Source organism: Pseudoliparis swirei, chromosome 19 (assembly GCF_029220125.1).
Source record: "Pseudoliparis swirei isolate HS2019 ecotype Mariana Trench chromosome 19, NWPU_hadal_v1, whole genome shotgun sequence".
Taxonomy (NCBI): Eukaryota; Metazoa; Chordata; class Actinopteri; order Perciformes; family Liparidae; genus Pseudoliparis; species Pseudoliparis swirei.
The window spans coordinates 15,909,163-16,195,343 of NC_079406.1; the positions used below are offsets into that span (position 1 = coordinate 15,909,163).

General features: G+C 41.1%; 17 protein-coding genes, 2 long non-coding RNA genes and 1 pseudogene across 40 annotated transcripts in view; 14 read left to right on the forward strand and 6 right to left on the reverse strand.

Moving 5' to 3' along the window:
• Positions 1-7,115: 7,115 nt before the first annotated feature.
• clcf1 (cardiotrophin-like cytokine factor 1) lies at positions 7,116-19,356 on the reverse strand. Of its 2 annotated transcripts, none has more exons than XM_056439477.1 (3): positions 19,114-19,356; positions 10,674-10,828; positions 7,116-9,984 (listed from the first exon to the last, which is right to left on the reverse strand). In XM_056439477.1, the coding sequence occupies exons 1-3, from the start codon at positions 19,130-19,132 to the stop codon at positions 8,647-8,649; spliced, it is 1,512 nt and encodes a 503-aa protein (XP_056295452.1). In that variant the 5' UTR covers positions 19,133-19,356; the 3' UTR covers positions 7,116-8,646. The 2 variants fall into 2 exon arrangements, with proteins under 2 accessions (XP_056295452.1, XP_056295453.1); XM_056439478.1 differs by lacking the exon at positions 19,114-19,356 and adding an exon at positions 12,925-12,993.
• Positions 19,357-21,232: 1,876 nt separating this feature from the next.
• Positions 21,233-33,856, forward strand: ssrp1a (structure specific recognition protein 1a). Of its 2 annotated transcripts, none has more exons than XM_056439703.1 (18): positions 21,233-21,280; positions 22,068-22,144; positions 22,946-23,131; positions 26,001-26,106; positions 26,666-26,859; positions 26,980-27,080; positions 27,314-27,443; positions 27,568-27,671; positions 27,971-28,099; positions 28,183-28,404; positions 29,623-29,695; positions 31,056-31,188; positions 31,273-31,318; positions 31,437-31,569; positions 31,716-31,877; positions 32,287-32,402; positions 32,503-32,677; positions 33,294-33,856. In XM_056439703.1, the coding sequence occupies exons 2-18, from the start codon at positions 22,091-22,093 to the stop codon at positions 33,366-33,368; spliced, it is 2,139 nt and encodes a 712-aa protein (XP_056295678.1). In that variant the 5' UTR covers positions 21,233-21,280; positions 22,068-22,090; the 3' UTR covers positions 33,369-33,856. The 2 variants fall into 2 exon arrangements, with proteins under 2 accessions (XP_056295678.1, XP_056295679.1); XM_056439704.1 differs by lacking the exon at positions 21,233-21,280 and adding an exon at positions 21,661-21,771.
• A 4,352-nt stretch (positions 33,857-38,208) lies between these two features.
• On the forward strand, positions 38,209-44,114 carry p2rx3a (purinergic receptor P2X, ligand-gated ion channel, 3a). Its single transcript, XM_056439723.1, has 12 exons — positions 38,209-38,342; positions 39,611-39,746; positions 40,002-40,073; positions 40,487-40,556; positions 41,356-41,452; positions 41,549-41,626; positions 41,733-41,874; positions 42,544-42,680; positions 42,769-42,862; positions 43,419-43,484; positions 43,573-43,650; positions 43,796-44,114. Exons 1-12 carry the CDS (start codon positions 38,209-38,211, stop codon positions 43,922-43,924), a joined length of 1,233 nt encoding a protein of 410 aa, XP_056295698.1. The 3' UTR covers positions 43,925-44,114.
• Positions 44,115-44,223: 109 nt separating this feature from the next.
• On the reverse strand, positions 44,224-50,190 carry zgc:113229 (uncharacterized protein LOC550612 homolog). The gene is made up of 6 exons (XM_056439552.1): positions 48,899-50,190; positions 48,673-48,815; positions 47,409-47,814; positions 47,127-47,259; positions 46,830-47,041; positions 44,224-46,163 (listed from the first exon to the last, which is right to left on the reverse strand). The coding sequence occupies exons 1-6, from the start codon at positions 49,787-49,789 to the stop codon at positions 45,915-45,917; spliced, it is 2,034 nt and encodes a 677-aa protein (XP_056295527.1). The 5' UTR covers positions 49,790-50,190; the 3' UTR covers positions 44,224-45,914.
• Positions 50,191-51,820: 1,630 nt separating this feature from the next.
• On the forward strand, positions 51,821-57,314 carry rad9a (RAD9 checkpoint clamp component A). The gene is made up of 12 exons (XM_056439590.1): positions 51,821-52,100; positions 52,214-52,284; positions 52,413-52,486; positions 52,586-52,634; positions 53,268-53,382; positions 53,553-53,652; positions 54,355-54,461; positions 55,129-55,235; positions 55,439-55,503; positions 55,589-55,687; positions 56,148-56,388; positions 56,888-57,314. Exons 1-12 carry the CDS (start codon positions 52,067-52,069, stop codon positions 56,996-56,998), a joined length of 1,173 nt encoding a protein of 390 aa, XP_056295565.1. The 5' UTR covers positions 51,821-52,066; the 3' UTR covers positions 56,999-57,314.
• tbc1d10c (TBC1 domain family, member 10C) lies at positions 57,312-66,219 on the reverse strand. The gene is made up of 9 exons (XM_056438873.1): positions 65,626-66,219; positions 64,018-64,117; positions 63,460-63,648; positions 62,237-62,343; positions 61,935-62,049; positions 61,567-61,632; positions 61,144-61,333; positions 60,279-60,436; positions 57,312-59,999 (listed from the first exon to the last, which is right to left on the reverse strand). The coding sequence occupies exons 1-9, from the start codon at positions 65,799-65,801 to the stop codon at positions 57,483-57,485; spliced, it is 3,618 nt and encodes a 1,205-aa protein (XP_056294848.1). The 5' UTR covers positions 65,802-66,219; the 3' UTR covers positions 57,312-57,482.
• Positions 66,220-66,498: 279 nt separating this feature from the next.
• Positions 66,499-69,347, forward strand: LOC130209764 (uncharacterized). 4 transcript variants are annotated; one of them, XR_008834695.1, is made up of 5 exons: positions 66,499-67,582; positions 67,675-67,738; positions 68,443-68,610; positions 68,736-68,848; positions 69,160-69,347. It is a non-coding gene; the product is annotated as an uncharacterized LOC130209764 (long non-coding RNA). The 4 variants fall into 4 exon arrangements; XR_008834694.1 differs by having other exon boundaries at positions 66,499-67,738; XR_008834693.1 differs by having other exon boundaries at positions 67,675-68,610.
• A 1,558-nt stretch (positions 69,348-70,905) lies between these two features.
• ran (RAN, member RAS oncogene family) lies at positions 70,906-73,938 on the forward strand. The gene is made up of 7 exons (XM_056439321.1): positions 70,906-71,028; positions 71,859-71,912; positions 72,038-72,122; positions 72,752-72,877; positions 72,985-73,172; positions 73,258-73,428; positions 73,581-73,938. Exons 2-7 carry the CDS (start codon positions 71,868-71,870, stop codon positions 73,623-73,625), a joined length of 660 nt encoding a protein of 219 aa, XP_056295296.1. The 5' UTR covers positions 70,906-71,028; positions 71,859-71,867; the 3' UTR covers positions 73,626-73,938.
• A 2,208-nt stretch (positions 73,939-76,146) lies between these two features.
• On the forward strand, positions 76,147-92,228 carry stx3b (syntaxin 3b). Of its 10 annotated transcripts, none has more exons than XM_056439714.1 (12): positions 76,147-76,503; positions 82,360-82,434; positions 82,575-82,674; positions 84,007-84,081; positions 84,241-84,311; positions 84,717-84,825; positions 84,900-84,973; positions 85,638-85,772; positions 86,525-86,635; positions 86,923-87,033; positions 91,404-91,493; positions 91,581-92,228. In XM_056439714.1, the coding sequence occupies exons 1-11, from the start codon at positions 76,474-76,476 to the stop codon at positions 91,479-91,481; spliced, it is 969 nt and encodes a 322-aa protein (XP_056295689.1). In that variant the 5' UTR covers positions 76,147-76,473; the 3' UTR covers positions 91,482-91,493; positions 91,581-92,228. The 10 variants fall into 10 exon arrangements, 9 of the variants coding, with proteins under 9 accessions (XP_056295689.1, XP_056295690.1, XP_056295688.1 ...); XM_056439715.1 differs by having other exon boundaries at positions 91,404-91,484; XM_056439713.1 differs by lacking the exons at positions 91,404-91,493; positions 91,581-92,228 and adding exons at positions 88,363-88,479; positions 88,821-88,911.
• A 1,119-nt stretch (positions 92,229-93,347) lies between these two features.
• On the forward strand, positions 93,348-109,942 carry kdm2ab (lysine (K)-specific demethylase 2Ab). Of its 2 annotated transcripts, XM_056439351.1 has the most exons (23): positions 93,348-93,530; positions 93,963-94,003; positions 95,712-95,850; positions 96,128-96,206; positions 96,366-96,412; positions 96,822-97,000; positions 97,221-97,327; positions 100,961-101,054; positions 101,329-101,482; positions 101,578-101,693; positions 102,249-102,375; positions 102,471-102,742; positions 103,409-103,486; positions 104,133-104,387; positions 104,751-104,879; positions 105,022-105,102; positions 105,193-105,417; positions 105,845-105,874; positions 106,024-107,078; positions 107,486-107,649; positions 107,907-108,053; positions 108,221-108,436; positions 108,539-109,942. In XM_056439351.1, exons 2-23 carry the CDS (start codon positions 93,968-93,970, stop codon positions 108,718-108,720), a joined length of 3,912 nt encoding a protein of 1,303 aa, XP_056295326.1. In that variant the 5' UTR covers positions 93,348-93,530; positions 93,963-93,967; the 3' UTR covers positions 108,721-109,942. The 2 variants fall into 2 exon arrangements, with proteins under 2 accessions (XP_056295326.1, XP_056295327.1); XM_056439352.1 differs by lacking the exon at positions 93,348-93,530 and having other exon boundaries at positions 93,537-94,003.
• Positions 109,943-110,247: 305 nt separating this feature from the next.
• Positions 110,248-118,650, forward strand: ankrd13d (ankyrin repeat domain 13 family, member D). 3 transcript variants are annotated; one of them, XM_056439898.1, is made up of 16 exons: positions 110,248-111,046; positions 111,163-111,298; positions 111,398-111,522; positions 111,783-111,828; positions 112,608-112,751; positions 112,915-113,104; positions 113,196-113,262; positions 113,576-113,657; positions 113,957-114,018; positions 114,117-114,247; positions 114,343-114,500; positions 114,792-114,905; positions 115,218-115,390; positions 115,486-115,565; positions 117,299-117,538; positions 118,146-118,650. In XM_056439898.1, the coding sequence occupies exons 1-16, from the start codon at positions 110,963-110,965 to the stop codon at positions 118,207-118,209; spliced, it is 1,896 nt and encodes a 631-aa protein (XP_056295873.1). In that variant the 5' UTR covers positions 110,248-110,962; the 3' UTR covers positions 118,210-118,650. The 3 variants fall into 3 exon arrangements, with proteins under 3 accessions (XP_056295873.1, XP_056295874.1, XP_056295876.1); XM_056439899.1 differs by having other exon boundaries at positions 111,166-111,298; XM_056439901.1 differs by lacking the exons at positions 110,248-111,046; positions 111,163-111,298; positions 111,398-111,522 and having other exon boundaries at positions 111,790-111,916.
• A 3,068-nt stretch (positions 118,651-121,718) lies between these two features.
• Positions 121,719-127,901, reverse strand: LOC130209841 (signal-transducing adaptor protein 1-like). The gene is made up of 10 exons (XM_056439728.1): positions 127,794-127,901; positions 126,303-126,374; positions 125,153-125,269; positions 124,999-125,055; positions 123,389-123,585; positions 123,029-123,160; positions 122,491-122,560; positions 122,316-122,418; positions 122,039-122,233; positions 121,719-121,918 (listed from the first exon to the last, which is right to left on the reverse strand). The coding sequence occupies exons 1-10, from the start codon at positions 127,893-127,895 to the stop codon at positions 121,764-121,766; spliced, it is 1,200 nt and encodes a 399-aa protein (XP_056295703.1). The 5' UTR covers positions 127,896-127,901; the 3' UTR covers positions 121,719-121,763.
• Positions 127,902-128,965: 1,064 nt separating this feature from the next.
• On the reverse strand, positions 128,966-131,683 carry LOC130209904 (uncharacterized). 2 transcript variants are annotated; one of them, XR_008834737.1, is made up of 3 exons: positions 131,598-131,683; positions 129,932-130,019; positions 128,966-129,187 (listed from the first exon to the last, which is right to left on the reverse strand). It is a non-coding gene; the product is annotated as an uncharacterized LOC130209904 (long non-coding RNA). The 2 variants fall into 2 exon arrangements; XR_008834738.1 differs by lacking the exon at positions 128,966-129,187 and adding an exon at positions 129,663-129,705.
• Positions 131,684-136,271: 4,588 nt separating this feature from the next.
• On the forward strand, positions 136,272-141,457 carry LOC130209519 (zinc finger CCHC domain-containing protein 7-like). 2 transcript variants are annotated; one of them, XM_056439239.1, is made up of 8 exons: positions 136,272-137,062; positions 138,220-138,272; positions 138,620-138,718; positions 139,195-139,365; positions 139,572-139,607; positions 139,891-139,995; positions 140,273-140,390; positions 140,598-141,457. In XM_056439239.1, the coding sequence occupies exons 1-8, from the start codon at positions 136,693-136,695 to the stop codon at positions 141,035-141,037; spliced, it is 1,392 nt and encodes a 463-aa protein (XP_056295214.1). In that variant the 5' UTR covers positions 136,272-136,692; the 3' UTR covers positions 141,038-141,457. The 2 variants fall into 2 exon arrangements, with proteins under 2 accessions (XP_056295214.1, XP_056295215.1); XM_056439240.1 differs by having other exon boundaries at positions 140,631-141,457.
• A 518-nt stretch (positions 141,458-141,975) lies between these two features.
• Positions 141,976-158,910, forward strand: LOC130209518 (E3 ubiquitin-protein ligase RNF38-like). The gene is made up of 12 exons (XM_056439237.1): positions 141,976-143,264; positions 148,464-148,516; positions 149,338-149,519; positions 150,634-151,090; positions 151,887-152,024; positions 152,156-152,344; positions 152,962-153,123; positions 153,218-153,321; positions 156,158-156,239; positions 156,334-156,455; positions 156,645-156,744; positions 157,904-158,910. Exons 1-12 carry the CDS (start codon positions 142,967-142,969, stop codon positions 157,964-157,966), a joined length of 1,950 nt encoding a protein of 649 aa, XP_056295212.1. The 5' UTR covers positions 141,976-142,966; the 3' UTR covers positions 157,967-158,910.
• An 18,236-nt stretch (positions 158,911-177,146) lies between these two features.
• Positions 177,147-182,671, forward strand: LOC130209549 (neuronal acetylcholine receptor subunit beta-2-like; annotated as a pseudogene).
• A 10,107-nt stretch (positions 182,672-192,778) lies between these two features.
• Positions 192,779-208,958, forward strand: LOC130209512 (neuronal acetylcholine receptor subunit alpha-3-like). Of its 2 annotated transcripts, XM_056439225.1 has the most exons (8): positions 192,779-192,832; positions 192,905-192,989; positions 203,955-204,094; positions 204,178-204,222; positions 204,305-204,414; positions 204,613-204,820; positions 205,203-206,207; positions 208,165-208,958. In XM_056439225.1, exons 2-8 carry the CDS (start codon positions 192,932-192,934, stop codon positions 208,288-208,290), a joined length of 1,692 nt encoding a protein of 563 aa, XP_056295200.1. In that variant the 5' UTR covers positions 192,779-192,832; positions 192,905-192,931; the 3' UTR covers positions 208,291-208,958. The 2 variants fall into 2 exon arrangements, with proteins under 2 accessions (XP_056295200.1, XP_056295198.1); XM_056439223.1 differs by having other exon boundaries at positions 192,785-192,989.
• Positions 208,959-223,003: 14,045 nt separating this feature from the next.
• Positions 223,004-231,885, forward strand: LOC130209806 (neuronal acetylcholine receptor subunit non-alpha-3-like). Its single transcript, XM_056439658.1, has 6 exons — positions 223,004-223,154; positions 224,598-224,749; positions 228,851-228,895; positions 229,441-229,550; positions 229,824-230,739; positions 230,846-231,885. Exons 1-6 carry the CDS (start codon positions 223,094-223,096, stop codon positions 230,999-231,001), a joined length of 1,440 nt encoding a protein of 479 aa, XP_056295633.1. The 5' UTR covers positions 223,004-223,093; the 3' UTR covers positions 231,002-231,885.
• Positions 231,886-236,951: 5,066 nt separating this feature from the next.
• Positions 236,952-272,742, forward strand: LOC130209805 (neuronal acetylcholine receptor subunit alpha-7-like). The gene is made up of 9 exons (XM_056439657.1): positions 236,952-237,116; positions 249,235-249,374; positions 255,930-255,974; positions 256,978-257,087; positions 266,466-266,713; positions 267,639-267,833; positions 268,234-268,320; positions 269,827-269,936; positions 270,060-272,742. The coding sequence occupies exons 1-9, from the start codon at positions 237,056-237,058 to the stop codon at positions 270,675-270,677; spliced, it is 1,614 nt and encodes a 537-aa protein (XP_056295632.1). The 5' UTR covers positions 236,952-237,055; the 3' UTR covers positions 270,678-272,742.
• Positions 272,743-283,925: 11,183 nt separating this feature from the next.
• si:ch211-175m2.5 (uncharacterized protein LOC568697 homolog) overlaps positions 283,926-286,181 on the reverse strand; it is a 4,215-nt gene continuing 1,959 nt past the window's right edge. For both annotated transcript variants that reach the window (XM_056439257.1, XM_056439256.1), the window contains exons 4-5: positions 284,955-285,085; positions 283,926-284,760 (exon numbers count right to left, since the gene is read on the reverse strand). In XM_056439257.1, the coding sequence (XP_056295232.1) occupies positions 284,476-284,760; positions 284,955-285,085 (416 nt within the window). In that variant the 3' untranslated portion in view covers positions 283,926-284,475. The remainder of the gene's footprint in view (positions 284,761-284,954; positions 285,086-286,181) is intronic.

Here is a 286,181-nt window from a genome sequence, read left to right on the forward strand (position 1 = left end):
GAGAGGAGACTGTTTGGAAATAAGTGGTGTCATCCCCATTTGTACGATTCATTCACGTACAACCTAGATTACTTCATCCAACTGAACCCGTAAAGCTCTCATCAAATGTCATGTCAACAATGGGTTTGACGACTATGTGTGTATTCTTTCAGGTTTGCGGCGAGTTTAAGTGTCTTTCAGCTCATTGTTGGGGTTTTTGTGGCCCACAATTTTAGTGTTTTTGAAAAAAGCCAAACAAATAAAAATAATAATCAGTGCTTCACATAAGCTTCTGCTTATGGGATCTGAAACTGTGAACACAACTTCACGTTAAACTGAAAGTAAGCACTATAATAAAAGGCCTTTCTTGCTGGCTCTGTTGACTGCAGCTGCTGTAGACTTTGAAACAACCATACATCTCTGTGGTAAAGATCAATTTCCTATTATTCAGTCACCCTCCCTGTCAAAAATAACAACAGTCAGTATAATAGAAAACAAATAGCACCCGAGCTCCAAATAATACTCTCATGTGACGTCAAGGGAAAAAAAAGTCCCCTTCTTTACCCGTATTTCAAGCTCTGTCTCTGTTTTACAGTACATCTCTGTATTTAGCTTTCCCATTGGTTCAGTTCTCTGTCCCTAAACCACAACAGTTGTGGGAAATAAGTCCCAGCTGTCAGCACTTTGATTTGATCGTAGAATGTGTCAATCAAGCCGGGACACGTTGCGCAAAATCTCATTCTAGTCGCTCGTTACTTGGGCTCCCACCAAGAGATTAACTTTGACTGTCACACAGAGCCGAGGAACCCATTGCGGAACTGCCCGGCCCATCTGATCTTTGTTCCATCGACCAAGCAAACCGAACATGAAAGCACAAACTTATTCAAAACAACTTGTTCTGGATCCCTTTGAACGTCCTTGCTCCTAGCAGTAAATACTTGCATGGGCAGCTTTTAGATTATTCTTTTTTATATTCAAGATGTAAAAGCTTTCTGCATTCAAACTGCCAGCACTGAGAGAAACAGACTCAGAACTTTGCGAATCTTTCCTCTGGATATGTGGTGTGGTGGTTTTGCAGGTTTGAGAGTTCAGATCTCTGTCAAACATCAAACTTGTGTCACAAATAGGATGTGAGTCAAAAAGGCTCAGACTCATTCATCCGTCTGGTCAGAAAGAGAGAAAAAGAAAAAAAAGCTGAATCCTGGCTCTCTTTTTCTAAACCTTTCTTCCTTGCTCATCCTGGTCCCTCCTGCCAGGCAGACACAAGCATGCCTTGTTTGTTTTGGTCCAGTCTTGTCTAAATGTGCTCAAATGGTGAAAACTAAATGAAAACTCAGACAGCGTGACGGAATGAAGAACTAGTATTATATTACCGTGAGGTTCTTAAGAGGACCGTAAAAAGATATGCACTGTGAACTTTCCGGGCCTTGAACGGGAAAACATTTGGTTGTGCCTTTTCCTCCACTTTTGAAACAGTGCACTGTGGGAGAGGAAAAAGAAAATGGTCCAGTGTTCGTGAGAATTTTAAGAGAAAGAAAAGAAGAAGCTGTGAACCAGTGTGAGATAATGTGTGTTATGTCTGTGTATGTGTGTATAAGGCAATGTGGAGGTGTGAGAATAAATGAGTCTACAAATTAATGTATTTTTGTCTTTGTGTTTTTTACTTTAATTACTCTTGTTGTGAGAACAAAAATAATGTCACTTTAATAATGTCACGGACAATCAGATAACAACAAATCTAAAATCATACCATTACATTTTATGGTTTAGGTTTGGGTTAAAGTAAAGTTAAAGATGCACATCTTTTGAAAACAAGTCACAAAAATATCTTTTAATTCTTTAAAAAGGCTTGTATTCTTCTTTTTAAGTGGACACTTTTAGCAAATTCTAGGATTAAATTGTGCATTTGTTTGGGAGTATTTTACAGCCAGGCACTTATACACAATGGCGCACTGATTGCTCAAGTTGCTAGACATTCATAATAGAAGAATGCTAAATAACACAAACTAACTGTCAGATACCACATAAACCGCTGTCTGAGTCCGGTGCAACAGTGAGGCTCATTGTGTTTTTAAGGCAATAAGATATCTGGATGTGGCAGACAATGGTTATTAAAGGGGTTGAATTCAATATTGGTTTTCATAAGATTGGCTGACAATAACAAAAATGTAGAATATCCCTAGAGTTATTTTGTGGGGTTAAGGTGGGGTTGTGGTATGTAGAGTTGAGATTGTAGGGCAGGTCTCCAGGGAATGAATGTAAGTCGACGTTTCTTCCGAAGTGACCAAAACAAGTGTGCGACTGAGTGTGTATGTCTGAGGGAGTCTGTAGGTCTTCTATAATCTCCTGTCTTTGTGCGACCCGCAGACAGTTTAAAAGCTTTCTATTTACCTTTCACACCATTCTCCCATTTTCAGGTCGCAGCTAGAGGTGTGTGTGTCTGTGTGTCTGTGTGTGTGTGTGTGTGTGTGTGTGTGTGTGTGAGAGAGAGAGAGAGAGCATTGTAAAGTCCTCCTGGTGTGGGTGGACAGCTGGTCCAAAACAGGCGTTTGAGTCTCTAACAAACCGTGACACGTCAAAGATGTAACGTTGACCACAACACAGCAACATGTAAAACGCCTCATTGACTCCCAAAGCCTAGTGGAAAAGCAAAAGGGAAAAAATATATTTTTTTGCTCACACACAACTGCAGCCATTAATCATAAATTACATTTTTACGAGGGATGGGGAGGAATATGATTGTCATAAATTGAGCAAAACAAATGCACGCAGGGAAGTTCTTGGCTACAACTGCTGGATTCACCTCAGGATGGCTTGACTTGGGGAACAAAGGGGCTGAGATATACCTTGAGTTGGATGTTTACCTCGCTCTGTTTGGCTTCCCCCCTCTGTTTTGAATCTGTGCGTCTGTGCTTTTGCCAGGATGCATGTCAGTTATCAGACTTATTAGATGCCATCAAGCGTCTGCTCTGTCATCTGGCTCTGCTTTCTCGCCGTCTTCCTCTCTCCTTTAAAGTAGCTGTTTTCTCTTTTCATCAGTGTTCTCACATACACATACAAGTATATGCTAAATGCAAACATTGGCAGACATACGAGAAGAAAGAGAAAGAAAAGCAAAAGCAGATACACAAAACTACATGAAAAACACACATTGCTTCTCCGAAGCTGAAACGCCTGATTTTCAAGATTACACCGAGTACAAACAGCATGAAGAGTCAACACAGTTGGTCTTGTGTGCATTTTAGATTTTCCGACCAAGCTTCAAAACATACTGAGTGACAATTTCGTCAAACGTTGAGTTTGTATTGGACTTGAAGCAGACAAATCTGAACATGATACTGTAGTTTAAGATGATTAAAGATGTAAATATGCACTCAGTGTAATTGTTCATGACAGTAATCTGCACGTGTCTTTGACATCATCCCTCATCATCCATCAAGTGAATGAGCCAAAGGTAATATTCTTTGGCGCTCACAATAATTTGTGGATATGGGTCTTAACGAGTGGTAAAAAAGATCACTCCAGTGGGGATGTTGCTCTGAGTCCGCTGGATGTGTAAGTTATGTTTGAAAGTTGTTTGCTGTCACATTACCCCTCAGGGCGTTGATACGTTCACATAGTAAATCAAAGCTTGCATTGGTTTCTGAGGCCAAGCGTTACCTTAAAAAAATGGTGTCATGTCATGGTGAGTCTTCTGTGAGACACCCACACAACCGTACATAGAACATCCTCCCATACAAGCCATTCAACCATCAGATGAATGAACACCAAGCCCCATTTCTCCCTAATTGCTTTGGAAAACATGTCGGGGAGCTGAGCAACATGGGCAATGACAGCTCCTGATGTTTTCCTACGGGACTAAGTCAACAAGCACAGACAGTGACATGAAAGAGCTCATCCACCTCTGTGGTTTTGCTCACTCACACGGACGACCAATTGATTAACTCATAAATCATTCTCATTCAGGCCTCGGGCCCTGGAGCGCCCCTTCACCTCCACTCCCCCCTCCCCCCCCACACACACACACACAAAAAGAAGAACGGCGGTGAGAAGCTGCAGCCCAACCCTGCACCCTGCAGCTAAGTAAGTGGAGGCGGGATGTTTCAGCTCATGGCAGAAGCCCAGCAGGAGGGAGAGGCCAGGTGGGGCAGGTAGAGTGGGTGCTTACTGCGTAGTAAAAGAATTAGGGTGGGGTCATGGAAACGACAGGTATAGGATTAGTATGTGTTATTAATACAGACGTGGAGGGATGTAGATAGAAAACACAGAGGGGCTTAAAGAGAGATACAAATGTGTTAAGAAGACAAAGGAGAAGATCTGAATGAAACGCTGTGTAGTGCTGCCAAAACAGAGAGAAACGGGGGGATACAGAAATGGAGAGAAAGAGGGAGAGAAAGCATAGAGGAATGCAGTAAATCCCAAAGCGACTGAACAATCCTCTGGAGAAAGAAAAGAGGAATTTTTATGTGCTGCAGGTGAGCAGAACAGAGCAGAGGGAAGAGAAGACGAGGAGATAGACAGATGGAAAAAGAGGGAGAGGACGCGGGGGTGGCTGAGGAAATTTGAGGAAAGCTTGAAAGGGTTCGAATATAGCAGAAAAAAGGGACACATGGGGTGAAAATGAAGCTAAAGTGACAGAAATGACACAAAATGGCGACTCATGTGGCTAGAGAGTGGATGGCATATGGATGGACACAGTGAAAAAAGGCAGAAGGACAAAAGGAGAAAAGATTGGGAGACAGTGTGAACCCCAAAAAAAGGGATAAATAGGAGAGACAGACTGAGGACGAGGAAGAGGATGTCCGAAAACGACCCTATCTGTGAATCTTAAAGGTATACACCGTTTTTTGGAAGATTGGTCAGCTTCAATGATGAGGCCGCACGCACCTCAATGATCACACGACACAACAATCATGTTGAATGTTATCAGAGTATAAGGAAGATTATAGAGCCAATTCTTCATTTGTTTGAGAAAGTCAGACTCAAAGCATGCCAGGCTTTGTGGTACATTTCAGGCTACTTTTGTTACTTTCTATAATACAACATCTAAATGTTGTTCAGTGATTCCAATTGTTACACAAGCACTGGGGCCTTTTTAAAGTGGTAACAGGTGTTATATTTCTGCGTACAAGCAAAACTGCTTTTAGCAACTTATCTTATCTTCAATGTTTCTCAACATAAAAATGAACAAATCTTATGTGAGGATATATTAAAGTATAGGTTTACCTTCTGGCCATCAATCTGGATTAGATACAGCCTCATTGTATTACCACCGAGAAGAAGCCTATGAGTAGCATGAATCAGAGCTGTAACTAATTAAACTGTCGTATCGTTAAAAATAGGAAAGAAAGACAGTACCACAGTTACCAAGCTCCTTCAAAATTGACTCAGTGGACTGCTGGATATTTTTCAACTGGCTGCAAAGCATAATCTTTAGCTGTGTGTTTTTACCGAAATCCTTAAAATTCTTTCTTACCTATGACATTTATTCAGATATATCAAATAACATAGTTAAATCTTGGGCTCAAGTATTGGCAGTTGAGTTACATTGTGTGTAAAATTGGTGGCAGGTTTTCAAAGCACTAGACCGGGACATGGAAGAATTTCACAAAAAAAGAAGCTAAAGTGCGGAGCGGTTGAGCAAGAAAAAATAGCAGAAGAAGTGCACCGCGAGAGCAAATCAAAGTTCCTCAACAAGATGGCGCGCAGGTCGACTCCTCTGGAGGTCATCAGTCCTGTGTGACTGCTGGTGGGACAGACTGTCTGGGCACCGGAGCCTTTTTCTGTCAGCAGCTGCCTGATAGACCGAACAAGCCAATAACGTTGACGCCTGTCACTGACATATCCGTTATTATCGCAGGACTCGCCAGCTGAGTCATGCAAACTGAGCTCGGCAATCCTGTTACGTATTAGTTACAGCAATTTGTCTGTTCTTAGCTGACATAGGGAGAGAGAGAGCGAGAGGGAGACAACGCTGAGTGATGGCTGTTAAGATATGACAAGCCTTATTCCAACGGAGTTCTAACACACAGAGAGATAATGATTCACACACGTGCTGTGCTTGCAAGCCCACACAACAATACACGCACACAGAACAAAGCCACACACACACACACACCATACAAAGCTGCCTTTGTTGACTACTGGCGGTCCCTCAGTCTTTGCTTACTAAATGTAAAAAACATACAGCGTCTTGTGTGTGTGTGTGTGTGCGCGTTAAGTCACGACTCTGTCAGAGTTAACCCTTTCCCCCACTTAGTGAGAGTGTGTGTGAGACGATGTGTCAGCGTTGACGCAGTCAACCTCCTATAGAAGTCACTTCCTGCTCAGCTAATGCTGCTTTTCAAGGTTCATCTGGGCACTGGCTTGTCAACATATGGTCCACATTTGTGCATGTGTGTGTGTGCTCGCGCGCGTGTGTGTGTGTGTGTGTCAGGGCGGGCATGTGCTGTTGTGTGCAGGTGTGTACCTCAAAGGTGATGGAAAGGAGATTCTCATTGATCCTTTAAAAACTGGCCTGGGGCGAGGAGAGGGAACCAGTGAGCTTCAGAGCACATGGGAGAGGGGAGGGGGGAGCAGTCGAGAGAAATAAAGCCAAATAAGAAAGAAAGAAAAAGGATAACAGGTGAGGAAGCGATAAAAGAGTCGCTGTGTGGTAGACAAGAGCGGAGATGATAAGAGACAGTGATAGAGACGAGGAGCGCGGCGGCATTGAAGCACAGACTCGACGGAGCCCAGCGGGTGGTGGGATTATGTGGGAGGGGCTTCGTACCTGAGCCTGTTTCATGTAAATCCCTCACCGTCAGAGAAAAGCTTTTTGGGGGAAATGAGCTTCGTGAGATAGTGTGATGAGAAAAAAAAGCAAAGTGGGAGGAGGGAAGAGAGATGAAAGGAAAAATGAGAGATCATATATTTTCACCAGGATAGACAAATACAACTCTCTCATACTCTCTCATGCTTTACTTTTTGTCGTGAATATGAATACGCCTTTATTTCCCGAACCCAAACTCCTCTCCCCTTGTGCTAATCACCTGAAACCGTCCCTATAAAACGGAAAACATTGCAAACAAAAATCCCACAAGCATTTTTTTGGGTCTCCCCTCCCAATGGGCTCACAGAAGACCATTAACACAATGCTCTGTACAAAAGCTAATATTTATTCTTTTGAGTTACAATACAGTATATTCACACCGCGGAGAAAATAAATAAACATCTTGTTCAATAAATATTATAGAGATATGATCCATAACCTTTAGCTACATCATCAAGGCACATTGTAGAGACATAACAAATGGAACATTTTCTGAAAAATGAATGAAGACATTTTTATATTGGAGAAAGTATCTGATTTCATGTTTTAAAAGGCAAAAAAGATTCTCATCCATTTGGCCAATGTTTCATGTCGTGATGTGTGAAGTTACTTAAAGAAATAGTTTGACAACCTTCGCTTTCTTTCGGAGAGTTAGATGTGTAGATGTATTTCCACTCTCATATCTGTCCTTTGGATATGAATGTAAAATGTCAAATACCTATAACTGTACACAAAATGACTTGACAGAGGGAGTTACATGCCACCATCATCTGTAAAGGGTCAAATTAACAGACATTTGTAGTTTTATGGTTTTATGTGCCGGATGTTTCCAAGACTGCAACATGCTGATTTTCTAATGTTAGTCTCAGCAAGAAAGCATATATGTATATTCCCCAAAATGTCAAAGTATACTTATTTTTACAGAAAACACAAAACGGTGGTATTTCATAGGGGAAATTATAACATTCTAAAACATTTCAAATTAAATATTTGTTGTTATGGAGTAAAGTCATTAAAAAAGTGGCACAAATGAGTGCGCACTGCATCAAAAGCAGCATAGAAGTGAATGGTTGAGCGCCAAAAATCACAATAAGTGCACGTGTGCGTGTGTTCGTGTGTGTGTGTGCGTCTGTGTGTTTGACCACCTCTCTGTCTGGACAGTATGTGTAGCGCTGTTGTAGAGTTACTGTAACTGACCAGCCGACTTCTGATTACTCAGCAGCACCCCTCTGCCCGTTATTTCCAGTGATCATGTCCTGACTCACGCCTCCTCCCGCCTTCCTCTCATCTCCTTGCCATTTCCTCCCCTCCTCTTCATCCCTTTGGCCATTTCCTCCTCTCCTTTTGTCTTTTACCCATTCAGAAGTGTTCTTCCTTTTCGAGAAAGTTTGCTGATTCACACATCTGGAGGTCACTGAATCAGTTTTCACTCAATGGCTGCACTGTCTGTCTGCCTGTCACTTGGCCTACCCCCGTGTGCAGTGTGTGTGTGTGTGTGTGTGTGTGTGTGTGTGTGTGTGTGTGTGTGTGTGTGTGAGTCTAACCACCTACAGTGGTATGTCTGTTGATCTATGAGCCGTGAAGTCCGGTAACTCAGCCCAGTCTCAGTGTGTCTCGCTCACTGAGTCGCTATGTGCATCATGGGGCGACAGTGCTGGTAATGTTTGGCTTTATATTCCATTCATGCTTCTGCTGCCAAATCATCCTTCATTCACTGATTCCAGTACGGTATGAATGAATGAATTAAGAATGCTTTTATGTGCTTTTGTCTGTTTAAACTCTCAATTTGTTCCCACTCAGATTTTATGCAAATCATAGTTTTTTTACGATACACTGTACTTGTGTGTCTCCGTGTCTCAGCCTCTGAGTCTCTTCTTTAGGCGGTTAAAGTCCTTCGCCGACCGCCACAGCCAACTCTGCAGCTCCCTCAATATCCAAAACCCCTCCACTTTCCTGGCAAAGTCGTTCATTGTCGGCCGCACCGACAACAGCGAGGAGGAGGCAGAGGCGGCTGAGGAAAGGAGCGGATTTAGAGGACGAGAAAGGAGGGAGGTGCCCCTTCGTAAAGACAGAGGCACCGGCTGGGAGAGGAGGGTGTGCTCCTCACCTGCTCCAAACTGGTAGAGCAAGGAGAGGGTGGACAGAGGAGGTTGGAGGGTGGGAGTGAGGAGGGAGCGAGCAGGCCGACGCTGATGATGCAAAGTGGAGTAAGAAGCCTCCATGTAAGTTTGCTTCTCCTCCTCCACCGTTAACCCTCTGCGTGCCTCCACAATAAAGTCATCTTCTTCTCTGAGAGTGTCCGTGTGACGTGAGTTCATGTTGTAGCTGTATTGATTGTTGTGGGTTTGGATGTTTGCTAGTCCAAGGGAGCTGGAGCTGTCTGTGCCCGGGTACGACACTTCTCCCCAGGGTTCAGGCTGACTTTCCTTCCCCTCTCCATCCTCGCTGATACTCAACAACCTTCTCCTCCTCCATCCGTCCTCACCTACTTCTCGCTCCAGCTCCTCATCTTCCTCCTCCCCTACTCTCTCGTCTTCACTGGGAGACCATTTCCGTCTCTCCGGCTCTTCCCTTCTCCCTCTCCTCCCTCTTTCTCCTCTTCCCTTCTCCCTCGATCCGCCACTCCCTCCTCCAGTTGCGGTCGTGTCCGCTCTCCTCCCGTCTCTCCCTCTTCTTTTCTCCACCAGGTCTACTCTGACACCGTCCTCCCTCTCTCCTCTGACCACCGTCTTCCCGCTCCGTCTTTGGTTGTTACGCTGAGCGGACTCTGTCCTGGTCCCGGCTCTGGACCTGTAAAGGCTCTGGCTCATCAGTGGAGCGGGTCGGTCGGCCCCTACCCCCCTCAAAGGGAACTGCAGCTCTCTGGCGGCACTCGCCACGTAAGCAGATGGAGGAGGAAGTGCATAACCGAGGGTGGTCATCAGCGCTGATATAGAGCCCAGTAGCCCATCTAGGCCTGTGCAAAAGTGCAACAGGGAGATCTTGAGGGAGGGGCAGAGGGTGGAGCGGGCCAACTCCCTGACTGCTGCCAGCAGGAAGGAGTAGGCCTTCTGGTTCTGGGAGAGCCGAGCTTGGTTCTCCAGGCCGTGCCACAGCTCCAGGCGGGTGGCGGCGCTGGGCAGGGTCAGAGAGGTACTGTTGGGTCGAGGAGGGGAGAAGTCTTTCTCGTTGAATGGAGGGCCGAGGTATGTCAGCTAGAAGAGATATACACACATCAGACGAAAGGTGGACAAGGTTTCATGGATCATTCTGGTTTAGTTACTTTCAAAGTTTGGCCATACATCATAACACTTTCTACAGATTCCTTGCTATTGGAAAGTAGCCCAGAAACATAATATCAGACAGTTTGTCAATTGGCCAACAGTTTAGTTAGATTGTCTAAGCAACTTTATTTGGAGCTTAACCTGAAAGTGAGTGATTCTGTCATGTCTGTAATAATACATCAATACACAGGAAAACTGTGCTAGGTCACGTACAGTTGATCATAATTAAACCAGGAAGTCAACTTCTAAACTGTGATAGATTTTTACAACAACCCCTTCGGCTTCATGTTCTCTTTGTAATTAGCGTGGCCAGTATCAACTCTCTTACAGCTCTGTTTTTGATCTCTACCAACTCCTGAGGACAAAATCTGCCTCTGCTTAATGCTCCACTATGTTCACCAGCTATCTCCGACTGTATCAGTCGGTTTGGGGCGGAGCACTGTGGGTTTTTAGAGGTTTCTCACTGAAAACCGCTGCTCGCTGAGGCTGAAAATGACATAAAGCAGAGGCGCTGCGGATACAAGTCATAAATGATAGTATCTATAGATAGTTTTTTAAGCACTTTAATGGGACCTAAAAAATACATCGTAAACAGAAAGGTGTCACAAAACACGACTCACATATATGTCTTTGATTTCCTTGAGCTGATACTCCAGGTATTTGGTCAGCTCGTACGTGCTTTCTATCGAACTCCTCTCGCTAGCCAGGTTGTGTGAAGAATCCAGGGCCGTCGCCATGGCAGCAGCCAATAGCAGGATGAGTTGGCGTTGATGCACTTTGGAGAAAAAAAATATGATTAAAACTCAGACAGACAGCATGAGATGTTTCTTTCAGGACACTGGCGTCATGGGTGTCCAAGTGATAATTAACGCACACTGCAGAGGTATTTGTAATCATAACAAGGAGGTGAACTTTATCTCAGACATTATTTTCTCATTCGGTGATTTATATAACTTGAATGTTTGGTTTTTAATTATTATGATGATTTTAGATTTCAACAGACCAAAATCACTTCCAGCTATGTTTCCCAGCGTCGCCCCGGTCGCTGCACCGTCACACTGTTTATAGTATTTTATAACTTTTTACAATATTCTGGTTTATTTCTTTGTCTCTATAGCGATGGCCTCGTCTGTTTACATACTGCCGGGTCAGAGTTATCTGACACTGCCAATAAAGCTTTTTCCGTTTCCAATCTAATTTTAGAGGTTTCTGGCTGTCGGAGGTTTACTCTGGCTTCAAATAAAACCTCACTTAATGGCTGCAGACAGTCAGATAAATGGCTCCTATGTTCAATGCACCAGCCTGTCGGGCAAACAGCCGCTTTAACACACACACACACACACACACACACACACACACACACACACACACACACACACACACACACGTATTCCTAACTGATATCCCAACAACACAGACATGTGGCTTTCTTTACAATCGCAAGCATTAATGTGTTTGTATCAGTTGTATGTTTGCTATGGACTTTTTGTTTAGGTTCCAGAGTGATTGTGAGTGTTTGTAAGAATGTTTGTAGTTGAAATTGTATATGTGGATTTCACATTGTACACAATGATTATGTGTGTGTGTGTGTGTGTGTGTGGGGGGGGGGGGGGGGGGTTACCGGAGGTTGTACCACTGGAAGCCTTTTGTCCCCTCATCTCTGATTTCAAACAGAGAAAATTTGAGCAGAAAGGTGGTTTTCAACATTAAGGGACCTCATGTACGTCCACTTATCTTTGTCCCCGGCTTGCTGTCTCTGCACGCCTTCCCTTTTCCACTCCCTCTTTCACTTTCTAACTCTCTCTCTCTCTCCCTCGCTTGAGCGCGACACACATTTCTTTTGTTTGTCTCTGTTCTCCGTCATCCTTTTCCATCCTCTCTGCACTCCGTCATCCTCCTGACACCCAGACGGCAGAGCAGTGATTCATGCTTGTAATTATGGGCAAAACATGCTGCTGTTCAACAGGTGGGAAATAAGTATTGCACAATGTGTATCAACCTTCTCTCTACCTCTCTGTCTCTCTCTCTGACTCACCTCGGGCCTCTCGTTGCTGTATCAATTGAATCACTCCCTCACTGCACTCTTTACTTTCTGTCATACCTTTCTCCTCCCCACTTCTCCCTCCCGACGCTTTTATCTCTTTTCTGCCTCGGGGAAAAATAACAGCCAATTAACCCCGATTAGCTCTCCTACTCTCCCTCTCGTGCCCCTTTTTTCTCTTGCTTTCATCTATCCATTACGACGGGCCCCACAGGATGAAAATTAAATGGTTTAAAGATTCGACACGTTTTCAGTGGTTCTAGGAAAACAAATTCTGACCTAAAACAGTTGACACTTTTTTTTTCTGACTCAAGCAATTATATTAAGTAGAAGCCTCATGATGTTACGCCCTCTGCACTACTCAATACATAAATATGTGTATTCTGCTGTGTTATAATTGCAGTGAGCATTACAAGATGTGTCACTGAAGAAAATTAGAAAAAATGTGTTGTCATATATAGTTTTGTGTCTTCTCTGCCTTCCAAACATGCAAAGTGATCAGAAAGAAAGGAAATCATCTCTATACATCGACGTTCACCCCTTTGATTATGTAACTGTCGTGACAAATTTAGCCTAACAAGCTCAAGCTTGCTGAAGTTGTACTCATCAATTGACTTGACAGATCGAATGACGGATTGGGAAACCGGCAGTTTGAAAGTAAAACACGATGCTGGATAAACAACTGCTTGATTTAAAGGGGGGAAAGAGGTGCCTCATTAATGGCTGGTAGATCTTCCATTACCTGTTGACCCGGAGTTATCGGCTACATCAAAGCTTTCTACCAGAATATTTTCTGGTTGGACCAAGGCAACTCTCATGATCCCACATACCTTGAAATCAGTCAACTAGGACAACCCCCGACGGCCAAGTCCTCTCCGATCTCCTCACCCTCAACATCCTCATCACCTGTCAGAAGCAATAAGCATCTTTCAGCAACCCCTAAACATTTGGAGCTCATCAAGCCACGGGCTCCTCCTCCATTAGCATCTAAACACTCCGAAATCAACACAACATCTCTGAGTAAACAGCCCTGAAGGAAAAGGACACACACGAGCAACAAGGGTTGCATTCAGAAGGAATAAACAGGTACCCAAAAAAAAGGAGCCTGGGACGCAGAAAGAAAATACTGCTGAGAAAAAAAAATCAACCCAAACTGTTCCAAACTGTTTCCTTTCGTCTGCAGCCACATGTTCAGAGATGATTGCCAGACGTGAAAACCTCTTGTTGTTGTGATTGAGCGCTGACATGTCGAAAAGCATCCTCCGCCTAAAACAACTGCTCTTTTGTACCAGTAAACTGAGATAACTCAAACCCATATAGGGCCAAGTTGTTTTTATATAACATTATGTTGAGCAATATACATTGAAGTCGGCGTTTAGCCCGACTTCAAGGGGAGCCCTGCAGGCGTGGGGCTGTGTACCTGGCAGTGGAAGCACACTCCGCAGGGTAGGGTTGAAACCAGAACATTCTCCGTGGGAGGATTGCATTACAGCAACACGGGGGTTCCCTACAACGGACGACCATGACCCGCCTCTGTGCACTTATGTGTTTGTGCAACATATTTTGGCACATATATCCATTAGGGTTTCGCAAATGATGCACCCACGGGGAAGCTCTTTTATTCTCAACAGATCATATTTGTAACTATGGGTTTGTTTGCTGGTTTTAAAGTCAAATCTGGCACTCTGGAGTCTGGCTGCCTTCTACATTACAGAGCTCAACATGAGGTTCGGGCGTCACAGCTTCTGAGATGCTAATAGGTCAAAACTAAACATCAGCGCAGGGTCAGGGTTCAGAGTTGAATTATAGGGTGTGAGGTTGCATGCAGGGCTAAAAGAACCTTGTAACACACTTGACATTTACACAGACGGTGTTTTGGTAAACCAGTGACCTAGAGTTTGAGGGCGTTGTGTTTGCCTCCATCCAAGAGGACTAGTATTTCATCTTTTCCAACATGCACCACCACTTGAGGTTTCAAACAAGCGCTTAAACAGAATTTGGTATTGTGGAAAAACCATGTGCAAGTTAATCTCTCCAGTCTGGTCCAAGAAAAAGTAGCCCCAGAGCCAAAAGAGGTTGCCCTTCATTGCTCTAACCACTTGAAAGAAGTCTTAAACAGAAAGAAAACATCAGTGTCATGTCAAAGATGTTCGAATCCGACCCAAATTAGATGTTTAATTGTTACGTTTTCCAGTTCTTATGATAACTTCAGTTTATTGTCAAGCCATACTTTTGGTGAACCTACATTGTTAGACGTTGACATGATTTAACATTAATCAAGCCATGCAGTCGGATTTTGGAACAAAATGTTGAAACTGCAGTGGGTTTTTCAGAACCAAAACAACAAGCTGCAGGCTACGTCCTCTCAGTCCTCACTCTTTAGTGTCGTCTACTATTCAGGACTCCTCTTCTACATCAGAGGACAATTTCAGACATCATTAGACAGAGAAGTGATATATCCAGCCATGTTTTATGCTACATTCCCGTCATGTACCACGTTGGGAGTGATTATAAAGACAGATTTAAATGTAACCTTATAGTCAGAAGACTATACATTTAATTCAATTCAACTCGGTAATCTGATTTAATCAGATTCACGTGTAATGTTTTGAATGTGTGTTTTTTACTCTAGACTGAACTAAATCTGATTTCGATCTGATAATTGTTAAAGGTTGCAATTCTGTTCAGTTCAGTTTATAACATGAGTTCATCTCCACACTTCTTCGTGTTTTAAATAAATTGCTTATTTAAAACATGTAGATTATATGTGTCATTAATGATCTGACTATCAATAGGTGTGAATGCACCATAAACTCCAGCTTTACCTACTGGCTTTGTCCAGAGGTGTAAGTCCTATCCCAGGCTCTTCTTCAGTGGTGTCACCAACCAAACCTCTGCACTGACACCTGAAACATTCTCCAGACTGTGAGACAAGGTTGAGCTAGCAAGTGAACCTGCATGATACTCAAGATAGTTTATCACCAATTTGTGTTCCCACTTTGTTACTTTTTTGTTATCTGTTTCCTTTTGTTAGAAACATTTAATTGATGTGTCTTTCTGAGAATGTGCACCCGTCTAGCATATGTTGTTATGTAGTCATCTTGTCAGAGAGGGAGCCAGAGGATCATTGAGGCTCGTTGTGGCTTTGTTGACAGAAGAGACTCATCGCAACCAAACTCAGAGGAGCTGTTGGTCTCTTGCAGAGTTATTGAATTATTCTGTGTTACTGTACCTAGTGGCAATTCTGCCTTCTGTCATAATGCTTATCCTAAACCTAAACACACCTGTGCCGGACGCCCGGGGCATAAAAACATCGACAGGCTGATGTGAGGGATGAGCCAAAGTGGAAGTGGACGGAGACACGCGTTGAATGGGGGGGGGGGGGTGAGGGGGGTGGGTTTGACAGTCTGGAGTCAGGGTCGGTGTTTTGTCTGTGTACAGTTATAGGCCAGATTTATGTGCAGTCTGCAATCAATCAAATGTGCATTCCTTTACTAACTCAACACACACAGACTTGCACACACACTTGCATCCAGATTGTGCACTGGAGCTCCATGTATGCGCAACCGTATCCTGAATAAATGCATATAAACAGAGACATTTTTCTTTCTATCATCCCATGAAATTCCTTCCCCTGGAGTTTGTTCATATTGAATTTAAAATTGATCCTCTTGGCACCGGTCAGACACTGGGTCAAAGCCAAACAACGTCAATGATCCAAAAAACAAAGATGAAAGAAAACAATTTAAAAATCCAATAAAATTGTTGTTTATGCTCAGAAACTCTCTGTGAAACTGTGTCTCACTGGTCGTAAAGTCAATGTCCTATGTGTACTTCCTCTTCTAACCCTGATGTCTGTCTCCCTCTTCACCTTATAAACCATTCCATCCATATTTTTTAATATGTGGATTCCAATTGCTCCAAGCTTTATCGCCATGTTTGGTTTCAATTTCGTTGTCCCTTCATCTGTCCCCCTCTTCCTCTAAATCTTCCTGAAACATCAAACCTCTGTCTTAAAGTCTCCTTCCTTTCTCTTCCTAATTACCGTTCCCCTCTCTTTTTTTCACTAATTGGCTCCACTCGTTCCCTCCATCTACATCTTACACTCCCCCCTTGCCCTTTTTCAGCCCTTCGGTTTTTAATTTACAGCTTGAACCCCCTCGCGTCCCCAGCTGCTCCCTATCTTTTCTCCTAAATAATCATTCAAAATAGAATCAGATCAAATTGAAATTCACAAATTTCACAGAAAGTAGGAAAGAAATTAAGCAATGTGCAGTCTGAGGTAGTATGAAACAATTAGTCAAATAATTGTCAGTCAACCGAAAACAAAATAACTACTAACCTGATAATGGATTAATTATTTGAGGTTACTTCTTGTCAAATAAGAGGATTTGTTTATTTGTCTAATTTGATATTATACTAAATTAATTTGACTTTTTGACTTTTGGTGGACCTCACAAGGGATTTGAAGTTCACTCAAATCCCGTCAAAGAACTGATTGGTCAACTGAAAAAGGCTCCAGCAGATTAATTGTTGTCAAAAATATTTAGTTTTTTTTTTTTTTTTACATTAAATACTTGTTTTATGCAATATTAATCACTTGTTTTACTAATCGATTTATTTAGGTGCATCAGTTATAGTATTTCATATATTCATATATTTATATGAATATCTTTCTTTTCATTTCGTGGCATATCGGCTCCTAAACTACATTTCTTGATTTATTGGTGTAGCAGAATGTCTTTTTCTATATTGTCTGCTGAGCTGTTTACTGGAGTATCTTTTATTTGTCACGGTGTCATCATCCATGTATTTGTTAGTATTTGCTTTGTACTTTAAAATGAATAAATGAGAGACGTGAGAGTATTTTACACTGTGGTATACAGGATTTGAATCAGGAGTGAGGAGAGATATTTTGGGGTCTTGAAGGATAGAGACAGCAGAGAGGAGGAGGAAGAGGAGGAGGAGGAGGAAGAGGAGAAGAGAGGATTTTAAAGGAAGGAGGGAGAGGGAAAGGAGTTGGTGGAGGGGAGAGGGAGAGTTTTCTAAAGCGAGGGGCCATGTTAATTTGGAAAAAATGTAAACAGCATGTGTAACTGTTCAAAGCGTGACCGACTCATTTTATATCAGTCCCCCCTACTCTCTCCCCTCTTTCCCTCTGGGTGCTGCTAACTTCTGTCAATCGAGAATCTGCACTGCATTAACCCCTCTACCGCCAATTCCTCTCTCCCTCTCTCTCTCTATTTACTTTTATCTGTCTCTACCTCTCTTTACTCTCTCTCACCCCAACACACACAGCCCCCCCCCCACCTCCACAAATCCTCCTGACATCCATATATATACCGTGAAGAATTGAGGATGGTGCTGAGCGAATCAAAAGATGTGAAAGGTTCACGATTCTTCTCTTTTCCACATCCCCCGCTCTTTCTATCTATCTCTCTCTTTCTCTCCTTTCACTCTTCCTTTGTTTCCTCCTTTTGGCGGGTGTGTTTTAGCTCGCTATTCCAACACACACTAACGCTTTTATCTGAAACACACCGACACTAATTCAACCCTCCCAGCAATAACAGGCCTTGCCTGTGTGTATGTGTGTATGTGTGTGTGTGTGTGTGTAGGTGTGTGTGTGTGTGTGTGTGTGAGGTATGTGTATTTAAAAGGAGAAAAAATATGCGCAACGATGTGTGGGAACGTGTTGTTTTGTGTGTCTACCTGTGTGTGTGTGTGTGTGTGTGTGTGTGTGTGTGTGTGTGTGTGTGTGTGTGTGTCAAAGGCAGCATGTTCTTCAACAGCTGAGCTCTTGTGTATTTATTTGCTCTGAGTATCAGAGGGAGCAGCAGTTTGTTCTTTACTCTTCCTGTCTATAGGTGGTCACGTCATGTGAACCGACCGGCCATCAGCAAATTTGGCCTCATGGTGTGACCATCTAGGAGAGCAAGGAAGGGAGGGAGAGAGGAAGAGAGGGAGGGTGGCGGGAGTTGAGGGAGAGGGGGAGAGAGACAGAGGAACTTGGTGATCTTCAGTTCAGCGCATCATTTCATCACGCAGCCAACCTTCTGTATTATCTTTCTTTCACCTCCTTTTCCTTCCTTTCATAGACATGGAGCAGCAGCCGCTCCAGTCCCAGGGGGAAACGTGTGTGTGTGTGTGTGTGTGTCTCTGTGAGATTGTGCATGCGTGCTTGCATGTGCGTGCGTGCGCGTGTGTGTGCGTTCACACCCTGACTAACGTGAATCATGTACTTTCTCATATCACTGACAGCTAACTAGACATGAGGCTTAAGCTGCCTCTGACCTCCTCAACCCCTGTCATTTTTACTGTGAATAGGAGCCCCCCCCCCCCCCCCCACGCTCTCTTTTTAACACACACACACACAAACACACACTTTCTTTCAGTCCTTTTCCTCTTTTGTCTTTGATGTCTGTTAATCTCACATTCCCCCTTCACGTTGTTAAAGGATATATCTAAAACTAAATATCTCAAACTAACTAACAAGTGTGTTCAATATGCAATTGTTTTTCTGTCTAATATTTCGTTGGTAACCTTTGAGGTTTTCTGATGAGCCACCAAACCCATCTGTTTCTTCAACATAAATATTGTAATGTACATAAATTATTTGCATCCATATTTAGACTAGTTTGGGATGTTAGAATAAATACAAATAGTTTCAAGATTTGTCTATTTCTTTTTTTCTAGATAACCGAAAGAAATTTAATGGAATATAAATCAATTATTGTAATTAGTTACTTTCTAGACGCACAGTGCGCAAGTAAACCACATCACGATATCAACATTTAGTGTGCAAAAAAACAGCAAACACTTGTCTGGATGCAGTTTTTTCTTCACAACTTACTTAAACAACTTAGTCCAAAAAAAATGTTTATCTCAATATTGACGAAAGACAGAGACTTTGCGATAGAATAATAATAACGTAATTATTAGGACAGGACATGATTTAAGACATAATTTTGTTCTTTCTTTTTTTTATTCCCATAAAAAACTATTTGGATTGATGTACTTACCTCCGCAAAGCATCTTCATTTATCCCAATCCTTTTATTCCGTTCAGTTCGCTAGCTCACACGTTTATCCTGGTGAATCAAAAAAAATAACCCGATAATAATGTCTCCTTTCCTTTTGTGGATTAGTTCGCTGTCTTGAAACTTTTCATAAATTAGATCAGTCCTCCTTCCTCACACAACTCTGGATGAGCTCGAGGGGGGAAAGCAGGTGATGTCGATTAAATCTCATTGATCAGAGGATGCGGTTGAGCCGTTGATGCTCCGCTGACTTGGTGTGTGTGGTCTGTGTGACACACTGAATGACGGAGGAGTCTATATGTACCTCCGCCTCCTCCTCTTTTTCTAGCCCTTTTCTCCTTTTCCTCCCCTACCCTCCTCCCCATCCCCGTCTCTCCTTCTCTCGTTATCCTCCTCCTCGGTGCTGGTGATTCACCGGGTTGAGCTGAACCACGGGACTTGTCCCAACTCATCGCTGTCTCTCTCTCTCCGCTCGTCATCCTCCTGAACGCGGTGTGACAGCCTTTAATAAGGTGCGAGTCCTACCGGATCAGATCTCTGCAGACCAGCAGGACCTGGCAACCATTCGACCCTCAACTCATCCTGAAAATAATTAATTACATTTTTTCTCTTATTTATGGCCGGTTTTTTTTCCTTTTTATAATCGCCTAAACATCTTTTTGGATTTTCCACCATGTAGCCTTTACTTTATTAAGCTATTCTTGAGCCTACATACATTTTTTTTAACAATAAACAATTAAGAGCAATAATTGTGTTGTCCTAGTCTTAATGAAAAAGAAAGCCCAAATTAATCTTTAAATAATCCATATAGGCATATGTGAATCAAAACTTTAAAATATCATGGAATATATACGAGTAAAAAGCCCTCGACGATTCACGGTTCAGAAATCGGGGAAAGATTTCATTGAGCAGCCTATAATGTGAATAGTTGTCGACAGGAAGATTATATGGACGCTAGGGCCTATAAATTTAGAGGCCTCCTATAAACTGTGTTACGACACAAGTTATCAATGAAGCATATTCACTTAGTCCCCATAAATATTCCGTTTGTTTTTTCTGTCTGTTTCTGAGAAAGGGGAAGAATAAAGACAAGTGTTCGCCTGCTCCACGGCAATTCTTTCTTCTCCCCTCATTCCTCGGCTTTTAGTTTTTTAAATGTGGATTACCGTGATCTTCTTCTCTCACCTCAGGCTGTCACTCAGCATACCAAAAGCACTCATGCTATGGCGCGCGCATGATTGTGTGCGTGCACGAGATGAGAAATTCAAGAAGAAGCCTCTTGTAGATGACCATTTGTCTTGGGTCCAACTTTTTTTTTAAATCTTCTTTTTTGTAAACTATTTGATCTAATTTAATTTAAAATGTTGTTTGGGCTACATAATTACATTTTACATTACATTATATCATGACTTAATATACCGTGGCCAATTTCTTAAGATGGTTTATTTCATTTAAATTTAAAATGTACTTTCTAATAAATTCAGACTAAATTCAGACTACACAGAGTGGTTAAGGGGGATATGGCCAAACTGTTTATTTCTGTCCAAAAGCCCAAGAAAAAGTAAAGCCATGTGAATTAGGACATGAGTAGGATATCCTTTGAGTTGTATTTGATCCAGGGCCTTGCCGCAGTCATATTACATTTGCTCTATATCATGCGGTTTCAAAATCAAAATAACTATTTAGACTGTCACATTTTGTTTTATCCACTTTTGACTCTAATAAAAAAATAGTGAAAGGCGATCAATATACGTTCTACTCTGTGTTTTGTACTGTTGTATGTTACACTTTTGACATTGCAATTAAATATAATAGAAATGCATATACAATAAACTACTACACTACTTCTTTAGATGAGTCGTGTGCCACCCAAAGGTGATGAGTGGTCACTGCAGTCTGCTTTGCAACGACTTCAAGTCTTCACACAGAAGTTACCAAGAGTTACGCGATGCACAAATTACAATAACACCGCTGCGTCGGAAACACGTCGCAGAGTGGATGCTTTCAAATGTACGGCTTTATTGACACAAATAGAAATTATTCACCAAACCGGAAGTACATACAGACAGACCCTAATTATTTCCTGTGACGTAGCACTAGCTCCCGGTGCTACACGCGGGAAACAGGCGAAGCTGCTCATCACATTGAGAGTAAGACATGCAGTTTAAAATTGTATTCTGTCGCTTGTTTAGGAACTCAGTTTTATGTATGTGTTTGTAACAAGGGGCCATATTCCGTCCACGTGCTTTACGCGGAGCTATTTCGTTCACAAAATAAACTCAGATTATGAGTTGATTACTTTTCACCGGCCTAGTTTCAGCTGGAGCGCTCGATTTTAGCTCCGCCGCGTCTCCAGTGGGGCGGCGCCTGTAGTCAGTGTCGCCAATTACTCTGCTTGATGAGTTGGTCGAACTCAGCACCACCACGTACAAGAAAACAAACGCACCTTGTGTAGTACAAGTTAGCCTAGCATGGACGTTAGCCAGCATGGACGTTACTTACTATTTTTATTCTGAAACCGTTAGACCGGACAATCGGACCCAGCTGTTAGTGTTCGATTGACGTCAGAAGGAAATAACAATCGACATGTTGGCACGCTGGATCTCACTGCTCGCGCACAGCCATCGTAAACAGAGCTGAAGTTAGTTCACAACTCTAACCGGTGCTTTAAATTGAGAGCATAGTAACGTTAGTTAGCATCAGTCGGACATGCTTTTATGAATGAATAAACAACTAAAGTTAACAGAAGTAACCACAACACTCTGTGTAGTATTGACACCATTACATCGAGGCTTCTCTGTCCCTCTCCAGTGGGACTCGGTGCTGTAGCCTCCATTTAGGTTAGGTGTCTGACCTCCATCACAAAAGTACACAGTGATTTGTGTATCAGCCCAGTGGGTGTTTGCTTCTGTGTAATTCATGTTCTTCTGTCTGTAGAGGATCGGTCGCCTGGAGCTGAGATGGGAGACACGCTGGAGTTCAACGACATTTACCAGGAGTTCAAAGGCTCCTGGGTCAGTATCCTCATCAACCAGCTCTGCTCTCAAAATGTGTAGACAGGAACAATTCAGAATATTACTAATGCACAGACTGATATGCACTTATCATAACTATATGTTTTACTCTCAATGTTTGTCTATTTTAAAGGTTGTGTTTTTGAATATAATGATGTAAAGGGGAAACATAAAACATTATCATCAAGGCAGGAGTCTGAAAAGAGTCTGAAAAACCTGCTTTGTGTGTACTATAACTCGTACAACATGATTGATACAGTAAAAACATATCGGTGCATTCCCTTTTTACATTGTTTTATGCTGAATAATCGCTTTTGGATTGCAAGTTGGGATGACAAAAAATATAATTATTTCCTTGCAAAATAATTGTTAAGTTAGCCGTACGAACAAGGACAGAAACTAACAGACATGTTCACGATTCATTGATCTTCATATATTATGATAAGTAGTCTATTAAATATCAGAAAAGGGGGTAAATTACATATCACATTTTTCCAGAACCCAAATTGATTGTTTTGTCTGACCACCGTTCCAAAACCCAAGAATATTCTTCATGAAGAAGACTTGGAAAGGCAGAAAATGTTCACATAAAAAAAAAAAGTAAAGCCATTACTTACTTCTGGAATTACTTATTTGAAAAACAAACAAACAACTTAACAGTGAATCTATTGTCGAAATGTGCCAACTACATTTTTGCCAGTTGATTGTTCATTGTAAAGCTGAAAAGAGATTGATTAAACTCTCCTGAGGCTTTAAGTCCCAGCATTTCAACACAAGTCCTATGTCTGTTTGTTTCTTCAGAATGATGGGCGGCTGCGTTTCGGCAAACACAACGTGGTTTATAAGAGCAGCAAGACGGGGAAGGTGGACAACATCCCGGCTGGAGAGCTCAACCTGGCCCAGTGGAGGCGAGTGTGTTTAGGTCACGGCATCAAGCTGGGCACCAACTCGGGACATGTCCACAGATATGACGGCTTCAGGGAGACGGTGAGTGTGTTTTAATCCAGCTGTAGTTTTTGAGGTTTATTCGGCAGATCGGCCTCTCAAAGCTTCTGTCATAATTGTTTCCTGTTGGGATTGTTTTACGGACTCTAACTCTTTCTTCCTGGTTGTATTTTTCGGTTTCTGGGAAGTATTTGTTACTTTACTCAAGGCAACAGTGGAATAGTACAGACTTGCGCACACACACACACACACGCTATGCTGTTTTTTTCGGCGCTGTGTTTATGACGAGAGATGTACGGCAACTCCCATCCCATATCTCACATTGTCTTGAAAGAAACACTACCATCTTGCAAAAACAACCAACACTTGGAGTGTGGGTTGTTATCAAAAGTATGTGAATGAGTCGACTCTTCTCTCCAAAGATCCTAATGGGATTAATGAGGGAAACCAGCGCGAGCATGTGTGTTCCATAAACAGTGTAATCATCGGCTCATGTGAGTCAGTGTTTACATCAATCCACCGTAACAATTTGGCTCAGAAGACAGACAAGAAAAACATTTGTGGTCGTATTTGTTTTTATCACCCTAGTTTTTTATTTTTTATTCCTTTCCCCCCGCTGCTCTGAGTGTATGGGGAATGTCAGCACGCAAGTATAAAATTGGGATGGAGGAATGGGTATAACCTGGATTCTGTGGCTGCGAGCGCTGGCGTCTCCTGGGGTTAATCAGCGTAGTATTTTTTGTAGATGGATCCTCTCGTCCCGAAGCACATGGCATGATGTCATTGTTTATTATCCCACAGCCAGTGTCAGTAATCGGGAGTTGGCGGGAGGTTTAGCCGCTGGCGAGCTATACAGGAGCTTTGATGCATGTGTCCTTCTGAAGAGTCCTTGAGCAAGAAAATGAATCTCTCCCTGAGAGGCCGTTATGTAGCTAACCTGTAATTGTCTATTTGAGGGTCAGGGGCTGTAAAGGCACATGTCTTCTGTTCATTTTGCTTCAATGTTTATTGGCCTAAGACATCATAGTTTACATTAAGAGTGTGGCATTGAATGTATGCAGCTGCAAGTTATGGTTGTATCTGGGTATTTAACCCCGTCATAGGTGGTCTTGTATATAAAAATGTATAGTGCCTAAATTGTCCAGAGCTGATAATGAAACATCAATATTTTGCTGGATGAAATGTGCTGACAGTTCTGTAAAATGTTGTTGTTTTTAAATGCCATGTCAGATTTATAGTCTATATTAATTCAGTTATTGACTGTTTTCCTACTTAAAGTAGTACTTTTTGCCGGCTTCTTGAACAGGCGCTTTGTTTGAATACAACATTTAACAATTCAGATGTCTGGCTTATGGTAATATATATATATATATATATATATATTATCATATCTGCAGCATTTGCCATATTGGTGGGTTGTGCTTTACTCTGACACACACACACAAACCTACTCCAAGTGTGAATTCATTTTACTGCTGATATCGCTCGTCACAAATGCAATAAACCCTCACAAGTATGGGAGGTAATCCCAGCAATGTATCAAAACATTTGGCAAACAAGCGTAACGTAAATCTGCAGAAATGCACAATGTTCTCCTGCTGGTGGAGCAGCCGCCTCGTTCACTGCAGGTATTGTTAGCGATGCCCTACAGAGTTTTATTAATAAGAATAGGTTCATAAATGAAAGCGAATCACTTCTTTAAAAGATCGTGACACTTTTTCTATAGCTGCTCAAGAAAGACTATTTGTTTATATACATATAAGAATATTAAAGCGATGTTGATTCTTTTCTTAATTGTCTTTTTCTCACAGAATAATTTGAAAAAACAATATCGATAGACGTACTAATATCAATAACATCCTAACGTTACCTATCTCTACTGCCATGACTTGTGTTATGTCCCAAAAAAAGTCTTGAAGCCGATCATAATTTAATGCCATTTCTTTGTGCGGGGAGGCAACAGGAAGTTGGCCGGCTCTATTGGTCAGAAATTGTGGAGTTTTTTTAAGAAATGAGAGGTTGAAGGTTGTTGGGAGAGCATGAAAAACATTGTAATAAAAGACAGACATGGGGGTGGTTTGGTTGGTGGGGTGGGGGGTCTGTGTTTATTATGATTAAATGAGCTGAGCAACAACAAATCTGCCAGAACTGTAATGAGGAGAAGAGAAACACTCAACAGCAGGCCTGCTGAGGACACTGGGAATGAACACACACATCGGCAAAAACAGGCCACCTCTGCACAAACTCTGGATTTTCTTATTTTTTTGTATGCATTGACACATCTGCTCACACATGCTCTCGTATCTAAACGATGCCTTAATCCTGGCTAACAAACACGCTGATGAATGTGTGCACACACACACACACACACACACACAGACTCTCTGGGCTCTAATTGGCTCTAATAACCTTATGGACAGGCAGATATCCAGGTGCGTAAACTCTGTTTCCCACACAGTCTCTACACTGGCCTGCTCACTCGCACACCACAATCACTTCCACATGTGTGTGTACAGCTAGGACAGTGCCTGTGTGTGCGTGATTGAGCATGTGTTTGTCGCTGTGTGTGACTGTGTCTCCTTTCCAGTTGTAAGTGAGCCTGCAGGATAAATAAACAGGCTGATTGTCAGCGGCAGTGTGGAAAAGGGAGGAGGACACGGAGGGCAGATGGATTACCTTCACCTCCGGTGTTCCCAGGAGGCCTCAGTGGCGGGTGTGGTTCTAATAGTTCCGTGATTAATTAACCCTCCATCCCCTCGCCCTTTTTGGCGGGTGTTTTTCTAAGAATTGACCTGTGCCGCAAAAATGTGTTACTGCCTGACTAACATGAAGCCTTTTGTCTCTTCCTTGTATTTACCCCATTTCTTTTCATCATGTCCCCTCCTGCCCCCTCTTACCTTCTGTCCATCAGGACTTTGAGAAGATCGCTGAGTTTTTTAAGTCTCACTACAAGGTGGAGCTGACGGAGAAGGACTTGTGTGTTAAGGGGTGGAACTGGGGAACAGCCAAGTTCTCAGGTAAAAAACAAACAAAACATTCATAACCACCAAAAATGTCGTCACCAGTTGGCTACTGAAGGATTAAGTAGGCACAGGGTCACTGATGTAATATATACTAGATTATTTTCATTATCGATTAATCTGCAGATTACTCAATTAATTATTTTGTCCATAATAATGCAACCAGCAGTCAAACAAATTAGTTTACTGATTGATATACCAGATGGGCATCATTTCTTCACATTTTAAAACCAGCAACGGTTTTTAAATTGTTGTTGGAATTTGCAGAAATTATCAAATAGTTTAATTAATTCTTACTTATTCTCATCTTACTGGTTAATTGACTGCTTGGTCCAGCTCTAATATATACTGTTCTAACAATGAAGAGCAAGATTCAAAGTGGCAGCTACTGTGTCAAATTCAGCTTATTCTGAAAGATTCAAAATGTGTTTTTAATCAACCCTATTGATCTGAAACAAACATACTAAAAACGTTTTTTCTCATGTGCTGAGAACCCTGATGATACTTAAAGAAGAGTTGACAAATCTGACATTTGTCACCCCTCACACCACCACAGGACCACTGTTATCGTTTGAAGTAAATGACAATACAGCTTTCGAGGTCCCGCTGTCCAACGTGTCCCAATGCGCTACGGGGAAGAACGAAGTCACTCTGGAGTTTCACCAGAACGACGACACCGATGTCTCCCTCATGGAGGTCCGATTCTACATCCCTCCCGCCCAGGCTGATGAACGGCAAGACCCTGTGGAGGTGAGGAAGGATGGGCTTCTTCCTTTTTACACTGCTAGTTCACTCCTCGTAAAGTGCCTAAAACAATCAATGTAAATCTACTTTGATGATAAAGCTTAAAGTGTGCTTGTTTTCCTGCAGGCGTTTGCAGATAATGTGTTGTTGAAGGCTGATGTGATCCAGGCCACAGGAGACGCTGTGTGTATCTTCAAAGAGCTGCAGTGTCTTACGCCCAGAGGAAGGTAGAAGATCAACACAAAGCAAAGTCACTCACAGATTTCCTCATCAATGTTATCCCATCAATCGAAAAACTAGTCTTAAAAACAAAATGCATTGATGGTGTTGGCTTGGGAAGCCACTCTGGTTAGTCCAAAAAGACCGGGTTGGTCATTAGCTCCAGTGATGGTGTTTACGCCATTCCCCTTAGTTAAGACTATCAAGAGTGTGACCTCATTTCTCTTTTTTCCACACTCAGATACGACATCCGTATCTACCCGACTTTCCTTCACCTCCATGGTAAGACGTTTGACTACAAGATTCCCTACACCACCGTGCTGCGTCTATTCCTGCTGCCGCACAAGGATCAGAGGCAGATGTTCTTTGTGGTAAGTGGACGCTTGTGCCTTTTTTCTCGCTTGTTTGGAGTTTCGCACTCCAAACAAGCATTTTCCTGTTGCTGGTACTCTCTTCTGAAAAATCTTTCTCTCCGTTTGTCTTTTTAAAATATAGATAAGTCTGGATCCTCCCATCAAGCAGGGTCAGACGCGTTATCACTTTCTCATCCTGCTTTTCTCCAAGGAAGAGGACCTCAGCCTCTCCCTCAACATGAGCGAGTGAGTATGTGACAGTAAAGGACGCCGTGTTTTTTTCGGGTAACATGTCGCCATGTGCAATATGAGCCATAGGCGTGTGGGGAAGTTTGTATAAAAAGCCGGTTAGCAGCTAAAGGATGGGGCAAGCTTTGCTGTGTCCACTAGGGGGAAGCAAAGGTCTGGAGGAGCAGTTTACATACATTTACAGGAGCGCCAGCTACTTGTATGTTATTTGCATTGTGGCTTACAACGCGAGAAAGCTGTGTTAAAGATTTTCACTCCACAATAGTAAAGCTGTCCTTTCTCCTGCGTCTTCACAGGGAGGATGTGGAGCGTCGTTTTGAGGGCAAACTCAGTAAAAACATGTCCGGGTCTCTGTACGAGATGGTCAGCAGGGTGATGAAGTCCCTGGTCAACCGCAAGATCACTGTGCCCGGAAACTTCCAGGGGTCAGCACCTGATGGACGCATTCAGAACACACTGTCGTCTCCGTTTAAGTAAATCCAGTTAAACGCGTCTAATTCTTCCACAGGCACTCTGGGGTTCAGTGCATTACCTGCTCCTACAAGGCGTCCTCAGGCCTCCTCTATCCTCTGGAGAGGGGCTTCATCTACGTCCACAAGCCCCCCGTGCATCTGCGCTTCGAGGAGATCTCCTCCGTCAACTTTGCCCGAGGCACCACCACAACGCGCTCCTTTGACTTTGAGATCGAGACCAAGCAGGGAAATCAGTTCACCTTCAGCAGCATTGAGAGGTGAGAACTCCGTCACTCAGTCCTGTCTCAGGATCTTTAGCGTACTCATTTGAATCTGTGCAAATTGTGTTTTCACATTCCTCTGCTGTCTGCATTTCCCTAAAATGTGAGATTCAAAAATACATTTTAAAGTCAATCGCTAATGGCAGCATAGAAACCCGAAACCTCCAGCGCGGAGTGGACTTGTTGGTCCAGAGAGCGAGAGCTTGCACGAGCGGAGTGAACGTTTTGATGATTCTGGATATAAACCTGGTGCTAAAATCCCTCTAGATATTATTGTATTTTTCACTCGCACTAACGCCGTCTTAGCCACCGGCAGTGACGCGCTAACACTCCTCGTGAACAAATAAAAGATGACACAAACAAAACTACACTGACCATTCTTATACGTCTGTTAAAACAGGATGCAGTCTCCTTTCAGGGTGGCTTTCCCAAATAACAAGGCAAATATTTAAGATACACTACCGTTCAAAAGTTTGGGATCACTTAGAAATGACTTTATTTTTCAAAGAAAAGCACTGTTTTTTCAATAAAGATAACATTAATCAGAAATACACACTATACATTGTTAATGTGGTAAATGACTATTCTAGGTGGAAGTGTCTGGTTTCTAATGAAATATCTCCATAGGTGTATAGAGGCCCATTTCCATCAACGATCACTCCAGTGTTCTAATGGTACATTGTGTTTGCTAATCGCCTTAGAAGACTAATGTCTGATTAGAAAACCCGTGCAATTATGTTAGCACAGCTGAAAACAGTTATGCTGGTGATATAAGCAATACAACTGGCCTTCCTTTGAGCTTGAAGTTTGAAGAACAAAATTAATACTTCAAATATTAATCATTATTTCGAACCTTGTCAATGTCTTGACTATATTTTATATTCATTTGATAAATAAAAGTGTGATTTTTCCTGGAAGACACGAAATTGTCTGGGTGATCCCAAACTTTTGAACGGTAGTGTATATATATATATTCCTTAAATATTTGCTTTTTTACTTGGGGAAAGCCATGTTAAACAAAATAATAATCATCGTCCAGTATTTTGTTTACCTCCATTTAAAAATGTGTCTGGGGGAACTTTAAAGTTGCTTCCATTGTTATTGAGATCAGTGTGGCAACTGATTGAGATATAGATTTGACATCACATCTTCAAGCCTTTATTCCATTTAGTGAATTTCAGCCGAGATAACCTCAGTCTTTCTCTGTTCCTTCAGAGAAGAGTACGGCAAACTGTTTGACTTTGTTAACGCCAAGAAGCTCAACATCAAGAACAGAGGATTCAAAGAGGTAACTCGTTTTTTCCCAACATCTCCCAGTTTGTGATTAGAGACATTTCATGACTTTTGTTGGACTTCCATCCCAAATATTGATGCTTGTTGCCCTTCTCCTGTGTGTCTGTCCTTGTACCCGTGTAGAAGAAGGTGGGTATGGTCATGGGCGTCATGTTCAAACGAGACACTTGATTTTTAACGATGTGATTTCTGCTTGCATGGCGTGTGTGTACGTTACCAAGGATTGTTTCCTAAAATCATGCTTTTGGTTGAAGATTGCCAATACGATTGCCAAGTGATTTATGACTAATCATGGGACATGGGGGTGATGGAGTGTGGGACTCTGATAACTGTGTGTGCGTGGGTGGGTGGGTGCGTGCGTGCAGTTGTTTGCATCGTGCTGACTAATGTGTGGCCCGGGGACTTTTGGTGTGCTTTAACACTCGACGCAGCTGTCGGCATGACCACTGCTTAACATAGGCAGTGCTGATTGCATCAATGCTGTCGGTTGACATGTATACAAGTTTCTGGTCCATCTGACAACTCTGTTTCTCTGGTGATGAGGCCATCTGTTGCCATGGTGACAGGGTCAGTCGAGAAGGTTAATGAAAACGACTGGGCCTGCTCTCCATGTCCTGTTGGTGTTTTAATAAGAGGCTCCTTGATGTATGGAGATGGGAAAGCCCATGTGACAGGAGAGGAAAACGGTTTGGTGCTGTCTCTGCGGGGGATTCTTCCTTTTACTCTTGAGTGACATCTTTAGTTAAAGAAACTTGGCACAAATACAGAGGAACGGGACATTTGCAGACTACCTTTTTTTAATTCACAAATTTCCCCTGGTCATTAACGTAAGATGTCATTCATCAGGTAGCTATTTGTAAATGTATTACAAGGTGGTGCAGTTATGAGAGGTCACTGAATCTGACTTTCCCATGAGCGAGCATCACGGAAAACAGTAAGAGATATTCTGTTGGTTAAGATATAACAAAGGTCTTGGAAGCTTGTAATGTTGTTTATGTGTTTTATATTATTGATTTTTCAATTAATCATTTAGTCAATGAAAAGGTAAATAGACTACAATATTATAATAATTGTTTAATTCCAATATTAAGAAAAAATCCTAAATAATTGCCACTTCAAGAATGTGCGTTTGCTAATTTCTGTAAATTGAATATCTCTGGTGTTGTCCTGTTGGACAGTTCCTCTGTTACATTTTTTTAGTATCTTCCTGAATCTCATTGACTAAATGATCAATTATGACCAAATCATAAATTTTTTAAAAGTAATGGTTAATTGCAGCCCTGAAACTCTCCAATGGCTATGCAATATTGTGGTTGGGTTTGTGTTTTGTTTCTGACGTTGCAGTTTACTTTCAGGGCATGAAGGGTAAAATTGATGAGTACAGTGACTCAGACGAGGACCAGCATGACGCCTACCTGGAGAGGATGAAAGCTGAGGGCAAGATCCGAGAGGAGGGCAACGAAAGCGAAGAATCGGACGGCGAAAGCGGTGAGCACCTGTTCAGTATGCCGGAAGTAAGCAAAACATGTCAAATTCAGCAGGTTTGAATTCCGGTCTTGTTTCACTCTTTAGATGAGTCGTTTAACCCCGGAGAAGAAGATGATGATATTGCTGAAGAGTAAGGGACTTTTTCTGGAAATTACTCTTCATGCCAGAGTCTGTTTGTCCTTCCCTCTGGTCCCTGTGGGTTCTTCCACACAGCTGACTTTCCTGTTCGGTTTCTTCGCCTCCGTCAGGTACGACAGCAATGCGTCGGCAAGCGACAGCAGCGACGACGGGGATGCAAGCGACAATGACGGCTCAAAGAAGCCGAAGGTCAAGAAACCTAAAGTGGTCAAGGAGAAAAAAGAAAGGAAACGACGTAGAGAGGTGAGAGAGCCGAGTGGTCAAAGAAAACGTGAGAAATATCGATTCAAGCAGCGATTTTTCTTTTTCCCGGCTCTTGAATTGCAAACTGATGCCGAGTTTGAGTTACTCAAGGATTTAAAATCCCTTCCTTTCTTCAATCTGAGTAGAAGAAGCCGAGAGAAGGACCCAAGAGGCCGATGAGCGCCTACATGTTGTGGCTGAATGCCAGCCGCGAGCGCATCAAGTCTGAGAACCCCGGCATCTCCATCACAGAGATTTCCAAGAAGGCCGGAGAGATGTGGAGACAACTGGGCAAAGACGACAAGGAGGTGAGGCAGGAGAATGAGGAGGAGAGATCATTTGGATTATGTTTCCTCTATTGCTCTCACAACACTGTTATGAGTGATGTGTGTCATCAAGATTATAAATTGTATATTTATAGCGAAAAAGTGATTCCAATTTGTCAGAATGGAGCCTACGCTTGTTTTAGGATCAAGGGGATCATGTAGTATTCGTTGTGTTTAAACATGTATCCCAATATTTATTTATCTAAATACATTAGTTTTATGTAGTAAAGACAGAATGATATAGAACTTTTTTGAAGTGCGATATCTCAAAGACCGACAGCCAGATGCGCACATCTTTGCCAAATAGAACTTGGAGAGAAAAGGTTTTAACAAACCCATTCTTAAGTTCTTCAATTCACTTTTTACTTTCCTGCTTCTCTATTTCCTCCAGGAGTGGGACACAAAGGCGGGAGAGGCGAAGAGGCAGTATGAGAAAGCAAAGAAAGAGTACAAAGATAGCGTCGCCAGTGGCGGCGGCGGAGCAGCAGCACCATCAAGTTCCAAGAAGTGAGGCTTACAACACAGAAACGCTTGTTTAGTTTTGTCTTTGAAACAATCGGTCCAATATGTATGTAACTCTTTTCTCTCCACCCATCACCCCTTTTAGGGAGAGTAAACAATCTGGAGGTAAGAAGGAGGAGAAGAAGAGGAAGTCTGCGGGAGGAGACAAGGAAAAGGAGCGAGGAGGAGGCAACGACAGCTTTAAGAGTCGAGAGTTCATCGAGACGAGCGAGGACAGTTCGTCAGACACTGACCGCAAGAGCAAGTCCAAGAGGAAGAAGGTAAATCAATAACAAACATAATGATCAGACGGGCTGCAGCAGAATCCATTATCAGATTCCTCCTCAGTGCGTTTCTCTCCGTTCACCACAACGTTCAGGCATCGCTCGATGTAGTGAGTCAGTCTCTGGTTGTGTATACATTTAATTATGATAGATGCTTGAGGGTGCAACATTGTTTTCAACCGTTTGTAAGTTTGCATTGCAGATCAATGCAGAGATTGTGTTTGTTTTGACTTTTTTGAGTCAATCTGGACGTCCCAATCAACTAACGTTAAGAGGAGAGAGAACTTTTTACAAACGCTAGCCGGCATATCTGATACACTGATATGGATGTATATTTGTAATAAACTGATAGTCTAGCTCAAGCCGGATTTCAATATTCGTCTCATTTTAATCTCCTGGTGCGGCGGCCTTGTGAAGCATTCGTCTTTCTGTGGTCAAATAAATTCTGAAATAAAGGAAATATTTTTCATATTATTCAAAATGGAGAAGCAAGACCAAAATGTGTTGCACAAGTAAGTGAACGATTGGTATTTTTATTGTCGGAGGGAATAAAAACATGTTGTCTTTATTCTTTATAACACTTAACCCACGTCTTTTTATATTTTTTAACCAGGCATCGGAGAAAGAGGAGAAAGAGGAGGAAGAGGCTGTGTCCACACCTGCCAGCTCAGAGGCAGACTCTGACTAATCCTACAACATTTACCCATCTGACACAAACCAAGGACCTGGCATTTATAGGCTCCATGTTGATCTCACACGAATGGACTGACAAACAAATCAACAGACATGAGTTTTAGTTTTTTTCTACGACAGTTTTTGCTCTACGAGTACGAACACGCCTTGTGACTCCGAAAGCTCGCTTAATATTTGATATTCTAACTTGTTTTCATCCTGACAGCTTTGTGAAACAGTGGTATACTGGTGTACCACTTTACCAAGAATTATTGGGGTTTTCCCATCTCACCCACAGGGATGGCTGTAGTTTGGTAGGACTGAGGAATATAGGAGTTATTAGTTGATTCAATATCGATAACACAGAGGAGCAGATGTGAAGCGGTTTTGTTCTTCCGGTGTTGAGCATTTCAAACCGCAGTTAAGTGTTTGTTTGTGTTTTGTTATCTTTTCAGGCTTGAATAAATAAATGATTCATTTTTAATAAATCTGCACTTTTCTGTTTTCGTTGTACACAACTTTTATTATCGTGCTGCAGGGTTATAATAGAAACCAGCGATTTACGTTTGTATGATTTACGTTTGTATTTTTTAAGCCAGCTACTAATCGAGTTTCACCTTTGGGCTCAGCAACCCGGAGTTCACCTACATGACTCACTTATTTTGGCTGTAAATATAGTTTGCCCTAAAAAAACTAGAATGTTACAAATTGCTTTTTTCTTAAGATTTCTGAAGTTGTAGTGCCGGCTTTTATCACTTATATGCATGTGTGTGTTATGGATTCATTTGCATTAAGAAATAAAAGCCAAAGAATGAACTTTGAAGCTGAACATTACTGCCAACATGGTTAAGACGCACCTCAATAAATGGATTTTAAATTCAGTGACAACTGCCAAACTCCACTTGCTGAGGAAGATGCCATTTTCAAAAGTTCCAGAACGGATATTAAAAGTACCGTTGGTGATTGTTTTGTTAATGTCAAGGTCAAATATGAACTTTTAACCTAATTTTTTTCTCATACCATGTAAAAACACTTCTCGTGAACAACACCAGCAGCGTGCAGAATTAATGCAGGATTGTCTGTTCATCCAAACTCACTGCACAATTCACGTTTTACTGTAATTTTTCACCACCAGAAAATGTCTCCCTATCCACTAGAAATGCCACTGCACGCCAGGGAGATATTAGCTCTACTCAGGCAATTCCCATAGGAGTCCTATCCCCTGTTGTGTTGTCCATCAGGCCCATTTAACCAGGCAGGGTGGTTTAGGAGTGTGTTATCACAGGAAATTAGACGGCGACGCCGATCAATGTCGGAGAGACATTTCAAAAGGGAGGCCAAGGCCTAAGTACACAGCGGTCTGTAAAAGGGTTGCTATGTTAGGATCGAACATGGTGGTTTTTAAGAGCCAAACACTCCCAATGTGTGGTACACTTCCGAGTGAACAGTTGATTTTGATAAGATACTCTTCCTGCGGCAGTAACAGACTGGACGTCATTTTTTTCTCAAAGATTTCCCCTTGCCCTCAATATGGGAACATCACAATATATCCCTAGTTACAATTGCACCTTCTTTTTTTCAAGTTTATATTGAAGCATTTTAAGGAAAATAAGAGTCCAGAATTAGACAAGTGGATCTGTGAGGCTGTGCTTTGACCTAAATGCTAATGTCAGGATGCTAACATGCCCACAGAAACCATGTTGACATGCTGATGTTTAGCCTCTCGTTTAGTGTGTAGAATTTGGTGAAAGAAAAAAAATTGGACAAATTGAAACGTTGCCCTGATTGGAATGCTAGATGAAGAGTCAGGATTATTACATTGATTATCCTGTGTTGGAGAAAATCATATAACTTAGTTTGAACTCCTTAGAGTAAGCCAGCAGAAACCATTATGTAACTTTTTTATGCTACTTAGGCTACTTGATAGGTAACAGATATTTCCTGGAAATGGGGATTTTGGGCAATAATGTTCTCGAAATACGGATTTACCGTGGTTAAGCAAATAGACAATGACTTTGTGACAGTAAAAGCTGAAGATTGTGTTCAACCATGTTCAGCACAGCCAATTAAATTGAAAGCATTGCCTGAGGCGCGCAGACTCGCTAAAGGCAGAGTCGCAAACATTTACACTGACAGCCAGGATGCACGAGGCGTCAAACAACTTTTTGGAGCTTTGTGGAAACAGAGGATTCAGAAAAACAGACGGAAGTCCAATACTGCATGAAAAACCGAGAATGGACCTGATTTCATCAATGATGGGCCCAACGAGGCTGGTAATCATTAAATGTCAGGCACACAGGAAGGGCAGTGATGAAATTATAAGGGGAAATAACATCACTGTTTGAGAGGGGGAAGTCCTGAAAAGGGTATTGGTCACCATATATGCAGCAGTGGTGGATGAAGAGTTGAACCAATGTGACGTCTGTGCTCAAAACAATGTGCGCAAAAGCATAAAAACACGAGGAGCCTGGATGTTGTTGAAAGAAGATACAGTTCCAAAATCACCAAGTCACATGTTTTATTATATTTCCAGAAGGATGAAGTGCAAAATGTATAAAAACTAAGAGTGTGTCAATATAAATTGCATGTATTAATCCAATGATTCCTATAGTAAATGTACCAGTGTTTAAACTAAAATACATGTTAAACTGAGGTTCGAGTACATGTTGAGACATTAATAGGAAAGCTTTGGCCTTATGGCGACACTACAGGAAAGGTCAGACGGTCACCACGATAATAAGATTCATCCACTGGGGAACATGAATGTCTGTGCAAAGTGTTGAGGTATTATCAGTCTGGACCAAAGTAGTGGACAGTGCCTTTGTGTTCACGTGATCTTAAGATGTCCTAAATCCTAGATGTAGCGGCCAAAGACAGATCCACTGTGAATGTTTTACATAGATCCCTTCCTGTTAAATGATGATAGTCACTTTCACAACAGTGTCCCCTTTCACGAAGGAAATTCATCCGTCAATCCGACACTCACTCCTCATGCGTGTCCACATTTACAATCTGACAAATGGTGTCTCATATTTGTAGATGTATGTGTTTCACAGTATCATTGGCCATTACAGGAATGCAAAGCCTAATCTTTGGGATCAGGGTTAAAGTTGCATGCAGCCTGAAAGCTTGTGCATGTGTGTTTATCTTGTCTGCGATTACGTTAACAGTAATTGACCACAAACATAATGGGCCCACTTAAAAAATGACAAAAGTCACACACACACACACACACACACACACAGACACACACAGACAGACACTGTCATTGCATCATTACATTATCTCCCTGACGTAAGAGCCAATAATGCTGTTGGTTCTCATGAGTGTATTCAGAAGTGGTCGTATCATATGTCGCAATAATTGCGCAGTTGTCAATAACACAGTTTATAAGTTATTACCGAAACCTCCCATCGTAGCCTGTAAGTATAGAATCTGATTTATTTCTATACTCTTGATGTATCTGACTGAAACAAGTGATAATGGAGAGATATTGAACATATTTGTCTAAGTGGTTACATTTAATGTTATGACATTTTCACAAGTTTTCACTGCTACTTTTTAAGAATGCATCTGACTAAACCTGCCCAGAGTTAAAAGTAGAAGCATTTTTATCTTTTTGTTTTTGTAAAGCATGGTAAATAGGAAGACACAGTCAGCAATGTACCAAAACATAATACAATAATATACAGCATTTTGAATATATTTTTTTCACTTATTAGTTGCTCCCAATACATTTTCAATTAGCCAAGAGTGGCCAATTACAGCAAATAGGCCCAGATGATTTATCAGTCGAACTAGCGGGATCTTCTAAAACCCAAGGAAGAGGGGTCTTGTTTTAAGATATTTGTCCATTAGGCCAAAGCTGTCCAATGAAAAAGGTCATTGCACTTTGTGAAGGAATATGTTGAAAGCTAAGACAGATGTTTGAAAATGACAATGATCGAAAATATCTCAGATGGAAAACCTATTGCAGTAAAACTAATATACATACTATACTATCTTGTGAGATACTTGTCAGTAACAGACTTCAGGGTGTTGTGTGTGTAACATCGGACCAGAGGGAACAGATGAAAAATAACCTCTTTACAAACAGTCCCATTTATAGTCATTCCTTATAGAGCTTTGCTGTTTAATAGACCAACCAAATAAACAGGCAATGCATTGCATCCCTTATTTTCATTTCAAAGCTTTCTGCTATTAAACATCATTGGCATTTTAATTTGTAATTTATGGTTCTGTGAGTGAAGTGTTTGGGTTTTTGGGGTTGGATTCCCTCAGTAGAGTCTCTCAGTAACACTGAACCATGAATTAAGTGACGATAGTGTACTTCAGATAAAAGCAAGAAATGTGGAAAAACTACTTAAAATGATGACAGAAATGTTTCTCGAGCAAATGAAAGTGGATGTATGGGATATTGATTTGTGTCCCTGAATAATTGTGTGTGCGCACTTGCTTCTCTGGCTTGTTGTGAGAGAAAGAGGCGTGGGAGATGGGGATTCGTGGTCCAGAAAGAAAGAGGGAGGGACAGTAGAACACTTTCACATTTTCCTCTTGCTAATTCGGATAAAGGAAGGGGAGGTCCAGTTTGTGTTATAAACCAGTGAAACAAAGAGGAGAGAGACAGTGAGGTCTAACCATCAAATATGCAATGAAGCAGACGAACACAGGCCGCACCAAGTGAGAGAAAGACAGGATCAGAAATTGTTTCTCTTGGTAGAATCTGGAAGGAGCTACAGTTTTACCTCCTCACTTCTCTGAAAGCACCTGTTGAGGCTGAACAGAACTCAGGAGGTCCAGACTCAGGAGGACCCGTCTCTTCGTGCGTCTCTCTCCGACTTCACCGGCAAGCAGTCATGGGCTTCTCAATGGTGGGCTGCGTCACTGACTTCTTCACTTATGAGACCACCAAGTCGGTGGTGGTCAAGAGCTGGTTTGTGGGCATCGTCAACCGGATTGTTCAGCTGCTCATCATTTCATATTTTGTTGGGTCAGTGATATGTTTATTTTGGTTTAGCTTTGTGCATGTTTAGTGGTTAATTGTTTTTTTCCTTCCCAGGTTAGTTTCCTTGTGAAATTACAAGCTCTGAGATTTATCTTGGTAAAGACTCGCCCTAACTACAAAAAACTTGTTTAAATCTACCTATGCATATGTTTTGGGGTTTTGTTTGGTCATATTTAGAGATTTTTTCTGGAAGCTATTTACAGCGGTGAAACAAATGTATCAGATCTTTTACTTTAATAAGAGTAGCAATTCTACAATGCAAAAATATTTAATTACAAGTAAAAGTCCTTCTTAATTTTACGGAAGTGAAAGAAAGGAAGTGTTGTCAGCAAAATTCTATTAAACTATAACAAGTAATAGTAGTTATTGTGCAGCAGAAAAGCCCCCATTAGTATTACATTATTACATATCAAATGGGTTATTGATGATGCATGAACAAAAAGGCAGCTTTTGAAAGTTGCATCTGGTTGAACGGGATGAGTTAATTAAGTGCTGTACAAACTCTGTGATACAAGACTATCACCTGAAATAGAGGGACAGAAAATACTGGGAGATATGCAACGAAAGTCCCCAGTTTAAATTGTAACTGTGGATGGTGCAATTACATTTATTTGACCTCTTAGACTAGAATGCCACAGGGATCCCCCAAATTTAAAATTTAAAAACGTTTTTTTAAGTAAAAAAAAAATCTGGTATTGGCTTCAAACTTGTGCAGATTAATGTATTAATTCATACTTTTATTATCTTTATCTGTGTAGTACTGGGGTTATCAGATTTACTTTCCGCCCCAGTTCGTGCCTCTCATGTAGTTTCATCACATTCAAGAGTTAAACATGCAATTAAAAAACAAAAAGATAAAGAAAGAATGTGATCCGTAAGGTTGTTTGAACACTTACTAATGTTCTGAAAGTATTTCAAGACTCCCTAAAGATGTTTTGTTCTAGCATCGGGATGAAATATATAATCCATCTTCTGCAAAATAATAAAAATGTTTTACTGTTTTTAATTTTTAAACCGTAAATGACCAAACGGCGAGCATAAATGTTTAAAATCTAAAAATGTAAAAAGTTTAAATGCAATTTTGATACAGAGGTAAATTCAAAACCTCTTTTATATTAAACCACATTTCAAGGCTGATCTTGATCAAAAGAAATGAATAGATTTATTAAGTAAATTATGTCCAGAAACGAGACTTCATGTTCTCTACTTCTTTCACGGGACTCTTGATCAGCTGTTAATCATGTGTCCTGCAGCTGGGTCTTCATCTACGAGAAGTCGTATCAGGTGAAGGACACCGGCATCGAGTCTTCTGTGATGACCAAAGTGAAAGGCTACGGTGACCTTAACGGGCAAGTGATGGATGTGGCCGACTATGTCTTCCCCCAACAGGTGTGTGGCGCCCGCACAAACAGAAGCATGACATTTGATTCAGTTTCAACTTTGTCTCGGGTTCCCCGTCAGTGAGAGGTTTGATGGTGGTTTGAGGTGCACATGAAGAAGCCGGCAGTTGATGATGACATTGTTGATATCGGTTTTGAGTTCAACAAGCTTTCTGTCTCCATTTGTCCATGTGCGGCACATTTTGACTGTTGTACAGCATTTTATAAAAAATACAGAATATAATAATGATCTGCTGTGTTTCAGGGCGCAGGTATCTTCTGCATCATGACCAAAGTCATCGTCACAAAAAACCAGTCTCGAAGAAAATGTCCAGAGGTGAGGACACATTTAAATCATTCAGATTCACTGGCATTGTGAAATGCACTTGCAGTCAGAGCCTTGAATGATAATGTGAGGCGTGCAGACTCGGAAAATATTTTAAATCACTTCTTATTATAACCTTTTCTGTGAAGGCCTTAATAAGAGTTTATAATGTTTTGTTATCGAGTTAATGTTTTAGCTATTACACTTGTTTATTTTATTCCTCTATATTTATCGTATTGTATACATTCAATGAAGGCAGTTACTTCATCATTATTACATTTGTTCTATTAAAATGTTTAATCATTGTGTCCAAAATTACCTCTACATCCAGAATTACTGAAGAAGTGAAAGGAATCTAAAGGGCTTTAAGGGTTGAGTGTATGAATGATGTCACGCTTTAAGTTTCTATTTTATGTGTGTTTCAGGTGGGAAAACACTTTACTTGTAGCAAGAATCTAGACTGCAATAAGCATCTCGAGAGCCCCTTCGCCAACGGTGAGTCTAAACTTTCATTACATTATCAAGGATTTTAAAGGGTATCTTTGCTTTTTCAAAACCTATTTCCTGCATATTTTTGTGTCATCATTTTGGGAGTTGAGCGAGTATTGAGCGTGAACTTAGCAGCCGCTAACCAGAGAGGCAAACTATGTTCAAGTACACTCAAAATCCTGTTCTTTAAAACAAGAACAGACTGCAGAGGCTGAGTGTTCAATCAGATAAACATCCAATAAATCTTAAAATACATTAAGAACTTCTCACGATGTGGCTCCGGCTGACAGACCTTCTTTAGAGTTAATATATGTAGAGATGGTCCTGGTATAACAGCATGTTTAAAATGATTCTGCTAGTGTGGGAATTTGTTGATCGAAGATGGAGCCAATCCCAGAGAAAATTGTTGTAATTATAAAATGCTATACATTAAACATAAGGCCGGGTGTTTACATGACCTTCAGGTTTTGTTGAGTTAACGTTAGGTGCATTTTTCCAATTTACACTTGATGAATCTTTGGTAAAATGTTCAAAACTAAGATTGTCTGCCAAGTCATATGGATCATTTTTCATTCTGATGACCGACACAAGGTAGTTTGACCAAGCAGTGGGGGTGGGGTGGGGTGTGAACAAAAAGGGATGTGAAAGCAGAAAACAAAAGAAATATGCATCTTCCCAAATGCACACACTCTGCAAGTGATCCACACAAGACTGTAATAACTCTTATGGCTGCCTCTGTATTGACCTATGAACCAAATCAGCTCAATTTATCTGACATGCCTGCTCTTTCTGTCTCACCCACCAGGGGTTATAACAGGTGAGTGCCTTATATCCTTCAATAACACCAAGGGTTATTGCGAGATTTCTGGATGGTGTCCAGCCGAGGATGACACCATTACGATGTAAGAGTTACACATACACACGCACAAGACAACACATCCTCATTGGAAGACTTGATTGTCATCCTCACATGTCATTCTCTGTCAACATCCTGCCAGCAAGCCCATGATGGATGTGGTCAAATTCACCATCTTCATCAAAAACAGTATTCGCTTTCCACTGTTTAATGTCACCAGGTCGGTCACAACAAGACGCACGCATTATAAAACTTAAGCAGCTGAAACAACTGTGAAGAAAATATTTAATAATCCCACATAACCTGGTGAAATATTTTTCTTTCAGAGGGAACTTTATCTCCACAATGACATCCAGTGATATCAAGAAATGTAATTACCATCCAGAGACGAACCCCTATTGCCCAATCTTTCTTGTGGAGGACGTGCTGAACATCACTAAGCAGAACCACATGGAACTGGCACTCAAGGTCTTATCCGTCCTCTGTCTCCTCCTTCCTCCTATTTCTTACATTACATTTCCTTAACTCTTCATCCTCAAGACTAAAATGTTGTAACTGTGCTGTACACACAGAGATAAAGTTTTACCAACTCCCAGGTTAGCTTTTAGCATCTATATGAGATGCACCGGGCTTTTAATTAATGCTCGACAAAAGAGATTTTATTTATCAGACAGTATATTTGATTGTATGGATACATATTGTCCCTTTGGCGACGGCACTAAGCTAATAAGCTAATGAGTTTGATAACTGTGCGTTAGTTAGCTTGGAGAGCTTTATTTTTTCTCTCTTCAATATATGTTTACTGAAGCAACTGATGTAGCTACAATAGTGCACAAAATGACCAGCAGTAAACAGAATAGTAGTGAGAAAATAAATTCAGAGAATCTCCAAGGTTATGTGGCTGACTCGTATCCGGTGATCACCCGGTTGGCTGGCAGGTTATCAATTAGCTCGCCAGCAACAGCCGTTTACAAAGTCCTGCAATTATTCACTACGCCACAGAGCTTCTAGAAAGACCCTGATTATTATTAGCCGGAGGTTGAGCAATTAAAAAAGCTGGCTAAATTCTAAACATTAAAGGTTACTCTATTTCTTAGAGCCTCAATGTGCATCTATCTTTTCATTATTTTCTTTCAGGGTGGAGAAATAGGAATAAATATTGAGTGGAAGTGTAACTTGGACTGGGACCTTGACTATTGTCGACCAAAGTACTCGTTCACACGACTGGACGCACCGTTTATCAAGAATGCCGTCTCCAGTGGCTACAACTTCAGGTAGTCAGTGGGATTTCTCCTCTTCATGTCAAATGTCTTTATTCCTTTTAATTCTTTGGTCACTTTTTTCCCTTCTTTTCAAATGCAGATTTGCCAAATATTTCATGTCAGAGAATGGGACTGAATTTCGGACACTTCACAAAATATATGCCATCCGCTTTGATGTTATGGTCACTGGCAGTGTGAGTTGTGTAACATTGTCATACGTCCGTGCTCGCCGAGGTACTGGTGACCTGATTGTTCAGGTCCTATGCCCTGACTCTAACTACTCAAAGTTAATGCCAAATCATAAAAAAATATTGTTTCTGCCTCGGGGTGGGTCTTGGCATAAAGAGCAGTGGGATTCATAACAATGTATTCTTTCGAGTTGGGTATTGTTAGGAATAATTGAAACTTGAACTTGTTATTAGTGAGCAGCGTTAGAGGCTAACTGACTCCATGTTTAAGCTTAGCTCAGCTAATAAGTTGCAAACTCTCAACAAGACAACAAATAACTGTAATATTTCTCAAATTGTCAAACTATTTCTTGAAAATTTCCATTCATGACTGTAAAGTAATTAAAAATCATCATAATTTTTCAATGAACATGTTGTGCGGAACACTTTGAAAAAAAGTAAAATACAAGTATAATTGAATTTAAATATATTATAGACTATTATACAGTATATTCTGCAGAGAGCACTCCTGTGGGGGGCTGTTTGTACATTACTTTAACTAAACTGACTCCATCTCTTCCAGGCTGGAAAGTTTAACACAGTCCAAACACTGATCCATTTGGTAGCTGCCTTCACGTCTATTGGACTGGTAAGAAAATCTGATCAGGTGAAAGACTATATTTATTTTGTTGCTGTCAGCTTTGATTACATTTTCTTTTTTTTATCTGTGTCGGCAGGGTACGGTTCTCTGTGACATTATCCTACTGAACTTCTTGAAAGGGGCAGACCAGTACAAAGCCAAGAAGTTTGAAGAGGTAACTACTGTTTTTAAAACACAGTTGCATGTTTTTTTTATTATCAATATTGACACTAACGGCAGAGTGAGCTTCACCAAAGCCGTGAGTCCAGAGGACCTCAGAAGCTTCATCACAGACACTCTGCATTGTTTTGTCCATCCAGGTGTCGATGGCTCAGATAGAAGCGTCCCTTGGTCAAAGCCCAGAAAGCCAGCTGTCACTCAAACAAGATATCAAGAGCTCCTATGACTCTGGAGCCATTTCCCTCGCCAACTCGGACCAACCTATCTGACTGACAACGACAATCTGAAGAAATTGACTTTCCATTCTCTTTCCCTTTCTGCCTGATTACAACATATGTGGTCTGCCTTTTCTAGTTGTCATGATCTTGCAGTCAGTTTTAGTTTGGCAAGCTTAAGATGAAAACAATAATGGCCTTTAGCTGATAACAAAAGCTGGACCCTTCTGGTTAACAGCACGCAAGCAACATTCTCCGAAGAAGATTTAAGATGAAACTCAAAGAATGGCCTACTCTTCACTATTTACATAAAGCTTAGTTAATAGAATAGCAATTACATTTGCAGGGAAATATACAGTAGTAAACATGTTATTTTATTGACATTATCCAGCGACAATAAAGTGCAACTTCATGTTTGTCAGCCAAACAAAAATAAAGCTGAATAAATCCACGTCTTGCTTTCTGTTAGCTTTGCTCGAACGAGCCAGAAGAACAAAAAAGATCATTTATTTTGTTGCCATGTCCACACCATCACCACCCTTCTTCTTTGTCCCGCACAAATACAATCACTAGAGTCTCCACATGTTGTAAAGAAATGGTAAATAATGAGATGTGTGAGTTATGAGAGGGGTCTGCAACGGGATAAATGTGTGTGTGGTTTGAGGTTTATAAATTGGCCATTATTAGTCCACTTCTTGGCAATGACACGCATTATGATTCTCTGTTCCTCTATTTATTTCTCTATTTTACTCTTTGTCCCGTACACTACTTTCTAGTACCCCCATTCTTCTTTTGGTCCCCCGCTTGCTCCACTATAAACTATCACCGGGGCACTAATAGATCAGCTAAAGAGCCTCTTAATGGCATCTGACAGACAGTGATTTACGAGAGAAGATAGTGGTGAGGGGAGGCCACAGAGGAATTGACAGCAGTTAGCCACACACTTTAATGTACTAAATTAATCACATAAACCAATACAACACATGTAATGGAAATGACAGGATGTGATACACAGCACCATAAATGAATGTTGCTTCTGGTCAATCTTCAAAACAAAGATGCAGCTCGTCTGTGCACAGAATTAACTAATCGTTTTCAGGCCAAGAAGAATTGATAAATGTAACTGGGATAATGATGTAGCGGGAGTATGTTTTCTTTTTAAATAACTGTTTAATGTTGAGGGGACAATGTAGACAAACACACAGTAAGTATGAAGCTATCTTAGCACAAAGACTGAGGGCAGGGGGATGCAGGTATCCCAGTGAGATTTTACAGGATTTATGTACCAGACAAGCAGCCAGCAGAGATCTGGGTTCAGCACACAATGTCATACAGACATCATAACGACTCATCTGACTCACAGAGAGAAAGCAAACAAACATTATTACAATATTTGTCTTGTAGCTAAAAAATCTCTCAAATGCAAGTATCTGCGCTGCAGTCCTTTAGTATGTAAAAACATAACAGGCTGATAACATTGTCAACGTACCATCCTATAAGTGAAGACTGCAAGCAAATGGCCTCACAGTAAGGTGTCAGCACTTCAGGAGCTGAACAGAAAGCAGCAGACAATCAGAAACCACCAATAGTCTGCAGCCACTGCTTTAGCTCAACGTCTCTTTCCTCCTCTGGGGTTAGTTGATGGCTGGACAGGGAGCCATTACTGAGAGACAGTCTGCTGCTGGCCAGTGTGACATGGAAGGAGGGGGAGGAGGAGCCGCCCAGCATTTCTGATAAAAGCTGGCGGAAGAGTATTTACTCCAGTAACCAAATCGACTAAACACTTAATATACTTAGATTATCCAAATTGACATTATGTAATGTATGATCCAGTCTGCATAGACAGACAAAGAGGAGAGTATGGACACCAAAAAACGTTGGTGGGAAACAATTCTGGCTCTAGATGCAAAGGTTTGAAATACTCTCAACACTTGAGCAATTATCATTTGAACGTCGGTGGTCTGGAGACGGAGGAGGAGCAATAAGACACAGATGTGCTTCAAGTATCCAGAAAGAACCAAAAACAGTTGCAGTTGTGCAGTCTCTATCTGCGCTTCCTCCGCGTGTTCCTCCTCTTCAGAGCCTGTATCCAGGCAGGGAGAGCAGGCCGGCGTGCTGGTGCTGCCACCTCCTCTCTGGCTGTCTGCTCCTCCTCACACTCCTGCTCTGCCACAGAGTCCTCCTCTTCTTCCGAATCCTCCTCTGAGTCTGTAGCGTACGACTGTGGCTCTGGAGGCGCTATGGCAACCACCTCCTCTGAGAAATGAACCCTCCGATTCTCCTCAACTCGTCTCTGATCCAGAGTGGAATGAATGGCATGAGAGAAAAGGAATGACGAACAGAAAGTGGAAAAGAGAGAAGTAGTTGATAAAATGTCATGGTTACTTTTATTATTCTAAAGGGGTATATTTGGTCTCATTACCTAGAAAGTCTTTTAAATGTAAGTCAGCTGGGCATAAACTGCCAAAACGTAAATTCAACATAGATGAGGTTTCCAAATAAATAAATAAATAAATAGTACTTACATGGAATTAAATTAAACATTTCTATCAATGTCATTCATATTTTTTCTTTTAGTTAGTCCCAAATTCCATAGTTATTTTTAATAAACAGAAACTCTCATGAAATGAAAAGTAAAGCGTTCCCGATAATTTAAAAAAAACAGACAATTTATTCTAAGAATACATAATACGGTGCAGACAAAACTATCAAATAGTCTATAACCTCATATGTTTTCGACGAGATTCCTTTTAGCATTGCATAAACTACTTTTAAAATAATGTAATCTACATAATCTATAATATACTATCGTGTTTTTACAGATAGAGTACAAGAAAACCACATACCTTACTTGGAAAGAACGTATCAGTGTAACATTGCACTTCCCAAACTGTGTCTCTACAGGTTATACCACCAGGAGGCAGTCTGATACAATGCACTTTTTTTTTAATCAACTTACCCTTTTTGTCACAGTTTCCATTGAGGACTGTGAATCCTGGGATATGCTGTGTTTGAGGACACCCCTGGGTGCAGGGGCAAAAGGAGTAGATGGAGAGAGAGATGGGTCAGGAGATTTTAAGATGTGTAAAGGCATGAGGTTATTACGCTGGGACTCTCCTGTCTCCTCCATCATGTGGTTGCGTGTGAGGCTCAGTGAAGATATGAATCCCTCTATGAGACGAGAGACAAGGAAATTGAGTTTTCATCTCCAACTGACTCTCTTGCCTGAAACATGTGATGAGTAAGTTGTTCTGACCTCTGTCTGCCTGTTTCCCATCACTTATTATCTCCATGGAAAGCGCCTTGTGTCTATGAGCTGAGTGATGCTGTCTCTTCCTGTTGAGGTGGATTCTGCTCTTCAGCGCTGAGTTTTCCAAAATAATTTTAGGCTGCAAAAAAAAAATACAAACTTATGAGAGAGGTTTTACTAAATGTGCTTATGAGTGTTTTTATTGTGGTTATATTTCTAGAGGAACATATTTTTAATGAAATGATATCTGTTAAAATAGTAGATTATGCATTACAATTTAGAACTAACCTCTACAAACAAATGGGGTCTGCCGGTTTGTCCATGCTCCATTGGTTCTGATTGATCGGCCTCACTGTAGAAGCCTCGTACTGCAGCTTGCTTTCCTTCTGAAACGTCCATGCTGACAGGTTGGAAAGCTTCAGGCGGTATTTGGGCCCCTTTGAAATCTAAATCTGGGGATGTCTTTGTTCCCTTAAAGTCCCACTGGTTGTTCACAGCTCCTTGTTGATTCAAAATCACAGATGATTGACCACTATCATTAGAATTTGGTGGGATTTTGGGTTCTGAAGGTCTCTGATTGGCCGAGGCAGCTGGTACGTTGGGGTTTAGGAACCTTGCCCACTCTTGACCCGTGATGATCTCCTCCAGCAAGCTAAAGGAGCCCAGGCCGAACTCAAAGTCTCTGCTGGCTGGTCTGGAACAAGAGAAGATATTCTGTAAAGTTAGTGCAACTCTTTACATTAACTCAGCCTTAAAATCACGAGAAAAAAAATATATATATATATATATGTTTATTGCTTTGGTCATAAAGCTCCATTGTTGTTAAAAACCTATGATAAATACATAATGTATCCTCTCTGTTGTACTAGCTGACATGTTTCTTTGTTATGTTGAACATGGACACTGTGGTCTGCTTTAAGTCAGTCTCACATACACATTGCTGCTGCTGCAAATGCTTGCTAGTCCACCGTGTATTAATCCACTGCTGGAAATAGTCCCCAACAAGTGCTCTTGAGTCCTGTTTGATTCACATTTGCAAAGAAATACAGCGTCGAGCTGTTTCAGGAAATGACTTAGCGTCTTTAAAAAATGTTAATTGTACATTTGTAACAACCTTTTAAAGAGATTCAGAGTCTACATTCTGGACGTGTATAGGCTTGGTGCTGAGTACAGACAGGGTAGGAATACACATATTGAAATATTGATGTTTGACTCAAGAATCGTCTTTAATGGGGATTGAGGATCTCTGAGTGAGCATGTATCTGTTCCATGCTGCTTCCTTAAGGCATGCATGTTATGCTGTGCAGTTATTGCAAGTGTGATTGAAGATGGCCGTTGACAGATGCTGTCAGTGACAGAGGTGTGTTGGGCGCGTAACATGACATACATCATCCCAAACTGATATTACAGCTCTGCTTGGAAACGTCTAAAAAATACCTAACATATTTTACTACTGTCGCTAAGACTGAGAAATGAATCAACAACGCCTGACTGTGAGAAACTTTAGCCTGTGTCTGCTTACACTTTTAAGGGCAATTTGTTTGCAGATTACCTCATATATCCTTCGTTAGTGCCGTCTGTAGTCGGAGTATTACTGGTATCACTGCTGCCGAGTGGAGGAAAGAGCCTTTCTTCCACCTTATTTGATGTGTTGATGACATTTTCTGCTGGCAAAAGCTGGTTTTGAGGTGAAATCTGATAAATAAATAAGTTTCAGTTTCAGTTTTCAGTTAATGACAAAGAAACTACCGGTAAGTAAAATCAAAATCACTACTCACTTCAGGTCCATGCTTACTCTTCTGGTCTACTGTTCCTCCTTTTGTACTTTTATTGTAAAAACTCCCTGGCCTGTCCTTCCATCTCTCCTTGATCTTCTGAGTCCATCTCCTCGTTTTACTCTCAGAAGATAGTTGTTCTGGTATAGAGCTGCTGTTTGTCGCAACACTCTGCATGCCCCCACTGTTTGCCAAAGCTCCAAATCCTTTGTTTCCCACATGCAATGCTTCATTCCCTTGAATCTGTGTGGCACGATTTGCATCTTTGGGCTTTAAAGACCACATGTAGACTTTGGGCGTAAAACTCTGGTCCTGGTTCTGGTTCTGATTCTGTCCCATGCTTGTGACATAATTATTTCTCGGGTTTTCTCTGCTCATTGCAGAACCGCCAGAACTCCCCCTCGTCCCATCAGTCCTTTCAAAGGAAGTGATAGCAGCATCTTTGTGTGATTCAGCAGGAAACAGCTGCCCGGTTCCTGTTGGGGTGATAGGAGGCGGAGTGGCCGGTCCCAACCGCCTTTCCTCACCCGTGTCAGCATCAATGGTGTCTTTCTGGGAGTGGGAGGAAATAAGATCCCTGTCCCCTTCACAGCCATGACCTGGTGGTTGTGTTTCCGGACTTCTGAGGCATGAATTACTTTCCGCAGCAGAGACCCCAAACCCTTTATAGGGGATACCATTGGTACCAAATGCAAAGCCATTTACAGGACTGCTGTTTAGTTTCTGAAGATTGGAGGCTCCTCTTTCTCCATCTCGCCCCCATGCCGAAGCAGCTGCGGTGGGTACAGGTGTGTGCGGGTATCCCTGGGTCTCTTTTCCCGGCTGGAGCTTCAGTTTCTGCAGCATGGACTGCAGCAAGGCCTGATTGTCTTTTGTTTCATGTGACTGAGACATCTAAAAGAACTGCTGTGTATCAAATTCAGGTTTCACAGAAAAGCGTTTCGACAACGAGTGAAAACACAACAATAGTATGGATTCTTATGTAATATCTCACTTTAAAAAGAGACAGGAGTCCAGGAGAGAAGACATTAGCTGTGTGTGTATCATGTCAGCCCTTGTAGCCCTTGTGTCAGATACCTGTAATGGTGGGTTCCCTTTGTTTTCATATTCCAATCTTGTTCCATTATCTTCTGAGACGTTTCTCAACGTAAATAGCATAAGAGGTCCATCTCTCACGGTTTAAATTCCCCAGCTAGATTTGTAATTCTTCTCATGAAAGTTACACTTTCATATTGGCTCCAATCCTCCATAGTTTCTCTTTGTGTTGTTTTGGGACAAAGCTTAGCCAGACACAAAACCACTCCTGTCGTGGGTTATCTCCAAATGTTCGTGGTTTCAGGACACACATGCTATTTTAGTTACACCTCTTTTGCAACAGCCATTTAGATCAACGGGAATGGGAGGAGAGACGATGCGTGGCAGCGTTCCTCAAACTCTCAAGCAGGCCAACAGGAAAGACCAGTGAGTTGAGATAATTTTGCATTGACATGGTCTCTCTCTCTCTCTCTCTTTCTCTCTTGCTCTCTCTCCCTCTCTATCTCTCTATCGCGCTCTCTCTCTGCTCTTCCTTATTTCCAATTTTTCTCCCTGGCTTCTTCACACATATGCACAACACCCTCTTTTGTCCTACCATGACCCTTGAGTTGTAATTACAGGGCATTTTGAGTGAGGAGTTGTTATTTATAAATTTAGATTTATGCTATAAAAGATGACAGTTTAGGAGAAGATTGTAAAGAGTGATTCAATCAGTAAACTGTCCAATTAATAATAATAATAAAAATTATATATATATATATATATATATACAGGACTGTCTCAGAAAATTAGAATATTGTGATAAAGTTCTTTATTTTCTGTAATGCAATTAAAAAAACAAAAATGTCATGCATTCTGGATTCATTACAAATCAACTGAAATATTGCAAGCCTTTTATTCTTTTAATATTGCTGATTATGGTTTACAGCTTAAGAAAACTCTAAAATCCTATCTCATAAAATTTGAATATTTCCTCAGACCAAGTAAAAAAAAAGATTTATAACAGCAAAACAAAATCAAACATTTGAAAATGTGTTTCCAGGTGTTTCGAGTTAATTAGACGATTCAAGTGATTTGTTTAATACCCTACTAGTATACTTTTTCATGATATTCTAATATTTAGAGATATGATATTTGAGTTTTCTTAAGCTGTAAGCCATAATCAGCAATATTAAAAGAATAAAAGGCTTGCAATATTTCAGTTGATTTGTAATGAATCCAGAATGCATGACATTTTTGTTTTTTTAATTGCATTACAGAAAATAAAGAACTTTATCACAATATTCTAATTTTCTGAGACAGTCCTGTATATACTGTATATATATATATATATATGTACAATACAATATTAGGCCTTTAAAGATGAATTTACATAGCTGTATATAAAAAGTGATTATGGAAGATTTACTAGTTAAGTAAAAGTGGAATAAAATAATGTAAAAATACTGTTACAAAAAAAAGAAAGTTTTTTTATAAATGAAAGTACAAAGGTACTGTCTTCCAAATATATGTCAGGAAAAAAATAGTCATGCATAGTGTCCTTTGTCAGATTGTTATATTATTGAACATGCATATTTAATTACGTAATCATCATTTCTGTTTCTGTTTCAGTCATGTGAAGGCAGTTGTGTAATGTTAGATGGAGCCAATGTAATGTGTACAAATGCATCATATTATAAATAAATATGATCCTAGTTAAAAACCGCACAGTCATTTGTACGGCGGGCAGATGAAATAAATAGAGGTAAAAGTAGGTTACAGAAAATATTAAACCACATGTAACCAAAAACATGCAGCTATAAAACTGTAACTTTAGAAACGTATTGCGCATGCGCATGTTCAAACCACGCCTCTTTGACTTTCAGCCTCTCTGATTGGTCCTCAGTGAGGACGCGGGTAATGGCGGCGTAAACAACGCAACGAGCGGTGCAAAATGCTGCTTAGTCGAACTGCTGTTGAAAAGAGAGTAGAGCTATAACTCAACGGAATATGTTTTCGGTACTAGGAGGATTCTTGTTCGATGTGCAAACTATTAAAATCCCACTGACTCAGTTATCGAAGGTGATTAGCCGCTAGTTAACTTTTAGCCCACTTTGCTAGCCTAAAGGAAAAGCTATCTAACTTTAGTTTATTGAGATGGACTGCGTCGTGACGGGAGGAAACGTGAAAGGTAGTAAACATGTCCGGCCTCCTTAAGCCTGTCGTCACCTATGAATTCAGTAAACAATAGTTAGCTATTAATGATGTTGTATATGTGTGTTTGTGTGTGTGTTTACCATCCAGTGCTGGCCAAAGCCATCCATTCTCTGTCCAGGATCGGGGATGATCTTTATGTGGAGCCTCAGGAAGATGGGGTGAGCTGCTCTGATACTGCCATAGACACTTATACTTCCTGCTGTCATGCACATAGTCGTGTTACTTCCTGTTAGTGCAATCTTTGCGTCAATGGATGGTGCTGATTTGCATTGTGTCTCTCTTGTAGCTGGCCCTGCGGTCTGTGAACTCCTCTCGGTCGGCATATGCATGCTTCCTGTTCGCACCACTCTTCTTCAGCAGGTGCTGTGAGCGTGTCTGCGTGTGGTGTGTGCGTCACACTTATTGATGTCATTTATGATAGGAGCTTTAAACCAATGTCCCCTCCCATTTCTTGTGCAGGTACACCATCCCCAGTGGACACATCTTCCGCTGCAAGATTGCAATAAAGGTGTGTTGAGAGAAAGCTATGGATCCAGTTTATGTAACATTCAACATATTAACATGGGCTGTAATCATCTATGTCAGTGATTCTCAACTTCCTTTTGTTGTTGTTTTGCAACCCAAAAGTTGGAGCTCAAGAACTATTTCATAAACACCAGCTTTGACATTAACGATAAAGAAATTGAATCACAAAGTGATCCTGAAATTGACAATGTGTGGTCTTGATCTACGTTTGGTCATGTTTGTGTTCTACATGAGTCAGAGCAGAATCTAATTAATTAATTAATTTTCATTCTTTACTATCTAAAGGCTATCTTTCCTGTTATGTCGTTACTGTGATATGACCTTTTATCTTTGTGCACATTTCTAAATTTTTTAATTAAACAGTTGTACATGGCATTTGTCACCAAGCAGTTATGTTGACAGATGTAAAGAATGTTGTGCAAGTGTAAATTAATAGTTTTAGAGATTAAAGTAAGGTGCAATACATGTCCAACAATGTGACTGAAATGTTGTTGTCATGGCAGCTTCAGTGTAGAGTATTAGCTTAATTTATTTATTACCAGAATATTTCAGTGCACATTCACAAAGTCATGGTCTTATTTCCCCCCCTTTGTATGTTCCTCTATGTGTGAGTCAGAGTGTGCAGGCTGTATTCAAGTCTCTAGCGACTTTGGAGAAGACGGTGGAAAAGTGTCACATTGAGTTGGACGAGCAGAAAAACCACCTCACCTTCACTCTGCACTGCAAACACGGTATATATGCTTCACCTCCTGTTCAGATGATGTATGTGTATGATTTCAAAAGGATTACATCTTTTTCATACAGAAACGTATTTGAGTCATTTAAGCTCATCATTCATTCTGTAAATTGCATTCTAGGTGTGTGTGTACTCAAAGCGTTTGTGTTGGTATTTTCTCTGCAGGCCTCATGAAGACGCATAACCTGTCTTTTCAGGACAGTGAAAGCTTACAGGCCGTGTTTGATAAAGACAGCTATGCCAATGTATTCAGATCCCATCCCAGGTCTGTGAAATCTTTCTTCCAAAAATATTAAAGATCTGATCTTTTTTTCTCTTTCTGACTTGAACACTTTGTGGTTTGCCGACACTATTGGACTCAATTAATAATACAGGACTGTCTCAGAAAATTAGAATATTGTGATAAAGTTCTTTATTTTCTGTAATGCAATTAAAAAAACAAAAATGTCATGCATTCTGGATTCATTACAAATCAACTGAAATATTGCAAGCCTTTTATTCTTTTAATATTGCTGATTATGGCTTACAGCTTAAGAAAACTCTAAAATCCTATCTCATAAAATTTTAATATTTCCTCAGACCAAGTAAAAAAAGATTTATAACAGCTGAGTGTTTGTCAAGGCTCAGGAAACCCTTGCAGGTGTTTCGAGTTAATTAGACAATTCAAGTGATTTGTTTAATACCCTACTAGTATACTTTTTCATGATATTCTAATATTTAGAGATAGGATATTTGAGTTTTCTTAAACTGTAAGCCATAATCAGCAATAAATCAGAATAAAAGGCTTGCAATATTTCAGTTGATTTGTAATGAATCCAGAATGCATGACATTTTTGTTTTTTTAATTGCATTACAGAAAATAAAGAACTTCATCACAATATTCTAATTTTCTGAGACAGTCCTGTATGTGTATGTAGCTGTTTACTTCTTTTTGTCGTTATTCACTCACATCTTCCCTTGATCTCAGGCTGCTGGTGGACACATTTGTTCACTTCCCTCCGTCTCTGGAAGAAGTGACAGTGTCAGTGAGCAATGAACGGATGTGGGTCAGAAACCATGTGGAGGAAGAAGGAGGTGATTCTAGTTTTTTCAGAAGTTACAAACTTACCTGATAACATTTGTAAAAGTTGTGAACCGTGTTTTAAAAAGTAATAGAGCACTGTTTATTTATACAAATCGCACTAACCTCACACCGGATATTCAAGTAATTTAGAATAAATAAGATACACATTCTAGTGTGATAGAACTTACATGACTAAAATCCAAGGTTGTTTATTATTCATAGGTTTCAAATGGTGTATTGAGTCAATCAAGCAGTAAACCAGGAATTAAAAAACTTTCCACAATAAAAGGAAAATAAGCATATCTTACATGTATTTAATTAGTTAATTACTAATTCCACAACCCAAAATTGCCGCTGTGTTTTTAACGGATCTTTGTATTACCAAAAATATACACTATTATGTCAATTATATTAAGTGCTGCGTAAATGGCTTGGAGAAATAATACGGAAAGAGGAAAGAGGATCTATTTGAAGCCAGTGGTGCCCTTGTGTGGTAGAAAGGCAGAACAGCAGAACTGCGCTGTCTAGTTGTGTCTGTCATCAGCCAATAGAGGAAGTCTTCTCAACTCTGCTAGCAGCAATAGAATATAAGTTTTTAAAAAATTGTATTTGTTTTTATTTCCATCATTCACTCTAAATTTTCTTTCTGCTTCTCTTGCTCCCTTGTTTCCTTCTCAGACCAGTCTAAGGCCATGCTGACAGAGCTGTGTCTGGCCTCAGACGAGTTTGACCATTTTGCTGTCCAAACTCACAACAGCGTCACTTTTTGTCTGAAGGAGTTACGGGTGAGTAGGAGGGCAAAGGGAGGGGTGATGGAGCAAAAGATGAGACGGATTAGTCTGGAAGGCAAAGATTATGAAATGTACAAGAGGGAGAGGAGTCCTTTGAGGAAAATGATACTAAGGGCAGTCAGTTAAAAATATGCTGTGGTTGATCATTTAAAAACCTTTTTTCTCATCTCAGTGAGCTTTTGTCATCTCTCCTCCAGGGTTTGTTAGTGTTTGCAGAGTCTACTGGTCTCCCTATTTCTATGTATTTTGATGGACCGGGCAGGTAAGCATGTTCACATAATTATGTTAGTTAATGACTTGTGTAACTTTGTTGTATTAACATTAAGTGTGTGTCTGTTGTGTGTCAGCCCTGTCGTGCTTTCAGTGACGGACAGTGTCCTAGAGGGAAACTTTGTGCTGGCCACGCTTTCTGACGACCATAACCACCGTAAAAACAACACTAGACGGTAAAGCTCTCACAAAACTGAATGCATACAATTCCAATAATACAAACGGTTTCTTCAGTTCTAACGACGGGCAGGACATTCTCAGCAGATACTCTGCAGAGACATTACGACAATCCTTCACATTCCTGGAATGTCAAGTTACTTTTGGCGTTCCCTGAATGCCTGCTGACTACAAGATGCAGATGTTCTTGCCAACACATCTGTCCAGCTGAAGCACATTTGATAAAATAAAATAGGAGAGAAGGACATATTACATTTAAAAATAATTAAATAATAAAGAAAATTAAAATGAAAAAAAACCTTTTATGATACAGTAACAAGATTAGTAGATAATTTCCATGAATTTAAGTGCAACTGTGCCGTCAGTGACGGTCAGAGTCTTTTGTTCTTCTTCTTTTTTTTTTACCTTTCTCGTCTTCGTTCATGTCATATTTCTCTTCCTGTCTTATTATGTCCTCAGAGAATGCACGCCGCCGCCCCCTCCTGATGACTTCATGAATGACGACATAGACGCTTACCTCATCGCCATGGATACCAGTATTGCGCCAGGTCCCTCTGTCACATGTCTGCCCGAACCCCCGTTAGCTGATTCTATATGTTCAAAACAGAGTGCGGCAGCCAATCACAGGACAAGGCTAGACAGTGAGGCGGAGGAGGAGGAAGATAAAACAGCCGATTCAGGCAGACCACCTAATAAGAAGGTATGGTTTAGTATTCACATTCATGCATTAACTAAAGAAATTGCTCAAAATGGAAAAAAGCTGGCTGATATATTTATATCAGATGGAGCTGAGACCAAATTAATGTCCAAATTAACAGCTTTTTATTTGCATATGGCATCGTGTTTTTACAGTTATTGATTTATTGATGCCGACTTGACTAACTTTAAACTATCAATACAATAAATTGCTACATGTATTATCTAGTCTTGGTCCCTAGACGCACCACTTAGATTAGACAGCCGTGAGTTTTTATGCACAACGATGACTGAAGCCTGCTGCCGACTCCAAGACGATCTCTTTTTTTGCTCCCTGACTGAAAGTATACAACTAATTTAAAATAAGGTTATTCCAATTGGAGATGTCTATAACATAAGCATCCCAGGACTAGGCTTTAGGAAACAGGTGGCTGGATACATCTTTCAGGAATTGATTAAAAAAAACATGCTCATAATTGTCTTCTCTATTTTTCTTCTCACAGTTCTGTTCCTTGTTCTTTGGATCGGTGCTGTCCCCGACCTCTCAGATGACCACTCAACCAATGACAAGTCAGGAAGTGTTGGCCAGTGACAGTGAGGATGACGTACAATGAAGCAAAGATTGTACGATTGGATAAGAGGAACCTTTCACCTCCAGCACCCTCATTCACCATCTTTCCCAGCCTGTACAACTGTTGTACAGAGAGTGGTTTCTTTGTAGATGGGCAAAGATATGAAAAGACAGTCGAGAACAGGATATTCTAATGTTTTATTGGACCATATCGTCATGGTGGACTTGAAAATATAAGATTATGTGAACCTGGACATGAAGCACTTACCGTTTATTTTTGTTCAAAGTCTTTTGGGTTTGTAATCAAGGTGCAACAAAAAAGCTCCTCTAAATAAAAAAACAACATATTTTTCAAATTATCTTAACAATAATCATGATTTATTTACATGTCAAAAGGTTAAAGTATGACGAAGGTTTATGACGAGCGACTTCCGCACGACAGAAAGACCAATGGGACCGGACGTGGAGGTCTGAAGCTCTCTTCAAAACGCCTCCTCGTTCCCACAGATCCCAAAACTCTTTTTCTGTCAGAAGTAAGATTCGCCGGAAGAAGAAGAATCTCTGAGTGTCTGTGATCCCGTCTGTGCAGGTTGAGTCACATCACTCCTCCCTTTCTCTCTCTGCACGTAGAAACTCTGCCCCCTCGTCTGTGCTTTTCTTCTCTCTCGTTCTTTCTCCTTCTCCAGCTCCTTCTCTCTCTTCTTTTTCAATCTCTCCTCCTCTTTCTCTTTCCTCTCTCGGTCCCTCCGTCTCCTCCTCCTTTCCTTTGAGCTAAGTTTGTCTTCCCCCTCTTCCTCCACCGGCTTCCCTGTGCCATCGCTGTAGTCCTGAATCAAGATTTTGGGGATTTGCATCTTGGTTGCTTTCTTGGCCTTCTCTCCTCTCAGTCTGCCGAAGAGACCGAAACGTTTCGGGGGATGAACCGCTGGAGTCGCTCCTGCAGATGAGGACGACGAGACTTCTGAAGTCACGTCAGAAGGACTTTGGGTTGGGTGTACTGCTCCAGGGTTGGGCTGTAATTGATTGGGGTTAACCTCTTGGTGACTAGGAGTAGATTGTGATTGGCTAGTTTTCTCCGACATGATAAAGAGATCTTCAGAGAGACGACGTGCGAACCTAGAACCACGGGAGTTGGATGACCTGCGGACGCCGAAATCCCCAGAAGACCTGCTGCTGCGCTGCCTGGGGGCTTGTGTCAGGGCGCTGTTAACCGGTTCTGCTTGAGCCGTCACATGGCAAGAATCTTTATCTTGGACTTCTGGGTTTCTGTCAGTATTCAGACAGTCGGTTGGTTCAGTAGAAATGAAGACGGTGTCCTCTCCTGTGTTTTCTTGAATTTTTTTTTTGCATCCTTCCTCCACGACACCGATAGTGACCTGGGCGGTTGGTTTTTCGGCTGCAGGTTCTTCAGTTTCTACTGAACTGGTCTTCCCATCAGGCCCGGCTTGAGTCCTTGCGTCCTGTGTTATGTCCTCCTCCTCCTGTGGAGGTGCTATCAAGTTAGTCTCCATTTCTGTTTCCTCTGCTTGTGTTTGATTAACCTGTGCCTCTGAGTGTTCATCCAAACTTCTTTCTTCCTCCCCCTGTGTAGCTTCAGATGCATCACACTCTTTGCCAATAGCTGCGCTGGACTCTGTCACTATGTCGTTTGCAAATGGTATTTTTGCATAAGTCTCTGCTTCTAAGTCAGCTCCTTCTTCTGGTTGAATGCATTGAGGTGAACACAGAATGAATGTTTCTGCTCCCGTCTCTGAGTCGATGTGATCTGAATTCATTTGTATTATTTCGCTCTCTGATTCCTGTGTGGCTGCATTTCCCTCTACCTTTTCTTGGGTCTGTGCCAGTTCATTAGTTTCTGTCTCTGTTTGGGTGTGGGACTCTTCTTGTGTTTCAGTTTCTGCTAATGACTCACTGCTGAGGTATTTTTCTTCAAATTCATCTCCCCGTGAGCTTCTGTCTGTCTCTGTGATCACTTCTTGCTGTTGTGTCTCTGTTGTCGGATCTTTGATAGTTGGAGCTTTGACTCTCCCGTCTGTCTCTGAGCCTGGGCTTGTGTCAGTTGTGTCTGTGTCCACCTGCGTCTGTTGCACAGTTTCTGTGCTCTCCTCTGGTTCCATGTCCACCTGAATCATCAGATCCTCACTTGGATACACACTTTCCTGCGTCTCCATCTTTGTGTTTTTAGCTGCATTATCATTTTCCTTTTTCTCAGTCTGATTTTCCACCACAGCATTTGTATTTTCCCTTTCTGACACTTGGTTTTCTGTCTCTTTATTTGAGTCCTTCCCTTGAATTTCTACGTGCTTGATTTTGTGACTCTGCTGTTCCTGGACTTCTGTCTGGCTGTTAGAGTCCAGCTCGTCTCCCTCCTTGTGTTCAACAGTCTGATCTTTGGTTGGTTGTGTCTCCTCAATTGTTTCTTCCTTCTGTTCTGACAGCACTCTGCTCTCCTCGCTATTGTTGAGTTGGCTTTCCTCCTTTTCAGTCATTCTTGTTTCCACTTGTTCAATCTGTTCTTCCACGTGCATTGTTGGCATGTTTAGGATTTCCATCGTCTTTGGTTCTTCTAAAAGTTTTATTTGTTCAACTTCTTCTAAAAGTTTCAGCTCACTCTCTTTTTTATGATCCTCTAAAACTAAGTCTTCCTCCTCCTGAACACACTGCACCTTCTTGAAGCTGAACTCGGTCCAGCCCCTCCAGTCCTCCTTTGCGCCCATCGAAAGATGCCTCACAACTTTGGCTCCGCTGCCTTTCCATTCGCGTGAATTTGCCTTTCCCCCTTTCCTCCACCTCTTGTGAAGGAGAGATGGAGACAGCGAGAGAGTGGAAGCCGAACGAGCAAGAGGGGCAGACATATTTCCTTTCTCATTCTCTTTCCTGCCCCACACTTCCTCATTCTGTCGTGCCCTCGCCCACGCCATCCGATATCCATGGCAGCGACCTCTGGGGTCAAATGTTGACGAGGGTCTGTCTTTTCTCCACTTTTCCAACTCCTTCTCCGTCTGTTTCTCCAGATCTCTGGCTGACAGCTGCACCGAGCACACCTGAGACAGGGAGAAAGACACTAGTCTCACTTTTGTGTGTTTGTGATTTCAGCACAGTGGTGAGAGAGTTCGATACAACACATCAGAGCCACATTGTTCACATTTGTTATGTTTCTACACTTATTTATTTCAGGTTTCCCATGATATGTATATGTTCTGTTTAACAGCTTCAGAACATGCAGATAAGTGAACCTTGAGTTAAACTTCCGTGTTAAATAAAAACAGTGGTTTAACTGGTAACTGACTTTCCTCAACATCACCCACGTGTTTAATTCTAACCTCTGCTATGAAAGTGTTGTCCTCCTCTTGGGCCTGCTCCATGACGGCCCTCAGCTTCTCCAGAGTCTCCATCTGGCCCTGACACTGTTTCCTCTGCTCAGCTCTGCCCAGCACCCGGCGCACCAGCACCACCGCCACCTGGAGCAGCACCCGCACCCCTGAGAAGAAGAGGGTAGGAGGAGGAGGAGGAGGAGGAGGAGGAGGAGGAGGAGGAGGAGGAGGAGTGGGCAGGAGGACATAAATAGGACTGTGCTATAATAATGACATCATATGCTGGAAATGGTTTCTGAGGAAATCCTTATTCTACAAATCCCTCCGTATGTGACAGTTACGTTCTTCATGTTCAACATTACTCGACTTTATTGTCATCGGGGGGCAATTTCTCGAGACACGTGCATGTCAAGTAATGGTACATGCAACAGTAGCAACGTGCAATGACAGACAACAGTACACACAAGGCCTGTTGTTTAGGGCGGCTGTGGCTGCCTTCTGCATCACAGAGCTCTGAACCTGCACTGGTAGCGCAGACGGTTGAGGTGGAGATCGAGTGGGCGTGGGATGTCCTGTTCTATTGAGGCTGCAATGCGTGCGCTGGCCTTATTGTTTATCCCCGTGAGGTTGGGTGTGAAGAGACCAAATATCCTGACATCTGTGTTGGTTATGTGTGTGAGTTAAAGAAACTATATGAGCTGATTAGTGCTCTGATACAACAACAGGAGCCGTTGGGGGCCAAATGGAGGCCTTTAAGCGGACGGAACTAATATAATTATAATCAGGTGAAATACAAAAATTGCATTTATTTGGGCACCCTTTCACAAGATAATTGAGTTTTTATGACCCACAGCAGCTTATATGGAGAACCTACCATAGCAGAAAAAGAGGTCCCAGACTCGGAGCAGTGTGTTGAAGGGCAGGTGACGTGTGAACAGACACATCAGCCAGTCAGTGGCGAACATGAGGGGCTCCACCCCGTGGTGCTGCAGGTGTTTGTGGGCAGCTGGACTCGTCCTTTTCAAAGCCCAGTTCAGCATGGCCGCATCGAACAGGACTCCCTCCTACAGAGGCACACATGCTTAGACGGTTCAGGAGATCTTTTTCAGGTTTCTTTTTTTATTGATTACATTAATCGGGTACTCATTATTGGAATATAGGAAGTTCTAGAGAACTAAATTGCGGCGCACAAATGAACACAAATCTGCTTTAAAATTCATTTGACAGGAATTTCTCCATCTAACATAAATAAGTGGAGTGTCAGGTACATAATATATGTATGTGTGCAGGTCCTTACCAGCAGAGGGCTGTAGTACCCAGGCAGGTACTGCTCACTAATCTGCACCAGACACCAGAAGGCCTCCTGCCAAGGTTACATGGTGACAAATAAAGTCAACAGAAGTCAACACCCAACAATGAGGAATTCCTCAGAAACCATTTCCAGCATATGATTTCAATATCAGATGACACAATTATATGCATACAGCATTTTGTCTTTTATTATGTGTTTGTGGGACAGAAAGACAGAAGTTGAACAAACAGAACAAGAATTGGTACAGAACGTGTGTTTCTTCTCCACTGAAATCTAGGTTAATTAAATGTTTTTGTGATGTGTCTGCAGCTTGTTTATTGGGCAGAATGGTTTACGGTGTTGTTGATCGCTACCTCAGCAGGCATGTTCATCAGCAGCACTGCAGCCACAGGCCCCTGTGCCTGGCAGTAACCCTCCTCCGGTTGGTACTGAGTGAAGGCTTTCAACACCCGGAACAAAGCCCGCTGCCTACACACAGACCACAAGCACATGGTTCAGTGTATGATGTCTGGTATGAATCATCTTTGAATACAGAGGTAAAATCTACTAAGTAATAACACATTTCACATACAGACACATTACAGACTAAATAAACGGTGGGACTTTAGCTATCAGCTTGTCAGGAGAAACAAATAGAAGTAGAAATGTGTCCTACCCATGTCCATCCTTGGAAAGGAACATTTCATGGAGAGGGAACTGTCGGTCCAGGTCTCTCTCGATCACGTCCACCCAGCTCTGCAGAGCAGGCTGCGAGTCCAGAGACTAACACAGTGACACAAGATAGTTTAAGTCCACCAGCTACAAACACTCGACTATTTGTCCTTAAGATAAGTGACATGGAAATGGACTTCCATTATCTACTGTGTGAATTGAAAATACTTAATACATATATATATACAGTATATAGAGAGAGAGAGTGATAGATGGATGGAAAGATAGATACACACATATATAAATATATTTATATCTATATTGATATATATCTAAATATATCCAGATATAGATCTTGTGACAGGCATGACTATATATATGTTTATATATATATATTTATATGTATATATATGTGTATATATATATGTATATATATGTATATGTATGTGTATATATACATACATATATATACACATATATTGTTGTGCCTGTCACAAGATCACACAGCCAAATATAATGTGCTAAAACAGTCCAAACCCCCAACATGTTCCATTCACAAAGATATATAAAAGAGAATAGCAATTTAAAAAAGTTGTCGATTAATTTTCTGTCCTGTGAGTCATCAATTGCCCATTAGAAGTTGACAGAGCTCATTGTGTTATGCTGCTAGAATTGCTTGTTTTTAATAATAATAATAAAAATCATTTATTTTATATAGCGCTTCTCAAGGCACCCGAAGTCGCTTAACAGAGTCAAGAGTCCAGTAGTCCTACACACACACAGTCATCCCGGTGGTGGTGAGCGACATCAGTAGCCACAGCTGCCCTGGGGCAGACTGACGGAAGCGTGGCAGCCATTCAGCGCCTCCGCCCCTCCGACCACCACCAACATTCATTCACATCCATACGAACCGGGGTGAGGCTGCGGTGCATGTCTTTATGATGGTGGGGGAAACCGGAGTACCCGGAGGAAACCCACGCAGGCACGAGGAGAACATGCAAACTCCACACAGAAAGGACCTGGAACGACCGGGATTCGACCGGGATTCGAACCCAGGGCCTTCTTGCTGTGAGGCGACAGTGCTAACCACTGAGCCACCGTGCTGCCCACACACAGTGTTTTTGTCACTATGAATATTAAATCCACAGAACAATGATTATTGCTTGATTAATTACATAAACAATTGATTGTCAAAATTGCATCCTTTTCGTTTCAGATGCCAAAGACGATATATTGTTGAATCCTACCATACATAGTTACTGGTGATTGGAAAGCATTGACCACACTGAGAGTGTTTAGTTTTCTTGCCTGGTAGAAGTTTTCTTTTTGTTTCATCTTGTCAGCAGCTCCACACAGCAGAGGCCAGCACTTCGCTCTGAGTGAGGCCGGGATGCCTTTCTGACACTGCACTTTGACCTGAAGGGACGTGAATAGCAGACACAGGATCAGGTGCAGTCGAACAGATGACTACATTTCCTTATTGTTGTGAATGCAGACAGGCCTTTTTCAACGCAGACATTTTGACTGTACGGGAAAAGCACAGGTGTGTTATAACATGAACAATGGCTCCGTTCTATTCTATAAGTGTCCCAGTAAGACGTGCCAGTGTGCCCGTGAGCCAGCATGAACTATAACAGGACCCAGCAACTGAAGCAGCTAAATGGAATTCAGCCATCATTCATTTTATTGTTGACTGTTTGTTCCTGCTGTGACAAAACGTCTTTGATTGAAAAGGCCGATCATTTTTCAAGAGTTATAGACTTTGAGGTCTAAGACGGGACACACCTTGCTGGTCTTCTTCAACAAGATGCGATCCCATTGGCTCATGATATGTATCCACTTGGTCTCCCTCTGCCTGACCAACTCAGGGGGGGGGCCCAGACTCCTGACACAGAACAGCATACAGGTAAGTATTTTAAACATAAAATATTCGATTCAAGAATGAGAGCCTTTATATGTGTCACATGTATTGCCTGTACAGCATTACGGCTCGAAGAACTGTAGACCTGAAGGTCCGTGTGCAGAGTTGATGCGTGCACTTTGGTGTGTTTTCATGACAGAAAGACAGCGCTCAGAAAAACCAGACAGGAAACAGGAAAACCACACGGTAGCAGTATGATGTCTCCATGGCAACAGGTCAGGATGTGTTCAAGGGGTAAGGCAGTTTGTTCAGGTGGTCTTATCCTGAATGTACACTGCTTCATCTGGTCATTAAATAAATGTTTGTTTCATGGTTAATTAAATGTGATGTAAATATGAAGTCAATTGATTCTGGAAGAGTTTGCTGGTATTTGAAAGCGAACCTGCTCAGTGTTTTTTCATGTACACTTATTTCTAGTGTGCACTCTATGGCATGGATTTTACACCTTTCCACAGAATTAAAAAATCCTTGTCCTAGTAATGTTACAGTAGTTTTTTCTGTTTCTTTATGAAGTGTTTACCAAAACTTCCTCTTTGGTTGAGGTCTAACGAATCCAGTTTAGGGCTCGTACCCTTCCAATGGGTCTGATACAGCCTGCTGCTAAAGGTCTCTGTCTTGCTTCAAAATCTATCCTTTTCCACACAATTTATACAAATTATATAATGGGACTATACGGGAGGTGCTCAAAGCGACAAAAAATACATTTGAAAAACTATACAGCAATATTTGTTTCCAGAAATCATCACCTGGTTAATCAAGATAGTCCACAGACCCTTTGAGTAGTTTCATGTCAGAAAAACTATTTTCTTTTAACCATAGTTCATACATGAAAATGCAAAATCAGCACGACCGGCTAGAGGAAAACGGGTGTTTTCTTATTCTTGGGTTTACTGTCTCTAACTGTTGGTTTTATGCACTGGTTTACTAACATTTCATGTGGCTGTCTTCTCATCTCATCCCTCTCATCTTAGCTCACTGTAAAGTTCAAACTTTACTTTCAGGCTTCTTTCACTCTTTAGCAAAAACTTGTTGCTCTTGGTCTCAAAGAAATGGTTTGTAAGTTGCAGCTTTCTTAATACGACCTGTTTGTTGTTGTTTGACTATTTTATTAATCGGTGCAGTGTGTTATTTGCCCACTTGACTCAGTGTCTGGGATGCAGGCCCTGTTCTGTCTCATGAGGGCATTGGATCTTCATATAAATCACTAAGAATAATGTGATCTTGCTTTAAAAGAAAATTACATGGTTTGTAAAAATCTCACGGCCCCTTAGAACTCAAATAACCTGCTGTGTATGAATGGGATTATTTTTTCATTAGCATTCAGGGGAACAATTAGTTTTGAAGCTTAAAGTGCTTAAAGATCTTTTTTTAAAGAGAGAATTCAAACAGAAAGCGAGTAAACCTGCTTTTGACAACAGTAGTGAGCTCAATAACTGTATACAGCACACGAACACACATGTGTAACTGCTCACCCAGCGGTGGATCCATTTGTCAGAATGAAGCCGAAGCGGTCTGTCTCAGGTTCCTGACCAACCTCTGACCCGGCATCCGATCCCGAGCTGTCCTCTTCACTGAGGTTCTTTTGGGCTGGACTCGTTGGACCTAACATCTTACTGACAGAGGACAGGAGGCTCTCATCATTCAGCATGTGACTACTCTATCATCATGGCTATGTGAAGCTGATATGACTTTACAATGCCTCCTAGTTATCAAAGAATACCATAACCCCATCCAAAAACGTTGCTCAGACTGGATACGTTTAGGTTGCTTTTAGTAGTGATCATCAGAACATTTTATTTCTAAATAAAAATGTTGTGTTATGTTTCATAACATCTTAAAAGTACATGCTTTACCACCCCTCTTCAATAAAAGCCACGCTTATGCAATCTGGCTCGCTCCTTTTATGGTTGCCTTATTTTAAAAACCAGCTTTCATCGATTCATCCACAAACATAGCTACAAGATGACAGTTGTACATATTCTTAAATATCCATTTAAACAAAATTACCTTTTACATATCCGTCATGAATTATCACTCGGTTGTTGTAGAGATTCTCCAGTGATGAGGAAGACAAACTTCCCCTCGCTCGCTCTCTCTCTCTCTCTCTCTCTCTCTCTCTCTCTCTCTCTCTCTCTCTCTGTCTGACGACTATTGCATGCTGTCCCTTGAACCAACTTCCCGTTGTAAAATCGACTATTTATGGAATATAGCTTGCAGAAACATTATTAATCAAACATGACATCAGAGGGAGTGATACGTGTACCATTATCTGATGATTACTTTTTTTTAAAGTGCTTCCTCTTTTCCGAACATTATGCTGCTTTTGTTTGCTGCAGGATATGTTGCAATTACATGTTTGAAGGCAATTTAGATCATTTGGAAAATATACATTGCAATTTCCGAACCGACAGTCCGAAATGAACAAGGAGCACCTGAATGTAACATAAACACAATCGCCTAGTTCAGGGACCGCTGTCGGCTGCTGATCATCGTAAATTTGTGACAGAGGTAAATTGTGTTCAAAGGAGATTATAAATACGAGCTGATTACTGTTGACAATTATTTTAAACTTCGGCAATATAAACTTTGTTAAGTCCATTGAGCTAGTCGTATTCTGCGAAATAAATCATGTTAATATGTTATGTTTTTCTGAGAGTGGAAAGGGTGAGCGACGTGATTACAGTATTCTATCAAATCATGTTAGTGTTACGAACACGTAGCTTCTGAACAAGTTAAAGTAAATGATCCACACATTTTTTTTGAGGAACTGCGTCTTCGTGTAACGTCAGACTGATTGTAGTAGGCCTACCCATTTTAATATAGGGAATGAGGAGTTAATGTCATATCCTAAACGCGATTTTCTGGATTGATATGTTTGTGGGAAAGATTGCCCACATGCCTACAAACTGAGTGCAAAACGTCGGGAACAACTCTGTCGTTGCATGTTTACAGTCACGCCAGCTAATTGAATATATACAGTTTGTTTATATTTTACTTTACTTCCTCAAACGTCTACCTGTATTCGACCACAATAACACCTGTCCATGTTATATTATGTTCCGTTTATATGGGGCGGCCACTGTCGCAACAGGTGGAACAATCTTGGAATAATCCTTGAGTGCTCCATAGGAACTGGTTGTGTTCCCGTTCTTCCCATTCTGTCGGCGTACCGTGAATGTGTCACACCGGTGACGTAAAGCAGGGATTTGAGGCGCAAGATGAGAGGATGCATGTGCGCAGTTAGCTGGCAGCCTCCCTCCCTCAATCTCTGGAGTCCCTCCCCTTGTTTTCAATGTGGAGCTATTGACATGGGTTGTATCAATAAATGTTTCCTGTATCTACTTTGTACATGTTTTGTTTAGTTCCTCCTACTTGACACTGTCTCCTCTGCTCAGATGAGTCGTCGTCTCCACTGCTATTCAAAGCCAGGTAGGCTGCTACTGGAGCAGCTGTCATGTAGGCAATATTAACTATATGTACAAAATGAGGCATCATCCTATCACATGTGTTTGTATCTCCAGGTACATCAGGATATGGTCTTGGTGCCATTCGCCCATTCTGTCTCTGTGCAGAGAGAGGCCGACAGTAAGGACTGCCACACACTCCCCTCTCCCTCTGCTCTCCTTGTAGAGTATGACAGACCAGTGGTCCATCACTGACTGGGCTGCAACGACTTCCTCTGGACCGAACTCTTTAGAGGTCACTGCCATGCGGAAAGCCTCTGCATTGTGTCGAAGGCCTAGTGTTATTCTATATTTGTGTGAGCCCGATAAAGCTCGTCGAGCTCCAAAAAATATAAAACTTACAAAAATGAGTCAAACCATCAGGTGAAATGTTGACTGATCACAAGAAACACCGCTTTTGTAACGTGAGTCAATTCGACATACCAACCTTCTCTTGGCTGTAAATGCTCAGTAGTGCACCATATGTATATTAATTAGAGGCTGATACCAACAAAACTTTACGACAAAATGTCACGGATGACAGTAAAGTCGAAGACTAAAAGTATTTCCATTGATGTAAAGAGAGTAAAGGCGTAGAAGTTCAGTGAATAAGTTTTAGCTACCAGCCAATACGATACATATCTAGACAATTTGAAAACACGTCCTCAGGAAATGACTCCCTTTGTAGAAATGAAACTATGAACGAATGAGCTTGGGGGCTGTTTGCCACCGACAGGAAGTCAGAATGTATCAAGAGAGCTTCGTGGTTTTGGTCATTTGATGTAATTTCTTGAGAATAAGGAAAATAAAAAAGTGAATCACAATTCTTTGAACACCGACCTGCAGGTCTGACGATGACTCTGAGTTACCTGTTCCGTGAACCGGCCACCATACCTGTTTGAAAAGGGCCCTCTGTCACCCGGCTTCAGAGGAGAGCACGCGCTCCGCCGCTACCTTAGTGAATAGGAGCACTGCGTTGCCTGTAAGCTGTGTGAGGCCGTCTGCCCTGCTCAGGTGAACACAAACACACACTCAGTTCCTGGATATTAGCAGTTCTATTGCAGTGCATTTTTAGGAGGCATCATTCAACATCATCATCAGCTGCTGTTTGGTGTTTTCTCTCTTCATTCTTGTTAAAGCTGAGACTCGAGCTGATGGCAGCAGGAGAACGACACGCTATGACATTGATATGACCAAATGTATCTACTGTAGCTTCTGCCAAGAAGCCTGCCCTGTTGATGCTATTGTTGAGGTAAGAATTATAGCGTACCCTGTATTGTGAAAAGGAGATGATATGCTGTTGCTGATTAAAACTGTAACTCTCACTTGAAATATGTATTTAATAAAAAAAACTATTAATTTGCCAGTGAATGTTTTGGCAAATACAATTTCTATCAGTTTCATATTTATTAGTATTATTGCTTTAGTCTACATTTTACATTCTCAAATAGGGCATTTAGCACTCAATTAAAATGTAGATGTAGAACATGAAACTACAATAATCCGTGTGGCTTTAGACCTTCTGATGTTTAATGGGTGTTTTTCCCTCAATTACTCCCTCAGGGTCCAAACTTTGAGTTCTCCACAGAAACCCACGAGGAGCTGCTGTAGTGAAGCTGCTCAACAATGGAGACCAACGGGAGGCTGAGATAGCAGCCAACATAAAGACTACCTGTATAGAGAGTACACTGGCCACAGAAATGTTTTAATTCATGAAAACAATATATCTTATCGTCCACCTACGCATTACATAGATTATTTGTGGTTTAAAATATACAATTTCAAATATTCCAGTGAGTTACAAATAAGCATGGAAGACTTGCAGCCTCTGATTCTGCAAAAGATGGATGATATTGTACTTTACGATGTTGATTTTAGTCTAACCCATGCAGTCTATGATAGACTATGTTCTGCTGCATTTTAAAATCTTTAAAAAAAATCTGATGTGATAGCAAAGACATTTCTGAAAGAGGAAATGTATGGAATGTAATATTATTTAAGATACTGAAATAAATAATGTATTCTAACTTTTTTTTCTTTTTATAACTTTTTATTTTGCATTTTCCACAAACAGATTATTCCTTGACATCTAGAAGAAAATAAATTAATAATAATAATATATCTACAACAAAATAAAATCAGCACACATCCAAATCCATCCATATCCACATAAACACCCGCCAAAGATTCCCACCCATCCCCTCCCACATGTTTATACCCTCCAAGAGTAGGACCAAATGAGGAGGGAGGGAAGGACCAAACAATCAAACTACATACCACCAAATGATAAGCATGGAGTACAAAGTAAAATAACTAAAGAAAGGTAAAAGGCATTAATGTGAAAAGTAAAAAATAAAATAAATAAAAAAAAAAAAAAATCAACAGACATTCATTTCATACCCAGATTTTTCATAGACCTCTTTGTTTTGCAGTTGCACTGTATGTGTACAACCTCAATCCCTCTCAGTTATAACATTTACATCCAATATCGACTCTAGATATAACGTCACGCACGCCCATCTTCTTGTGAAGATATCTAATGTCATTTGTAGTTTTGCAGTCATTTTTTCCATTGTATGGATCTGATTTAATCTCTGTCTCCACTGAGTTATGGTTGGTGGTTTTACATCTTTCCAGTTCAGAGTTATTGTTTTTCTGGCAATCATTAAAAGTATGCGGAGAATATACCTCAGATTGGTGTCCCCTAAATCTCTTGGTATAGACCCCAGCACATATATTAATGGGTCTGAGGGTACCTCCACTTCAATGATTCTATTGATTGTATTCCAACTTTAATCATTCATTCGTCTGTTGCATTAAAGCTGTTACTGGAGCAATTAGTTGATTAATTATTATTCAATTCAAACAATCCCTGGATCTATGTAGAAATGTGGCGATTTGCTGCTTCTGTTTTATATCACAGTAAATAAATTGTTGTTCAATTGTCAAAAAAACAAGAAACTAAATCAATTTGACTGCTTTTCTGTCTTATCTGATGAAACTAAGTTTGGGAAAATATAACCCTGGGAAGTTGTGGTGAGCATTTTTTATTGTTCTGGTAGCCCAAAGAAGTAATTAATTTGTATCATATTTTTTAATTGAGTTAAAATGGTAAATACTAGTAAATGTGCAAGCTTTGCATAGCATATACAGTTTATTATCTCTGCGCAGGGACTAAACGTCCCACCCGATCATAGAAGTGTCTTGTTAAGATTAGCTGCTGAATCATGGTCTGTGAAATGCTCGTTTCCCATAGGTTTGTACCGCTGCGGTGATCACGTGATATGGGCGGAAACTGACTCATACGCCAAGCTGAATCTCCCGCGAATGCAGCCATTTACCTCTTTTCTCTCTTAGTAGTTACACCGACTTGGTGAGTCGCTACATTTTCCTCAGAACAGGCCATCCGATTCTTCCAAGTTTGTTTTTCGGGTAAGTGAGTTACACAATGGGGGAACTTGAAGGTATTGTTGGGGGGTTCTGTGGCGTTTGGACTGCAGGCTTCAGCGGTTACGTTAGGCCGTTGATTTTCTTGTGCTAACGTAGCCGTTAGCTCTGAAAAAGAATGGCTTCCATGCGTTGGTGGCTAATATGTTAGCTCTCCGTCAGTTCACTGCTTTGTTCTTGAGACTAGTTTATATTTCTCTTAAGTGCATTTACTGCTATTGAACTAAATCAATACTGAACCTGCGTATTTGGTGTGACGCGGTACGTTTTTGTTCACGTTGGCCAGCAACCGCAACATGTAACGCACGAGCTGGTGTTCGAGTTTGATTGTTCCAGTCGAACGAGGAAAAAGTGCGCTGGCGCGGCGAATGGCGCACTTTCGACTCGATACCAGAACCCAACCGTTGTTGGCAACTGGTCCAAAGTAGAAGTAGTCGGTATTATCATTAAATTACGGTAAGCTGTGTTGAATTTGCACGCATCGAGAAGTTAAAACATTTGCACGTTAGCTTGTCGACACGTTAGCGTGGATTGAAAGTAAAAAATGTGTGCGTCAGCAGGTAAGCTAAACGTGAAGCCAACAACCGTTGGAGTTTAACGTTTTCTGTTTGGATGTAAAGTAAACTGCTTAAAAGTAACCGATTAAATTCAAACGTGACTTAAATCCCGTCGCCACTTGCCCCCCAAATGTAACGCCGTAGCGTTAATAGCTAACACCGCTAGCCCGCTGGTACAAGACGACGGGGTAGACGACCGTTGCGACCAGGAGGAAGAGATCGTGCTAAACATCCCGCCTTGTTTTTTTAATCCGGTAGATCTCAACCATGGCGGACTCAATGGCACAGTGTGCACCAGTGGCGGTGTTTAAGGTAAGTTTTGTTCAACGAGTGTTTGTACGTTAGGACGCGGGTGGAAATACATGTGGCGTTCAGCTAGCTGTGCTAACGGTCGCTGCGTGAAACCAGCTTCCTCTAACCGCGCTGTTTCCTGACAGCTTGTTTTGGTGGGAGATGGAGGCACCGGGAAAACGACCTTTGTGAAGAGGCACATTACAGGAGAGTTTGAGAAGAAATATGTTGGTGAGTTCATGTGTGGTAATAAGTCAATGACAAGTATATTGTGTACTATATTGTATACTGTTGAACAAACTGAAATTAGGCAGACAGGGCCCTGGCTGTGGCCTGTAAGTAACACGAAATGCCAGTACATGAATGCCAAACTAAGTTTAAAGTCGTTTAGCAACTGTGTCAGCACTATAGTTAGTCACAATGACCAGGGAATTACAAAGCCAAGAGATCCGAACACCATTGGTTTACAAAGTCCTTATGCAAATGATAATTGATATAATATGAGATGCATATATGTGTAAATATCCCTCAAAGGGATGTTTTCCTAAAAATCTTATCGACTAGGCTGTAACTTCATAGTCTTCATTGTGCTGATCCAGTAAAGCGCTCCATTTTTCTAATAATCCTTATTATATAACACTTTATTTGGCTAAGAAAATCTAATTCATCAAGGCAAACTAGTGCAATTTATGTAGATTGTGACTTAAAAATTATAATAGTTCTAATTAATCAATTACACTTTCAATTAATCCTACCAATTTATCCAGCACTTGCAGTAACTTCCCCTTGGAAAGGAATCTTTTTCAACATAGTTTTCCCCCTTTCTTGCTCTCATAAAACTTGTTTTCTTGTAATTCTAGCTACATTGGGAGTAGAGGTGCACCCGCTGATGTTCCACACCAACAGAGGAGCTATCAAGTACAATGTGTGGGATACAGCTGGTCAGGAGAAGTTTGGAGGCCTGAGAGACGGATACTACATTCAAGGTGCTTGTCACAATCCTTGGCGGGCTGTTCTGGTTATTAAACCTTGATCACTGTAAATTAAAACTGCCATTGAATAACATGTTACAACTTCTCTGCTACCTTCACAGCTCAGTGCGCTATCATCATGTTCGACGTCACCTCTCGTGTTACCTATAAGAATGTGCCCAACTGGCATCGTGACTTGGTCCGTGTCTGCGAGAACATTCCCATTGTCCTTTGCGGCAACAAAGTGGACATCAAAGACAGGAAAGTCAAAGCCAAGGCCATTGTGTTTCATCGCAAGAAGAACCTGCAGGTAACAGTGATCACAAAATGCTAATTATAGAAAGCATTGGTTTGAGTCTTTAATTTACAACGGTTATATACTGCTCTGTCCCCAGTACTACGATATTTCTGCCAAGAGTAACTACAACTTTGAGAAGCCCTTCCTGTGGCTAGCAAGGAAGTTAATCGGTGACCCCAACCTGGAGTTTGTGGCAATGCCTGCCCTCGCTCCCCCAGAAGTCCAAATGGACCCCAACCTTGCTGCAAAGTATGAGGAAGAGCTTCATGTGAGTATGACTATCCAGGTGCAATATCGGATCGGTGACTAGTATCTTTGAATCAAACACCTTCTGCAATCCATCAGTTAAAAATCGATAATGAAAAAACGGCAAAAATTGACATTGCAAATCTCACATGTATCTTGTCTCCTTCTGTCCAGGTTGCTTCACAAACAGCGCTCCCAGATGAAGAAGATGACCTCTAACCTGTTACCTCAATGTGCCCCCTATCTCACCCCAAGTGTGGACAGGAAGTTGTTGGAGTTTTGCCCCTTACTGTAAAATCCCTTTTCAGATTTTTTTTGTTTGTTTTAAAACTAAGAAAAAAAAATCTGGTGGAAAAGTTGTAGTTCTAATTTCACTGTATAAGACACCCACCCTAGTGTTGTTGTAGGCATGGCAGCGTGCTACTCTTCATCATCGAGCACCCTGCACTTACCCAGCTCACATAATGCTGTTGTACGGTGTATTGGAAGCATTAAGGGGAGAAAACTTTGAATAAAACCATTCTCAATATAACATGTCTGTTTCTAATTTCCATTAACAGTAGAGTCACAAAGATACGTTAAATTGAAGGTTTCGTAGACGGCCATTTTACGGGAAGACTTGACACGACATGGGAAAAACAAGTGTTTTTAATTATCAATTATGAAAAAGGCCTATTGTCGTACAGTTTATCAATCAGGCCAGAATAACAAAGCAGCTGCCTTAACCATGTATGTAGTAGTATTTCAGTTTAAATGTAATGTATGGGCCTCAGACATAAAAAAAAAAATACACTTATTAATCCCCAAGGGGAAATTAGTTCTCTGCATTTAACCCATCCTTAGTTATTAAGGAGCGGTGGGCTGCGGTGAAGCGCCCGGGAAGCAACTGGGGGTTCAGTGCCTTGCTCAAGGACACTTCGACTTGCAGCTAATGGGGAGAGCGGGGATCGAACCCACAACCTTGCGGTTGAAGGACGGCCCTCTTACCCCACTGAGCTACAGCCGCCCCATACCATCAATCTCAGCTGCCATTTGTAGTCTGTACTTTGAGATTGAAAAAGAGTGGCGGGAGGAGGTCCAATGGGGCACAATGATGGGGCTTTAACATCATGTGAAGAGATAAAGATAGACAGTGCTTTTGAATCATTGAAGACTGTTTTTGTAACTTTTCACACTGGTGGCCACCAGGTGTCAGGCAAGTTCTTTCGTTCAGTACTGGGATCTCAACAGAATTACGTAATGGATTAACTGCACGTTCATGGTGATGTGTCCTCCACCCAGCTGTTACTATAGGGTTTTAATGATCTTCATACATCTTTGAGATTGCAGTAATAATAACCCATTATTGGTAAATTGGAAGAAACAGCCTGTTCCACGCATCCATTGTTTCCACTCGATCACTGGTTGGCGAGCAATGCCCCTGAGTTTATTTAAAGGAATCCCCAGGGCCCTTCATCTTCAGGCCCAAATAAAACCAGAAGTTTGGGTTTTATGTCTATTTTGTTTGCCTGTTATCTACTAACATTTATATATTTAAAAAAGATGTCTCTCTTAGCAAGAATGTGACCAACTTTATAAAGACGGGTTGTTCTCTAGCTGAGTTTATAGAGGTGTAAATATATATTTGTTTCCTGATGCTTTCACTGCACTGCAATACACACTTAACTAACGAAAATTGCTAGTATAATATTGGGCTCCACATTCAAGCTACATTATAAAAGAGGGAATGCAAGATTTCTACATGCTTCAGCTTTTTATTAATGCGAATTGGGGTCTTGAGGTGGAATATGAAAACGCTACAGATGTAATCAAAATATATCCCCTTGTTTTCATTTGTTGATCATTTTTAAATCTTGGTTAACTTAAATTGAACGTCTTTCATTATCAGCCTGCCTTGATCCTCCAATGAGAAAGTGAGATATGATGAAAAGCTCCAGAAGTAAACTTTTTGGTGAGATTGTTTTCAATCTACTTTCATTATTTTGTTGTTCACCAGTGTGACGCCTTAATTAAGCGGATAGAACAAAACCAATTGATTTGTTTAACATTTGTACGTCTTTGTTTTTTAAAAATGTTATTGTATTTCGTTCATGAAAACAGTTATTGAAAAGTTACCAAGAGAGAGCATTGTACAAATGTGCACCCTGACCTTTCTTTTTAGGACTAATTGATGTCAGATTAAATGGCCTTTTTATCCGTTTTTTCCTCGGCAGGTCAATGTTCAACTTGATTTTAACCCTTGTGTTGCCTTAGGGTCATTTTGACCCGAATCAATATTACACCCTCCCCCCGCTTTAGGATTAATTTGACCCCATTCAATGTTTAATGTCGGTGTTCTTTCGGTAGTCAACAAACAAACATAAAGTGCCTCACACTTAAACTTGGAAAACAATATTAATTATAATAATTTTCTGGAGGTTTTAATTGCTGGCGTCAAATTGAACCCAAAGGGTAAAATATGTTAGTAAATATAAAGGTAACAGGAGGGTGAAACATTGAATCGGGTCAAAATGACCCAGAGGCGGGGGGAGGGTGTAATATTGATTCGGGTCAAAATGACCCAAAGGCAACACAAGGGTTAAGCAATGCAGAGTTTATCATTCCTACAACACCTGAATGCATCACTTGGGCAGGTGGCTCAGGGCGTGGCTTCATCTCAGAGGACATGGATTTGTCTGCGCATGCGTGGGCTAGAAAAGTGCCTTTTAGAATGATTACTGCTGGCCGGCGCAGAGACAGATTATAGGGCTCTACACAACTGTTGTTTTAATCCCCTGGGCGAGGAGATTTAGCAAAGGAAAAAACACTGGTTTTAAACCCAGCAGCCATATTGTATGGAAAAACGACGGAAAGACTCCGCTTTTCTGATAAGGTCGTTTACTCATACACCTCTGGCAAGACTTTTGGGGAGTTTAATTGTTTTTCTTACTGGCGGTGGGGCTTCTCTCGGACAACTAGCTCGCCAGCTGGTTGAGGAATTCTCACTTTGGGACTAGTTTTTGAGCATTTTTACACAGTATTGTGGTCATCTCTTTGGTGTAAAGGTGTTAAAATAACCGTGTGAAACATGAAGGACCGATTGGAGCAACTAAAAGCGGTAAGTAATGTCCAGGAAATGTAACTGTACCTTCTAGTGTCTTCTTTCCTTCCAGTATTTTCTCTTCGTACACCTCAATGGCCATCTGCAAAATGGTTCTAATAGAAAGAAATGACAGGTGAAGATTATTAAAACCATTTTCTTTTTTAAATATTCCAAATGTAAATTAAAATAGCTGACGCATAACATACTAATGATTTGAACCAGTGGTGTAGTGGTGATGACATAACTCCTGATGGAGATGGTAACGCTGCAGGTGGATACATACTGTAGGTCAAAGTTATTCAGTCATACTGACATTACTTTATGTTTCTTGACATGAAGCAGCCATGTTTTTTTGGTTTGTCAAAGATGTATTATATGTAGTAAAATAAAAAGTTATATTGGAAGGCTATTAGTTGAACTGTCTCGGCAGAAACCATTTGACAAGGGAGACGTTCTTAAATTGGTGCTCTTAATTCCTACATTTAGATGTCGAGCTCTTCATGATACTCTCCTCAGCAAGAGTCCAACAACAGATTAGTCATTCTGCTTTGAAAATATCAGTCAACTATTCATTTTGTTCATCGACATTGATGTTGAAGTGATTTATTATTCATCATTGTCAAAATACTCTGGTTACAAATGTGCTTTTAATGATCTGTTTTGAATGAATTTTAATTGAAACTAAACATCTTTGGATGTGGACATTTTGATGGACATTTTCTGTCTTCAAATATCTTCTGACGTTTTCAGTCAGTGGTTAATCAATGATTGCATTAAACAATATATAGACTAATCAATACTGATAATATCACATGCAGTCCGAGTTGTCAGTACTGCTAGAAACGTCACTGTTAAAATGATCTACAGTTGGGATTAATTGAACCAGAATACTTTCTACCTTTTGTGTTTCGCCATCACAAATAAATCCAATATATCAAACACAGTAGCAAACCTCCATAGTATTTATATTTTCCCGATGCAAAATTGAGTTAGTGACAGCATACACTTGATGCTCCCGGAAGGGGGCCTTTATTCAATTGTAACCCAAGTCAGGATATGTTGCCATAGCTACCTGAAACTGCTGGCCAAGTATATATATCTGCTGACGCCCTCCCCCCTCTGTAATCTCACACAGCTGGCTTCTTTTTAAGCAAAGGAAGTACAGATCGTAAGGGAAGAGGGCCGGTGACTATCAGACTACTGTATATGTCAACACCTGTAAATCAACGATACAACTAAGTTCTCTCATCTCGCTGGCCCCAAACCCTCAAGCTTTTGTCCAATCTCAACTCTTCCACTATCCACATGTATTGCCCACTGTCTTAATGTCCCCCTTGAATCTAATGTCAAACTCGTTGGCAGTAATCTAGGGTGAATATTGATGCGTGTGCGTATGCGTGTGTGTCACCTGATAGACTTGGAAAAGAAAAGCAGAAAAAGAAACGCTGAGTTCTGGTTTTACCCGGGGCTATGGTCTTATGTGATAGTTTATGTGTGCTGTTAGACATTTCTGCAATTTAAAAACAAATACAAAATAACATAAGTTAATGATGGAGCCCTGTAGTTTTATTGACATTAACTTGACAGCCGGTTTCTGTATGTTAGGCTCTCTGTGCCCCTCATGGTATTTATGAAGTTGTTTTCCAGTCAACGCCTTATCCTCAGTTCAGTGTGCACAGAGTTGTTTACTTGCTTCCCAGTCTGCTCCCCAATTCATTGTGTGATCGCACAATGAATTGGGCAAAGCTAATATGGCTTCTTCTGTGGCGTTGGAGTTTGTAAATCCCGTGTCAGATTTTAGCGCTGCATTAACACACGTCCTGAGTGTTTTGCCTTCTGTCACCGCATGCTGCTGCAAATCTGACCCCATGTCCCTGTCCTGATGCTGTTTTTGTTTAGTGGCTTATTTTCTATATCATCCCGTGGGGAAATCTTGTAAATTGGCCTTCATCTAACTTTTATTATTGATGAATCTGGCGATATAGGTTGGTCTATAAAATGTCCCAAAAGCAATGGAGAACTAAAAGGTTTACTTCTTCGGTGAGGCACTCTCTGTATTATCACCCGACAGTAGTGAGTGAGAGTCAGTCAATGGTCGTACAAAAAAAAAATGTATTCACAATTTCCCAAAACCCTCTTCTGTTTGTTATGTGACCATGAGAGGTCTTTGATGTGCAGCCATAACTGGTGGAATGAGCTCCCCAACGACATCAGGACAGTAGAAAGTCTCCACATCTTCCACCGCAAACTAAAAAAGCATATCTTTCAACGTTCTTATATAAAAAAAATGTAAAATAGTTATACTTAAATGGGACATAAGACTAGGTAGTTTGGCTTTCTTGAACATTTTTTATCTTCTTGATTCTTGTTCTGAGTTTGTACGGTTGAATGCACTTATTGTAAGCATCAGCTACATATATGTAAATGCAAAAAAATGCAGAATGCTACATTAAGCGTGGACTCTCACTCACTAATGCACGCGATCACAATTTACCAACCAACTCCTTCAAAAATGAGTTTAAATGACTACGTAAAGCTAAGCCTTTAGAAATGACTCGCTCAATTTCTTGAAAGTTTGTCCTTTTTCTGTTGAAAAAACGATGTCATTGATTAATCAATTTTCAAAATTATTCTTATATTAATCAACTAATTGATTAATTCACAAATTATTGCAGCTCTACAAGTGTTAACATTATTCTTATTTTATATGACCACCTATTCAGCTCACTTGAGCCTTTGTGCACTCATCGTCATTTATGATCCTCGGAGACAAAGTCTGACAGTAAATCACCTCCCAGTTTCTGGAGGATGACGGAGTCACGGGAACGATAGTGCGTGAGGGGGTTGGGCCGTCCGACCTGCTGGATTGTGTGTTTGTAGTTTTGTATATAATAATAAATTGAGTCTCTTCAGGCTTTAAAAAATATATATATGCTCAACCTGTATGTGTGTCGAGGCTGACCGGATGAGCTGAGTTTGTCATTGCCAGGGGTTTGATCACCTTTTACCACGCTGCACATCTGACTTTTTTATAATATTGGCTCTCATGAAACTGTGTGCTCAGAGAAATTGTTATTTTCGAAATGCGGAGGATTACTTTGTCTTTCTCCATGTAAAACCTCTGTTGAGTCATGTGTTATGCAACATGACATATGGTGCTTTGTATTCAGAACAAGCATAATTAAGTGATTTGAATAAGAGGAACAAACCGGCATCCAAGCTAACGTATCAATCACTCACGCAGCTTATGCTTCTTATTTGTTGTTGACGATTACACAATCTCCATGTCACAGCATGAGGCAGTAGATTAAAGCATTTTTGGACAACAGAGAAAATCTAATTAGTTGCTTCTTGGTTCACTCCGTCAGTCGACATTTTGACACAGTGGCACAGACGTGGCCTTGGATGGTTTGTTCCAACTATATTGGTTTATTTTTTTGAAAGGATTAACGGATGTGTGTAGACACATTACTGGGTAAAATAAATGTATTTCCACAATACACACGTCTTAAACATTAGATAATCTCTCACGACTGAACATCAAGGGTTTCACTGAGCATTAAACGACTTCTAACCCCCATGTAGGGGTCCAAAAAAAGTTATTGTATATGATTATTATGAGTAACCTTTTGATCCAAAGTCATGAAGCAAGTCTCAGTCGGTCTTCTAACAGCTGATTCCAGGTTGAGTCGTATGATGTTCATGTGAGTTTAATGAGGAACGTTGGGAAAGGTTTTCTTCATGACGTGGGTAGAGTCACTCAAAGTGTGTGTGTGTTTGTGCCCTTTGGCTGTTTGGTTTGTGAACTCATTTGTTGCACACGGCCGTCCCTTTTGCTCTTATTTCTGCCGAATAAGAGAAACTGGATGGAAGTTGTGCTCGTTCTTATCTTGCTGTTGCAGAAATGTTGTGAGAGGGAGCCTGATGTTGAGAGGGCTGCAGCTGTGTGTCCGCTGAATAACTCACAGAGAGCTATGAAAACAAGCAGTGTTTGTGTCCAGGGAACTTTATGCTGCTTCACAAGTGATGTTCGTTACAGCAGCCTGAACCAAATGGCCACATTTGCAATTCAAATAGTAAACGAGGAGTAGAAGACAGAAAGAACGACGTGCTGTTGCATTAAATGTAAGTTCTCACTGGGGCTGCAACTGCCAATTATTTCCATCATTGATTAGTCTGCTGTATTATTCCCGTGATCTTTTTTGTTCATAAAATGTCTGAAAGTAATAAAAGAAATAAAGCACCCATTATGTATGAGTTCCACAGCCCTAATGTGATTTTTTAAATAAAATTACTTGTTTTAAGAATTAAAGGTAACGGTGTCCTTTTTTAAGTTAAAGAATAATCATAGTTGCATGGTTGCTGTGGCTGAAGTGTAACGTATATTCAGATTGCTTGTTTAGAGATGGAGGTGATATGAGAGAGCGGGGAAGTCGACGAGGCGTGTTCCACGCCTTGACTTTGATCCAGTCTGACTTTCTCCAGGAAAGTCAAGTGTCCACACTTGAGACTCAGCCATTGCAAAACATAATATCTGTTTCGAGTTTAGTCGGCCAGCGACACTCCGTAGTTGTTTCAAGGAAACGCAGTATTTTGTAAAATGCAGAAGTAATTAAAAGGGAGGCAAACAAAGTGAGCTCACTGTCTCGTTCCACTCGTGTTTCAGTCGTATAACTCCGTCACAGCATGGCCCTGTGATGTCTGTTTACCCTGAGCCTTTGCTCTGGGTGTCTTATAGTTCCTGGAGCCCTGCCTAAATCTTCGTCGTGTAAATATTCACCAGCAGCCACTGCCTGTGTTTACTGACTTTACCTTGTGACATATTTATATTCGGGGGAACTTTCTGATAAAAGTTATTGGGTGACGGCTGATAGGATCAGGCCAATATTTCTGACGTGTGACGTTGAGCTGCTGACCCAGAACCAATTTCATTAGTGAGTTTGTTTATGGTCTAAATGTCGTTCAGCGACTTTGTACCCTGAGAAGAAATAGATTATACAATGACAACGTATTATTGGAAATGAAAATAGTGAAAAAGGATTTGCAGTATTTTCACAACATATCAGTCTTCAGAATTCCGTAAGTCTATGAGTATTGGTCTATATAAAGTCAGACTTAATTGAGAGATGATTATAACACTATTGTTTTTCATATTTTATTATTATGGTTATGTAAGATTTGGGGCTGGGTATCAAATCATAGTACTTCTGGGTGCTCATGAGTATTGAAAACTGACTTACTCTTGTGATTTTCTTATTTTATTTCCTGGTTTTAATAATAGTTTTGCTGATTTCCATCTGTATTTTATAGGGACAAAGTTATTGCAAAATGTTGATACAGAATTAGAGAAGGTTAATTCCACACTCATGCCTGTGCCTTAAATATGAAGCCATAGACAGCTTAGTTTAGCATAAAGACTGGAAACGGGGTAACCGCTCGTCTGGCTCTGTGCACCAGCTCCTCTGAAGCCTAATAATTAACGCCTCGTATCTCATTTGTTTAATCTGTAATAGAAACAAAGAGTAATATCGTTTATCTATGTGCCAAACTATTTCTGGACCGCGTACAGTGACTTCCTGAGGTGGCGGTCTGTTTTGCTCCAGAAAATAGTCCTGGTGCTTCTGAGAAGTTGGGCATATTTGGTTAAATATATATATACAAAATGTATGCTGAAAGCATGTTTGTATCCCTTAAACTAACATTTTGGAAAAAGTTAAGTTTTTGTATCTCTATGGAAATTCATTGTTTGTAGTTTGTTTGTAGAGCACTGTTTAACAACAAGGGCAAAAATAACACCTAGAAGGGCATTAAAAACAAGGTTAAAAAAGACGTTACTCTGGATTGAAACAGACTTTACTTTCCTTCTGTCAGACGTGTAATCAAGATGACGAGGAGGTGGAGATTTCTATGGACAACGCGGCCTTCATGGACGAATTCTTCTGTCAGGTCAGTGTTACTCTCAGTGCATTAGTGTGTGGGGGCTGCTTCTACTGATTCACTTGTATTTATAAAGGCATGCATGGGTTAATGGCTTCATTTTTTATCATTTGCATGCATTTCTGATGGAAGATGTCTGTTTGTTTCAGATTGAGGACATCAGGAGCAGTATTGATAAAATTGATGAGAATGTGGCTGAAGTCAAAAAGCTTTTCTCCGTCATCCTGTCTGCTCCCACGTCAGATCAGAGTAAGATACTCACTTTTCTTCCGGTACTTGCTACTTTTCTCTCTCCTCTGCACATGTATTCACCCGACCCGCCTCCCTTATGGTCCGGATATATTCTTACCTCAACCCTAACACTATTTGAAAAGAGTCATTCAATTGTTTGTGTCCCAAAATGAATTCAAGCTGACTTTTGTGAAGAGGAACAAAGCTACCTATTGTTGTACCCAGTGAAAGCAACATTTAAAAGCTCCCCACTGACATCAGGACAGCAGGAAGTCTCTACATCTTCTGCCGGAAACTAAGAACAAATCTTTTTTCCGACTATACCTTGAATAAAAAACGATTAGCACTTCAGTGGCACTTGAATGGCTCTTACTTATGGTATTACTTATGGTATTACTTATGGTATTACTTCTACTTATGGTATTACTTATGGTATTTTTGTAGTTTGGCTTTCTTCAGTGGCACTTGAATGGCTCTTACTTAATGTATTACTTATGGTATTTTTGTAGTTTGGCTTTCTTGAAGAAATGTTACTTTCTTGATTCTTGTTGTTCTGAGTGTTTACTCATGGTTGATGCACTTATTGTAAGTCGCTTTGGATAAAAGTGTCTGCTAAATGTCATGTAATGTCAAAAATATTGTTCTTTGTACTATGACGTGTTCAGGCGTGCTTTGGATGTGAGTGAGAATCGGTGACAGAAACCAAAGAACTGCATTCCTTCCCTATTTTAAGGGATTTATATGTAGGCTATAATTACATGTGCCCTATCTAATACAATGAGATCCACCAAAAAGATCAAAGTAGTATGAAGATATAAAAGGATGGGCAACCCGAAAGGTTTTCACACAGATAATAAAGCAATTTCAGAGAGTTTGACCATTTTAAATGGTCTTAATTTTGAGTCTTAAACCTTTGACTTCTTCTAGTTTGTCATGTGCGTTGTTCTTATGATTGTATATGTGGCACTTGAATGGCACTTACTTATGGTTTTACTTATGGTATAACTTATGGTATTTTTGTCGTTTGTCTTTCTTGAACACATTTTACTTTCTTGATTCTTGTTGTTCTGAGTTTGTACTCATGGTTGGATGCCCTTATTTTAAGTCGCTTTGGATAAAAGCGTCTGCTAAATGACATGTAATGTAAAAAATATTGTGATTTATTTTTTCTTCACTGGTCTAAACATTACGGAAAATCTTTTTGAGAGACTGAAGATCTTCCCTTGAATAATATAAATGTGAACTTTATTTGGGAGCATTATCAGTGTATTAGTACTTGTAATAAGTGTGTTTCTCTCCCCCATCGTCACTCTCAGCTGTGCATTGACACGGCTCTTTCTTTCTTTCTAGAAACCCAGGATGACTTGGCGGCAATCACCAACGACATAAAGAAGATGGCTAACAATGCAAGAAACAAACTCAAGAGTGAGTCTCCTGACACACACACACACACACACACACAGCTTGTCAGTCTATTCAATACAAGGAATGTTGAACTGCTTTAATGTAAACTCTTGTGGAAGAATTAAACAATGATGTGAAGTTGATTTGAGTCATAAATCAGTAGTCTGGATTGCTTCCCAGCCATCGAGAGGAATCTGGAGTCAGAGGAGCAGGAGAGGGTGTCGGCTGATATACGGATACGTAAATCGCAGGTAAATGATGTCCAACTGAAGTGTCCTCTATTTCTCAAAGTCAAACTTGACAGGCTTATGGGCATGAAAGAAAAAGAGGAAGAGAAGAAAAGCAATTGGCCTACATGTATTAAATATTGACTTAAAAAACAAACTAACTGAGCTTTCAAAGCAACAGACAAGCAACAGTATTTAGCATTGTTATTATGATTATTAGTCGTTATAGGTATTTTATTATTATTAATCCTTATAATAATTATTATGTATATAATGTTTTTAATAAAGTTAAAAAATATGTCTGACATAAAAAGAAGATATGTCAGATGTGTTTGGGCTCTGAAATTGATCCTGATTTGAGACGAATGGTCACAACACCGCCATCTAGATTACATCTGTTCTAACTCCTTTCCCCCTGTTGTCTCCCAGCATGCAGTCCTGTCCAGGAAGTTTGTGGAGGTGATGACAAAGTATAATGAAGCTCAGGTGGACTTCAGGGAGAGGAGTAAAGGACGTATTAAGAGACAACTCGAGATCAGTGAGTGACTGCCATAAAACCATGTGATGCTCTCACAATCTTCTTTGTCATAACCTTGTTCCTTTCCTCTTCAGCTGGAAAAGCAACAACAGATGCTGAACTTGAAGAGATGTTGGAAAGTGGCAATTCAGCTGTGTTTACGGCAGGGGTAAGTAAGTGTCTGTGTGTGTGTCTGTCTCTGCTATTTATAAGATCCACTGATCACAATGTGGTTGAACTGAGAAACAGCTCAGTAAAACTCAAGTGCCTCGTATCATGTGGTTAAAGATTAGCTGTGCTTGTGATCCGTCCCGTTGGACTCAAACTCAGTTTGCTCTCTTGTGCTTTCTTAAGTGCTGCAAACAGCCAATGGGCAATGACTAATCTGTTTGTGAGCTGCTTGAAACAGCTGAGAAAATGAGCACCAGTGTGTCTCAACTGATCCGACTACCACCCGTGCACACAGCATTTCCAGTGGTGAGAAAGCCTCTCCATGAGTTGGTTGTGTCCGGTGCAGTTCGAGAAGAATGTTCGGCACAGGGATCCACACATCTGCAATGATCAGAAGACATACAAATGCAATCCTAAAGGCCCAGTGTGTAGGAGTTCGGAGGATCTGTTCGTTTTGCATTTGTGAGTTTGAGTTACCGGAGTCTTGGAAAGGGAGGAGTGAGCCGAGGGATTACAACACACTGCTAGATGCCTAAAAATCTGCCACACTGTCCCGTTTTTAATGTGACCCGGAGTTCAACTGTCATTTAGGCTTTGTTGTTGTTGTTGTGTATGTTTATCTGAACTGTGAGTGGTAACGCATTAAACTCTCCTCTCCACAGATTGTGGACGCCGGGGTCTCAAAACAAGCTCTAAGTGAGATCGAAGCCCGACACAAAGACATTGTCCGTCTGGAAAGTAGCATCAAGGAGCTGCACGATATGTTTGTAGACATCGCCATGCTTGTGGAGAGCCAGGTACGCTCCTCCATCTCACCCACCATCATTTTGTCCACCTGACAATTACTTCCAGAACTTCTCATTCTTTCCATTCATTTATTCATCCATTCTTTTCCCACATGGCTTTGTGTTTGATCGTGACTGCATTCAACTCTTTTTCTCTCGGTTATCTCTTCACGTCTCCGCTGTGGTTTGACTTTGAACCTGCATTTGTTTCCTCTTTTCCAGCTCCAAGCCTTTCCTACACCTCTTTACACCTTTTATTCTCACTGCCACCACCATCTCATCTCCCAACATTGATGGAACCACCACGAATGCATTTAGTGAGCTGTGCCAGTAAAGCCTCATCGTAGACATGAGCGCAGACGTCGCACTAGAATTCATACACACGCATATTGTTGATCGGCCAGTCACTGTTTATGCGTAAATAAGTCTAACCACATATTTCTTACTGCTTAAACCATGCTTTCTGAGGGAAAGCCTTGTTTGAGGTAAGGGCCACAATGCTGCCGTCTGTGTTGTGTGGTTTCCCCACGTTACTCTTTGTTTTCTTCGCCATTTTTAGTTCCAGCTTTAAGACTAAAGAGATCAATTATTGAAGATGTCTGTTTATTAACAGTAGATGGTAAACAATAAACAGATACAAATGTCAACATTTTGGTTGATTTGTTTCCTGAAACAATATGTTTTGTATTTAACCAATGTTCTGAACTGCTCTTCTGCCGGTGGCCTGTTGCTCTGTATCTTATTGATTGTTCTGTGTTTTTCAGGGTGACATAGTTGACAACATTGAGCAGAATATATCCAAGTCAGTGGACCATATCACAGTGGCTAAGGAACAGACCAAAAAAGCTGTAAGGCATCGGACCAAAGCCCGCAAGGTAATGTAATGTAGCCAACGGCGGCTCCAGTCTGCTGGTGACCTCTTCCTGCTGCTTTTCTGCCTTTTCTCTTGCCACAGTTTGACACATTTAAACCACACAGTGTGCGTACAGATCCCACTCCCTCGCCCTCTAGACACATCGCCAATCACACACACGACTGTTGCATTATATCTGCTTCGCTTTTTGTTCTTTCTGTGTACCCCTCTTTCTTTCGCTCTCTCATGGTTTAAAACAAATCTTTTTTTGTTGCTTTCCGTCACCTCTGACGCCGCGCCCTATGCTAGGGCGGGATGATTGAGAGGATTGAGAGCAACATGGACCAGTCAGTGGGCTTTGTGGAGCGGGCCGTAGCGGACACAAAGAAAGCTGCAAAGTTTCAGCAAGAGGCTCGGCGTGTGAGTGACCACAGTCGTCGGGAGGAGTGGTCCGGTTTCCCAAAAGCAGCAAAAAATATATATATATTTTTATGTTTACAATAGAACAGTTATTACTGTAAAATCAATGCTATTCAAATCAGTACAAATGGGACAAATTAAATGGACCAGATTTAGTAACACAGGACAATTATTGAGTCCGATTTGAGTTGCAACCCTGACCTTGCATTCAAATATGATGAAGTAATTCAAACCATGTTATTCCAATGACCTTGAGCCAATGTGAACATGCACCAGGGATGGCAACGGTGTGTCTGCTTAACTACAGAGCAGTAGTTAACGTTTACAGCTTAAACTGCACTATCCCAGATCATGCAGGTGTCAACAGTGGTTCCAACAGAGAACTATACAGCATCAAAAATATCACCCCCCTTAAAGATGAAAAAGATGCAGAAGATGCAGAAGATGCAGAAGATGCAGAAGATGCAGGGTTGACCTGACCAACGTTTTGCCACAACGCAATGTGACGTGATTCGTGAAGCCGCAATGTCGGCCAATCAAACGCATGTTCCTGGTGAATTACCTTGTAACAAATGCTTATGTTCTACGGTTTACCTTGTGATCATCACATAGAACGATGAAATTATTATTTTAATAATAAATTGTGTTAACGAGTTGTAAAACTCTTCTGCTGTGCAGTTTTGTAGCATCTAAAATGCCTTCGTTCGAACTCTTTACTCAAGCTGACAGTCCTGTGCAGCTTCTACGAAGCCCAGTTAGTTTATGACATTTTAACACAAAGATGCTTTTGGGAAACCTGCCAGAATGAAGACCATCCCCCCCCCATCATGACCCTGATCCTTACCTATGATGACCCAGTACCCTCCTTACACCCCCACACACACACACACACACACAAACCCTCTACACTCTTCTTTCTCTCTGTTCTATCTCTTCAGCTTTAACCGTAACCGTGTCTTTCTTTACAGTTGGCTTATGGCGGCGACATTATTATTCTTTGGTTTTGACTGTGTTTGAGGATATTGCTCGTTAGCCGCAGGTTGTCTAAGCGAAAATGAACAAAGTCAACACCGTTGCACCCAGACAAAACTGGTTTATCAGACTTTTGCAAGTCTGATGCTCTTGGTTTGTGTGGTTACCAAAGTACAAGAAGAGTTTTGCATTGTTGCCATATTTTGTACATACTCCCTCATACAAAACTAGCACAAACACTATACAACTTCCAGTGGTAGGTTATATAATTGTTGCACACATGAATAATGTACTTCTTGTTGTTTCCCACTGAGAATTGTCCTGATGGTACTGTTTGTACTTGGTTGTTCCCAACAGAAAATGGTGATAATAGTGGTGGTTGTGGTGGTCTTGCTGGCCTTACTAGCTCTCATAATCGGGTTGTCTGTGGGAGTGAAGAGCTGATGAGATTTTTGAATAAGAGGAGCGCTAAGGGTGAGTAACTCTGGAGTAAATAAGCTCTGTCGTGCCACAATGGGTGTGGGTATGACGCATGCTTTGGAAAAGGGTTTGCACGCTCCTCTGCTGCTCTCTGTGCGTTTGTTTGTTTTCTTTCTATTTGTTTTCTTTCTATCCACAGAGCTAACTTGAGGTGTGTTTGTGTGTATTTGAAGTTCTTGGGTGTGTGTTATTCCTCCCATTCTGCAGCACTTGCCTCTAGTTACTGCTGAACAAACAAAGCAGTGCTAGAAGTGAGTTACTTTCAATGTCCCAATGTTCACAAGTTCCCCGTCATTAATCTCCATTGGTCTCTCTCTCTATCTCCCTCTCTGTAGAAGATGATCGTTATTGTTGTAGTCTGTGCTGTGGATGTTCTCATCTTCCTCATCGTCATCCTCACCCAGACACGATCCCAGGACTGCGGTTTTTATCATCAGTTATTAATCATCCACTCCATCTTATACTCCGTCAGCTGCGCCGTCAAAGAAAAGACTGATACTGATGGCTCCATATGGATAACGTGTTTAACTTTTTTGTTGAAGAATAAGTGTTGCATTTTATCTATGGATCAGAAAGAAGACCGCCGAGACTCTGGGATATTAAAAGACCTTTTTATTCAATCTGACCCGTCCTTCCCGTTCGGTTCGTTTGAGTTCCGCAGGAGGCTCGGACAGTTTGAGGATGCTCTGCTGCAAATGAGGACATGAGACTGAAGCTGATGATGCGCGGAGGAGAAGAGAGAATTGAGAAATAACTGATCATAACGCCAATCCAGTCTCACTTAACATTTCATTGTCTAACATTCAATGCCAAAGAAAGTGTTGAGTGAAATAGATTTGAATGTCCAGTTAGCGGGACCTTTGTGAAGCCTTGTAGAAGCACATCAGCTCCCTCGTCACAATTATTGCCTTTTTATGAGCCTTGACACATTCTGTGATTGAAAAGCTAGCTACTGTATATTCACTGTACTAGGAATGTGTCTGTTTAGAGGGGGTTTAGCACTTTCACATTTCAAATTATGTCTTATTTTTTAAATTAAGCTCAGACGATCATTTGAGTAATGGGGTTGTTTTATGTGTAGATATGCAGCCCTGAATAGTCTCAGTTCTTTTAACTTGAAGAGGATCGGTGTGCTCACTTATGATTCTTCAGTTTGGAGAGCTCAGTGGTTCTTATTTTAAATATGAAGGAAGTCCTCATGGAAACCCATTTCAAACACCGGTGGAGCTTAGATGAGCAAAAAAACAAACAAGCTCGTGCATTAACATGTATCCGTTGCTTTAAGGCTTGAAATGCCTGAATATTTGTTTTGTATCTTTGCTAACTTGATACAATGTTAGCCAACTTGACTTTCTACACTTAAAGACATGATCGACTCCATTGTTAAAATCCTGTAAAAACATATTGTCTTTGTGCCAAAAGGGAGATTGGTAGTAACGCTATCTATTTTAATTTAAATTTCAGAAATGTTCAGTAAGTAATAGTAATATATTTATAATACTTTTTGATGATGTTGCTAAGTAAGTCCCAAAGACAAGAGAGGTGTAAAAGGACACTTACCTACAGTAAGATCTCCCTGATTGGTGGGTCTTTATTAGTGCAATATATATTTCCTGGCACATTTTAAATTGTATTTATACTGTAAATGTATACCTCAGTTGCCAATTTATTGGGTACAACTATCTGAAACGAATGCATGAATACAGCAGCCCTGCAATAAGTCCTCTAGTCTTGAAGGTTATAAAGTCCAGTTTTTGTTGAAATAGCTGAGGTATGCTGGTTAATTAAACTGTCGGCCCGGCTGCCTGCCAACGTCTCGGCGCATGATTCAACAGCACCAACGAGTACAGCCACGAAAGAGACCATACAGTTGATTTCACATATCTTGAACCGTTTCAACAAAGACTGTACACAACGCATTGTTCGAAGTACAGAACTTTATTGATTTGATCTATCCCTAACAATGTCTGATATGTTGTGTTCTATAAATCTATGAAAATGAACCAAAAACAGACAGGATTTATTGCATGGCTGTTAGAAATAAATAATAAATTGACTAAGTCTGTTTGGTCCCCGTCATTTTGGAAGGCCTTTTTTTCTTGTTCCATGGAATGTGTCACTTTGAGAGTTTTTTGAGCCACAGTGCACATGTCAACAAGAGGCTTTAATTTGGTAGTTTAAGTAAAGGTGACGCCTGCTGTGCATACGAAGACTGTCGCATCCTTTAGAGACGGGTATCGACCGTTATTTACCACATGAGTTATGTGTACATCTTTTAATGTCCAGTGCATTGAGGGCGGCCGTCTCTGAGGGAAGTCTTTGTTTCTGTCCAGAGCCTGAATGGTTCTTTTTCCTTTTTCATTCTGGTTGAGCTCTTGGAAGGGAGAGTCCTTCCCATCTTTGTCTTTTGACCGCACGCAGCCATTGAATGTTTGATCCTAATACTTCTATTAAACTTTTTTTTTTCTCCCACGCCACCAAGAGGAGGGGAAACTGAAGCAGCTGTACACTGTAAATTAATGTGCCACAGATTTTATTGAAATTAAAGATTTTATGTTTTTTAATGACTTGGTTGACCATAGTGTCTACTTGTGACTTCATGCCTGTCCCTTTTTGTGAGTGACCGAAATCTGTGTGTGCGTGTTTGTGTGTGTGGGTTTATGGTATGGTTGTAGCTGTTGTCAGCAGATTAACCAATGTTACAAAGTACAGTTTTTAAAGCCTGGTGCACACTTTTAAAGAGGTAAGTTGTTCACCATTTCTCTCTCTTTATACACACACACACACACCCTGATCTCTGTAACCCTTTGTTCGTCTTATGATCAATCATTTCCTCAAATCAATGTGTCCATTAGTGTGAGTAATTATATTGAGTTAAATGCTGTCTGACCAACTTTTTATTTTTTGTAAATCAACAGAAAAAGATGATGATTACATTGTGCTGTACCATCATTGGAATCGTTGGATTCTCCTGTCTCTACAGCTTCTTTTCATAAAAGGTGAAACAGGTAAAACAACTGCAACCGCCTTAACACTATATGAATTCAGTTCTTTCAAACTAAATGTTGAATACGGTATTTTGTGTGTTTGTGTAGAGTTCCTACGGAAGAGGATGTCAAAAAAATGTCCTCAGGCACTTCCTTGTGTTTACCATGACTATTATTTAAATCTAATTTAAAATCGAATAAAAAGTATTAAAAAATGAATTCAACCAAACCAGCCCTGTGCACTTACCCTTTTATTAATCATCTTGCTGTATGAAGTGTTTGAAAACGTCTTATAAATGTGTAGATTTTTCTCAGTCTGCCTGTTCGTTACCAGATGGATCAACGTGAGACTTAAAATAATGTTGGACCACGATGGTCGGGTGTAGTCTACCGCCTCCTGGTGGTGTTTGCAGAGGGTAATCATATTTGTTTATCGTCAGGAAATTATTTCGAAGGATTCATTTAAAAAACAAATGCATGAAGATTATTCTTTTGTTGTTTGCTCCAAAAGTCTTTTCATGCTCATACACATAAGTATGCCCCACATATCCAATTAAGGAGTAGTTTCTGACTTATGTGTTGTCATACTTTGAACACATTATGTGTGATTGTGTTGTGTGTGTGATCTGTCTCTATGCGTCTGTGCTGCGGAAATGCTCGCACTGGTCTTTACTGTGACAGCGGCTGCCACTCGCTCACTGGCTGCGTGTCAACCGTGTAAAGCCTGTTATGTAATAAATGATTTATGTACGTGTATTGGAGGTGTGTGCTTCGCTTCTTGTGTTGACGTTTTATTTGTACATGGCTCAGTCTGTATGCATGGGGTCTGGCTTCCTCCAACCTAACACCTTTTACATCTAAACCGTATACTTTGTATGTGAAACTACGGGAAATGTATAGCGATGCACGGCGTAACATTTGTGCGGCTTCCCTGACCTCATTTCAGCCCCCATCTCGCTCTTCTTCCTAACCCGAGGCAGGCCCGGCCCATTGACACCCCGTGGGGGCGGGGTCTGTACGAGGATGCGCTCGTTTTTATGCTTCGTGTTTGCAGGATAGCCAGGACTGGGATACAATTAGATTAAAGTACATGTGTTGATCCCCGAGAGGGACATTTAGCATTAGAGCAGCACAGGGGCATAAGTTTAAAAATAAATAAATAAACAAATCAGAAAAGATATTTAGATTATTACAGAACATCAACCGAGACTTGGCTAAATAGAAGACAAATGCAAAACCACGGGTCCATTTTGACAAACCAAAGTGACGGGTACAGTAGGCAATAAGCCTATTTGAAACCAAATGTATATTTTATTATGCAAAACATCCAGGATAATGCGAACTTTAATATCAATATAACACACAACATATGTGATATATTCATATACAAATTGAGCAGAGGTGTAGTACATATAACTTATTTATAAATGTATAAGGAAACGCAGTAACTATGTTGATTGATTTACAAACATATTTTTTTAAGGTAGTACTTTACATTTTTTGCTAAATTATTTCAACCATGCAATACTGCTTATGCTAAACGGAGATCCAATAAACACAGGCAGTTTTTCCTAATGAGCGGTTTTAATAATTCAAGTATATTTAGTTGCAAATACTACCCTGCAGGGAAGTACGTTTACAGTGAACATAAAGGGTCTATTTTTTCCATCACCGTCAAACCGGGGAAGACAAACCGAGCACACTTGTATCTTAACATATTCTAGTCATGTTTAAAAGGCACGTGTTTTGTCCAATGGGAGCGTTTGAATGCTAATTCTTTGCAGCCAAGAAGTAAATAGGGGGCGTGGTCACCAGCCTCTTTTTTTTCCTTTCTTTTTTCCCCCTCAGCTCGTGTGTTGTGTGTGTGTGTTTTTTCACCAGCTGAAAATGGCGGCTCGGAGCGTCGGAGCCTTCTAACTTTATCGCACAATAATAAACACAACAAAATACACAGCCGTTGTCACATATCATGGGGAGAAACTTTACCGAGAGACTTCAGACGCTCTAGTCGGGACATATTACTTTCAGCACTCCGGCTCAAGGGGCCGAGACGCAGAGGTAACGATAAAGAATCGTCCAACTGCCGTTCAGAGGCGAACGTCAGCTAGCTTAGCTCGCGAGCGTCAACGCTAGCCGACGACTTAAGAAAGGGTTTGCCTTCCGAGCTAGTTCACGGTAGCCGACAACAACCGCCTTTAAATAGCCCCGCTGGGCCGCGGCATTTACTGTTAAAGGTCGTCGCGTCTGTCGCCACTAGTCTTCACTCGACGACGCAAATTCGACGGAAATATTTTCTGTCGCGTCGCGAACCGCAGGCGAAAAATGTTTGCTAACGTTAGCGAAGCGTTCTAGCTAACGTTCGGCTCTACTCGGAGAGAGGTGTGTTCGTGTCCGATAGAATGTAAAACACACACTCACTGGGTCGTTTTAACTCCAGGGGGATGTTTAATTGGTGTTATTAAACGTCGCTGCCGATACTTTGTCTTCTAGAGATTATGGCGGACCCTCATACGCGCTACAGCAAACGCCTGGTGAGTAACGTCAACTGAACTGCATCTCGTTGTGTTGTGTTGTGTTTCACCGCTACTTGGTTTTCTGATGTGTTTCGTGTGTCTCATCCGAGATGTGTGGCTGATGTTTAGCCCTTTAAATACACTGAGCAGTCTTGGTAAATTAAAATCATCGTATAGTTGGTTGGATTGGCCCACTTTTTGTGTTGCACACTGTGCCGCGGAGGGGATGCTTTCTGTCTTGTGTGCCATAATAAAACCAGCAATGAACCCGTCGATGGAGACTCTGGGTTCAGGAGACGGTCAAGTTCACTGTCCAACCTGAGTGTTTGCGCTGTGACTTTTCTCACCTCCGAACAATCGAATCCCCTGGTTCAGTCTTTTTCGTAGTGCTGTCATACTTCTAAGTGTGTACTAGGACATTTATTTGTAATACTAGTGGTTGTTGCGATCCAAATATACATTGCTAACAGTTATGTAATAAGGCCGTTGTTGATTTAATCGTGTCTAGGGTTATTTGTGGAAAACGCCAAAGCTTAATAAAAGCACCCAATAAAGTGTTGCTTAATTTAATTTATTCCCTTTGTCATTTTTATTACTCTTTATTAAAACAACCATATGAGTTTCTTTCATAGTTTTACATTGATTTCAGTTGTGAAGTAATAGATCATGTGCAGTGCTCAGTTATGAAAGTGAGGAGTATCAGTTTAGATAATGCTTCATTTATTGTATGGGGGTGGGGAGATCTGAGAGCGGGGTGTTGTGCTTTATCCATCTGTCTAGCCAAGCAGTGCTGCATAGGGTGACTGGTAGGACGGGGAAAGGGGGGGGGGGGGCAGTTTATGGAAGATTAACCCCTGCTATTTTTATGCTGTATTGTTTAGTTCTCATGTGAACTTTAGTATTTGATATCTGGCTGGCTGATCTGCTTGGATTGATTTATTGTGATAGGTAAAAGCAGGAATTTTACCACCAATATGAGATTAATCACATTTTACCACCGAGATATTAGGGGAAACTCCCTTGGGTGTCCCCTGATATCTTAGCAATTAGATTCCATTGAAAACATTAAAAAAATACATGGACCAATGTTGCAACAGTTTCTTGGTACTTTGCTCCTCAGTTAGTTTTGAATGTGCTTGTGTAGTTTTTCATACCACGTGTCGTTTGCTGAACAAATATTGATGTGTTACTAGTTCAGGGTTCGTACGGTCATGAAAAACCTAGAAAAGTCATGGAATTTGAAAATGGTCATTTCCAGGCCTGGAAAAGTCATGGAAAAAACCTCAAATCATAAAAGTTTTGGAAAAGTCATGGAAATTTGTTATGTGTTCATTTACACCGAGTTTGAAATAATTAATATGTTTTTTAAAGAAAGATGCTCAAAATGTAAGGCGGCGTACGCTTTCAATACGCAAGATTTTCTAAATTGTTTATGTTTGGTCATGGAAATTTGGTTTAAACTCATGGAAAAGTCCTGGAAATCCATTGGTCAAAATGTGTAAGAACCCTGTCTGCTGTTTCATGGTTTCATTTGATGTTGACATCATTATTGCTGTCGGGTAGCTTTATCATGGCACTAACATTTATTTTGTACAATAAGACATTGCATAATTCTCACTGCCAGTTGTTCCAACCCTCTGATCCTGTCCTCTTTCTGTTGCTCGCTACAAAACATAATTTGTTATACTTGACGTAGATGTTAAAAGAAATCATCTTCTGTCCTCAGCGTACCGGGACGCGCCGCCGCTACCAGGATGATGGAATCTCAGACGATGAAATTGAAGGGAAACGGATGTTCGACCTGGACGAGAAGTTGCAGTGTGTCAGGTTTAACTCTGACTTGATCAAACACATGGCGGGTAAAGGTGAGAGGTCTAAACTCCAGCAGAGTTTTTGGAATATAACTTTAATGAAACCTTACCTGAACATATCTTGATGCCATGAAAAGGCAATTCAGGCTAACGATTTGTTCTCCACACTGTATGGTTTAAGTGCAATTATTTTCGACTGTGTTGATTGGATAAGTGTCTGTTCAGGTTCAGAGTGTCTAATATAAGTGTTGTCATGACGTGTTATCTCCCCAAATGCAAGTATGTGTTATTTGACTGTTACTGTGTGTGTGTGTGTGTGTCTCTTTTCTAGATTTCACATTTGAGTACATCCAGAGAGAAGGACTCAGGGACCCCATTATCTTTGACATAGCTGACGGCCTTGGCATACAGTCAGTCGCATTCTTTTACTTTTTTAAATTTATGTAAACATATACACCATTTTTTAAATTCTAGTTATAGCTTGTTCCAAATCAAATGCTAATAAAAAAAAATGTGTCTTGAGATTCAAAATAAATGTTAACATTTACATGGACTTGTCTCTCTTGCAGAATGCCAGACCCTGATTTCAGTGTGAGTGATGTCAAATTGTTTGTTGGTAAGTTCCTGTTTTATCCCCTTTCCGTGTTAATTACTTTACTTTTGTACACAAAATGCTCGTCTTACAGAACGATTTTACCGTACTCCAAATAACTTGGTGACTATTCCAGTTGATCAATAAATAACTTGAAGGAACTGATAAACTAGGCTTTTCAACTGTAAAGTGTCCCATTCAGTCGGTATCTCAGTATTTCTTCTATAAAAAAAGGTGTTTGTTCATGTAAAAACATTATATTTTAAAACCCCCAAATATCAATATTGACCTCGTAAAACCAGTATCGGTTGGGCTATAATTGCTCTGCATTTTAATTACAATGAATGGGTATTACACCCAATGCAAATGAATATTGGTTTATATTTCAGGACAATTTAATTCCAATGGGCACCCCTTTTTAATTCTGTTACAGGTAGTCGACGCATTGTAGACGTGATGGACGTGAACACCCAGAAGGGAATTGAGATGTCGATGTCTCAGTGGCGACGCTACTATGAGACACCACCATCTGAAAGAGAAAAACTTTACAACGTCATCAGCCTGGAGTTCAGCCACACGAGGCTGGAGAATCTGGTCAAACGTCCGGCTTCGGTGAGAATGAACACACGGTTATTTGTCAGGGTTTTACAACGAGTTAGATATGCACATTGATAATGTTATTAAAACTCTTAAAATCACATTTTAGGAAGAGAGTTTAGTTATCTGAATAATTTAATTGCTACTATGATAGCTATTAAATTCTGACTTTGACCTAAACAGGGTTTGGTGCAGACGTTTTAAATGCATGTATTTTCTTCTCCTAATTGTCCAGGTGGACCTCATTGACTGGGTGGACAACATGTGGCCCCGCCATCTCAAGGAGAGACAAAGAGACTCCACGAATGCCATCATAGACATGCATTATCCCAAAGTACAGAAGTGAGTAAACCAGAGTTCTTTGCTATGCTATAGAAAAGATGCAATACTCATCACTTCTACATCTGGCGAACTAGTCTCTATCCTGGGCTTACTGTCAAGCCGTTTAGTTTAGTTAGAATTGTGTTTACAGCGAGTTTGTCGTCCTACCTACCCGAACGCTGACAGCTACGCTGCTCGGTGAACATCTGTCCGTGGATCATGTGGATCTACAAGCTTGCTGTGAGCTTTGTGCTCCTGTGGACTGTCCTGTCCTTCGTAATACTCCCAGTCTCACCCCTGATCCACTACTTGAGCGCGGAGCTCCTCCAATTCAGATTCCACCGATCTGCTCCTCCGCCTACACTATACCACTTCCCGGACACCGCTCGCCACCCCCGCCGGAGGTACATTCACCGCGGAGCGGGACGATACCACCGCATCGATAACTCCACTGCCATTAACTCATTCTGGTCCTCAACCCGCCGCCACCCTCCGAGAAACACCCGCAGGAAGGTGGACCACAGCACGTTAGCCAGCCTAGCCAGGTCGGCTAACGTTAGCTTCTCAACCAACACTCCGACGTCAACTTTGGATTGTTCAACATCCGTTCCCTCTCAGGCAAGGGACAACTACTCCAAGACCTCCTCCTTGACCACAAGTTGGACTTTCTCTGCCTGACTGAGACGTGGCAAACCCCTGACGACTTCTCTCAGCTGAACGAGTCTGTTCCACCTGGGTTTGTTTACACCGCACACCCCCGTCTCACCGGAAGAGGAGGAGGTCTCGCGATACTTCACCGCGAGACTTGGAAGGTCTCATCAGTATCATTGCCAGTATCCCAGACATTCGAATCTGTGGCTCTACAACTGAATGGTCCTACTCCAACCGTTTTAGTCAACATTTACCGCCCACCCAAACCAAATAAGGACTTCATCAATGAATTCACCACACTTCTCACACACATCTGTTCACTGTCTCCCAACATAATTCTGTTGGGCGATCTGAATATTCACATGGACAACACTAATCATCCCCTCACTAAGGACTTCACTTTTTGCTTGGATAGTTTTGGTCTCCTACAACATATTCACTTCCCCACCCACTCTAAAGGTCACATTTTGGACTTGGTCTGTTGCTCTGGTCTCACTCCCCTCAACTGTTCTGCTGTCGATCTCCCTATCTCCGACCACATGCTTATTTTATTTAATTTAAGTTTAACATTATCCAAATTCAAACAGTTACGTGTCATATCCTTTCGCAACATCTCAAACATTAATCTCGCTGACCTCACAACAGGCATTGACAGTTTCCCCATCATCACCCCCTCACACACCTCGGACCATCTGGTTAATCTTTACAATGATAGTCTCCATACTCTGCTGAACTCACTTGCTCCCCTCAAAACCCGGACTGTCTCGTTCCCCCACTCTGCCCCCTGGTTCTCCCCTCACCTCCGCCAGTTGAAAGCCAAAGGACGTCAGTTGGAGAGGCTTTCCACCAAAACCGGACTCACTATTCATAAACAGATGCACCATGCCCACATCCTCCTCTACAAAGATGCCCTCTCCTCAGCCAAATCACAATACTTTACAAACAAAATCACTGCTGGTGCTGGGAACACCAGGACCCTTTTCTCTGTGGTCAATAATTCATTCCGGCCCGATTCCCTTCCCCTCACTTCTACTCCACTGAACACTGTAACTCCCTAATGTCATTTTTAACACTAAAATAGCTGCCATCCATCAGCAACTGACCCCTCATACGTCCTGTTGTCCTTCTACTTTTATTCCCCCCCCCCTCTCTGTACCTCTATCCTGCTTCCAACTCCCCTCTGCCATCGTTTTATCAAAACTCATCCAGACTTCCAAGCCATCCACCTGCCAACTCGACCCCCTCCCATCCTCCCTGGTCATAACCTCCCTCCCCTCTCTGCTACCCCTGATAACAGCTATCATCCACTCCTCCCTCACCTCTGGTTCTGTCCCATCACCTCTCAAATCTGCTGCTGTTACTCCAATACTCAAGAAACCTGGTTTAGACCCCAACATTTTTAATAACCTCCATCCCATTTCCAACCTACCATTTCTCTCTAAAATCCTAGAAAAAACAGTAGCATCTCAGATTCAGACTCGCCTCTCCAACAATAACCTCTATGAACAGTTCCAGTCCGGTTTTCGCCCCCGTCACAGAAACAGCCCTCATCAAAATCTCAAATGACCTCCTCATGGCAGCGGACTCTGGACTATTATCAATCCTCATCCTCCTCGATCTGAGCGCCGCCTTCGACACCATCTCCCACTCCATCCTCCTTGATCGACTAGCCTCCATTGGCATTTCAGACACACCCCTTTCATGGTTTCACTCATATCTCTCTGGCCGTACTCAGTTCATTCAGTTAAAATCATTCACATCACACCCCTCCCCCCTCTCCTCCGGTGTTCCCCAGGGCTCTGTCCTTGGTCCTATCCTGTTTATCATCTACCTCCTCCCACTTGGACTCATTTTCCGCAAACATAACATTCAATTCCACTGTTACGCGGACGACACCCAACTCTATGTTTCCTCCAAACCCTCTTCCACGTTCCCGCCCCCCTCCCTCTGTGCCTGTTTACAGGAAATCAAAGACTGGTTCACCTCAAACTTCCTCAAATTGAACAGCAATAAAACCGAGGTTGTCCTCATTGGCTCCAAGTCCACTCTCACCAAGCATCCCAGTTTCACCCTTACAATAGACAACTCCTCGGTCTCCCCTCTCCTCAGGCGAAGAGTCTGGTGTCGCCCTCGACAGCACACTGTCATTCCACACTCACATCAACACCACCATCCGGTCTGCCTACTTCCACCTCCGAAATATCAACCGCCTCCGCCCTTCACTCACACCCAACAGCACCGCAATCCTGGTCCACTCTCTTGTCACCTCCCGCTTGGATTATTGCAATTCCCTCCTCTTTGGTCTCCCCCAGAAACTCCTCCATAAGCTCCAACTGGTCCAGAACGCTGCTGCCCGCATCATCACCAAAAGCCCTTCGATCTGTCACATCACCCTGTTCTACAACAACTCCACTGGCTTCCCATCAAACACCGCATTGACTTTAAGATCCTGCTCCATGCATTCAAGGCCATCCACAACCTCGCTCCTCCATACCTGTCTCACCTCCTCCAAATCAACATCCCCACCCGGTCTCTCAGGTCTGCCTCCTCCATCAACCTGACTGTCCCCCCAGCTCGTTTGTCCACCATGGGGTCACGAGCCTTCAGCCGCTCTGCCCCTCGCCTATGGAACTCTCTCCCCCCTGACATCAGAAACATTGACTCTATCACTTTATTCAAAACTCACCTCAAAACTCACCTTTTCAGGCAGGCCTATGGCTGACCTGTTCCCCTCTTGGTTGCTCTGCTGCAGACTGTTCTGCTTTTTAACTGTTTTGCTTTTTAACTGTTCTGCTTTTTATTTGTGTCCATTTTTAAATATGTTGTACGGCGACCTTGAGTGCCTTGAAAGGCGCCTTATAAAATTAATGTATTATTATTATTATTATTATCTGGGATATTCTTAATCCAATTTAATTCAGTCTCTTAATGCCTTTTTATTCATAAAAAAAAATAAAAAAATCTTCATCCCGTTTTATGTCCTTCCTTTTCACTTCTCAAAAGGTACTGTCTCATGAGTGTGCAGGGCTGCTTCACAGATTTCCACATTGACTTTGGAGGCACTTCAGTGTGGTATCACATCCTGCGAGGAGGAAAGGTCAGTCTGCGTGTCCCGCCACACATAAATCCTAGATTTTCAAGTTTTGGCTACATGTAGTGACTCAATAGACAATTTTAGTTGTAATGAGAGACAGACATAGTTTCCCCTCATGCTATGAGAATACAACTAAATATCAATGTGTACTAACACTGCATCTTGGTTTTCAACTTTCTCTTAATGTCCCGCAAATACACATTAGTGCCATGGATGCATCTTTTAAGTATTTGTTAAACTCAGACCATCAACATGACTTTACCCGTGATCCCTGCAGGTGTTCTGGCTTATTCCACCCACACCACCGAACCTGGAGATGTATGAGAACTGGGTTTTATCAGGAAAACAAGGGGACATCTTCTTGGGGGATAAGTGTTTTGACTGTCAGAGGATTGAGCTCAAGCAAGGCAACACCTTCATAATCCCATCAGGTATGTTCATGTGATAAGGCTGTGATACACGGCCCTATTAGAAAACACACTTGGTCACTAAGTAGCTTCAGCATCCTGTGTTTTGTTTGGTGTAGGGTGGATTCATGCTGTGTACACACCAGAGGACACATTGGTGTTTGGGGGAAATTTCCTCCACAGCTTCAACATCCCCATGCAGCTCAACATCTACAGCATTGAGGATCGTACAAGGGTGAGCATGTTGTTATTTTCATTGTCCTTCTGACACACATTGTTGATTGCTTCAGAGTTTGTTTTTGATGCACTGTTTTTTTAATGTCTTTTATTTCTTTGATATACAAAATTGGAGCCAATAGAGTAAAAATCGGATACCAATACCAGTGCTCCTTTTTTATCAATTGAAAGTCTGTATAGCTCATTGAGTAGAACTCATTAATACGTAAGTAACTGATTGCGGTTTTAAAATAATTAAGTGGGAATTAGTTTAACTAAACGCTGTCATTGCTCAAACAATCAGCTGGGCTAGGGGAAGCAATCGTGTGTTTCTGTACTCCAGCCTCGTCATTATACCCCCAATTCCTCCTAAGTAGAAGTGCAAACCACAACAAAGTTATGTAAAATGCTTCAATTGCTCAAGAAGAGTTTGAAGAAGCATAAATGGTGTATTCATGTATAAATTCACTTGTAGCTAATAAAAAATAAAAAAACGATATATATTTTATATTCTCTGGTATTTGCCAAAACTAAGACACACATTTTCTCTATTTTTCCTATTTCTGTCCTCTAGGTGCCAGCAAAGTTCCGCTACCCATTCTACTTTGAGATGTGCTGGTACGTCCTGGAGAGATACCTCTACTGTCAGACCAACATCTCCCACCTCACTCCTGAGTTCCAGAAATACTCCCTCGGCATAGGTACGGATTCATAATTACAAGAAAACATTGCTGTCCTCAATTGTATTTGTCTCTTCTTTCCACAGACCTATAACTTAATTCGTCACTCTTTTCAGGACTGACACAGACTGACATTGAAACCAATGATCAAACCAAGAATGGCACAGCTAATGGAGTTGAAAGGACTGAAATCATGGAGATCGTAGTAAAAAAGGAAGAAGTTGAAGAACAAGAGACAGTTGAAGATGCCAAACCTCAGCACATGCTGACTCCCTTTGAGCTGGAGGGACTGTGGAACCTCTTAGGGAAGCTAGAGGAGCTGTCGGACCAGAAAAAATGTGTACCGGAAGGCATCCTGAATGCTGCAGCTCTGCTCGAAGACATGAGGGTGAGCTTAATTAAGTTCCTCTAAATGAACTACTACTTTTAGGTTTCTGTGCCATGGTATGTGAATATATATATATATAAATTATATATATATATACAACCGTTCAAAAGTTTGGAGTCACCCAGAAAATTTCGTGTTTTCCATGAAAACTCACACTTTTATTTATCAAATAGCCAAGATATTGACAAGGTTAGAAATAATAATATTTTGTTGAAATATTAATTTTGTGATTTAAACTTCTAGCTCAAAGGAAGGCCAGTTGTATAGCTTAACAGCATAACTGTTTTCAGCTGTGCTCACATCAAAAGGGTTTTAAAGGTTTTTCTAATCCTCCACTAGTCTTCTAAGGCAATGAGCAAACAATGTTCCATTAGAACACTGGAAGTGGGCCTCTATATACCTATAGATATTTCATTAAAATTTGGATATTTCCACCTCGTATAGTCATTTACCACATTAACAATGTGTAAGTGTATTTCTGATTAATTTAACGTTATCTTTATTGGGAAAAGAAAGTGCTTTTCTTTAAAAAAATAAGGACATTTCTAAGTTTATTTACTTTTTTTTGTGAAAGTGACCCCAAAATGTTGAACGGTAGTGTGTGTATGTATAATATATTTATACATATATATGTGTGTGTGTGTGTTATTTTTGTCTTATTTCTAGACTCTTCTGAAAGAGCATTCCAATGATAACCCCAAGTTGTCCTACACTGGAAAGCCCATTGTCAAGTGGCCCAAAAGGGTGAGTAGAGAACACATGTTTACAAGCATCCAGCAAACATATACTTAACATATATACTTAACAACATCCATATCCAGGCATGCAAACTTTTCGGACATTTATTATTTTTAAAGAAAGGGGTCACCTATGTGATTCGTGCAGATGTGATGAGTTGCTTTGGCTCCACCGCTGTAGGCTCTGTGAATGGAAACCCATTCAACATGCAAACACATAATAAACAACATCGCCCAAATGTGCTGATCAACGGGTTGAGGAAAATACAAACCCTAGACCGACTCCTCATCCCTGCTGCTTTCAAGCAGCCTTCAAACACAAAAGCAGATTAAGATAAAACAATTAGAAGTACACCTCCTCATGCATCTTTGTCACCTTGTTCACCCCTGATGAAACCCTGTCTGCGTTAGTTATTAGATATGATATATTTAAATCTATTATTATTTCATAAATATGCTGCTGGTGTAATTGAGATAAAATGTACATTTGATTACTTTAAAAATATTGTTTATTTTTCACATACAATTATTTATATACATTCATTATATATTATTAAGCACTTGATTCAGGCTCATTAAACGTAAAAGTCCTCATACCGTACACCGCTCTAACCGGGGTTTTCTTAACTTTACTGCTGTTGTCCCTTTTACAGCCGTCATGGTACCAGCCTCCATCTCCCCCTCCCCCTCCCATTCCCCGCCCTCGCTTGGGGCCCACCAAGCCTTTGGGTCAGAGGCCCACCAAACGCTACTCCATCTCTGCCCTGAGGCGCAGGCGGGTGAGGTGTAAGCGCTGTGGCGCCTGCTGCCGGAAGGAGTGCGGCAACTGCCAGTTCTGCAACGACATGAGGAAGTTTGGTGGCCCCGGACGAATGAAGAAGGGCTGCATGTTGAGACGGTGTCTGTTGGTGAGTCTCATTCCCCTCTTTGTCTTGTGGAATAATGCTGCCCATCTGTCCTTGTAAGCACAGTGTACGCTAGGAGAAAGTGTCGTGCCGGTGACTCGTAATGTCAAGTGAGATTCTTTTACAGCTCCAAAACTCTTCATTCTGAAATGGAGATTGTCAGAGAATAATCAAGAATACCAGTGTAACAATTGTATTGTTATGCTTCCCCCTCTGCTTGGATATACAAAGAATATACAATACAAAAAAGCAATACCTAACTGTGTGTCTGTCTGTGTAGTACATTGTAGTACATTATGATTGTGATTCACAATAATGTGTATAACCATTGTATTGAAATGTCCATATTTTCATTTCCTCCTCCAGCCTGCCTTGCCAAACACGGCACGATGTGCCGTATGTGGAGAAGGAGAATTAGATGAATCAAATCCGAGCACTTTCTCACTCATGGAGTGCTCGGTCTGTTCGCAGATTGTTCATCGTCAATGCAATAAGGTAATCAACTTCAGATACAGTGAAAGCAATAAGCTGAATACATTAACTCCGTATTGCACGGTTTGTTTTGTTGCCTTCAAATCTGCATGTGTAGGTCTTGATTTGATAACCGTTTCAAACTTTTAACGATTTGCTGTTTCAGGAACCCGGTGAAGGGAAAATCAATAAAGATTTGCCCAGCTGCTGGGAATGTCCCAAATGTTACCAAGGCAAAGATGTGGAGGTACATATCGTCTCACTCACTCAAAAATGAGAATGGCACCTTCTCTTCTTTCACCCCACTAACCATCTCCTCCCGACCTTCCCACACCAGTCTTCCAGCGATGAGGAAAGTGAGGAGTCGGAGGGCTCAACCGCCTTGCCACTGTCCAAACTTGCTTACCGGGAGGGAATTGGTGTAGGTGACGGGGCGAGACGAGCGAAACCGAGCAGGTCCTCATCACGATCCACAGCACCACCGCCATCTCAGAAACTTCTACTGCAGCATCAACAGAATCGCAAAAGAGCAAATGCACTGGAGCTCCGACTTAAGAAGAGGGTAAAGTAAATTTAGATACGTTTGTTGAACTTTACGATGTTTTCATGGTCAAAAGTTGTTTCTGCTTCATGGAGGTGTTTATTTAAAGCATATAGGTAATTTTCAGCTTGTCTCTATTTCCAAATACATGTTTATATTTCTTTGATTGGCGGTAGTCTAGTACTTACTGTTCCCTTTTAGTTATTGAAGAAAGTTTGATGCTCTGAAAATTCCCCTTTTGCAAGAGTATGAAATTCAGAGAGCCGTATTTCTTTCGGTTTTGACATTTCTTTTGATTGACTTCAGTCAATTAAAGTCTTACAGAATCTAAAAAGACCTTTTCAATGTGTTTCCATGCTGAAACTGTCACCTGAATTGTGCTCTGTGTTTAAAAAAATAGCTATTTGACCTTTACCTTATTCCCTCACCTCTTTTCTGTTTATTTCAGATAAAATTGGAGCGCAGCAAGATCCTAACGGTAAGCATAGAGCTTTGTAATGTTCCGTGTTGCCTTTAAATACTATAATGCATATGTAGTCTTATTCCACGATGCATTTTCCTACAAACAACTTGGTTTGCCACCGTTGCCTTTTAACCACGAGCCATCCTTTTTGTCCTTTCCAACAGAAACAGTCGTCTCTCGAGCGTTCTCCCAGACTCATGCGCTCCAAGGTGCTGTCCCGGCTGCGCTCTCCAACCAGCAGAATTTCTCAGGGAAGAGGCCGGGGCTCCACCTGGGCGAGTAGCTCCTCTCACCACAGCACTTCAGGAGCGACTGATTCATTCCAGCAACAGTCTTCCGTTGGTCTGGTGCTTGAGCCCACGGGAGAGCCCCACAGAGGGAGGGGCAGAGGGGTGAGGCTGCGGGGAGGAGGAGCCGGAAGAGGAATCAGAGGTGGGAGAAGCCATGAAGAGTTGGAGAAGGAGGAGAGCGAGGACAGCAGCAGCAGCAGCACCAGCAGCAGCGGCAGCAGCAGCAACAGCAGCAGCAGCAGCAGCAGCAGCAGCAGTGATGACGACAAGGAAGAGGAGAGAGGGCAGAACGTTGGGAGGGGATTGGACAAAGAGAACCAGCCGCAGTCGAGGCGAGGAGGACGGGCAGCCAAAGAGGGAGAGGAGGAAGTGAGCGAGGTGGCCAACCAAAACGATGCCGAGGAGGACAAGGAGGAGGAGATGGAGCAGGACAGTGAAACGAGGGCCAAAGAGGGCTCGTACCTTAAAGTGACACTCCAAAGGCCAACCAAAGCCAAACATGACCCGCCAGCCATTGTCCCCAAGTTGGAAGCCATCGCCCCTCAAACTGCCAGCTCCACGACACACAACCAGACCAGAGTCCTCGTCAGACCCCCCATTAACAGCCGTGCCCTCTGTCCCGATAAACACTCCAGTAGGCACACACCTCCTTACACTCGTAGTAGACACACAGACACTCGCACCTCCCACCCAGAGAGGCTCAGCAGACCTGCTAAATTGAGCAATGGCGCCTCCTCTTCTTCAACATCTGAGCTTCCCCATCTCCGCATCCCTCTGTCCGCCCTGCAGGAAGGGGGGAGCGAGGCGGACAGGGAGAACAGTGGCAGCGGACCAGGCTGTGAGAGGGAGGTGTGGGTCTCTGTCTTCCGTTACTTAAGTCGAGCTGATCTCTGCGTCTGCATGGCCGTCTGCAAGAACTGGTACAAATGGTAAGATTTGTTTGCATATATGTTTTCTTTCGGGATGGGTTTTATTAGCCGGTTCCATTTTGCATCCGTTTTCTGCTCCGCAAAATCCCCGTATCCGTTAAGCTCTGATGCAAAACGGATCAGGTTTTGAGCTCGTGTTTCTGCCTTCACCGTCAACAAAGGTTGATCAGACATCTTTGAAGAGAAGTTACTTCTGCCTTTTCGTTTCTTGCAGATGTTGAAAGGGAAAAGGGATATAAAAGAATTTTCAATTGATAGGGGTTTAATTACATTTGTCAATTTTTTAAAACTTGATCTAACTCCATCCCTAATTTGTATATCTTATTGCAAACTCAATAGTGACAGTGGGTCAGTAGGTCATATCGCTCTGCTAATGGATAACTGAATGGATGTGTGCTTGTTCGTAGGTGTTTAGACAAGCGGCTTTGGGCTCGGATTGACCTGAGCATCAAACGCACCATTACTCCTCAGGCCCTAACGGGCATCACAAAGAGACAGCCGGTCACGCTGGATCTGTCATGGACCAACATCTCTAAAAAACAGCTCAACTGGCTTGTTGGCCGCCTGCCAGGTACACACACACACACACACACACACACACACACACGCGCAAGAATCAAAAGAATCATCTCAATATATAACACGATTTTACAATAGAGAAGTGGGGATTTATTTATTTTCATAATCAATATTTTCTGATGTTTATCTTTGAGTTTTATAAATTATAGGGTTTACAAATTCTCAATATGTGATTTATCCACCAATCGGTTGTGTGCTCTACATACAAACATTAAACACTTAGTTGAAATCTCTTTTTTTATTTTGCAGGGCTGAAGGATCTGATGGTGGCAGGTTGTTCCTGGTTAACTATTTCAGCGCTCTGCTCCTCTGGGTGCCCTCTCCTCCGTTCTCTGGACCTGCGGTATGCAGATGGCGTCAAAGACTCTCAGATCAGGGATCTAGTCACCCCTCCAGGTGAGAAAAGAGCCTCATGATCTTATGTTTCCCCCCTTTTATAACCCGTGTCTTTGTTGTCATTGCACACTACTTTTGATCATTTCCAAATCAAACTTGCAAAAACTCGCCTTTTTTTTCTTGTCTTCCTTACAAATATCTCCCCTGCTCCGCTGTGCGATTGTCAGGTTGTGACAATCGCAGTCAGTTTCGGACCATGCAGTGTTTGCGACTAGCAGGCCTGGACATCAGCGACGCCACTCTGCGCCTGGTGATTCGCCACATGCCCCATTTAACAAAACTGGACCTCTCCCACTGCAACGGCCTCACCGACAACTCCATCAATCTGCTGACCGCAGTGGGCTCGTCCACGCGAAACACGCTCACAGAACTCTCCCTGGGAGGTGAGAGATTGATGGGGGTCGCTAATTGTTTGGGAAGAATGAACATGCACAGTTTAATTGTACCAGTATTGATGAGTCTGTGTGTTTTCGTTTCTTTCCTAGGTTGCAGTAAACTGACAGACACGAGTCTGAAGTATCTCCGCCGCCTCTCTTGCGTCTCCCTGCTCGACCTGCGAGGCTGTAACGGTGTCTCCCGCAAAGCCTGTGAGGCCTTCATCTCCGAGCTGTCGGTCAACACACTCTACTGCTTGTCGGATGAAAAACTGATCCAGAGAATTTCTTAAGCATCCGCCTCTTCTCACTGCAGAGGGGATTTGAGGCGCAAAGGCAACAGTGAATGTGTGTCACACAAAGGACACGGGCAGCAAGGGAAGTTCACACGTGTCACGGTGGAGCAGGAGAGGGGTCTGAACTGGGAGCGCTGACTCACTTAACTGGTGTTGGTGAAAGGGGTTGTCAAAACTGAAACATTTCTTTTTTAACATTATGTAAATGTTTCCATGCACCGTAAAATGGGACTCATTTTTCTTTTTCAGTTATTTTGGGAATTTGTGCTGAGTGGAAAGTCTTTTTTTTCTTTTTTCTTTTTGTTGGAGAACTTGGGGAATTAATTCTCTGTATTAAACTGCACTTCCTTTGGATAACCAAGTCATCAACTCTTTGAAGTGACATCGATCTTCTCTCCACACAAACTCCTGCCTTGAGTTAGACTTTTGACTTTCATCGTTGGGGTGTAACTGCATTGTTATGTTTGGCCGATTCCCATAAAGTCTTATTTATCTTCTGATTTATCATTTTAACTTCTTTTAATATCGGCTACTGGTTGGTGCTCTAAATAGATGGTTATATTTTGTCAGATTCAAGAGAGCACACGTCTAGAGGTTTGACGTCTGCTTTATGCACAACAACTATGCGCTAAGATTTATTTTTTTGAAGACAACTAAAAGGTGACATATTTTGGACATCATTGCTTATAAAGTGAGGGAATGGCCCGTTTACCAGTTGTATGTTCAGCTCAATAAGGCATTTGGATGCAACAGTAGTTATCGGTATACCTGATAAGTGTACATGGACATTGAGTAGATGTGGTTGTAGAAAAGGGTAGAGACGATGTGAGAGGGCAATCGACAAACGCCTCACCCTAACAAAGGACAGGTGATCGGGGTGTCAGATAAATGTTGCATTTTAGACTTCAGGTGCTTTTATTTCCAAACTCTTATTGCTTTGTTTTTGTACAGAGACAACATTTAGAGCCAATATGTTAATATTCTAGATGAAATTGCTCCCCAACCCCTCTTTGATACACTTTCTTCTTTTCATGGATGGAAAAATGTGATCGTCTACTTTTCATTGAATTCCAATTCAATGTAGAGATGTTCAGTTTGGGTTGGGGTTGCTCATTTCTTTGTTCCCTTAAAGTGTCGTAGTTCTGTATCATAGGTCTCCTGCCCGACTGGCCATATACCTTCAAATGAATATAAGTATATAAATATATACTTTTGTGTACATTTGTTTTCCTTTTTTCGATTATCAAAACGGGAGTCCTGTAGCATTGTAATTATTTTCAAAGGCATTTTTCACTTTATGTTATTTGTGTTATTTTTCAATTAAAAAAAATGTAGAAAAAAAGATAAAGAATGGTTAACTGTCGTATTGTCACTGAAAGTGTGAGCGATGCATAAAGTACATGCCAAATGCACTTTAGGATGAGATCAACATCAGCTCCACCAAGCTCTTGAAATAAAGCGACGCCTAAATAAATCGATGGATGCGTAACATCACCGCAGCTGCGAGGCGCTCGTCGTCTTGAAGCTGCGCTCTGCACAGGGACGCGGCGGCTTTGCCAGATGTGGTCCGCGTGATGGTCACCAGCCGGCCAGCTGTCGCCTCCTCCAGCTCGATGCCTCAGCTCGAGTGACCTGCATGTGGAACTGGAATAAAGGCCGATTCGCTTTATTTATACCGCAACAAGCTGCGATAGAAACGGGGGCGGCTGCAGCCACAGCGGGGTAGCTAGCTTCCTCAGCTGGCCATTTCACCCATATTTTTTTAACTTAAGAATGTAATCCATCGTGTAAGAAAATGAACGGACTTTGGAGGTGCATTCATGGCCACTTGAAATAGTTGTTTTTGACTTCACGAATGATGGAAAATAGGAGCCAAGAGGAGCAGGAAACAATGTTATTATTAGACAGTTAGCTAACGTTAGCTCAGCTAGCTGTTAGATAACTGCTTCAAATTAGTGGGCTGAGTTAGCTCGAGCTAACTCAGCCCACTAATTTAAATAGGAATAGACATTATTCCACTTTGTTTGCTGTCCAACGGGTACATTTGCTGAGCGACAGGCGTTTTCCAGGGAAACGCATTCAACGTTTACCCAATTGTCTGCAGTTGACTAGAGAAGCTAGCTCGCCAGCGGTTGAGCCGCTCGGCTGAACTCGTTGCCTCAGTCCGCGCTGGTGTCACTGCGATCGCTCGGCTGCAGAAGTCAACCCGCAAACATAGCTTTACTACCGGACGACAGCCATGGCCCGAGAAGCGTTTCCATTGCATGTTCTGGTGTGGAACAACCAATACCTGGAGCTCGAGCTCGAGCTGCAGAAGGACGAGGTGAGTAAACGGGGTTCATATTTTCTTTATTTTTTTGTTGCACTAGCCGTTGAATGTGTTTGACAGATCGCATATGTCTGATCGCACTGCATTGCGCCGATGCTCGCCTTGTGCAGCAGGATGTGGAGCGCCTCGATCCGAGGGGGCGCACCCCGCTGCAGCTGGCCGTGTGTCTGGGCCACCTGGAGTCCACCCGGGTGCTGCTCCGGCGCTCTGCGGACACCACGCGCAACAACGCGCAGGGCTGGACCAGTAAGTGCTCTGCCGTGGGGCTCCCCGTGTCAATGCCCTCGAGGATGCGGAGGGAAGAAGAAGTACTCACTGGCATTGCATTGTGGATGTGTGTTTCAGTCTTGCAGGAGGCGGTGAGCACCGGGGACCCTGAGCTGGTTCAGCTGGTGCTCCAGTACAGAGACTTCAAACGAGCCACTGAGAGATTGGCGGGCATCCCAGAGCTGCTCAGCAAACTGAGACGGGTACGGTTGCTTCACAAAAACTACATATTCAAGCCTCCAGGACTCAACCTGTTGCGCGAGGCAACAAAACAACCACGCCTTAAAGACTTTGCTACATATATATTTTTAAGCGATTTTAATAGTTCAGAGTGCCGCGTAGGTATATCTTTTTATTTATTTATTAGGGTCACTGTTTGTTCCCAACAACGTTCAAGTTTGACTGCACCTAGGTGACTGAAATGTAAGATGACATGTACAAAAAACGTTTTGTTGGACTCCAGGCCCAGGACTTCTATGTGGAGATGAAGTGGGAGTTCACCAGTTGGGGTGAGTATGTTTCTGTAATGTCTTTTCACAGAGGTCAGTTTCAGCACCACCATGGTTGGACAGCTCCCCCTGCAGCAGCTGGCCCTCGGTCAGTTTGAAACATTGGCCTGAAGAGAGGGCCCGCTACAAATAACCAAATTACTTTCTAAAAGTTATCTGTCATGTATTTAACAGGACTGGTCAAGAATGTTACATGGTCTCTTTTATCTGCAGAAGGAGATCACACAAAAATATATGTTGCATCTTAATCATTATCCTTTGTTGTAGTACTTTGAGATATATCGTCTCCCGTTTAAAGGTCTTGGTTTCATCTTTAAATGAACAGCATCTGAGATAAAGATCGGTCAAGACCACAACTAAGAGGATAGCACTAAACTGCTGCTGCATTGTCTGATTTATATGTAGTCTCACTCATTAATTACTCACAGAGAACAACATTCCCACACTTAATGTCACCTCTGCAATGCCATTTGACTATTTATCATTTGTCATGGTACACTTGTGCATACACACATATACGAAATGTGATTCAGAATAAATGCAGCACTACTTAGAATTTGTGATGCTCATTTTTCCGTTGCGTGGATATAATCAATGACTTCATCTACAAATAAATTATGCATTAGCACTATGTAACAACCCAGGTTGCTTTCAGAAGACATTGCAACCTACAATGTAAATCTGCTTTTCTTAACTCTGCTTTGCTCGTTATTCCGTTTGATTTCCCCGTTCTTTTTGCCTCTTGTTTCTAAACTCCTCTTCGATGGTTCTCGTCTCAGTGCCCTTGGTGTCAAAGGTGTGTCCCAGCGACGTCTACAGGGTGTGGAAGAGTGGCTCGTGCCTCCGTGTGGACACCACCCTGCTGGGCTTCGAACACATGACCTGGCTGAAAGGACGACGCAGCTATATCTTCAAGGGTGAAGGTGTGTGTGCCCCTCTGAAGCATTACATAGTCACAAAGAAGTGAACAGCTGAGGTTTATCGATGAATGGATGGAAGGAGGATTTTGTTCTGAAAACTTGACTTGGCCTGCCCTGGAGTCCTAGAATCAACTCTGCTAAATGTGTCTTGTGTGCTCCTCTTTAGATGAAGGTGCTGTGGTGATGGAGGTGGACCATGAGAAGCAGGTGGTGTACACAGAGCCACTGGTGCTGTCTCCCCGGGACGCGCCCTCCCTCCTAGCAGCCATGCAGCCGTCACAGGAGAACACAGCCCAAAGACTCACAACGCCCATCGTCTCCACGCACCTCAACACACGCAACATTGCCTTTGAACGGTAATAAGCGGATGCGGATATCTGCAGTGCCATTTATTATGCATGCATTTCGTTTCCACTGAGCCCTTACTATATCTCTTTCCTTGTTTAGGAACAAGTCGGGAATCTGGGGCTGGCGTTCTGAGAAGAGTGAAGCGGTCAGCGGGTACGAAGCGAAGGTAAGGGATCAGCGAGCCAACCTGGCGTACCAACAACCAGGTTAACCAGGTTATACTTTCCATGGAATAAATAAACACTATTTCTGCTTTATACTTGTTGTGGAAATCGTACAAACGTCGGCGTGTTGTGTTCAATGTGGCTGCAGAAGTTCTGTAAATAAATGATACCTTGTGGGCAGAATGGATGGCGCTCGTATAGGAAGTCATCATGACGTGATAAGAACTTATTGTAAGTCGCTTTGGATAAAAGCGTCTGCTCAATGACATGTAATAATAATGTTAATAATATCTTTTCGTGCGTCTTTGCGTCCAGGTTTACAGTGCTGCCAATGTGGAGCTGGTGACTCGGTCAAGGACAGAGCATCTATCAGACCAGGATAAGTCGAGGAGCAAAGGTGATTACACACACGTGACACCCACACAGTAAGTCCTTGTGCTCTTACAAGTGTAGAAATGGGGAAGGAACATGTCAAAATTAGTGTTATTGGGCCAGAGAATAAACACAGAGAAATCTTAGCCTAAATTTAAAAGCTCAAGTTGTGAAAAACTATCAATTGTGGACTATGTGGCAGAAAGTTCTGTACTTATACATGTGTTATAATGCTACTTTTGCTCCAGTTGTATCCTTCGCCTTCTTTGTGTAGCAAAAAATAGAGAAGATTGATGATGATCTCCCTAAATTATTCTCCCTCAGGCTCAAAGACTCCTCTGCAGTCCTTCCTGGGGATTTCTGAACAACACGCAGCTCCCAACGGGGTAAGAGTCTCCACATTACCTGTGCAGCACATGCACACCACCCGCAGCTTTTTTTTGATGAACACCGTCACTTAGAACTTTCTCTGGGTTTCTGTCAGAGTAACGTGTCCCAGTGTGCCAGTCCTCACAACCCGACAGCCATCACAGCCGACGAGTACTTCAACCCAGAGTTCAACCTGAACAGCCGGGACATCGGACGTCCCGTCGAGCTTTCCAGCAAAGTCCAGAGGTATGATGAAGCCGTGGAAACATTCAAGTTCACCACCAAAAGCAGAGCTTTCATTGTGGACCAGTTTGCTCAAAAGCTCTCTGTCTCCTCTCCAGGTTTAAAGCGACACTGTGGTTGAGTGAGAGTCACCCCCTGTCCCTGGCCGAGCAGGTGACGCCCATCATCGACCTTATGGCCATCTCCAACGCCCACTTTGCCAAGCTGCGTGACTTCATCACTCTGCGCCTGCCGCCAGGCTTCCCTGTCAAGATAGGTGGGTATGAGAGGTCAGACAGTGTGGGTCACTTCCAGTGTGGAGCTGGATGGGTGTCTTGATTTGATTAAACCTCGGTAGAAGCCAACACGTAGATTATCTACCACGGTTTTGGACTTAAAGAAATAAAATAATAAACAATAAAAGCTTTATTCATTTCTATGAGTTGTTCAGGCTTTTCTTTGTTTGCCACCTCGTCATTCATGATTCTTGCTGTGTGTTTTCATTCCCACTGCCCACTGGTTTGACTGGACTCAGACATTTAAATCTCTCTAACTGTCACTCCCCCAGAGATTCCCTTGTTTCACGTGTTGAATGCCAGAGTGACTTTCAGTAATCTGTGTGGCTGTGACGAGCCGGTCAGCTCTGTGACGGTTCACACACCAGAGGGCTCCGAAGAAGCTGGTAAATATAAACTACTTCTGCTGAAATTAATTCATACACAGAATATTTCGACATGGAATTAAAATATGAACTTGTTCTGAAAGTAAAATCTTGTTTACAGGAGAGCAAGAGTTACCGAGCAAATGATCAATCCTCAAGCAGGATAATGTAATTATATGATAGTATGTCATAAAACGTTATAAATGAAATTGCACCTGTAAATGTGAGGCGCTCCCAGCGCTAAGCACAGACTTGAGTCATAAAAAATTAAATTAAAAAAACATATTTTTTTACATGTATAATCCAGTAATATTGTAACTCGTCTTCACCCAGGTCAAGCTCCACCTCCCTTCCACTGTGAGGTGGACCCCTCGGTGTTTGAGCCCCCCGCAGACTACACCACCCTCGGTCCAGGCCGCAGCGAGCCAATGAGGGACGAGGATGACAACCTACTGCAGTTCGCCATCCAGCAGAGCCTGCTGGACGCCGGCACAGAAAGCGAGCAGGTCAGAATCAAAGAAAACATCATTAACCTCAGAGTTACGCATCAGATTGCTCTTTACATCTTATGCCAGTGGTTTAACACCTGTGTGGTTCTCAGGTGACCATCTGGGAGGCCCTGACCAACAGCCGCCCGGTGCCCCCATCTCCGTTGTTTGAGGAAGACCCTCAAGTTGAGAGGTGAGCTGACCTTCAGACTCTTGTTTCCTTTACAGGCTGCTTCACACTGCTCCAACTGGTGAGAATGCTCTCAGTGAACTCTCCTGTTAAGAGAGTTATTCTTTAAGCATTTAGTAATATAGCATCCATGAATTTAGTAAGTCAATGTCAAGCACAAAAAAAAGAGATCAATATGTATGTGTGTATATATATATATACACTACCGTTCAAAAGTTTGGGGTCACTTAGAAATGTCTTTATTTTTCAAAGAAAAGCACTGTTTTTTCAATAAAGATAACATTAATCAAAAATACACACAATACATTGTTAATGTGGTAAATGACTATTCTAGGTGGAAACGTCTGGTTTCTAATGAAATATCTCCATAGGTGTATAGAGGCCCATTTACAGCAACTATCACTCCAGTGTTCTAATGGTACATTGTGTTTGCTAATCGCCTTAGAAGACTAATGTCTGATTAGAAAACCCTTGTGCAATTGTGTTAGCACAGCTGAAAACAGTTATGCTGGTGATATAAGCTATACAACTGGCCTTCCTTTGAGTTTGAAGAACAAAATTAATACTTCAAATATTAATCATTATTTCTAACCTTGTCAATGTCTTGACTATATTTTCTATTCAATTTTCAATTAATTTGATAAATAGAAGTGAGTTTTCATGGAAGACACAAAATTGTCTGGATGACCCCAAACTTTTGAACGGTAGTGTATATATATATTTATATATAAATCTCAACGTTTCTCATACCCAATATCTTTTTTTAAATTTTAAATTTGGTTTTTTTTTTTTCCTTCGATTTTGTACTTTATAAACTAAGATTAGAGAAAATAAAGATGACAAATCAATCACATTTAGCATCACCCAGGCAGCTTACGTTGTCAACTCAATTCAGTTCACCCCAGACTGAAGTTGCTTTGGGTTTGTTCTAAATTAGGACATTTGTAGTTGTTACGATAGCACCATGTGGCGACAGTGGTCAGCAGGTCCGTCTTTCAATCAGGGGATCTGCGGTTCGATCCCCGCCCTAGTTGATGTGTCCTTGAGCAAGACACTTAACCCTGAATTGCTCCCCGGGTGTATGACTGTCACATGATTGTAAGTCGCTTTGGATAAAAGCGTCAGCTTAATGTAATGTAATGTACCATCGTGCAGTTGATCTCATGTCTATTCATAATTCTTTTTATTCAGGGAAACCTCTGGCTTGAGAAGTAATGTATTTAAACATTTTTAAATAGAGTTCAGTGATTAGCTTTTTCTTTCCACCTTCTCTCGGGAGCAGCAACTCCCAGACATCCTGTAATTGAGCCCAGCAGCGACACTTACCGGTGAAGATATCATCTTTGTTTAACCCTTGTGTTGCCTTCGGGTCATTTTGACCCGATTCAATATTTAACCCTCCTGTCGCCTTCGGGTCAATTTGACCCGATTCAATGTTTAATGTCGGTGTTCTTTCGGGAGTCAACAAACAAACATAAAGTACCTCACACTTAAACTTGGAAAACAATATTAATTCTAATAATTTTCTGGAGATTTTAATAGCTGGGGTCATATTGACCTCAAGGGTAAAATATGTTAGTAAATATAAAGGTAACAGGAGGGTTAAACATTGAATCGGGTCATATTGACCCGAAGGCGACAGGAGGGTGAAACATTGAATCGGGTCAAATTGACCCGAAGGCAACACAAGGGTTAACACCACTTCAGTCTCAATCTTAATTTGTTTCTTTTCTCAGGGCACTCCAGGAGTCTCTGACCATCTCGCTGGGCAGCGCAGAGGGAGATGACACTGCCGCCCCGGACCAGCCTGCCGCCGTGTCCCCGTCTGACCCCACACCCACCGCAAACTCCCCGCTCTCCTACAGCACAGTGACCAATCCGCGGTTGTCGGGACATTTCGGTGTGGCGTCAAGCTTCGACGAGCAGCTGCGTATCGCCATGGAGATGTCGTGCCGGGAGCATGAGGAGATAGACAGGTGAGGCGGGGGAATACAGATGACTTATTATTGAGTGTTCATTGACTACTTCACCTCATTTTTAAAGATAGTTTTGCCTGAGCCTGCTGTAATCTGTGACCATGGTTGAGTACAGCAATATTGAGATTACGGTATTAACATGGAACTCTTCCTCAAATATACTCTATTTATCTACCTGCCGTAACCCAGGATATTAGTAGAGTTTATATATTATGCACTGAAATAATTGCTTTTTCTTTTCCAAATGAATGCTGCCATGCAACTATCTAAGCTTAATACTGTAATATATCTGTTAACTGTTGGCTGCAGGGCTATTATATTTGTGTCTTTATAATAGGTATGAAGGAACAAAAAATTATATTTCAAATGTAGTGTACTTGGGGAAAACATTTTTTTATTTAAAGAAAATATCACATGAACAAACAAATATTAAAGAATAACATCAGAAAATTTGAATAAACATAATCTAAAATTAAACTTCAGTTATAGTGGGGAATGGTTCCGTGTAAAGAGAGTTTGTGTGTGGATAAAGATATAGTAATGCTTTTATAGTTATAGGGCCGTCATTGTTCTGACCAAAGAGCTTTATTTCCTATTTTTATCACAGGAAGCAAAAAGAAGAAGAGGATGAGCTGGACAGGATCCTGCAGCTGTCACTTACTGAAAAGTAATGTCAAAACAACAGCAACAACAACAACAACAACAACAATGGAAGTGTCTTCATTGGGGAACAATCTTCTTAATTTATTGTGTTTTTAGTTTTTGAAATCCTGAGATGTTAAGTTATTCCAGATATTTTATTTGTCTTTCTCACACAAAGGCTGCTTCAACATATTATAAAGGACCTGAACTGAAGAGGTGGGAGGGATGAAGAGAAACTCGCGACAGTGACAACTAAATAGAGGGAGTCTTTGTTTTTGTATTGACTATTTTTCAGTCTTGTTGTCTTTGAGTGACAAATGATCCTTAAACTTGCTAATCCTATAACCTGTTCCATGATAATTATTTTTAAAAAATGAAAATACAATCTTCGTGAAATAACTTCTGAAAAATATGATTATAACATTTATGTTTGCTTTCTGTGTGAAAAATAAAGAATAATGATCATCCTGGATCATATTTATTTTTATTCAGTGCTTTTGAAGACGCAGACATAAGAGTTTTCGTAGTTTAGAATTCTACAGGTTCATTATTCTTTCATACCAAAAAAGGAAAAACATCTTTAATTGTCTGACAGGATCTTAATTTGTACACTTTTAAGCCACAACATTAGAGCAAAAAAATAAAACATGATAACCATCCAAACTACGAAACAAAACAAATCCATATCTCACATAATTGATGCATTTGGTTTGTGTCATTAATAGTGAATATGCAAATAATCGTTGGTTAGTAATTAAATCCGATTCTAATCTTTTCAAATCTGGGTCATACCGTGTTCTGTATTGAGCTGTTATCTCCTGCATTTATACACATCTACTTTACTACAACATATGTCTGTCACAGTGATCTGTAAATCATTCATCAAGAAAACAATAATATACCCTCATATGCTGTTTGAAGTTATAGACTACTGTGTATATTCAAATTGAAGGGCTCAAACTAACGGCTCAGGGTTCAGATTCAGAAGGTCGCTCATTTTTTCTGTTTTTTTTTTTTTTTTTTTAGAATATGACAGATTATTGATTGACACAACAATGTACATGTAAATATATTATATTATAGCCAGGAGGCTAGTTTCCTGTAGTCCCTCTGGGGTGTGATGTAATTTAAGAATGCAAGAGTGAAATGGAAACACATCACATCACACAACACATGACAGTACAGTAACAAAGAAGAAAAAAAGATTAATAAAAAGTGCATGCAGACATTTTGATACCGTGCGGATTAACTCTAATGGTCACAGGGCTGATTAAGTCTGAGCCATGCCTTCAGGTGGCTTTTTGAGGTGACCAGGGCTGGCTTTTTTTCTTAAGGAGGGGGGTAGTTCCATCCCATGCATCCTGAAGAGGACACAGCACATTTGCCCAAACAGGGTTTTTCTGAGTTAATAGATCGATGTTTGATAAAAGTTTTAAGGGGGTGGCTATAGCCATTTAGTATTTTGAAAATCAAACAGGCCAAGTGAATTTTCTAAAATTATTAAAACTTAACATTTTGTATTTGGTTAAAATATAGCAATGATGATACTTAAATGGTTTTTATCCAGTATTTTCAATGCTTTTTATAGAGTAGTTTCGACGGTTTAATAACTATTGAGCTTGTCATTGACCAACTGGTTAGAGTTTCTTATTTGTTTAAAATTATGTATATGGAAGTTTATGGTTTTCGACATCATTTTAACATGGCTCCTAAAGGAGAGTGTGGAATCAAGCATAATGCCTAAGTATCTGAACTTATTAACAACATTCAGTTTCTCAGTTCCCAAAAACACATTAGAATGTGCAACAGTTGAGGATTGAAAGAACATACACACTGTTTTTCGTGTTCAATGAAAGACAGGACCTGGTGAGCCAGCCTTGAATATGACTCAGAGCAGTAGAGAGCACTGTGCCTGCCTCCTCACTATTTTTGGCACAAAAATGACCGTGTCATCAGCATACAGCTGAACATCCACATTGAAGCAAGAGTCAGGTAAGTCATTAATATAAAGAGAATAAAATGGGCGCCAGTATGGATCCTTGGGGACCCCTACTGACAGCCCAGGTAAGAGGAGCTGACACCATCAACCACAGTACATTGTTCTCTATGGGATAAATAAGATCCAAACCATTTGATGGCTAGTAGCACATCATGGTTAACTGTATCGAACGCTCTTTTTAAATCTAAAAATACAGCACCTACGCAGCTCTTCTTATCTAATAAACTTTTTAATTTCTCCATGAGCATAACCAGTGCAGATTCCGTGGAATGATGCGGTCGAAAACCAAACTGCATGGGGTGCAGGGGGGTTTGACCATTATTAAGGAATTCTATTATTTGTTTAGCGATCCATTTTTCTATAATTTTAGAGATGCTAGGCAAAATACTAATTGGTCTGTAGTTGCTCATATCGGAGCTATCCCCCGATTTGAACACAGGGATAACTGAGGCCATCTTCCATGCTCCAGGAACCATCGAGTGTCTAATAGATAGGTTCACTAGGTGCATGATTGGGGGTGCCAGCGCCTCCTTGTGTGATTAAAAAGTGTGTGTCGAGACCATGGATATCCTTGGCTTTAGAGTTGTTCAAAGCATTAATAATATTAATGACTTCTGTCACAGTGATTTCTTGAATACGAAATTTTATCAGTGAGTTGTCTGCAGCTCGACTATCAGAGCACACGGGTGAAATGAACTGTTTAGATATATCTTCAATAGATTTAATAAAAAGAGTTTAATTCCTGTGCCAGAATAACGGGGTCCCGCACCAGCTGATTGTCAACTCTTAGTTCTAGGCCTTTATTATCCTGCTTATGTTGTTTCCCTGTTAGCTTGTTTATATTCTGCCAGATTGTTTTACTGTTCCCCTAGATTTTCAATAATTTTTATAAAAATCTGCTTTGGCCTTCGCAGCTCCAGCGTAACTTTGTTTCTGGTAGCTGAAAATCTCTCTCTGTCTTTAACCCTGATTTTATGGATTTTTTGAGAGCCATATCCCTTCGCTTCATTAAGTGTACACAATCTGGGCTGAGCCAGGGAAGGGTGGTTTTATTCCTCCTTGTCTGGAGAATGGGAAAATTACCCCCTTGATTTGAGAGAGGAAAGAGTCGCTGCAGATATCTGCATTTTCACATTTATGAAGATCATCCCAATTGATGTCTTTTAAGGCTTTTTCTAGATTTTGTTGTTGGTTTTTGGGGATTATTCTAGTATTAGGTCGATTACTAGGGGTACTAGAAAAAGAGTTTTCAAAACGTTTTTTGTTAAGTTTTCTAGAAAACGTGTTATTTGTCTTATACATTCATTATTTATTCACTGACCAGTCAAACTAATGACATTAGATGGCCTTCAGCTGTACTTTGTGCTCAGTGCTAATGAGAAAATGTTAACATGGCAAACCAAGAGATGATCAGATGATGGAACAGATGATGGGGGTGGGGGGGGGGGGGGTTGTGCTCATTCAATCCCACAGAACAGCAGTGGTCGCTGCTGACCCGTTTGAGCGGCACCTGATTGCATCTTCCTCGTTCGAGTTTGAGGCCCCTGCTTTCAGTGATTGAGAACTTTTGAATTCCATTTGAATTTAACTGTCACTCTCCGTGGTCCACTGGGCTTTGCCTGAGTGGGACGGTTCAGTGGTTTCATTCACCTCTGTGGTGACTTCCAGTGAGAGAATTTCAGTGTACACGTTTTCCCTCCGTAACCTTAAAACTTCATGAAGTTCTTCATCGAATGGAACTAATTGGGAGAAAAACATATATATTTATTCATTCAGACTGACTTTACTTGCTTTACTTGTATGCACACTTTTATAGCTGCTACAGTAATAATGATAAACTAATATTGTCTCATTCTCACCTAGCTTCAGGTTGTGAACATCAGGACACTCGTCCTCAGGAACCATATAGTCATTCTCTTCTGGTTTGGTTGGAGGCGGCAGAAGCTCTTCTTTGGCCTGTGAATGCATTGTGGGTGCCACTTTTGCCCTGGGTAGTGGTTTAGATTTAGGTGTAGGTGGAGTCATATTGACATGCTTTGTAGCAGGTGACATGTCTATTACACACACACACACAGATAAACATTGTTAGTAGTTGTGCGCTTGCTGCTGGGACTGTAACAGCAGTGTTTTTCTCACCGATGCAAGTGTTGTATAGCTGGGGTGTCCTGTAGGGATGATAACGGTACTCTGTCTTTTCAAGGAAATAGTTAAGTACATCAATCAAGGAGGAGACCGTCACCTGAAGGGAGGAAGACGCATGAAGACAAGCAAAGAGAAAGAAGACGGAGTTGTATTGAGCTGAGGGGCTTACTGCTGTGTCCAGTTCAATGACAAACCCATCGGTGGTGGAGGTCACTCTGTAGTTCTTCATGACTGGCCCACTGAAACACCAACAAGAGGAGGATTATTTGCTTGCTGCTTATGAAACATTATTTATTAATTGTTATTTTTATTATTATTATTATTTGTATATTACATTTTTATATGAAATGTAAACCAATTTGAATGAGCGAAAAACATCCACCTTTTAAATGTGTTCATCCGCCAGCCGTAGCATCTCATGAATTACATGACACTGGTATGCAAATTATCCATATGCTAGTGAGGGACTGTGTTAATATGACAGTGTTGAACACTAGGAGTTAAACTGTAACACTTGTTATATTTGGGTTAAACATTTTTTTTTTAAATCTCACAAAACAACGTACAATTGTATATAATAGTTAATTATTTGCTCGTGGAAGCTGCTCTTCTTGTACATGCATTTGTCGGAGGAAAGAACCTGATATTTATCGTGAGAAGCGTAACCTAAATATATATCCCTGCATTGTGGTGCATTTCAGAGCGACCTGGGCATCAGTTGTCTGAGGGTGAGGGCGTAGTTGTTGGCCAGAGTGGAAGGGCGAAGGATAATGCTGCCGCACTCGGGGTTTGCCTCCAACATTCGCTCAGCCTCCTGCCGACTCACGCTGAAGAAACACCTGCAGGAACCAAAGAAAAACACTCAGCATTATTTCCAGTGCAGATAATGAAGCTGCAGATTGCAGAGGGCAAAGGCCGGGAACATGTATATCAATTTAGGTTGACGAGAAGAGTTTAACCCTGCGTGAAGTCAACAAGAAATCCCTTTCCACGTTTTATTTCCTGTCGTGTGTAGCAGCTGTCGACTCTCATATGTGTTTGTTTCTGGACACAAACGTTTAACTTACGCTGGAAACTCAGGGGCACGTTGGTCGAGCTCGTCTTCCGACGTTGTAAGGGAGGCGGAGGCTGACTGGAGGAAGCGGGGTCGGGGCGGGAGGGTTGGACATTGCCTCTGGTTGTTTCTTCTCCTCTCCTGATCCAGAACATCCTGCAGCAGCAACATCTGGCCAGGCAGCAGCTTTAGCTTACTGGGAATCTCTTTCTGCGGGGAAGCAGAGCTCGTCAACGTGTTTTACTCGTAATTACTAATCTAATCTGCTAATCCTCAATTTAAGAGTTGTAACAAGTTAGTAAACTCATCCTGGTACATGGTTGTACATTCTTGACTCTTTTTGAGAAATCCAATATTTTCAATTTCAATTCAGTTTATTTGCATAGCCCATTTTCACAAATTACAAATTTGTCTCGGAGTGCTTTACAATCTGTACACATAGACATCCCTGTCCCTGAACCTCACATCGGATCAGGAAAAACTCCCAAACAACCCTTCAGGGGGAAAAAAAGGGAAGAAACCTTCAAGAGAGCAACAGAGGAGGATCCCTCTCCAGGATGAACAGGTGCAATAGATGTAATGTGTACAGAAGGAATCATTACAGACAAAATAAACACAGTAACAACACAATCCATGAATATGACAGAGTGTTTAGTTGGTAGTAGTCATATTCCACGATCCAGACCTTGAATATCCACCAGGCAGTTAGGATCTATGACGTCTCATAATCAAGGCTTTGTAGGTTAAGAGAAGAATTTTAAAAGTGATTCTTGATTTTACGGGGAGCCAGTGCAGAGCAGCTAGTGCAGGAGTGATGTGATCTCTTTTCTTAGTTTTAGTGAGAATACGAGCTGCAGCATTCTGGATCAACTGGAGGGACCTAAGAGATTTATTAGAGCAGCCTGATAATAAGGAGTTGCAGTAATCCAGTCTAGAAGTAACGAACGCGTGAAGCAATCTTTCTGCATCTTTTTGAGACGAGATTTGTCTGATTTTGAAATATTACGTAGATGAAAGAATGCAGTCCTTGAGATTTGCTTCATGTGGGAGTTAAAGGACAAGTCCCGATCAAAGATAACGCCAAGATTCTTTACAGTGGTGTTGGATGCCAGGGCAATGCCGTCTACAGAAACCACATCACCAGATAATTGATCTCTGAGGTGCTCAGGGCCGAGTAAAATTACTTCGGTTTTGTCAGAGCTTAACATCAAGAAGTTGCAGGTCATCCATGTTTTTAAGTCTTTAAGACATGCTTGAATTTTACTGAGCTGGTTGGACTCCTCTGGCTTGATCGATAGATATAATTTAGTATCATTCGCATAATAATGAACGTTGAAATATATCAACTCTTTCTGTTTGTTGAGCTTGGCTTTGTGTATAAAGTCAGTACGGTACACAGAAAATAATTATTTTCAAAAGTTATAAAAGTTGTGCTGTTGCATCACAAAGTTGTGTGTAGTTAAATACTTTATGTTTGAACTTGGTCATTTAGGTTTTGTTTTTGCTACATTTTTCTGCGAGCACTCAACAATATTCTGTATCAACAGCAGCTGTGCCGACGGTTGGAGACTCCCACATCAACCCATTCGCTCATCTTTAAGTGTGTGTGGTGTGTTTTCTTACATTGACCACAGTCAGGATGTAGCCCCTCCACTCTTTTCCTGTGTCCAAGTTGTCCATCTGTATCCATATAATATAAATGCACATTCTAGTCAGTTTCTTTGAGTGGTATGGACCCTAGACTGACTCCATCTTGAAAAAGACAGATACATCTCACCTTTAGCTGCAACTCCTTTTTGTGCAGGGAGAGGTTGAAGATAGTTGGTGCCTTCTTTTGAGACGGAAACTTTAACTCCATGGACTTCAGCTGCTCCAGGTCCACCTTCTCTGTGTACTGACAAAGTCAATGAACAAGAATGATCGCTTTCTATTCGGAAACATGCTTGATCAATAAAACGTGTATTAATTTATTTAAAATAGGAGTTACTTAGAATGTGGTTATAAGAAAACCATATCTGTTTCTGCTCCATTTTTATCACCTACGTTCTTATAGCCCTTCAACAGTGTTGTTTATAAGGCTTAACAATGTGATTTACAATGTATTTGTTATTTTGGCAATCCCAATGCTGCTGTTTATCAGAATCAGAAACAGTTAATTGCCAGGTATACATCACCAAACTACAATATATCCAAAACAGCGCTGCCAGGGTCCTGAGGGGAGTCCGGAAATATGACCACATATCACCCATTCTCCAATCACTGCACTGGCTCCCTGTTTCATTCCGGATTAACTACAAGGTCCTAGTACTCACATATAAATGCATCAACGGACATGCACCCCCCTACCTACAAGAACTTATCACTCCCCTAACCTCCACCCGCACCCTCAGATCCACAGGCCGCTCGCTCCTTCGGGTCCCCGACACCAAGCTCCGCACCATGGGCGACCGGGCCTTTTGCTCGGCAGCGCCACGCTTGTGGAACAGTCTCCCTGACCACCTGAGGGAAACTCAGACACTGAACTCTTTTAAAACTGGCCTAAAAACCTTTTTATTCAGGAAGGCATTTCTTTTACCTTGAGTTAATTTATTGTCAGCTATTACATTCTGATTTTTTTTCTTTTTATGGGTTGCTTTAACTATGTTTTAATCGGTTTTATTTGTTTTTACTATATGTGTGGCACTCTGAGATTCTTTGAAGGAAGAGTGCGATAAAAATGAAATGCATTATTATTATTATTATTATATTTGCATATACAAGGATTTTGACTGGTTCATATCAATAAACACAATGAAATTAAAAGCATTATTAAGGATAATAATTAATATGGAATAAGAAAAACAAATATAAGTATATATATTTGTTAAGTGTCTGTATTGTAACTTGTACAGCTTAATAAAGAAGAGCAAAATAAACCGTTTGCTTACCGTATCTTGTGTGTCATCTTGGTACAGAAAGAGTGTGGTGCCCCGGAGCTCTCCGTAGTACTTATTGAAATCCTAAAAATCACAAATTGCCATTTTGGATGTCGGTTTTTGACGCAACATTCCCAAATTAAACTGAGTTTAAGGCAGGCATAAAACCTCATATTGAATTTGCAAAGATGACCATTTATTACCCATGTAGTCCTATTATTTCTTGACAGTTTTTTTCAGGCGCTACCAAGCGTTTGTCCAATCAGTGGTCACATTTTCAGAACTCTAAACACAATTAGCACAGCATCGGTGTTTTGTGGCCGTACCATTCACACATTTCATGTCGTTTTCAAACAATATGCAGTCAGTGAACACATTTTCACAATGCTTACATTTTCTTAACAGACAAGCTATACCTCCCAACAAAATGGATTGTTTTTGTATTATTTACGAATGTTAACACACAACATCGCACAATGGCAAACACAATATTCCAAACCTTAGATACAGTCTAAAAACCTGTTCTGCAATGATATTAGTTCTAAAACAATATATCTCAGCTGATAATAAACAAACAATTGATTCCCCATGGTAGGTACGTTTGGAATGTTTTTGGGAAATATGTTTTAGCAAGTTTTGGATTAGAATTTAAGTTTTGATTATGACAGGTTGAGATGTTGATCACACAGACACCGCCTACATTGACTAACCGAATGTTGTTCAATCATCTATTGCAGCCGTTGCCCCAAAACATAGTTTATTTGTTAAAAAAAAATACACAGTTTGGATTGAACTTTTTTTAAGGAACAATAGTTCCCCCCCCTCTTTATCTAGGCTTGTTGCCGTTGTGTTTTTGTTCAGAATGCTCTTGTATGTTTCTTGGATATTTTGTTCACTGTAAGCAGTACTGTAAAACTGTTTCTGTTCCATCATACTGTAAACAGTATTTATACTGTACCTCCTGGAGTAAACAGTAAAGAGAAAAAAACGGATTAGTTTTTGACTGGAATGCTTTTGAATGTGAACATTACATGTGGACATACAGTTCCCAACCAAGAAATGTAGTGTAAAAACAGTGGATTACATGTTTTGCATGCAAATACCTGTAAAACTGAAACATAAAAGTCTATGCAGTTTTTGTAATGTCAGCAATAGCCAGTGTTTTGAAACCTGGTGTAGTTTGATTGATTGGAAGGAGCTTGTGAAGTGAAAACAAGAGTTATTCTTTGACAGAATAATTTCATTTCGAGTCAGATTTCCAGTGTTTTGGTAAAGTTAGTGTCTGCAGAAAAAGATGTGTTCTATTTTGAAATGAAGAGTTAGTATATATTTAACAAAATGTGCTTTTGACAAGAAAATTATCCATTTGGCCAATTGTGCTTTGTAGGTGTGAGTCTGTGTTAAGAGTTTAGAAAAAGTATCTGAAGTATGGGTAAGCGCTTGTTAGCGACTGAGAAAAACTGTAATACACACGTGTCTGCATGACTCTTTCTACATCCTCACCTTCTCTTTGGGGAGTTTCTTCAGCAGGTGTCCAGAGTAGTAGAGAGGCAGATTTGTGATGGTGGCCCTCCTCTTGTGAACAACTCCGGCTGGCAAAGACATCGTCTTGCCAAATCAAAGTGCTTCAACTGGCTCGGCTTGTTTCAGCTTTGGCTCACTTCTGTTTTCATTAGTGTTGAGTAAACCGTGGAGTTTGGTCCTGAGAAGGTTTTCTTCCTTGTTGATTCCTTGTGAAGCTCTCGGAGCAGGGTTTGATTCCCTTTTTATATCTGAGATGATTATGGATCCATAAACCTGCACTGCTAAACTCCTCCAGCTCGCTTATTTGCAGCGCCTTGTGAGGAAGGAAGCAGTTTTTTATCAGAGTACTCAAATCAAATTCACTTTTGGACTTTAAACCTGGGCGCCAATAAGAAACCCAGCTACACCACTCTGAGGCAACGACGCATGTCTCCATGTACACGCACACAGATTAAGAGTTGAAACTCAGTTTCAATGTGTAAACCAGATTAATTATTACCATTTAGCACATGCTGTGAGGGAGCTTAATATCGGCGTGGTGACAATGCATTCTGGGAGTTTTCTTCGGTGAGAATTTGTCATTATTCATTCACAGTTTAATCTTTTTATTGGCTTCAGTTTATATCACTAAATGAAAATAAAGATACCCCTTCATTCACTCACAAACACACTGGACCAGCTCGGGGTTGGACTTCAGAGGAAATTCATGATTATAACAAAGAAATTGTGGAAGATAAAATGTTTTGTATTGTGTGCTGCCACCACATACGGAGTAAAGTGTGTTATAATTTTGCATAGTTTTATATTAGGCTTAAATTACAACAGCAAAGATGATTTAGAGCGCACACACATCTCTCTCCCTGACATGAGGTACAAGAATGCCAGACGCAGATGGACACAGTGACCTTGTGCTGTTCCAGTATTAACCGGTAGAAAGGAGACGGTAGAGCAAGGGCCGGGATGCTCAGACAAAGTTACGATAAGAGAGTGACCAGAGGGAGACGTCAGCAAGAACCGCCACATTCATTAAAGTATCCGGCTTGAAATGGTGTGACGAGAAATATGTAATGGGGGAGTGGACGGAGGCGGCACATGCATGGAGTGTGACGTTATACTTAATATGTCAATGTTCGGGGGTTGTGAAAGACAGATGTGGAGGGAGGCTGTTGTCTTTAATACCAACTCAGAGTTATTTGTGAAACTGTTGATTACAAATAAATCCGCGTGAATTGAACTCTGATCCAAAGTCTCTGTGTCCTGTGGGTGCTTGATTACTGAGGTCCCATGTGTGAGCATCCTGTGGCATCTCACAAGCAGTCAGATAGGAGATAGATTCAGGTTTTCATGCATCAGGTTCAGAGATTATTCCGCATCTATCAAAAAGGAAGAAATTTAGCCACCACAAAATGTTCTTTACGAGTAAAAAAATACATTTAGATATATATTCATAAACATAAAATATCCATTTCACATGTGAAATCATACAGTATCTTTGACTTTCACCTGGTGTAAAGAAGCAGTGAAACGCAAACCCAGATAAACATGCCACAAACATACACAGGATTGGTGGTTGAGAAAAACACAGCATTACATGTATAATGTAGCAGCAGCATAAAGCAGGTCAGAAGAAACGATGCACAGCAACACAGAGGGGACGCAGACACTGAGATGAACCACAACAAGAGTTTGATCAGCCAGAGGAACATCTGGAGGAGATGCAGGAGCAACCACACGGCCCAGAACAGCAGACATCCCAATAACCACAAGGCTTTGGACGAGTGAACGACAAGAAAGAGAAACTCTTTTAGTCATGTTGCTGTATATGAATGTTTGAGTGCATGTGGTCTTATGTCGTCTTGTGCATCATTTTCTTCTTTGCCAACTGTTCCCACTTTAGAAATAAAGGGAGAAAACATGTGTGTCACTGGGATTGAGAGAAAACACCAATGTCACAGAGGTAGATAGATGTTGAGCTCTTCTATTAGTGGTTGCACATTAACCCTCCTGATGCCTTTGGGTCAATTTGACCCGATTCAATGTTTAAGAAAGTGTGAACCTCTTTTATTCATGGTAAACAAGTTGTCACTTTTATTCATGTTAAACAAGTTGTCACTTACTGATAAAAGTGAAGGCCAGGAGGAAGAATATCACAGAGGTCATCCACAGCCATTTCTCTCTTCGCCTGTTCCTTCTCTGTGCTTCAACCTATATTGTATTCATACCAAAATAAAAAGATATTTCAACAACCAAGTGTAAGAAAAAATAATGTTGTAAAACAGATGACGTCCTAATTATGACCAAAAAAAGAATACTATTAGTATACATTTTCACAACATACATAGAGCCTTTGTTTGCAGAGGTGAAATAAAATTAAGTGTTTATTTTATCTTAACATCCTGTCTCTAACATGTACAGTGCATCCGGAAAGTATTCACAGCGCTTCACCTTTTCCACATTTTGTTATGTTACAGCCTTATTCCAAAATGGATTTAATTCATAATTTTCCTCAACATTCTACACACAACAACCCATAATGACAAAGTGAAAACTATTTTTTGCAAATTTTTGCAAATCTGTTAAAAATAAAGAACGAAAACATAACATGTACATAAGTATTCACAGCCAAAAAGCACCTGAAGGACTCTCAGACCATGAGAAACCAAATTCTCTGGTCTGATGAAACAAAGATTGAACTCTTTGGCCTGAATGCCAAGCGTCATGTCTGGAGGAAACCAGGCACTGCTCATCACCTGGCCAATACCATCCCTACAGTGAAGCATGGTGGTGGCAGCATCATGCTGTGGGGATGTTTTTCAGCGGGAGGAACTGGGAGACTAGTCAGGATTGAGGGAAAGATGAATGCAGCAATGTACAGAGACATCCTGGATGAAAACATGTTCCAAAGCGCTCTGGACCTCAGACTGGGGCGACGGTTCATCTTCCAACAGGACAACGACCCGAAGCACACAGCCGAGATAACAAAGGAGTGGCTTCGGGACGACTCTGTGAATGTCCTGGAGTGGCCCAGCCAGAGCCCTGACTTGAACCCGATTGAACATCTCTGGAGAGATCTGAAAATGGCTGTGCACCGACGCTCCCCATCCAACCTGATGGAACTTGAGAGGTTCTGCAAAGAAGAATGGGAGAAACTGCCCAGAAATAGGTGTGCCACGCTTGTGGAATCATACCCAAGAAGACTTGAGGCTGTAATTGCTGCCAAAGGTGCTTCAACAAAGTATTGAGCAAAGGCTGTGAATACTTATGTACATGTTATGTTTTCCTTCTTTATTTTTAATAAATGTGCAAAAATGTGCAAAAACAGTTTTCACTTTGTTATTATGGGTTTTTGTGTGTAGAATGTTGAGGAAAATAATGAATTTAATCCATTTTGGAATAAGGCTGTAACATAACAAAATGTGGAAAAAATGAAGCACAGCAGGTACATACACATACTGCTATTGATGCTAAACTAACTACTGATTCTACAACCCAATATAACTTTTAGAAACCAACCAAAACATTATAAGACTTTCTGAGATATTGTATTTTTAGTTTTTACTTTAAAAAGTCTTATTATTATTATGATTTATGATTATTATGATTATTATAATAATAATAATAATTATCATTATTATTATTATTATCATTATCAATATTCCTAAAAGGGCCTGTTCCCTCAGTTGGGCTGCATAGTGTATTAGTTGCAACCGCGTTGGCAATAGTTACTGGATACATAGATATAATAGCAGCAGCAGTAGAAAACCTTTTTATACGTCATCTTACCTGTGAGACTAAAGCGTCATTCTGCTGCTGCTGCTCAGACGTCCTGCAAATGACCGTGACATGAGCCAGACAGACATCGTTCAGCGCCCTGCAGCTGCTGGATGACGGACCGTCATCGGAGCTCCTCAGGTCGCTGAGACAGCGGCTGCACATTGCTTCTGTTGTGGACCATCCAGTAGTGACAGGAGGACTGCCTGAGCTACACTGTGTGTGTGTTTGAGTGAAACCTGCCGGAAGCAGAGCTGTGACTCTAATTGGTGCAAACTCAGTGTTCCACATCATGCTATTGACATATTTTTTTCACTAATTTAATTTCAATACGTCATAAGGTATTTATATATGAATATTTCCAACTTTATTTCATCGGTGTCAAAAGTGTTTAATGTTCAACTGATGTTAACCAACTTAATCAACCTGTTAACCTGCCATTTACTATTCTAAGATAACTGTTGATGGCAAGATTTTGCATCTAACTTTCAGATGTTGTGAGTGGAAACATAATGTAAGCGTGTCCTCTTCATGAGCACCTTTGTGGAGGAATGACTCGTCAGCACAATAAACATTTACTCAGTAAAAAGATGTTGACTCCCTCTGAGAAATCAAATACATCAACTCTGTTTTTACACAATCAACTTTGAGTTCAGGCGCAGCATTTACGAAACCGAAAACACCTTCATCCACCCACTCTGAAAGCTGGTCTGTCTGCATTCCTCACCCTTTGTATTGACGCCTTCATTGTCCATATTGTCAGCCAACAAAGGTTCATCATTTATTAATTTGTAGAAACTCTTTTTATAATGTAAAATTAATATTGTATTATGCTTTTGCAGTACTCTTTGACTGTAATTCACTCTGTACTGGAGAATCCTCGAAGTCATAACTTGATGAGCTTATGGTTATTATGTTTTTGATAATTTCTCCTGTGTGTGTGTGGGGGGGAGACTATGTCAACCTTAGTTACAGTATCTGAAATCAGGGTCAGGGAGAGTGTTGGTATCATTCATATTTTAGACAAATGCATGCGCTGTATATACTGTAGCTATCACAAGCTACAGTATAGGACATACACATTATGATGACAGATATAGAGGAGAAAAGCAGTTGTGACCTGTTGACCAGTCTTCTTGTATGAGTGTCACTGAAGTTAATCATGTGATTTATTTATCCTCAGAGTGCTATAGCAATTAAATTTCCATGACACCAGGTAAAATAAATACACACCGGCTAATTAAAAACACGCCAGCTGCTCTTGACTGTCTATATACACAGAGTAGGGCATTCCCAGGCATGACTCATGTTATATCACAGCCTGAGGTTTTTGGTCAGGTCCCTCTTGGTTTTATTGTCTCGACCAAAAATACCCGCTCTGGGCTGCCTGTGCACTTGTGTCAGTGACTGTTGTCCTAGCAACGGTGGCTTGCTGGAGAACTGGCTGCACAAGTAATGGCTGAAAACAGCTCATTACTGGGAGGCTGCCGGAGGGTGAACATTCAGTTCAGTTTGATTGTTTGTAAGAACTAGTTTCTCATCTGGTCTTAACAAGCTGCAGCTTAAATGTGTCAGCGCTGTGCAAACTTGTTGATATTGTTGCTTTTACCAACTGCTGCCCCCTGCTGATAAAAGCTTCGCCTAGTTTTGTTGCTGAAATGACGGCTCTGTTCGATTCAAGATGTTGTATGTTGTACAGACTGTAAAGAGTACAACCCAATTATTTGGGGCTTCAGAGGTGGTTTGACTTGGCGGTATGGAGTCATGTTTAGCTTATTCCTTTAAATTGCAAACCTATATGCACATATATTTTTGCAAACTGCAGAAGTTTGAACATCTGTAACAAAACCCTCCTATTGAAATATGTAGATGTACACAAAACACATTGCACTGCATGTCAACTCTCTGCATGCCTCCTATAGGCTGATTCCTATTGCTGGCCACAGATTTCTTTCTCTGCGGTGTTCTTTGACCCCACGGGTCCCTCGGGCATTTCCCATCTCCTTTAATCCCTCAAGCTGGAGGGGAGGCCAGGGAGATGCACACAAAGGAGAGAACACTGTCTTTGTTCTTCATCACGGGGCCCCTAATGATGCTCCCCCTCAACCACTGGCTGAGGAGAAAATGGCCACATGGGTGGCAGGGATGAGGGTTAATATGTGGGACTGATGAAGCTCTGTTAAGGCTGAAACGACAGCATGCGTATTATACTCTGACTTCAAATCATGTAAATAAAACACAACAGCTGAAGTTGATCATATCAGTTATATTTCAACATGTTTTTAATTGTGATTTGTGTTTCTGAATTGATGTTGCAAGTTTTAAATAATCAGGAGGTGTTTTGCAGCCCCGTTTATATGCGCGTCCTAAACAAGGGAACAGATGAGACAAACACATGAAGGTTCAACTCATATCACGCATAAGTGATAACGTTTTGATGCAGACTGATTTAAGAAGTCTGGATTATGATTAGCTGGCAGACCAGTGTAAAACGTCACGCTGGAAATATAGGTCAGGCGGGGGTTGGACCATCCCCAGGCTTCATGACAGGAACATGGTTGGTTGTTGTAGACGCAGCAGGAGAGATCCACTCCTGGAAAACAAAACAGCTTCTGCCCAGGATCACTTTCATTTCTCTCCCTACCTCCATCCCTCTCCTGCAATTGTGACTTGTTCTAATTAGTCAATTAACACAAGCGTGTTCCTAGATGTAAGGATGCATACTAATCTACAATCTTCTATTATAATGGCTGCAGGGATGGAGGAGTGTAGGTGGAAGGCCTGTAATGAGAGGCTGAGGTGATGGGGAGGAAGGGCCAAGCAGAGAGGAGAGAAGGGGCAGTGAGGTGGATCTCCTGCTGCGGAGGTTGTCTCAGTCAGAGTGTTGAGGACACAGGACCGCTGGCTTTACTCATCGGTCTGCTGTGTGATCTGTTGTGTGGTCTGTTGTATCTGCTCTACAAATAAATCCGTCTACACAACATGTGTAATCTAGTTTGGAGACAAACATTTTGTCAGGAATAAAAGTCACAGGGTGGAGAATGGTCTTTTTTTCTTTTCTTTTTTTAATTACAAAAATGGGGAACTACTGACAGCAGGAAAAATGCAGGCTGATCAAATTGCCGATAGGAAATATCGTTTAAAACTAAGTGTATGTATATATATAATTTTATTTTTACATTGGATTTGTCAGGATTTCCAATTTTGAAACAAAGAGAAGTGGTTAAGTTGCAGTGAGACTATCGTCCAACTTGTATCTACTAGAAAAATTAAAAAACAAACAAATATACACATAAACATTCACTTTCAAACACACACAAATACATTATTAATAATAATAATATGTTACCTTCCTTGTGTTTGCTGCATTTCCTGATTCCCAGAATTCCAATGATGGAATAGGTGGACTCAGAGGAATAGGTGCTGTTCCCATGAAAACAGATGATGCCAATGACACTGCAGGGTCAGAGGTCAGTGTCAGGAAACATAAGAAACATACACATGGGTCAAGAAAGAGTGGAAGGGATGGAAAAAACAAACCAACTTCACAAGACTCAGACAGTATTTTTCTGTTGATCCTGTAAAGACAACATTTGAGATGAATGTGTTTCAGATGCAGGACCATCTGAACAACACTGGGTGTGACCACTTTGGGTTTAGAGCTTCCGATCACCCCCAGTCTGATGATTCCTGTGTCGTTGTACCTGCATCCACAATATGTCAGCAGTGTTAGCGTATTACCTGAGGAGAAAGTTTGATCAATATAGATGCTGATGTGATTCATGTGTCTATATTTAATATGGAATAAAGTGAGAAACACCACAGAGCTTCACACAACAGGAAACCACATGGTTTTACGATTAATATATCACAAATATATTAATTTCTGAATAATGCATTCATGGATGACCACACTAGCATGTTTTGTCCAACAAAAGGCTTCAAATATTATGAATTTAGACATGAAATATATTTAGATACATTTCCAAATTACTTATTAACTTTAGTTATGGTCGTGCACATTGTAGCACTTGTCAACTATGAACCAATAAGTAGAATATTTATAAAGAGGCTAAATAAACTTAAAGTAAAAGTAATTTTACCTGGCAAGGAGCTTGCTGACACAGCCGTGACTGACGCGTAGGTGTGGGAGTCTTTGATTGGGCGCAAATGCACGGATGGACCACGGATCTCTATCTTTATGGCGCTAATAAGAGCTGTAGGCATGGAAGTCATACGCGGCCCTCGAGTCTAAATAAGTATAGCCTAATTAGATTTGTTCATTCAGTGAATAGTTCAGCAAACATGTTTCTAACATGATGCTCTGAAAATGTTATAATCCGCCCAGAAAATACACACCTTGTGGAGGCTACATTTTTAATTGGTAAAATATAACACCGAAGTTAAAGCCGTCAAAATCCATAAAGTGCGAAATGACCCAATACCAATGGTAGTTGCAAAATAATTGTGGTCTGAACGTATTTCACACCAAAAACATTCAGGGGGTCATTCTTTTGAGTTATGCCTTCTAACATTGAGTCCCATTCTTTACTCAATCAACTCCAGGGTTTTCGGGATTTAACTTGTTGTCTAACTTCATCTCTTCAAAACGCTGGGGACAGTTTTGGTTGTCCAACATTTTAACTCCCGGAAACGCCGGTATAGTTCTTCAAGCCTCCGCTTCAAACATACACACAAGAGTGGAAGTCACAGCGCTTTCAGTTGTATGGTATGGAAGGATTAATGGTATTGTTCATTCCCAACAGATTATAAAGAACACAAAACGGTAAGCACTTTAAAGTGCCATTATAGACTTCATTTCACGTGGCTGTGTTCTCTTATTAGCTACGTTAGTTAACGTTAGCATAGCACCGTCGGTTGGCCCTATGTTAGCCCACGTGTCAGTATATTTTAACGATCTGAATATACACCTCATAAGTTACATGTATGAAAAAGAAAAACAACAAGACTATTTTATTAGACGGTGCGAACAACTTAAACGTTGTAGTAACTTGAATTAGCCATCGCCGGCTGGCAGCAATGCAGTGAGCCGCCGCTGGGTGGTGCTGTTCCGATGCTATTCTGAGGTTGTACTCAGGATTATACCATGGAAAATGAAGATGTTGAGCAAGGTAGCAAGAACCACGTCTTCTTTGTGGAGGACCTCAATAGTTCAGAAGGAGAAGAAGATATTATGTTCAGTCACCAGAAACTTCCCAGCAGCTGTAAACGGGCGGCACGGCTCAGCAGGGAAGGCTCTCCTCCCTCTCCTCCGCTCCTCCTGGCGTTCAACATCACCTCTGGACGGCCGCCGCACCTCAGCAGCCCGAGTCCTCCTTCCAGCTTAGAGGAGGAGGACAGTGACCAGCCCATTGAGGAGTGGATGCTCCTTGGAGGAGAGGAGCAGGTGGGAGACTCGAGCATCCAGCTCAACCTGAGCTACAGGGGCGGCTGGGAGGATGACTCTGGAGATGAAGGTTAGTCTGTACTTGATCTCACTCTGGGTTAACATTCTGTTGCTATTTGATATCTTGTTTCAAAGCCTGGCTGCTAGTGCTAGAAAAAAGTTATTTTAGCAATTATTCTGAAGGAAAAACAATGAAAACAGAATGAAGTACGAGAGATGTGTCTAAGAGTTTCCACCTACATAAACTGAATGGTTTATGCGTGATGATAAGAAAAATTACAATACAAGACTCTCATAAAGCAATTAAAATACAGCATAGACACAGAAACAGGGAGTAATTCTGGATTGCGTGTCTCGCTTAACCCTTGTGTCGCCTTCGGGTCAATTTGACCCGATTCAATATTTAACCCTCCTGTCGCCTTCGGGTCAATTTGACCCGATTCGATGTTTAATGTCGGTGTTCTTTCGGGAGTCAACAAACAAACATAAAGTACCTCACACTTAAACTTGGAAAACAATATTAATTCTAATAATTTTCTGGAGATTTTAATAGCTGGGGTCATATTGACCTCAAGGGTAAAATATGTTAGTAAATATAAAGGTAACAGGAGGGTTAAACATTGAATCGGGTCAAATTGACCCGAAGGCAACACAAGGGTTAAGGTCACATCGACCAGGGTGGGGATTGAACCGCCAACCCCCTGATTGAAAGACGGACCTGCTAACAACTGACCCACAGTCGCCCGAGCCATGCGGAGCGGAGTACATATGCTATAAGTTTATGGCTGAAATTGATAGTTAGGGTTTGTAAATGGTAATTGGACGTGTACTTGTTTAGCGCTGTTCTAGTCTTCTGACCACTCAAAGTGCTTTAACACTACATGTCATCATTCATCCGATCACACCCATTCATACACTGATGACAGGGCATGCAAGGTGCCACCTGCCCATTGGGACTCTAACTAACATTCACACCCATTCACACCCAGGTGGCATAGCCTGCAGGAGCAATTTGGCGTTACGTTTTCTTTACTAAAAATCGTGTGATTTGTTTTATTTGACTTGTGATAGTTTTTTTAATGGGGAGAACACAACTTTAAATTGCGGCCTAGTTTTCTGGCTGAAGTAAAACAACTAACACATTATTTTCACTAGATTTACAATCTTGTTGAATACATTTACCTCTACAAAACCTCATTTTTTCCTTGTTTATTGTGTCCATAATAGATCAGACTGTGAAATCAGTGAAAGATACCTGGGCTGTATCCGAGAAAGACAAGGTAGCGTGCCATTCATTTTCTATTAATTTTCAGAAATACTACAGCAGAGCTAAATTATTCAAGGAAATGTATACTATTTTTATTGTTAATATTATGTTTATGTTAAGGGTCATATTTTCATAATTCAAAAGCAGATATTGTAGAAGGAAATTCAAATGTATGAGTGCATAAAAATACATTGGGAAAAACATTTAAATGAAAAACATGAATTTCAGAACAAGGATATAAACAAGGAAGACACTTTTGTGTGGATATCATCTTGATTTGCAGCATGTAAGGAGTATTATGAACTTCAAAACCGCCTTTTAAATAATGTCCATCACGTGTTTGTCCCTCACAATATCTAGGGTGGTGCTGATCGGTCTTTGCCCAGCCGCTATTTTTCTCGGATCTGTAACATTTGCAATAAGACAGGACACCTAGCCAAAAGCTGCTACAGCCATAAGGTAAAGCAACACACGCATTTACCCCTTCTCTTTGACTCTTACATAATGTACGTTCACACTGTCATTAAGTAGGTATTAAGCAGATATCATGGTCTTGTAGTATAAATATTAATAGCGGGAGTTTAATACAGTTAATTGTAAGATTAATAACTCAGATTCATGTTGAAATACTTACCCAGCTGGTGAGATTTCTGTCTAAAATTACTTCCCCGAAGCTTCCCGGTGTCCCATTGACCTGTTGTTGTAGTTCAGCTGATACAATGTCTGTTGCTGTATTTCCTGCAGCTACACAGCTATACTTTAAGCTATTCAATAATTGCAAAATGCAAATGTTTGGTGTATGCTCTGTTTTTAAAAACATCCATCATATTTTCAGCAGTTTAAACATTGATTATATTGCTGTGCTATTGGAAACAAATAGATGACAAAACATTAATGTTATTATGAATGTTCTAATATTTCTTTTCTGTCAGCAGAAAAGTCCCACCTGTGTTCTTTGTGGGATACAGGGCCACGTCCAGAGAGACTGTCCGGGCCGCCCCTGCCCCAACTGTGCACTGCCGTCACATGGCCTCAGGCCCTGTGAAAGGCCCCGGGTGTGGAACCAACACTGCCACCGCTGTGGGATGATGGGGCACCTCTCTGATGTGAGTTTATGTTGGGTTTTTGTGTTGAAGGAAACATTGAAAGGATTTGTCTTTTGTGTATTGACATATTCTGTAGCTTCAGGTATGTGTGGTCTTTTTTTATGAAGTGTTACTCTCCCTTGACAGTTTCTCATCTGCACAATGCTCTTTACTGTAGTTCTGCTCAAAAGAGTAATCTACTCCTTTGTTTCCCGGGTTTTCCACAGACCTGCCCTGATACGTGGAGACAATACCACTTCACAGTGAGTTGGCGTTTAGACTTTGCTGCACTCTATTAGTGCACCTTCTCTACTAAGCAGGATGCATAATACTTCTAGATCCTAAAAGGCCTTTGTGGCTTTATTAACACCACCGAATAATCAGATGATAAGAAGAACATCTTAATGTAGCTTTTTAATAGCCTTGTGAACATGTAAGTCTAAATTCATGGTTATGTATTGATAATACTTCAAATAAATTAACTCATGTCCTTTTTTTATTTTTACACTCGACACTTTTAAAATCTTTGTTTGAACTTTTTTCCAGATACGGTCAGAGCTTCCAGTCAGGCCATGGACAGCCCACGTCCTCAAAAAAAAGAAATGCCCCGCTCATTGTTGCAACTGCTCTGAGAGGGGACATTATGGCTATGTAAGTGGCCAATGAAAAGAATCCTTTTTTTACTTTTACCATCTCTCCTTTCCTTGCTGACTTGAACTTTGCCTTACCTAATATGTTGTTACCCCTCTCTTTCTCTGCCTGTCTACACTGTCTCAGGTATCTCACTGCCTTCCTCTTCGCCTCTGTATACATCTGTACGACACATATTCGCCCTCTTCCTATATCTTCTTTCGGATTGGACTTAACTCTAGCTGTAGTTCTCTTCTTGATCACTCACTTTCAATTTGATCTACTCTGTCGGTATTAGGAATGCACTAAAAGGAGGATGATCAGTGGGACTTTTTACTCACTGCCATACGTTTGCCACTACGACACCATTGAGGATGTCCTCCAATGTCACCCCAAGAAGCAGAAAAGAGACAAAGGTGAGCTGCAGAGAACTGTAGAGTTGCTTGATAATTCACTCTGGGTTTGACTTGTTGAGCAGCCCCTTTGCCTTTACATTGAACATTTATTTACTTAAAAGTATTAATTATTGCAGCTGTAAAGAAAAACAGCTTTCAACTTATTGTTCAGCTATACAGGCTCACTATTTATTGAGGACATTTTCTCCATCAATGCTGTGTATTCAGAGCTTTTAAGTGCTGGATCCCTGCCACTCTCAGACCAGCAGCACTTGCCTGAAGCAACCAGCGAGAGTGGTGAGGAGAATCGGACAGTCCAGGGGTGGAGCAGGAGGAAGCAGGAGACATGCAAGAAAAAGAGGTGGCCAAAGAGGTGCAAAGAGAGACGAGAGGTGAAGAGGCTAAGGAAAGATGCTCAAACCAGACAAGTAGGACGACAAAAATCCTGGAGGTACTATGTTGAGGAAGTTTGCCCTCCAGCCCTCGAAGTTCACAAGCAGTACACACCCCCTCCAAAGAAGAGGAAGGATGGCGCAGGTGGCAAAAGCAGGAAGAGCAGAGAGTCGGAGAGGTGGAAGAAGAGAGGAGGGCTAAAACGTGGGAATTTATATCCCCATAATGAAAGCCTTCGTCCCCCGCCCAAAAAAGCACGCCACAGACAAAGATAATTTCTGATGATTGATTTTCTTTTTCAAGGAGTATCAAATGTAACTGGATGATTACATTTTATTTGGGGGGGGGGGGGGGGGTATTTATTGTCAAATCAAAAAACTTGAATATCATATACAGTTGAAGGTGCTCATCTTGACTGCAGCTTATGTGAATGTGCTTTTGTACTTTAACCTTGTCCTGCAAGGTTTATGTTGGTACAGGTTTTAACATACACTATTTTGGAATATGTTTTTATTTTTACACACAATGCCTTGCTTTTTTGGCTAATGTATTGTGTTGAAAGTGTGGTTTATTATCCAAAAAATAATGGCAGTTTATAGTCATTCAAATAATTGAAATATGATTAAACGGAACCTTGATTGGGCTTTGTATGTTTATATTGTAAATACAACGACAATAAACATGGATTCCGGATATCCTCGTGTATAATTTATATTCAACGATGGAGGATTATTATGTGACTGATACGTATACGCATTATTATGGGGCTTTAGGTGTATATAAGATATTGAGAAAGCTTTATTAAGCAACCGCATAGTTTTTCTACCCGAAGAGCTGTATAACGCAAGGGGCTTGCTGCGTTTAAAGCGTTGTTCTTATAGTATTTCTGGTATGAAGCTGCTGAATTATTAATGAACTGAGCAGCTGCCTGCGGTTTGCCAGGCTAAAGTAGTCAACTCCGATAATGAGTGGCTACCTAAAATCGACTTTAACCGTTGCTTATTAAACAAATCTCAGTTTTATGCATGTCGTGCGAATTACATGACCTCCTTTCTTGTGGGTGTGTGCTGTTTACCAACAAGCACGTCGCGGGTCAAGCTTGTGACGAGCTACGTGATTCTCTGTGATCGATTGGCAGTGACTTGGCAGAGATGTGAAACTCCCATTGATTGATCTCCACACACTCCCCGCTGACCAGAGAAAACACCCGATAGCGAATGCGAGAGGGGATTTAAATGTGACAAATATCGTCCTCGTTACTTGACGGGAAAGGTATTATCTTATTTATTGTGCAGTCGAACGTAATCTACTCCTACCGTTGTTTAACGAGCATTCTAACATCGACGTTAGCAAGCTTGTAATGTCGGCACTTGGACTTGTTTTCCCCTCCAGACCCCGCGTCCTGTTAGCTTTGGGCTAGCTGGAAAAATCTAAATTATGCAAATGACCGAGCAGGTATAGTTCGCCAACGCGAAGGGGTGTAACACTACTACATAGAATAGGCTACCAGTCGTATTTTAGTTGGAGTTTATTCACAAATTAATGCTGATAAGTTAGTTTCTCCACCAGCTATGCAGGCTGCTGGTTTCCTTTAGTTTGCTAACCTACGACAGCAAGCCATCTTGCTTGTGTTGAGGATTTAAGTATTTAACTTCGCAAGCTCTTGGTGGCAGAAAGCGATCAATATTAACTTCAGTTGTACGTGTATATGTACGTCGTTAATGGACTCATCCCGACAGGACTAACGACTTAAGCACTTTATTTTCCTGTGGAAAGCCTGCCAGTGTTGCTCTGCGAAAAGACAATAGAGAGCCCGAGACTTGCTCGGCTGTTGTTCTGGCAAGAACATTGTGTTTTGATTTAATCTTTCGTTTAACCGCAAGCTGATATCGACATAGTATTTTTTATTTATTAAATACGTATGTACGCGGTAAGAATAAATATCCGTGAAGTTGACCCGCACGGATCGCTTCGGGGCAGCTGATGGTGCTCTTGCGACATACGAGGGCTGCGCTTCCCTGAACGCGCTGTTTTCAGCTGCCTCGTCTCATTATATTATTACAACAACAGCTTTAAATGCCTCAGAAAACACTCGCGGCAGCCGGTCGTCATCAGCGGTAGAAGCGGTCGAACAGGAAGGCTCGTGCCCGTTTCTCTCTCCAGCCCACCTCCAACACGTCCATCCCCCACCGCCCACCACGGCCATGGACCCCCCGAGGACCCGGTCGCGGTCTCGGTCCGGCTTCTATCATTTCGGCATGAGCGGCAACGTTGGAAGCAACGGCAGCGGCAACGCTGTTGGCAACGGGGGCTTGATGACCGCCAGCGGAGGAGGGCTGAGCTACGCGCAGCAGAGCAACCCCGGCTGGGCGCCGCACCACGGTGGTCACAGCTACCCGGAGAGCCAGCAGCAGCAGCAGCAGCCGCACACCCAGGGGAGCTACCTGTCCGCAGGGGCGCAGCGCCACCCTACCCACGGAGCTCACAGACACCCCGGGGCCGGTAAGCAAGCGTCAGAAAACAGGGCCTGCAGCCGGACTAGATGCATCACTACACACGCAGGATACACCCCCAGGGGGACGCAGGCAGACCACTAGCAGCGTCACATGCTTTGAGACATTTGAACTGGAAGGCATGGTGCCTTCACTGCCAGCTGTTGCTTGAAAAGTCGGCTATATGTCATGACAGGGGTCGTAGTGGCGGCTCTGCTGAAGACGTTTGATAAGCATTTACTCACGTGAGGAGGGTACGTCACCTGAACTTTGTCTTGTATGTTGCACTTTAACTATTTTAGCACATTTCATGAAGTTGATGTACTTGTAAGTTTGTACACTATTTGAGTTGTGTCCACATTGTTGAATGCACTCATTGGAGGTGGTTTTGGATAACACGGTCAACTAAATCAATGTAATTTATGTTGTTGCCTGGTTCCCCTCCAGTAGGATGTTAACGATGCAGAATTGTCCTATAATCCTAGCATAATGATGCTGAAGGCCTGCAGGTCATATCATGTCCTGATAAGATATGAGGAAAACAAACGATATTTAAAGGGGACATATTATGAAAATTCCACTTTTTTAGTGCTTCTATACATTAATTTGGGTATCTGGCATGTCTCCCATCATAAAAATGCTGGGGGGAAAAAGCTCACGCGGCTTCTTGTGGTTCCTCTATATCAGAAACGATATGCTTGAGTGCGTCAAATGGGATCACCACCAACGTCTACGTAGATTTTGAAGCACGCCCATGTAGGGAGTCTGGCTACATGGCCTTGGACCGCCCCCCACCACAACTTTGCAGGTGAAGTTTATTTGAAAGTTGTGTTCATATTACAGACATGAGTCATCAAATAAGTCATAAGTCATCAAATACAACGATTTAATAAGTAAACAAGGTTTAAACGCTAATTAATGGAGGTAAAAACGTGACCCCCGCCCCTGCTTGGTCACTTCCTGTTGTCAGGTAACACTTTAGTTTACAGATGGAACTTTACTCATGTAGCATTTATATCTTTATGGCGTTCCCGTTACTTGCATTTACACAAACACTTTCACAAACAGTAACTTACATAAACACACTGTATTTGCTACATACTCATACATGCACAAACTATTCACGTACTCTAATCTCTAGCACCACGATGCTCTCAAAACCGCTAACAAGACTGTGAGACCTTAGCCGATGTACAAACAAAACAAAAATGTAGAAGTGACATTCAGAAACGTCCTGTTGAGCCCTAACTTCTCGAACTTGTTCGGGAGCCTCTTCTTGTTCAGGGTCTGACTGGTTCAAAACGATATGGTTGCACGACGCTATCTTCATCTGCAGTAGCCATATTTCTACAAAGGTAATGGCTAGCTGGGCAGGCAGCAGCTAGGCGAGCGCATCTCGTGGAGGAGGGGGGAGCTGGCTCATTCGCATTTAAAGGAACAGGCACTCAAAACAGCTTTATCTGTGGGGAGGTGTTTTTGACAGGGTAAAAAGGGTGCTGTTTGAAATGATTCTTGTGGTATTTTGACCAAAATATGTTACAAACATTTCATTAAGACCTCAAGGAACCATATCAACTTGTGGAAAAATGGGCATAATATGGGTCCTTTAAGTAATGCATTAATACACCTTTATTAGAATTACAGTGACATGTTGAGATATATTCTATAAAAAGTAGAAACCCAATCTGGTTGGTCAGTGGAAATCTTGTTTATTCAAACTGCAAGGTTGATGGCTGTTTGTTTTCACACATCAGATCAGTGACGGATGCATCTGCTCAGTTGTGTAGACAGTTTACGTACTCTACTTTTGCCATCACACGACCTACGTATGACCAAAAAAAACAGTTTGGAGCCTTGAAACAAACCTTGAACTAGTTTGAAATGAAATCTCTTTCTTGATAGCGATTTTATATTTTTGTTTCATATTTCTCACTGTTGTGATGCAGGCGGGGAAAGTAACCCTTCTATTTCTCAACTATCCCTTTCCTCCATAAGCCGTAATACTATTCATCTTACATTTAAGCCTCTACAAAGCTGTATATTGTACCAAAATCTAAGATCTAATAGATCTCTTATCTAAAGGTGGAGGGCACATTAAAGATTGATACGGTGTTATAGTTTTAAAGAACTGTCCGAACACAAAGAAACAATAGAGTTGTGTTGGCTTGTTGTTGGTTTATCCACTCTGTGAAGTTAAATGTATTTACATTGCCCGGTATCAACTGTTATTCAATAGGCTTTTCACACCCACACCAGTAATAGCTCCTTATACAACTCAAACTCACAAGAAGAAAAAAAAACTAAAACCTTTTGAGAAAATAGAGGAAGAAACGAATATAACTGCCAGAGGAAATTCAAAGTAAGACGCCCCCACAGCCTCCGTTCATTGTATTCAACATTGATAACTATGTTGGTGTTCAGCATGTTTCCATTGCTGATCTTTGGAAATGTGATTGGAGAAAGCTTCTGTAAAACCAGATTGGAGTCACTCAAAGGCAAACAGTGCTGTTAATGAATGAAAGCAGGATGTTAATGGGTCTCTGTCATAATGACAGCGCACAAAAACAAATGTCTCGCTCTGTCTCTCTCTGTCTCTGTGTCTATGTCGCTCTCTGTGTGTGTGTGTGTGTGTGTGTGTGTGTGTGTCAGATTTTCTGTTGGTTAGCGCTCGTTTGTTTTTGTACAATCCGCTGTTATTCGCCTTGAGGCATCACTTTATGTATAATATTTATCTGGGGTTTAAAAAAAAAAAAAAAGTGCCCCTCTGTCTTATCTCTGTTGTTCACCTCTATTTCTCCTCTTTCTCTCCCCCAGTGCCACGCTTTTATCTCCCAGTGTAGCTTTGAAAGCGAGTGTTGCATCCCACAACTTGCCAGTATCACAATTTAATAGCAACCAGTTTTTTTACAGATCTTTATTAATACTATTATCATCACTTTGTATTTCTGATGATTATTTGGGTTGTAGACCGTGACTCTATTTTTAGCATGTTGCTTATAAATAATGGTTCAAGTCTTTGTCAAGAACAGGAGAAAATTGCTATTTGAGAGCTGATACTCTTAAATTCACTTTCTGGCCCGACTTGATGGTCTGTTGTAATATAAATGGTGTCAGTCTGCCCCAGCAGCCGTGCTGGGAGGAAACGAGGTTGTGTCTACACGCCAACAGAACCCTGGCTCACCAGCCCCTCTCCTATGGCCTTTGGGGTGAATCAGCATTAACTGACCTAGTTCTCTGAAAAACAGAGCTCGGTATCAGGTCTTTAAGGTATTGGCTGAACTAACCCAGTACCAAGTCCTATCAAAACGTACTCCAGTCAAACAATTCAGCCCAAATCTAGAAAACGATTCACAATTTCTATGGTTTTGCTCACAGGAATCGCCTCAAGCATTCTTCAAGTTCATGCAAGGTGTGATTAGTTTTTTCCAAATGATACCAAGCCCTACCCAGGACCCTCTGAGGTCCGAAGAAAAGGCCATGGTAGATACATAAAGATATAAGCCAGCGTGTTGGCCCTACTTTTGGTTAATTCTTCAACTGACTGGCCCTCTGTGCTCCGCTGCCACGAGCATAATAATAAAGCTATATTCAGTCTTTGAGCTTCACTATAAGCAGCCTTCATATGGCTCTGGAGTGGCAACGCAAAGACAAGAAAAGGGTGGGGTGTTGCTTTCAGAGCTGTTGTCTGTGGGGAGACAGAAGGGGCTGTTTGTATGGGGGAGGCCTAGAGGAAGAAATAGAAAAAGATGAGGGGAGGAGAGTTTTATTCCCTCCTCTTTGTTGTGATTCAAGGTTTTTGGGGGACTGCTTAGAGGAAACTCTTGTCAGCTGAGTTCAAGGACATCTTTCTTCAGCTGCTGAAATGACTGTGTGCACATGCTGCATCCAGATTGCACATGTGTACTGTTGGATAAATGGCTGGAAGAGCATTTTGTTCTTCTGAGATTATATTTATAATATCACTGCTTTATTCAGTTTGGAAGCATAATGCATTTCACTTTTTACACTTACACTTGTTCTGTTTTTATGAATTTGTTAATATTTATCTCGGAAATTCTCAGTATTTCAGGGGATAATAAGTTCCGATATACCTCAATATCCAAAGAGAAGCTCTCATTTACTTGAGTTTGATTTCATGGAAGAAAACATGTCCTGCCGGGTTAGTGTAATACAGTTTTATTTAGATTTGAAATTTTGGGGGACAGCCATGTGTCTTTTAATATAGATGGTGGTGGTGTTAGTTTGTCGCCTCAGGAGTTTTGTCGGCAGCTGTTGAGACATGAAGCCGATTCTGATGGGATGGACATCGCAGTGTCCAGGATCAGTTGACCCGATATGGCACACTTTAGGAATAGGAGAAGATACATTTAAAATCAAACCTTAGATAGCTTTATTAACCTGTACTTAAACGTATAGCATAGTTAAAGGCTGCCTGATTATCAGCAGCAACCATATTCCATGCAGTTAGGAACTTCTTTTTTCTTTGAACACTTTTCTCTGAATTCAGAGATAATTATCTGGTTGGAACCGAGAAACAAGATATTGTTTTTTCTCAAAATTCCAGATATAATAATTACGTTAAGTCATGAAAAAACTGGAGAAGCAGCAAATCCCATCAGAGAAGCTATGACTGCCAGGTAATGAATGAATGGCTGGGCACCTTTGCTTTATAAATATAATACATGTTCTATCCATCAACGAATGAATTGGATAGCCTTTTGATAGTACACTCTGGTAACCTGAATAAAGTGACGGTGAAGCTGAGCCGTCCTGTACATGTGCAAAGTTAACAGGACGCTCTGGTGTGTTGAACGCGATACAATCTCAGTCTGCTCTGACTTACCCTGGTGGGTCAGAGGGAGTGATTTGTCTGTAAGAACCAGAGAGGATGAGCCCAGTGTGACATCTTTCAGAGAGGTCTGCTTGTTTTAAGCAGGGAATTCAAAATGCTGTTAGGCAAACAGACCCTCGACGAGGACTAACTCTGTTTGTGAAGCGAGATGTTGCATTTAGTAGTATTACATCTGCAGATCTGTTTCAGGAAACCATTCAGGCTGCATGACGATCCACGGAAAGTCAAATCAAAAGCAACCAGCTGCCGTTGTGTTGTATTTTTTGTATGCTTGGCAAGCATATGTCCGTGTGTCTTGTGATGTTGATGTTTTTCTCAGCCCTGTCTAATCTGATTTTTTCCCTCTGTGGCCTGCAGGAGAAGTGCTACATTTCCATCCAGATAATGTGTGCAGCGAGGATTGGGACAAAGTAAGTATGAAACATGAGCTCTGGCTGTTGCCTCTGCTTTGAATAGGATTTGTATGTCACTCAGTGCGTTTACATGATGGTATAATTCGAATCTTGCTTTAGTCGGACTATGCTATCTTTTGGGGGATCTGCTGTTATCCCAATATACATGGCAGTGAGTAATTCGAATCATTGGCCGAAAGCATGTCATATCCGATACGATAGGCGGCGCTGTTTTCATTACAACTCGTGGTGATTCAGCCATTTCCGCTTGACCTCTTCACCACCACCAACAACAACATTTCGAGAAAGATGGCGAACAGAGAGCTACATCCCTCTACTATTCTTCCATGGTGTTAATAGGAGTACAGCGAATGCAAATGGCGCTATTGGCTGAGTTGATAACGGAGAGAAGACGCCGTCGCCGAAGGTACACGGAGAATTTAATTTATCGTCTCTTTCGACTTCCGGGTCACGACATGGGAGGGAGGGAGGAGGGCGGCGGGATCTCGAGCATGCGCAAAGACGCAAAGTCCAGTTCCGAATCGAATTCAGAGTTACATGCCGCGAGAGTCGAATTATCAACCGGATCGGACCGAGCTATCCAGGGGTGTTAATCGGACCGAAGTCGGACCGAAGTCGGACCGCACATAGTCCGACTAAGGTGTTTACATGAAACGGATAATTCGATTTCAGTCCGACTAAGCCAATAATTCGATTGCATGTAACCGCACTGACTGTTTTTGTTTCTTATTCATTCTCCCCTTTTGTCTGTCCTTGTTTTTGTTTCTCCCTAACCAACCATCCTAATGGTCGCCCCCCTCCTTTACCTCTGTGTGCAGATGGAAGATAGCCCAAGCCCGAAAAGGCAGCGTCTTTCCCAGCAGGCCATGTTGGATCTAAGCACCGCCCCTCCTTCAACTCCTTCCTCTCCCATTCGCCCATGGGAGTTGCCGCCGAGTCGCAGACCACCCCCCCACTACATGCCAGAAAGATGCCACACGCCTGTTCGCAACCGCCGCAGGTACGTGTGTGTGTGTATGTGTGTGCATGCGTGTGTTAGAAATACATATTGCCATTATATTCACTATTAATTAAGTAATAGTTAAGCCTGTAAAATGTACAAAAATAATGTAAAATGTACATGTTGTAATTGCTTATTCTATCTAACAAACAGTCAAAAGACATAAACATGTTCGATCACAGTTATATAAAACAAAACAAGGATTCAAGGATGTTTTTATTTTCTAAATCGTTATACTTAAAAAACATAATTTTACGCCATAGATTACTGTAAGAATGAATTGGATCTCTTAGGATTTTATGATGTTTTTCTTTTACTGTTACTGCCAGTAAAGCACTGGTGAAATAATTCTGTTCTGACAATCACATCATTTTCGTCTGCGTTTTATCATTGTTATTCAAATTTACAATGATATTTGTATAAAAAAACACTTCCAAAGCGCCAACTGAACCGTTGCTGGTCAGATTGCATTGTGGGTAATGTAGGCACCAGGTTTAGAAAAAGGAAGATAAATATGTGGAAGAAAAAGTCATTTTGAATAGTTTTTTGTTTTAAACTTCAGTCGGACAATGTCAGCAGAGTGAAGTGCTTAATGGTTTTCTATATGAGATTTTGAGCATTTCTATTGATGGTTAAACAGTTAGGATGAACTGCCGTTCTAGAGCGGTGCAGAGTGGCGGCTGTGAGCTAGCCAGTGGGGCACGCTTGCATGCATTACAAGTATGAGCATATGTAAATAAAGCCAGGAGTAGCTCAGACGACAACACACACACACACACACAGTGACTTAATTCTCAGCTCGGATTTTGCACTTTATTTAACCTTCACTTATACAGATAATTTCATTGAGACAAGAGGTCTAATTCTCAAGAGAAGAGGTAGCCAATCCACCACTATATCTTTACAGAGCAAATCACTGTTTGCTGCTATATTAATACCCTGAATATCAAATGTAGGACGTTTTTAGTTGGTGAAGTAAGTTAAGTTACTTGCACAAGGGAACAGCACTCGTGCAGCATTTGCATCATTATAATCATATAATGATGCAACAACAACAACAACAACACAGTTCATGTGGCCTTTTTCTGATGTCGCCTCTTTTTTTCCACCTTAGCCCTCCAATGAGACGCCAGCGTGGCCGGAGAGACCATCTGACCTGCCACCAGCACCACCATGCCCACAACAACAACAACAACCACCACCATTACAACAACAGCAACAACAATAATCATCACCACCACCACCACCATCACCACCCCAACACCCATCATCATCACCACCACCATCTGCTCTCTCACCACGGCCCGTCGACAGGCCACCAGGATGAGAACTACCATCACCCGGCCCCCCCTCAGGGCTACCCACCTTTCAGCCAGCAACCCCCCCGTGGGCTGGGGCCCGGGCTCGAAGAGCGACCAGGTCACCATCCCCTAAACCCCTCACCGAGGCCCCTCCACCATTCACCGAACCTGTCTCCCAGGCTGCTGCACCCTGTGGTCCATCCACAGCACCCACACCCACATGCCCACCCACCCCAGCAGAGCAGCATGGTGCTGGACCTCCATGAGCAGGTGACTTCTTGAGATCATGTCGATGGGGTGAATTTATGATTTTATTACGAGTGTGTGTTTGATCTTGAAGCAGTAGCTACATTTTCTGTAACCATGTAGGTGAAAGATTCAGTTGGTAATGTGGGCGTGTCTATGTCTGGCTTGTGTGCCGGTTTTTCCAACAGAGTATGATCTTTTCAGAAAGAAGAAGTGGGAACTATTTTTACCTTTTTTAAAACATCATACCCAATAGTTAACTAATTGTTACGACAATCACTAATTGGTGGTGTTACAGTGTGCACTTGTAGGCCGTCTCCTGAAATATAGTGAAACACAAGGCTAGTAATTTGATCTGAAGGGAACAGTTTGCATTACTAGATGCACTGTTAAATCGGTCACGTGATTTATTTGGAGGTAATTTGCAAGTGAAAGAGTAAGTTGAGATGTTTGACTTCATAATAATTGAAGTTCACATCAGAATTCACAAAATGCCACGAAGGAAAAGGCTTTTCATCAAAATCCTTTTGTAACTGCAAGACGTCCTCTCACAAGTATCGGAGTACCATCACAATTCCATATAGGTCTGTTAATCATGAAATAGTAATGTAATCTTCTCAGAACAGGCCTGTATTTGGGAAACCCTGCTTCACTTGTGCTCAACACCAAAGATACATATGGTGTCAGCACTGCTGCATGAGGTTTTTCTTTATTAGCTGCGTGCATAACGTGGACACAATCTAGTTACTCCAGCTGCTCGGCTTTAAATCCCCGCCTGTGTTGGTAGGGTGGACCTTTACCCGTTGATCTCTGTATTTAGGGTTCAGCTCCAGTATCGTATCCCGTGTCTCCTCCGGGAGCGCCACCAGGCCTGCCGCCTCGCTCCACTCCTCAGCAGATCCCAGCATGCTCCGTAGTCTTCAGTGGACAGCACTATCCCGTATGCAGTGTTCCTCCTGTGAGTTTCTTTATATTACAGTTGCACATGTTCTGCTACTGATGACTCTATTATTTGGAATTTTTAAGATGCCGTTTGCAACATCCCTCATTAAAGGAAATATTGCTGCCATTTTTCTCTGTCTCTTCCAGGTCCTTCAGACTTGCTCTGTGCAGCACTTACCCATGCCCTACCCGTTCCCATCATTGCTGTCCAGTGACTCGGCCTTCCTGCTTCCCCCACCTCACCTTTCCCACCCCCCAGCACACCTCTCCCACCACCCAACTCACCTGCCACAGCCTGGACAGTTCGGACCCTATCCGACGCAGCAGGCCCGATCGGTGAGTAGAAATTCTTTTGTTATGTTTTTTCAACCTCTGATTTGGTATCAGAAGCAGCTTTTGTGAATATTGGAGCAAATATTTCAATAGTTTGCCTGTTGTATAAAAAGCAAATGCAGAAGTAAAGGTGTTTTTATAATTAATGCAAAATGGATAATACATGCGCCTGTTGTAGTGCAGTGTTTAGTAATAAATCAGAATGTGTACTGAAATAGTGTGTTTGTATACATTTATGCCTGCATGGATGCCTATTATTGCACTTAATATCGTGTTCAAATAATCAGTGTGTCAAAATTTACAAGGGCTAAAGAAGATCCTAATTGAATAGCTGGATGCTCAGTGAGATTACTTTAATTTCATTAGCAGACAAAACGGAAGTATACATCTTAGGTCGTTCCATGTAAACGACTGTTAAAAATGTGTATGATCATATTTTTCTAGAATATGTCCTGACCCTAGTTATTTACAGGATTTGTTAAGGGTTGATGCTCCTCCTCCCCCTTCCTAGTTTATCTGTTATTTAATGTCTGAATAGTTTTTCAATTAGTCGTGTTGCTGTAATAACATGAAACGATCTTGGATGGTAACACTGTGTATTTTCCTCTCTGCGCTTCCAGCCGCTTCAGAGGATAGAGAACGATGTGGAGCTTCTTGGAGAACACCTGTCTTTGGGTGCTGGGCTCCACTATCCTCCTGCCACCCACCCTGCCCTCACACCACACTCCACCCAGCTTCACTTTCTCTCCCACGATCCTCTGCCACAAGAATTCTTCGGAGTGGTGAGCAATAAGAATAATACAAAGATGTTTGTTTTTCTTTGCAGAAAATACATGTGAATGATTTCTCATGTATGTGTGGTCAATTGCTCCTTAGTCCTATCCAAACTTTATTCCTCGGCGTCTCCCGGGGCGACGGTACCGATCACAACAGCCACTGCCACCTTCGCCTTACCACCCCAGCCTCCTGCCTTACTTCCTGTAAGTAGATCAGTACATTGACTTGATAGTTTTATTTTCACTTTATTCAGGTTCCACACTCAAAATGAACCGTACGCAACACAAATACTAAAACCAACACCGGCTAACCATTCGAACAATCAGAATAACGGACAAGGAAACAACCCAAGCAGAGATTATCATGACCTATATCATCGGTCACTAACTGGCAGACCGCAGTCCAGGTCCGGACCCAGAAGCTGTCCCACCCGGACTGCCAGCCAAAACAGAAGGTTATGATTTAAAACCTGAAGGGGCGCTTTTATTTTTACCTGGCGGCGCAGCTTTTGCTGTCTTTACGGCGGGGGTTTAGTGGATGAGGAAATGCACAAGCCAATTGCATGCGAGTTAAGCCATCCCACGTGATGCCACTGAGCCAATCAAATCTACGCATTCTCGGTGGTAAACATTACAGCCGTTTATTAATTCAAAGTACACGGAGTACAGACTTGTGTACTTTTGGAGTCTGGAGTTTGGTCTTGGGAGTCTAGACTCCAAAGGACGGGAGGACGGCCTTTCTGCGATTGGAACAGCAGCTTACTTGATGATGTCATCACATCAGCTGTTCTTGCTCATGAGTTTACTCCAATTATTCACTGTGAATTATGTTTTGCAGTCAAACAAAAAATGACAACCCTGCTTCTTTCATTATCCTTTAAATATAATTATTTCATGTTGAATTGTGTCTGTGGATATATATATATATATATATATATATACATACCTGCAAACCCTGTCACCTTTCGGTGAAATTCGCCGTTTTGAAATCAAAATAGGTCATCCACGTGAATAGTATAGATCCAAAGAGTTTTTGTTTTGGGTAGGGACGGCCGGCGTTTATGAGATTGGAGTGAGACACGGAGAACATGCGATGTGGTGATCTTCGCAATAAAACATCTTTGATGGAACACGTCGAAGGAACAGGCTCCTCGAACAGAGTCATGGAACGGGAACAGACTAATGAACAGGCTCATGGAACAGAATCATGGAACAGGCTCAAAGCTCAGCAGAGCACACAAGTAAAAAAAAAAAGGAAGTTGGTTCATGAATGACTTTAACCATATTATATATAATGATAATGTAAAGTTGTTATTACTATTATTAGGTCCCGATCACTGAACTATTCAGAGGACCTTTTTTCTTAAAATGTTTGTTATTATTATTTAGATTTGCGGTCAGAAAAATCAAACGACTGTAGTTATAAAAGCTTTGAGGTGTCATCAAACAACGTGGATGTGGTGTGGAGACGAAAAGAAAGTCACCTGCACCCCCCCCCCCTTGTCACCTTTTTCACCCCTCATGAGTTTGCAGGTATATATATATATATTTGTGTCTATATAAAGTTTAATTAACATTTTAAGTTATGAATTTGAACCCTCAATCAAATTGATTTAATGATATCTGTGAATAAATAATAAACTCTTTGTGCTTGTTAGATCCTCCAAAACCCAATTATTATATCACGTTAGCTACGGCGACATCAGAGCAAGCGGAGCATTTTAAAAAGTCTTGCCGAGATCAGACTGTTCATTCTGTTCATTCTCCCACTGAGCAAAAAAGTGGGGGAGTGGGATATAAGAGTGATTCTCTAAAACTGTTAAATTGTTAAGATGTGCTGAGATTTATTATCTTTAAAATTGGTTGAGACTTTGAAACAGGAAGAGGGAAGTTTAAGCTCTTCCTTCCTTTATTTTATTTTTCTGAAGTTAAGCACTTTATTTGAACATGCATCATTTTCTTTTAAAATGCAGCACTACTTTTACTTAGTTGATGAGAGACCATTCTACATATCTGTAGTCATATATGTCCAGCTCTGTTACATGATAATACATATTGTTACGCGTTTTAATCGTACTGAACTCATTTGATTTGACAGGTATTGATTACATGCAGATGTTGGTACAACTACCAGGCTACTTAAATATAAATCACACTAAATAGTCAGACATTATGATCTTTTGGACCTTTGCTTCAAGAAAATGTCCTAACTGGACCTCTTTAAATTGTAGTTGAATACCCCTGCTCTATTATAACTACAATGATGAATAAGTATTAAAAATGAAGTGGACTTAACCCTTTAGTGAACACTTTTATCGAAAAGCTGCAAAACATTTTAATATGACCTCAGCACCGTTCTCTCTAATTAAATCTAAAACAGGGCTCCAAAGACTTGTCTCCTCGGATAAGTTGGAGAACATTATAAAGCTTGAAACGTATGGTTTGCCATCGTCTGGACTCTAGCAGGACCGTAAGAGTGTTAACGTGCACCGCACCGTAGAATACTAAGGATTCTCTTCCATCTTTTTAATTCAGGTGAGGCAGCACCGTTCACATACATTAATTTCATAAAATGCGATTGTTAAAAGGACAAAAAGTTACATTTTTATTTGTATTGCAAAATATAAAGTAGTATTTATTTTATTAAATCTCCACCCATGCAGGGTGTCGATGATTATGTTGGGTGACTTGAATGACTGCAGACAGAAAAGGAAATCCAGCCTCTAAATCCACAAGTTCTCATAACATTTTATAATTACAGGGATGATTTTGACCTAGTTCATATTATTTAGATTAGTTATGCCTAGAGAGGGAAATAATCGGTGAGTACAACTGATTATTTAACAAATCAATGTTCTTCCCTGAGGAGAAAGTATGGTTAGATCATTTTGAAACTTCAATAATGAATTTTTCTCTCCAAGGTTAGAGAATTTTGAGAAGTTTTACTAATTTACACGTTAGTGAGATCTGGAAAACCAAGATACATTTCTTTTAACTTCAATTTAGTTGCTTAATTTGCTTAATTTGCATCCTCCTCCAGTTCAATGCTGCCAGTCCAGCCCACAGGCCCTGCGATCAGTCTAGAGCTGGATGTTGATGATGGCGAAGTAGAAAATTACGAGGTTAGTCTTAATCTGCCATTATATTTCTGTCTTGTTTGCTGGATGCAGTCTCTTATTCTTCAGTCGTGGCTGATGTCGTGTTTTTCGCCCACAGGCCCTCCTGAACCTCGCTGAACGTCTGGGAGAAGCCAAACTCCGAGGACTGACTAAGGGAGACATCGAACAGCTTCCTTCCTATCGGTTCAATCCAAATAATCAACAGTCTGAACAAACGCTGTGAGTGCTGCCCGTTAACACCACGGCATCCCTGGTTGATTGAATGAATTTTTCCATCATGTTCTTTGTGGTCTAACTCGATAACCAATCTACATAAATCTGCCCGAATGCTCAGGGGTCACGTGAAAAAGTGACGAACAGGTTTCTTGTGTTGCCGTACTTTACATGTCCATTCCCGTTGTGTTGCAGCTGTGTGGTGTGTATGAGTGATTTCGAGTCCCGCCAACTGCTGCGAGTCCTGCCCTGTAGCCACGAGTTCCACGGGAAATGTGTCGACAAGTGGCTGAGGGTAAGTACCACCCCGCTCACTCACACCGAGGACACATACATGAATAACTGTGTTCATCTGAGACCAATCACACAGTTTTGTATTGGAAAGGAATTCAAGTCTGTGTGTCAGTTTAGTTTAGTTTAGTTTAGTTTATTAAGGATCCCCATTAGTCTACACCGTAGTGGAGACTATTCTTCCTGGGGTCCAGGCAAAAAACATTACAATACAATACAAATACATAAAATGCAGTACAGCATGATACATTTTCACAAAAACACTTAGAAAACAACATTTACATTAAAAGTAAAATAATAACACCTAAATACCTTAAATACCTAAAATAATAACCTAATCTACTATAATTTCCTTTCCGATTATTGCTGCCTTAAGTTTCCTTTTGAAATCACATTTATTTCTTGTTAGAGTCACATATGAGGGGAGCACATTCCAGTATGCAATGGCTCTGTACATTACTGATTTCTTTAGTGCATTAGTTCTTGGTAGAGGAAAAGTAAAGTGACCATTTAGTCAGTGTCACCTAATAGCTCACCGGTAACTTACGTCCAAGTACACATTAATTACACAGGCACCTCCTTAATTATTGAAGTGTGGTGAGAATCTCACTCTGCAAACTAAGTTTTGCGTCATGAAACCAACATCAGGCTTGTGTCTGCATGTTCCTAAACGCAGCACAGAGGTCGAGCCACACTGAACCTCCGACCGCAACGTCCGAACAAGACACTGAACACACACTTGAATTCCAACCCCCAAGAAGGCTATTAAACACTAAGTTATTGTGTTCGTCATAGCACAGTCTTATGAAGGTTAGCAGGTCTTTCTTTCAATCAGAGGATCGGCGGTTTGATCCCCGCTCATGGCCCCAGTCAATGTGTCCTTGAGCAAGACACTTAACCCTGAATCCTCATAGCCGTGTCTACGGTGTATGATTGCAAGTCGTAAGGTAATGTGTTGGAGGCGTTATGGCGTTTGCCCAAAGCCTGTGTGAATTGGATTACAAATTGATTGAAAATAAATAATAAGAATCGGGAAGTGTAGTGGCAAATTGATATACTTTTCAAATGTGCAGAGATATATAAATGGGCATGTTGTGTGATCAATAACAGGACTAGAGTTCAAATCCAAGTGGATCATTTTTGTTTCCTGTCTCTGTCCCCAGGCCAACAGGACGTGTCCCATTTGTCGGGCCGACGCCTCGGCGGTCCAGAGAGACTCAGAGTGACCACAAGAGGGAGCCACATCCTCCGAATTGTCTGTCAAACACGTTCAGCACGACCTGCTCCAATATATTGATACACATATACGTGCTTACACACATACACCACTTCCTTGTGTTTTTGTGCAGCACTTTCTGCTACTTTGTTATCCTTTCAATCTTTATCCCTTCTCCCTTATTTTTGATCTGATTAAATTCCCTCTTCAACAATAATTTCTTTTCACATTAATGAAAGCTGTCATATCTTTTTCGTGAATTTCACCCTGCCTGACCACTAATCTGCTGTGATGTGGATCTGTGTGTGTGTGTGTGTACACGTGCATGCACCACAACTGTGCAAGCGTTGTTTGGTCAGCCCTGTAATGCTGGGCTGTGGTACGTGTGTGTGTGTGTCTGTCTGTAAGAGAGAGAGATTTGTAGATGTCCTGGAGCATGCCTGAGTTTCTGTCAGACAAGGGTAAAGACATGAGAGTGTTTCTGCTCTCATGAGTGACTGACTTTACTTCCTGTTTGTACGTTTTATGTGTGTGTGTGTGTGTGTGTGTGTGTGTGTGTGTGTGTTAGACATAAATCCTTTTTGTCTCGTTTGACAGTAAGGGTACATGCGGCCACTATATTTCTTGGTTGCCTGTTTGATCCATTTGTTTCAGTAGAGGATTATTATTATTAGTATTATTACTCAACCATTATAAGTGATTGTTTTCCTGCCTGGCAGTTACCTCATCATTCCGGTTTTCATCTTTCATTACAAACGCTTCACAGTACTACTTTAAAATTAAGCACATTATATATATTTTTTCTTTTCCTTTCTTTTCTTCGTAAAAATAATTTTGTCTGTGAATTTTGCGGTGGCACATGTGTTACATATATACATATATCTATATATACTGTATAAATCTCTGAATATCTGTATTCCAAATAAAATGCTTGATATGAACTTTTTAAACTTAGCATTTTGTATATATTCTTTTTTCTTTCTTTTTTAAAGCTGCACATTAGGAGCAAGATAAATAAGTTGGGTATGGTCGTGCTAAAGTTCTGTTAGAGTTGAACTGGTCGTAATATTGAAAATGACCGTGACTGCAGAGCGCTGCCTTGGGTGATGATGTTGGTCCTTCGGGTTGCAGTGACTTCCAGCGGCCACTAGGCGGCGTTCCTGTTCTCACATCACGCCCTCTGCCCAGATTGTGCCCTTGAGTTATGTTTCGTTTCTCCTGATGCATTCTGGTTGGTTTGCAGTTTAACAGTAGATAATTATCGCAATTTAACTGCAGATTGTTTTGCTTGATAAACATGCACATAAGAGACTTCTTTGAATCAATGTCTACATGGCAAGACGCTAAACATCCCGCTCTTGGGGTTCCCGTCATACTCTGGACTCTGCTGGTACATTTCATCGAGCTGACACTTTTATCCAAAGCGACTAACAGTCAAACATCGTAGACACAGCTACCGGAGCAACTCAGGGTTTAGTGTCTTGCTCAAGGTCACATCGACAGAGACGGGGATTGAACCGCCGATTGAACGACGGACCTGCTGACCACTGACCCACAGTCGCACCTGTTACACCTGCTACTCTACTGCCATATGTGTCATAGTCCTGTAAATGGCATATTACTGGAGTCATGATCAACAAAATAAGTATAGTTCCTAAACAATATTGTCACAAAAGAAAAGGTAATTCCTAAACAATACATATTGTCACTAACTTAAAGGCCGTGGTGGACAGCTTATGGACTTAAAGTCTAATCGGTGAACATTTAAAGCTGCAATGCAGTCGAACTGACTGTCTGCAGACAGTTGGCACACAGATGGGCTCCCCTCCTCTTCCTCCTCCCCTCGCTGTCGACGTACACGTCTGTTTCCTTGACTGCAGTTGTTGTTACTCTACATACTAATACAGCATCTACAGTTGGAGTTTTGTTTTTTCCGGATAAACGGCCACATTTCTGTGAGCAAGTTGCTTGGAGCTGCTTGAGGTGCAGATGACACAAATGTCATCGTTGTTTTTTCCACTGGAAGCCATTTCCACAGCTAGTTAACGAATAATGTGAGGGAGAGGCCACACGCACCTTGTTCCTACTTCCTGTTTTTATTTATCGAGACACCTGTCCAAAGATAGTGGGTTGTTGTTCTAAAAGTTCGAGCTCATGTTCAATCTTGATTGACTGTTTGAGAGAGACCCCGGGCAGAAAACCAAGATGATCGAAAAAGCTTCAATATGCAGAACCTATCGTTGCTTTATTCGCTTCATTTTATTTTAGTTTCTTCTCATCCTGTATGTTTAAAAAGAAAGTATCTTATTGGTCTTTTTACACTGATAAATAACTAAAATATGTTCTTCATATGAAACTGCATGTTTGGTGGTTGATTGGATGGATGGATCAGTGGCGATATGCCAAGCAAGGAAAAAACATTTCAATCTGAAAACTCAAAACACATGTTGATTGCTGCTGCTCAGGTTACAGAGATAAAGGCTCAACAACCTTAGAGTTTATAAGCAGGTAAAATAATACACAAATATAAACTAAGAAAACCGTACCAGACGCTCAGAACCAACGTTGGACACATTCAGCGTCCTTGAACCAAGTTTTCACACTGACGTATAAAAAGAACTGCACCCTGATACTATTGTCACCTTCATCTCTGATGTTGTTGAACAAAGACGGTCAAACCACATACGGTGACGCGGGTTCACGTTATCTACATCTAACTCTAAAACACGTCAGATTTTCTTTTACTTTTGAGTTCATGTTTAATTCAACAAGAAACCTCTTGGTGGAGGCCTGATGACTCGCTGTCCTCCCATTCTTGTCTTTCACTCCCTCCATTATTTGTTGCTTCGGCTTTCTTTTCTGTTACGCACCTCTCTGTTCCTCCTCTTCCCCTCTATCGGCTCTCCTTTTTGTTCTTTTCCCTTTTCTCTTCTACAACGGTCCATTCCTTTAGACTTTGCTCCCCTTCTTCCTCCTGGCCTCCTCCTCTGCCTCACCACTCTGTTCTTCCTTCTGTCTTTTCACTTATGCATCTTCTATCCCCCTCCTCTACCTCTCCCTGTTTGCCTCTGCTGTGATCACCACCCACTCTTTTAACCCGCTTACGCTGCACAACCATGAAGTGGAAGTGATGGGGAAGTTCAGCATAAAACCGTCGGCCCGGATACTGAAACACATTGTCTTTGTCTCGTGTTGTTTTATCTTTCACCCTCACCCATGTTCAGGGTTATAAGTGGCCCCGTTTTTTTTAAATGCCAGATGAGCCCCCTTGATGTCATAAAATTGCTTTTGTTCGAACTTTAACCAACACTCGCATGAAGATGGACTGCAGAGTGCAGAAATAAAGCTGCAGCGACTTGTCACTTCACATTCACATCCCAACTGGTCAAATCTGCATGTTCGGGGCCCTTACATCTTGCACAAACTTAACCAAATATTGTCTTTGTATTGTTCTCGTAGCTCAAGAGGAGTTCCAGCAGTAACACATGTTTTCTTGAATGTCTCCCTCTCTGGCCGGTTAGCTGCTCTCCGGTCACTCCGTGTGACTGTCTGTCCGTCCTCGGGCTCTGCCCGGACTCGTGACTTGTTTTAGGCAGCTTGGTCCTCCAGACTGTGGAGAAGAGGAACTTTAATTCCTTCAGCTGCAGGTCAAAGAGAGGGGAGGAAGATTACAACTCGCAAGAAGATAAAGAATAATCTCCAGATTTTATATTTTGTTGCCTATCCTGTAAACTATAAATATCTTAGAAGTGTGGATGAGGATCATTTAGTCTTTCCACATAAATGGCTCACGGTTCAAGGTGTTGTTTTGTGGTATTGCAACAAACCTCTTAGGTACATATGTAGCTGTGCTTTGCTAGTTGGTGTGTATTTGGGACTCAATTATATTTCAAGCAGGAAAGTGTGACGTGACGGAGATGTGACTCATTCAGATCCGAGCCGTGACGTCGCCTGTGACCTCGGAGCCTGAAGGACTTTCTGCTCAGGTATCTTTTGTCCTTGAAAACATGAAGCAAAACACAAATTTAACAGACACAAATACAGATGTACGTTGTAGCAATGGGATAAGGAATGCAACACATTTGATGTGTGTAAAGGGCATCTAGCTGGAGATATTGGATGTTTTAACTTTTGAGGACATGTTGGTGTGTTTCCTCTATGACGACGAAGATTCTTGAGTTGTTGGTCAAGATATGGGATTCAATTAGGTTGGTGTGTCTGTGTGTGTGTGAGTGTGTGCGCATGCATGCATGTGTATGTGTGCAACGTAACCAGCAGTAATAAACACATCCAGAATCAAAGTGTACAATGTTCAATTGATTGTTTCTCCCAAACGTTTTCTTCTTTTGGGGTGAAGCTGGTTTGTTGAAAAAAACATATTTTTGTAAAGTTTGGTTTTACAAATTGACAACCCCTGATTAGCCACCTTTCTGCCATTTATTAATTACAAATATATGTTTTTCTTTTCTTTTCTTTTCATTCTGCCCTACCTCTGTCGCTTGAAAAAAGAGAAGTAAGGCTTTTACACCTCTGCGGTTCCCGGCGCGCTCCTCCATGGCATCCCACACTTTTAATGTGCAAGTGCGTCTGCGTGTGTGTGGTGCAGACTGTCCCGAGATGACAGGGTACATAGATTCTCCATCCTGCTTGCATATAAAAAGAAAGCGAGGGCACCAAGCTCTGCCTGCTTCACTTATTCACACTTGCACACACACACCTTCACACACACGCACACACACACACACGCGCGTATACAGACTTGCACGCAGTCTTTCTTTCTCCCATTTTGTCTCGTGTATCTTTCACTCTCCAGAGGACGCAGCAGCGGTTAAATGTGGACGCATCAGGAAGGCAGGCTGTTTCTCTGAGTGAAGTGTGTGTGTGTGTGTGTGTGTGCGTCATATTTATTTCATGGGGATTTCCCTCTCTCAGCATGCTTGATGCTGTCAGCTGCCACCTTTGCTGTCGACCGAGAGACCGAGAGAAAGGGACGAGACCAGGGATGTATCGACGAGACAGAAAGAGGGAGTCAGACAGGGTCTGTAATTTGATATTTCAAGACACAAAAACAGCTCGAGTGTAAGTTGAACACAGTATAGAGTTATTCTAAATGATGCTTCAGCTGAAATATCAACATTTGATATACAAGTGATTTAGAGAAATTCTTTCTAGAATTAAAACGGCCGAATGAAACTCAATCTGAAAGGAGAAGGAGGAGGCGGAGCTTTCCAGAGTAACAGTGAACGTTGTCATCAACATGGGGTTTTACTCTGCTTTAGTTCTCATGACTCTGACAGTCAATTCACTTTAACACTGTGTATTTTACACAAACATGTCTAAATATGAATATTTACACCAACACGGGGCTATTTACTCCTGCTAGTGTTGTAATAACTCTGAAAGAGTCAATAAACTTTGACACTGAATTTTTAACACTGGAATTTATTGTGTAGGTGTTGGCTGTGTCGTCGTTGTTCATGCCTTCAGGCTGCATGTTACGACAGATGTCTTCAAGAAGAGCTCTAGCCATCATTTTATAGACTTCCCAGAGTACAACATGTATTTATTTTTGTTTAAACAAACTTTATGGCATATTAAACACACACAGGGCAGAGAGAATATGCTGACTCTATTTTCTACTCCATGGTTAGAAAATCTAACTATATATTTTTTAATGTGGCTTTTGGAAATTGTTAATTAGAAAATTATTATTATGAATATTATGTCTTTGTATTATTATTATCTGACATCTTCATTCTCAATTGCTTGATTATTTGATTGATTTGATAGCACACACAATTTTATCTTTGGGCGTACCATTTTTTACATTTACTTTAAAATTTTAAAATATTCTTGTTACCATCACATTGATCTCAACAAGTGTATATATATATTTAAAAAATAAGTTTTCTTTCAGATCTCTTCATGAAACATTTTCCTTTCACGATAAGGAGGGCTTAGACCTGCCCATCTGAACTTCTGCTTTCTGTCTCCTTTGTGTGCCCCCTCACCTGTGTGTGTGTGTGTGTGTGTGTGTGTGTGTGTGTCTGTGTGTGCTCGTGGACATGTTATTTCAGGATGAGGTGTTGGTGTTTAGCCACGCAGAAGCCCGAGTCAGGTGTGCTGAGTCATGGTGACATAACACTTTACAGAATGTAAAGCTCTTAGTTAGACACAGACACACACATGCACACACACATGCACACACACACACACACACACACACACACACACACACACATGTGCACCCCCCCCACACACACACACATTCAATGAGGCACCCTCAACTCATACTGACATGAGTGTATCATCTCATTTAAAGAATTTTTGAGTAAGTTACGACATTTTTTGGGCTAAATATGACGACACATCTCCTTGAGAGGCTTGTCGGGTTTGGCCGACTTGGTGAGCTAGTGTCCTTTGCAAGCTAACCGCTAACACGCTAGCTCTTCTGGAACATCCTCGAGTGATTCACTCACAGCTCTCTTAAAGCTTCTTTCTATTTTCTCTGCACTATGCTGGACTGAACTCTCAGGATTGTCCATCATTTATATTCTTGAAGAGTTTTATTAAAGAGGGGAAAACATCTCTCCAAGCTCATGAGATAACAATCTAACTTCTTGCCAACTGTCAGATAGAAAGCTCATTAGCTCGGTCGCTAATGGGACAGTACATTCTAACATATATAAATGATTAATGTCTTCTGTCTCAATAAAAAGTGGATGTTGTTAACCCACCTCAGCTTCCTCCATTTCATACTCAGAGGTCAACACTGCTTTCTATTGCTGAACTGAATGGCTTAGTTAGACCTGATAGTTAATCCATAGAAATGAATTGATTTGTTGCTAAACCGCTGGTGTGCTTTCTACTGGGTCCTAAAGAGTGAACTGTGATGCTGTGAGTATTTTATTCAAAGCTCTCTGTCACAACTCAAACAAGTACAAAAGGGGCAACAGTCAGCTGATACGATGTGGTATATATGAGGTCATACGAGGGGATAAGCTCTCTTCCGATCTTCAACATTTCTGGTACCATAAAAGCCCCAAAGTGAAGCCAACGAGTCTCTCCTGCTGCGTTGGACTACAGCATTAACCTTTTCATGCTCCATCTCTGACCTATTCCATGTGGCTCATCACACGTCTGTGTTCTGCCGTGGATAATTACTTCACATCTTGCTCTTTACGCTGCGATGCCAGCTGGGTTTAACCTATCGGAAGTGTACCGATTTGTTTGAGTATTGGCTCAGAAAACAAGAGGTTGGAGGTTTGAACTCGGACAGTTCTTTGCTTCAAGACTTGTTTTTCATTTTTCTTCTTTTCAATCAATTTGGATAGACCGACTAATCATACCAAGTACATTGTATAACCTTAATTCAAACGGATGAGAGAGTGGAGTGAAGTGAGTTCTGTTGAGAGTTGCAGTCCATTCAATCACTTCTTTTTCAGAAAGAGCAAACCCCAGAAACTGAACTTGATAAAACACATTTGCCTCTCAATCCATCTGTTTTGGAGATTTCAATCATATTAGGCTATAATCTTCAGTGTATTCAAATGTACCACACGTTGCTATCATATTTAAAATCAGCAAAGGAAAATGCTGATTCATACTTTTTTAACTAACATTGATGCCTCGTGCACGATACTTAATCTACATTGAGATAAGATTCTACATGTGAATGCTGATCTGTAAACTTTATTTCCTGTTGCCATTCTTTGGCTTTTGAAGTCAACGCTGTTAGAAATGTTATATACTAATTTCAAAGAACTCTATGAAGACCAGTGCTACTCATCCAGGCATAGAAAATAAAGGTGAAATGTTGTTTAAAGACGTTTACTCTTGCCATCTATTATATTCAATTAGCAACGAGAGAGTAACCGATTCACTAATGGAGACGGATCCACCTATGTGTATCATCTTTAGTTGAAAATATGCTAAATCCAAACAGGATTATTAAAGAAAGTTCTGAAAATGGTTTCTGTTGCTTTTCTTGGTTGGCGGAGCATGTGATTTGTAGACTTACCTTTTGGAAATTGTGATTTCCAAAATAATAAATACAAAAACATAACCTTCTTTATAGACGAAAACAAGTATTGATTTCTGAATAATCAGTATATTTATTAATAGCTCACTATACTTGCGATTTAATTATCTTCCCAAAATGAGTGTTTTAGGCATTTGAAATCTGTCATCTTCTATTTAATTCAATTAGCAACAAGTGAGTAACCAATCCACCAAGTATGATATATAGTCCACAATGCTATATGTGGACTCCACATAAAGTATGCTTTGGTTCACTGATAATGAAACTGAGTCTTTCCAGGAGAAGAGCTACAGTATGGAACACTTCATTATTCATGAGTGGTCATGTTCATGGAAGTGCACCTAGAAATGTAAAGACACACCTGACCAAACCAACTACGAGAACACACACACGTGCGCGCACGTGCGCACGCACACGCACACAAACACACATATTGTAAACACACACATATTCAAAAATGTGTGCATCCAAACATCTGTTTTTCTTTCTGAATTTGTTTGTCAAATAAACTACAGGGAGGATCACTCAGTTTATTCTTTTGTGTTAGGAGTTTTGAAGCAATAACTAAACACTGGTTGAAGTGACCTGCAAATGAAGTGATCTATTAAAAACATGGAAACTCAATGTGTTACCCATTCAATTACAGTAATGATTTGCTTGTGGTTTGTCTGTTTTGTGTAAATTATACATAACCTTGCACGCATGCTCAGAGTTGAGGAGATCAAAGTTCAGTCATGCATGATGGGAATCTTCAACAAAACATCCAGTCATCAACAAGTGATTCACTTTACTGTCAGCATGTAATGGATTTATTTTCCTCCTAAAATCAATGAATACATTGATAAAGTTTGATATTATGACATGTTTGTATCCAAAGCACATATTTATTAGAAAGAAACTTGTAATATTATTGTGAAATAATTGTAATTATGCCTTAGTCGGAGAACTCCCTTCATTACCATTATTTGCTTTTTCCTCAAATCTCCTCCCCATCTTCCTCACTCATCTCTGAGCAAGAAATGTGACTGTCATCAGAACAACTGGATTGTGTAACACTGTCAAATGTTTTCAACAGTCCGTGTTTGTTGTCTGTCAGGTTGCTGTTGCCTCTGGATTATATGCAGTGCTGAATCTTCTTGCCGCGCAGTAAGGATGACACGAGAGGCTTCCTGTGGAGGAAGGCCATAGGGACAGCACTGCACACCCTTAAAAGACCGTTTTAAATTGATTAGCCTGTACTTGTATTTTTACAGTTGAAATAATTGTTTGTCACATCATTTCTAATATGAACGCTTAACCCAGTATGACCGGTATGCCCAGTATGATAGGGACAGCATTGCATTGGCAATCCAAACCATCCTGAAGTTGTGGGTGCACACTTTGGGGTCTCACAGAAAGCCACCTTCCTTTACATCGTTACAGAAAACATCAGCCATGATGTAGCGGAACAGCACGTACACTCAGAAGCAGCACGGAGGCTGTCAGAACATTGAACTGAGTTCAGCCTCGATAAGATGTCTTTCCTCCACCCACTGGGAGCTCAGCGGGGGGTGAGACGCCTGTTTGGTTCAAAGGAGATGAGTGGAGCGCGACATGGTAGGAAGAGGATTCAATAAGAAAGAGTGTGAGTAGGGAGAAGGAGCACAGGGAGGAGATCAGAGAAGGTGAAGAAGAGAGCAAACACATAAATGTAACGAAGGAACAACAGTGGAGCAAAAGTGCAAATAAGGAGACAAACACTGAAGGAAAGCAACGATGAAGCAACAACACGATTTAAAAGACATAACGATACATGATGGATCACTACACTTCTCAGAGGTCCCATCATACTGATCCTGCCCCAAAGGAGCAGGACGATGACCAGCTGTGACAGGCTACCAGTCGGGGATTTAGAAAGCTCAATCTCATCAGTCTGTCAGTCCAGGACACACATGTCCCCTTGTGATATGAATTTATGATAACAATAATGCAGTGATGGGATAGGCCACTTCACCAGGGCACAATGTCTCAACAGGGTTTGCTGAAAGGGAGGCTGGTGTCTCGGCTCCCTAGAGAGGAGTAATCTAAACAAACCTCATCCACTGAAATGATATGCAATATGATGATGCATCTGTTGGGGAATAGATGCAGATGTTGGGAGTTGGCGGTGTTTGTGTGTTTTACCTGGAGGGGAAGACACATGATGTAATGTGTGTTTGTCTGTTCGCATACTTTACACATACATATGGAGCGGTGTAAGATATCTGGTTAATTTGTTTATGCAGACAGACTGATTTAGCTCTGGTTGATATTTGATTATTATAGCTGTAGGAAATGCATTGATGGATCATTATGCAAATGAAAAACTCTCACTTTGACTAACAGCCTAAACCAAATGCATTTTATCTTTTGAGGAACAAACGTGACCAGATAAAGAAGTTTTTATGTATCACACATTTTTTAAAGTTTGGACTTTGGGTTTTGGGCTATGATTATTGTCGGCTTCAAAATGAGTGTATTATTCATTATTTTAATCAATGAATTATGTTGTTATGTGAATATTGTACCCTTCAGGAGGCTATATGCTGGTATCTATTTATAAGCCTTGAAACTTGGGCCGATAGATAGATGGTATCATAAGCTGTGCAATTACCAACAAGGAAAATATGTGATATTGTGCTGTATAAATAGCTTCACTCAAAGGCCTTCACGCTTTTTGGAAATCTAAATATCTTCCATATGACATGAAAATGACATCATTAGATGGATAAAGTTGTACGTTTTTTGTAAGTAAATGCTAAACTAGTAGCATAATGTAATTTAAGACTAATCAGGCTGAATACATTATTACTGTTTACATTAAGACAAGTGTTAAAGCAGGAATGTAAAGTCTGCATAAGTGCTTTAATAAAAGCATGTTTATGTGTGTGTCTGTTACTGTGTTTGAGGCCTGCATGTAATATTGCCGATCTTTCAGATATCAGTTAAAGTATTTACAAAATATGGGTAAATATGGGTTCATAGAATTCATTTGAGTGTGTGCATGTGTGTGTGTGTGTGTGTGTGTGTGGTGTGTGTGTGTGTGTGTGTGTGTGTGTGTGTGTGTGTGTGTGCGTTTAGAGCTCCAGCAGACCCCACAGCGAGCTCTAAGTAGCTCGGATTAAATCTGGCCTCCCTTTGCTCCTCTCCATTGCTTTTAGGATGCAGACGTATCCCCACTAGCCCCTGACCCATATTCCCGAAGAAACGGTTATTTGCATCGCTCAAGAAGAATGAAGGGGGCTCTGTCCTCTACAGCCGGTTTCCACTGCGCGCAATCACAGCTCCAGGACCAGCGGTGGAGTCGGTGCGCTCTGGCAGCAGCCAGCCACCCCCTCTGCGCGCTGAGCAGTCAGCGCTCCTCTCCATGTCCCCAAGCCTTCGCTGTCTGCTGTCACTAGCGAAATCCCTCGCAATGAAACCGCTATAATCCAGTCACGTCTCTCTTGTTTGTTTCATTTGTTACTTACTTCACATCGGGAGTAGAAAAGAAGAAAACCCACGCGAGAAACGCTCTCCGGCTGTAAGTTTTGGTGTGCTGGTCGCAATGGAGGGGAGGAAGCGATGGCAGCCCCGGTGAAAGCAGCGTTGGCTCTCCTGGTTCTCGCTGTGGTAAGTGAGTAATCTTTTCAAATCCTCCCGGAACGGGACGGGACAAGGGGGCTTGTGCTTTGCGTTTGGGGCTCGCGGTGTCACACTCTCTGTGGGCTCTGTGCATTGATGTAAATACAACAGGTCCGGGAAGTGTTGGCAATGTTAGGAATTTAATTTAATACCACATGTGCTTTACAGGACTGTCTCAGAAAATTAGAATATTGTGATGAAGTTCTTTATTTTCTGCAATGCAATTAAAAAAACAAAAATGTCATGCATTCTGGATTCATTACAAATCAACTGAAATATTGCAAGCCTTTTATTCTTTTAATATTGCTGATTATGGCTTACAGCTTAAGAAAACTCAAATATCCTATCTCTAAATATTAGAATATCATGAAAAAGTATACTAGTAGGGTATTAAACAAATCACTTGAATTGTCTAATTAACTCGAAACACCTGCAAGGGTTTCCTGAGCCTTGACAAACACTCAGCTGTTATAAATCTTTTTTTTTACTTGGTCTGAGGAAATATTAAAATTTTATGAGATAGGATTTTAGAGTTTTCTTAAGCTGTAAGCCATAATCAGCAATATTAAAAGAATAAAAGGCTTGCAATATTTCAGTTGATTTGTAATGAATCCAGAATGCATGACATTTTTGTTTTTTTAATTGCATTACAGAAAATAAAGAACTTCATCACAATATTCTAATTTTCTGAGACAGTCCTGTATAGCTAAACACCACCCCTCCGCCCATGAGCTAAAAGATAAGCTAATGCTCTCTAAATTTTTCTTTTTAATTTGGGAAAATGTCCCATTTAAACTTGCAGCCAACACGTGAATCTGGAGAGCAGGCTGATGGGGGTATGATGGCATTTCCGTTCGCCAGGCGTGATTTCAAAGCACGCCTCAATTAACTAACTAATCCTTTACATAAAAAAACCCATGGAGTTATAATGATTTTGCTTTATTTTGCATGGGTGGGATGTATGCTGGAGAAGGATGCATTGCTGCACACATGTATTTCCCTGTTGGATGGTTTAGCTCTTTTTACGGACACACATCTATTTGGTAATATCACATAATGGATTATTCTGCGGCCCTCACTGACTTCAATGTGTTTCAATGTCCTCTGATCATAGCAACAGGGACCTAAGTGGACTCTTTATATCTTAACTTTAATTTAGTGCAACCCTCTTAGATTATGTGCAGTAGAAATATTTTCTAATGAAGTAGTTTCGGAGGAGCTGTCCATGTGCTCAACGGGCCAGTGAATGATCTGCTGCAGCACTCAACAGGGTGAACCCCAGCAGCCATTGTGTCGACTCACATTCATTGAGTGTGTTTAGATAGCATGCCCTTATGACCTTTCCACTCTCCTTCTCGTCAATCGCATCTACAGAATTATAGCGCCTTGGATGTAAAATGCTCTAAATGCACTAAAACTTCAGTTTATTCAAAGGGAGTCATAATTCAGGTAGCACATTTGATCTCATATTAAGTTATCAAAAACAAGCCTTCCACAATATGTGTTTTTGTCCCATTTAGTGAGACTCCTTGTTGTTGAAACCCTCTCCCACTCCCCTTTCTTTGACCTCTTTATTCCCCCTTTTCTCTCTAACACATAGCTAACGTTGTCTCGTGTCTCATCACCTGTTCTCTGTCTGCAAGCATTGATGACAGCGACTCTGCCACTTCACCCTTGCAGCTACAGTGAACGACTAAATCCATGCAGCCACCTGGGACATATTTCAGTGATGTTCTGACTCCTGTCACTCTCTGTCATTGTCTCTCTTCTGTTCCAGTCACTGCCGAGAAGAGAAAATCAGAAGAGAAACACACCAGGGAGATGACAAATGAAGAAACACAACTGTAGTAAAAGAACAGTTGGTTGTATCCTCACAGACTAAGGACAAATTGTTACTAATAATGAAAAGTTTGAGGGCAAACAACCAACGAAAATCCGTGAGAACTTCCAGCTATCCATTATATTTAACCTTTTATCCTGTTCAGGGTCACAGGGGGGAAGAAGAGACATTGGGCGAAGGTGGAGTACACCCTGGAAAGGTCGCCAGACTACTGCAGGGCCCAGGAGATGCCAAAAATCACAACACTTGTTACGTACTCCCCCCCCTTCTTGTTGTCCTCTTGTTTTCTCTGCTGGGCAGGTGCACTTGGCCCGCCTCTGGCTCCGCCTTCTCCAGGTGTTCCTAGTTGACACTCAGCCGAGCTTGGCGCGGGTGTTCACCGTTGCCAATCAGCCGAGTGTAAAGGAGGAGACTGAAGGAGAAGAGAGGCGTTCATTACTGGGGAGGGGTCCGCTGTGCCGAGGCGCTTGTGCCTTTTGGTTGGGTTTCCTGGAGGACGTGTTACATAGGTTGTTTTCGTGTCTTTGTTGGGCCCGTTAGGTTCTGTGGTGTGTTGGGCAGCGGAGGAAGACTCTGGGTTCGACGGCCGCTGGAGTGGCTGGTCCAAGTCCCCTCCGTCTTTTTGTTTCTTTTACCCGTTCTCCAGTGACATTGTTTGATTACGCGAATAAAGCTTTTTGTTGGCTGTAAGGTGCTTCGCGTTTTCTTATTTTATTTCATGTTGCGTCTCCCTCAAGAGCCACTACCGCAGAGTAGGGAGGCGGGACGTAACACACTACAACTTTGAGAAATGCTAAATGTCTCCTGGAGCTTGACCATGTGGCTCCGGATGCTTATGAGTGGCACCTGGGTGTCTTTCATTACATGACTGCTACGAGCAGTGCACTGAGCAAAACCAAAGACAGCTGAATCCTAAATCGTTTTGGCCTCAGAAAGGCCGCCCCAGAGGACAAGGTATTGCATAATTCATTACCCTAAAAAATAACCGACAGGATGCAGAATCTGGATGCTTTCCCTCTGCACACTGAACCGATAACACGGCCTGTCCATCCATCCGCATCACCCAAACACAGCAGCAGTGTCGCATTGTGTTTGAACGTTTTTTTGTCACAATTTATAAATTCTATATGTGATATATAGTTGTGACCGCTGATTTGATCCGGCTTTGAAAGACTCAGAGAATAGTCTTTGATTGTGGTTGAGGCTCTGCTTGTGGGATGATGGCATTTTTATTTTAGCGGCGATGAATAATTGAGGCGTAGAGAGCGCAGCAAGGCGGAGAGGAGTGTGTGTAAATGTGTGTGTGCATAGGTGTGTGATGGGACCTGCTGGGGGACTCTATGCTCCGTCTCTATGAACATTGAGCCCATACACATCTCATTTTAGCCTCATCTACCGTTTTAGCATTTACTGTCAAACCCTTATATTACTCTATACAGCCCATAATGCATCTCTTCCTCATTCCTCTCCACTAGTCACATGACGTGTGCTGGGTTTCATCTTTATGCCACCCTCCTGATAAAACTACCCCTCTTAGTTGACTCTTTCAGAAGTCAGTGAGCAGCCAGAGAAAAGGCCGACGCCACAGCAGTAAACAACACATTGCTGGTTAAGGATTTGTTAAATTTGGCTTATGAACAACAATACCCTTCATGTGCTGATATGATAGGGCTCGGCAATGATTTAACGTTGCACATTCATAAAGTGAGCGAACAATCAAAGAATGGTCCAAATTGATGCAGCAGAGGCCACGATATCCTGAATTTTAGTCCATATGGGTCAAAAACACAGACTCATTTTTATTTTGATGGGACGTGTCGCGTCTCGGCCAATCAGCGTCAAGATGTCTTCAGCGTTTGGGGGTTCAGGTTAGCTTGAATGTCATCCCGCTACATCTGCTGCTGTCACGCTGCACGGTGTAGCGATGCTAACTAAGTACCCGTACGTTAAACACGATGTGATTTAGCATATTTTTAGTATCGATACTTCATTAAGAGAGCGATCAGAGCGCACGCGCTGCTCCGTGTCGAGCTGTCTGCGCACACTGCGCAGCGCTCACAGCGAGAGAAGTGGCGCAGCTTTAGAGACCGACTTCGGCTTAAAAAATAAAAAGATGCCAGAAGTGAAATGTTTCAGTCTGTAAAGTTCTGTAACTCTACAGCTGCTCATCCTGATGAACTGTGGATCATCTGGTCAGAGACTAACGGCCTCATAGTGTATCATCAATGCTATGATGGAACCATGTAGTTTCATTCATATCTGGCTGTATTAATACTAATATTACTGTCATTTGTTAAGTGTTGAAAAAGTTGGTAACAAGTGAACCATACAGATGTTTTATTTATTACTATTATAGATAAATATACCAGTCTCGTATTTATGGTACCATATTGTTTTTATGGTATTGTATTGAATTCTGGTATCGGGTATCATGATATTTATGGCAGGTATGTAATATGTATAGAAGTTATAATATGAGTATCGTGACAAACAGGTAGAGACAGAACAGATTCAGGGAGAAGTCCATGAGGACTGTTCAGGCAACAACAAAAAAAGGAAGTTGGTTCATGAATGACTTTAACCATATTATATATAATGACAATGTATATTTGTTATTACTATCATTATAGGGCTGAGTCAGAGCGGAGAACCTTTTGTTCTGAAACTGTTTATTATCATTATTTAGATTTGTGGTCGGAACAATAAAATGACTGAAGTTGTGGTTCTAAAAGCTTTGAGGCTTCAAACAACGTGGATGTGGTGTGGTGACAAAAAAAAAGAAAGTCACCTGCACCCCCCCCCCCCTCCCCGTTGTCACCTTTTTCACCCCTCATGAGTTTGCAGGTATGTTATCAGGGGATACGCGATGGTGAAGTCTTGACAGCGCGTGGACTCAACAGGGAGATTGTAATTGAGGGCCGTCTGACCTGTCGGCAACGAGATAAATCCCCCAGTGGAGTCCAGACCTGGTGGTGATGATAGTGATGATGATGATGATGATGACGATGAGGCTGATAGAATGATGGACGGAGGTGGGTTGCGTAACAGCAACATGAATAAACTGAAGGTAGAGAGACAGTCTTATTTAAAAAAGTGACTGCAGCAAGAGGATTGGCTACCGATATCATTGTTTCGTTGTGCTGATTGGATAGAGGAGACCAGCTGATTTAAACAGCTGATTTCCTGATTGACAGCCGTGACAGCAAGTAAATAATGAGTGAGCATGCGTGAGAAGTGATTGGCAGATGTGTGAGCAATAAATTAAGGGCTTATGCATAAAGAGTATGGTCTTTCGACTGAACTTACACTATAGCTTCATATATTTGCTTTGATCCCATTCAACACATTTTTGAATCACTGATTTTTACAGAATCCTCACCCTAGTACAGCATGATCCTATCTCATTTTATCAGATGGTTGTAGTAATCTGGGGCTTGTTCCATCCCTCGCTCCTTGCTGTTGTGTGTGTGTTGTGTGCGTGTCTGTTATCCTCTCTTCTCCTTTTTTCTCTCGGTCTTATCCTGACAGTCACAGCTCTGGGTGTCAGAGCTCGCTTAAGACATTCACCCTTAAGGTTCAGTGTCATGTCCTAGTTGCTCAGATGTCTTTTCCAGTCTCCTCTTCAAATGGAGGCCTGCTCGAGGTTAATGTGAACTGAGCAAGTGTAGAATATCTCTCTTTCCGGCATCCGCTATTATAGCTCAGTGCCTCTTATTTCCACTTGGATCTGACATGTTTCAGAAAATATTTTCCAAAAATGTTTTCTGAAACATGTCAGATCCAACTGACAATTAGAGGCACTGAGTTATAATGGCAGGTTCAGGAAAGAGAGACATTCTACATTTGGTCATATAACAGACACACAACATATATATGGAATGAGGAAAACCAGTGGAAGGAAAAGGCCAAAATAAACAATATTATATGTAAATGTATGAAAATGTCTGGCAACATCATGTTTCAAATAACACACTATCAGCAAAGCTCTGTGACCATTTCAGACTTCTTTGTTGTTTAAATGAGTGGCATCCGCCCTGTGGTGGCTGTGTGTTTGTGTGTTTTGTGTGTGTGTGTTTTAAACAATCAGTTATGGTGACTAGACAGACACATGTGGAGGGTGATCTCAGTTGCTGACTTATCTTACAGACGTGCGTAGGTAGAAGTCAGGGTCTGTTTCTAATCCTTGAACCTGATGCAACCTTTAGTTCAACTTTCCATGCTGGGATGAATCATCTGAAAGAGCTGTGATGTAGTTAGATTGAGTTGTCCTGAAAAGTAAACATATGCTCTGATGTTAAAACAAACTGTACAATTACATAGTCTAAAGCATGGTTGAAAAATATATAGAAATTTAACCGATGTGAAGTTCATCACTTCTTTTGTTGATCTTAACTACCTCAAACTTGTTATGAGCATTAATGAAAATCCTTGAAGAAATTCCCTTAAGAAATTACACACGATCCCTGATCATCGCTGTCTCTTGGTTATTATTATTTAGTTTAAGGAGATTCTAATGACAAAACCCACAATAACAGAAGCAAACACAAATCCACACATTTGCCCACAGCAGTAGTCTGTGAAGCGATGTTTAAATCTTGTGCGGTGAGGTCTTGATGTAATGGGAGTAATGGGAGTAAAGGGAGTAAAGAGTGTATGTGCGTGTGGGTGTCTCTGTTTCAGATCACATACATGATGTAAAGGTGCATTTAGTGACCAACTCAACAACTCATTTAAAAAAAAAACAATACTAGATACATACACAGTAGATATTGCGTAGTGCATGTTAACAATGCATGCACTCTGCAGTAATATGACAATAATGAGTCCATGTAAACACACACACACACACACACACGTGCACTCCAAACCTCACATTGATGGCAATTATTATTATTATTCAATAAGAGGAACCCTCAACACATCCTGTCATCCTGATATGAGTGTATCATCTCAATCCTCACTCACTGAGATGATAACATGAGGGAAGTTGTGCGATGTAGTTGTGCTGTAGTTTGACATCCTTGGCAAGGTGTCCGACGTAATGAGATTACATAACAACCAGAGGATGTTGTAGCTTTATAACATCTAATAAATCGGAATATCTCCCATAAAGCTTTGAGGAGGATACAATATAATATATTCTCCTCAAAACTAACAAACAAGAGATGAGAGGAAAGACATATGGGATATTCGTTTTCTTTTTTTTATGCTGACAAAATTAATCTTCTTTTGCTTTGGATAACATGTCAATTTCAAAGATTAACGTCAAATACAGCTGCTCATGCAGAGATCATATAGCTGACAGAAATTCCCATTCTGAATCATAATTCAAACCAGCAGGTTCAATAATTTCACGCTGTCTGTAATGGTATGGACTTCAGATACATACTAGCCTCAACAGCATTAATGTAAAAATATGTCATCGGACAGTTTGTTGGACTAAGATTGGCCAAACAATAGAGAACCAGCGTGTTGTCATCCCACTCCCAGCCTGCAGATTGTTGACTATCATGTTATGTGGCTGGCTATACATACTCCATTGTTCCTGTATAAGAACAATGGACTAATATAATGCAGATCCTGATCCGGCTACATTTTGTTTTCTGTGTATGTTTATGTACAGCTGCCTTGTGTGCGGAGGTTGAGGAACGACTGGTGAGTCACCTGTTGTCCCCTGAGCGCTACAACAAGCTGATCAGACCAGCTGTCAACAACAGCCAGCAGGTCACCATCGACATCCAGGTGTCTCTGGCCCAGCTGATCAACGTGGTGAGGAAACACACTCTATCTGAATCCACATACGCTGTTATTACTGAGGCATATCCTCCTTTTATTCAACAACACACGGTGGAGGCTGTTCTAATTGGACGAGTCCCCTATCTGTCTGTTTCAGAACGAGAGGGAGCAGATCATGACCACCAACTGCTGGCTCAGTCAGGTGTGTGTCCCCACTTGTACTCTGGTTTCTCCTTTCTGTGTGTGTTTGTGTCCATCTGTTAAAAAAAAGTGTTGTCTTGCCAAATCGGGGCTCACTCAACAAGTGTGTGAATGTGTCTGTATATCCAACCCAACTGGTATGTTTATGGGCAGCAGCAGCTCAGTCCGTGAGCACTGGGCTTGTACCAAATATTAAGTGTGTAGAGTTTAGTAAGATGAATACATCTATTTTGTTAAGTGTGCTTGTGTGTGCACTCTCAGGTATGGAATGACTACAGATTAATGTGGGACCCTCAAGAGTACGAGGGGATCAAGAAAATTCGGCTCCCTTCACAACACATCTGGCTGCCGGACATCGTTCTCTACAACAAGTATGTCTGCTTGGTGAAACACAAAAAAAGTGTGTTTCTCTGTATACAACTAAGTGATTAAAAGAGAAATAAACACAAACAATGAGCAACTGTGTTCTAAAGTCCAATTTGCCTCAAATGTTTTCTCATATCCTCTTATTCCTTCTATCCTCTTATCTCTTGTTTACTATCCCACTTTTCACCACTTTTAAGATAATAAATGCTTCCAAAGGGCTGAGAGATTACAGGTTTTATGGAGAAACCAAGACGGGGACATATTGAAGTAATACAATCTGCTGCTAAAACAACAATGCATTTGGTCACACCTTTGATAACCGATGTGCACATTAAGAGATCACATCTTACATTTATGTAAAAAAACATGTGTTATTGACAGCAACTGGCCGGCAGCAAGCAGACACATTTCAAATGTTTCGGCTGCATTTCACAATATGGATTATGATAGGTACACTAGATTGATGCAATCAAATTATAGCCTTTAAACTCAAAGTATACTTAGAAATCAATGTGTTATAACACTCATACTACACATTCAAATTACTCTGGAAAAAGGACAACATCCCCATACATTACTGTTATTGTGTGTGCACATTGAGTAGGAATCCACAACACATTGATGTGATAATGTTTTCACTTTGTTTGCACATCTGAAAAAATGATCTTACAGCTGTATGAAATGGCTGCAAGGGAAAATCAATACACAAGAATGTTAATGCTGTAATGACATCATTTCAGGAGAAATTAGCCCAATGGCTTTTATCCACTGAAAGGTGTTGGCTGGCAAACACAAAGGCTTTTCGCCTCATCTGCCCCCTATGAATGTCAACACCTGGGTCTCGTCCATCTTCTAGTTTCTTGCACATAACTTACTTATGATATTAACAGTTAACGTTTATTATGAAAGTCAAAAAAGAGTCCTTGTGCATTACTGTCACACATTAGGTCTTGACCTCTCATATTTATCTTGTGAGCCTTTTGACTGGCAGATCCCTCGATTAATTGTTCATAAAGTATAGCTCCATCTCAACCTGCTACTAAAATAGTGACTGTCCGTCGGTCATTGGTCAAGCCATTTTTCTGTGAGATGAGTACTATACTACTTTAAGTATATTTAGCAGCTAATGCGTGTGTCTGTAAACTGGAAACTGAATACATTTCTGAACTTCTGTATTCAAGGTCAAGAAGGAGATAGTTTCACAGGCTCAGAGCTAGCTCTGTGTAGCTTTTGTGTTTTGGTCAACATTGTTACCCTACAGTGTATAAAGGAGTGGTAGACATTACACTTTTATATACACAGGTTGCTGGTCAGCTACACACCACATAAAGAGCATAACTGCTTCACGATAGGTGATCAGCACTACTTTACGGCCTCAGGTCGAGCTCTCTGGCCCAGTGTAGGGACTAGAGGTTGTCGTGAGCAGGTGGGGCCTCTGCATTTTTTATCTGTCTGCATATTCACAGCAAGGTCCAAAGCATTAGAGACCAAGTGTGATGGTTAGATTCCTGACCTACTTTATAATTGATAGGCCACTTCTCTATTATGCATTACCCTCAGCCTTGGAAAAAAGTCAGTCTCAGCAGATTTAAGGTACGGGGGGGGCAGTTGTTGCTGGGAGGTGTCCCAGGTTGCGCTCCTCCCTTGAGATGATCATCACACATCCTTTATCTGTCAACGAACATAACTGTTGCATGTGTCACCTCTGCAGAACAGCCTGCCATTCGTCAGCACAGTCAATTATTGTACTCATTTAAACTCTTTGCCTGTTGATGATGTTGCTACAACAATGATTATGTTGTTATCCTGTTATCAGTTGCACTAATAAAATGAGCAAGCTTAAGATTGTAATGGATTCAACAAATGGTTACATAGATTTCAACCTGTGACGCATCAGAGAGTTTGAGTAAGGTTTTGGAGCCTCTCACTCGTGTATGTGTTTGTCATGGGGAAGGTAAGAAAACCCAAAGTTTCAAAGGACAAATGGAATATATAATCCCTCCATGTTGTTCTGCTTCAGGGTGACCTTGACTATCTTTACAGCGTCCAGAGGGCATCCTCATCCCATACTCAAACTAAGTTGGCCTCTTTCAATGCAAAGGAGCAGCAGTTCAACTCCACCTTCCTCACCCTGTTACTTTGTATCTGTAATGTGAAGATGGTGGATATGTGTGTTTGATTGAGTCAGAGAAAGTCTTTAAAAAATTTTTTGTTGCAATTCTTCCAGTAATCACTTTTTCTTTGAGTGCTTTGAATTGATCTCTCTCCTCTTTTGCTTCCCTCCTGCCCTTTTCCTCCTCTGTGCTGATGGGACATATGAAGTCTCTTTCTACTCCAATGTCGTGGTCTCCAACAACGGCGAGGTGGCCTGGCTCCCACCAGCTATCTACAAGTCGGCCTGCAAAATCGAAGTCCGTGATTTCCCTTTTGACCAGCAGAACTGCACCCTCAAGTTTCGCTCCTGGACCTATGACCACACAGAAATTGATCTCATCCTCCTCAGTGATTTTGCCTCACGTGATGACTTCAAACCCAGCGGTGAGTGGGATATTGTTTCACTGCCTGGACGCAAGAATGAAGACCCGAATGACATCAAGTACCTGGACATCACCTATGACTTTATAATCAAGAGGAAACCTCTCTTCTACACCATCAACCTGATCATTCCCTAATCCCTGCATCCTGATAACGTCGCTGGCTATTCTGCTCTTCTACCTCCCATCAGACTGTGGTGAGAAGATGACTCTCTGTATCTGACTGTGTTTTTACTCCTTATCTCAAAGATTGTTCCCCCCACATCTTTAGCAGTGCCTCTGATTGGAAAGTACCTGATGTTTTCAATGGTGCTGGTCACCTTCTCCATTGTCACCAGTGTTTGCGTGCTCAACGTGCACCATCGGTCTCCCAGTACGCACACCATGCCCACTTGGGTCAAGCGTATCTTCCTGTACCGGCTCCCTTCTTACCTCTTCATGCGGAGACCCGGTTGCTCAAACATCCGCGAGAAGTTCCGCAGAAAACACCAGCAGCGCTCATACTCTGACCAAATGCTGCGTGGAGCGGAAGGAGGAGCGGGAGTTTCTTCAGGAATGGCAGATTTCTCTTCAACCTTCTTTGTGAACGAAGACTCGGCCAAACGCTACGGCTGGAGGATTAGCGACTTGTCAGAGAACACAGAGTTCAGGAAGAGGATGACGCTCTAGAGCCACATTGACGCGGAGGATGCGGTGGATGAAGTGCGCGACATCGCTGAGAAGATGAAGAGCGAGGATGATGATGAAGGGGTAGGTGCATCTGCATGTGTCAAAACTCAAAAAATGTGCAAACTACTTGCTTGTTTTGTTATTTTTTACTATTTATAGATTTTCACGTGTGTGGCAGGATGGACACAAAAGATGTGACGATATGACGTCGTACACTAGCGTGCTCTACCTGTATAAATGTTGATCTGCTGGTCGGCATCAACCACTTTGGTCCTGACTGAATTATCTCCGCAAATATGGATTGCCATGACATTTTGTAAATACATTCATAGTCCCCAGATGATGAATCCTACATATTTTAGTGATACACTATCCCTCCGATGCCACCATAAGGCTGACATGTTTGGTTCTGGGTGAAATCTTTAAATGTCTAACTCTTGAGTGGTTTGCCATTAGATTTGGTAGAGATATTCATGGTGCCCAGAGGATGGATCCTCATGACTGTTAATTCTCTGACTTTCCATTTAGCTCCAAGGGCGGGTCAAACATTTTCAATAATGCAGTACAATTTCTTAAAGTGTACGTGATGGATTGGCTCAAAATCTGGCACAGGCATTCAGATCTCTAGTATAATGTTTTTAATGACCTTGGTGATCATCATATATTTATGACAAGCCTCAATACCCTTGGATGGATTAGTCTGTATAACCTATGCGATGGATTACTTTGTGTAATCCACATCATATGTGTTTTGGACATTATAGTAAATGGTTATCTTTCTGTGAATAGCTCAATTAAGGACTTTATTATTGTGGATTTCGGTAGGAGTTATGGCAAAATCAGTGGTCAATATTTTGCGCCGCATGTAATTTGTCAAATGTATTACAGTGTTGAGCACGAGGAAAGTCAGCAGCAACATTGGCAAAGCACCTGCCATCAGTGCAAATCCATCCAAAGCTCTATTTCAGTGAGTTGTGAACAGTACCACTTATATGATGTTAGAGCAATGTAGGCCAATAAATCACCAGATATGTGATTTGAGAAATTACCACCATCATAGACAAAAGTTCATAAGCAAAAATAAAAGACAAAATCAAATCAGTTCACTTAAGTTCAGGACAAGCAACACAACGGTGGCAACATTTAAAATGTAACCTCTCTCGACAGATCATTGAAGACTGGAAGTACGTGGCCATGGTGATCGACTGTCTCTTCCTGTGGATCTTTGTGTGTGTGTGTGTGGTCGGGACGCTGGGCCTCTTCATGCAGCCTCTGTTCCAGAGTTACAACACTCCCATTATTGATTAGCTGGACTGCAACCAAAAGCTGAACTTTGATTACCCCCCAGAAACAGAGCTCTGATTTCAACATATGTACTCGCATGTCCGCCTGCACCACACATTCATTGGGGAATTATAATGATGCGCTTTAGTCCTCTTCCTCCATCTTCAACCTGCATATGTGTCTTGCCATCCTCTGCTCCACTCATCTGTCACCAACTGGGATCTAATTATTGTAGTTATGTAATCAATAACTCTGGTTTATAACAACTTGGGTCACATTTTTATAGTGTGGCCATCATTCAGTAGACAGGGATGGTGGAGAATTGGAGATCATACTAATACTGTAGATCTGGGGACACTAAAGCTAAACAGGTATCACTTGGTTACCCCTAACAACCCTGTGTTAGGCAAACACATTTGGATGACAAAACTAGGGCAAACAGTACATTTATAACCTGAAATGTCTCTCGTAATCACAGTTTACTGATTGATTTGACGGTTTACCTAACATTCCCAGTTGTACATTGTTTTATATATTAATTTCATAATCAAAAATAAGACCCAATTGATAGTGAACCAGAATAATATTTTATTTCAAAACATCAAACCACCATTCAGCCATTATGCTCTTTCTTGTAGATGTTCATAGATCCACAGTCTCCTCTGATTGAAATGTAGCAGTATTTAAAAAAGAAAACCAATACCTGAAACTGTTACATTGAAATAGTGCCGACCCCATAACTGTTCACAGGTTAACTTGACCAACAGCAACTCAGGACTTCTTCGGTTTAGAACAGACTTGGTTTTGCTCTTTTTTCTCTGTGTCTAAATCTAATTATATTGGTGCGTACATGATGTTATTGGGGGCCGCATGCATACAACTAGGGAGAGTTCTTCGTTTTTTTTGTTTGATATTTTGTTGACTCAAAAAGAGAATGAACCCAAAGAGTAACAAGGCCACATAAACTCAGAAGCAGACTCATTTTGGAGCTACGGGCCTCACTTCGACAAAACATCCACTGCAGAGAAGAAGATGAATCCCTTCTGTCTCCATACTTAGGATAGGAAAAACTCCATATGTCCTTTTGCCAAAAGCACACACTGTTTAATACAGAAAACTGTTGGACTGCTAAAATAATCATGGATGAGTGAGTACGGAGGTGACCAGCCTGTTTTTACCCTTACACACACCTCCCTGTGTAAACGGACAATACTGATGACAATACGGATCAAATGTATGACAAGCTGCTGTTGTGATGTTTTAAAGCAGTCATGTTTAAAATGAATACCGGTCGTAAAAAAGCAAAACTCTTGTCTCATGAAGCAATGTTTCTCAGCATCTACCGCCAAGGAAACCAGCAGCAATAATATTGTACAATATTTTATACTCACAGACCTGTGCAAAAATGATCCAAGCAGCCTGGCTCTTCACTTGCTTCATCTTCCATATTGAATACTTGACTATTGCAGTCTGCTCTCTGTGTCGACATTTTTTCCAAGAAGTATAACTATCATAACAGACAAGTATGTCACTGCTACCAACACTAGCCAGCAAACAACAGTACTGCAGGCCACTGATACACAGTTGTATGTGTTGATCTCTTCTTTTTTTTTTTATAATGGATGGAATGAAATGTACTGCATACTTTTTCCTTCCCACTGGCCAGTTATGTTGTTGAGTTGTGCCTGTCGAGACAATGACTGCTGAGAACCACATTGTCAGGCCGGGATTCCAATCAGGACTCAAATGCTGAGGCGTCAGTGAGCAGAGTTTAATAATTCAAACAAAAACTCTCCTAAGAGGTGAGGAGCTAAACAAGGTACTAAGAAATAAAAAGCTGACTTTGAAAAAAAAAAAAAAATCGCTTTTCGGACCGGGACTCAGTTTCAAAAAGGTTCGGATGCTTGATGTTGGGCTTTGTTAAAACCACCATGAGAAACACACTTTGGACAGAGGAGGAGGGGGAAGAGCAGAGCACATGTGGGGGGGAAACAGGTGGAAACAATCAGAGGGGAGACAATCGGAATTGACACATGACGAAGGGGCAAAGGACCTGGAGAGTTAGATCAGAAAGAAACAGAAAGTTAAAAAAAAAAAAGGACAAAAAACAAATCAAAGAAAAGCAAGACACACATGGGGACTCTGATCGGAGCTGATGTCTTGATAACTGGACCAATAAAGGGAAATGAAAGCAACAAGCAGAGCAACAAGCAGAGCTGGTGAATCACATAAACATGATCATTTTATTTCATAAAACTTTATAAACATGTCTCAGTTTCTATACTGATCTCTACTTGAGGCATCTCTCACTAACTCTCCTCCAGCTTTTATTCTCCTATTTGAGTACCACCTTGTTAAGGACTTAAAAAGATCAAACACTCTCCAGGCTCTTTTCTCCCACCTCACACATTTTCAGCCACGCTGAGATGATTCAAAACCAAGCACGATTTACCTGCAATTTTGGACAGAGGTTTCTAAAGTGTGCGTGCTCTTTGTGTGTGTGTGTGTGTGTGTGTGTGAATCCTCTGGGGCCAGTGCTAAATGGTAGTCAGCGGACTAAGCCTTCATTAGACAGTCTTTTATCCCTGGGGTTTGCAACTTCACCTTCTGTTAGCTTCAGATGTCAGTGTGGCAGCAAGCTGCTAATTGGACCCTGCATGTGAATGAATACACACATGTACATCACACACACACATCTGTAAAGTCTTGCGTGTTATAAAGCTTCCCCCTCTTTATCAGATAGTAGCTGCTTTCCTGACATTTGTAACATGTTTATGTTGTGTAGATCTAAAAAGGAGCCAGAAGCATCAGATAAAGCTTGTTGGTTACATGCCACTGATAATCATCTCCAACAATATCAGCTTTAAGTCAGTCAAATTGTATTATTAAGTATTATTTCAAGGTCTACGTCAGATGCTTCTCTCGCAAAGAAACTACTGCATCATAATTTCCCAGCCAACATCAGATCAGACACACACACACACACACACACACATACACACACCCAGTCATCTGCATCAATTTCCTTTAAGAAGGCGGTCACACCAGGGGTATGGTAGGTAAGGGGCTGATGTGGTGCTTATGTGTCACATTATTTCTGATTTCTAAGCATGCAAATCGATTTCCAGTAAAAAAAGAGTTTCCCCAAATAGTTTTAGAATATGCACATTTCACCTTTTGATTGTCATCGGGTGTGTTTCAAACTGAAACCAATATCTTGATTCCACATGGACATGATCCATATTTGTCCTGGACAATGGTACCTAAAAGTTCAGGACCCATAAGCACAAAAAACAAAATGAGGTTAAATTACTCCCATCAATCCACAAAGGGCTGCAGCTGTAAACTTCTCATCTTAGAGTTACAGAATGGTCATGAACATAATTTAAATGGCAGGAAAATGAATTATGAATTGTTCCATGGTGACACACTTGACTCAGGTATCAAGTTTATTAAATGTGCGTTAAAACAGTCACCTGGATTTTAGCAGTATACCCAATTTACATCTATATCTGTCTAAACACACACTGTGTAGACTCTATATTGTATGGTGAGTTACCAAAATGCATGACTCTTATATTAAATATATTCTAATGTGTGTATTTTCAGCAATTTAGCAGTGAACCACCTCTTTGAAGATTACTGCAACACCAGGTTTTCCCCAAAAAAATGTAGGAAAAGAAGAGAAAAGGCATCCAGAGAGAGAGTTGGTGTTTTGGTCTCTAGGTCTGATCATGAAGCGGGACAGAGTAGATGAAACCGGAGGGGTGAGGTAGGAGTATACAAGCTGTGTAAGAGAGAAAATTAGTAAAAAGAGAGGAAGGAATGATAAAGGGACACAGGGATGATAAAAGTCGGTCATAAACAAGAGACACAAGACCTCTGCAGTCTGGTTGGTCGGCAGAGGACCCACAATTAAAGAGTGCTTCATTGTAGTCAGAGATCAATAAGCAATTATTATTCCCTGCAAGACAAACCCAAATGCATACAGACATTTATAATGTGCATGCATACAAACACAAATAAAAGAACTCAAAGGCCGACAAGCAGTCAGTCATATGCTATTGAAACGTGTATTTATCGTATAGATTTATTTGGTATTGGCCTAAAAACTAACTGACACCGAACCATGCAGGTCATTTAAATTAAAGTCAGGAAAAGTGCATATATATACTGTATATATATATATATATATGACTATATATATACTGTATATATATATATATATGACTATATATACTATATATATATATATATGACTTTATATATACAGATTGTAAAGCACTCTGAGACAAATTTGTAATTTGTGAAAATGGGCTATACAAATAAACTGAATTGAATTGAAATAGATATATATATATATATATATATATATATATAAATATATATAGACTACAAGAAAAAAAGCAAACATCTTTAGCTAAAGATGTCTGCATTTTTTGTTTTTGCACTTATGTACAGTACTTAAGTAAATATACTTAGCTACGTCCACCACTGCAAGATGCACGTCTCTCTCTAGGTGACGTGTCGATTCTATTCGCTTCTCTCTGTCAACCGGCTGCTATCAGAGTCCTGAACCTTCAGTGCAACATGGCGAATGTCAGCAGTTTGATCAGTTTCTTGTAGGCTGTCACCACCCTCCATCTTAGCTGTTATTATCCACAGGACATTTCTTTAGGATTTATACCTGCCATTTCAGCTCTCAGGTCAATATTTCTGAATTACATTACTGCACTACAGCATGTGTCAGGGGGCCATCGATCCTCCTAAGCCGCTGAGCTTAGGGGACAAATGCAGAGCATTGGTCCAAACACTTTATATGCTTTTAAACTGAGCCCAGGGGGCCACTCTGTAAAGTCCCTGCAGGAGCAATAAATATGTCCTCCAGTCCGCTACCTGCTGACAGGTCAGGGTGCCCGCTGCTGCTCGAGTGGTCAAAAGATACGCTGCGTCGTGTTCTCATGGTATTAGTCTGATTTATGCAGGTGAAGGTGTTTCAAGTAAAGTTGTTGTCTGAATAGTTGGGATTTTCATTTAACTTGTCCGTGGCATCAATTCTTGTGGTATCACATCTCAGTGATTATGTTTATGGTATGGAGGAAAAGTAAGGCCATAACTATTTTTTTTCTATAAGCAACGGATCCTAAGCAATCCTATTGTAACCACTGTTAAAGTTAAATAAAACTGAATTTATAGCACTTTGGAAACCATCAATTTGAATTCATGTGGCTTGAATTCCTTTCTATGAAATTGTAAGTGGTGCAATATTAATATTTACTGTATATAATTACTTTAGATACACATGTGTTGGCCACATGCACAGCATCAGCATCTCCTTTTTAAAACACATCTGTTATTATTAAAGTTATCATGCTAAACCTTTATAATGCCAGATATCTTGCAATATTCAAAAGTAATAAATAGAAAAAGTTTTAAAATTCCAGTTGGACATTTGCCTCAAGGCCACCAATGAGAATTTAAACAGCTATTAACAAAATGTTCCAAACAAAGTTTTAACTGGTTAAGAATAACTTGAGGCAAATCATTTGTGATGGCAAAAAGAGGCTTAGACAATCGTTCATATTTCATCTTAGGACAAACATGAGTGGACCAGATAACGAGTAAGCTCTGCGTGACTCTGTTTGACCCCTCGTGAAAATAACACTGCTGGTTATTCAGAGAACAAGGCGGTAAATACATGCAGAATAACAATATACATATGATTGGTAGATATACGCTTGATTGATAGTGTGTGTTTATGTGAGAGAACGGGAGAGTATGCGTGAAAAATGTACAGGCACAGAGAAATGTCAGTTTAATTAGCAGCAAGGGGCTTTAATCATATAACTGGGATTGGAGCCGTGAATGGACTTTAATGAGTTGCTTGTGGCTGCAACAGGCCACAGCGTGACCAAGCACTCTGCAGACAGCGGACACTGGATGACTGTGGAAAAAAATAGAAAAAATAAACTCTCTGTGGTGTTAATGTGTCTGCTGGAGTGAGAGAGAGGATGAGGGAGCAGTAAGAGGAAGGTCGGAGGAGATGAGGAGGGAAGCTGGGTGAATGCCGAAGGGTTGAGCGAGGTCCCCAAGTGTAGCGTGACTGGCAGAACAGGACAAGCTGCGGGAGGAAAGGCGCGCAGGGCCTTTAAAAAGAGGTCGTTGGGGTATCGAACTGAGGACTGACCTCAGTTAGATACTCTAAAATTCCATTTTAGTCATATCTCTCTGATCAAAACTTGTATTCGATATTTAATACTTAACATTAAGATATTAATTGCAACTAAAATAGGTCAAAGTAAAATGTCAGTCAACAAGTTGTGTTTCAAATCGATGTGGACCTTTTCTGTATACAGACCACGATGTGACACATCGATGCAAATGTTTAGTCGATACAAGTACTCTTTTGCAAGTTTGGATATTTTGGTGGAAATTAAATCAGTCAAAATATTTCCAATATGTTCATTGACAGCATTTTGTCATATATTTTAATAAACATTTCATTTATTTCCCCACAACGTGAAGTGAAGAAATAATCCTCTCAGAATAAAGCTTCCTTCAAAAAATATTTTCCATTGAAAATTAGTTGTATTTAATGTAATTTCCAAGAATCAGTGTTGCACCAGTCGGTTGCCAACATTGTTTTTTAATTTTTTTAATTCATCAGCGCTCTTTCACTGAACCAGCTGTGGCTCATATGCTGAGGAGAGAAGTGAAAGTGAACCAGAACTGCACATTTTTGCAGCATAAAACTAAAACACGAAGCTGTAAGATGCTCAAAGATCAGTAGAGATAACGTTTGTTTAAAACAGCAACACTAGATTTTGATCGGTGCAGCTTTAAATGCACTAATGGGGAAAAAGAAGTAAACTGAGGAAAGGTTACGCTGATGTAACATTAACGCAGACACAACCTGTTTAATAATACAGAATACTGAAGCTTTGCTGCAACATTAGACTGCAGCTTGTTTACAGGCAGACGTCTCATCAGCGTGAGTGACACACAACAACGTGAGACTGTGACCAGTTGAGAGGAAGAGGAGAATGAAGAAGAAAATAATAATAAAAATGCACTTGATTAAGAAAATAAATATTTCTTCTGTCATGGCCACCACAATATAATATGAAGAAGAGTCTTGAAAATGACACATAAAGTGAAAGAGACATAGATTCCGCTGGTTGATGTGGACGAGCCAGAACAGTCCTGTCTGACAAACACTGTTCAACCACACTTGTCCTTTTCCTTTGCTGTCTCCATCAGGCCCTCAAGGTCCTTCTGCTTTATCTGTGCTTTCTGCTGCTATTTAACAATGTGTCTGTCTGCGTGATCGCAAAGAGACAGGGACAGGACCAAAGACAAGAAAGAGAGAGGAAAGTAGCACGGTGAATTGGTGATGAAATAAAAAAGGGTGGTACGGGGAAGAAGGGTAGAAGTGTGTGGATGTCTCCTCAGCCAAAGTCTCCCTCAGACACCGACAGTCGGGCAACAGTTTCCTCCTGTGAACCTGACGGCTTCCTGCATTCCTGCATCGCTGCAGACACTCTGCTTCTTTCCCTTTCCTCATCTGACTTTCTTTCTCTGCTGGATCTAAGTCGTAAGTATTAAGTAAACACACTGTACAGATGTGCACTTGAACATGCACGCTTTAATGCACAATGCATTTTTTTGAGAAGCCAGATAGAACTTGTTGAATTATGTGAATTTAGTGGTTGTTTATTCTTACAATATTGTTGTGATTGTATTAGTGTTTTATTAACTCACAACTCTGTTGATATGGTTATTAAAACGTTTACTGAATGTATGAGCAGTTCTATCATGTGTGATTTGAATTACAAGATTTAGACTTTGAAAAGAGAAACATTAATTCAGTTTATTTTACTCTTTTTCTTCAACAAAAGGCTCTCGATTGTCTTCCATGTACTACATTACGGCTGCTGCTAGATGACGAGAACCAGATTATCATTTGTATTGAATGTAATTGTTCCAACTCATCTTTGAGACATTTGCTTTTACCTTGATGAGGTTTGAGAAGCAACTGAAGCCGCTATCGGTTTTTAATTCCCTAATTAAATTGAAACTAATCACAAAGAAAGTCTCAGATAAGAAGCCAATGAGTTGAGCAGAGGGACTTTAAGTCTTGAAACAACTGAGATGTGGGTTTTGCAAAATAGGCTGCAACTGACTGAGAGGAAGAAGTCCCAAAGATGATGTTCATACTTCAGAAACAGTATTTCCTTCTTCGAAAGAAAATTACATATTTAAAACGCTTTTGTGTGTTTCCTTAAAAACTATGTCAGACTGAAAAATGTAAATAATATTCAAACAAATGTACACCGTGGTAACTTAGTCAGGTAATTAAAAATATATTAAATATGCGACAAAGGCCACAGGTTGACCTTTTAGCCTCAAAGCTCAGCGTCAGGGGAAAGTGCTTGTAATGTAATACACATTTCAATGTTAAAAGGAAAGAAGGCTTGTCTCTCTCTGTGCCACTGGGAAGGGATCCACTGTTATTAAGGTTGATGTTTTAACAGGAAAATAGGGAGACAATAATGACAAAATAATATTATTGGTGTAATGAAAATTAAAAGTTTAACAGTGTGAAAAGAAGAGTTAAAATAAATAATTCCCTGTCCCTTCTCACTCCACACCGGTCGGTGGAGACTTCCCCTCAGCTTTTATCAGCGTGTCGCTGAATGATTTTTTAAAATCTGCAAATAGATTCAATGGCTTTTTCACACCGAAGCAGCACATCAGGCAGCCGAATTGAATCCTTGGTTTCTTCTCTTCTTGCTCTGGTGACGCTCCCTCACCGTATCACATCATTTCAGGAGCTCAGCTGTGTATCTCTCTCTCTGTATTAGCTGTCCACATGCGTCTAGTTTCACAACCTCTCTGCATTATGCACTTCTATGAAACCTATTTTTACACTCTGCACCTCACTTTTCTCTTCTGTTTTCTCTCTGGTGTTCTTTTTGGGGTTGCTGCTGAGCCACATCTAATCGCTGCAGTTTCCATCCTCCGAACCTCAACAACGACCTCGCTTGACTTCACTTCCCCAACGACAAAACTAATTGAGCTTAAAATTGAGGACTCGTCTTCTCCAGACCTGCCAGCTGCTAACATGCGGCAGTGTTCCAGTACAAAGGTTCTCATATTACACCTCGTGTAAGGCTGATTACTGTTTGATGGGGTGGCAGTGTGCAGCAAGAAAACACAAAATAACATGGTCAAACACGAGTATAATGGCTCTAATCTCATGAAATAAGTAAAAGTAAATGTCAATGCATGTCACTGAAGGGTGTGTGTGTCATGTATAAACTCCACCTCTCGTCTTTGTGCCATGTAAGTGGGTTAAGAGGAGTGAATATAGTAGATAGCGTATACATCTCGTGCTGCTGAATACTAAAACATGGATAAACATACACACATTCAGGTGAATGTGTTCCATATGCAGGTAAACGCACGCACAGCATCATGAAATATTAACAGACAAACCAACTGAAAGCTGTCCATCACGTTACCTTCAAATACTTATAATCATTACTAAGCAAGTTTGACAGATCTTTTTTACAAAAGATTAATTTAGGGACTATAGACTAAGAAGATACTCTGGAATGCATATCTGTGAATTGTTTTCATTGTTGTTGTTCTTTTTATTATATTTTGCTCCACAAACTTAAAGCTAAGTGCAAAATACAGATCAAAGCTGTTCCAGTGAAAGTTCATTATTATGCTGTCTTTAATGTATGATACTCACCACAACTGCACGTTTTCTTTTTAAGATCATAACCTGTCGTAGTCAATGTAGATGTGCTCGATCGTGCAATCCCATAGTTCTACTCTGCATTTATAGCTTTCCATTATTTGAAATGGGCAGACTCTGCATCCTTCAACACTCTATTATAGAGCAGCTAATTGTTATGCTGAGCATTGTTATGCGTACAAAATAAATTACGTGATTAAATAGGTCATTTACAGCTCAGCAGTAAAACTGTCATCTTATTGTGTGTACAGCATCTTTTTCCAAAGCTGTAGAGGTGATTATCATTTGTTGAGTTTGATTCGATCTGAATTTTTGAAAAGAAAAATCTAGCCAATTTTACACTATTTTTTGGAAAAATCAACCTGAATAAGCATACAGTTGATTTATAGATAGATAGATATAACGATAGATAGATAAATAAATATAAATAGATAAATATAGAGAAAGATATTTAAACTTTTACTAGACAAATATAAATACAGTAAAGCAGTTTCATTATTTGTGTGCAAAACTGAATATGAGAATAAATGTTCAAATATACATTTATTTGCAATGGCACCCTTCACGGTCCTTGAGCCATATTTGAAACCATTTCTTTATTCCAACCGTATCACCTGTGAGTCACTGTGAGTCAGGTCGCGAGGTTTGGCCCTTGGGTGAGTGTGTGGTTGAGTGGGACGCGGGGACGGGGGGAGGGGGAGGTGGGACCTGCAGAAGAAGTTGGTCATACCGGGAGAGCGCACCGCGAGTCCAAGCTCTCCACGCTCGAGAGCGAAAAGGGAAATGTTGCTTGAATCGTAAGGCTTCCCAGACGTCGGTGGTGGGTTACTGACAAGACTTCAGTCATCAGCATCGTCTTTTATCCACAGAAAGCATCGTCAAGCGCTGGTGTCTCGATGAATTTCTCCGGGAAACTAACACTCGTCCTCCTGCTGGTGCTCCTCGCAGCGCAAGGTAAGACACAGCGCGCCGTGAGTCGGTGCTTCGCTGGCAAAAAAAGTAGCATTTGTACTCGTTACTTTAGGATTACCTTCATCTCGTTAAGGACTCATGTGAATGGTTTGCCACCTTACTCGATGTCTTACTTTTAAGTTCCCGTGAGTCCTCCACCAGCTTGTGTTAGGCTACCTCCTCGGTGCGCCTTTGAGTGATGATCCGGAAAAGCAACACCGCTTTTGCCTGATCGACTACAATATGTAACCAAGCGGGAAAACGTGGATATAAACCAAACCTAAGCAGGATGTCACATTCAAACAGGTTGTATTGTTGCCACTGACAATGTGAGCAACACTAGTTAATATACCTCTTAATTGTTCCAGTCTTTGAACGCTCAGGAGCGCACACCTCGCAGTAAACGGAGAGCCCCTTCCCATTTCCAGTTGCGCGTCTTGCTTGCTGCTCCATCTACAACGACTGCGGTCAACTCAGCCGACACTCGGATCTCCGTGGTCAACTCAGCCGACACTTACATTTCTGTGCACCTATAGACTGATGTTGACGGTAAACGCATTCGATCGGGAGCGCGCGAGGGTTTTGATAAAGTTAGCGGAAGGATTCACGTGACACAATATCCGGTTTTGCAAAGTTAGCGGAAAGAACTACGTGAAACATCCGTTTTTCAAAATAAGATGTCGACAAATCATACACTAGCACAGGGGTGGGCAAACTTTTTGACCTGCGGGCCACATTCGGTTCTAAAATGTGACAGAGGGGCCGGGCCAGGAGCATTTGGACACGCAATGTAATTTATTAAACCTGGAGATTGCGTCTGTTTTTTATACATTTCAATTTAAGGTGCAAAGTTAAAGTAATCAACATTTACTGGAAAGAGATCAATGGAATCACTTTCAACATTCAAAACAAATTATTACCCAATGAAATACTCAAGCTCAATAATTTCTAATTGTTTTAAACCCCATGCAGGGAGGGAGATCCCCCAGCGACGCTTGGGCACTCGTGGCACTTTGCCAGTAGTTGCCACAGCGCCTCAGCACTTGCCGGCAGTTGCCAGCAGTTGCCAGCAGTTGCCAGCAGAAGCCAAACTACATCAAAAAAGTGCTACCAGTTAAAGTGCCACTACTACTCAAAATGCAACTAGTCAGTAGTGTCAAAAGACGGCCACAGGCCAAAAAAGGCGGGCAGACGGAGGGCTCAGGCGTTACGCAAGATAAGCTCACAGAGGTGGTGATTGACGACTCGATGACATCAACAGCTGGTCGGAAGTGCCCGAACAGCCGTAAATCTGTTGCGATGGGAGTGCATATATATATTAATAACAAGAAATATAGCTAAGTACATATATATGTGTGTGTGTATATATTAATGTGTATATTATAAAAGATACTAGTGTTACTATATATTATAATATGATATACCATTGTATTACCCACTGTTATACAATAAGACTGTACTGCTGTTATATTGTACGTGCTACTTATACGTTATTGTTACGTTACTACCACGTAATAACTTATATTTAACTTATATACCATGATATTATGGCACACGAGACGCAGAGACGGGACACGGCGGCACCTTTATTGGGCATCCATTTATCATCTGTTCACCCAAGCAGGTCCTAGGTCGCCTCCAGAGTTCAAAACAACAGGTTCGCCCAACGTCAACTAACTCCCACAACGACCGACACTAACTAACCCTCCTCTAACTCCTGTACCCATGGTCACGCGCTCGAGCACGCCACGCGCAAACACACTGCGCTTGAGCCACTTCACAGGGTCGCTACAATATATGCGGGATGAAAGCGATTAGAAGCAAAACAATATATTATACAGTCCAGCAGTAATGTAGCACAAATAGTTTGTAATGTAAGTATCTAGGCCAAAAAGCACATATATATATATATATATATATATATATATATATATCCTTCTGTGCTATCTATCTATCTATATACCGTATCCTCCCATTCTAGCGCCGGGACCTCTCATGGGGTGATCATGAAAGGTAGCACTTTTCCGTTCTGTTCACTACTTGCCACTTGTTCCGCTGTCCGCGCTTGACTCCAGCCGCGGCGCAACCAATCTGAGCTGCTGGTTTTACTGCTTGAGAGTGTAATCAACTGAACTTGTGTAGTAGTGCCTGTAGTAGACATGGCTGGCAACTGCTGGCGCCGGCAAGTGTCACTGAGTGCAAAGTGGTGCCCACTTAAGAACTGATGCATATCCTCATTAATAAATTTCATGGAGGTATAAATTAAGTATATCATGGTATATATATTATATATATTTAAATATATATTATATATTATACTAAGGATAAAAATACATAAGTTATATATGTAGCTTAAAATATAGAGGTATATATTAGGTGCTACAAAAATAGTAAACATCTATTAAATATTCGTATAAATATACACATATTGTAAAAGTAAATAAAAAAAAACAAATTACTAGAATGTATGGTGCCGCGCCTAAATAATGGACGGATTGTCCTGAGAGATAGACTGTATTAAATATCCTGCCTGCAGCAGAAACTAGAAAGGGGTCTTTAAAGTGAGGGCGATGTGCGGCGTCATCTGGTCAGCATGTGTATGAACCCGTCACAAACAGACTGACAGCGCTTTACTCGAGAAAATATGACCCTAAAGCTGACAATTGAAGTTCGATTTTTAAAAATTATTCATATCTCTTCTGAAAACACACCTTTACTCATGTGGACGAACTGTTTTGGTGTTTGAAATTGGTTTACCAAAGGTCATAGTTTCACAAAAGCAGTGAAATATCTGAATACAATGCTAGATACATGTAATTGCACCTGTCCATCCTGGAGAGGGATCCTCCTCTGTTGTTCCTGATCCGATGTGAGGTCAAAGGTCAGGGATGTCTATATGCACAGATTGTAAAGCACTCCGAGACAAATTTGTAATTTGTGAAATTGGGCTCTACAAATAAACTGAATTGAATAAATGAGGAAAACCAAATTTTGTATTAACGTTTTTTTAGTAAAAATGATGTGGTCTGTCACACATTCACCAAAATGATAAAGATGGGACTGAGAAATGACTTCATATTGCAGATAAAGTTTCATGGGGTGTGTGCAAATAAAAAATGACCATTAATTTAAAAAAAATATATAAATATGTATTGTACATAAAAAAAAAAAAAAGCTACATTATATACATGTTGTGAAATAGAAAACAGAACACAACTATTGACTATTTACAATATGGCTTCACTATAATAACATCATGTCATCGTGTCACGAGTCCTCTCTGCTGGCCGGGCAGGTGGAGCTGTAGGCGCTGGTGAATCCTCTGTAAAATACAAGACTAGTCAGCACCGCGCACAAGTTACGGACACCGGGACGGACACCGTGACACGTAACGTGTAGTAAAGACTCTTACCCGGTCCAAGTGGCTCTCTTCTGGCTGCGTGTTCCTCCTCGTGGCTCTGCAGCCCCTCCAGGCTCCGCGCTGCTGCCAAAATTACTGCAGCTGTTTCTAAATGAGCTTCACCTGTGTGGTGGGCGGGTCCTTTGTGATTTACTGAGTGTTCATTGGTTGTTTTTTTCCGCAAAATGTTGACAGACAAACATATTGACAAATCATGGTGAAGGGTTTTGTGTGACGAGTACTTTCCGCGCCAACGCACACCAGAAGTAAACAAAGTCGCGATTTGGACAAGTTCGGCGGGCCGGATTAAAAAGCCTAACGGGCCTGATGTGGCCCGCGGGCCGTAGTTTGCCCATGTCTGCACTAGCATATACAAGTAAACAATTAACTGATTTCGAATCTTTATAGATCGTTTCTGAGATTTAGCTTAAATTATGCTAACATTAAAACTTTTTTACTGTACCAAGGAAGAGTTTATAAAAATAAAACTCAGACTTGTATGTTAAAAAAATCCTGTATATAGATTTCCCCAAGAGTTCCAGGAAATGAATGATGCAGCTGTGTTCAAGACAGTCCTGACTTCCATTATCCTGGGAATCAGACATATCTACTGTTCCAATTGGGAGATATTTCAAATTAAAAGTCCTAAATGTTTACGAGAAATCTGTCATTTCTTTCATGTTTGAGGTGCTTTATATATGTTTTTCCTCAAAACCCCTGGCAGTGACTGATGCAGCCGTGTTCAAGACAATCCTGACTTCCATTATCCTGGGAATAAGGCATGGCCCTGCTGATGCCCCCGCCCACTCCTCCTCGCTACCTCCATCTGCACTCTATCATACTCATTGAATGTGTTGTAACTCTGTAATGATTCCTTCTGTACACATGACATCTATTACTTCTGTGCATCTGGGGAGAGGGATCCTCCTCTGTTGCTCTCCTGAAGGTGTCTTCCCTTTTTTTTCCGATTGAAAAGGTTTTTCTATTTCTTGTGAGTTTTTCCTGATCCGATGTGAGGTCCAGGGACAGGGATGTCTATGTGTACAGATTGTAAAGCCCTCTGAGGCAAATTTTTGAATTTGAGATATTGGGCTATATATAATAAACTGAATTGAAATTGAATTGAATTAAAGGGTTATGCCGGAATCAAACTCGATATATACTAATTATATATTATTATTTTATATATTACAGCTCATGTCTATCAAGTAAAGCCATTAGTGGGCTGATGTTGTCTATCCTGTTCTCACTATTTGGCTGACGTTTTGTTTTTTGTTAAAACATAGTTTAGCATTGGGATATTTAAATATGCTGTTGTCACATGGGAACATAGTTACATTTGGAGAATTGTCCTCTTTTAAAAAATAAAAATGTGAGTTCACTTACAATCTTTTATAATACATTCAGTGAATCTGTCCTGGAAACTTACACATTTACTGGGATGAAAGAACGGAGGCAAGGATCCATTGAATTTCATGCATCAGTGAATCACATCGGTGAGTGGACATACGGTCCATAAATAGGATCATGTGCATACACACAGTACACACACTATATACTTTACGAGCCCTCATAAATGAAGACACGCATATGCTTAATGCGATGGTCACAGCACATGCAGTAATCACTGTGGATCCTCTGGTGCGCCTTACCCGGCTTCCTCTCGCTGTCACTGCTCTCCAACTCTATCTTCTCTGCACTGGTTCTCTTCTATGCGCTCTCACACACGCACTGGCAGCAGTGTAATATCGGAGGGTAATTAGTTCCTTCAGATTGTCCACCGCTCGCTGCCAGGCTCAGCCCGTTAAGCACATGCATGATCAAAGAGCCTCACACGGGCCGCAGCTCTTTCTGAAGCTTTGGGCTCCTGTGGAGATGAGAGACGGGGACAGACTTACTGTTTGGCTTGCTAATTCTAAATCAATGTGGTTATTTGAGGGTGAAACGCATGACTGCTTGATCCGCCTCAGAGCAAAACCTCATTATTTTGATGCTGCATCACAAAAGCAGGGGATGGATAGAGTGCATTTGTGGTGAAGTGACATATGATTGGCAAGCTGACATCATGTGATGTTGATCATCAGCGGCAAAGACATTGTTTACAATGATTACAACTTTAATCTAAAGCTTGAGACAAATGAACTTACATGAGAGACAAGAGACATTTGGTGGTAGAGCAGCATGGCTCTAGATAGCAATGTTGGTTAGTTCGACAGTTTGGCACAGATTCAAATATTTAAACTACGATGAGCTGGATGGACATTTTGAACAGTCATGATCCCCAGGCGATGTATCCTAATGCCTTTGGTGATGCTCTGGCTTTCTCTAGCACTGTGAGGTTGTCTGTATGCTGAATATAGCTTTCAGCTCAAAAGTACCGCCGTGCCCAAAGACAGCTCCACTGAGCCGCTAGTATGGCTGCATACTATTAGTCTTGTTCTAGACACCGTCTATTATGTATGAGAGTGAGTTGGAAGCACTGGGGAGGGACTTAGCGGACCAATCCTTACAAGTTATGGTCCGCTATTGCCTTTTATTTTCTCCTACCTTCTTTCTACCTTTGGTGTGAACATATGGATATTTTTGGTGGAGGATGGGTCATGCATTTTCTCCCAGTCACTAAGGCAGGCTCAAAGAAAAATAATTCCTGGTCCAGGAACAGTCCGAATAATATATATATATTTTTGTAAATGTTTGTTGGCAAAAAAATAATGTGAATTTTGCCAGAGAGGTCAATTTATTCATTAACATAATGTTCGTGTAATATATCAAAGCTGAAGCTATTATGTGGAAAATATGATTCCACAGCTGGATCAATTGGAATTATATGCTCAGGATTTTAACTTGATCTCGCTCACTTTCACTTTCAGAGGCAAAGTCATAAATTCTCTTTGAGCCACATAAATGAAATCTTAACACAAGGTACCAGAGTGCAGCGAGCAGTGTGTGTGTGTATAATTATCTGTGGTGAAAGGGCAGAGATTATAAGTAACTTCCTTTAAATTAAGTCTGAGATCTTCAGTGGCAGAACAAGAAAAGGACGTGAGAGTGAATGTGCCAACAGCGAAAAAACCCAATGTTGGCTTAATTTTTTTGGTCACAGTGAACAAAAGGTCCAATTAACTGACTGATTATAATTGTCCTGGTTTCCACTATCCCAAATATAGGCTTAAACAACTTCCCTGTGTGTGCAGCGAATCAGGGAGCAGCGGGCAGTTTTCAAGGCAGGTACTTAATTACCCATGAGTCTCAGGAGGGAGGCCCTCTCATTAAGCTTTAAGACTCAACTCTTCTCAGCCAGTGACCTCAGAAAACTTGTTGAGAGTATTGCTGAGAAAGTCTTGTTGTTTGGTCATTGTGCACGAGATGTTGTGATTATGTAAGTGTTGAGTGTTTTTTAATTTTTTAGCTTGGTAAACTGAGTTTACCCCTGAGCTGTGTTACACCCAATGAGGTTAAAATAAAAGTGTTGATAAAAACCTGTACATGTAAAAAGCTTAAGGAATGTGTCCACAGTGTTGTATTGCTTGCCATGTTTCAGATTCATCCGACCTCTAATAAAATAACACTTTATAATTTTTTTTTTTCCTCCCTTTAAGGAATGTGTCTGTTTCTTTTCAACGAAGGAGCTTTCCAAGAGTCCAAACCAAAAAAAAAAATGACTTATCTGCGATGTCTGCAAGATATTCCTCTCCGTGTACTCCCAATGGCAATACATGCACACACTGCTTTAGCATATAGGTTGCTTAAAAAAAGATGTTCCATGAAAGTACCTTCCGACTGAAATTAATTGTATTCAAGGTATGTGAAGATCTGTGAGGAGTGTGTGACATAACTAACACTAATAACTAAGCAAGCCCAACCATACTATCTGTGACACTCTTCTTGACGCTTCTTGAATTATCTCGGACCAATTCAATGAGCAGCCAGAGCGAGTATTAATATATTTTATATTTTTATTGTATCGACCTCAGACTGTCTGCCCATTTAAAGACTAAGCCTTAAAGCCTCGCGTATACAACAAAACATTGTTGTCATCAGCTGGACTGATTACCCATCAGACCAGCTGACAATCAGACATCGTTCCCTGAACCACACCCCCGGCTCCACCACCACTCTGCAAGCAGCCAAGCTGCCCCCACACCACTATCACTATCTTAAAAAACTGTTTTTGCCACAATGTGTGCTAGTTCTGATTTTCTTCTAAAAAAGCTCTGTTGGGTGTTTAATGTTGGTACAAATCTATTTAATCTGAAACATATGCAGAGCTATTGTTTCATTAGTCTACAGCATTATAGTTATACACTTGCAGAATATATGCTTCCTCCAATATATGATATCTTCCAAGATGATGAAGAGTCAATTTACAGCAAAATACTATCAGGTAAATCATGTTGTCTCACGAGATCGAGCTGTACGAGCGTCGAGATGTAACTGACTTACGGTATCAACCAGTCCCATTTTATCGATTTGTTTTTGTTTAGTGAAACTGTTTAATGAATCTATTTGTGCAATGTGGCTGTTGCCTTGCTGGTTAAAATGCCTTTGCCCCTTTAAGTGCTGCAGTCTAAAATAGTTCACGCAATGTCGTAAGTGTCGATGGTGTGAACAGTAACCTAGGTGTACCAATATACATCATAGGAACCAAAGGCAATAAGTTACAAATGAAGGAGAGGGACAGAAAGGAAGAAGGATGTGGTTCACGTGGAGTTAGATTTGTTCTATGTTTACTGTATGTTTATCTATGTGTTTTCTATGTTCTATATTCCCACTGTTGAGCTGTTGTTGATGCTCTGCCACCGAGTGAGGCAACTTGTTATGCTTGGGTCTACAGGCTACCAGCGCTATTAGTGGCAGTGTTCCACAATATCAGTCCAGCCTTACAAATCCTGCACGCACACTTCTTCAGACACACTCGCCAACGGCACACAGTTATTTTTTGCTTCAAGCATCTTATATTTGGAGATTTTCCCCAAAAGCTTGCAGGCTTTGCCTCCCCTCTGTGAGCAGGAAGGAGAAACACACACTTCTCTCACGGCCTTCACAACATCCAGAGCAAAGATCTAACAGTTAACAGTCCTGTTATCTAACTAATACAGTACATGTTCTTTGACATCCAGGTATATTTTCTTAGGATATCCACTGCCACTGGAACATATTGCTTAGTCTTTCTGCAGAAGCTACAACATGTGAGTGAGAACATGGTGACGTTGTTCTGGAAACAATGTGGATTCAATGTGACTGTTTCGGCCCGTGGCTTTCTTTACTTCATCCACATATCTCACTTTCTTTTGAAAGAATGAAACATGTCTCAAGGCTTTCTGGTGAAATTACTGCTTGATGTGAGAACATAACCATCTTTGTATCATGAGAATATTTTCTGGAGCAGAAAGTAAAGTGAAATAGTTTTTTCTTTCGTGACCCACTTCGGAGGAATACAAATGTTCCTGACCCACCTCCCCAACAAAATATGAACTAAATGGTCCACGCTGAATTTCTATTGAAATCACAAATTTGTGTGAGTCCTATCTGTGCTTTTTCAAATAATAGAATAAAGAAAAGTGCATTCGGTTTTAATTAAATCAAATTACTCCATCAGACACAAACAAATAAAAAGTGCATTCTGTCAGGTTCTTGTGACGGGGTGAGGCTCAGGCGCAGAGTGACAGGCTGGACGCAATATAAAAAACAAAATAAACACTCTTTAATGAGGCAAAACAGATTACAAAAAAACAAGGTCCAAAAGGCAGGGTCAACAGGCAGAACCAGGAACACGGACAGGACGACAATCCGACAGCAGACAAGGGAAAGACAGACACAATATATAGGGGGGGAACAGGTGTACGACATCAGACAGTAACGAGACAAGAGTGGCTGAGGGCAGGTGCAGGGAATTAAACAATTAAGACAGAGAAGACACAGAGGAGACATAGGAGACACGGAACACAGGAGAAACGGAACAGGGTGTTACACATTCACTTTGTTAGAACAATGCAAATAAAGTTGTGCAAAAAAGCCCAGATATTTGGCAAATAACTTATTGTGGCTGCAATTAACATGTTTAGCACTGAATATCTTTTCAAGATAATAACAAAAAGCGCAACCTGTAAAAAACTAAACAAAACAAGTTCCAATATTTGTCAGAGTGCAGATATGTGTGAGCCATCAAGTTGTATCAGTATTAGTTCAAATTCACTCAGATTCTCAAAGGAATCAATATTCTTGATCAAGTCTCCTGACCCACATCTCAGCTTCAGTGAAACCTGATCTGGTCTGCAGCTGAGGAAGATGATGCTCTCTGCCTTGAAGATGAAGATTGAATTCATTCATCTTTCCAACTGTCACTGAGATAGGCCAATTTCATCAGAAATTATTCATCAGCAAACTTAATAATTATAATTGAATTAATACATTCGACTCAAAAAAGTATATTAAAGATAAAATAAGTGATAAACTGAGTCCACCTCCTCTTTGCAGGATAATATGTGTATGGTTAATATGTGTGCAATTTCAATTGAATTGTCCTACATGAGATATGTCCTCATATGACGGATGTTTAATGTTACAACACGTTTCCTCGCGAGAGCCACCGAGCTTCATGTGAACAGCTCTTGTCCCCTCACAGAGTCAACACAGTGGTGCTGACAGTGGAGTTCACAGCACATCCGTCTTGCTGCTAGCGTTTCTCTGTTTATGACACAGTGTGTCCGTTGCATGTTTGGAGACACTCTTGATCAGCGCATGCATTCCTTTTCCTGCCACGGTCTCCTACCATCTGTGCAGAAAGCCACACAACTCTCCCGTGTTCTGTCAGGTGTCCAGAAGCATAAAGAACTCATCAGCTGATGCAACTTTTACAAAGTGATTTGCCTGCAAGCGGTATTCACCAAGTTCCCTCTGAAAGAACTCTAGTGGCTTATTTATGTGAGGGGTGTAATGTTGCCAAGTGTCTTTTTAATTTGTTTGGCTTCATACTGCCGGCTGAGTTTCCAGACATAAAACACAGGCTGGTCTCTCCTCATCTGCATCGCCTGCGGTTGACTTTATTTTCCCTTGTGCCAAACGTTGTCACACTACTGATCTACACACTACTGATCTACACACTACTGAGCGACACACTACTGATCTACACACTACTGATCTACACACTACTGAGCTACACACTACTGAGCTACACACTACTGATCTACACGTGAGTCACTAAGGAGCTCGGACGTCGGGATCGCGCATGCGCAAGCGTAACCTGTTAACGGCGTAATCGTAACTAAATATTTACACATACTTTTGGAATATGTGAAGTTGTCCGCACTGCCCCCCCGCGCCCCACCTGCAATACCTCGGTGACCCACTTAAGGGTCTCGGCCCACAGTTTGAGAACCACTGCTTTAAATGCATATACCTCACTCCTTGAGTGATATATAACATTATACCCTTTAAAATACAATTTTAATGATCTGGCACTATTTGTCATTAGTGCCAGACCTCTAAAGAGCCACGGTGTGTATGAATGTCTGAAAACACACCCGTGTATGTAAGTATTAACATTTTTTTCTTCTTTCTTTTATAAGGCTGTTTTTCATCTAAGGGAGAGGACAGATTATTTCGGAGGTTGTTCAGGAGGTACAACCAGTTCATCCGACCAGTGGAGAATGTATCCGATCCAGTCACAGTGGAGTTCGAGGTCTCCATATCTCAACTGATCAAAGTGGTGAGAGAATGAACATCTCCAAACAAACAAATCATATGTTTTATAAAACCATTATGTAGGTGACTAATTAGCTCTTTTTTCAGGATGAGGTGAATCAAATTATGGAAACCAATCTGTGGCTGAGACACGTGAGTGAGTTCTATCTTTTATGTAACGTCATTCGTGATGACACAGTATCTTTATTTATGCTTAAGTTGTGTGTGTCTTTAGGTCTGGAACGACTACAAACTGAAATGGGCCCCTGTTGAGTACGATGGGATTGAGTTCATACGAGTTCCCTCCAATAAAATTTGGAGGCCGGACATTGTTTTGTACAACAAGTAAGTTTAAGTGCACAAATGCTAAAGAACCGTTCCATGTTTTGCTTGCCGATATGATGAGAGACACAGTGTGCAGAGTTAGCCCTCTAATTATTATCATTATTACCGTAGTCTTCTTCTAACATGCTCATGCTATTTATTTATCCGTCTTTTGTGTGAGATAGCCTTTACCTGACGTGACGTTTACTCCTCTCACAGTGCTGTCGGGGACTTCCTTGTGGAAGACAAGACCAAGGCTCTGCTGAAGTTCGATGGCACCATCACCTGGATTCCTCCAGCTATTTTCAAATCCTCCTGCCCCATGGATATCACCTACTTTCCCTTTGACTACCAGAACTGCTCCATGAAGTTTGGCTCCTGGACGTATGACAAGGCAAAGATCGACCTGGTGCTGATCGGCTCAAAGGTCAGAGGTCTCTGGGGATCCTGGTCATGTACCGCAGCAGTCATGTGGTTTTATTCTACATGGCATGTTTACATCGCAATATTGAATTTTTTATGGGAATTAATTAATATATTAGTAGGAAAGTTTCAGTACTGTGGCACAGATACACTTGTATGTGCTCATATCATCTATTCAAATAACAACTGTTAAATTCCTTCACTTTAATGGCAACAAATATTTAGTGAGGTGTCACGATTTACTCGAGGCCACTTTTGAACATTTAAACTATTCACTGCTTTGGTCTCTTTAAACAGACTTGTGTTTCATTTTCACACACGAAAACTGTTATTATTCAGATATATATTTTCCTTAAAATATTGACTTTACATTTGCATTTCATCAGGTCAACTTGAAAGACTTCTGGGAAAGTGGAGAGTGGGAGATCATAGACGTGCCAGGATACAAGCATGACATCAAGTACAACTGCTGCGAGGAGATCTACCCGGACATAACCTACTCCTTCTACATCCGCCGCCTGCCTCTCTTCTACACCATCAACCTCATAATCCCCTGCCTCCTTATCTCCTTCCTCACGGTGCTGGTCTTCTACCTCCCGTCTGACTGCGGCGAGAAGGTCACCCTCTGTATCTCCGTCATGCTTTCTCTCACTGTGTTCCTGCTGGTCATCACTGAGACCATTCCTTCGACGTCGCTCGTCATCCCTCTGATCGGCGAGTACCTCCTCTTCACCATGATCTTTGTCACGCTCAGCATCGTCATCACTGTCTTTGTGCTGAACGTCCACTACCGCACCCCCATGACTCACACGATGCCGGAGTGGGTGAGGTCTGTGTTCCTCGGGGTGCTGCCCAGGGTGATGCTGATGAGGAGGCCCATCGACCAGGGCTGCTTCTCCCCAGCAAATATGACAGGAGGGACCGGAAGAGGACGGAGTAGCGTGAGAAACAGAAAGAGAAAGAACAGCATAGGAGGAGGAAGTGGCACGGGAAGTGTAAGCATTGGGGGTATAACTGGGGGTGTGGCGTTGGATGTCGGGGCAGGAGGAGGACCTGCTGCCCCGGCTGCTGGCTCCATGAACTGTGTGGAGTATGGCGAGTTGAACCGGGACATGAACAGGAGGTGCCTCTACAGAGGAAAAGAGGTACCGACTCCTGTCCCTCCCTCGATGGTGCCACCTCCTCCTCCTCCTCCTCCTCCACCCCCAAACGCACCCCCAACCCAGGGGCCCCAGGAGTCAGAGTTGCCCAAGGTGCTGCGGCCGTTGAATGCCCCTTCGCCTGTCAGCGCTATCGTTGCCTTCTCCGTGGTGTCGCCAGAGATCAAGCAAGCCATCGAGAGCGTACGGTACATCGCGGAGAACATGAGGACTCGCAACAAAGCCAAAGAGGTACCGAAGCATGTCTGATAACGATAATGAATACGACAATACTCATTTCTGTTTGTATACACTACCGTTCAAAAGTTTGGGGTCACTTAGAAATGTCTTTATTTTTCAAAGAAAAGCACTGTTTTTTCAATAAAGATAACATGAATCAAAAATACACACAATACATTGTTAATGTGGTAAATGACTATTCTAGGTGGAAACGTCTGGTTTCTAATGAAATATCTCCATAGGTGTATAGATGCCCATTTCCATCAACTATCACTCCAGTGTTCTAATGGTACATTGTGTTTGCTAATCGCCTTAGAAGACTAATATCTGATTAGAAAACCCTTGTGCAATTATGTTAGCACAGCTGAAAACAGTTATGCTAGTGATATAAGCTATACAACTGGCCTTCCTTTGAGCTTGAAGTTTGAAGAACAAAATTAATACTTCAAATATTAATCATTATATCTAACCTTATCAACGTCTTGACTATATTTTCTATTCAATTTTCAATTCATTTGATAAATAAAAGTGAGTTTTCATGGAAGACACAAAATTGTCTGGATGACCCCAAACTTTTGAACGGTAGTGTATGTGTTCGGCATTGTGTTCTGTCAGTTGAGTTGGCGGTGCAGTGTTGTCAAACTTGATCACATCAAGTCCAATAAAATGTGTATGACAACACTTTAATCCGTCGTCTTTCAGATGTAATCCCGGCAGTGTCATGACAGCCTCCTGTGCTGCAGTGAGACGTGTCAGAGTCTACTTCTTCAGTTCAAAAGATGTTCAAGCATTTATATTATTGATCTGTTCTTTGACACCTTCAGTAGGCAATTTCTTCTTCGCTGTCCTTCCTTCATTTGGTAGTTTAAACTGCGTTACTCTCATCCTGAATGACATGTTTAACTTCTGCAAACTGGTCTGAAAACATCGTTTTCTCGTTATTTGTAACATGTGCCGCTCTGCTGACAGCAGACGTGTCCATGTTTGGTGTTGTTCATGAGCTGAAAACAACGCCCCTTTATGTGAACATGCTCATCACCAGATTGAGAAAACCTACTTTCCCTGTTAAGTGGGATTGTGGGTTAGTGAAGTCAGATAAATAAAAGATACCCTGGTTATGTTGAACTCGCTTTGTGATAAAGCCCACAGGTAGGACACAAGCACAAGGCGAGGGAAAGAGCAAACCTCCAAGCCGAGGTAGAGAGTCATCACAGAGGCTGAGATCGCTGACAACAACCCCGACCGTGAACTTAACTTCGTCCGAATGCCCTAAAATAAATGTTTGACTTTGTGGGCACCAGAGTTTTGTCCCCAGACTGCTGTGCACAGAGGAAGCCCCCACAATGTAAACAGCACACAAATAAACATAAACATGCAACAACAAAGCAATACTGTACGTCTGTTATCTCTGCAGCGTGTGAATATTCTACCGAGCTTAGTAAAAGGTGGAGGAAGCCATTTACACTGAGCTCTAAAGGGAGAGGAAAGCTGCTTGTTGGTTGCAGACGGAGGGCTTTGTGTGCGCCTCCTCCTCCCTCTGGATGGCCCTGATATGTTTGTTGCTCCATCTTTTCGTAACACAGCTGGAATATTTCTCTGATCCATGCAGAATAGCACACAATGGCATTGCGGTCAGTGCAGCCATAATCCTATTGTCCATACCTGACTGATCAAGGGATACTCAACACGATATGTATACAAACAAACACGCACACACACCACTCCACCAGTAGCCATGGTGTTAAACACTGCAGGTTCTCTCAGCCTCCTTTACACAGAAACCCACAATCTCACATAAAGACACACACACACACATGCACACACACTTCACATTTTACATCACCATAAAGCAATGTCTTCTGGGAGCATTTTTTGGAAAAAAGCTGCTTTTGTGTATGAATTTGTGGGCCATAGATATGTTATATATGTATGACTTATACACACATCAAAATGTCCTTCCTTTCCTCAGGTGGAGGACGACTGGAAGTACGTAGCCATGGTCATCGACAGGATCTTCCTCTGGGTTTTTGTGACAGTGTGTGTGTTGGGAACAGTGGGACTCTTCCTCCAGCCACTTATCAGCTTCTTCAGATAGAACCTGGTCTTGGTCCAGTCTCTTTCCCTCTCTTTTGGTCTACTTGTGTCTCTGGTCCCCACTTACATTACTTTGGGAAGTGTCCCTCCTGCAGCTCTTTCACATGAAACACAGAACTGTCTCCTTTCTCTCTTTCTGGTATTGAGTCTCTCATCTGTGTCTCATGCTCTTCTCTGGGACTCCATCATCACTTACAGCTCTCAGCTATCTATCTCCTCACATGATTTCCCTGATTCCCCCATTCCATCTTTGCCTTCCCCTCTCAATGTGTATGCCATGCTGTTCTCCAGTCTCCTCCGCCCCCTCACAGTTTTATTTTCTGACATGATTATCAAGAGTCTGCTTTCCTTTCCTCTTCCTCTTTCCATGTTTTATCCTCTCCTGTGTTTTCACCCGCCACGGCCGACAGCTTATCTCACAGCTGTCTCCCGTCTCCCATTGTTTTTATTCTTCTCTGCATTTCCATTGTGTGTATTTTATTTAACATATCCATTCAGTCATTGTTATTACTATACAGTGTTTTACAATGTGTTTAACAATGTCAGGTAATTATTGAAGTAAGAAGAACCTCTTGACATTCAAATGGCTGAGGAAGAAGAACCTGAAGACCTTGGTGACTTTTTCAGTAAGACTTTGTCATTTTAAGATGGTGCAATAAAGACTTTTGAGAAAAATGGGACATTGTGATCGACTACAACGTCTCAGTTAAAAACAAATGCTGACAGCTGGTAATAATAAGTATGATGTTGTTATGATCGCTGCCTTTAGCTTTGGCTTTCTCAGACTGAGTTTATTCCTGGAGATAAGTTTGTAATATACATAAGAGTTGTTCTGAGAAGGAACACTGGCGACAGCTGCACCCACATGTGCTCACGTTATGTATTAACAGAATTGCACATACATTCACAACTTCACTGCAACCTACAATACAGAAACACTTTGACTTGCACAATATAGATTGAATTTGTAAAAAGTAGGGCTGTGAAACGATTAAAAATTTTAATCGGGTTAATCACAGGTTTTTGTGGATTAATCATGATTAATCACATATTACCGATATTCTCGGTATATTTTGTGAGAACATAGAGATTTATGACAAAAGACGGATATATACATTTATACATTCTTCTATACAATGGTGCTGCAACTCAGCAGTTATTTAGCAGTTTTCTTCCATATGGAACATTAATACATCTTCATCCTAAACAGAATGTTTAACCCTCCTGTTACCTTTCGGGTCAATTTGACCCCATTCAATGTTTAATGTCGGGAATGGGCGTGTGCTGTCTGGAACGGTGGTCAGTGATGTTGAGCCCCACAGAAGAACCTTCTGTTCTTTGGGGTCAATTAGACCCCAGGCTGTTTTTCACTGTGTCAAACATATCAGAAATATCAACTTTTTTATTTATTTAAAGGGCTATTTAGGTAGTCAACAAACAAACATAAAGTACCTCACACTTAAACTTGGGAAACAATATTAATTCTAATAATTTTCTGGAGGTTTTAATTGCTGGGGTCAAATTGACCCCGAGGGTAAAATGTTAGTAAATGTAAAGGTAACAGGAGGGTTAAACAGAGCATTTTTCTTGTTTGTCAACCATTAACTCCACCATGATACAATCTAAAGGTGGACAGATTGACAAGTGACTTTTTTTTTGCTCGGTCCCGATGCGCGCGCACGGAGCTCTGTGGCGCGCCAGACGGAGATCGATAAGTGTTCACGCAACGCGAAGAGACAGAAATGACATGCTGCTGTGGAGATACGATCAACAACAGACGTTTAGTTTAATAAAAGAACAAAGACGTGCTACAGAGAACATGTCAGGGGGCGGGCCAATCTTTTTAATGTCATGCGATCTACCGACACTACGCCGCGATCGACTGGCAGGTCGCGATCGACGTGTTGAGACCCTGATCTACAGGAAGTAGAAGTCGGAACAAGGTTTCCGGAGGTGAACCTGCGGAAGGATCATTACCGATGAACAGACCGTCTGCATGAGAGCGGACAGAGTTCAGATTGAAGTGGTGGATTGGAAGCTCATTTTGCAAGTGACTTTTTTTTCGTCCCAACGACCAACAACAGACGGATTGGAAGCTCATTCTGCGCATGCGTTAAATGCGTTAAAAAAAAAAACTAGTTAAACCTGTAATTGGATTAACTGAGTTAACGCGTTATTTTTCACAGCACTAGTAAAAAGACATTAAAAGCCGAACTGTCTCATGTTATTTGATAATAAAGAAGGTCCTGGACTCAAACTCGGCGTGAACGTCTCGCTTCATCTGCGACGGTTTCCTCTGATGCAGTGTCTTACAATACTGAAGTCACTTGTCACAAATGTAAACGGCATCTTGCTGAAATTGTCGCTATCGCCCATATCAGAGTAAGGTGTGCGGAAAGTGAATGGATGAAATGAAAAAAGGTATTAAATGTATAGAATACAAATATGTGTAATGCCTATTGTATGCCAGAGGAGGAAGGAACATTATGTATGTATGAAGTGAAACGGACTGTAGAGCGAAGCCATTATGCAGATATTATGGAAAAATATTGTAATGTATTATAGGCATCGTCTGTTCCGTACTATAGCAAACAATTAATGGAAAAACAGTTGCACTCTGAATTTAATGCTTCCGGATGTTTAGCGACTCAGAGAAGGTCTGATGAAATGAATTATGAATAGGTTTACATACTGTGAGGCAATATAGCCATTGTAATAAACAAATTGGATTTTCAATGGGTTCACATTCCAACAGTAGACAAACAAATTTGTAATAATCTGTCCTTTGGTTGAACTGTTGTTGTAGAGCTTGGATCACATTAAATACTACCTGCAAATACATCCCAAAAGAACTTTATTGGTTATGGCTGTACAGACTTCAAATGAGGACTTCTTTCACTTCTGGAAGTGTTAGTTTTAGCGAACAGCTCAAGATTCAAAGATCTGTCATTGACAGATGGATGATTATGATGTCGGTTTTCTTGAAATATAACAGACTTGGTGATTGTTGTTTAATATTTAAGATAAACAACCTGTGATCTTGAGAGGAAGTTCCGTTAATAATAGCATGGACCGGGGCAACAGTTATACACTTTGTGACTGGAATCTCCTCTGAGAAAATGTGTGTAGGGAACTGAGTGAATATTGCTCAGTCACCCACAGAATACGTCTGTGAGCACGACATTTCACCACCAGCTTCTGCAGCTGGGTCCCCCAATCACAAGAGTACACTGAAGGTGGTCAGAACTGTGAATTAGTTCTAACTCACTGAGTCTGTAGCCGCTGGTCACTGACAGTCCAAAGCGTTGAGGAGGAGTGCACACGATCAGAGGATATAGGAGAAATGAATGGTCTTCATTTATTTATAGAAGACAAAACATATGTGCAGCATCCATATGTAAATAAAGGATAGTTTCTAATTAAATATTTTATATTCTTATCATTATTAAGTCACTTTTCGAATCGTTCGATTTTCAGATCCATCTTAATTGTGAAACACTGTAAATGTGCTATATATGAGTTTGGGGACATTTCTATTGCCTCTAAACAGCTCTCAACATGATGAGCAGAGGGAGAGGGAGAGAGAAGGAATTCTCTGCTCAGGTCGACATCACTCGACACCTTATATCTTTACAAAGCAAATAGTTCTATATTGGTGCACTATATTCATGCAGTGCATATTCTATTAAGCCCTTTTAAACTGTTAAAGTAATGTTATTTTTAAACAAGTAAATCAAAATTAAATCAATGTTGTGGGGTGGCATTTGGGTTAAGATGTCGACCATGGACCACAATGTCGCCAAAGGGCAAATGAATGACATCTCTGTCGACTGCCATCTGTCCTCTTTCACATATCTAAAACAGACTTACTACTACTATGGATAGTTTGGGATATTATAACCAATAACTATTATTTTAGTAAACATAGTTTCAGGCACGTGCACAGATAGAGCCCTAGTGGTGCTCAAGCACCAGCCCTTTTGCCCTGGATGAGTAAAGTGCCCTTTTTGCTGGAGCCCACTTTTTTTATTCATCAGTATTTAAGAATAAAAGTTACTCTTTCTGTCATCAAGTCCTCCCCAAATGTGTTTTAATATCCGACGGGGCATTTATCTGAGAACTTCGCCCCGACATGCTTCGCGGCGCTCACAAGCTCATGTGCCCTCACCCCCCCTCCTCCCTCCTCCTCCTCCTCCTCTTCCTCCTCCGCGCAGTGCTCCTCGCGCCACCAAACGGCTGCACCTCCTTCTCCTCTGACCCGCAGCATCAGACACACAGGTCATGACGGTGTTTGTCCCCTGACGTTGTTTGTGATAAATCAACCACAACATTAGCACTGCTGAAAACATGACGTCACAAGTACTGGTCCGACGTTTCCTAAACAAATAAACAAACAAAAACTCACGAAATCCGTGATTTCAAAGCCTTGCAGCCGTTTACTGATGTTAGTTATGTTTAGAGAATAGAGAGAGGGAGAGAGTGAAGAGAGAAGAGAGAGTGCATTCTTATTCCGTTCTATTTAACAGGGGCTAGTCTAGGATTTGCGTCGCCAGACTGAAAAAAAAATCATAAGGCCTCTCTGGTATTGTTCAGAGGGATGTCTGTTGATGTCTATCAATATCGCTCATTTTGAAAATGACGTAAGAGGGCAATCCTGATCCGTATCAGACCAGCGAGGAGGGCAATATGTGGCTGGCATGACGACCCATTAGCCAATCAGAATGCTTGTACTGTTGCTATATATAATAATTCATCTTTATTCATAAAGAAAATGTAAGCTAGCAGTCTGATGCTGCCCAGAGGAGACGTAGGTCGAGGATGTATTGCATCATCAGTGTAATGCTGCTTATGCTTCAACTCTGTCAGAATTATTTTTGTGGCATTGGGTGCCCTTTTTTTTGGTTTGAGCACCTGCCCCCCAAAATGTCTGTGCACGTGCCTGCATAGTTTTGTAGTAAGTAAAGTATTCTTCATAATAACTTGAGTAGGTTCAGGGTGAACTGTATATTTTGCTATCGTGTGCTTCTTGAGGAAACCTTTGACTCACAGTCCCACATACTGATGTGCGTTGGGCAAAGTGAGCGAAGCAAAAGGAAAGCAACGCATTTTTCCTTTGAGGCTCCCGTCTTCCTCTGACTTATCCCTCCTTCTTTCTCTTTATCAAAGGTCACGGGTGAATCTGAATGTGCCTGTCAGTCAGAATTGACACACACACTCACACACACACACACACACTCACACACACACGCACGCACACACACACACACTGGAGGTTCGGGGTGGTGAAAACACGGTCCTTTCCTGGATTGAAGTATGCCTGTATACTTTGAATCGGTCTACCCTGTCGCTCCCAACAACCACTCACACTTAATCCTCACTAGCGAGTACTGAATGAGCGCGTGCACGTTTCTGTTTGCGTGTGTTAAACAGGGGAAGAGGAGGTTTACACATATCACCTGCTGAAGTGAGCATGTGAAATAGAGAGAGAGAGAGAGAGAGTAAGATAGTGTTTTGAGTGTGCATGTTTTGCGAATCCATATATGCCACGCTGCAGCATGGATCTCACAACATAGGGATTATGGGATAGTTCAGTTATAAATATGGAAATGCAGCAGCAGTGTTACAGCAGCCACACGTAGGATCCTATCAGTCTCAGTCTGCTGCTTGACAGGGTCACTTCAGCGCCCGGCTGCCAGAGAATGAAGAGATCAGCTAAAGAAGCAGCTACTCCAGCTATATTTGGACAGTATTTGTTTGTTATACATGCAATTTTCCTCAGTGGCTCTTCCCCAATTTATTGGGCTGTCCTTCAAACCTTCAACAGGAAACGAGATAACGAATAAGACTGACAAGGGTGTGATTGTTTTCAACACTGCTTTATTTTTAAAAATCTGATCTACACAGACGCTCACAATCCTCCTCAACGAAGACATTGCTGGATGCCACTTATACAAAAGTTTGAGATAGATGGACCAATCAGCTGCTATAGAGAGCTTCAGCCGTTTTAATCTAAATATGTCATGGAGTGAGCTCGCTATTTTAAAGCTGTACATCTCTCCTGAATGATTGGACTCCAAGTAGGCTACTGTGACGCAATCAGAGCAAAGCAGAGCACAGCAAAGCTCTGGGTGCTAAACTGAGGCATAATACATTATTAAGCCGGCCACATCAATGAATATTTTACATGAGTCTTCACTGTTGACGCTGACTGTTAGCATTCGGCTTCTGGATAACAGGACTCCAAGATGATGGACTTATCACAGCGCATGGGCCTGTTGGACCTCTTTTATTTGCTTTTTGCGATCAAACTTTTAGAATGATAGATTTGTTACATGCCTTACTTGTTTGACTTTTCTGGGTGGGATTTGAAATAAAACAGATTATTCTTTCATGTCTCTCTTCATACTTGTCCTTCTTTCTCCAACTCCTGCTGTCTACCAAGAAGCAAGGCTGCAATGGGGGTTAAATCTCCAGTGCGCCACTGGAGCATGCTGGGAAAAGTTTGAGTTGGGCTGAAGGGTGACATGGGGGCATGCTACAGGTGGGTGGGTAGTGAATTAGGGTAGTCTCTTGTGCCTTAAAGAGCAGAACGGTACATGCCGGTGGCCAGTGGACCGTAGATAAGTAAAAGAGACTCTCCTCTAAATAATTCATTCCAATCGGAGCCTTCCGAACACACTCACATATGCAGGGTCCTCTCATACATGCTTGCTTCTTGAAGTAGAAGGCTGCACCACACACTCACTCATTTCTCACAAAGAGCAGGCATCTAATTGTACTCTTAGATGAATATTCATATATGAGGGAACATTGTCTTAGAATTTGAAAAGAGCATTTTGGTCGAACAACTGAAAATGCTTCTGGCACTTTTTGGGGGTTTGAGAGCAAACAACTTTAACTTTTAGATAAATATATGCTGTACCTTAATAATTAGAGGAGCCATATACATTTCTCTGGGCGGCAGGGCACATACATAAAATATATTTTAAACTTAAATCTGTTGATAAAAAAAATGATAAGGGAAACACTGCCCCTCTTTATCAGCCTAAAATAGCCTCATGCTATTCCTCCTGTGTGGGATTCTGATGTATTTCTCACAGTGACATATTGGCATTAGGCGGTGCATGGTTATATGTAGGGGATATCAGGATATCACATTTAAAATATAACAGTAGGAAGAAATTAACCTTAGATCTGTACTATGTAACCTGCCTTTTATGACAACTGCACCATCAAGAAAGCGAGCCAATAATGCTTCTGTAAGAAGAGCAGATTGTAGATGTTTGCAAAAAAGGAGGAGAAGACAGACAACCCTGTCTACATCAATGGTTATTAGCTTTCAATTCCTGGGAATCAGCATCACAAACAACCTGACATGGTCATCACACATCTCCATTCTCCATTCCAGCCCATAAACGGCTGTGTTTCTTAAAGAAACTTAAGAAAGAAAAATTCCCGTGCCAAGTTCTTGTCAACTTTAACCGAGGAGCAATAGAACGCATCCTGACTGGAAACATTACGAACTGGCATGCGATGAGGACAGGACGGCGCTATAGTGGGTGATTGAAACTGACCAGAACACCATTGGCACTCGTCTCCTGAGCATCAGTGATATTAATGAGAAGAGGAGTCTGAGGAGAGCTGAAGGGATTTTAAAAGACAAAACCCATCTCAACCTGCACATCCTGTTCACTTTGCTGCCGTCTGAAAAGAGAGACATACGTATCAGCTGCCATACCACCAGACTTCAAAACAGCGTATTCCCTCTGGCTGTAGGACTCCTTCACTCATCCTTCACTCTCCTGAAGTAATTAATTTTTCCGAAAGAGCAAAATGGGACTACAATCGTATTTTCGTTGAGCAACCCTGTAACCTCGTACTCTGGTTCTTTACAGTTTGGAGTCTTTGATGGTTGTCCATGTTCTGTTTGTTTGTTTTGTTTGCTCTTTCTATTTAGTATTGTTCTGTTTGTTTATGACTTATGTAAAGTGACTTTGAGTGTCTAGAAAAGCGCTTTTGTGTAGGAAACAGCAGGGATTCAAGGTGGTTGTGAAAGCTGTTGGAAAGAACACACTCAGCATTTTGGACCCGGAAACAAACTCAGGGTCGAACTGAATCCAGAGATGTTATTGTTTGTCTTCTGAACCTCACGATGAGCAGCAGTTAGACTGTCTGAAGGCATCGGCGAGGCTGTATATCAGGGCTATTCAACTTCAGTAGCAAGTGGGCCGAATAAGAAAATCACGGGGGGTGTGAGGGCACAGATAGAATATTGATCAATAAAAAAAAAAAAAAAAAAGTAATGTATATTTCACAGGTAAACAGTCACACACATAAATGGTATTGTGTGGCAAAAAAAAAAGTGTTAACTATAACTATAATAAAAATTCAAAGTAAAATATCAATAACAAGGTAACAGTTGATCAGATCCCTTCAACCAAACTGTTCCCATGAAAACATAAGAAATGTGACTTAATGGATCAATATAATAATATACACTTACTAATCCCAAAAGGGAAAAGTTCTCTTCTGCATTTTACCCAGTTATTAATATTATGTGCAGTGGGCTGCAGAGAGCCCGCAAGCAACTCGGCTTTGCTCAAGGACACTTCAACTCAGGAGGGGAGAGACCCCAATCCAACCATTGACCTTAGGACTTCCCTCTCTGAGCTACAGCCACCAGCCCCTAAATATATATATATATATAAATAAATAAATACAGGCAGCACAAGCGCACAGCGCGTCTTCTTGAGTGCACCCTTTTTGCGTGAAAGGACCGAAACCAGGTCGGCGAATCTTTTATTTTTTTTTTTTCGAAATGTATTTCATATACGTGGCTGTGATGCACTGCTCACTTATACAATATCGTATCAAATGATATGAACGGTGGCTTGAAGACAGCAAGCAATATGTATGTGTGTGACGATGTGGTGACAGACAGAGAGAGAGCCGCAGCAGATGTGAAGAGAACACACGCGCAGCACAACGGAAACCGGAAACCAGTAGTAGGTAAACCACCCACACACAACCAACACGGGTGAATACAAAGATGTAACCATACAGGTTTGGTTGAGGCAACAGTGAACTCAATGGCTCTGGGTTAGATGTCTCAATGTATAAAAAGAGGTGTGTCCGGTTTTTTTTTTTTTTACTAAGCTATACTGATTTGCAGGCAGTCTTGGGCCATAGTTAAAGTTAAAACGTAACGGCTATCCCGGCCATAGCGTTGTTGAATAGGCCTGCTGTATGTGAATGTGACACACTGCATACCGGAGCACACATACATACATGTCTACAGACAGACATACAAAGCACACACAGACAGGCAGAAATACTCACAAATGCACTACAATACACCAAACACAGACACAAATATGCAAATGCAGATGTCCACAAATACAGCGATCAACACAAGAGAACGGTCCTGAGTTTGTGCACATGACGCAATCACGTGCACTAACACTCATGCATATGTGAACAAATACAGATGAGACATGATGCACACAAAGCCAGCTGACTCATATCTGATGGCAACATCTTTGGTGTGCCAGAGTTCATTCACTTCCTCCCAACTGGCTTTGAACTCAACTTTACTGACATTTCCTAATTAGAACCAAACTAAATTTCTAAAGATCTGTAGTTATTTAGTCATCAACCAAAGTATTGGACAGAGTGAACGTTTCAGGGATACAATCAGGGTAAAAGCTAGTAGGATAAAAAGAGCAAGTATAGGAGTCAGAATTAAGAGGATATTGAATTTACTGAATTTCATAAAAACCCAGTCACTATTTGCAGAGGAAATTCATTCAACTGTCCGCCTTGAGGCACTAGAAGTGAAAAGAAGTAGTCATTATGAGGATATGAATTTCTATACAAAATACTAATTATCCAGCAGATGCTGAGATATTTCAGTGGATCAGGTTAGCCGCATTGCCAAAAATCGGTTATACTTTGAAAACACAATATTGGTATATTTTAGGTTAGGTTACTTTATTTGTACCTGTAGGTAGAATTGGTTTTCAATGGTGAGGCATTCATCTCAACACACATTACAATCAACACAGACATGATGCTAAAAGTACGCAAAGCCAAAAAAACAAAGTTATAGTTATAATGTGTTCACCTGAATGAGGGCTGCTGGAACAAAGCTGTTTTTTACACCGCTTTGTTTTACACCCTGGTTCTAAATACCTCCGTCTAGAAGGGAGGAGCTGAACCTGCCTGTGCAACGGGTGGGAGTCGTCCTTTGAGATGGAGCCGGTTATCTGGTGTAACTGTGTGGTGTTCAGGGACTCTGGGCTCAGCTGGGATTCACCAATCAGCCTGCTGGACCATTTTATAATCTGATGCAGAGTTTCTGTTCTCTAATAGTTTCCAAACCATGACGCTAAAGAAAAAGATTGAATTGATTCAATAAAAGCACAATAAAATAAGGTTTTGTCAAAGTGGAAATATGAAAGTTCCCTGAAACAAAACAAACACTGGTGCCGCTTTTTCCACACGGCTTAACAGTTTGCTTCAAAATTCAGTTTTGGGTCAATAAATGTCTAAAGATATTTGTAAGATTGCACACATTCCACTGTCTGACCCTCAATGGATATGACTTCATGTGTGTGAAATCAATGATCATGTCTTTGGTTTTAGATATGTTTAATTTAAGATTGGACTCCTCACACCACTTCACAAAGTCATTTATGCCTAAAAAGTAAAAAATAACCAATGTCATATTTTGATTTAATAATGTTTTTGTTTGAGATATCTGTAAAGACTTTTGTTAAACCACACACACCATTATAATTTAAAATGGCTGTTGCACATAACTATTGTTCCTCAGTCATTCCAGCAGTCTATTATCTGAAGGAGGCGGTGCGACCCTGACCAACAGAGATATTAAACAATCAGTGGCCTATTATTGTGAAAATCATTGTGAGTCGTGTTAGAGGTCAATAAATATTTAGTGTGTGAGTTTCTGCTGAATGAGACGAATCATTTTGTGGCTAACCAGCAGGAACTGATATTACACTCGCTGAAAGTCATTCATCCCAGAATGCACTGCTCTCATGCTGAGTAGCCACTTCCTCCTAATCACAAACTTTCCCTTTTTTCCATTTTCTTCTTTCTTCTGTGAGTTGACAAAATCCACAGTGACTTTTCCCGTCTCATCTAACCACAATCTTTCCATCTATATTGCTCTGCAGTTTCGGTGTATTTTATGAAGATTAAAATATCAAATATTATAACTCTTTGATGTGAAGGATTGTAACATCACTTTTAAGTTTGACTAGTTTTGAAAAAGTTAGCTTCCTCTAAAAGCTGCTTTGGCTTCCATGGATGAACCAAAGCTTACGAGGTTATCAGCGCTCCTCCTCAAAGGGCTGCTAGTTGTCGTTAGCTAATAAATGCTATGAACATGTTTGAGACCACTGACTTTGTTTCTTTAAAACTTGTGTGAGATTTGGTTTTCCTTGTAGCCTCGACTGCCTTTATCACCACGTTTTAATCCTGAAAATAACAAACAGATTAAAACTAAAATCACGGGACTTAAAAAAACATGACTGTTGGGTTTCCTCTCATTTACTAAATATTTCTGCATCAAGTAAATTATGCAGACTTTAATTATGAGCTCAACAACCAGCTGAGAAAACAAAAACAACGCGTGACAAACACCCATCCACACACACACACACACACACACACACACACACACACACACACACACACACACACACACACACACACACACACACACACACACACACACACACACACACACACACACACACACACATGCAGAAAATGTATTCTCCTTTCCTTTCCTGTTCTCTCTCTCTCTCACTGTCCTAAACACACAAACACACCGTTCAGCTGCCCACAGACCCGTAAGTTTCAAGCCCGCGAGAATTTGTGTTTCCGAATGATTAGAGGCGGACGGGACGATCTCAGAGGAAGCAGCTGCCCGCCCCACAGCTCCAAGTGGAGCAGAAAATCAGGATAATTTCGTTGTGATAATCAGCTTCACGTTATCCCCGTCACCTCACCCCACAGAGGAGGAGAGAGAGAGAGACAGTGTGTGACATTCAGAGTGAGAGAGCGATAATAAAATACACACACAAATGTGTGCTTCATGCCTGGTTAACTTCAAAATATATGCATAATAATGTCTGTCTGTGTGTGTGTGTGTGTGTGTGTGTGTGTTGGAGTCTGTTTGTCTATATTTTGAATGTTAAATATGTATCTTGCTGTATTTGTGAGGAATAAGCCTGCATTCATTCCCATATCGTTCTCTCGTATTTTCCTTTCAGCCAAATCACCAAATCCAGCCATGCAGAGGTTGTGCTCTGTTTGTCAGCTTTTAAGATATCAGTTGCAAATGTTTCTGCCTGTATGTGAAAACTATTGTGTCCCATTACTTTTAATCCACATAAATGTTGCTGAAACTGGAACAAGAAAGTCCCAATAAAAACTATTGACAATGAACTCTGTAGACTTCCAGAGGAACCCGGAAATGGATTACGTTTATTCTCAAAGCATCTGCAGATAAAACTGAAACAATTTGCAAGGTTCAATATTTGTATAAATCTTTATGGGGATACTGCACATTAATCAACAACCGCTGTAAATAAGCAATTGCTTGGGGTCATTTTTAACTGTTGTCAATTGGTCAGATGTTAGATCTAACATATAGGTAAACAAATGAAGCAGCGGAGCGGAGAAAAAACACCATCTACACCCAAAGTAGGACTTATAAAAGTCAAGTAATCAATCTTTTCCTCCACTCATGGTTTTATGAGATTTGGTTCAACTAAAAAGATAACATACTTTGGCCGAACTTGAATGCTGGATTCATGACAAACATATATTGTCATCATTATCTGACCCCAATGCACTGAGGAAAGTGGCAAGCATGTGGAGATTGCTGTCCACAGACTTTGTTACAGCAGAATCTTTTGTTGAACTAGAAAGCCTCAGAAGAGGCTGTTAAAGAAACATCTTAATTCTTAATGACATTATCATTCTGGCATGTTCATGTGACATATACATTGAAGGAAGAAGGGTTCTAAGTCATGATCCTGACTCTGGAAAAACATCCACACTGACCTATTTTCCTCATCAGTGGGTTTGCTGTGCCTCTTTGAACAGGGGTGTGTTTCCTTGGTTTATTGCTAAAACCAATATGTTGGACAGTTATTTCTTTTAAAAAGACACTAAACTAAATGTTGCTCTCGGAGCTCTTTCTCCCTTTTTTCTTTTTCTTTACCTTTCTTTTTCTTTGTGTGTGCATCAAACCTTTCCGAGTTTAGCTGTCACTCATGTCATAATTAGTTTTTTTGCGTGTGTTTAAAGGGGAAAAAGATTATGATGGAGTCATATGTGTTACATAATTGTGATGCAGCATTTGGTGGCTATAGGCCGGGGCGCTGACAACAACACAACTAGATACACTCTGGTCTTTGGTGATGTTCCCATGAGTCTGTGCTCTGTGCTCTCCCCACACACTCACATGTTTAGGTCTATAGGTGTGATTTAAGTATACACAGACAAAGAAATGCATTCTGGGATGAACAATGTCCTCATGGCTGACTGAGCGTCACACTGGAGACATCTGGATGTGACAGAGTGTGTGCTGTGGAGCTGGTCTACTGATAGGACACGATTGGTTGCACACCAGGGAAACACAGAAGTGTGTGTGTTTCTTCTCTGCGGGCATGTAAAAAGTGAACAGTGTTTTATGTTTCAGCTTGGCAAAATGTTTGAGTGATGCGCTTTCAAAGTAGAGCAGCATTTAGAGTTAAACTTTTTCCATGGCCAGTTCTGACATTTTAGTACTTTTAGTGGATGTACTCGTTATCCATAAAATAACTTAAATTAAATAATAATGTCATAGAGAAAATGATGCTTAACAAAATATTTGACAGATACAATTTTGTGAATTAAAAAAGCTGTTGTTGTCAGGTAGAGAACAATACACTATCATTCAGGCCGGCAAATATGATTCTTGCCAAAGTAGTCTTGTTGAATGAATATCATGACTCATGACATTTTAATTGAATAAACATAAACCATGAACCTGATAACGTAAGAAGAAAGATGAGCTCCAATTAGAACATTAAAATATTTTTGTAAATTATATTTCATGGCTTTGCTGTTATTTCTAAATCACACATTACATTGTAGCTAGAGGGAATCTTTAAATTGAGAACAGGCCTCTCCTGTTTCCTCTCTCTAACAGCAGGGTGTCCGGTGCTAGTGTGTTCATTAGCGCCCTCTAGTGGCCGTGGCAGTGACATGAGTTACGCAGCTGATCTCTCTCCATCTGGCAGTTAGAATGTGGGCTATTACTTTATTACTGAGACATACAGCCCTCTAGACGCGGAATAAGGTGTTACTGTTAAGACATCCAGCCAACACAATCACAACACATCCTAAGTATAGACTCCTTGAAAGGAAACGTGTTACAACAGTCATTATATGTGGGCGAATCACTCCAAGACCTTAGTAAAGTTGTTATCCTCCACGCCTAAGCCACACCCGTCGACCCCTCCCCCTCCGCCCCTCCTCCTTCTCCAGAGAGGAGCCCGCCGCTCCCCGTGACTCCTCATCCAGTCTAACAGTAAACGAGCACCGGCCACACGCACCATCCCGGCACCATGTGAACGGGCTTGAGTTCCGCATGTTGTTGATCCCAGCTGATGGGAGCCTCGGTGTTTCTGCCAGCTCGGCGTGTGCACTAGTCTTCTCCCGCTGGACAGCCGACAGTAACGGGAGGCTGTGAGCGCGCTCGGTCGGACCGGGAGGACAGCATCATGAAGTTGACGGTCCTCCTCCTCCTCCTTCTCTGCCCGCTGTGCCTCGCCGACATCAACGGTAACGAAACTCTGATGTGTTTTTCTACATGTTTTTGAGGGATCCACGACAGCTTAATTATTTTGGAGAGACCCGTCATATCTGATAAACATTTAAATTCGCTTGTACCCAAAGGGTTGCTGCTGCTTTGACGCAGTTTGTTACAATCCGCGCTTATTGAGTTACATTCCCGGAATATCATTCATGTTATTTGTTATGACTATTTATACTTGAAGAAAACATGTCCTCCCTTTCTTATTATTTGTGGATTTTTTTATCGGGATGTGAATACATAAGCAGAAATATACTATTTGGAACTAAAAAAGAAATGACATGTTATCAGAGTTATTTCCTCTGAGATTCAGCTCTCAGTTCAAGAACAAAGGCCCGGCTCTGTTGTACTAAAGCTGATTGTTCATCAGACAGACATATAGGTGTCAGATGTCAGCGTCCATCGCTCGGCACCTCTCACCGAGTCCTTGGAAGCGCAGAGAGAGGTCATACAGCTGAACTAAAATACCCGATGGTGTTATGTTTGCTTTTGTGGATACTTTTATTCATGGGTCCAGATAAAGTCAGACAGATGTGAAGCCAGAAGAGAAACCCGCCGCAGGTCCACACTCCTCCTCTCCATCAGCTCTTGCACTTGACGTCACTGATGTCTGACATTATAGTCAACATTACGGTCTCTGTCCCTCCAGAGACATTATATTACCTCAGGCTGACTCATGTGCTGACTGCCCAACTTATATTATCTCTAACCCCTCCCCCTCTATTTGTGATGACACCTCCCAGAGTTGCATCAGTCTGTTCTCCCTTGTAGTGCCATATATATACAATACTTGAGCATCTACACAGTTATGATTCCTGTGCTTTGTCAGTGAAATGTTCCAGCAAATTGTCTTTTTTTGGATGAATATTATCTGGATTTGGAAGGAAAAAACGTGTTCAATATAATTGAAAATGTAGTTTCCTTAATTATGTGAAGCATGATTCACATAAAAGAACGCAATTAATTTACTGAGTTTAATTAACTGAACACAGTTTACAATCTTGACAGTATATCCATCTGAAGGCTACTGTCCATGGTGCTGAATATACTTTCAAAGTATGTGGAAGTGATGAATGAGGAAGAAGACATTCAAAGTATTGTAATGCCACGGTGCTGCTGCCAAGCCAATTGTACTCTCAGGCTGTAACTTTGACCGACTTAAAAAGAGAGTAGCTTCACTCCTATGTTTTTAGGATGTTTTAAAAAAGAAACACATGAAAAAGATACTCGAACACAGGGATTATAAGACAGTTGTTATTGTCTATTTTCCAATATTCAACACAAAAAATCAAAGGAGAGATATTGTTTTTTTGTCAATGAGATAACTGCATTTTATTTCATGCACCAATTAACACAACATCTTTGTTAATTAATGGGCCATTTTAAATACACGTTCCTCCTTTTTGTTTCAGCTCAAAGTGAGTTTGTGTCCTTGGCGGAGATGGAGGACGCCCTCCTGAGGAACCTTTTCCAAGGCTACCAGCGCTGGGTCCGGCCCATCCAGCACGTCAACGACACGGTCAGGGTCCGCTTCGGACTCAAGATCTCTCAGCTGGTTGATGTGGTGAGAACCTGCACCTGCAATCACAAGCACATCCCCATGCACTGCTGTTTTCATGATGATGAAGACTTGTAGTTTGGATCCCACTAGTGGAGATAAAGTACAAGCACACTTTGAGTTTTCCACAACACTCACTAAGTTATTTATTTAAAAGCTATAGTCACATTCCGATGTTACAGTAGGATTTTAGACTAAACAGGTTAATCCAGGGGTGGGCAAACTTTTTGACCTGCGGGCCACAATCGGTTCTAAAATGTGACAGAGGGGCCGGGCCAGGAGCATTTGGACACACAATGTAATTTATTAAACCTGGAGATTGCGTCTGTTTTTTATACATTTCAATTTAAGGTGCAAAGTTAAAGTAAAAACATTTACTGGAAAGAGATCAATGGAATCACTTTCAACATTCAAAACAAATTATGACCCAACGACATACTCAAGCTCAATAATTTCTAATTGTTTTAAACCCCGCAAAATAATGGACGGATTGTCCTGAGAGATAGACTGTATTAAATAACCTGCCTGCAGCAGAAACTAGAAAGGGGTCTTTAAATTGAGGGCGATGTGCGGCGTCATCTGGTCAGCATGTGTATGAACCCGTCACAAACAGACTGACAGCGCTTTACTCGAGGAAATATGACCCTAAAGCTGACAATTGAAGTTCGATTTTCAAAAATTATTCATATCTCTTCTGAAAACACACCTTTACTCATGTGGACGAACTGTTTTGGTGTTTGAAATTGGTTTACCAAAGGTCATAGGTTCACAAAAGCAGTGAAATATCTGAATACAATGCTAGATACATGTAATTGCACCTGTCCATCCTGGAGAGGGATCCTCCTCTGTTCTCTCCTGAAGGGTTCTTCCCTTTTTCCCCCTGAAGGGTTATTTGGGAGTTGTTCCTGATCCGATGTGAGGTCAAAGGTCAGGGATGTCTATATGTACAGATTGTAAAGCACTCCGAGACTAATTTGTAATTTGTGAAATTGGGCTCTACAAATAAACTGAATTGAATTAAAACCAAATTTTGTATTTACGTTTTTTTATTAAAAATGATGTGGTCTGTCACACATTCACCAGAATGATAAAGATGGGACTGAGAAATGACTTCATATTGCAGATAAAGTTTCATGGGGTGTGTGCAAATAAAAAATGACCATTAAAAAATATTTTTTTATAAATATGTATTGTACATAAAAAAAAAAAATCTACATTATATACATGTTGTGAAATAGAAAACAGAACACAACTATTGACAGACTATTTACAATATGGCTTCACTATAATAACATCATGTCATCGTGTCACGAGACCTCTCTGCTGGCCGGGCAGGTGGAGCTGCAGGCTGCACTGCAGGCGCTGGTGAATCCTCTCTGTAAAATACAAGACTAGTCAGCACCGCGCACAAGTTACGGACACCGGGACGGACACCGTGACACGTAACGTGTAGTAAAGACTCTTACCCGGTCCAAGTGGCTCTCTTCTGGCTGCGTGTTCCTCCTCGTGGCTCTGCAGCCCCTCCAGGCTCCGTGCTGCTCGCCAAAATCACTGCTGCCGTTTCTAAATGAGCCTGACCTGTGTGGTGGGCGGGTCCTTTGTGATTTACTGAGTGTTCATTGGTTGAGTGTTCATTGGTTGTTTTTTTCGCAAAATGTTGACAGACAAACGGATTGACAAATCATGGTGAAGGGTTTTGTGTGACGAGTACTTTCCGCGCCAACGCACACCGGAAGTAAACAAAGTCGCGATTTGGACAAGTTCGGCGGGCCGGATTAAAAAGCCTAACGGGCCGGATGTGGCCCGCGGGCCGTAGTTTGCCCATGTCTGGGTTAATCCCATAGAAATATATTCATGTCACCCATGTCATCATTTTCTTATTCAATATAATAAGCATGTTACAACTTCAGGGTAGATGTTGAATAGGAATATGCAATTCAGCACTACACGCTACGAGTCCCAGCTGTGGAGGCACTGGTACAGCTGTTTATTTATAAAGCATGTGTTGTTATTTGTTTGTTTTTTACTTGTGGTTTTGTATGCATTTTATTGTATTTTAATGTTTTGTACTATCTGGACCTTGAGTCTGTAGTACAAGTTTGATTGAGTGGTTGATTGATTAATGTGACATACAGTATATGGCATTTAAAAACAAAAAGGTTTGGAATATATTTGGGAGAAATGTTAAGTTAAACTCAACACTGTCGAAACAAACAGTTTATTTTAATCGAATATTTAATTTTATTATAACACAGATGTTAAAGGATGAGTCTGGGGCGAACTCCATTTTTCATATTGGCAAGAAATCAAATGAAAAGACCAAAACCCACAATTAATAGATATTAGAAGTCAGATATATCTGTGAAGTCAGAGCCTGATATAGCATTTTCCTACTTTCATTCTCGTTTAAAAGGGAACACATAAATGATTCACTGGGACAAAATATCCTTTATTACCATGATCATGTGCACTCTAGTTTATTTGGAGTCAATCCCACATAAACTGTCCAGCTGTTGGATTTAAACTTGCTCGTGCAACACATCTGTAAATGGTTTACAGCAAATACACAATGTACTCTCTTTGATCTTAAGTTCGCTCCAAAATATAGGAAATCATTCTGCCTTTAATTTGAAGTATTTCTTCTATGTTAAAGAAAAATTAAATAATATGTGTATATAATGACAGGTTTTTGAAAATTCATGCCATCGTCAGGCATCAGTAGGTGTGGGACTGAGCCAAAGACAGAGTGTTGTAGCTGATAAGTATTTAGAGTTGACAACATGTCCAGCTTGACCCATCAAAGGAAGAGAAGGAGTTAAAACACATGAACATGTATTAAAAGAACAATGACCGGAGGTCTCGCGTGCCGAGCAGAGTCTGTGATGCTGAAACCAAACAGGCCACTGGCAGCTTGACAGTGTGGCGCTTTCTGTGCTTCTGAAATAGATCTGAACACTCTTCATAACTACAAGCACAGGGTCGCTGCCTCTGGAGTGCTTCTTTAATATTTCAGAGGCTGGCTGTGATAGGCTGAAATGGTTTAGGTGTCCCAGAAGAGAAAATGGAGGACTCTAATGGAGGAGCTGCTCTTCTTGGCTTAGAATATTCATCTGGACCGGTTCATCCTTTCACACTAACACGAGGACAATCAGTGATGAATCAAACAAAGCCTCCTTAAAGCACTGCAGAGAAGAAAAAGGTGAATAATCTGTTGGCTTTCGGTGAAAAAGAGCAGGAAAGAGAGCCAGCAGCACCGCTCCACTCCTCTGTGTCCGTCCCCTGAGCATCTCTGCTGCTGTACATGGCTCTGCATTAGATTATGCTTCACCTCTGCTTTATGTGATCATGAAACCATTCAACTCAGTCGGACAGCTGCGGCCTGGTCTGGATACAACTGAGCAGCTACATCTGTGTGCATCTCTCGCCCTGCTTTTCAAACTCACCTCCAGTGATGTGGAAATAAACCTGTGTGAACCGCTCTCATTTCTCTATTCCTGTCTTCTTCTATTTACCTCCTCCTGCATGTATATTGCTTCAGCTTCAGGGTTCACTGCACCCACCTTTCGGTCTTATGTTTCTTATTCTTGTAGGCTAAGTGAAGTGGCGGAGACGGGTAAATGAGATTGTGTCTGATTTCATGGCGAGGGGAAAAGATGATTTCGTTAACTTTTAACCAAGCTTCCCATCTCGTCAGCTAATCAAATATAATATCGTGATAATGCACCCAGATCACATTTTAGAATTAACTCAGAGAAACTTTCTGACTTTTAGTTTGAAAGGATAAACATCTTCATGTGAACATAACTGATGCATTATCTCAGACTAACACTGTCACATTTGTCATCTATATTGATGTATACTGTATCTGAACATTTGTTTTTAACCCAAGTGGGAAATATTAGAACCTCATTACTAGCCACGTTCACTTGTTGTCGGTTTATCAGAGACTTGACAATAAGGCTGGGATAAAAGGCTTTAATCACATGTTTTTTATATTGGTGACGTGTACCCTTTTGTTTACATTTGGATCATGTGCCATAGCATACATCATGCTACCGGGTTCTTTCTCCCATTTTTAAATATTACTTTTGATTGTGTCTGTTTTAGGATGAGAAGAACCAGCTAATGACCACCAACGTTTGGCTGTGGCAGGTGAGCAAGTCTTAGAAACCAAGCGAGTCAATGAGGAGCCAAAGGTGGAGGAGAAGACACCAGCTTATAGTTACACATACTGCAATAGTTGTATAAGAAGGAACATGATAGTATTGGTATGGTTTATTTATTCATGCCAATTACAATCTAATGTTTGTAAACTAACACTGTTCATGTCCAACACGGCTTATCTTCTGTCCGATGAGACAGATATGTGTGGTCGTTGGACAGGAAATTCATTTTGTATGTAAGAATTATAAAATAGCAGAAACTTGAGAGAATTGGACTGAGAGATATAGATTGTTCTTTGTAAAAACAAACAATTTAAACAGGAGTTGCATTGCCCTGTGAAATATGTATACATTGTTAGTATGTCTTTGTGGATTTGTGTGTAACAGGATGCTCTTGTTGATGTGATCCAATTCCAGGGACAATAACTTGTGAAAATATGTTTAATGAACTGTGATACCTATGAATGCAAACTTAAACTCAGTATTGTTTAGCATAGGACTAACAATACTGCATCCTGTGTTGTTGTTGACCAGGAGTGGACCGATTACAAGCTGCGGTGGAATCCAGACAAATATGGAGGCATCACTTCCATCAGAGTCCCCTCTGAAAACATTTGGCTCCCAGACATCGTCCTCTATGAGAAGTAAAACAGCTTTAATGTGACAAACTGAACATTACCTTCAAGGGAAACTTCTATAACTAAGACACTTTGCTCATATGAAAAGTACTGCAGCAGAAAATTCAAATACAGATTTTCACAAATGAAGCCACATTTTAAGACTCTCATATTATCTGTAATCCAACACACTAAAATAACAGTTAAGTAACACTAAGGTGTGATCAAAAGTGTTACTTTCATTCAGTAAATTCATTTTCAACAACACAAAATGCGTGAAATGCTTTGTGTCCTCTTCAGTGCTGACGGGCGGTTCGAAGGCTCCCTGATGACCAAAGCCATCGTCAAGTTCAATGGTGTCATCACTTGGACGTCGCCCGCCAGTTACAAATCCGCCTGCACGATGGACGTCACCTTCTTCCCTTTTGACCGCCAGAACTGCACCATGAAGTTTGGCTCCTGGACATATGATGGCAACATGGTGGACCTGGTCCTCGCAGACGACCAGGTCGATCGGAAGGACTTCTTCGATAACGGGGAGTGGGAGATCCTCAACGCCACCGGAGCCAGAGGGAACAGGAAGGACGACATGTATTCGTACCCGTTCCTCACGTATTCCTTCATCCTGAAGAGGCTGCCGTTGTTCTACACGCTCTTCCTCATCTTCCCTTGTTTGGGTTTGAACTTTCTGACCGTCCTGGTGTTTTACCTTCCCTCGGACGAAGGAGAGAAGCTGTCGCTCTCCACCTCGGTGCTGGTGTCGCTCACTGTGTTCCTCCTGGTCATAGAAGAGATCATTCCTTCTTCCTCCAAGGTGATCCCGCTCATTGGAGAGTACTTGCTGTTCATCATGATCTTCGTCACACTCTCCATCATCGTCACTGTCTTTGTCATCAACGTGCACCACCGCTCCTCAGCCACCTACCACCCCATGTCGCCGTGGGTTCGTCATCTCTTCCTCCAGAAGCTGCCGAGGTTGCTGTGCATGCGCGGACACACCGACCGCTCCCACTACCCAGAGCTGGCTCCTGAAAGCCCAGAGCTGAAGCCTCGCTCTGGGGGTCGGAAAGGAGGCCAGAGAGCGAACACCGGAGCCCGCGGACAGACAACTTCTGAGGGGAAGGAAGACGAGGCGTGGGCGACCATGTTGGATAAGGCCGTCGACTCGGTGCGCTACATCAGCAGACATATCCGCAAGGAGCACTTCATCCGCGAGGTTGGTTGAGCTGGATCAAGAAACATTCTTAGAATGTCTCGAACGTATCGAAGGGCTCAATGTTTATATTTGTTTCTATCGATCTCACATTTCTTCTATTTTCTAGGTGGTACACGACTGGAAGTTTGTGGCTCAAGTGCTTGACAGGATCTTCCTGTGGGCGTTTCTCACCGTCTCAATACTGGGCACTGTCCTCATCTTCACTCCAGCTCTGTACATGTTTTTTAAAATCCCTGCTCCAATTGCAAGTGAGAGCCTTTAAGAATCTATGAAACACGTGTCACCACTGAGCAAGAGGAAGACATTTTGTAAAGGAGAACTTTGACTCTTTGATGGTTTCTTCTCTTGATCCTGTGTGTAAAATGTTCTCTATGTCATTAAGTCATTGTATGTGTACTTTGTATGCACATTATACTACTTTTAAAATTATTATTAAATAAGACAATCTTAGTGAACCTGAATGCAACATGTATTGTTTTTCAGCCAAAGTCATACAATTTAAAATCAAAACATTTGGATTTGGTGGATCATGGTCGATTTAAGTAGAATGCAGCGATAATGCACTAGATTGCACATAGTGGTCATTTTAGAAAGGTACTTAAGCTCAATTTAAATGAAACATGAAAAAAAACTGAATAATAAAGATTCACGACAAATTTCATGATTGACTAAAATGATGTACACCAAAGACATCTTCCTCTTTCTTGTGTTATGTTTCTAATTTACATTGCCTTTGATTAGATGCATGTGGTCGACCATCTGAAATCCCAAATGTCAAATCATCACAGTATGTTCATTTTATACGCCACTAATAAGTTACTTCCTGTAACTTCTTTTTATTAGTATATTGTAAGAAACTTAAAGTATGTATTCTCTTAAGGTACCAACAACCTTTGAACTACCTTCCACATTATTTAGAGATGCAACAACCTGTTATATGTCTGCAGAATCTTTGAAGACGTTATAGGGGAATACGTTAGAGGAATAAATACATTAAGAGCTCTAATTTGTGATGTTGCCTCTGAGCAGCCTGGACATTTTTTCTGTTGTGTTTCTCTCCCTCCTCTCCCTCCTCACTGCACTAATTGAAACCATTTTAAGCAACGTAATGTATAATGTAATGAATAAATTGAGACTGAACATTGACATTTTATCTTTAAATAGCACAATCCTCAAAAAGGTAGAGTATTTGTATTGTTCAAATGTACTTTATCACAATAGTTGGTTTAAATAACTGTGGGTTATTTTTCAGGGTTTAATGCCGTCTTTACCTCAGTTCCTTTGAAAATTAAAGTTGTCCATAGTATCATCAGAAAGTAGGACTATCCATTCACATCGTGGTCACAGAAAAAGGAAAGTCCTGAAAATATCGAAATGTAAACAAACAAAAAAATTCAGAATTGTTAACAATATTAGTAGATAACCCCAAAAAAAACATTTATTGTAGTTTATAGTTCAATAAATAACTTGTTCAGTTTTAACAGCTCCCTACATCTAAACAACTCCTGTTTCTGATGAGAAGTCATTATAAATAATATTAAACATAACATTTACAGAAATAACCCACAAACATATGGATTTACATTGTTTAATAAAGCACTTCCTTTTGGTACATGTGTAAACCTTTGCTTGATAAATTAAAGTCAGCAAAAAAGTAGCAAAATGTGAGATTGACCAGATATCTGTGTGAGCGCTGTGCTGCTGAGAAGTTTAGAATCTCTCGTCTCGATGTGAAAGTGAACGAGAGTTCCTTCAAAGATATTTACCAGAAACAAGAGAAGTGAATGGAGTCAAGCATCAGGTCGACCACTCAAGGTAACACACACACACACACACACACACACACACACACACACACACACACACACACACACAACATAAAGACAACCCTGTCTGGACTAACGATCTGTCAGTCAATGCATTTTTGATTTTAGCAAACCATAACATAAAGTACTACATATTTTGTCATGGCAGTGATCTTGTGTATCAATAAAAACTAAATTCAGTCAGACCTATTTGAAACTAATTAGCTTTAGTGCACAGAATGTGCACATATCATATCTCTCTTTTTATGTTCGTTTTTCCTTGCTGTTACTGTTGCTTTTTTCTGTAAATTGTTTTAAAATGTGCTTTTAAAATTAAATGCATCATTATATATATTTATTTTTGCTTTGTGTTATATTTCCCCACAAACTCCCTGACACTTTATTAATTCCTTATTTGTGTTTGACTGTTCAGACACAGAAATATGTATTGAAATAATCATATAATTTGGATTGTATGACATGCATTTGTGTTCATTGAAGAATTATAATACTCAATGCGTGTTCATAAATATACAACAGTCTTATGTACATCAACATTTCTTCCACTGGGTGGGGTTCTAACCACGTTCATTGGTAATAGTCATAGTCACAAGAGAGTTCACGTGTTCTGCTCCTTTTAACCGATGTGTGGCCCAAATGGGGATTCTTTTGTTTCTGTTCAGAATTTGTTGAAAGTTGGATTTTCTTTTAAATATTTTTTTTGTTAAAAAAAAAGAAAGCGTGAAAGTGAGCAGATTAAATTGTGGGCCTGAAATCAAGAAAAGACCTTACACAAATCAAAGGTATTATTTTAAAGTGTCAAATGTATGTGATAGAAATAGCCATGAAGTAAATATACATGAGTATGTCGGGCTACCGAAGGGAAGGGCATTTAAAGCCTGGCATGTGAGTCAATGAAGGCGTGCAGGAATTTCAAAGCAGGTCCCAAGAGTATTAATTTATGGCTCTTCTTTTGAAAGAGCTACATCAAAAGTTTTCATCCTAAGTACGAGCAGCAGGCTTTGTGTCAATTTCTTCGTGTAATGCAGAATCTCCTCCTGCTACAGCCGACACAGCCACACGAGGATGACCACCTAAACGCTGAGGGGATAAGAGTTGATGCAGAGAGACAATAACAAAAGGTCCCCCAGAATACATTTCATTAATGATTCAAACTCCTTCTATTCATAAATTATACGTGTAAGTGTATAAAAACGTGTGGGGGTATTTCATTGCATGTATTTCAATGGGAATAAAGACTTTTCTTTGATCACAATTTGTTGTCCTTCCACACAATGTTTTTTGTGTGTGTGTTTGTGTGATTCTCTGTGTCTTCCTCCTCCTCGTGTGCACTGCTGCCTCTCCACAGTAAAGTCCTTAGTGTAAGAGGTCCTACCTTTCTTTGACATCCCATAATGAACGGAGTCGCCACCTCGGCTGTGTACCAGAGACAAATGGCTCGCTGGCAGTAGGAAAAATGAGGAGGAGCAAGATGATCTTCATCATGTGAGGATATTTAAAGATAACTTAACAAAAATGTGTGTTAGAAAAGATAACGCTTCACATTCTTTGTTTCTTCGATCATTTTTCATTTGCTACGCATGCAGTATGAATTCACACAGACACACACACACACACACACACACACCTTAGATAGCTTTGGGATCCTTGTGCTTTCTGCCACAGCATAATCTTTGCATCTTCCACACATCAAATGTAGCAACTCAGACGAAACTAAAACTCATCTGACCTCATTCTATCATGCATACTCACACACATACACACACACACACACACACACCCACACACACACACACATACACACGTACACGCAAACACACACACACCCTGCTGGGACAGGAGAATATTGACAATATTTAATCTGGGAAAAGGGGGAGAGAAGAATGTTTATCAAAAAAAGGAATTCAAAATTTCATATTAACTTTTCAATTTTTTACATTAATATTTACCTGTTCTAACTTTTGTTTGTGTGGATTTCACATAGTATGTCTACATATAAGTAAAACAATGTAGCTCTATCTTTGTTTGCTTTAAGTCGGAGAAGAAGACAAGATGGATGAGAGGGAGAAAGGGGACAGAGAGAGACTAGAAAGAAGCAATGGTCCACAACTTTTAAATTCATTAGCAGAAACATTCTCATTTAGAAAAGATAGAGAATTAACAGTTCCCTCTGGTCCTTCCAATCTGTTCTACATGTTCCTCTCCTGCTCACAACCTAGCACTATATTGTGCATTTAAAAAAGGCAAAATATGAAGCAGATTGATTCTCTGTCCTTATTGGGAGAAGGGTGGACATATTGTAGTGTCCAGCTCAGGATTGAGAGTTTAACAATCCACATTGTGAATTTAGATTCACAGTGACAATACTTTTTTAGAACTGAGTAAAGTATTTTACTTTCTTTGATTTCTGATGTTCAAACAAATAGTTTTGCTGGCACCTGCAACAAAACCCTTGAAGTGCTTCTGAGAAGCGGTTTGGCTTTGTTTTTGTTTTTCCTGGTAATTGTTAAATATGTGGTCAAAAATAATTGAGAGGTCTGATCTCTGCTTCTGTCTGAGTTGTGGTTGAAAGAGACCAGGCGGTCAGCAGTTAACATTTTTGCTGGTTGCAAGATGCCACAAGCGCTTACCCATACTTCAGATACTTTTTCTAAACTCTTAACACAGACTCACACCTACAAAGCACAATTGGCCAAATGGATAATTTTCTTGTCAAAAGCACATTTTGTTAAATATATACTAACTCTTCATTTCAAAATAGAACACATCTTTTTCTGCAGACACTAACTTTACCAAAACACTGGAAATCTGACTCAAAATGAAATTATTCTGTCAAAGAATAACTCTTGTTTTCACTTCACAAGCTCCTTCCAGTCAATCAAACTACACCAGGTTTCAAAACACTGGCTATTGCTGACATTACAAAAACTGCATGGACTTTTATGTTTCAGTTTTACAGGTATTTGCATGCAAAACATGCAATCCACTGTTTTTAAACTAAATTTCTTGGTTGGGAACTGTATGTCCACATTCAAAAGCATTCCAGTAAAAAACAAATCAGTTTTTTTCTCTTTACTGTTTACGACAGGAGGTACAGTATAAATACTGTTTACAGTATGATGGAACAGAAACAGTTTTACAGTATTGCTTACAGTGAACAAAATATCCAAGAAACACACAAGAGCATTCTGAACAAAAAAAACTACGGCAACAAATCCAGATAAAAAGGGAGGGAACTATTGTTCCTTTAAAAAAGTTCAATCCAAACTGTTTTTTTTTTTTGTTTTGTTTTGGGGCAACGGCTGCAATAGATGATTGAACAACATTCGGTTAGTCAATGTAGGCGGTGTCTGCAACATCTCAACCGGTCATACTCAAAACTTAAATTCTAATCCAAAACTTGCTAAAACATATTTCTCAAAAACATTCCAAACGTACCTACCATCAGGACGAGATGGGGAATCAATTGTTTGTTTATTATCAGCTAAGATATATTGTTTTATAACTGATATCATTGCAGAACAGGTTTTTAGACTGTATCTAAGGTTTGGAATATTGTGTTTGCCATTGTGGGATGTTGTGTGTTAACATTCGTAAATAATACAAAAAAAATCCATAATTTTGTTGGGAGGTAGGCTATAGCTTGTCTGTTAAGAAAATGTAAGCATTGTGAAAATGTGTTCACTGACTGCATATTGCAGGGCTCTCAAGTTTTGAAGACAGGCAAGAGTGACATTTCCGTCAGCAGCACTGATTGGCTGATAAGTGGCACCTCACAGCAGAACTCCAGGGGAGCGCTTGATTCCTCCACGGTGAGGACAGCGCGGCCAGCTCATGTTTGCGTGCTGCGGCACATTAAAACATTAAATAGCCGAGAGTTTTTTTCAGCGTGAGAAATACGATATGTGGCGGGAGTGCGTGACTTAAGACCGAAATGCGTGAGTCTCTCGCTCAATGGTGACACTTGAGAGCCCTGATATTGTTTGAAAACGACATGAAATGTGTGAATGGTACGGCCACAAAAGACCGATGCTGTGCTAATTGTGTTTAGAGTTTTGAAAATGTGACCACTGATTGGACAAACGCTTGGTAGCGCCTGAAAAAACCTGTAATACATCTTTAATAAATAATTAAATATTCCACTACCACTTTATACAAGTGACCATGTATAACACATGTTAGGCGACACAAATTTACTGCATGCTCCGCTTGTTTTACGTGTGAAGTTTTAGCAGCCATATTTCTGGCTACTCGGACGCGCGTCCCCGTGTGTGAGGGAACGTGTTTGTGATGCGTTGTGAACGCGCCAATCTCAACTCCATACTCAATCTGCTCCGTCAGTATTTTCTACCTCACACACTCCGTCTCCATCCTCCTGGTCTTTCCTCCGCCTCATGTTCCCACCTCCGCGGAGCCGGAGCTGATTCCCTGTCTAGCCGACGCTGAGAGCTCGCTGCCGGGGCCGGCGGAGTCCACACCGCGGTGCCAGGATGAAGTTTTGGGGACCATGTTCGGTTGGATTTTATATTTGCGTGTCCATGCTTTTCAAAGGTAGGTTTGGGGGAAAGTGATCACAGTTTTAGTTTGTTTCTCTTTTAACCCTTGTGTTGCCTTCGGGTCAATTTGACCCGATTCAATGTTTCCTTTTTCTTCTTCCGCCTCGAATATATGACCCGATTCATAAAACCCTCTCCTATATATATATATAATATATTATTTTTACCTTCAGGTCAATATGAGCCCACCTAATAAAATCTCCCAGAAATTATTAGATTTAATATTGTTTTAAGTTTAAGTGTGGTTTTTTATGTTTGTTTGTTTGAAAGACAAAAGAACACCGAAACATTAACATTGATTCGTCAAATGGGACCCGAAGGACACAGAGGGTTAACATTGAAATCGGGAAAATGACCCAAATGAGGTTAAGGCACTTTCTTCAATAAGTGCATGAGATTTAGATCGTTATTTTGACCCCAAAATAACGATCTAAATCATGTGTGTTTTGCATAATCGAGAAGTGACTCTGTATTGATCTTTATCCGTTATTCCTAAAGGGACTAGTGAGCTTTGGTTTGGTCTTTGTTGGAACAATTTTCTACGATCAGGGAATTAGTTATTTTAATTGAGAAATAACTACAATTAAAGACAAGACGTAAACCTGATTTAGATAGGAGACAATAAATCAAACCTTTTTCAAACGAAGTGTGTTTCTGTTGGGATGATAGCAATATAACTTTTCATTTTTTTCATTTTAGGTTATCATGCTCAAATAATTACTATATATTTTTGTGTGTGTGTCACAAATAGTCGTATTGAACAATACTGCTTTCTGAATCTTTGGATGGCACATGTGAATGAATTATACCCAATCTACCTCTTTCTGCACCCTAAACATATTTCAGTTTCGTCTCCTTAATAAGGTACACTTGTAAACATTTGTAAAAGGAGTTTTTTCTTCAAACACATGTGCCCATGGCAGTGTTAATGTTTGATCATTGTTTTGCAATTCGATGTGCATGCGTGACTGTAATTCTCTCCTATAAGCCCCATCCCATCAGCATCATCAGTGGTAACATCTGGGTTTCCCTGTCCTTCTGTGAAACAGCGGCTTTGGTGGAGATACGTCTTCAAACCGTCTGTTTATGTGCATACCGTATTTGTGTGTGCACATCATGTGTCAACATCAAAGCTGCAACTTTCCACTTTATTCAGATCTTTTATCCAGGTCGTGGTCAATGTGTTGTGAACGATGAGGGGAGAAATTGATTTAAAGAGAGATAAAAGGAGGTATTACATGCTAACTCGTGACAGTCGTTTACGGACAGTCTACTTTCAAAGTTGTGACGGTGCTGCAAAATAAAAAGCTAGAATTTCCAGTCGAGTCTAGAAATCATATATTTTGTCCATTCTATTTCTCTCAAACCGTTCACAAAGGGCGAGAAAGTTTCAGTTTTAAAGGAACAATCTACAATAGTATTAATAGCATTAACATAGCAGCAAAGCACTATTATCTAAATAAACATATGGTGGCATAATGTCTACCTGAGCAGAGGAGGAAGTCGCTCTCCCTCTGTGAGTGTTCACCCACCCTCCAGTTGCCCCTCAGGTAAACACTGCTCCGCCAGACGTTTTGCTCTAGTTTTTGCCATTAGCGCTGTTAGCATTGTTAGCTACGAGTCACCATCGTCATGGTTGAAAGGAAAACGATATTAGAGATACCGATAGTGATATTGGTACAATACTGACTCAGATAACTGGACCGGGTATCGGTACCGATGAAACAATCTGGTATCGTATACCATTATTTTTATACATAACAATTCAGTGCATTTATATGCATTTATTTGTTACATTTTCTTTTACAAAGTTAGGAATGCAATGTTTAAGTCAAACCTGATGCTGCCTTACATATAAAGTAGTGATCCCTGTCACTTCCACACACTGAGGCATACAGCTCATCGATTAAACACTGTTATCGGATCGGTACTCGGTATCGCTCTATACCCAAAGCCCAGGTATCGGTATTGAAGTACTCACAATTTCGTATTTAGCAGCTTTAAATGGACTTCATTTGAAAGAATTTGCTGCAGGAATAATGGAAATGATGGGAACAGCATATTGTTGTTTATTAACAGTGGACGTCATACCGAGTCACATGAGACCTCTGGCATGGTGAGAACCAGTTGGCCGCTTGTAAGCAGAGTATGTTCATATGCACTGTACCATTGATAAGTAGCTTTAATCTGTCTAGGGAAAACACAAAACTATATCCAAAAGAGGAAACATTTGACAATTTATGGAATGAATTGGACTGAGGTTTACTCCTCGGGCGGTTGAAAGTTTTAGTTTTGGTCCAAACTAAATCCAAAAGACGAAACAGCCCTGTATTCAGGTGCAGCAAAAATACAATACGTACTGTGTACCTCCAATTTATGAATTTTCCTGACGTGAAGTTCCACAGATGTTGTAATAATATCTGCTTGATTTCATTGCAACGCCTCAGTTCCCTCAGCGCCTTCTGCTGTCTCTTTCATTTATTCTTTTCTTCTCTTGCAGACACGGTCAGCAATACGTATTACTTCCCCAGACTCTAAGAACTTTAATCACACAGTTTATGTTAAATTATTTTTTAAAGCCCTTGTTCATAATTTCATTCATGTGTATGGATACCCGGCATTTACATGTCTACATTGACAGTTCCTGAACAAAGTGTGAAGCTTTCTTGAAACTGTTTTAGTTCTACAAATATCTGCAAGACATGTGAGATGGTGCTCAATGTGGTGTAGAAGTATGTATGTAGCCTCCTCAGCGTTGCACTACACCAAAGGTCTTTGCTCCTGGATTAGGATTAAACCTCCAGTGGTTTTAGAGCTCTGAGCCCTCGACCATAGATTATAAATCTGTATGAATCCATCCATCCAAAACTCCATGAACACCCAACGCCATACACTCTGCTCTTGACTCACCACTGTAGATTGTCACATGATGCTGGTAAATGTTGTGCTAATGGCTGGGTCTGTGACTCGTCAGTTGCTTAAAGCATCACACACACACACACACGTATACTTTTTTCGAAAAAGCAACCTGGTTCATAATGCAGGTTTAAAGCTGCTGAACATCTGGATACTCCACTGCTGACCTCCCATGACTCTTTTTCTTGCCAACATATTGCTAGTGGAATAACAAGGTCCTAGACCAAAGCCAATGTAGAGGTGACCTTCATTTTAATCCATGTAGTCGTGGTTAGTTTTAGAGGCAAACCTGTGCGTAAGCTTCACACGTGTAAATGCATACATACACAACCATCAGTCATAATGGAGCCGATGCAAGTATCCTCTTATTTACAGTCAGGGATATAAGACAAGGCCCTTTTCTCTCTCTCTCTCACACACACACACACACACACACACACAAACCACACGCACACACAAACATATTGTTGAGTGCCATTTTAAAAAATAAAACCTTTTTCTAGTTAAATGACAGTTATCAAGGTCTTTGCCATAATATAAAGGAGACATAAATTGTCTCTTTAACACCCATTTAAAGGTCTGAAAAAGATGTATTTATACAATACATACTATACATTCTGAAGTGAATGTGTACAAGATGCCAGTATATGTCATGTACATACATGTATGTAGATGCCAGTATATGTCATGTACATACGTGTATGTAGATGCCAGTATATGTCATGTACATACATGTTTCTAAGTATCTGCTGCTATTGTTGATACATTTTTTTAAAATCCAAAATGAAATGAGGATTACATTAAGTTCCAGCTTGGTCATGTGCCCACTTTCTGTCTTTTTAAACAAAATGAACACAATCATGTGAGTCATGTTTGCCAACCCCAAGTTCATAACTTGTGTTGTACTTTGTGTAGTGTTCCAGCTTCGAGGTGTAAATTAGATTTGGTAGCTGTAACTGCTCCAGACAAACACACTGTATTGTGGGAGTATAGCTTCAGTTATCTGGCTCCTTCCACATCAACATTGTATTGTGTATATTTCTCACTTCCTCTTTCTGTTTTCCCCAAACATTCTCACACTAACACAATATATTTGCATCAGCATGGCTGTAGCTGTGTAGCATTCATCGTGGCGTTGACTGCCCAGCCCCTCAGGGAGTGGCGGTCTATCAGCGGTTTCTTTGTGCATCGCTATTCAACCTCCAGGTTCAGAACTCTAGTCCCTCTGTCCCAGAGCATTCTGGGATCAGAGCCCTGTTATGTTCCAGACCGGAAAATAGACTTGGCTCTTTACATACATTTTTAGGTTTAGCAAGCATGTTTACCACATTTACCAGACAAGATTACTCTAAATAATAAAGGATTGGTCTCACAATGCATTCTGTCCATGTTAGTACTGGGGCAAGCGTCAAATGAACGAAGCTTAATGTCAGCATGTAAATGAATGTTGAGCTAAACTCTTTTTTAAGGTACAGTGTGTAGGATGTGACGGTTTCTAACAGTGTGGTTGCATATTACAACTAAATGAATGGCCCTCTTCTCACTCCTCCCTATCCAAGACTGCTGTCACGTGAGCCATCAGGTGCTAAATGGTGTTAAATTATGCTCTGCCTCGCTCAGAGGCCATCCATAACCCTTATAGCACAATCTAGGAGCAATAAATGTCAGATGGGGTCTGGCAGGACCATGGATTTGAGTCACTTGTCATCGAGCTTCAAAAAGCGTGTTGGAAAACGTTGGTGGCCTTCAGGTAACACGAAAGGCTCTATCTCGATCCATTATTTGGTTTGTTCTTTCTGTTCCAACTTTATTGTTATTATCTTGAATATATATGTCGTGCAAACAGGTTAATTGTAGCCACAGTAAAATATTTATTTTGCCAAATAGTCTTATCATCCGACCCTTTGTCACCAGCTCTGTGGTGTTTTCGCTGTTTTTAGATCAGAATTCACGTGACATAATTAGAAACGTCAGGTATCACTAGAGGTCCCATGTTAGCCGTGTGTACAGTGTCTGCCTTTATGATAAGTTTTTTTTACTAGGTCGTGTGTCTCAGCATAAAGCATTAAAGTGCTAAAATAGCATCTGACGCGATAATAGTACAGTAGAGTATCATGGCAGAAACAGATGAGGGAACAAAGCTCCAGATTTTCATCCTACCAGTTGAAAGTCTGTTGGTGTGTGTGTTGGACAGCGGCTCATCCTGGATGGGTTTAGCGGAGCTCATCAGGGGCACTAAAACAGCCTGATGGAAGAGGGGGTCACAGAGTGCTTTACCTAAAGTAGCTTTCATTATTTTTCTCTTTTCACTTTTGTTTTTGTGTGTGTTTGTGTGTGTCTGAAAGGGAGAGGGAGGGCCCTAGGCAGCCTGTGTTTGGATAGCCTGTGTCTGATGAGTGTATTTGGAAGCCTCATCTGAACGCATTGACCCAGTAAAAAATATTCAGATGGAACAGAAGCTGAATTCCCTCGGTGTGTGTGTGTGTGTGTGTGCGTGTGTATGTGTGTGTATGTGTGTGTCAGGTAGGGTGAGAGCGAGAGAATAGTTGTATGCATAAGTGTATTTGTACATTTGTATATATGTGGCTTCACAGTTCACACAAAGTTGTGGAACAAAGTTGACCTTCTTTCTGTCTGTCGGCTTCACTTGGCTCTCTACCAGAATCCAGCCATGTGTCTGCACATGACGCTCACTAGTTGGTGAGGGCACTGATTATGACCATGAATTAATTTACAGATTTTTGTTAGTTTCCTCACAGCCTAATTGCCTCTAAAATGCGCTCAAATATTGCAGATAATTATCAAAAGTAAATTCAGGACAAGACAGAGCGACTGAAAAGGAGGATTAGAGGCAACAAGAGAGAGACATATGTAGAGAGGTGGAGCAAGAGAGGGGATATCATATATCATTTGGGATTAAATTCCCCTTTAATAATGATGTGTATTAAACACTGTTAAATCCACCCACCTCACTGCATTTTGTTCCTATGAACACACACATACCCCTCTCCATCCATCCCCATTTTGCAAAACTAATGTTGAGAGATCTGACTGTACAATTCAGAAAAAGTACACACAAGGTGAAGAAAGTTAACTAATTTCGCTCGCAAGTAAAGAGCCAAGTTCAGAAATCGCAAATTGGTTTTACAAGCAGAAAAATAAGCTTTTAGTGGAGCTTCGAGTCATGAGCCAGATCTTTTAAATGCACCTCACTGTTTGTGAGTTCGCTTTTTTATAAATAGCAGTTAGATAGCAACTCTTCATTAAGGTCCACTTACTACAGGTAGCTTTTTTCTGGTGCTTTCATCCTTTGATGAAAACTAAGACACTTTTGAGAGCTCTAGAAAAAGGAACGTTTGACCTTCAGTTGATTGTGAATAAAAGGAATTAACCTTCACGCTCAGTGAACTTTTCTAGCATGAAATATAAAGCTGGTTTATAACCGTCTTGAATACAATAGCAGTCATCTACTCTTCCCATCTTTCACATTCCGACAGATCTCCACAGTCTCTGAAATGTGATTTTCCTTTCTCCTTGCACCCACAATGGAAATGTTGTTTTTTAGCTGATGCAAGATTATACTTTATTTTCTAGTGATGGTTGCAGCTGTCCCTTCCTGACTCAGTAGAGGCCATTGTTGTCAATATCAGTTTTTTCAGCCATTACCTCAGGGTCCTGTGTGTGTCCAGAAGTCTGGATTCACTTACACTATTAGTGTCATGATCTGGAGTTTGTGTCTAGTTTTGTGTCTTGTTTTGAAGTCCTTGTGTCATCTGTCTCCCTGTGATTGTGTGCCCCCTGGCTGATTGTTCCTCCTTCTGTGATTGCTGGTCCCGCCTCATTGTGTCCACACCTGTGTCGTTGTCCAACAATCGCCTCACCTGTGTATGTAGTGTAAACCCTGTTCGCCCCATTCTGTGTGGCTTTTCTTCGTTTGGTCCGCTGCTTTCTCGCTCCTGTCTGGTCTGTGATGATTTTAATTAAATAGTTTGGGAGTAATGTCATGCTTGGGTCCTCTTGCTGCTCGACTGCCGTGACCCCACATAATTAGAACAAATTATATATGCAGACACCACTAGAATCTAGCAAAAAAATATGATATTAGTGTAGAATAATCTTTACCTGCAACTGTAAGTAAATACCATGAAGAACAGAATGGTTGATTTAGAATTAAAATTACAACATTTGTATTATGCTTTGAACCTCCCAACTCTTTATTGCAGCCTTATAATTGTCTTTTATTGATGAGTTTCTATTGTTGACTGATTAGGTGGGCAATGCCTTTATTATTTGTCGCTGTCCATTGACAGGGTGCTGAATTCATGGTGCCGTTATATTTTGTGTAAGAAGGGAATGGTCATGAGCCTTTGACTTTGAATAAGGTTTTTTTTTAAATCAATGACGAGGTCCCTTTCTGCTGCCTGAAGATAGAAATGTGCCAACAATGTGCCGGACCACACACCATTTAAGACCAACAAAGGGTTGAATTTAAAGGGCACAATTTCATTTCTTTCTATAGGCAACAGGAACACGTTTTCAATGACACCACCAGACTAGACATGAATATGTCCCTGATCTCAAAATGGTCCAGGAGGTTCTTATGACAATATGTGTAACGAGTTTGACTTCAGTGCATTTAGATATTTAGAAGTAATGTTGATTCCCATGGCTTTAGTAGTAATTTAGCAAAAGTAGCTTATCAATAAAATATCTGTGTTTAACACAGACACACACAGACACAAACACAAACAATTGACCAGGCAACATAGATATTATTGTCTTTATCAAAGAAGTAGATTATTGGTAGTAACATTGATGACTGACACTAAAAGGTCAAACGGACTACATTACAGTGACATCTCATTAAATCTAGTAATTCAGTTTAATGTCAAAAAGGTCACTGGGTCAAAAGTTAAAAGCATCATTCTAATCTGTTTTCCTTGGTCGTCCTATTTTAAATATAATATAGTACTGTGTGTTTTTCTTTCTCTCATCTTCTGCCTTCATTGGTAAAACAGTCATTCATGTTCTCATTTACATGAGAACATGACAATGACAATTGACTTTCTTTCATCCGGTCTGAGAAACACTTTTCTATCGTGCTTTTTAAATATAAGGTCAAGGATGCTGAAGAGGGAGAAACATAAAGGGACTGCTGGACAAATGGCAAATCCCTAAGCTCCCTTATTCCCTCTCCTACACTCTCATTCCCTTCCTCTGCTGGAGTTTGTTTGACGAAGCCTCTCGCTGGGTTTTGGAAATATCTTCTTGCCAGCTTCTCATCTCAGCTTCATTAGTTTGATGAATTTAAAAAAAGAGAGGAAACGCAACAAACTAATAAATGTGTATGTATCCCTTCATCCCTGGCGTATGCTGCACGCGTTTTTCCGGGATCTAAGTTTGCACGGTGGTTTATTGTATTTGATGATTGCATTCCTTCTGAATGCAGTTTTATGATACGAGCAGCAAGGAAAAATCAGCTTTCAATTCTTTTTCACTGACTTTATTAGTTTTGTTGATGTTTGTACCTCAGTTCACAACAGTAATAAAACACAGGAGACTAGAAGGAGGTCGGCAGGATAGCGGCTGAAGATGAGGCTGTAGTTAAATTTGAGTTGTTAGAAGTGGGACAAATAAATGCGAATTTTTCTGGGATTAGCGAGAATAGACCAGGCCGGGAAAAGTAATGAATGGAATGTGAAAAAACAACAGATCAAAGGGGACCCCACATTACTTTACAACAATAGGATAGGAAAAAAACAATCATCATGCATGCCGCCGGGAGGTGGCTGTAAAAAAAATCGAAGCAATCAGGCCGCCGCTGGGAGGGGAAGGGAGGAGCCAGGTGTGACAGAACACGGGTCCTGAGGGTCAGCGGAGGCGCTACAACCGCCCGACACGACACCACCACCATGGCACCTCTTGTGATAATGAGATGACATTGTTGTGTGTTTGTTCAGGTGACCAAATGACCCAGACCAAATGGGAGAGAGTTACTTAGGAGTGAATAAACACAAGCCTGTGTTCATGTGTGCCTGTGTATGTGTTTGATATGATAATGTGATATGATGATAATGTATATGTCTCCCAATATGTTCCCCCCTGTTAGAGGTGTTTGAGAGTGTTGAAGTCTGGAAGTCTCTCACCAGGTCTGAAAAGGTCTGAAATCTCAAGGGATCTGAAAGAGAGTAGACAGAGGACCCCCTTGAAGTCCCAGAGAGAGTGGAGAGAGAGTCTCTCCAGAAGGGGGGGGGGAGAGAGAACCCCATCAACAAGAGAAGGGGGGGAGGGGGGGTAAAGGGGAGGGAGGAGGGGTAAAGAGGGGACGGACAGGAAAAGGAGGGGAAAGGAATTTTGAGAGGTCAGAAAAGAGGAGGTAGTGGTTAGGTTTTTTTTTTCAACTGTGTTGAGGAACGTCTTATAGGTTTTACTTTGTTTCTTCTTCTTTTTTTTTTTTTCTTTTATTCTTTCTTTGTACTTTGTTTAAAATTTACATACATCTTTGTGTTCTTATTTTGTTTGTTTTCTTTGGTTTTCCCACCGACGTCAGGCGAGGAGACCTAAGCGGACCCCGACCTAGAGGACCCCCCGAGAGAGCGGCTACCCCTACTGCGGACCTCGCCCCAGAGACCTCCCCTCCCAGTCCTCACCCCCTCACTCACACTCCCTGATGAGAGAGAAATCCCTGAGAGACCTCCACTGACATTCCGTAGCTCGGCTAGCGGTTAGACTGCTAGAGAACCTCGAGGAGCCGAGAGTCTCCGTCTCGTCCTCGGGAGAATATGAGAATAATATATAAGAATATTATCCCGAACCGCCATGTTGAACTTAGCGTGTTTGGTGTTGTCTAGAGGACTAGATACCTGAATACCCAGCATTTCTCTCTTGAGAGGAGATCTATCTAGGGACCATCCATTTCTAGCCAAACAGCAACCACTGTCGAGGGTGCAGCGTCGCTCATCAAGCCAACGAACAGGCAGATCATATAGGAGCAAAACAGCCTTCCCCTCTCTGAACTCATCCGAGGAGATACGCCCTCCCCCCCGAGTTCCTCTCGCCCTCGAAGGGAGGGTGGCATCGCCTCACCTTGACCGGTGAGGCCGTGAGACGTGGTGGCGGTGGACCGTGCGCGTGGCGAAGCGTCCTGGACCACGTGGGCTCTAGCAGCGTTGGGAATTGCGCCTGGCATTGTGTACGACGCCCGCCTACGTCTGACGTGACACCCGTGTTCATAGCAGCTGACACCTATCTGGAGCCTCCGTTCCCCACTCCCCCCCCGCTCCTCCTCTCCTCTCCACCCTCTCCCTGCCTCCCTCCCCCCTCCTCTCTCCTCCCCCCCCCTCCCCCCCGCCCCTTTCCCCCCCCTCTTCCTTTCCCGCTCCATCCGAGGCAGCTTTTGCTCCGTTCCACCCGTCTCTCACTTAAGAGTGCACATGCAAATTACATTGTGCATAGATGGACAGATGTATTACTTTATGGTGCTGTGTATTGATTTATTGAGATTGCCGTCAGCCATTAGAGCAAGTGCATGGGTGACAATACAAACATGCTTACAGGCAGAGACAGAAAAACGATACAGTGCAAAAGTGTGTCTGTATCCACGTCTCAGGCTCAGTCCGGCCATAACTGCTCATTACAGCCTTAATGGGCCCATCAACATGGTCCTCTTCACTGCTTGACAGAGCTCCTCTACTCCTCTGTAACACTTTCTCGATATTTCTCATCCACACTAGATGTGTGACTCTTAATATTCTGTTTTTGTTCTTTTTTTTCTGTTTAAGTTGCTTCCATATTTTTTCAGTGTATGAAATCATCCCTGTCTGTTCATCAGTGTGTAAATGCCTTACAACATACATCATACATGTCATTCAGCTCAAATGAAGGCTGTTTATCTCACATATTGTGTTGGTCCCCTACAGGGAGGGTTTGCACTCATAACTATAGTAGACCATACACTAACTATATTCACACTGCAGGGCGTTAGTTATTTTTGACATGTTGGTCACTATCCTACCAGTCTTAAAATATTTATTCTGAATTGACCTCAATGTCAATGTCATCACACAAATCGCTCACAGGCATTTTGAACAATCTTTGCTTTGACGCTGCAGCCCCCAATAAGGAAAACAGATGTGTCACATATAAGGAAAACAAATTATTATTTTGAATACATTACCATATGAGACGACCACAAATGACTTGTTGGTATGAAGAATTTTTGTATCAGGATGTTTTTACTCTGTTGCACTTAATAATTAAGTGTAATTTGCACTATATTGAGATCATTAATCGTGTGGCGTGAGTGTGTTTGTGTATGTGCATGTCGGTGCTTGTATGACTCTGTCTCCTGTCGTTTGGGAACAAATGTGAAATGTGTGTTGAAGATAAGGAACAGAGGATCAATAATGGTGATAAGAGTTGGGCCAACAAAGCCATCATTTAAATCACCCTGGACTGAAAGACCACACCATAAAACAGCCATGTCACTCTTGTGTGTGTCTCTGTGTGTGTGTGTGTGTTCCAGTCTGTAGATGTAAATGCTGGTATTAGTGTACGTCTAAATCTACAGTATTCATTATTTATCTAATATTTCAGCTCACAGCAGACCTATATACCTTACACAGTGTTACCAAGATTCCAGGAATACATTTATAATCAGGGACATATTGGTACAATATGAATGAACAGAAGAGGCAAAGTGTGTGGCAGTGTGTTGGAAACTCTATCATGTAAATTATAAACTGTCTGCAGGATGGTGCCAGGAAAGGAAGGGCAAAAGGTTAGGAAGGCCATTAAAGCTACTTTCTGGATTAGAATTCATCCGCAGTACACAAATATAATTTGCAGGAAAGGGATAGCTCAAGCCAAAACACTGATAACATTTGTTTTCTAAATCCTGCACTGAACATTAATCCACCACAATATTTACAGTGTAAATGCAAATAAGAAGACAGCACCCCCTGAGTCTGAAGAGTGACCTTCAGAAACCCAATGGAGGGGTGTACCTTCAAGTCTGAAATGTATGGTAACTGTTGGTGGTTATGTGTGAAGGACCTTTAATTTAATATTATTCTGAAATTTTCACCCACGGTAAATGTTATGCTCAAATGTTGGAACTGAGTTTTTAACAACTTTTAATGAAGATGCTTTGTCCTCAAAATAATCCTCAGACAAATCATTTCTTTTGTTTCCTCCAGGTTCTCTGCAGGGAGAACACCAGAGGAGGTTGTACAAGGAGCTGCTGGCTAACTACAACCGACTGGAGAGACCTGTGGTCAATGACTCAGCCGCCATTCTGGTGGAGCTGGGGCTCACACTGCAGCAGATCATCGACGTGGTGAGAACGACAGCATGATATGTGAATGGTGTTTCATCTGGGTCGTGTGGAATGTAGGAAGTGTGACAATATGTGTTGTATAAGTGTGTAGTTTAATGGAAAGCTGAAGTGGAAGTTCATTTGCTGAGCGTCACAGAAAGAGAGACTTTACATGATAGCAACTGTAAAAAAAAGAAGATTAAACTCCCACATCACAATCATTGCAGTCAAGAATCCAAAGGAGAAGTGAGAGAAGTTGCTTAAGAAGAAAAACATCATTTGAATATTATCATTGCAAACAGAGACGGCCTGATGTGTGTCTCAAGCTGTGTGTTTCCTTTGTGACGCATCCAGCGGCAAGTTTGTGCTTATGGTGCTTATGGTGTCAAATGTTGGCGGAAGTAATGCACTTCTGCTGTTTGACTTCTATTACATAAAGACCCTCTGGGGACACATTCATTCAGACCACCCCCCCTTACACACACACACACACTCATACACACACACACATTGAATCCGTTTATACAATGTTCCTAAGTGTTCCTGGGTGAACTTTCTACCTGCAAGTCTACTATCTGCAACATTACAATACACTGACACATGGCTTGAGGCGATTGTATATATTCATGACTGCTTTTCCTCTGCCACATTTTAAGTCGATGAATATAAACCAGTTGGCTGTCTCTTTTCCATGGATCTGACACAAATTATAATATCCTAATTCCTCTGATAACACATTCTTCCGTTGTTTGACATCTTTATTCATCGAGGTCAAGCTGGCTGAGCAGAGTTGTTTATTTTGCTGCTTCACTGAAGCAGTGTAGGACATCGGTCAGACCGTCAGTCGCCAGCAGTGGTGCCCAACGATGCGTCGGGAGTGCCAACACATGGGACTCCTGCTCAGTTGTCAGTGCGAGGCAACGTCATCCAGCAAGGCGCTGTGTACGCTCCTCTGTCTGACGGGTTGGTTGCAGAGAGAGGCATCGACGTTGCTCCCCTGCCCTCCATATTTTCTCATGTTGTCTAGACTGTTGATAAGAAGTGTCAAACTCTCCCTACGGGCTGCTTCCCTGACAGTGTTTTGTCGACCTGAGTTTGCCCCCCCTCCTCGCCGCGACACATTTCCATTTCATAGCAATTAGCATTCCTTCCTCCCTCCAGCCTGTGACTCAGAAATCAATCGAGTTCAACTATCTTTAATGACTTTTCAAATAGTTAACCCTCTCCTCAGAGTAGCAGGAGGCCTTTAATCAATTCTCAACTCGTCATTAACCGCCGTCTCGTTACTGTCTGATGCCGTACACCTGTTTCGCTTGTCTTCTGGTGATTTGTTGTCTGTTGTTCTGTGTCTTTATTGTCGTCTTCCGTGTGCCGTCGATGTTCCTGACATGTCTGTTTGACCCTGCCTGCCCTGACCCTTGATTCTCTGCCGGCCCCCTTTTGGACTTTTTACTTTTTTTGCAAACTTTTGTCTCATTAAAGAGTTTTTTTTGTTATTCTTATTGAGTCCAGCCTGTTTCTCTGTGACTGAGCCTCACCCTGTGACAACTAGTGTTGGGTACCGAAACCCGGTGCCAATATGGTACCGGTTCTAATACAACCGGTATTACCCGGATAAACAAACGGATTAAAATTGAAAACTATTGTTGTGAAGTCAGCAGGTTACGATAGCCTATCATTTAACTTTGACAGCGGAGGCTGCCTACTTTTGAAGTGTTGCTGCGGGTTGAATTTTTGTCCGCTGGTTCGCAGACCTATTTTGCATGCAAATTACATGAATATCTTTAAATAAAATCCATATTTTAAACGAAATAATTTATTTATACCCAAATCCTACCAAACTGACTCCAGATCAGCACGCACACCGACACATCCGCAGTGCTCCTGATCTCCGCGACCTTGTCCGTCACCATGGAAACATTGTCACGTGACATCTAAGCACTTTGGTGCTAGTGACGCCACGGAGCCTGACCAGAGTCTGTAAGCAAGTGATTTCCAGCAAAGCAGCAGGTTTGTGAATCTCACAGGAGCGGTGGGCGAGTTCAGAATCGCCTACACGGAGGAGCGATTCATAGGCGGTATGATTATGAATCGCCGACCTCCCCAATGGGGTGGGACGGTTTGGCGAGAATCACCTCGTGTGATTACTCCTACACCCCATCCATGGACGGATTAAGAAACCACGGGCCCCTGGGCCTGGACGTGTCAAGGCCCCCCCCCCACCCGCAAAATATATATATATTTTTTTTACATCGCTAACAAAACAGTCCGTATGGAACAACGATACCGGAGCTGAGCAGACAACATAACGCGAATTATATGACCATGACATGAATGACTTAATGACTATGGCGCATCGTGTCATATCATCATATCAATACAAGGTTAAAAACAGCTACTTCACGCAGGGGCTCTGGATTAGGGGCCCCCGGGGCTCAGGGGCCCCTGGTGCCGGTAGGCGTAATCCATCCTCAGTAGGACAATTGGGGCCTGTTACTGACATGAATGACTTAAGCCTAGCATATACCGCCACGGCTATGTGTCATATCATCATATTCATATCAATACAATGTTAATAACAGCGACGTCACGCGAGGAGGCTCAGGCCCAGGGGCCCCCTGAGCTCAGGGGCCAGTGAGCTCATGGCCCCCTGAGCTCAGGGGCCAGTGAACTCACGGGCCCCTGCCTGAACTCACGGGCCCCTGAGCTCATGGGCCCCCTGAGCTCATGGGCCCCTGAGCTCACGGGCCCCTGGTGCCGGTAGCCTCTGCAATCCATCCCTCAGTAGGACTATTGGGGCCCTGTTACTGACATGAATGACTTAAGCCCAGCATATACGGCTTCGTTACGGGGTCATATCATCATATTCATATCAATACAATGTTAATCACAGCGACGCCACGCTGAGGCTGGCCCAGGGGCCCCCTGAGCTCATGGGCCCCTGGGCCCGGTAGGCCCGTTGGTTAATCCATCCCTGACCCCATCCCGGGGTGGGTTTGGTTCTGTGGGATTCACAAATGGGGCCCTTTTAACCCCTTAGTTTAGTTTAGTTTAGTTTATTTTAGTTTAGTTTAGTTTATTTTATTTTATTTTATTTCGATCAGCAAAATATACAACAATCAGAATTCAACAAAAGAAGAAAGTGGCTGACCGAAAAGGTCGAGGCTGAAGCTATCTAGCTTATAAGTGCCCTAACCTATGATTTCTCAAAAAAACTTATTTCAAAGAATATATGATAAAGTTCTTTATTTTCTGTAATGCAATTAAAAACAAAATGTCATGCATTCTGGATTCATTACAAATCAACTGAAATATTGCAAGCCTTTTATTCTTTTAATATTGCTGATTATGGCTTACAGCTTAAGAAAACTCAAATATCCTATCTCTAAATATTAGAATATCATGAAAAAGTATACTAGTAGGGTATTAAACAAATCACTTGAATTGTCTAATTAACTCGAAACACCTGCAAGGGTTTCCTGAGCCTTGAAAAACACTCAGCTTGGTTCAGTAAACTAAATCACAAGTATGGGAAGACTGCTGATCTGACTGCTGTCCAGAGGACCATCATTGACACCCTCCATCAGGAGGTAAGACACAAAAAGAGGCAAATCCAAGTTGCTTGAAATCCAGTGTGAAGTTCCCACAGTCAGTGATGGTTTGGGGAGCCATGTCAGCTGCTGGTGTTGGTCCACTGTGTTTCATCAAGTCCAGAGTAAATGCAGCTGTGTACCAAGAGATTTTAGAGCACTACATGCTTCCGTCTGCTGAAAAGCTCGATGGAGATGAGGATTTCATTTTCCAGCATGATCTGGCACCTGCCCACAGTGCCAAAACCACCAGTAACTGGTGTACTGACCATGGCATTACTGTCCTCGATTGGCTGACCTGAACCCCATAGAGAATTTGTGGGGTATTATGAAGAAGAAGCTGAAAGACACCAGACCCAACAATGCAAATGATCTAAAGCTATTGAAGCATCCTGGGCATCCATAAACCCTCAGCAATGCCACAGGCTGATTGCCTCCATGCCACGCCGCATTGATGCAGTAATCCGTGCAAAAGGATTCCCAACCAAGTACTGAGTGCATTAATGGACATTTTCAAATGTTTGATTTTGTTTTGCTGTTATAAATCTTTTTTTAACTTGGTCTGAGGAAATATTCTAATTTTATGAGATAGGATTTTAGAGTTTTCTTAAGCTGTAAGCCATAATCAGCAATATTAAAAGAATAAAAGGCTTGCAATATTTCAGTTGATTTGTAATGAATCCAGAATGCATGACATTTTTTTTTTTTTGCATTACACAAAATAAAGAACTTTATCACAATATTCTAATTTTCTGAGACAGTCCTGTATATATATATTAGTGCTGTGAAAAATAACGCGTTATGATTAAATTACAGGATTAATTAGTTGTTGTTTTTTAACGCATTTAACGCATGTGCAGACTGTGCTTCCAACGTCTGTTGTTGGTCGGCAGCATGTCATTCTGTCAGAGCCGGCGCCTGACGCCCCATCATGAAGGAGTTATGCTTAGGACACCAACATGGTTAGCAGCGGTACTGGACATGGACTTTAAAAGCAGTGTATATGGTTTGGCACAGGCATATTTTGAGTTCTGATATTGGGCTGGTTTTTGGGCTGGTTTTGTCATACAGACCTGGCAACCCTGGCCGTGGTGACTGACTCGAGCCGTGTGGGCCACACACCGTCAGCTGGGCGGGCTGCGCGGGCGGAGGCACGGTCCCCCTGAACACGTGGAGACCGATTATGACGAGCAGCCTGAACTCAGATTAGTACTGTATCGTTGACTGCAAGTCTTGCATTCATAAAAGTAGGCCAAGAAATAATAAATTAGCCATTATAACCATGCTTAAGCTAGCTCGAGCTAGCGTTTTAAGCTCAGCTAGCGCTAGCTCTCGAACTCAGCGTGACAGTCTGCTAGCAGATGTGTTGATGTACAGCGGTCGCGGCTGTATACCGGTTACAGAATATATTGATGGGAATATAATGGGGCATCAATTTGTTTCAGTGTAACTCTCGCTGTCAGAAGCAAAACTTTATTTGTCATGTGTCATCTTCAGTACCTCTGATTGGTTGTTCTCTTTGCCCATCAAAACAGTGACAGGATTAACCCTATAAAGTCTGCACATGACAATACATATCACATCATATAATGGAGAACATATATTGTGTATGTTAACAGTCTGATATCCGTTGTGTGTCAGTGCTCCATGATAACAGCTTCTACAGGGAATATGGCCAAAGAGGTTTTTAATGTCCTCATTGTGCGTTTAAAAAAAAAAGAGTATCGGTTCAGGCACCGTTTAGGCACCGGTATCGTTTTAAAAGTACCGGTTTAGCACCGGTATCGGAAAAAACCCAAACGATACACATCCCTAGTGACAACACCCTGATACTGATAAAGAAAATTAAAGTGGACAAGTAACATAATTTACAAACTAATATTTACTTTCTCAAAGTACACTTTGAAAAAAAATACTGATTGGTTTAGTTAAAGACAAAAGGGTTCAATCTGAATTATTTCCTCCCTTTTTAGCTTTATTGTATTTATTTTGGCAGAAATTAAGTTATTACTTATTGCCCTTGCCCTGTTGAGACTCCGCCCACTGTTGAGACTCCGCCCACTCCTCCTCTATCTCCATCTGCCTGATGGATCGTGGAGGTCTCGATCGTGGAATATGCCTACTACCAACTATTCATACACTGTCATATTCATTGAATGTGTTTTAACTCTAAATCTGTCCTTCTGTACACATGACATCTATTGTTCTGTCCATCTTGGAGAGGGATCCTCCTCTGTTGCTCTCCTGAAGGTTTCTTCCCTTTTTTCTCCATGAAGGGTTGTTTGGGAGTTTTTCCTGATCCGATGTGAGGTTTTGGGACAGGGATGTCTATGTGTACAGATTGTAAAACACTCTGAGACAAATTAGATATTTGTGAAAATGGGCTATACAAATAAACTGAATTGAATTGAATTTTTAATAGTAACATTTAATAATTATTTATTTTTTAAGCAGAATATTGTCTCACTAAGATTATTATTTAATTAAGTTAATGATAATGTCTTGGCCAAATAATCAGCAGCATATAAAATATACAACATCATAGTTTCACATATTATGACTTCAAATATGAAGAAAATAGTTAATAGTGAACATTTTTTATTCCTGGGGATTTTTTGCCATTGTTCCCCCTTTATGTATAATACTTTTAGAATATTAGCGTGTTTGTAATGGTTCTTTTCAGATAATACATTACAATTATTCAAATCCACTGGCGCCTACTGTACTTTTTAAGAGTGGAGTCATTTGTCAGATGACTCCCCAGTGAAACTATTCAACGGAACTAAACGTGCTTACATAAAAACAGCGTTTACACAGTTTTAAATAGCTTGGTGTGTTCTTCTTTGAATATGCAAAGCAACTGCACTAATGACAAAGCATTTTTCCAATATATTGAACATGAGTTGGCCAGGTATTCTTCTCATAAACAAAAGGAACAAAATATATACTCTCTTCCTCTTCCTCTCTTTTCTGTTTCTGTTTTTAGGATGAGAAGAACCAAGTACTGATGACCAACGCCTGGCTGCAGTTGGTGAGTGAAAGTTTAAGAAGGGCACGTCATCATCAATTTAATGTGCTTAGATTTCTAATTTGATTTCACTATTACTGTTTTTTTCTGATTAGTAGTGCCACTACATAAAGTGTGTGTTGATGATATTCACATTAACCATGCATGTCTAGAGATACAATTCATATCCTGGGTGGATCCTTTGAACTTGCCCACAGTCTAAAAGCATGTTTTATAATCCAATATTCACTTTACATCCAGTATGTTTCGGCACTAGCTCATCCATCCAAGTATTTTTAACACTCACAATTTCACATAACACTCAATACTTCAATACACTTCAATACTGGAAGTTAGCCACCAGTTGTTGCTGTGTGTGTGTGTGTGTGTGTGTGTGTGTGTGTGTGTTTGAGAGAAGCAGTGCTTTATGTGTGTCCATGTTCAATGCCATCCTCAAGTCACATTGCCAAGCACAAAATGAGGAAAGCGGAGGAGGAAGAAGAGGAAGACTGCTGCATATTTAAGTGTCAGTCAACTTGATAGTTAATGAACTTATTGCCAACAGGCTAAACTTTCCACTGACAGTTTCTTAGCCTCAAGCCAAATTAGTCTGTGCAACAGTTTCAAGTAGGAGACAGTTTGCTGATAAGTAGCACACACATAGCACCATTTTAAAAAGCAGAGAGAAGAACCATCCCTTATTTGTTATTTAACAGTGTATTTGCAGTGCATTTTGTAGACAAATGATGTAGCGAGTTGGATGTAAATGCTAATAGACTGCTACATTATTTAAGCCTTCAGATAACCCATTTCTCCAAAACTGAGACTGCAAAAATAATTGTACCCTTCAATTTTCATTTTGCTTCTTGGCAAGATACAGACAATCTATTTATATTAAATGTGCATCTTTCTCGTAAAAGTTCAATATGATTAGTTCAACTAATGTTTGTTTTTTTGGCAGAGCATTAGAGTTTTTGTAGCTATTTAAAAGAAATCGTGAAAATCTCTCTGTCCCTTATTGTCTCAGTACTGGACAGACATCTACCTGAGCTGGAATCCAGAAAAGTACCCCGGTGTTCAGAACCTGCGATTCCCTTCAGACCAGATCTGGACCCCTGACATCCTCCTTTACAACAGGTCAGCCACATGTTTAGAATAATAATGATTCAAATGACAATGTGAAAACAATGTTTCAATGAAAGGGCTCTTAGTGATGAACCTACAGAAAATGATAACCTGAATCTGCAGCTTCAAATGGCTTTATGGAGCTTCATTGTGAGTTTCAGCTCATTGTTTAACTGTTGGCAGAGACTTTACTGTTTCAATACTTCACATCATTCTCAAAGGGTTTTCAGCCACACTAGGTAGCTGTTTTTAGTGAAAAAAACATGAAATCCCACACTGTACACTGCATGCTAAACAACAAACAGCAGTCAGACACAGTTATTGAATAGCTGGTGAACATAGAGGAGCATTTAGCAGCTACAGAACAAATATGTCGGGCAGAAGACTGTGGAGACCAAAACCAGAGCTGAAAGAGAGTGTGTGACTCCAAATGAGTGTTAAGGTCTATTTCTCAACAACTATGTCATATCAACTTATAAGGTGATGAAACATTTTGAATCAAAAAATTTTCACAAAAAAAAAATCAAAAAAAAAAAATCAAATTTTGAGTATAAAAGTTTTTTTTTAATGTTCTCTTTTTTTAGTTAATATAAATAAATAGTTGTCATTTTTGTTAAAATAGGTGTTGTAATCCACCAGTCAGTGCAGCAGATCAGTACACCTGTCAGAGATGGCATGTTTTCTTTCTATGTTTATTTTGGCTAAGTGTGCTGGAGTGATTGAAATATGAGTTTAATCCTTCTGACGCGCCGCTATTTTATTAAAATCTGTCTTTAATCTCCACAAACGTATCAGCCGTATCAGGGTTACTTTAAGCCAATGTGATAAACAATCACACCCAATCAAACATAAAACTAGGTGACGAAGGCAACAGAGAAAAAGGATAAATGAATAATCTACTTTATTATTATTGATGTGACGGAAATGTGCTCAAACAAGACAAAAACACAAAATCCTCCAAAGTATATTCGCTTACTTACTAGTTACACTTAATATAAGACTCAATAAACACTAACATTTCATAATTTTAAACTCTCTTAATATTGGAAGGTCTAAATATTGCACTCCATATGTTCCCGTTTTGGGACAACGAATGTATTATCTCATTTTACTTTACATTCATTGTTGTCTTATTTTTCCAGTGGCATTTTTTTTCAGTGAATAGATTTTCTTTTATAGAGACAAAATGTGTATGAAGACCATTTTGAAAATGTATTTGCTTTCTTGAAATATAACTTTTTGGAAGTGACTTGTTACTTCTTCCATTATCTTCCATTGACAGGTCATCAACTGTCGATTAGTCTTCCTAAGATGCAGCGCAGTGGCTGACAAAGCCTGTCGATCTCCTTGAGGATTAGATTTGACAACAAATGTCATGAAATGAATGCTGATGAAGAGCTATTGATAGGAAAAATCCTGCATTACATTGAATCAAGACTCAAGGCAACATACAGGCTTAGAGCAAAGACAAGATGTCAATCAATGAGTTAAATTGAAAGAGCTCATTGCATTTTTTGATTCAGTTCAAGCTGTATTCACAGTTCTTCACACTTCTTTGTAAGACTTCCCATCTCAATTAGAAATGTAGGCCAGTTGTTTTTCTCCAAACAACTAATTGCGTTGCGTTGGCATGCTTGAGTTGGAGACGCATGAGTCTGAGTGTGAGACTGAGGCGGAAGTGACACGAAGAGATGGATTCAATTGCAGAGAGGGATTTAATTACACAGATAGGATATGTGAAGCAGCTTGTAAAACAGAAACTTGATGGATTTGAAGACATTAAGTGAGATTTAGAGGGAAAGACAGCTTCGCAGTCTTCATTGATGCTACTTTGTGGATGGAGCCTCAGATGTTTCTCCTCATTCCCGTGTTTCCCCCCAATACAACACACTCAAACACATGCGCATGAAAGGGAATACGAGGACAAAACCAAGGTTTTGGGGCATTAACCCAAATTTTAAAAGCTCAGCTTTCAGACCTGCCAGGATTACTCATTCTAATCTCCCTGCTCCCTCCGCCTCTCCTCCTCCCTCTCTACCTCTATCATGCATCTCATTTTACCATCTCTCTTCTCATCTCATTTGTTGTGTCTCCCTCCGTCTCTTTTTCATAACTCACTGTCTCACTATAATTCACTCGATTCAATCAAGTCTTTTCCTCCATTCTTTATTTTTTATTTTTTATCGTTTCCAGGCTTCACCGAACTCCCCAAATAAATCCTCCCAGCTCAACTGTCTCTGTCACGTACCTCTGACACCTGCCCTCTCTTATGCTGCGTGTTACTCTGCTACATGTTCAATCACGCATGAAAAAACAACAACCCTGTTGTCTCTACTGGAGGAAAGATAAGAGGAGCCTGGTTTTGTGAACATAACATAGAACATTGCAGACTGGAGTTTATGTCCCACATGTTGTTAGGTTTGGGCTTCGAAAGCATTTAGTTAAGACATGAGAAGTGTATTATTTTGGTTAAATACGAAACAGGATTAAGCTGTGCTTACCAAATTAAAAGCCAGCATGCTAAAACTGTCACAATGACGATGCTAACATGCCTATATTGAATATCTATTATCTGCTATTTAGCACTTAACAAACTATTCAGATGATGATGGTGGAAATGTCAATGCAGATATGTGGTCATTGACAAAAGTAACCTTTTGGCTCCAGCTGAGTAAGGGGTCAACAAAGTTATTACAGATCATCCCCAGAGGAACCGTGAATATCTTTACAATATCATGTACCAATCCATCGAGCCGATATTGAGATATTTTACTGGATAAACGAACACTTTGATTGGCTCCTGGCGTAGCGGAAAGGTCAGGGGAAAGTCATTAGGTTTGATCCTCTAATTATAATAAATATATGAACAAATTGATATGTCAATCCCTAGATAGTCAGCATATTTCCACAGTTTACAGATTTTGTCCCTGTTTGTTTGGTGTATATAATGTGATAAGCATTCTGTTTCTGGTTTTAAGGAACATTTGTTGTCTATAAATGTAAATTTCAGAAGAAAGGATTGAAAACAGAAAGGTATTCATTGTAACTGGTTAAAAACAACCACACATGGATGACTCAGCTTAGCTAATCGAGGGAAAAAAAGCAGTGCTAGTCTTCAGTTAACCCTTGTGTTGCCTTCGGGTCATTTTGACCCGATTCAATATTTAACCCTCCTGTCGTCTTCGGGTCCATTTGACCCGATTCAATGTTTAATGTCGGTGTTCTTTCGGGAGTCAACAAACAAACATAAAGTACCTCACACTTAAACTTGGAAAACAATATTAATTCTAATAATTTTCTGGAGATTTTAATAGCTGGGGTCATATTGACCTCAAGGGTAAAATATGTTCGAAACATAAAGGTAACAGGAGGGTTAAACATTGAATCGGGTCATATTGACCCGAAGGCGACAGGAGGGTGAAACATTGAATCGGGTCAAATTGACCCGAAGGCAACACAAGGGTTAAGGACTATTGCTCTATGACGTTAGAAATGATGAACGTTGAAGTGAAGAAGAAGATTCAGTTTAGAAATGAAAATGTACAGTTTTCAGCAATAATATGGTTTCGCTGCTGGAAACACAGAAAGACACCTAACCAGTTACACCACACACACATATAAGCTCTCATGTCTCAAATACACAGTAAATACACACAGGCACACAAGTTGCAAACACGGCCACTCTTAACCAGCCTATCACACGCACGCCGCCACACAATTACAGACCGTAATGGCACAACATGCAACATTACACGCGGGCCATCAGTGCGCAGCCGATAACACGCTCATCTTCCTGTGTTGAAGAGCAGATGCATTTAGGTTTACTAGCATGCAGCACAGTCAGGACCAAGTCATAAATCCCTTCATTAATTTACACTGTTTTAAGATGAAGTTAATTATGTTTAGGAGTGCTGAGATTAAATGTCATAATGCTTTCAAAGAAAAGAGGAGCGAGATGAAGGAAAATCTGATGTTGACTTTGATGAGTCATTCGGCTCATGTCATGAAATGTGTAAAATCGCTCATATGGCTCTCATATTGTGCTCACACTCACCCACGTGGTCTACAATGAGGTTTCACGCATGGGTAATCTAGACTGTGAGTCATGATTTGCAATATTTCAATCATATCAATGCATAGTGCCTGGGTACATTATTTTGTAACTCGCCAATAATGGGTGATAGCGTTTTTGTTTTTGTACTGGGATTGAAGGATGATCTTCCAATTCAGATCAAATAATTTTAATTACTCAGCTCATGAAAAGTGAACCTTGTGATAATCAATGGAAGATTTTGATAGATATTGAATATTCTAATATTCACAAGAAGGTTATGACAAAGGATAAATGCGTGTGGCCTCTACAGAGGTTCATGTTTACGATGAAGCTCAACCACTTCACTGATGAGATCAGACTCCAGCTCGTCTGCTGTTTGTGTGTCAGGGGAGCAAGAATTGCCGTGTGTTTCAAGTTTTTATTTGCTTGAGATGAACACTTTAAATTAAAATGTAAATGCATCCAATTACAGCCACAAGGCTGATTTCCATTGTCCCCCTGCCAGAATGTACAGGCTGAGTGTTCTAGAGGATAAGGTCATGCTAAAGTGCAGTAGTAATAAACTACAATCAATTATAGTCTATTGCTAAAGTGTGCGTGATTGTGTTTGTATAAGAATATCCAAATCTGAAACAGCAATGTAAGCCGTTGACCTCTCTCATGAGAGGAGAAAGCCAATGCTCTCACTTGACTGGGGATCAATGAGCCACATGAAGGACGTCCAGCTCAGATAAACTACAGACAGAATCCTGCAAGAAGTAACAGTAGCTGTACAACACAGAGCGAGCATTGGGACAGACCAGAAAGATGGAAAAGGAATTAGTTGAATAAATGGTTAGTCAGAGGGATTATTTAGATGGTCGGATGGTTGAATGAACGGACAGATGGACTGATGTGATGACTGTTCTGTGATCCCTTGAATAAATAAATAGACTGGGGGGAAAAAACAATACACGCATGCACGTTTTCAAAGTGCGTTTTGGTTTTTAATGACCCCCATGAAGAAGATGTGACAGTAATGAATGTTTCTGTGAATTTGTAAATGAGGTCTAACCCAATGTTTTCCATAACTCTAAGGCTCCTCTTATTCTAAATACATTTTCCTGCAAAATGTGCAAGGTGAGCATCCAGAAGACTCTGAGACAATCCAGTGCAATCCTAGTCTAATAAAGGATAAGCCTCTGGGGCGAGGGGCTATATTTCAGAGGTTCTGGTGTAGACAGTCGATATCTAGGCCAATATTTCCCGTTTCCTTGCGCCGCTCATTGTTTACACTCTAATTAGCAACCTGAGATTTGAGACAACATGTACAATTGGAGGATTTCAGACTTTACAAGCACATTTTCTATTTCTATTTGCCCAGAGGTTCTGCACAATTGCAAAATCTGTTATAAAGATCAGAAATAATGAAGTGCTCATAATACACAATGATTTTGACAATGACAGTACTCTCTCTCTCTCGTGTGTATGTGTTGTACGAGAACACTCCCGTTCTCCCAGGGCTATCACTTGCTCAGTAGTACGCATATTGAATGGTTAAAATGTGAACACAATAAAAACAAATTGAAATATTTTCCAACAATTAATATAGTATTTATGTGTGTCTGAAAGTAATGTTTCTGATTAAATGAGACAGTTGTTTGCAGGATGATTATATCTTGAAGCAAGCTACAATACAGTAAATTCAAAGCATTTCTCAAATTAAATCTAATTGATCTTTTTCAGATAACTATAAATATCTTGTATTGTTCTTAATATCCCCTTTTTATGCACAGAGATAACTTTTTCAAGATATGTCCTTTCCAATAAACACACGCAGTCCAGGACATGCTTAATATATGTAAGCACTGAAGGAAATGTGCACACCTTCAGATGAAGTAAGGCCAAAGCTTTAATAATTCATCGCGCGGCTCCGCCTTGGCCGACCCACACATCCCCCCAGCCACAGCTGATAGCAACACAGACAGAAGAGAAATAAATCACCACACTTTAAGCCCCAGCCAAGCGGTAAATCACTCAATCTTGAGCAAAGGCAGTCACAGATAAAATGGGTCCATCGACACATTCTGTTAAGATGCACGCCACGTTCTTTTGTCAGGGCTGAAAGAGTTTCCAGGATGTTTCAGACACCCAGGCGTTATCTCTCTCGCTGGGGTCTGCATTGTGCGTGTGTTGATTTGTGTGTGTGCACGTATTGGTGTAGTGTGTGTGTCCTTATGTTGTGTATGTATCTAGAGTTCAGTCTGTGGGGTTGATTTCTGAATTGGTGTGGATCGTAAAGTAAGAAGGATTTCAAAATGCTTTTATGGATTTTAGGATTTGCTATTCTTTGCAACACCAGGCCGCACAGAAGGAAAGGTTGCCCTTTTTTTCTTCATTATTTCTACCAACATGTTCGACTACCTAAGGCTGTTCATCAAATGAGACAATTTGAGAGACATAAAACAATAACATAAAAGGGTGAATGGATTAATCGTTAAAGGATGATGATTAGTTGCTGTAACGCCCTGTTCGTTGTCTCCTCTGTCTCCTTGATTGTTTAATGCCCGGCCCCTGCCCTCAGCCACTCATGTTCCTCTGATTGTTTAATGCCCTGCACCTGCCCTCAGCCACTCTTGTCTCGTTAGTGTCTCATGCCTACCTCTCCTCCCTATATATTGTGCCTGTCTTTCCCTTGTCTTCTGATGGATTGTTGTCTTTAGTTCTGTCTTCCTTGTTCTCCTTGAGCCTTCTCGCTGTACCTGCCTGTCTTAGTATCTATCGCTGACCTGAGTTTTTGTCTGGAACCTTTTGCCTCAGTCAAAAGTAGTGATGGTGAGCTGAAGCCTCATAAGAAAGGGTTCATTTCTCGAAGCTTCATGTGCTCATGAAACCACCTACTGGCCAAGTGTATAATCACAGGCAGCTGTATCTGAACCACATAATGTGATGCATTGAATTTGTGTGTCTGTTATGGCTGCTGGGATCTGGGAATGACTATGAATTACAAAAATGTATGACCAAATAATTTCTGTACATAAATTATCACATATGTGCATAATAAAATATGTTTTGAATGTATTCTGTGTGTGTAAATGTTCCCAAAATGGTAGTATCATATGATATGGCAGGTTGTGTAATAATGTTATGTGTGTTATGTCACTTTAGGAAAATGGCATGGGCTTAAGCAGGCAGAGGACAGTGAACGTGTGTAACTAGGAAGTGGGGACTGAATATGCTTGTGTAACTTGGACAGTGATGTACAGGACAGGGGACATTTTATTCATTTTTATTCAGAAATAACAGTTTCTCAACAGTTCCATCTTATCACCTATCCTTCTCTCCTCACTCTCCTAACTCTCCAAACTATCTCTCTCTCTAAACTCTCCAAACTCTCAACCCACATTTTGAATGGAGCCTGAGGGGTTTATATTGCTGTCAAACCTCCCGGCAAAATCTGAACCACTTCCAGAAGCAGTCACGTGGTACAGCCGGGCAGCGAGGCTTCGGACGTCATCATGTTTGTCTCCTCCCCTAAATGAAGCAAGCCTCGATACGCGCTTCGAGGAAACGCCCCCTCCATTACTCGACACACGCTTCGAAGCGTCGGCACATCTCGTAACAACACTAGTCAAAAGAGTTGTTGTTATTTACCTGGAGTCCTGTTCCTCTGCGCATGAGCTCTTGCCCCTCGCTACCCGTGACAGTTTCCTCCTCCTTATTTTTAACCGTATTCAAGATGTTCAAAGGGATTCTATCCCCAATCAAATTTAAAACTATCTAATGTTGGCACATTGATGAGCTAAATTCTCATTTTCTTTCTTTCAGTATTTATTTTACCAAAATGTTTTTCATTTTTCTAAATCCCAAACTGTTTTAACTTGATGTTTTCTTTTAATAGGATGATGTTACCCTGAATGTCACATGTTTTGTATACAACTCAACTATCCTGTAAGGTTTTTATTCGGTTACCTTCATGCAGACTGTCGACAGATCTGAGCAAAAAATCTATAAAATGTCTTCTGGGTGAAACAATTATGCAACTGTAAATGTGGGACATGTGTATCCAGATGACATTCAGTTAAGTACCACTAGTTTCTCGGTTGGAGTTAAAAGGATAATCCAACACAAATATAGAACAATGATGCATTCTACTTGCTATATTTTGCTTCCATATATTTTGCTTCCATAGTTTTTCTGTTCTAAGATGGGCCCTGATCAGCTGTTCCAGCTGTTCCAGAAGAGCTGATCAGAGTTTTTTCATCAACTCAGAGTTTACTCACTCCGAGTTATGTTGAATGAAAAAAGCCATCAACAAGGGAGTGCATTTTAACCTCTTTTTAACAAAACGGTAACTGAAGATGAAATACATAGAACAATAGACATAAGAGACAAGATTGAAAGCTCACAATCTGATCCAGTAATAATGTCTTGGGTGATTTAAAGGATTAAATACTATGGCTATAAAATGTTAGACATTTTATTTTGATCTTTAGTGTTGTTAAAACACGTTAACTATACACATCCTTTTTAAATAACTCACTTTCCCTTTTTCACGTTCAATTTTTATTCTACAGCTGCACCTCGATACTGCAAGATTAGATATTTTAACATATAATCTTCGATATTTTGGGAATTATAATCCATCAGTGATAGCTGACATCAGCTGAGTATATATATATATATATATATATATAAAACTCCCACTTGCAAAAATAAAGACATGCCCAGGTTTAATTTTGAGCCGAGGGTGACTCATAATTTTATTAATATTTAAACGTGAGGGGGGAAAAACCTGCAGTAACTTTACATTTTCCTGAGTAACAAATATATACAAATTATATAAATAATATACAATATCCTAACTAATATAGATTTACATTCCAAACGCAAGTAAACCTTTTTTTTAAAATATGCGACGTTACACGCTGCATTACTGACTGAATGATTGAGGAAATGAAACCGTGTGCCTGGCTCTGTAAGAGGGAGGAGAGAGAGAAACCCCTAAACTTAACTTTAACAGGAGTTTAAGTAACCTCTTTATCTAGAACTAAAATCCCAGAGTTTCTCTCTTCTAAGGTTGAACAAACTAAAAGTTTGTACTAAACACATAAACAAGTAGCAATGCAGAGGAAAGGAGATACTTCCTTCCAGCTAGTTGCAACAGTGGAGAATTCATTTCTATGAAAACGGTTTTGTCCGTATATACAAAAAAACAAAACCTATTTCAAAGTAATTGCAGCATGTCAAAAACAACTAAAAAGGCAATAAAGAGATATCAGAGAGATGGAGCTGCAGCTCTAAACCTGTTGAAACCTGTTGAAGACACACAGTATTCTCTCTTATTCTCCCCCCAGTGCGGACGAGCGGTTTGATGCCACCCTCCACACCAACGTCCTGGTGAATGCATCCGGCTACTGCCAGTACATCCCCCCTGGCATCTTGAAGAGCACCTGCTACATCGACGTGCGTTGGTTCCCTTTCGACGTGCAAAAGTGTGACTTGAAGTTTGGCTCGTGGACGCACAGCGGCTGGCTGCTGGACCTCCAGATGCTGGATGTGGACACATCCAACTACATACCCAATGGGGAGTGGGACCTTGTGGGTAAGAGAGAGATGCACTGTTATGCTGCAAGTACAGACACATATTCTGATGACTGTACTTGATGTGTAATCATAGTTACACAACTAATGTGTAGTATATTTGATTATATGAATATATTAACTTAAAACTGATTCCTCTAGTTTACTGCGATGAGATACACACTTTTGAAAAGATTTCTTCAGGGGGTATAACAATATGGCTGCTGTTTAAGTCCATGCAATACAATGTTGTTTACTCCATCTTTTAACTCCTTAAGTCAAGATGCTCAACCATCCCAACTTGACACAAACTCTCTCTTGGTCCGGACTCCTTGTTGTCCCTTTCTAACTCGCTGGGTAGCGCATCAAAACTATGACTATACTACTATCATACTAGCAGTAAACATGTGGTTAACGCTGTGAACGTAATATGTGTAGGTTTAGGTCATACATCCACTTGGTGAGGTTTAGGGAAAAGAGATGTTGGTTTGGGTCTTTTATATAAGTGATTTTCCAGTGGGCTATCAATTTGAATTGTTGATTGATGAGCTAGAAAGAGGAGAGTTTGTTGATGACCTTCCAAGCCGGGTGTTTCTAGTGCCGGTGCCGCCGGGGTGGTTAGTTTGCTTAAAATGGGTGTCAGACGGCACCAGATGGCGTGCAGTAGGACTGTTTGACATGTTGGCAGGTGTGTAGCCAGGCCATATGTGAGAGCAGCACTCCACATCCTCAGAGTTGGAGTCCAAGGTGAGATAGATCAACGATCAAAAATCTGATCTGACTTCTGTTCTTCTTGCATGCTTAACATTTCAGCTAACAATACAAAGAGAAGATAATAAAGCACAGTTTCGAGCCTGGTTTAAGCACATTAAAGACGCTACTAAGTCTTGAATTACTTTAGTAGTCTACAAAACCGACCTGACCTGTATGTTGTGCTTCTCTCGTAGGGGTGCCAGCCAAGCGCAATGAGCTATATTACGACTGCTGTAAGGAGCCCTACCCGGATGTGACGTTCACGGTCACCATGCGCCGCAGGACGCTATATTACGGCCTCAATTTGCTCATCCCATGTGTGCTGATGTCTGGCTTGGCCCTGCTGGTCTTTCTACTTCCGGCAGACTCCGGGGAAAAGATTTCTCTGGGTGAGGGGGGCTTAAGCATACACAAACACACTTGTTATTGATGAAAAGACTTTGCTTTGCAAAACATTTGAAAACTGTAATATCAATTCATGTAAGAAAGGTAGAAAGAAGGTGAAGATGCTCGCCAAGTTTTTAAGTACCAGGCTTTTGGCAAGTTAAAGAAACTTGGAGTAATCAACAGCAACATACAACATTTGTATTTACTTTGCTCACACAATTCAACAGCGATGCACACTCAAACTTGTGCGTGCATATTTGTCTTCATGAATCATACAGCAAGCCGTGAATGCATGCAAGAACGTAACTGACAAGTAATTACAGGAATGATTTAATCCACCAGTGACCCTGATGACATCATCATGTACCTGCTCATGTTCTCTGTCTCTCTCTCGGTCTCAAGGCATCACTGTGCTCCTTTCGCTCACTGTCTTCATGCTTCTGGTCGCAGAGATCATGCCGGCCACGTCCGACTCTGTTCCTCTCATCGGTGGGTTGTATTTATGTGTTTGTGTCGTCATGCATGTAGAACCACCTGGTGATTCCTTCCTGTGGAAGTGACACCGGCACGCCTAAGAATACATTTTTCAATGAAATATATCTCACCAGAGAAACTGGACTTTACCTCTGAGTATGTATTGCACTTCCAGCAAACACCATTTGTGCAAAACATGCATTCATTACTTACATGTTTACCTCTCTATATAATGCAAATGGTCTTCTGAAAAAAGTATATATAAAAAAAAACATTTTGATGTCTCGCTGGACTTTAGTTTGAGAAGCCTGAGCGCATCTACACATAATTCAGAGCACCCATGGATGGGGTTGAGTAAATCGGGGGGCCATAAGGAAGTGTAATATGTCTGATTCTCCACTGGCATGAAGGAAAGAAAGTTAGGAGAAGAAATAATGTATGGGGAAAGAGAAGGAAGAGATTTTGGGGCTAAAGATCTCAGAAAGAAGGTTGAAAAGACTTTGTGGTTATCACTAAGAACTCATCAGGCCAAGATTAAATCTAACTTTTGGGAGGGGGGGGGGGGGCAGTGTTTTAACATACTTTGAATGATAACTGCAGTCCTGTATATAATGTTTCACATCAGTTTCACTTGATCAAAGTGAAATATATTGTACATTATATGAGGGTAGTGATGTGAGAGTTTTGGTCGGGCTGCACATGGTCAATACGACATCAATGCAATGATAGCTGGCCTCACTGAACTTGACAAATGCTTCATCAATAGAGCAATTAATCTGTCTTTTTGTATTTCCCTCGACCTCAACACAAGGCCAACTGGGACACTTTTAGCAGCCTTGTTAAAATGACTCATGCCTCTTTACAGCACAGTGGCTGAATGTGAGTTATTGTAGCTGCTTGAGCTTGAATGTAAAGATATAAAGCCAGTTTGAATCAGGCCATATGTCTTGTATCATCAGCCCTTAATCACCAGATAATCATAGCATCTATTTAATTGTAGTTATTTAGTCAGACTGTTTTTTATTCTATTTCAAGGTCATTTGTCTCAGGTCCTTTTAGTTCTGTTCAGTATAATTTCATTTTAAATGTAGTTATAACTGTATATTTGTAATGTCTCCTGGTTATGTTTTAAATTATTGTACACCCTATCTCTAGGCAGTGAGACACGCACACACACACACACACACACACACACAGGGGGGGGGGGGGTGTAGGTGTGTGTGTTTGTGTGTGTGTACATGCTAGGAAAGAGCAGTTATCCCTCTAGAACCAGAACCTCTCTCCCCCCCTCTCTCTCTGTCCTCCCCCATGGCAATATAACATATTGCTTAAATTGATCAGACTTGCTTTCCTTTCATGGTAATGTGTGAAATCAACCTTTTTTGGAATAAATTCAAGTTGAATGTTTTACTTGTTGAAACATATTAATTACTGTGACCATGGGTTAGTTCAAGGGAGGGGGCGTGGCCTTATATGTATCTGTGAGCTAAACTAAAAGGATTGTTGTTGTTGTCTATGCAGCCCAGTACTTTGCCAGCACCATGATGATAGTCGGGATGTCCGTGGTGGTGACAGTTATTGTGCTGCAGTTTCACCATCATGACCCTCACGGAGGCAAGATGCCCAAGTGGGTGAGTGACTGGAACTTATCGAATCAGATAATATCACATAATAATAATGATCATCAACACAAATACCGATGTTTATATGAGTGTGATTTTGTGTGTGCACACCGCTGACATCTGTCCTTTCAGGTTCGGGTGGTCCTGCTGAACTGGTGTGCTTGGTTTCTCCGTATGAAACAACCTGGCGATGAGCGCAAGCGGCCTGGTTACAAGTACAGTCACAACTCCCAGCACCACTCCAGCTCCGGCTCTATAGAGATGGGTGCCGTTCCAAGCCTCACTCTGCCTCTCTCGCAGACATCCGGCCCACCTTGCACCACAGGCACCTCCAACGGTTCCATGAGCCTCTACTTTAGCAATTACCACCCCATAGAAGGCCCGCACTGCCCGCCTTCTAGCGACTCCGGGGTAGCGCTCGGGGGGCTTGCCCATGGCTCCCCAAGTGATGAGGCTGAGCCATCTGGAGGAGTTGGCAGTTGTGTCGGAGGCATGGGGATGGGAGTTGGACCAGGGTTGGGAGTCCTCCCACCAGAGATCCAACGCATCTTGGAGGAGGTGTCGTACATAGCCCAGCGGTTCCGGGACCAGGACAGGTCTGAGGCCGTCTGCGGCGAGTGGAAGTTTGCAGCGGCGGTGGTGGACCGGCTGTGCCTGGTGGCCTTCTCTCTCTTCTCCATCATTTGCACATTCACCATCCTCATGTCAGCACCCAACTTCATAGAGGCCGTTTCCAAGGACTTCACATAGCTAATTGCAGCAGCGGGATAGAAAGAAGGAAGAGGGCAAGAGATTGGGGTTAAAGAAGAGATTGAGAGAGAAAGTGCATGTGGGGAAGGAAACAATGAAGGGTGCAGTGTGTGGTCCCCAACCTACAGTCTGGTCACTAAAGTTGGGCCACTCAGGGTTTTATGGAAAAAATGTACTCTCAAAACTCATGAAAGTAAATGGAGCCTTGCAACTCTGCCAAGCTGCTAATTCATGTAGTCATTTAGAGCCAAAAAGGAAACAAAATATTTATGATTGATAAGTAAGTAATTACAATTAATAACAAATCCTTATGTTACATTAGCACATTCCATATCAAGAATAGAAACAGACATGCATTGTGTTGATGTCGTAAATAAATTGTTGCTCTCGAGAAGAGGAAAAAGAGTTGGACATGCCGACTAAAGAGCAACCCCGGGGGAACTATCAGCAAAAGGTTGTGAATCACTGGGGCATTAGAGGAGGGCAATGCATAGTTTTCTTCTTTACATTGAGTAATATATCAATAAGGGAAAGATAAAGTGGCAGCTAATTGTCTTTTCTCTGTCAACAGTGTTAATATCATTGTTTTATTTGTAGTATTCATTTTTTTAAACTGCTTCATTTACTGAACAACAACTCATACAGCACCACACTCCATCCACCTCATTGCCTCACCTCGACTATCTTTGTTCTAAGTGTACAAATGCACAAATGTAAAGATATCCCCTCAGTCTGAGTTCATTATAATGTTACGGTTAGTTATTAAAAATTAAATGTTTCACTGTGAATGTGATTGTGTTTGCGGAAAATTGGATCAACACAGCTTTGGATACCGTTCATCTCTAACATAAGTATAGAGGCATTTTCTTTCTTCATCATACTAGGAATGCTTATTTAGGATCACTTTGTCTGTTTTTAATTTAGCCAATAGAATCTGTTACATAATAAGAACAGTTTGTGACAGTGTAATAATGGCACCTCCAACATGTTGTATCAAAAAGCACTGTGTTGACTGGTGTGTACTGGTGTTGACGAGTAAAACAAAATACACTACACAGGTTTCTTTCTGAATTATAGTCAAATACTGTATGATGCGCAGTACATCCTTTAACCATGCGGTCTGAAACTACATGTACAAGTTATTCATTTAACTGTAGAAACAGATCAAGTACCGTAAAAGTTGTCTAACTGCTGTGAATCCATATCTATGTACCTTGTTGGACCTGTACATACGTGATCACTGGAAGTAAAGAGTGATATGACTTTTGAATCTCTGGCCCCAGAGACAATGGCCATGAGGTGCGACGGCAAGAAGAAAACCTCACAACCGCATCCGCCACCATATTGCTGGAGAATATACTGCAGATTTATAAAAGGCCCTTTGGTGTAAATAAGTTTTGTCCATGTGCTTAGTGCCTCCTCTTTGCCGTAACCACAGTCATTGGTCTCTTTATCTGTTATTCCAAGTGTGAATTGTTGTCTTTCTATGTGATTAAAGCCTATTTATTCTCTGTATAGCAGCCTCTGGATAGATCTGTGGGGACAGACAGTAGACTAAGCCATATACATTAACTGTGGTGAGTAAATTGAAATCACAGCGTGTAATAAGGCTTCCATAGCATTATCCTTTATCACACAAATAGCTAAAACTTTGCTTAGATTGCTACAGCTGCTGGGTCAAATACATCCTGGCTGTGAAACAGTTGCATTAATAGCATGATAGTACCATATTTAAAGATGAGCACAAACACAATGTCACCATCAGTGTCATCACTGAAAATAACGTCTCCAGCTTTCATGACATCATGTTGATTGGATGGGATGTCAACCATTTTGAAAAGGTCAAACCGTTAAAGAACCTGGTCAGGACAAGACTAATATAATGTGAAAGTTTCATTAGATTGTGGTAGAAATTGTTTTTGGTCTAGGGTAAGAGGATCAATTATTGATCGAGAGTGAATCAAATTCTGAGCACCCAAAAAAATACTCCAGAATGAACAATGTGGGTCATGTTTTCCTTCTTTCAGTTGTTTGATGTTCTGTAATAAATAAAGCAGAACCAATATTTCAGGAAAATGCATTTATTCCTTTCAAGTAAAAGTGAACTTTATTTCCTTTTCTGCCGTACGTATGATCGTAATGCTGTTTCTTTTAGACCACTTTGGTATCTCTGCTACAAGTATAATTTAGAAAAACAAGGTTTAGAAATATGAGGATGAAAACAAATGATGACATTTTGATAGGAACAAATATAATGCAAATAGAGATTAAAAAAAGGTGTGATTATGAGGAAATATTTTCAAGAAATATAAATGTGTAGTTTAGTTTTCAAGCAAGTCTGCAGACATAATGACATAAGTAATGTGAAGGAAGATAGGAATCTATCTTTCAAACGACAATGGCTTTGTCGCTGTGCAACACATCCCATCTTCCGAGCTTGATCATTTATAAACTTCACTTAACCCTTGTACTTTCATTTTGACCCAAATAAGACATTTAGGTCATTTTGACCCGATTCAATGTTTCACCCTCCTGTTACCTTTATATTTACTAACATATTTTACCCTTTGGGTTCAATTTGATGCCAGCAATTAAAACCTCCAGAAAATTATTAGAATTAATATTGTTTTCCAAGTTTAAGTGTGAGGCACTTTATGTTTGTTTGTTGACTACCGAAAGAACACCGACATTAAACATTGAATGGGGTCAAATTAATCCTAAAGCACTGTGTCAGTATTTAATCATTTATTAAAGAAGCATGGGAATACACATTTCTGAAGCAGTCCCTAAAACTACTACTTTCACAAATAAGACATATTTACTTTATTCAGTATGTTCTCAAGGTTTGTCCAACAAAGAATATCTATAAAATATCAAATTGTACAATCAGACATCAGTTAATAGTTACACCAGTTGTTATTTGGAATAATAGTCCTGTAAATAGATAAGCAGCTGCTTGGTATTGCAACAGTATCCCAACCCTATTGCACCATTAAACTGGTATGCCACCTTGAATTTCAATGATTTGCGATGTCTGGCCCTCCACAGTTTTAGAGGGGAGATACTGTCAGGTCAATTGTATGGAGGATGATGATTTAAAAAGGAGAGCAAAAAACAGGTTAAACATTTTAGGTAGTCGACAACAGAAAATATGAGGAATCTGCTGGGAGCTGGGAACATGGACAGCACGCTTGCTGGGCGCGCTCGAGGACAGATAGGCATGGGAGAGCCAGAACCAGGACTGAGCGGGGGAAACTGTTAGACTCTGCTGCAGTGAAATGACCACTTGGAAAAATGAAACAAAATTAAAGTTCCTTGTAGGAGTAGCTTTAAATAAAAAGGGAGAGATTTGACTTAAGAGTCACAACCGGTCATAAGGCCACACATAAAGAATAGTACATTACTGAGGATCCCATAAGAATAGCAATGGCAAATTCATTGTAAAGATTGACCTTTGGCAGTCCATTTGTTCATGTATTTGTGTGTGGGCGTGTAGTGGATCTCGTGCGTGGCGGCTCTCAAGGCATTTTGGCTGCGAGACAAGCAGTGTCTTTGTACACTGTGTTAAAGGTTAATCGCCCTCGCTCTGTTTTCTTCTGCCCACCGTAAAACCTTGAGGTTTTGGAGTGTGTATGAGCATGTGTGTGTATGAGTGTGTGTATGTGAGAGTGTGTGTGTGTGTGTGTCCAGGATTGTTTTTACAAGGATGAACCATGCACAATTTAAACTAGCATAAGTTAACATTTTGTAGGATTGCTCCAAATAGAATTGTCAAGATGTATATTGTGTTGCCTTTGCACAACAAGGTAAAAAATTAAGAAAATATACACAAAATCAGATAAGTCCATCATACAAGTATTTGGCAACCAGGAATATGGCCACCGAAAACAAGAATTTCAATGTTATTTCCATGGCCTAGAAAAGTTCATTCGATATGTGTGCACATCTCTCTTGAAGCCAGACACTGAGGAAGTAAGTCTCAAACTTGTGACGCCATTAAGGATAGAGCTTCTCCTAAGACAATGAATGGGATACTGATTTTATTTTGTATATCCAGATGAGCTGTTTTTCATTGTAGTGTTCTCTGTTCGGAAATATAAAATGTGCTCATATACATTCCCCTTGAGGCTGTCAGTGTGTATACTTGATGACATCATTTCCATTTTAGCACTCTAGTTTGGGGGATTCTGAGAGTTGTTCATGCTTACTAATATTTGTTCACTGTCTCAGACCATAGAAATTACATCTATTGATTTTGAAAGTGCGCGGTGTTCCCCTTTTCACTCGACCATGGTCACCTTCACTGATGGAACAAAACAAGGTGGAAGGACGTCCCAGTCGTCTCGGTACACATGAACAACACACATCGCTGGAGGCAGGAAGTGTCAAGGACACCCACATTACCCAACTGCTGTCACAAACTGAAAGGAGGAGGAAACACAGCTGCCCATACACAGACAATCTCAACTCTCACTGACAAGAGCCTGGTCTACAGCTGCTTCATCCAGTCTGACGAAAATCTAAGGACAATTATTAATGCTCGGAGTTATTTAATTTTAGTCGCTAATGCTTTAAATGATACTTCAGTACAGGCTTTGACAAAATAAGATTACAGGGATGATTTTTTTGACCAGAAGACAAAGCACCGTAAGAGTAAAGAGCCACAGAAACACAAAGTGAATGTTACAAGAGGCATGGTGTGAAAACATGCTGATGGTATCTGTGATCATATAAATCTTAATGGTGAAACGTGTATATATATTACTCGCATGTTGTATCGGCTGGTGGAAGGACCCAAACGCAATACAACTTAATGGTGTGTTGAAAGCAGAGATTTATTCTGGCAGAACACATAAGGGAAACAGATAAGGAAGAAGGCAGGAATCTTGTGGTCGGGGATGGAATATAATGGTGGTTACAAGGTGAGAGGAAAGGTGGAGAAGTCTAGGCAGGGAGGGTGGGGTCAAGTGCTGGATGGTCTGGTAGAACACAGAGAACAATCCAGCAGGGGCTTATTTAATATGCAGCAGAGTGGGCAGGTGAGTGTGATAGAGCTGACGAGGTGGGTGTAACACAGGTGCACAGAACGAGCTGACGAGGTAATACAGAAGGGAATGAGTGCAACAGGATGGGCAGGTGAGTGTGATTAAGCTGACGAGGTGTGACCAACAGAATAGACTGATGAGATGGATGTGACAAACAGGTGCACTGAATTAACTCATTAAGCGTGTGCGAGACATAGTTGCAGGAGAAAATGTAAGCTGAACTATGACAAGTGTGCTATGACAAATTAGGATGTAAATAAAATACTACATTGGTTTTGTCACTGGGAAAAGACAAGACAAAATATCTTCTAAATGTGTTTCAACCTTCCGAATCCTGATTATTCAATAATTTGGAGAACACATATTAGAGCATTGTACAAAAATTAATTAGAAATTTTGTTTTCCTCTTAGAGGTGACAATTTCATCGCACATTCAGATAATCATCTCATGAAGCAAACATTGTCTTTATATTTTTATGAGTACCATCAATTCTCCAATGAATCAATCTACCATACATTATATATAAATATAAAGTATTATTTGCCCTGTTGAGTCCCTTGAAAACTTGCAAAGGTACGGGGTTAAAAACAGAGAAATCCTGAGTGAAATTGGTCTTTGTTAGCATTTATGTTAATATACTTTTATGAACAGATGAAGATAACTTCTTTTTTCAGGCTTTCCCTTAATCCTGGTCTCCAAAACGTTGTGTCTTTCCCAAACCTCTGTTTTATGTTTAGCAATGTCTTATATTATGTCGTACATATGTCTTGGATATGTCTTGGGTAAAACAATTCATTGGAACAGATGCCGCCTGCTATACAAAGCAAACCCCCTGTGAGGAAGAACAGCTCAGCTACCAGACTCAGGCTCCTGAGATGACAACAAGTTTAACAAGTTTTCTTGTTGTGTTTATTTTAGTTTTATTTTCGGCCAGCCTCAGGAAGCTGGATGATGAGCCTTAGTGGTAACGTGGCAAAGTGCAAGACAGGCTGCCTGGATGCCTCACATACACGCATGTGCAAAATTGTAGCTGCTATTACCAGTTGCACACTCCCACTCATAAACACAAACATGCTTGTACACCAACATAAACACGTTCACACACACTGTGCACGACGGGGGCCTGAGCGAGACCAGATTGTATCTCCGACAGTGTCAAATGGTCAGACTGCCGAGCCCAGCGTGCAGCTGATGTATACTTCACAGGGAATCAAAAAGTTTTGAAGCAAAACAGAGTTTCTTTTCTTTTCTGCAACTGCAGTAGATGATAAACTGCAAGAAAATGATTATGAAATCCAAACCATGAACAGGTCCTGGTAGTAATGGGTCAATGTGGGGAAAGGGCAGGAACATAATGAAATCTCTGAAAAAGTTATGGATTGAAGCTCGATCTTATTACCATCCAATATGGCAACAACGTCAAGTCTGCTGAACCGCTGACCCAGAATTATTAGTTTAAATAAATATGAAACTCTCATTGTGTGGCAGGTGGATTGTACCTGGATTGGCCCCAACAGCCACAACATTATTCCTTCCTCAACACACCAGAGACACGTCAGCCAGGCCGCAGAGTTACTGGACATCACATCCCAGAGTATTTACTCTTTCTCCCTCTTCACATTTTCTCATTCCAGTCCCAATCAATCCCACAATCCCCGGGGAAGTCAGAGATGGGAGAAAAAAAACCTGCAGGATGCTGTTGCCAAACCTGATGATCGCCTTTCCCGTCTTTGAATAGCAACCTGTCCGGTCCTCAGGTCAAAACAGTCTCTCACCTTCACACATTACCCCTATACAAACAGTTTCTTGGATGGATTGGCTAGGTCATTAACTTCTCTTTCTCTATTCTATTTCTACTGCTATTTGTTTGCTTGCTTTTCTCTTTAGCCTTGCTGGTCGCATGGCTCTGTGGATGGCAATGTCAGTCTTTATGTCCACCTCTTAGGTTCAGACTGAAGTATCTCAACAACTATTTGATTGATTGGCATGACGTTTGGTCTCGCCGTATTACTCTTCATTCCTGTTTCCTAAATCAATCAAAAATATTGAAACAAAAATAGCAAAAAATTAAAATGTAAAATAAAAACATGGTAAACCAACAAACAAATAACAGAATGATAAAACAAACATATTATCAAAGTGCCAAGTATGTTTTAATAATTTAAAAAAAGATGTGCAAGAGTGTGCAACAGGGACACATTTCCTCGGGATGTAAGAGTTAGTGGGGGTTCTGGGCTTTATTGATGAACCCAGATGGGAGGAAACTGATTATGTGTTGTGGGGTTTGGTCCTGATGGACGGCAGACTCCTGCCAGAGGGAACGGACTCAAACAGTTTGTGTCCAGGGTCAGAGCAGAGGGGTCGGCTAAAATCTTTCTTCCCCTCCTGGCGGCGAAAAACTCGTGGAGTGGCGGCAGAGCAAATGATGCTGATGGAGGAGCAGAGGATGGGCTCAAGGATGGCAGTGTAGAAGTGCACTATTATTGTCTTATGCAGGTTGAACTGCCTCAGGAAATACATCCTCTGCTGAGCCTTCTTGGTGATGGAGCTGATTTTCAGTTCCCACTTAGGTTCCCACTGGATGATGGTGGAGTCCAGGAAGCAAAAAGACTCCACAGCCTCGACGAGGGAGTCACAGGGGGTGATGGGGGCGGGTGGGGATGCATTCTTGTGGAAATCTGTCACTGGTTTGAGAGCGTTGAGCTCTAAGTTGTTTTCCGGCCGCACCAGGTCACCAGATGGTCAATCTGCACCGTGTAGGCAGACTCATCCCCACCAGAGATGAGTCCAATGAGGATTGTGTCATCTTCGAACTTCAGGAGCTTGATGGACTGGTGACTGGAGGTGTGACTTGTGTTGGTGTACAGGGAGAAGAGCAGAGGATCGTTGAGAAGCATGGGCCCCTGCTGAGCTGGGGAAAGGGGACCTGGTATACTGTAGCTGGTGGATGGTGTCATAGGGGATGGGGTCAGGACTGTCCCATTGTCTTTCAAAGCGAGAGTAGAACTCGTTCGGTTTGTTTGCCAGGCGGAGGTCATTCATGTGAGGGGGGCTTTAGGCTTGTAGTTGGTGACCTGTCTGAGACCGCTCCAGACAGGAGTCACTTGCTCAGAGCTGGTGTTGCAGTTTCTTAGTCTACTGTTGTTACGGGTCTCTCAACGTCTTTCCTGTTTAGTCTTTAACCATGATGTTCACATTGGTGGTTTTAAGGGATTCCTGTGACATTTGCTACAGACATTCATGTCCGAGACGATCCTTCTTAAAAGAACAATGAAATGAGTGCGCCAAAAGCCAGGGCAGTTATTACTCAGCAAAGGAGGTTCTCAGGTGATGTTATTACAGAACTACAAAGTCAGTGTAAACCTTATCCATAGCGTGGCCACATCGTGAAGCAGTTTTATTTTTCAACAGTGATTTGAAAAGCACAGATAAATGATGCAATCCGGCCAAAAGGGGCATTGGAGCGAAATCTTCTAAGGTCTTTCTAAAAGGCAGTTCAGTTACAAACAACATACTTTGTTGTTTAATTTTGAGGACTTGTTGTCATGTCACTGGTGTATTTCACGATCATGGCATGTTTACTTCTCTCATCTGTTAAATTTTCTTTATTGTGTTCTCTATTTCTTTGACATTTCTGTGTTATTCTGTTTCATTCTGGCTTCATCTAATTCATTCTGTTGTGACACTTTTATTACTGTTATAAGCTGCGATTAATTTCAGTGGGGGACAGTCTGAATGCTAATGAGACACATCGCCAAATGAAAAAGCAGCAGCGGGGTTGGCATCCATCCGTCTCATCTCCTCTCACTGTCCTTGGTTTTCCTGACAGAACGGAGCCCTCACTCCTCTCTGTGGTCCAGAGGTCTGGATAAAGGTTGACCTGGCTCCGTCTGCAGGCTGGAACCAAAACATGATATTCATATTCATGGGACACACCAACAAATGAGTACATCTTTTGCAAATACGTCTAGCAAGTGATCATTTTGCCAAGTTTCAAGGATAACAGAAAAAGCTGACTTCTGAAATAGTTATTGAGAGTATTACAGTTGATTTAATAATATATTCAAGCATAATCGGAAACCTGAAAACAGAGAAAATAAAAAGGATGCCGATTTTATACCTTTGTACTGTAAAAGGGGAATGATGCCGAAACTAAACACATCGCAGCGGTTAAACAATCTTCCATCTCAAAAAGAAGCCATTATACATTCAAGGAGTGATTTGATTGCTTCATTGACAGAAACCGAACTGCTCTTTCACCATGAAATTACATTTTCCGAAAGAAAGAAAATAACAGCATCATAAAGCACCTGTAAAAGCCACAAATGCGGAAAGCAAACACACGCTATACGGTACAAATACCTACTACCAAACAAGCAAAGATAGACAAACTAAAAACAGTGCAAGCGTGAATCTCTCTTTCAGCAGCAAATATGAGATGATGGCATGACCCATAATCCGCAGGCATGAAGTAATCTGACTGAATGTGCATTTGGATTATCAGTCTGGAACAGTCTAATCTGAAACACTTCTCAAACTGGTTGAGAGGTCGGGAAAGAGCTTCTGCCATGTGGAGATGCAGTGTATCAGTATTTGCCCGTGTTGATGAGTAACAGGATATACAGGACTGTCTCAGAAAATTAGAATATTGTGATAAAGTTCTTTATTTTCTGTAATGCAATTAAAAAAACAAAAATGTCATGCATTCTGGATTCATTACAAATCAACTGAAATATTGCAAGCCTTTTATTCTTTTAATATTGCTGATTATGGCTTACAGCTTAAGAAAACTCAAATATCCTATCTCTAAATATTAGAATATCATGAAAAAGTATACTAGTAGGGTATTAAACAAATCACTTGAATCGTCTAATTAACTCGAAACACCTGGAAACACATTTTCAAATGTTTGATTTTGTTTTGCTGTTATAAATCTTTTTTTTTACTTGGTCTGAGGAAATATTCAAATTTTATGAGATAAGATTTTAGAGTTTTCTTAAGCTGTAAGCCATAATCAGCAATATTAAAAGAATAAAAGGCTTGCAATATTTCAGTTGATTTGTAATGAATCCAGAATGCATGACATTTTTGTTTTTTTAATTGCATTACAGAAAATAAAGAACTTTATCACAATATTCTAATTTTCTGAGACAGTCCTGTATAGCGCTGAGCTGTGAGGCCTATCTGCAGGTGCAGACGAGTTCTACAAATTCAGATAGATATTATCTGCAGGAGCAGTTTATGTTGTTCCTACTTGTTCCTATTCTCATTGGCTGATGCTGCCAGACTTTTCTCTCTGAGTCAGTCTTGCTTTTATTATTATGTGACAGCTGCTGTGGCAGGTCTACAGGAACCCTGATCAGATTTACTCTTCTGATGTACCTTACTCACTCTGCCTCCTCAACTATTCTAATACATGTATTCAATATGCATGAAAACATCAGGGTGCTCTCTGTAATAACCTGCAGAACAATCCTGGAGTATCTATGAATACACTTTTAGAAGACTATGGATAGCCCTTCTGTATTAAAGCTTATTGTCTTATCCATGCAGAATGTGTACAAAAAAAAGAGATGGGCAGCATTCAAATGTTCATTTAGAATTATCAATGTCAACATTGAATGTCAATATGTTTTTATTAATGAGTTTCATATTCTGTTTACTAGTTAGGAGAGCACTTTTGTTCATGTTTACTATTTGTTGTGTTCATTGGCTGCATTACACACACACAAAAACAATGCTGTTTATTTGGAGTGGGACCACACACTTTGAAGAAGGCATCGTCGACACTCGTACACACAGAGGGATGAAGAGAGGAGACGCTGAGCGCAGACAGAGGTGTGTGTGCACCTTTCCTACGAGGCGTAAAAACATCACTCGTGTACATGTGTGGGGGATGCTTCTGAGTGTGTGACGGAGGATGATGTGTTTTCCTAGACATACATTTAAGACCATAAATTGGTGCATAAGAATAGACCAGCATGCAGGAAATAAAAGGTTTGACGGCTGTTGTTGCGTTGCTGCGCTGTGTGCCACTTTGTCCCATTTGTCCCTTAGTCTCCATGAAAGTACATTTCATGACTACGTGGCATTCTGGCTATCAGTGTAACGTAAATCCAGCTCCGAGCAGAGGCTGTGATACCACAATCTGACCGTTATCATTTAGCCTACTTTTATAGATGTGTTGCCTTTTGCAATGGTTAACAGCTGTGTGACTGACTGCACGTTCTATCTCTGATGTCGTCTGCAGGGATTAGACTTCCAGGCAAGGGACAAGAAGATCAAATGACCGCAGCTGCAAATTCTCTCACACACACACACACACACACACAAATCACTATATTATGTAAATGACACATTAACTCTGTGTATATGCAGACTTGCACATGTGTGGGCAGACTCTTAACTGGAACTGACACAGAAGATAATGGCCTCATCCTTGTGTCCGTCCAGTTACTAATGTCCTATAGTGCTCCCTAAGTTAGAATTCAGCCTTTATCCCTGTCTGCATATTCTCCAATGAGTCATAAAATGCAAGTGCATCTCGTGTCTCAATAGAGCATCTCAGTTACAGTAAAAATCTGTCTAAAAATATAGTTGCGTATTTTTTTATTTTTTTTTAACGGAGAATTACAGTCTGCGGTCAGTACAAATAATGTGAGTGCCATTGGAGTGAAACCTCTGAACAGTAAAGTTATTCTTATCTATTCAGATTTTGGGGTACTTTTTGCTCAATTTGGATTGCTGTGGAATACCGCAATAAGCATGCAACATGTGTTAAATATGTTGTTACTGCTCCTTACGTTGCAGTAATAACAACCCACTTGGAAGTTAAGCTTCAGAAATGATGTCTACTTCCCTGGTAATCTTTTTTTCCCTTAACCCACAACTTCACTGATCCTCTTGGTGCTCTTCAGCTCTCTATTACGAAGCCATTTGACGCGTGTGCACCGCGAGTTGATTCTATACCTCAGGAGAACAAAGACAAACCACAAAGCCTCCTCAGACAGTGTGCAACAGGATTATCATATCAATTTGTTTTCATGAGATCTATATACTTATTTTCAGTTCTTGACTTGATGATTTACAAGATAAGTGACAACAGGCCAGCAGTGCCCATAAATTAGCCTTGTCTGGAGCCTGGTGTCTCCTTTTAATACCAATAAGAGACATTGGGGTCAAGAGGGTTGATGCCTAATGAGGAGTTAGAACATGAGACGTTATTTAGGCATATGATACCAACTAAGGGTGCTAAGAACCGGACAGGAGAAGCCCTGAGAGGAAGCTATCAGTTTTACTAACGTCAATAGATTTGCTTTCAGATGATCTAACAATGTGTGTTGAGCTCAGAGGAATTCAATGTGAGTGTGTGCATACTTGAACCGTCTCACTTCAGAACACATTGAGTTTGGATGACTTTCAGAGTTTGGGTGACTTTCCGATCGTGACTCAAGATATTAATACTAATACATTATTTGGATTCTTTTGGCTGAGCTGTTATTCACCAAAGCTATGTTCACAACAAAACACATTTTCTCAACTGTGAATGTCTTTTAAATATAAAAGAGACTGAACTATTTTTCAAATGCACACACACAAAAAAGACAATTTGCATACATGCTCTCATTGAAACCCACACATCACTCACACATACAGACCAAGTAAAACCTCAGCTGATGCCTGGAGTTATGTTTGACTTGTATCTCTGTGGATAACAGACGGCACAGCGGAAGTCAGCATTAATAGTAGGTTGTCAGAAAATAAACTTTGGGATCAAATGTTGTTTAGCACACAGAAATAAGATCAGGAACAGTGATTAATCACATCTCCAGGGAAAAGAAACCTAGGAAATCACAGATAAGATTGCACCAATGATATATGGGCCGACAGTTACTAATAGAAAATAAATAGAGATTTCCCTCTACTTTATGAGGCTGTGTTGACTAATGTCTCTCAAATATGCAGCTCTTGTGGGGTATATAAATGTCATGAATATTTAAATCATAGTTTAACAGCGTACACATGCACAAAATATGTGCATGGATGTGGTGCCATCTGGTAGTGATACACAGTACTTCAACCTCTTGTGATCTCTTTATTTGTATTTGTCTCACCACTGACCGTCCTGCCAGCATCGACGGTGATACAGGTGATCTGGTAAAAATCAACTGTTTCCAAAGTCAGAAAAATAAGTGCAAACTCTTTCATATTATGAAGATAAATAGTTTATTAAAAAGGATAAAGGAAAGGCTTTTTTTGGTGAGCAATATCAGTAACTTATTTACACTATTCCCTAGAAACTGTAACAATGCATTGAGCAGCACAGAACAAGGAAATAAAGAGATTGTTGTTTTGGGTTGTTAGGTTTCAGAAAACACAAACATGAAAGTTAGAAGACAACTATTTCAGTAATTTATATCCAATGGACACCCAGCAGCAAAAAAGCAACTGTTCCCCAATATATGGATGGCAACCAAAGCCACCTACAATTCAAAATGTCAAAGTCACACAATCAAAGATTCTTTAGATTAGACACAAATCATGTCTGCCACATCAAGGTATAAATCAAAGTCAGAGGGTCTCTCTCGTGCTTCTTGGTCATGTAAATGAGCAACATTGACATCTACTGAGGGGAAGTTTGCAAAATCCTCAAGTTGACATGCTTTGCTCAAAGTGGAGGACCGGCAAAAAACGGGAGACTTTTGATTGATTTGAGGCATTTACTAAAATGCCAAAGACCTTGTCTGTAATGCTACTTCCCTTTCACTTTGTCCTTACTCTTGTCCTTTGGTATACGACCCATGTTATAAAACTCTACATTTGGCCTCATGTCGGTGAGGTGGGCGAGTCGGTTGGACATGGCGAAGAAAGCAGCGATGGCAGCGATGTCCCACGCATCCTCGCGGTCAAAGCCCACTTCCTCCAAAGCCTGGAAATGTTGCTCTGTAACGGTGTCGCTGCGACACACAGCCATCGCAAAGTCCAGCATGGCGGTCTCCCGGGGTGACAGCTCTGCATTCTCGTAGTTAACAACAACCTGCATGAATATAGGGAAGTAGAACATGAGCCATTAAGTGATTTAAATAAATATACAACTTTTTGGAATAAAGAAAAAAGGCTTATGCTCCGATTGATTAAGATGCCTGGTATAACTTAACCCTTTTGTGACAACTAGTCATTTTTTATGATAAAAAGCAAAGCAAAGGCAAAAGAATCAATTGAAGTTTATACCTGGTCAGAAAGAGTAGTTTTCTTAGAGTAGATGCGGTGCAGTGCACTGTGGGATACCACACAGTAAAGACATTTGTTGTGGACACTGGTAGCGACTACAATCAGCTCACGATCGGCCTTGGTCAATCCGCCTGGAAGACAGCAGACATTATTGTGACCTTTTGAAGCCAATAACATTGATATTTACTTGATTTTAGTAAAGACAGTGGTTGAAAAGTTTCAATTTACACCTCTGAGAATGCCGAGGCTTAGTGTTAGATCGAGTTGTCCACAGTAGATTTTGTTGCGAGTGTGATTGCTTCAAGGCCAATATGGCTAAACACATGTAACAACTAGAATGGGCACTCGGTAGAGCGCATACCTTCGCATATCACAAGATTGGGCATTGAATTATTAACATTTTGGCATTAGTTGCATGCCAATTGGATAAAAATTGACCGTGCTATGGTAAAAATAAGATTTTGACCTTTTCATGACCTGGACCTTGACCTTTAACCCGATTGATCCCAAAATCTAATCAAATGGTCCCCGGATAATAACCAATCATCCCACCAAATTTCATGCGATTCGGTTTAATACTTTTTGTGTTATGCAAATAACACGCATACAAATAAATAAATACACGGCGATCAAAACATAACCTTCCACATTTTCAACTAGAATGGGCACTCGGTAGAGCGCATACCTTCTTATATCACAAGATTGGGCATTGAATTATGAACATTTTGGCATTAGTTGCATGCCAATTGGACAAAAATGTATCGTGCTATGGTAAAAAAAGTTTGACCTTTCCATGACCTTGACCTTTGACCCGATTGATCCCAAAATCTAATCAAATGGTCCCCGGATAATAACCAATCATCCCACCAAATTTCATGCGATTCAGAACATTTTGACCTGTTCATGACCTTTGACCTTGACCTTTGACCCGATCGATCCCAAAATCTAGTCAACTGGTCCCCGGATAATAAACAATCATCCCACCAAATTTCATGCGATTCGGTTCTATACTTTTTGAGTTCTGCGAAAGATTTTGACCTGTTCATGACCTTTGACCTTTGACCCGATCGATCCCAAAATCTAATCAACTGGTCCCCGGATAATAAACAATCATCCCACCAAATTTCATGCGATTCGGTTCAATACTTTTTGAGTTCTGCGAAAGATTTTGACCTGTTCATGACCTTTGACCCGATCGATCCCAAAATCTAATCAACTGGTCCCCGG

Coding starts and splice junctions, on each gene's coding strand:
- clcf1 (XM_056439477.1), bottom strand. Junction 9,985..10,673: donor AGGAAATCAAAGACATATAT/GTGAGTCGTGTT, acceptor TATCTCTTCTAG/CTGACATACCTCGGCCCTCC.
- ssrp1a (XM_056439703.1), top strand. CDS start 22,091: ATGGGAGACACGCTGGAGTTCAACGACATTTACCAGGAGTTCAAAGGC. Junction 27,672..27,970: donor CTCTCCCTCAACATGAGCGA/GTGAGTATGTGA, acceptor GCGTCTTCACAG/GGAGGATGTGGAGCGTCGTT. Junction 29,696..31,055: donor AGAACAGAGGATTCAAAGAG/GTAACTCGTTTT, acceptor GTTTACTTTCAG/GGCATGAAGGGTAAAATTGA.
- p2rx3a (XM_056439723.1), top strand. CDS start 38,209: ATGGGCTTCTCAATGGTGGGCTGCGTCACTGACTTCTTCACTTATGAG. Junction 38,343..39,610: donor ATCATTTCATATTTTGTTGG/GTCAGTGATATG, acceptor TGTGTCCTGCAG/CTGGGTCTTCATCTACGAGA. Junction 40,557..41,355: donor CGAGAGCCCCTTCGCCAACG/GTGAGTCTAAAC, acceptor CTCACCCACCAG/GGGTTATAACAGGTGAGTGC.
- zgc:113229 (XM_056439552.1), bottom strand. CDS start 49,789: ATGTCTCAGTCACATGAAACAAAAGACAATCAGGCCTTGCTGCAGTCC. Junction 47,815..48,672: donor ACTAACGAAGGATATATGAG/GTAATCTGCAAA, acceptor CTCTTGTTCCAG/ACCAGCCAGCAGAGACTTTG. Junction 46,164..46,829: donor TGGAAACTGTGACAAAAAGG/GTAAGTTGATTA, acceptor ACTCTGGATCAG/AGACGAGTTGAGGAGAATCG.
- rad9a (XM_056439590.1), top strand. CDS start 52,067: ATGGACTGCGTCGTGACGGGAGGAAACGTGAAAG. Junction 53,383..53,552: donor CACTCTGCACTGCAAACACG/GTATATATGCTT, acceptor TTTTCTCTGCAG/GCCTCATGAAGACGCATAAC. Junction 55,688..56,147: donor CGTAAAAACAACACTAGACG/GTAAAGCTCTCA, acceptor TTATGTCCTCAG/AGAATGCACGCCGCCGCCCC.
- tbc1d10c (XM_056438873.1), bottom strand. CDS start 65,801: ATGCTGAATGATGAGAGCCTCCTGTCCTCTGTCAGTAAGATGTTAGGT. Junction 61,334..61,566: donor GGTACTACAGCCCTCTGCTG/GTAAGGACCTGC, acceptor GTGCCTCTGTAG/GAGGGAGTCCTGTTCGATGC. Junction 60,437..61,143: donor GGACCTCTTTTTCTGCTATG/GTAGGTTCTCCA, acceptor TCTTCTTCTCAG/GGGTGCGGGTGCTGCTCCAG.
- ran (XM_056439321.1), top strand. CDS start 71,868: ATGGCGGACTCAATGGCACAGTGTGCACCAGTGGCGGTGTTTAAG. Junction 71,913..72,037: donor CACCAGTGGCGGTGTTTAAG/GTAAGTTTTGTT, acceptor GTTTCCTGACAG/CTTGTTTTGGTGGGAGATGG. Junction 73,173..73,257: donor ATCGCAAGAAGAACCTGCAG/GTAACAGTGATC, acceptor CTCTGTCCCCAG/TACTACGATATTTCTGCCAA.
- stx3b (XM_056439710.1), top strand. CDS start 76,474: ATGAAGGACCGATTGGAGCAACTAAAAGCG. Junction 84,826..84,899: donor TAAGAGACAACTCGAGATCA/GTGAGTGACTGC, acceptor TTTCCTCTTCAG/CTGGAAAAGCAACAACAGAT. Junction 85,773..86,524: donor CCATGCTTGTGGAGAGCCAG/GTACGCTCCTCC, acceptor TGTGTTTTTCAG/GGTGACATAGTTGACAACAT.
- kdm2ab (XM_056439351.1), top strand. CDS start 93,968: ATGGCGGACCCTCATACGCGCTACAGCAAACGCCTG. Junction 101,055..101,328: donor ACATCCTGCGAGGAGGAAAG/GTCAGTCTGCGT, acceptor TGATCCCTGCAG/GTGTTCTGGCTTATTCCACC. Junction 104,388..104,750: donor TGTTGAGACGGTGTCTGTTG/GTGAGTCTCATT, acceptor TTCCTCCTCCAG/CCTGCCTTGCCAAACACGGC.
- ankrd13d (XM_056439898.1), top strand. CDS start 110,963: ATGGCCCGAGAAGCGTTTCCATTGCATGTTCTGGTGTGGAACAACCAA. Junction 113,263..113,575: donor TCAGCGGGTACGAAGCGAAG/GTAAGGGATCAG, acceptor CTTTGCGTCCAG/GTTTACAGTGCTGCCAATGT. Junction 113,658..113,956: donor GGATAAGTCGAGGAGCAAAG/GTGATTACACAC, acceptor ATTCTCCCTCAG/GCTCAAAGACTCCTCTGCAG.
- LOC130209841 (XM_056439728.1), bottom strand. CDS start 127,895: ATGTCTTTGCCAGCCGGAGTTGTTCACAAGAGGAGGGCCACCATCACA. Junction 126,375..127,793: donor AGAAACTCCCCAAAGAGAAG/GTGAGGATGTAG, acceptor TGTGATTTTTAG/GATTTCAATAAGTACTACGG. Junction 125,270..126,302: donor AAGATGACACACAAGATACG/GTAAGCAAACGG, acceptor TGACTTTGTCAG/TACACAGAGAAGGTGGACCT.
- LOC130209519 (XM_056439239.1), top strand. CDS start 136,693: ATGGAAAATGAAGATGTTGAGCAAGGTAGCAAGAACCACGTCTTCTTT. Junction 139,366..139,571: donor TGATGGGGCACCTCTCTGAT/GTGAGTTTATGT, acceptor GGTTTTCCACAG/ACCTGCCCTGATACGTGGAG. Junction 139,996..140,272: donor AGAGGGGACATTATGGCTAT/GTAAGTGGCCAA, acceptor TGTCGGTATTAG/GAATGCACTAAAAGGAGGAT.
- LOC130209518 (XM_056439237.1), top strand. CDS start 142,967: ATGGACCCCCCGAGGACCCGGTCGCGGTCTCGGTCCGGCTTCTATCAT. Junction 151,091..151,886: donor TGCTGGACCTCCATGAGCAG/GTGACTTCTTGA, acceptor CTCTGTATTTAG/GGTTCAGCTCCAGTATCGTA. Junction 156,456..156,644: donor CAACAGTCTGAACAAACGCT/GTGAGTGCTGCC, acceptor GTTGTGTTGCAG/CTGTGTGGTGTGTATGAGTG.
- LOC130209512 (XM_056439225.1), top strand. CDS start 192,932: ATGAATTTCTCCGGGAAACTAACACTCGTCCTCCTGCTGGTGCTCCTC. Junction 204,223..204,304: donor CCAATCTGTGGCTGAGACAC/GTGAGTGAGTTC, acceptor GTGTGTCTTTAG/GTCTGGAACGACTACAAACT. Junction 204,821..205,202: donor TGGTGCTGATCGGCTCAAAG/GTCAGAGGTCTC, acceptor GCATTTCATCAG/GTCAACTTGAAAGACTTCTG.
- LOC130209806 (XM_056439658.1), top strand. CDS start 223,094: ATGAAGTTGACGGTCCTCCTCCTCCTCCTTCTCTGCCCGCTGTGCCTC. Junction 223,155..224,597: donor GTGCCTCGCCGACATCAACG/GTAACGAAACTC, acceptor TTTTTGTTTCAG/CTCAAAGTGAGTTTGTGTCC. Junction 230,740..230,845: donor AGGAGCACTTCATCCGCGAG/GTTGGTTGAGCT, acceptor TCTATTTTCTAG/GTGGTACACGACTGGAAGTT.
- LOC130209805 (XM_056439657.1), top strand. CDS start 237,056: ATGAAGTTTTGGGGACCATGTTCGGTTGGATTTTATATTTGCGTGTCC. Junction 267,834..268,233: donor CGGGGAAAAGATTTCTCTGG/GTGAGGGGGGCT, acceptor CTCGGTCTCAAG/GCATCACTGTGCTCCTTTCG. Junction 268,321..269,826: donor CGACTCTGTTCCTCTCATCG/GTGGGTTGTATT, acceptor TTGTCTATGCAG/CCCAGTACTTTGCCAGCACC.